At 40.7% G+C, this 285,866-nt stretch overlaps 20 protein-coding genes across 21 annotated transcripts in view; 5 read left to right on the plus strand and 15 right to left on the minus strand.

Moving 5' to 3' along the window:
• The window catches only part of LOC141011841 (uncharacterized), a 27,290-nt gene extending 25,524 nt beyond the window's left edge, over positions 1-1,766 (plus strand). For both annotated transcript variants that reach the window (XM_073485162.1, XM_073485160.1), the window contains one exon: positions 1,409-1,766. In XM_073485162.1, the coding sequence (XP_073341263.1) occupies positions 1,409-1,582 (174 nt within the window). In that variant the 3' untranslated portion in view covers positions 1,583-1,766. The remainder of the gene's footprint in view (positions 1-1,408) is intronic.
• An 8,119-nt stretch (positions 1,767-9,885) lies between these two features.
• znf804b (zinc finger protein 804B) lies at positions 9,886-46,484 on the minus strand. Its single transcript, XM_073484555.1, has 4 exons — positions 46,266-46,484; positions 22,976-23,113; positions 16,755-16,885; positions 9,886-14,670 (listed from the first exon to the last, which is right to left on the minus strand). Exons 1-4 carry the CDS (start codon positions 46,416-46,418, stop codon positions 10,641-10,643), a joined length of 4,452 nt encoding a protein of 1,483 aa, XP_073340656.1. The 5' UTR covers positions 46,419-46,484; the 3' UTR covers positions 9,886-10,640.
• Positions 46,485-71,567: 25,083 nt separating this feature from the next.
• Positions 71,568-82,741, plus strand: steap4 (STEAP family member 4). The gene is made up of 9 exons (XM_073485368.1): positions 71,568-71,774; positions 71,855-71,962; positions 74,488-74,558; positions 75,068-75,152; positions 78,431-78,709; positions 78,797-78,891; positions 78,998-79,151; positions 79,260-79,430; positions 81,057-82,741. The coding sequence occupies exons 1-9, from the start codon at positions 71,568-71,570 to the stop codon at positions 81,312-81,314; spliced, it is 1,428 nt and encodes a 475-aa protein (XP_073341469.1). The 3' UTR covers positions 81,315-82,741.
• A 4,922-nt stretch (positions 82,742-87,663) lies between these two features.
• LOC141012371 (C-reactive protein-like) lies at positions 87,664-89,687 on the minus strand. Its single transcript, XM_073485832.1, has 4 exons — positions 89,633-89,687; positions 88,418-88,520; positions 88,035-88,326; positions 87,664-87,882 (listed from the first exon to the last, which is right to left on the minus strand). The coding sequence occupies exons 1-4, from the start codon at positions 89,685-89,687 to the stop codon at positions 87,664-87,666; spliced, it is 669 nt and encodes a 222-aa protein (XP_073341933.1).
• Positions 89,688-90,982: 1,295 nt separating this feature from the next.
• LOC141012339 (serum amyloid P-component-like) lies at positions 90,983-92,967 on the minus strand. The gene is made up of 4 exons (XM_073485798.1): positions 92,913-92,967; positions 91,805-91,907; positions 91,422-91,713; positions 90,983-91,269 (listed from the first exon to the last, which is right to left on the minus strand). Exons 1-4 carry the CDS (start codon positions 92,965-92,967, stop codon positions 91,051-91,053), a joined length of 669 nt encoding a protein of 222 aa, XP_073341899.1. The 3' UTR covers positions 90,983-91,050.
• A 6,575-nt stretch (positions 92,968-99,542) lies between these two features.
• Positions 99,543-102,796, minus strand: LOC141012667 (C-reactive protein-like). Its single transcript, XM_073486195.1, has 3 exons — positions 102,088-102,796; positions 101,697-101,994; positions 99,543-100,379 (listed from the first exon to the last, which is right to left on the minus strand). Exons 1-3 carry the CDS (start codon positions 102,174-102,176, stop codon positions 100,161-100,163), a joined length of 606 nt encoding a protein of 201 aa, XP_073342296.1. The 5' UTR covers positions 102,177-102,796; the 3' UTR covers positions 99,543-100,160.
• Positions 102,797-103,617: 821 nt separating this feature from the next.
• LOC141012664 (C-reactive protein-like) lies at positions 103,618-107,787 on the minus strand. The gene is made up of 5 exons (XM_073486193.1): positions 106,302-107,787; positions 106,091-106,145; positions 105,632-105,734; positions 105,245-105,545; positions 103,618-104,338 (listed from the first exon to the last, which is right to left on the minus strand). Exons 2-5 carry the CDS (start codon positions 106,143-106,145, stop codon positions 104,114-104,116), a joined length of 684 nt encoding a protein of 227 aa, XP_073342294.1. The 5' UTR covers positions 106,302-107,787; the 3' UTR covers positions 103,618-104,113.
• Positions 107,788-107,875: 88 nt separating this feature from the next.
• Positions 107,876-110,126, minus strand: LOC141012666 (serum amyloid P-component-like). The gene is made up of 6 exons (XM_073486194.1): positions 110,109-110,126; positions 109,950-110,006; positions 109,711-109,762; positions 109,006-109,108; positions 108,625-108,922; positions 107,876-108,144 (listed from the first exon to the last, which is right to left on the minus strand). Exons 3-6 carry the CDS (start codon positions 109,760-109,762, stop codon positions 107,926-107,928), a joined length of 672 nt encoding a protein of 223 aa, XP_073342295.1. The 5' UTR covers positions 109,950-110,006; positions 110,109-110,126; the 3' UTR covers positions 107,876-107,925.
• A 449-nt stretch (positions 110,127-110,575) lies between these two features.
• On the minus strand, positions 110,576-114,951 carry LOC141011599 (C-reactive protein-like). Its single transcript, XM_073484788.1, has 5 exons — positions 113,773-114,951; positions 113,520-113,603; positions 112,478-112,580; positions 112,095-112,392; positions 110,576-111,398 (listed from the first exon to the last, which is right to left on the minus strand). Exons 2-5 carry the CDS (start codon positions 113,572-113,574, stop codon positions 111,177-111,179), a joined length of 678 nt encoding a protein of 225 aa, XP_073340889.1. The 5' UTR covers positions 113,575-113,603; positions 113,773-114,951; the 3' UTR covers positions 110,576-111,176.
• Positions 114,952-115,044: 93 nt separating this feature from the next.
• LOC141011598 (C-reactive protein-like) lies at positions 115,045-117,813 on the minus strand. The gene is made up of 5 exons (XM_073484787.1): positions 117,792-117,813; positions 117,561-117,615; positions 116,660-116,762; positions 116,280-116,577; positions 115,045-115,337 (listed from the first exon to the last, which is right to left on the minus strand). The coding sequence occupies exons 2-5, from the start codon at positions 117,613-117,615 to the stop codon at positions 115,116-115,118; spliced, it is 678 nt and encodes a 225-aa protein (XP_073340888.1). The 5' UTR covers positions 117,792-117,813; the 3' UTR covers positions 115,045-115,115.
• Positions 117,814-120,671: 2,858 nt separating this feature from the next.
• LOC141012639 (serum amyloid P-component-like) lies at positions 120,672-124,093 on the minus strand. The gene is made up of 5 exons (XM_073486165.1): positions 124,059-124,093; positions 123,770-123,824; positions 121,981-122,083; positions 121,598-121,895; positions 120,672-121,487 (listed from the first exon to the last, which is right to left on the minus strand). Exons 2-5 carry the CDS (start codon positions 123,822-123,824, stop codon positions 121,269-121,271), a joined length of 675 nt encoding a protein of 224 aa, XP_073342266.1. The 5' UTR covers positions 124,059-124,093; the 3' UTR covers positions 120,672-121,268.
• A 3,452-nt stretch (positions 124,094-127,545) lies between these two features.
• LOC141011603 (metalloreductase STEAP4-like) lies at positions 127,546-135,644 on the minus strand. Its single transcript, XM_073484794.1, has 10 exons — positions 135,014-135,644; positions 133,955-134,065; positions 133,784-133,854; positions 133,585-133,672; positions 132,394-132,672; positions 132,162-132,256; positions 131,940-132,050; positions 131,492-131,534; positions 131,178-131,342; positions 127,546-129,104 (listed from the first exon to the last, which is right to left on the minus strand). Exons 1-10 carry the CDS (start codon positions 135,236-135,238, stop codon positions 128,847-128,849), a joined length of 1,446 nt encoding a protein of 481 aa, XP_073340895.1. The 5' UTR covers positions 135,239-135,644; the 3' UTR covers positions 127,546-128,846.
• A 20,492-nt stretch (positions 135,645-156,136) lies between these two features.
• glipr2l (GLI pathogenesis-related 2, like) lies at positions 156,137-162,528 on the plus strand. The gene is made up of 5 exons (XM_073485747.1): positions 156,137-156,504; positions 157,078-157,186; positions 159,223-159,326; positions 159,794-159,871; positions 162,091-162,528. Exons 1-5 carry the CDS (start codon positions 156,492-156,494, stop codon positions 162,249-162,251), a joined length of 465 nt encoding a protein of 154 aa, XP_073341848.1. The 5' UTR covers positions 156,137-156,491; the 3' UTR covers positions 162,252-162,528.
• A 23,678-nt stretch (positions 162,529-186,206) lies between these two features.
• On the minus strand, positions 186,207-193,128 carry tbrg4 (transforming growth factor beta regulator 4). The gene is made up of 11 exons (XM_073485297.1): positions 193,003-193,128; positions 191,974-192,491; positions 191,551-191,871; positions 191,152-191,326; positions 190,311-190,468; positions 190,083-190,193; positions 189,843-189,987; positions 187,845-188,087; positions 187,547-187,658; positions 187,299-187,413; positions 186,207-186,775 (listed from the first exon to the last, which is right to left on the minus strand). Exons 2-11 carry the CDS (start codon positions 192,394-192,396, stop codon positions 186,674-186,676), a joined length of 1,905 nt encoding a protein of 634 aa, XP_073341398.1. The 5' UTR covers positions 192,397-192,491; positions 193,003-193,128; the 3' UTR covers positions 186,207-186,673.
• Positions 193,129-196,460: 3,332 nt separating this feature from the next.
• LOC141011863 (potassium-transporting ATPase alpha chain 1-like) lies at positions 196,461-205,458 on the plus strand. Its single transcript, XM_073485189.1, has 24 exons — positions 196,461-196,472; positions 197,184-197,288; positions 197,604-197,663; positions 197,907-198,110; positions 198,202-198,315; positions 198,450-198,584; positions 199,388-199,505; positions 199,634-199,902; positions 200,077-200,155; positions 200,647-200,766; positions 200,896-201,005; positions 201,104-201,238; positions 201,351-201,543; positions 201,689-201,864; positions 201,998-202,134; positions 202,357-202,507; positions 202,761-202,929; positions 203,257-203,411; positions 203,533-203,656; positions 203,935-204,080; positions 204,208-204,341; positions 204,924-205,025; positions 205,242-205,333; positions 205,430-205,458. The coding sequence occupies exons 1-24, from the start codon at positions 196,461-196,463 to the stop codon at positions 205,456-205,458; spliced, it is 3,069 nt and encodes a 1,022-aa protein (XP_073341290.1).
• Positions 205,459-206,248: 790 nt separating this feature from the next.
• Positions 206,249-223,763, minus strand: LOC141012137 (DENN domain-containing protein 3-like). The gene is made up of 28 exons (XM_073485537.1): positions 223,676-223,763; positions 219,698-219,860; positions 219,053-219,224; positions 218,815-218,922; positions 218,178-218,293; positions 217,835-217,959; positions 217,451-217,562; positions 217,079-217,198; positions 216,885-216,983; positions 216,248-216,367; positions 215,806-215,921; positions 215,461-215,616; positions 215,266-215,362; positions 215,052-215,155; positions 214,392-214,579; positions 214,065-214,224; positions 213,737-213,932; positions 213,491-213,659; positions 212,310-212,569; positions 212,033-212,203; positions 211,201-211,330; positions 210,658-210,765; positions 209,101-209,240; positions 208,252-208,412; positions 207,987-208,123; positions 207,632-207,750; positions 207,314-207,451; positions 206,249-206,968 (listed from the first exon to the last, which is right to left on the minus strand). The coding sequence occupies exons 2-28, from the start codon at positions 219,779-219,781 to the stop codon at positions 206,750-206,752; spliced, it is 3,825 nt and encodes a 1,274-aa protein (XP_073341638.1). The 5' UTR covers positions 219,782-219,860; positions 223,676-223,763; the 3' UTR covers positions 206,249-206,749.
• A 1,497-nt stretch (positions 223,764-225,260) lies between these two features.
• LOC141011997 (INO80 complex subunit C-like) lies at positions 225,261-227,350 on the plus strand. The gene is made up of 5 exons (XM_073485372.1): positions 225,261-225,526; positions 226,051-226,167; positions 226,263-226,374; positions 226,749-226,816; positions 226,918-227,350. The coding sequence occupies exons 1-5, from the start codon at positions 225,338-225,340 to the stop codon at positions 227,047-227,049; spliced, it is 618 nt and encodes a 205-aa protein (XP_073341473.1). The 5' UTR covers positions 225,261-225,337; the 3' UTR covers positions 227,050-227,350.
• A 1,610-nt stretch (positions 227,351-228,960) lies between these two features.
• Positions 228,961-238,866, minus strand: slc45a4b (solute carrier family 45 member 4b). The gene is made up of 12 exons (XM_073484736.1): positions 238,662-238,866; positions 235,894-236,082; positions 235,620-235,799; positions 234,869-235,521; positions 234,533-234,673; positions 234,189-234,440; positions 233,946-234,065; positions 233,508-233,607; positions 232,867-232,947; positions 232,615-232,745; positions 232,303-232,371; positions 228,961-232,032 (listed from the first exon to the last, which is right to left on the minus strand). The coding sequence occupies exons 1-12, from the start codon at positions 238,741-238,743 to the stop codon at positions 231,730-231,732; spliced, it is 2,301 nt and encodes a 766-aa protein (XP_073340837.1). The 5' UTR covers positions 238,744-238,866; the 3' UTR covers positions 228,961-231,729.
• A 3,829-nt stretch (positions 238,867-242,695) lies between these two features.
• On the minus strand, positions 242,696-245,438 carry LOC141011458 (G-protein coupled receptor 20-like). Its single transcript, XM_073484620.1, has 6 exons — positions 245,241-245,438; positions 244,310-244,576; positions 243,954-244,198; positions 243,702-243,786; positions 243,022-243,147; positions 242,696-242,875 (listed from the first exon to the last, which is right to left on the minus strand). The coding sequence occupies exons 1-6, from the start codon at positions 245,436-245,438 to the stop codon at positions 242,696-242,698; spliced, it is 1,101 nt and encodes a 366-aa protein (XP_073340721.1).
• Positions 245,439-255,742: 10,304 nt separating this feature from the next.
• dgat1b (diacylglycerol O-acyltransferase 1b) lies at positions 255,743-273,383 on the minus strand. Its single transcript, XM_073485965.1, has 17 exons — positions 273,018-273,383; positions 271,487-271,574; positions 270,348-270,388; positions 269,182-269,267; positions 265,157-265,209; positions 264,532-264,637; positions 261,321-261,449; positions 260,997-261,065; positions 260,772-260,875; positions 260,281-260,319; positions 260,019-260,060; positions 259,887-259,931; positions 259,266-259,378; positions 258,794-258,859; positions 258,269-258,356; positions 257,496-257,558; positions 255,743-256,891 (listed from the first exon to the last, which is right to left on the minus strand). The coding sequence occupies exons 1-17, from the start codon at positions 273,260-273,262 to the stop codon at positions 256,742-256,744; spliced, it is 1,527 nt and encodes a 508-aa protein (XP_073342066.1). The 5' UTR covers positions 273,263-273,383; the 3' UTR covers positions 255,743-256,741.
• Between the last annotated feature and the right edge of the window lie 12,483 nt (positions 273,384-285,866).

Here is a 285,866-nt window from a genome sequence, read left to right on the forward strand (position 1 = left end):
GTGTGTGTGTGTGTGTGTGTGTGTGTGTGTGTGTGTGTGTGTGTGTGTGTGTGTGTGTGTGTGTGTGTGTGGTGCTTGATGGAGGCTGAGAGGGTCAGCTCTCCCCCGGTATCAGACCCTGTGCCTGGACCTGGTGTCACGCTCCACCTCCCTGGAGCTCCAACCTGCAGAGACAGCATCCACTTAAATATATATACACACACACACACACACACACACACACACACACACACACACACACACACACACACACACACACACACACACACGCACACACACGCACACACACGCACACACTGAACATTCTTACACTCTAAATGAGTTCCCATGGGACTGCGTGTCTCCTGTCAGGACCTGCTGTTGCTTAGAGACTGGTCCTGGGGCAAAGCAGTCACACACGCTCTTCTTCACTCTCCTGGCCTCGTTACACTTTTAGTGAGAATGATGGCACTCAGCTGCTTATTGTCCACGAGCTCGATTGAGAGTGTGTGTGTTTGATAGACGAAATAGAATAATATTCCTAGATCATATAAACCCTCTCCCCGTCTTTTTCTATCTAGCTTTGTTTCTGGAAAGAAAAACATAAATATGAATCGCTGTATCAGTCCCCCTCACTCTGTACATGCACACAAAGAAACGCAGTGTTTATGCTTGCTGTCCTTAGCAGTTTTATCACCCAGCTCCACTTTGAGTTCAGTAATTACACACAAGCAGTGTATTTTACAGAGATAAATTTGCTGCCTGCTTTGAGAACAGGACTTTTTTATCTTGCTCTTTCACGGCATATTTCACCGAGATAACAGCTCTGATTGTGTGTGTGTGTGTGTATGTGCACGCACATGTACGCAGCATAACCATACGTGCTTCAGGATACGTTTCTCTACGTATATGTGTGTGTGTGTGCACGCATGTTGCAACGGCAAAGAGGAAGATAAATGGTCTTTTTTGTCTCCTGTGCGGCTGAACGGTGTATCAAATGTGCTGATTTGCCAAATGAAAGACAAAAACTGTTTACCAGCGTTTTGCGAGCCGTGACTGTCTCGCTGACAGAATGCAGCTGCTGTTGGATATTTCAGGCGGCCTAACCAGCACTTAGAGACTTAAAACCTCCGGGCTGCTCGCTTGCCTCAACTCCAAGCTGCTGCTTACTGATGCCATAGTGATGCACCGTTATCTTCAGCGACACAACGGAAGAGCCTCGGTCGAGAGCTTTTCACTCACCATATCTCATTTTCTTGTATTGCCTCCGCAGTATAATTTTGCACTTCATGTTAAGTCCCAGCGTTTCTGCTGTATAACCTACTTTCTATTTCAAATTTCCATATTTCCAGTCTGCCTGCTAGCCCATTACACAGTTGCATCATCCTTTTTTTTGTCTTTTTCTTTTTTTCTCTGCCTTCTTCCCCAGCTGTACAGTAAGCTGCGATGTGATGACCAGCCGATGTTGGAGCACGTGGAGCAGCTGCTCGGCGAGCTGGGAGGGGAGATGGAGGCAGAGGAGGGAGACCCAGTCTTGGATGACGATTATGAACCCTGTAGTGATGAGGAGGAGGACGATGCGGATGCACCCATGGAACACTGACCACAGCCCCTCGCTTGTACTCTCTGTGATTTAATTTTTCCCCATTATGCTTCCCTCTAGCTTAAATGTTCTGGTGCCCTGTCTAAAGTGCCTTTTTACTGGTTATCCTTTCACACCCGTTTATCAAAGATGAAATTTGAATTGGGAAAAAAAAGAGTGGCATTAAAAGCTGCAGTGTACTCAATCTCTCTCAGTCAGTTGTTTAATGCTTTTGGTGAAATAAGTGCATACTTGAGTAATGCTTCCCTTAATCTCCTTGACAGACGTTGATGAGAGAAATTAGTTTTAGAGCTTTACTTCTTACCAGCTGCAAAAGCAAAACACCTTTGAATGCTTTCACCTTCTTTCATACACCCACGCATCGGTTTCTACAAGCAGACATACACAACACATGCATTCACACACAAACAAAAGCTCCACGTCAATTACTTGAGCTGTTCATCAGTGCAAGCACAGCAGCAGCAGCATTTCTCACTCCGACTGCAGCAAAGTAAAATATCTCATCAGGGTCTGAGCGTTATTAGGAAACTGTCTGCCAACAAACGGTTAATGCTACCTTTACATTACCAGTTCTAATAATACAAGTTCATGTGCAATTCTTAAATTTTTGTGCTATTCTGTATATTCTCCCACTTTGGAATTCTTTGGCTTTTTTGTTAACTCATTTGATTCAACAAGACAAGACACAATAGAGAGAATTTGACATTAACTTATGCAGCATGCGTTTCTCTCTCTGCTAGACTGTTCAAAGTGTCTGGCACAAAGCCTTTCAGAAAAGAGAAACGGGCAACTCTGACTTCTTTTTTTCTTTCTTTTTTTCACTAGTTTTCACATTGCAGCCTTTTAAACCTCTCAGACAGGGTTATGTAGCATAATGGCATGGGTTAGGGTAAGGGCATGGTACAATAATGGACCAATGCTTTTTACTTTTTATTTTTTTACAGTAGAGTGCAGCAAGGTTTTTACATCTGCGTTGTGGACAGCTTAACATGCAGCTGCTCTCTGTGGACTAGCATTTGAACATATTTTTTTGTAATCAGCAGCAAAAAATTCAAAATGGTGAAAGATACGCAGCCTGACAAACTACTCGTTCAGGCCAGAGATGTCAGACTGAAAAATTAAATATCCCTTCCAGACATGTTTTAGAATAGGATAAGTTCATTTCAAAATGAAAATTCAGTCAGTATGTACTGACCCTCGTGCCGATGGAAAGCTGGGTTTTGTGGTCCATTAAACATTTCTGGAGCTTCACAGTGAAACAGTGTTGCAGCATTCTCCTAAACAACTCAAGTAGATGGGGACTTAAAATACAGAATGTTTGAAGAAAACAACATTGTGACCATATTGGATACACTTACCCAATATCTTAAAATCTTTCTCCTACAAACACGCATAATGTCTATTGATGTGTCTCTTGCATTTGCTTCTTGATTTTTGCCTCAAGCATAATTTTAAAACTCACTCAAATGTACCTACAAAATATATTGGACACGTTCAACTTTTCTCAAGCCCTGATATATATTTTTTCATAAACTGACATTTCTCTCAGATACCTTTTTTGTAGGCATGCTGTTGTATGTGATGCACAGGCCTTAACAAACATCCACCATGGAGTATCCGCAGGCATTCACAGCTCCGCGGCCCCTTTGAAGAATTTTCGTAACCGGTAAATGGGAACGTTATCTGCGATCCTGCTCCTGATAGCGATCCAGCTGCATGCTGAGAGACCTGTTCGGGAGCACGGGGGTTCAGATAGCATGATCTGATTGTGTGTGTTTGTGTTTAAAGAGCGTAAAATAAAGCTCAAGAGAAAAGTTACCGATAATATACTGCGCGCGTGTGTGTGTGTATATAAGCTGCACATATTGATAGCTTAATGTGATGTGATGTGTTGTTATTTGTGGACGGCGCACTGCTCAAAAATAGTCATGTCTGTGATGTTCAGTGTATGATAATGCACCAGGAGTGCAGGCCCTGGAGGACTGACTACCTGGAGCGATGCTGTCATCTACTATTTGGCTTTATAATTAAAATGGCGTCGAGTGTGTATATGTGTGTTTCTACATTTGTGTGTGTGTTACCACGTATGTCCGTGTGGCACGTCTGCACTGCTGTGTGATTAATGACTCCAGGGGCAAGTGAACATCGGCGGTCGGCCCTGTCTGGTTATTCTGAGCTGACCTAGTGTGAGCGGCCAGAGTGGACACAAAGCCTCAGGTGATCTCAAAATCCTTGGCTATTCTCTCACCTGTACATCAGCGTCAGCACTGCAGGATTATTTTCGCTCGCTGAGAGAGGGGAGTGCAGTTTCTACACAAGGACACACATTCAATCACCGGGAAAGGACACTGACTGTTTACTCTCATTCTTTCCCACTCTATGCTGAAAATCGCTCTCTGAAAGGCCAAAATGGCTCACTGAGAGGCCAAAGCACAGAAATAATCCGACTGGTTTTTAATATATTGCCACGCCACAGATCTCCAAGGTATGATCTTTCACATTTTCCTGTTTTTATGAATTAACAAACATATACAGAAACAAAAAACATCATTAAACTATATGCATAGTAAATGCCTGAGGTGGATTCATTTTTATTTGTTTTTACCTGCATGTCAAGCTATCTTCGGATACCCTAGCAGCATGTGTTTAGTCTCCAGGGAAACCAACCCATAATTAGTGTGTGTGTGCGTGTGTGTGTATGTGTTTTTTTTAATAATCGACGGTAATGAGATGAGCGGAGGGGAGAATAATCCTGGATTAACAGCTTAAAAATGCATGTGTCGTCATAACAACATCCTGATTGGGACTTAATCATTGAAATACAGACACACAAACAAACCATGCTCTCTCTCTCTCTCTCTCACACACACACACACACACACTTCAACACAGCCAACCACCAATTGTCCGTGCATCAGATAGCTGAATGCTACAAGCTGTGTGTGCATGGGCTGTTTATACTGGGTTGGTATATGTGTGTATCGTTGACTTAATTAGAGAGTTAAGCGGGGGGCTCCTCTGAAGGGATTATGGGGGAAATTATCAGAATCTGGAGACTTAAAGCTGAAACCAGTTAAACGGAAACAGGAGGGGGGAGATCAGGGCTCAGAGGAGAAAGGAGTGTGAGAGGCAGCTCGGCTGTTTGTACACACATTCGCATGTTTATTTGTGTAAATTGTCCTCTTGAAGTCGCGCTTAAAGCCCTCAAATTTGCTTCAAGGTGTACAAGCAATTCTTTCAACCTCTCAAAGCCACTGTTGGGATGTTTTTGAATCATGGACACTGGTTTTGGTGCACAAGAGGTTTTATTGATATTCTACTGTGGGTGACAGAAATTCACAAGACAAGCAGGACAAAGGAAGACCAAGGACAAAATCGACTCCCCTGACAGATGGGAACTGCTTGTCACTCATCTGCATCACTTTCTTTATGCTGTGGCCGCACATTCAAACTGTGAATTAATGACATAATGAGAGCGATGGTTATCTGACCCAAGGGTTTTCCTGACATCCACTGTGAGAGGCCATGAATCAACTGACCTTTATCCTCCGCAGTAAAGCCGTTTCCTGTGTAGGATGGATTTCCTAGGTAATGGATGCAGTGGTAAAGAACTGCAGCTGATGGATTGACGCAAAGGGTTAATACTCCTGCTTTGTGGGTTTTAATATGATCATTAAAAGGTACTATGGTTTGTCTTCGAGTGGTCGAATGTGTTCTTTTTCTCTAATCAATATGGCAAGAGGTCAGCGGCCACTGCGTGATTCATTTCATTGTTTTAAATGACATATTTGCAGAGGAAAAGAATCTGTGAGAGCTGTTGTTTTTCTCTTTATTGTATTGTGCAGAAACTCATTACATCTCATAATTAACTCTCAGAAAAGTCATCTCATTGATCTGAGTTTTTGGTCAATAAGGCTATTTTAGACCGTCCCACTGCTTCTATTGTCTGAGGATTGAATGCATTCATGCATCTCTGCACGCACACAGTTTATATGTGTTGTTTTTGTTTTGTGTGCACGCATAGTAATCTTTGGTGGGAACATCTGTCTCTCAGAGATAACATAACCAGGGAATTAGCCATGCTGTCTTACAACAGAGCATCACATCTCACTATTACAGCCTCCTAAATTATACCCTATTACACCTCTATGTGTGTGTGTGTGTGTGTGTGTGCGTGTGTGCGTGTGTGTGTGCGCGCGCACAGAGGAGCGTAAGCAATGTGCTGACAGTGTCATGTCCTTGGGCGACTGTGCCAAGTTTAAGAGTATCACCAAGCCCACTACCTCCTCTAAGCCTTAAATCCATCGTAGAACAGAATTCACATAGTTATTTCTACATAATACAGGTCCCACATAAACAAGTCACCTCCTCAATAAGGGAGCCAAGCATACAGTAAGTGAGTAGAATAAAACAAAAAATAGACTGGTGTTTCATAGGATTAAAAGGCTTTTTTGGTTCAGAGTTAAGCGCGGTAATATATATTTGTTTATGTGAAAGCTCCAAACAGCCTGAAGCCACTTAGTTTTCCATCTATTACACTTTCAGCAACAACAGTCAATCTTGACACAAAAATGGTGACAGGTTGCTCTTTCAACTGTACCTTTAAAGGAGTTCAAAGGCTCACAAAAGTTATCCCAAAATCAAAAATACATATTTTTCCTCTTACCTGTAGTGCTATTTATCCATCTAGATTGTTTTGTTGTGAGTTGCTGGGTTTTTAGAGATATCAGCTGTAGAGATGTCTGCCATCTCTAGAATATAATAGAGCTAGATGGCGCTCCAAAGGCCACAACATGGACATTTGAAAAACTCAACAGCAAAATCTCTGTCTAGAAAAATCAGTGTAATGATTTCATTAAGAGACACATTTTCAAATGTAATTTTTTGCCGCTTTGAGCACCACAAGTCGAGTGCCATCTAGTTCCATCATACTTGAGAGATGGCAGGCATCATGCTAAGTTGCTTTGTCTGTAATGTAGGCATCAGATAAGAAAAGCAGTCCACCAGTCTAACATTGCAACACTGTTGGACTCATTATGGACTTTTAAAAAACAAATGATCGAAACCGATACAGCAAAACCAGAGATATCATTGTTTTTATTCAACGCATTCTTCTTCCTTTTCAAATCCCGGTGACTACATTACCCAAAATGCACCTTAGCCACTGAGTGACATCACTGGGGCCGATTTATCAGCTTACACGCAGCTTTCTCTGGAGCCACAAAAGGTTTTCGACTATTTATTTATTTATTTTTTTGGAGTACCTCCCAAGACCTGTAAACACACTTAAATGTGTAAAATTGGTGGTGTTACCCTTTAACAAAGTAACCTATCAATCTCAAATCATCCAAAATACAGAATGCCATTGAATGATGTGACTAAGAGGACACCTGACAATTAAACTAATGGAAACTAGAATTTGTATTGAGTTTTTTGTGGGGTCTAATCTTGAGCAGCTCCGTCTTTGTTAACTTTATTTTGACTTGTAACTTTTGTGGTTCAAAAGTTAAATATTATCCTTACTGTTTGTATAACTACTGCTCTGAAGAGGCGCAGAGATTCAGCTGAAAGATGTAAAGTGGAGTGGAACAACTTGGTACTGTATGTCACACTCTGCCACGACTCAAGAAAACTTTTAATGAATGTCACTGCGAGAGGTATGGCAAGAACTCTCTCTGTGTTATAATTCTGCAAAGCACATTGTGCAGTGAAAAGTCTGTGCTGTACAACAGCATTCAAACATGTGAAAGCTGTAGACTCGAAATGAGGGGGGAAATCTGAGAGGACGGAGTGTAATGGTGCCTTTTCTTCTGCACAGTCGGAGAACAGCCGGGGGAGCTGAACGCAGCCCCACTGACCTGGTTGAATCAAAGGGAAGGGTAGGAGGCGAGACCACAAAAAAAAAGGAAAGAAACGGAGCGAGCGGGAGATGGGAAGTGTCTCATTTATACAGCGTTACAATTTGGGTCGATGGATCGCTTCAGTAGCCGTGAGGGGCTCCTTCTTTGTGCTCAACGCAATCTATACCCACAATCTAACAATCAAATGTGGTGCCAATAGAGGTGATCTTGCCCCAGCAGTGAGCTCTCTGTGACTGCTGCTGTATTTGACTGAGTGCCAGCTTTAGTTTTTATACCTCATTAATTCACAGGAGCGATTGACTGAGGAAACCGCTTCCTCTCCATCATAAATCAACTCACACTCCTGCGCGCGCACACAAACACACACACACACAAGAGCAAAACATAACCACACCAGGGGGAGAATCTCAGGGCGTAGGTAATGATTTAATCAGTCACTGACAGAAAGTACAGTGATATTGTGATTACTAATTTCCACATGACCCCTGTGTGGATAACTTTATGTGTGTGTGAGTGTGTGACTTATAATGTTGCATTGTAATAAAGTCCCAAACACTCCATATTCATGGGTAAATTTGCTTTTAAATTAACGTTCTTTTTTCTACCGAGATCTGTAATTGCTTTTAAGCCCTTTCGTTTGTGTGTGCCTGTTCTCACACATTCCCCCTTTAAGCTGTGCGAGTGATTTTAATGCTTATGAACCGGCACGACGTCAGAGGAAAAACTGGAGTGGGTTGATTTTGTATCGTCTGCCCGTTTATCAGTATTGGAGGACTGAGAAGTTGCAGCACATTTGAGTATCTCTAAATTAAACTCTGGGATAAGAACAGAGCAGTAGTGTGTGTGTGTGTCAGAGAAGGAGAGGTAGAGATAGAGAGGTTTGATGCTGTAACAGCTGCTAATTATTGCTGCTCTATATTTCACACAGTCTGTTTGATCTCCCGTCCTGTGGAGAGAGATAGGGATTCTCTGTCTCTGTTTCTCACAAACTCACACACTTAAACAAGCGCACACACACACACACACACACACACACACACACACACACACACAAGCTCAGGGGTCAGAAGGAGGAGAAAGAGGAATTGTGCTCTAATTACTGAATCTCTGCAGGGGTTGTTGACTTATATTTCTAGCCAACGCCTCACTCTGGTAACGTACAGTTTGTATCCTGTTTTTTTGTCTGTATTTATGTCACCCTTTGCTGTAGCCTCCCCCCTGTGTGCAGGCCTGTGTTCACTGATATCATGGAGAGCAAATCAATCCAATCTCTCAAAGCACTCTGGGAAGTGCAAGTCCAAAGACCATCTGGATGCTGCTCTGTTCTCGTCTGTGCACTGCTCCCCGAGTGCCGGCCGCTGCAGCGATCAACTGTTTGGCAAGCAGTTGAATACATCCGCGCCTTCACCAATCGTCAGTCATGGATGCATAGCAACAGTTACTAACCACTGTAACCTTTGGCAAGACTGCGAGAAAGAAGCTTGTTGATGTTTATTAATGATGCTAAAAGGTTTTTGTTTTACCACAACGTATACAGTATCAAAACTGTCTGGGGCTTATGAAGTGCCTTGAAACTAAGTGGATATTTTTTTGGCTTCCACATTAAAGTGAACCAAAGGTCAAACTGGACCTTGTAATACAGTGTGATCAAAGGAATGTGCTTCTTTGGACAAAATGATTTATCTGTTTGGCAATAAAAAGGACTAATAGCACACTATTAAAACAAAAATATGGTAGATTTAAAGGGCAGCATCTAACTCTGTGACAGACACAATAAAAACACTTTCACTCTGATCCTTCTCTTTATTGAATAAAGTGCTACACTTGGTGGATAAATGTATTAAATGTCAGCATTTTTTTCAGACCCTCGAGGATGGTGGCTCTGTACCCTTCGATCAGCATCTTCACAAGGCGAGATTCATCTCTAGATTAACCTGGGGGGCTGTGAGATGTTGGATATAAGAATATCAAAAATTTGCTCCACTAAATTATGTTTTTTCTAACTTTTCTCTGATCTTTGCTGTATATTTTTTTTATCGCCTCTGACATCAGCAAACTGATAAGGGAAAATCCCTTTGCATGCTCACAATTCATAGACATGCACCCTCTGTAGACAATGCTTCAGATAAAAGGGTCATGAGCAAGAAAGGTTTGGACCTCGGTGCTCCACCATCTTTTAAAAGGTTTTTAGGAATTCTGGGCCTCACTTTGAGAAGTGGTAAACCACACTGTAGCTTCAGCATCAATCTTTTATGGGGAATGTGTTGCAACATGTTGCACGATCAACACAAATCACACAGAATAAGAAAGAGCATTTAAGCCCATTTATTTTCACCCACGTTTTACTGTAAAAGATCCGATTCATTCATCGCCGTGACAACAACTAATTTAATTCTAAATGCTGTGCGGGAAAAAAAAAAATCTTAAGCATTGAACCACTGATCAAGGTTAAATTCACCTTTTATTTCATTGTTTCCCATGATTCTAATATTATCACAGAATATTTACACTATAGAGGCAAAACAGGTCTTAACATGTGTCAGATATGGAAATTAGTTGTTCTTCCTACTGTGTATATGTGTGTGTGTCAGTCCAGAATTATCTTACACACACAAATACAGTATACACACCAAGGTTAAAATGGCTGTGCTATGCCCCCCGGTCCCTGGAACACTATTTATGTTTGTTGAAAGTCACACTCTAACTCAGATAACCTGTATGAAATGGAGATAAGGGAGGAGTATTATCACTCTCTCTTGCCCCTCTGTCCCGGGCATGAAGGATACTTCAAAAGGCAGCTGGTCTGTCTGAGGTTCAGAAGGAAAGAGAGAGGATGACACAAGCCCGGCTTGTCTTTGAATAGCAGGTGCACCTTTCCCTTTATTCTGGGCCTGAATGAGGAATGATGGAAAAAGCAAAGGATCAAAGTCTGTTTTCTCACTGTCTGCTACAACACAGCAGAGGCTAGATGGAGAAACAAATTCTCATTTGAAAACAGTCAATAGTCGGGTTGTTTGTGTGTATGCATGCGCGCATGTGTGTGTGTGAGGGCATATGTGAGAAAGAGTACTGACACATCCCCATTTCAAATAACAGGCTTTTATCCAAACCAAAAATTCCCTCTCGCTCTCCATCTCTCTCTAACTAGTCTGTGCTGCCAAGACAGATTAATAAACATGGCAGCCACTCTGTGAAAATCACAACGCCTTCTGTTGAAACCTGACTGGCCACGCTCTGTCCATGAAAGGCTGCGGGGTCAAGGGTTGCAGGGCTACCGGGGAGAGCGGAGCGAGCTGTGTTGCATGAAAAGCTGGGGACTGGGGGACGAGAGGGATGGGGTGATGAGACAGCAGGATGGAGGGGAACAAGGAGGATATGGAGAAGGGAGAGAGGTGAAGGTGATGGGGGAGGGATGGGTGTAGATGGGTCAGGGGGTGAGGGAGCTGAGCCGGGTGTGGGTGGATGGCACGTGAGGGCGATGAGGTGGAAGAGGATGAGGACGAGGGGGGCATGGAGAGGGCTGTGTGTTGTAAAATGATATGATGGAGGCTGGAGAGAGTGGGTGATGGTGGAAGAGGGGGGAGGCTGGGGACTCCCAGAGCCATGGGCTGAGTAAAGTTCTCTTGTGGGGTCACATGTGGGAGTGGGAGGCTGACCTGGAGGGTGTGCTGTGCTTGTGTGTGCATCGTGTCTGTGTGAATCGACTGGGTTTGAGGCTGTGTGGGGTTGTGCAGGGGTGCAGGTGTGTATTGTTCGTCTGAAGTCCCACAGTTGTCTGTCTGTGCTGTGTGTGTGTAGTTTGTCTCCATGTGTGTATCTGCACTCTCTTGCATCTGTTCCAGGACTTTCTGCATGTGCTCTCTTGCCTGCTCTTGCAGGAGGCGATATTTGTCCATCTCGTCAGCAGTAAAGCTGATTGGCGGCGCTGTCTCTCCACCTGTCTGTTTGTCATCAGTCCTAATCTGTGATGGGCAGCGATTTGGCGTGCTGCTGCGGTTTGAGTCAGCCACGTCCAGAGGACATTTTTGACTGCTGACGACAGCTCCAGGAACCCCTCCACTGCCCTTAGCTTCCTCTTCGTCCTCTGCCTCTTTCTCCTGACTCTTCTCCAGCAGCCTTTTTTTCCTCCTCGCCTTTCTCTGGATCGCAGGTAATTTCCCTATCAGAGGGAGAAGCAACATCCTGCCTGATTTCTGTGGCACAGACTTACTGGGGGATAGTCCTGGAGTTGTGCCTGACCTGCTTGATGTGACACTGGCAGAGGGCCCAGGTCCAAGGTCAGACTGCGAATTTTGCTCCTTTAGCTGAGAAGGACTTGTTTCACAAAGGTGGCCTGGGACTGTTGGAGTCAAAGAGGATCTGTGGGGTGAAGAATGAGAAGAGGAGCTAGAGGTAAGGCTGGATGGAATGGACATGGGGCTGCTCTGCTTCTTCACCTCCTGTGGGCCCTCGGATGAGAGTCCTGGAGCTCCTGTGAATGTCCTGCAGGAGCTGACTGTCACATCCGCTCCTGAGCAGGTGCTGCTCCTGCTCCACTCCCAGCTCAACTCGGACATGCTGGTGCTGCTGCAAGGGCTGCAGGAGCGCGGGCTGTGGCATCTGCTGGCCCGTGTGTTGATCACACTCTGGGGGCTATATATCGGTCTACTCGTCCACCACTCAGGACTGGAGAAGTGTCTCGAGCTTGAGTGTCTGATGCCTGCACATTTCCACGTACAGCCGGGGCTGTCTCTGCTGTCTGGCCCTGTCCTAGAGCCTGATGTGGATCTGTGTGTCCCCCTGTCTTCCCAGCTGTCGCTGCTGCCCCATGTCCATCTGTCCCAGTCTACATCTTCTGTGCTAAGATGTCGGCTTCTCCTGCTCCAGTTGCTAGGACTGGGGCTAAACCTTGCCAACCGATCCCACTCTGCTGCTCTGTTTCTCGACCTCCATCCAGGCCTCCTTGTCCTGCCCTCCTCGCTGCCTCCAGGACAGCTCCCTCTCATCCACTCCCATGGTTCTGTATCTGAAATCAGGCCCCTGTCTCTGTAACCTGAACGCCCTCCCATTTTCCTGCCGCTCTCCGTCTCCTCCCAGGCTTCACGCTGCCTCAAACTCTTCCTCTTATGATGAATGAATTTCCTGTCCCTGTGGAGGGGTTTTCTCTTTCTCGCCGGGCTGCAACCACAGCTGTTGTCAGGGTAACAGCAGTCAATGAAACTCCTGGGGTTGCTATGGTGACCCCTTTCCCAAAACAGCTTTGAGTCACATCCCGGTGAGAAGGAGTGTAAGGAGAAGTGAGACCGCCAGGGAAAAGTCGCTGCATCTTCGTCTCGCTTTCCCTCCCCCTTGGTGTCTGCTGCGTGTCTGCTGAGCTTGGAGGAGGCACTGCAGTGTTCTGCCTGCTCTCTGTCTGCCTGTGACTGGGTTTCAGTGCTGTGGCTCCTGTGAGGCCTCCTCTTCCTGACAGAGACAGATACTGGCTCAGCCTCACATCTCCCCAGGAGACAGCTGCTCCCTGCTCTCTGTACCCTCCTCCTCCTCACCTCCCCCATCTCCCCATGCCTCCTTTTCTTCCCCCAGCTCCCTCCAGCCTCTCCACTCCTCTCTCTGCCAGTGGAGACTGTGGAGACAACACTCCTCACTTTGCACCTCGCTGATTGGCGCTTGTTTGAAGCTTTTTCCTTCTCGCCCTTCTTCTTCCTCTTTCCCAACTTGTGTTTCTTTGTGCTGGCTTTCCTCTTTTTGCGTGTCACTTCTGAGACGCCCACGTATGGCTGTGGAGCGCTGGCACACTTGCACATTGTCTCACTCCCACACTCACACCTGGATGGGCTGATGCACATCCCCTGTGTGCCAGGCTGGATGACAGACTCTGATTTACAGCTCAGGGCTGTGATGGCTCCCTCCCTGATCCCTCTGGCACCCCCTAATCTGCCTCCTAGAGGATTCTTAGAGTTTGTGTCAGAGCTGTCACTATAAGCGGGGTCAAATGGATGGGAGGCTGCCCTCATGCAATTCTCCCTACTTAGTGTGCATCTCCCTCTTTCTGCTCTTGTTTCTGATGATGAAAGGTTTCTGTTCTTTAGGAACAGGTGTTCTTCTGTCTCCACATCGATATGTTGCGCTGCCTTGAAATTCTCCTTGGCTTTTTCCTGTCTGTCTGCTCTCAGCTCCTGCCTCGTCTGTCTTTGTAAACAGGAATGAGCGTCTGGTGTAAGAATAGCTGGCACGCGTGGATTGGATTCATCTGAGAGAGCACACAACTGAGTTTTCTGCGGCTCCTGCAGGCCCTCTGTGAGTTGTTCTTGTTGCAGGGGGTTCGAGCAGAGGGGGTTGTGGCTGTAGCAGATGTGTGGTTGAGACTCAGTGAACTTAAGCAAACTGACAGGCCATCTCAGACAGGTGGAGCCATCTTTCCCCAGCACACACATATACTGACCTTCCTCCCTCCCCCCCTCTGTTTCTTGTTTTCTCTCTGTCTCGCTATCTGTGTGTTCGGTGTCCATGTGCGCACCCGCTAGTGCTGTGCCCCATATGGTCACCTGGGTCTGTGATGGCAAGAATAGAGAATTGTGGCCCAGATTATCAGGTGCTGCTGTGGAAATGGGACAGTGTTCTTTCACTATTTCTCTTTTTTCAATCTCCTCCTCTTCTTTGGCAGCCTCTCTGGGGATTGGCACCATGTCTCTCGGCCCAGCGCTGTCAGAGCTGGACTTAAGCTTCTCACTCTCACTGAGTTTCCTTTCCTCTACTTCCCCAATTTCCCTGTCAATATCTTCCATTATCCCCTTTATCCTCTCTTTCATCTGCTCTCTCTTCTCTCTCTCCTCCTCTTCCAAGTCCGAGAAGACGGAGGCAGAAGGCTCAAGCCTGGGCCCCCTGCGTGAGAAGCAGAAGGACACCCCGAGCCTGCCTCCTGCTCTCCCCCGTCCAGGGAGGGGAAGCTGGGGATACAAACCCAGGCAAGACTGGGGCTTTACTGCGTTGGATGCCAGATGTGTATTTGTTATTAGTGGGGACTCTGCTAGAGCAGTAGCCAGAGGTGTTTGAGAAGGAGACTGGTATGGATCCTCTAGCAGCTGGCTGAGAGGAACTGTCCTGGGTTGTGTAGGAGGGGGTCTCTGGGTGTGGGTGAAGGATTCAGGCTTTTCCTCAGGGCTGTGGTCTCTTTGGTCCATGTGTCTGTCTTGCTGTTGGCTCACAGCCCTGACTGCACTTCTCAGTCCGTAAGTCCTTCCCGGGACACTGCAACAGAAAGAAATAGAAATATATTTAATTGTAGTTGATTTAAGTTGTAGATAGATAGCTAGATAGCTAGATAGAGATATTGCTGGTTACATTGAAGGTATTATATAACCTTTTTATATATACCATACATAGAAGACAGTTACAAAGTGCTCGAAGGAACCGAATAAAACACAAAGCGAATAAAAAAAACTGAAAGCCACAAAAACTAAACAGAAAAATCTCACAGAGGGTAAAACAGAATGTCAGAAAACCAATTTTTGTTTTTCTAAGTGGGTTTTCAAGTGTTGTAAAAATCGAGATGGAGTTTGCAGCCCTGATCTCCTCAGGCAGGTCCTTCCAAAGACTCAGACTGAGCCTTGACTGCAAAGGCTCCATCATCTTTGTGTATTAATTTAGACCTTAGAATAACTAGAAATGACGCATCTGAGGAGGGCAATAAAAAACTGTGTCAAATAACTTGAGGCGAGGCCTACAGATTATGAATAATGAAAAAACTCTTAAAATCAATTCTGAGCCAACAGGTGAGCGGTGTAAGGAAGCCAGGAGCAGAGTTTTGGATGAGCTCGAGGCAAGAGAGGAATCCTAACTGATACCAGAGAGCAAGGACTCACAATAGTCAGGTCGACTAGCCATGAAGGCATGAATAACAGTTTCCAGATCTTTGTTAGAAAGAAATGGTCTTATCCTGGAAATATGTCTGAGATGGTGAAAGCCAGATTGATTGCACTATTAGTTCACGTACAACACTAGTGGGGTACTGCACATGTACTACTACAGCTGCAATTTTTGTGTTTTTGTGTCTAATTGCTTGTGCAGTATATTTTCTATTTTAATCTATTCTTATTCTACACACATTTAATTATTCTCTTTAAAGCTGCTGTAAGTGATACATTTGTATTAAATTAAGTGTTAAATATCTCTGTATTCCAACAATAATCAAAGTTTTCTGGTATCCCTGCCTGCTTGATCCAATCAGGACAGAGAACTCCATAAAGAGGCGGTACTGTCTGCTTGGGGAACACACAGAGAGCAGGATCCTCCTGTTCTAGTGCCCACACCGGCAACAGCGTAACAGGGAAAGCAACCAATTCTAGCGCTCCCGTTGATGACTTGTAGTACAAAAAAGCCAAGCGATGAAAAATGCTTGAAGAAGAGAAAGAGGCAAAGAGAGCTGCCTCGAACAAAAAAGAAAGGAGTCTTGCAAGTGAGGTGATGTAGAGAGGAGGGAGGAGATTGCAAACTGCAGAACGGACAGGTACAGGTACAAGGACAAGGAAAAGTTAGTTAAAACAACGGCAGCGCTTGCAGCAGCTTTAAGTTTCTTTATTGTACTGTATCTATACTTATTCTGTTCCTGGGCTGCCCAAAATTTTTGTATAACTTTTACATGTTATACATTTTATAAATTGAAAGGCAGCTGTAATACAGGCATTTGATTTATTGTAAAACTACATTATTATGGTCACAGGTTATTTTGGTATTTTAGTAAGTATTATTGTGCTATCAATGCTATTTAGAAAAGAAAGAAAGAAAGAAAGAAAGAAAGAAAGAAAGAAAGAAAGAAAGAAAATAGCAGAGGCATGATATTGGTTGTCATAGTAATACTGTTCACATAACATTGCCTGATTATAGGAAAACACATTTAATTGCACAGAGAATGGCTGCAATCAAGCTGATTATAATGTAATGTATTGTTTTTTTTTGTATCAGTTCTTTTGATTGCTTTAGGCGGGGGAACCTGGAGTTCATCTTTCATCTTGTTAGTCATTTTATTTCCTTTTTTATAGTAACTGCTTGTTTCTCTTCTATTCATTCTCCTCTGAAGCTCCACTTCCTCCCTCTACACATCATCTTCTTTCAAAGTGTCAGCAAGAATGTGTCTTCATGTTATATTTACTTCACCTGTGGCCTATCTAGGACAACTGAGTGCTCTCACATCTGTGGATGCATCCATCATGTCCGAGGAACGTTGACTGGATGTGACGCACTCTAACCCCTCTGGACTCTGCCCCTGGTCTCATTGCACACACACACATGCTTACCGCCACAGACACACATAATTACACACTTCTCCCACTCACCGCTGGGTATCCTGTTGCAGCTGTGCAAGCTGGTGCAGGCGTCTGAGGGCCTTGTCCTGTTTGCGCTGGTCCTTCCATGATTTTGAGGCCACGTTGCGAGCGAACTCCCTGTGCTTCAGTTCCTTCAGCCTCTGCAGGAAATGAAAATTAATGGGGATGGAGGGAGGGAGTGACGGAAAAAGTATGTGGAGGGCAGGGAGTAGCGAAGGCACAAGTGTGGGACAAAGAGGAGAAAAGAGAGAGATTAGTTCTGGGAAGCTCTCTGCAGGCAGCTGTCTTTCAAACCATACACATCAGTCGGCAGCGTTTGCAGATGTTCTCCTCCAAAGCTTATGTCCAATTAACTCCATTCAGCCTGGAAGAAAGCGTTTTTCCTCCAACACGCTGCTTGAGAGCAAACACCCAACTGGTGAATAGTAGATTACAGACACATTTGAGATGAGTGACACAAGTGATTTAATGATGGGGATGCTCTTGTCACTAAAATCTCTAAAATGTTCAACCCTTCCTCAGTCACCAGAGCTTAGTTTGGGAGAAATTGTGATCCAATGACATCTGCTTTGGAGCTGGAGTGTACCAAGGGTGTTTTACTGATGCCGAAATTACACGTTCCCAATTGCAAAAACAAGGCCACTAATCATTGGCAAAGTAACCATGAGAGACATGGTGATGGCCACAGATTCCAGCTGGTAAAAATGCTACATCATTGCACGTATGTTCATATGTATGTGTGTGTGTGGCCTGTACACAAAAGCAAAAAACATAACCTGACAAAGATCTACACCAATGTGAGGATAATTTCATTTTGAGCAAACTGGTGGGTCTTCACCTGCATCATAGTGCAGAAAAAGATAAAAAAGTACCTCTGTTTTGTTTAATGGTTGTGTGTGTGTGTGTGTGTGTGTGTGTGTGTGTGTGTGCGCATGTGTTTGTGTTCGTGTTTTTGCTACCTATTGCTGACGGTTTCTGGCTGACTGTCCAGACCAGTAGTCCTTACAGAGACCAAAGACTGGTCCTTATGTGGCAAAACGTGATTTCTGAATTGAATTTCTATGAATTGAGGTTAGGTTGGGGTTAGGGTGAGAATAAGGTTTTGGGTTAGGCTGTACAAATGAATGGAGGTCAATGTAAAGTCCTAACAAAGATAGCTGTGCAAACCTGTGTATGTGTGTGTGTGTGTGTGTGTGTGTGTATGTGTACAGACCTATACACAAACATATCTTGAAAAAGATCTACACCACAGTGAGAATAATTTGATTTTAAGCAAACTGGTGGGTCTTCACCTACAACGTAATGCAGAAAAAGATAACAATTAACCCTGTTCTGTCTGTGTGTGTGTGTTTGCGTTTTCGTTACCTATTGGGGACCGTTTCTGGCTGACCATCACAGGACCAGTAGTCCACATGGGGACCAAAGACTGGTCCAAATATGGCAAAAAATTATTTCTGGCTAAAATTGATAATGGTTATGGTTAGGGTTGGTGTTAGGCTGTACAAATGAATGGAAGTCAATGTAAAGTCCTAACAAAGATAGCTATGCAAACCTATGTGTGTGTGTGTGTGTATGTGTATGTGTGAAGACCTGTACACAAACATATCTTGACAAAGATCTACACCACAGTGAGAATAATTTGATTTTGAGCGAACCGGTGGGTCTTCACCTGCATCGTAGTGCGGAAAAAGATAACAATTACTTCTGTTGTGTGTGTGTGTGTCTTTAGCGTGAGAGTGTATGTGTGTATTTGTGTCTATAGCCATAGGTGCGCCAGTCCTCTCAGGGAAACAGTGATTCATGCTACTCTCTCCTGTTTCCTTTTCTGACACACTTTAATCCCTCCTTTATCCATGCTTGGCAGGTGTTTGTGTGTGCATGTGCATGTTGGTGTGTTTAAAGGCTAAAAGGGGGGGCTAAGGAGTTTGGGAATAGCTGCAGTATCGTGCACCATTATCCCACCATATCTCTGGTTTCACTTCCCAGAGCTACCTCAGCGTGCAATCCACCCATTCAGGATTCGTTGTTTATGTTATATATTTGTGAACCTATCCTGTAGTATAAATTGCAACCGGATTACACCACTCTCACTTTTAGATTATGTTACGCTATTATCCACCCATACAGTATGTATCACATACACATGCACATATGCACACATCAGATTAGCCCCTCAGACATCAGATTTATTTATACACTCACTCTCTTTCACACCCAGATCTTATGCTGGAGCTGACAGTCGTCAGGTTAATCTCTGCTGAGTCTTACACAATCGGGTGTCTTTCTACATTATCGCGCGATGCTTAACATCCCACTGTCAGCTCACTGAAGACAGCATTAAGTATGTGCCAGCGGAGCAGCACTCGTGGGTTTGTATCCCTTAAACATACATGTCTTTAGGTAGGGGTGTTTGTCCATGTGTGATCATGTGTGTGTGTGTGTGTGTGTGTGTGTGCGTGTGTGTGTGTGTGTGTTTGTATTGTTAGTGCGCAGTAAGGAGCTTTCAGGGGCTTTGATGCCAAACTCATTCTATGGGAAATATTAATCATGTTCAAGCAGAGATGCATACATAATGAACTACTGCGGACAGAGCCAGGGAGGAGGAGGAAGGAGGGAGGAAGAAAAGATGAGAGTCGTGGTAGCTGTCCATGGCAATGACTTGGAGAGAAAGAGAACGAGAGAGAGAGAGAGAGAGAGAGAGAGAGAGAGAGAGAGCAGTCTGTAATAGGAGGAATATATGAAGATGAATTCCTCCTTCTTCCTTTTGCATTTGCACTCTGCCAGGTTATTGTTCTCTCTTAAAAACAGGTCCCACTGCAGGCAAACCTGTAGCTATATTTAGAGCCAAACAAAATATTGCACGCAGAACCATTTTCACTGAGCACACAGGGCAGAGATATTTCCGCTTTCCCTCTTTAAAGCCAATACTTTTGTCTTCAAAGATGATGCCATGTCCCCAACAGCGGGAAGCGATATTACTCCTGCTCTCCAACATGTCAGTCTCGCTATGTGCTGTGAAGCTCAATCCGTCTGTCAAAGCCTCGATCAATATTCCTTTAGATGTGTTAAGGAGTGCTCAGGCTGAGGCAACTATGGATGAGTCAGAGTTGATTCATATCCACTAGGGCCTTAGAATGAAGGATGATGTATTCTTAGGTAGCATGTGAGGGGCCATGCTAATGGGCTGATTGCTCTTTTATTTAAAAGCAAGTGTAATTCTGTTGTAATGAGCAATTTCTGTAATCAGCAGTAAATGCTGATAAAGCGCTGCATTCAGACATGTTTATCCTTGAATCGATGACAAGAAAAGGAGACAGAGCAAACGCAATCAGCTTCCATTCTCTAAAGCCAATACTCCTGCAGGGAAGCCGTCTTCAGCTAGAATTTCATCTGTTGTCTGCTCGGTAGGCAGAGTGGGCATGCATGCCTGTATGTGTGTGTGTGTGTGTGTGTTCCTATAGTGCCAGTGGCTACTGTCAGCTCAGTGCCTCATGCAGCTCATTTCATGTGCCCGCCGCTGGCTAAAACAAAGCATTAACATTGGCCTGCAGTTGCCTCGATTCATTTTCAAAGAACAATGACAGTGGAGGAACAGTCTCATTTAATGTTTATTTCATGTTGAACGGTGTGGGCGTTGAAAAGTGGGAAGCGGCTTGGCTTGGTTCAGAGATTGCCTGCATTTGAGGACAAATGTGTACCCGGGTAAGTGCTCGTCTGTATGTCTTTGTGTGCGAGTGTATGTCTTGGCATGACAACACATAGCTGTAGGAGAATGTGCTATCAGCAGAACCTTCAGCTTGTTAGTCCAGAGTGAAGGTTGTGTATGAAAACAAACGTGAGGGCAGAACGCAGGAGAAAAACTTGCTGCCGGCCTTTTCCTAACGGTCCATTGGCCTGATCTTGTCCAAATCGGAATAATAGAATCATACTTGAGCTGTGACTAATAGCTCCATTAGAATTTTTATTTTTCGTTTGAAGGAAGTACAAATTGAAGAATAAAGTGAATTTTGTAGCAGTGTCCCTATGCACCAGATACATACAAATCAACTGCTCTAAATTTTGAAATAAAGGAAAAAGAATCTTCTGACATTAGAAACTGGGGACTTGCAGATGAACTAAATCTTAAATAAGTATGCACGATATGATCTTTTCCCCTCATTTTCATCCAGGTTGCTTTGGTTAAGAAAAAAACACTGTCTCCTCCTGAATCTATTCCTCAAGTCAATCGTATTTTTGTGTTTATTTATTATGACCTAGTTCTTCAGCTGGTCCAACTACTGGGTCAGTTTATCTTTTATGCAATATGCATATTCAAACAATGTTTTGTTTGGGCTTCTGGAGCTCCTGGGACCTCTTTAACAGCCAATAAACATACTGAACATTGCTTAATTACCTTGATATTTTCTCTTATTCTATGAGAATTACTTTGATTTTAATAGACGATTGAAGATGACCTTTTACCCCAAATTTGACGAGAAATGCTTGGTTTTCAGTTTGTTTATAATTATGTGTTCACAGCAAACATGAAGTGTTTTTTTGTGTGGGGTGCTTACATACAAAAGCCCTATTTGCACAGTATTACCTGTGGACGTCTCTTTGTTTAATCCTGTGCGACAACAGGCAACTCAGACAACTTTACAATTATGGAATTTGATCGCAGCTCATAATATGTTGAACGGCTATACTGACATTTAAAAGAAGAAAGAAAAGGTTAGGAGCAACTAAAGCATGCTAAGTTCTGCCAGCTGTAAGGTGAGTGCACAGGGACTGTCTACAAGGTGCAACACAGAAAAGTGACTCCAAATTCATTCCACTCCAAGTTATTGTTTTGTGTTTTTTTGCTTTTAGGTGTCGCACTTTGTAGACTCTTTCCGTGCACTGGCCTGACAGAGAACACTGTAATTTGTCCAGGTCGTTTGGATCAAAATTAGGGTGTAGCTTGTTGTCTATCTTGAATAAATGAGGCATTGCTCGTGTTGACGTTCTCTTACAAATTATTGATCCCATAAGTTCAAATCTGTGAATACCATTCCAACTTCATCATCTCTTGGATATGCTGTCAGCCTTAGCTGACAGCATATCCAAGAGATGATGTTAGTGAATAGGAGTAAAATACACATGAGATCCTCTGATAATTCTAGTCCCCTGCAAATAGGGCTAAAGTCAATGCAAAGACAAGAATGAACACAAATTTGCTTCTCAACCTGCTGACGTGCCGACCTCCACTGCTAGGGTATACATATGTGTATTTAAGTTATGCTGTAATGTTGACCACTGACTTGAGATGAAATGTAATTGTACAAGAGGGGGGAAAAGAAGAGAGAGAACTAGAGTCTCTGGCGAGTGCTGAGTTCAGTCAGAAGCCAGAGGTATTCTGGCTGTTTAGGGCAAATAAACACTTGCCCGCGGCAAAACTTGCTTGCTTTCTGTGTGAAAACAGCATAACGGACTAACTGACCCCAGATGCAAGTAAAATCACTTCACCTACCACATGTAATATATCTTTATATTTGTTGTAAAAGCAGTGCTTTATGGTAATATATGTACTTTTTCATGAAATGTGTATATCCAGTGGCTAATCGCTTGACTACTTTTCTACATATTTAACATCAGGTCAGAAAAAACAAAATAAAATGAGTTTGACTGTGCATTTCGTTAAACATGCAGCAACTGTCTGTAGAACAACAACAGAACAACAGAAAACAAAAGTTCTTATTATGTCTATATAGTGTATTTAGTACCTCTATTTCTATTTCATGCTCATATTGTTTATAGCTAAGCATCATTTTTATACAGTTTCTGTGCTTCTTTCCAGCTGCTGTGGCTTAAATTTTCCTGCGTGGGATCAAAAAACTTGCTCTTATCTTATCTTCCTTAAGATATCAGCCTCTTAAAATGGAAATCTAAAGTAAATGCTGTGCTATGTGTGTGTACTGTTCCGTTTATGTGTGTGTGTCCGCCTCGAGTTGAGGTATCCCACCACTGTGTGTGTGCTTGTCAGAGTTGATGTGGTTGTCACACTCCTACTACTACCTGCTGGGAAACTGTACCCGATGGGCAGATTGACATGGAAATGTAAAGTAGCGTTCCATCAACACGCGTAACGCTAACACAACCAAATGCCACGACAAGAAATCATAAAAAAAGAAGTCCGCTTGTGTGTGTACTCGTTCGTGTGCTGTTAAGTAGCAAGTGTGTGTGCGGCTGTACTGCGGGTGCATCCCATGTACCTGTTTGTGTGCATGGTCGTAGGAATTGATGTGGTTGTCAAACTCCTGGTGTCTGAGGTACTGCTTGTGACACAGCTCACAGTAGAAAAGAGCCTTCAGATCCTCCACTGAGCAGCCCAAAGCCCTCTCTGCACGCTCCTGGAGAAAGAGAGAGACAGAGAAAACGAGTGAGAGTGTTGGAGGGATTGGAGGGGGGAGAAATGAGAGAGAGTCGGGATGGAGGCATAAACAGACAGAGACATAAAAGGGTTGGAGGGGCAGAGATAGAGAGCAAGAGGAGTCGGGGGTGGGGGGTTGAAAGAATGGCAGATTGTTAGCCATTTAGAGCAAATCTGCATCCCAGACACATCAGCAGTAATAGCCTCTACATGTGCTCTGCATAAAACTGTTAAACGGCTTCCCATTAAAGTATGCTGCCTTTTGCTGCTGCTGCTGCTGCTGCTGGAGGTTGGACAAAGGCACTGAAGCCTGGTGCTCATGGCAACTTGAGCCTGGGGACACATTTAATACAGCCACTATAATAAAAACCTGCGTATGTACTGTAATGGCAAATAGTCGGAGTTTGACTGCGGAGAAAGCGGCAATTGGGGCCGACAGACGGAAAAACTGTGAATCTAAAAGGCACAACTTAGACTTTTGTATACTGGCAGAATTGTGCATGTGACGATGGGAGGGCTCAACCAAATACACACACACACACACACACACATACATATATAAAGGTGCGTAAATAGCACTGCGCAAATGGCACATGGACCTCAGGGGATAAATCGCTTGTCTGCATGCTCACATCATCCAGAGGCCTTTTTTTTTTTTTTGTCCGAGGACATGCACAGTGGTGTGTACAATAGATGTGTGCGCTTGCTTGTGTATATGTGTGCATGCGTGCGTGTTCAGGGGTGTGTGTGTGTGCATTCATGCCATACTCTGCTTCAGAATGTAATTTCCCTCAGGCTGGGGGCTGCCAATAAACACTATTGAATTCTGTTCTACACTGACATGATGGGAATTTAATTTGAGGTTGTCACTTCTTTCTCTCTTTCTCTCTTTCTCCGCTTCTTTACTTCACTCTGTCCATCTCCTTGCTCTTTCTTCCCCATTTTTTTGCGCGTTCTCGCGCCGTCCGAGCCTTTCCTTCCGACTCGCTCTTTTCCTCCTTTCCTTTATCTCCCCTTTTATCCACTTTATTTGCCTTTTCTCTCTGTCTGGCACGCTCTTTTTCTGTTTGGTGAGCCCTGGGTCATGCGGTGACAGAGTCTATTGGCCCCAATTTGCTTCAGTAATATGCCTGCACACAGGAACAGAGGTGAGAGGAAGAGAGACGGAGGATCGGTACGCACGCGAGAGGAGAAACGACCCCTGCCTGCCCTCGGAGACACTCACTCACACACACACACACACACAAACACACAAACACACACATAGAGACACGCGGAAAAAAAAATTGCATTATTATTACCGCAGAGTCTAAAAATCCCTGTTGTACATGCCACCGGTAAATGCTATATCCAGGCAACTGTTAACTGCACACACACACACACACACACACACACACACACACACACACATACACACACACACACACACACACATGTACAGGGAAAAACTGTCCTTCCTCTAGTCCGTTCAATTTGGTTTGCAGTCAGAATGGGTTGGGAAGAAAGAATGACCAGGCCGACACAACTCTCCTGGAATCAACAGAAAGGTAACTATTATACATTGATCCGTCGTTGTTCCCCATGTGTGTGTGTGTGTGTGTGTGTGTGCGGTATCGATCCTTGAAGGCTTAAGTCACGAACAGGAAATGATCCAATCACCCAGAGCGGCCTTCCTTTGAGTGCTGCAGGGGTGATGAGATTGAGATCATGTATGCTGCGAATTTGTCAACCTTTGGGCTTATGCAAGATTACATAGGAGCCGTGTAAGTGCATGTCTTCATATACTCCCCGTATATGCGTGCGCACGTGTTTATTTTTGTGTATGCATGCCTTTGTGCCATCTAACCCTTTCTTGTCACCTCTCTGCGTTCTGTCAGGGTAATTATTTTGAACATGGAAAAATATATACGGAAAGAGGGGCACGTGTACAGTAGGTGTGAATAAATGAAAGCAGAAATGTGTGCTTGTAAATGTGTGTGTAAAGTGAGGAGCCATTTGTTAATGTCAGCGGCCTCCTGACATGTTATTCCCTGTTTTCTTACGGAATACTTAAATCAAACATGAGAGCTTTCATTTGCCCTAAACATGTACACCTCATATTCCTGCACTTATGCGCCAACATAGCATGCATATATACACACAACATCTACACATTATGCATGCACAGTCACACACTGTCTGTCAACCTGATATACCACTGCTAAATTAATCTAGACCTCAATTTACCTCACTAGCATAAATCTGTTTGCAGAAAAAAGCACAATTGATATGTGCAGACCTGAATGGACAGTGATTGTTTGCATGATTATGTCTAAGAGTGTCTGTGCAGGACTGCGAATGTGTTTCCAGGTTTTTTCTCTCTCGTTTATCCTCAATTTGTAGGAGAAGTGCCATGTTATCCCTCTTTATAGCTGAAATTATGCCACAAATAAGAGTCGTTATGAACCGTAACCAGAGTTTAAGACACACACGCATGTAATACAGTGTCTTAAGCCGTCTGTGGAAATGAACAGGTCACGCTTAAAAACACACGTTTGAGAACGTGTGCACTGAAAACTAATCGTATACAATACACTCATAAAAAAAAGTCCTCTGAAAGAAAAAGTCTCTTGAAGAACCGCTGGGAGTTCTGCAGATTGAAACTGTGGCGGCACCTTCCTGATGCAATTACCCAATTAGTCATCGCCTTCGTACCTATTCAAACTACCCTCTTGGTTTCATTCAGATGAACGAACATAACCAAAGGTGTTTCAGAATTCTTTGTCTGATTATCTTGACCTGCAAGACTGCTGATCTGCACAGAAAATCAGAGACTCATTAGATAATATGCTTATCGCTTTCAAAACTTAACTTTTGCTGAGAAGTAAGAAAGTAAGCTGACTGCGGGAGGAGCCTTATCAAGGCCGGCTTTATGTTTGAGGCCCAAGTATTTAAAAAAAGAAAGTCCACTAATTCAAACAAGAAATAATTCAATACAATCTACAAAATAATTTTACCAGTATATGAACATATTAACATGTAGAATATGGCCAGAATTCAAAGGTAGCCCCCCCAAAAATAGGGGGCAGCACATCACAACAACTGTAACAACAACTGCCGCTCTTTGTTTGCGATCCTTGGCTCTACCTAGCTACCATTAGCTATTTAGCTGAAGACTAAGCTAAGTTAGCCATGGATGCCAGAGGTCAATTTGAAGACAGGGGACACAGTATGGAGGCGATTTACAGCGGCTCTGACCAAGATTATGACTTCGGGGACGATAAGACACAGCAGGCGGGGACGGGAGAGGCGTGTAAATGACATTTGGAGCTGGAGTATTTTCACATCTTTTTTGGTGAATTGAGGATTTATTACCATCAAATCAGAGGCGATTGTGGAAGGACAGACACACGCTGTTTTGGTGAGTTTTATTTTGTTTGTCAAATTTGAATGAAGTGTGTTTTAAGCTGAGTTAACAATGCAATTGAGCTCGTAGTTGGGTAGAAGAAAGAAACTTGAATTCAGAAGGTGTTCAGTTGTATTTTCCTTCAGTTGAAGTCTTGACTTTTTGTGAGTTTATTTTTCCTGCTGAAACTACAGGGGGCTATCAAGCTATAGCCTCTTGCTGGTACACTGTAAAAAGGTTTGTAGATATTACGATGAAAAATAGCAATAGTGAAAGACTGTGAAATCCAAAATAGTATGTCACAGTTGTAGATACATTGAATTACCCTAATTCAAGAAACAATACTTAACTTTGGTTTTTACTGTCATCATATGTAGAATACACACAATTTTACTGTAAATATATTTAAATTTTGGTTAAATTCATGGGAAAATACTGTAATATATAATGCATCAATACACAATCATATATATTGTTTATTTTTAAAAATAAAACAGAAGAAAACAGGCATGCAGTCTATGCAAACTTGATGTATAGTGACTTTAATTTGCTCAGTGGTTTAATTTTTACATAATTAGTTATGATTTAACAAATGGGATTAAAATCGTGTTCAGCCACCTACTGTAGTGCACTTGAGCTAAATTGTTTCACTCGTCTCAGTGGTCACTTCCTCGGTGGTTGTAATTAAATATTGAGCAGCATTTTCATGGATGGCTGGACTCAATAGAGAGCGTGAGGGAGGACGGTACAGTCGCTGTGACACAGTGTTTTGAGAGAATTCTGTTTCCTTAATTTGATTTATTTTCTGCTAAAACAGGACGTTTGGATGGGACATAATGCAGGGAGAGATCATTAAACCCACAGGCTCAAACAAATGTGATGTCACTGTGGGAGAAGAGCTGGTTTGTGATAATACAATAACCCCGACAAAGTATGAGGCTTTGAGATAAAAATGCTGCAAATGTTTTTGTGTTATTGTGAAGTAGGTGTAGAGATTTTTATAAACTCGCCATTGTGCTTTTAATGGATAAGTGAATGTGACTGAATGTGCATAGGCATGAGTGTTGAGTACTTGAATACTTTTTGTAGAAGAGTGTGAATTATTTGTGCCTCCTCAGACTTACTAACTGCTCTGGCTCGGACATACTGAGATGAAGATGATCAGATGTGATAATTGCTAACACGATTGCAACACAAGTTTTAATTGCAATCTTGGTTCAGTACGAAATTCAAAACAAATCCACGCTAGCAAAAAAATAGGCCAAAATAACACTCGGCATGCATAATAAATCAAGGAGGGGAGAGAAAGCCAGAAGCAACATAACTGCTGGTAACAGATTCTCTCTGTTCAAATATATCAACGTCTGCTGAAGAGAACTTTTACTGCAGGGGGTAGAAAAAGTCCAAAACTTCATGGATGTGGCTTACTTTGAGGAAACCATTGTTACAGTCACTGAAGAGCTGATAGCGACTTTACAAGGTTACATGCCAATATTAGTACTATGCCTCTTTATAATATATTTGTTATATTACTGTTTCTCTCAGCTTTTGTTACATTTCTTTCTGATTCTTTCAAGCTCAGCTACAGTAACTGACTCATGCTGCTATAACACCTTGTTCAGCACACAAATTGATTCTTTTATGATTGAGGAAAACTGGTGAGAGACACTCAACTGCCTCATATGATTCACTTGTCTGCAATGCATGTTATTTGATATATTATTGCCTTATTATATAGTATTGCCTGCATTTACTTCCCGGCAAAACATGGGTCTCGGCTGATCTTCGTCTTGTTGACGGCTATCAGACTATCGGCAAATAAGGTGACATTCACCGATGGCAGTGGCTGATGTGTCACATCAATTTTGAGCTGGCACATTCATGAGCTACTGGCTCGTGACATCCCAGCCATCAGTTTGTAAGGTTTTATAAGTTCTGAAATATTCCCATCATTGAGTAGATAGTTGTATAGAATATTAAGAGGGCTTTTGAAGGAGTTATTTTTCAGAAAAGAAGGTTATATTAAAGAGGTTCTATGTAGTTTTGGAGAAGAAATTCAAACTCTGAATTTTAATATTTACAATGAGGTAATAATACAAACTCAGAAGTATTTATTTTTTCCATAACTGAATAAACAAGCTGTTCTCAGTGGAAAATAAGGTCCCGAGAACACTGTTTGAAGCTAGAAAGGTGGCAGGGTCCGCCGAATATAAATAAAAAACTCAGCATGAAATCATGTTGCCCTTTAAGGTCAGTTTGTTTCAGTCATTAAAATGTGAGTTTTGTTTATTTAGTTTGTTTTGGTATAAAAAAGGAATCAATAAAAATGTTTCTCTTCTGACAAAACTACACAGTGCACCTTTAAAGGTATGTTTAATTCATTTGAATGATCGAATTTCAAAGAAAATGTAATAAAGGGCTGAATCTTTGAATCAGTTTTGTTTTTCAAATGAAGATTTCTATGTTTCCCCGGCACAAAAGGGGGAATAAATAACAACAAAAACAAAATAAGCAGCAACAAAAACCACTGATATCAGCATCAGCTACTGGCCAAATTTGCTATTTCAAACAACAATCAGTGCATCTTTAGTATTCATATCTACTGTTTCATATTTTGAACAACTGGATGGAAACGAACATGAAAAAGGAGCAAACATAATAAGTGCGTCCTCTATTGTGCAAACTACTGAATACACCTTCTGGGATTTCATAGTGTTGTCTTTCACAAAACAACATTTGGTAAGTACAAGACGAGATCTCTTAGAAATATCAAGGCTACCTGCCTTTTGAAAATTTCATTTCACTTTAAAGTGTGGTATCTGTTTATCTTCGAGAAGAGAAGAGAAGAGAAGAGAAGAGAAGAGAAGAGAAGAGAAGAGAAGAGAAGAGTGACGCAGGGACAAACTCTGAAAAGGGGATGTTTATGAATTCAGACTTCTAATTGCTACTGTGCCTTGTGAGAACAATTCAATAAACAATTCATAACTGTTTATCAAGCCCAATTAAGTCTTTAATTATCTTCAGCTATAATTATCACCCCAAACTTGGCCACTGCAATGAACAGAAACAATTCCATTTGTGGTAAAAAAAAAAAGTAATCCAGCAAATCTGTTTGCCTCCCGCGCTCAGTCAGTCTATTTACATGTATCTGCTGCTCTGTTTTCCTCTCAGCCTGTCTCTAAAGTGTTCCTGTGATTCTCTCCATCAGACACACATGCACAAGTGGAGAGAGTCTGGCGGTGTGAGAGTCTGGCAGTGTGATGTGATTTCTGGCCAGTCTTCTGTAGCTAATGACAGCTGACCTGAGGGCTAAGTTGCTTGTTACTGTAATGACCTGTAGATCTCAGCGGCAGACACGCTTGTGCACACGCGCGCACACATGCGAACACACACTGCCAAACAGGATAGCTGAGTGTTAATGAGCTGATATTTGCAGCCCTAATGCATTTCCCTTGACTGCCTTTAATATGCCTCCATGGCCAGTACCAACCCATTTATCCATTTGATGTGTGTGTATGCATCAGCATGTACGTCCCAGCCTGTGCTATTGTCTACGTGTCACAATCTGATAGTGTTTGTGTATCTTTGTTTGCTCTGGATCATTAGAAGCATGGCCAAAACAAGTAGAGGGAGCAGCCATAGCCAAAACCACAGATGTGTTGACCATAGATACAGTCATCAGGGTTTTCGAACAGCCAAAAGGACAGATGTGCTAGTACCAGCGAGCTACGTCATCTCACACACTGCCAGCAACCAGCTCTGTGAAAGAGAAACACCAGACAGGCTGAAAAAACTCAGAATGCAAGATTACCACAAACATGGAAAAGTACAGAGTGTATTCCAAAGATCCAGTGTCAGGTTTGACTCATCGCGTCTCTGTGTAATCGCTATGCTATCTTAAGCAGCAGCCTCTACACCATGAATCACCGATGTTTGTCTAATTCTCTTCCTTTTCTTTGTGTCTTGCTGATAATATTACCAAAATGTTCTGTCTCCCTCTGACCTTTTGAGTTGGGCACCAGGCAAGAAACAAACGGAATAAATAAATGATGAGGAGATTATATTTGCTAATTTGCCCTGTGCCCTTTGCTGCCTCGTTGAAATGTGGAGTGCTTCTCCCTGGATTTGATCCCTAAACCGAGCCTGCGTCCATTTTCATTCTTGCAGACGTTTCGTTTACTTTTAATCTTCAATCTGCTTCTCCACTTTAAATTTCAACACTGTGGGAGGCATATGGCATTTCAAATGGGGCAATGACAATGAGTTATAGTGCCAACTCCCAGCTTTAAATGGGTACTCCAGTGATTTAGTATTGCATAAAACTGAGGCACTAGCAAGAAACAGAAAAAGAGGAATACTCATAATTGGTAAAGCAGAGACTGAGATATCTTGAACTTTAGTCTATGCATCATACATTCCCCTTAATGCAACTCAATAGCTTTCATCCCTGATAAATGCTCACATCTTAGTGCGTAACCCCAGCTTTCTGTTGTGAACTTTAAAGCTGCTGTAAGCGTTATTTTCTTGTTAAAATATGTGTTTAACAGCTCTATATCCCAACAGTAATCACTGTTATAGAGTGTCTGGTCAGTAACTCTCTCCTCCCTCTCCTCCTCCTGCTCATGCTCATGCAGTGAAATAGAACAGACATTTTCTGGTATCCCTGCCCACTTTATCCAATCAGGACAGAGATATATAGGCGGTCCTATCTGCTCGTTAACGTGCAAAGAGCAGGATCCTCCTGTTTGCTGCTATGTCTGCATATTACCGCTGCACGTTCATGTGGTGACGTAGAGAGGAGGGAGGAGACTTCTGACTGCAAAACGACCAGGAAGTTAACTAAATGATGATAACGCTTGCAGCAGCTTTAAGTCTCCAGTGAAATCCAGGATAACCCTGGTGACATCATTATTTTTAAAAGTGCCACAGGAGACTGTATACACTTCCAGAATGAGTAGCTTCCATTGTGACGAATTAACTTCAGGTTCGAAGCAGCAGGTTTAAAATCGGTGAACTGCTCCTTTATTTTAAAGAAGATTACATCAAAATCAAATGGAATGCACAGAAATTACAATCCTTTTCAAGCAAAACTCCCCATTCTATAGGGACCAAGGGTAATAGTGCAATTACAGTAAACACAAACTTTACTAAAGTCACCTATTTATCAATTGGTCACAAATCCTGGTCACTACTAGAAGTCTTAGATCCAGACATCAGCAGAAACTTGGTCTCTTCCCTATTAAGATCACAGATATGTTTAAACCTTCTGTTTCTTTTTCTATTCTATGCTGTGACGATGCTGTGCTTATGGTCTGGTTAGGTTTAGGTGCAAAAAACACTTGGTTAGGGTCAGGAAAAGATCAAGTTTTGGCTTAAAATACCAGTTTTGGTCACCACAAACACAGCTATAAATTGTCCCGAGGAAAATATCCAGTGGTTTCACACTTATAAATGTTTTAACACAGTCTTGAACTGTGTTAACTGGCTTGGCACCCTTCTCACCTGTACAGTAACTGAACCATCTAAATCTGAATGTATCAGTGGTTTGCAAAAACGTTACCTGCCAACATTTTATGCGGGCTGATTGTCCTGAAAATTGAGCGTTTATCATACAGAATGAAAACGGAAAATATGTGACTGTTGAGATACTTACAGGCTGCACAGTGAGTTCTGCTTTCATGCTGTTTTTTAAGTAAGTACACTGCGTTACAGATGTACTCTTAAAATAAATCTGTCTGCAGGCAACTATGTTGCTGAAGACCTAAACTTCGCTATAAAAGGAGAAATCTACAAGTTAGCGTCCTCCTCAGTCTAAATATAACGTGTGACACATCACATCCTTATATAAAAGAGGGTGTAAAATAGTGACAGAAGTGTGTTCAAAAGCCTCAAAATAACCTGACTGCTTTTGTCTGGGGCAACAGCAGGAAGTCTGTGGCATGAACAAATCGCACCGCTCTCCTGTTGAAGTCATAAATCTATGATTAGTCACAAGGCCCGACCAAACGATCACTCAGCGAGCGATCAAAATTTAATTCCCTGTCCATCACAATGCAAGGCCAAATAGCCCCTCCGCTGATCTGTCCGCCCCTCCCTGGCTTCATTCTCTCCATCTCTCTCCATCTCTCCTCCCCATTCAACAGGGCTCCCTTGTTTTCACATAGTTATTCATGTGATGTATCATTGATCAATCCTACACCGTGCCACATTTAAAAATCTACCCACCTCTCAATGCCCCCCACCCCCCTCTCTTCTCTCAATCTCTCTGCGTTCGTGTCATCCTGCATACAATGTGAGCTCAGCCTCTGGCTCGTGCAGGACAAGTTAAACTGATTCACCGGGGCAGAGCATAGCTTACAGACAAAAAAAAAGCAAAGGACATCTTAAGACATTTTCTCCACTTGAACAAACATGACCCATAGTTTCTTTCCAGACGTTTTGTGGATAAAATTTGTGTTGGGGTGGGATGCTAGGCGTGAGCACGAGTGCATGAAAGCTTGCATGCAAATTCCTAAAATACCCAAGCGTACTACAGACTGTGGTCTCCTCTGTGTCTTTTAATGTATTTTTATGATCCAACCACTCGCTCGCTGTGCTCTTCAGGGACTTGCATTTGTTTCTCTAAAAGCCGAAGGTTTCCTTCCCTTTCTCTCAGTGCACATTAAGGAGAACATCATAAGCCAATTACAGGAAGACAAAGAACGGTAGGTATAAAGGATGGAGAGGCGAACTTTGCTCTTTGCCTCTGCAATTTCGACATATATATACATGCCGTCACTGTAAGAAAGCTTTTTATGTTGTCTGTTTTTCTTGCACATATTGTTTTCCTCTCTCCACAACTGCTCTCAGGAGGTGAAAATGACATAAAAAGAGCCCTTGATGGTTAGATTGGTGAGATCTGATCGTCTTTCGTCCTTTCGCCCTCTCCCATCACTCCGCCTCTCATTTTATTTCAGGTATTTCTTTTCTATTGCAGTCTTTTATATTATTTTGTGAGTTTCTCTCAGTTCCTCTCTCATATCTGTTGTCCTCTCTCACGCGTTAAAGGCACTTGTCAGTTATGTGTCCTTCCATCTGTGCACCTATCAGGCTTCTCTCCTCTCTTGCTAAATGTCATCTCCAGTATTAAATGCTTTCCTCTCCCAGCTGGCAGAATGATGGAATTATATGGACCATACACTCTTGACATTTAAATTACATACACAATTGAATACCGTGCATGGATAAATGGATAGATGGTGTAATTCAGTTGGTGCACGCATGCATGCATGCACACGCACGCACACACACACACACACACACAAACACAGAGCTTCAATGACTAGTTGATTAATTGATTGAAAGAAAATGAATAACCAACTGATCTGATAAACAATTAATCGTTTAACCAATTTTTCCAGCAAAAAATGAAAAACATTTGCTGGTTCTTCCTTAAAGGGGATCTGTTGTGTTTTTCATTTTTTTCCTTTCCTTCAGACTTTTATATCGGTTCTTGTGCATGTAAAAGGTATAAAGGTTAAAAAGGTCAAAGTCCGCACCAACAGAAGCTCCTCTATCCCACAGAAAACCCTGCTCCTGAAACAGCTTGTCAGTAGTCCCGCCTTTAATTCCCGGACTTTGTGACATCACACTGCATCACATATTTGCATAATTTATTCCAGATGGCTAGTTTGGCACATAAAAATTGCTTAAAGAGACGGGTGCTAAAACTGAGTGTTTTAGACAGAGGGAGAAAACTGATGTGTTTTTTGAGCAGTAAAGTATATAAACAACTTATTCTAGTAGTAACCCAAAATACAATTACAAAAATGAAAATGATCATAATATGGATATGGTCATTTTCTTTGTCATTTATGACAGTAAATGAAGAGTCTTTGGGTTTTGGACTGTTGGTTGGACAAAAGAAGTAACTTGAAGACGTAACTATGGCTCACTTCACTGTTTTTTAAAAATATTTTATTGACTAAACGATTGATCAATACATTTTGTCTGTCCAGACAAGGCGGCTGATTGACTGCCTCAAAGAGGATTGTGTCTTTATCTTTTAGCATGATCAAACTGGGACTGTAATCTGTCAGTGTGATGATACAGATTAGAGTGAGAGACAAGTTAAGAAGATGAAGGTAATCAGTTTGCAAAGTGACAGATTTAAAGAACAGGATTAATACAATCGCAGATTACACGCTACGCTCTAAACGCTCATCTAAGTCTCGGCATCTCAAATGCTCACAGACGAGGAATGAGGAGTGTGACAGACTGAGGGGCGAAGCGAGGGAGCGATGGGTTGCTGTTGTCGGTGAATTGAAGAATGATTGCTCTCTTTCAGGCATTTATGATTGCGGTTTCTTTTGAAGCTTTGAAGCGCGGGTGAGCGTTTGTATGTGTGTGTGTGTGTGTGTGTCCATGTTCACTCTGTGTGGTTCATTTTTGCTATCAGGGGACAGCATGAGTGTGTCCAATAAGGGTGAGTGATCTTTTCTCCTGCATGTTAGAGTGTGAGTACATGGATTCCTAATGATACTACAGATGAGAAGGCTAAAAGGAACTGTTCGCTTTGACATCATCGCACTCATCCAGGAGGCACACACAGACTCACTGCAGTTGCTCTCTGGTGCACATCAGTCCAACTTTGCTAAAGCTGGTTTTGCTGTACTCAAAGATTGTGTAGCAGTTAAGACCCGGTGCTGGCCGGGGATTGAAATCCCGCCAGGACTCACTCGGCTTTCAACATCCAGCTCTGCCTCCTTCCATCTCTTTGCTCGCCACATCTCCTTCTTTCACAGTGCGTCCACGCTATCGTTCCCAACTTCTATCCAGCCCTCTGTATGGCAGCATTAGTATGTATGGCCGTGTAGCTCAGGGTTTAGAGGTTTATGTCTCCTAATAGACAGAGATTTGTCCTGTCACACCAACACCCACATACAGCTTAAAAAGAGAGAGACAGAGAAAACGACTCCCTCAGCTCTCTCTCTCTCTCTCTGTGTGGGGGGGAGAACGAACATTTATGTCCCTGTCTTATCTCCAGAGAGAAAGGTTCCATTTCTGTACAGACAAATTATAAAGCACTCATTTGTGGCCTTCTCTTCTTTTCTCCCACGCTTTCTATCTCCGTCTTCCCCCTCTCCCGCTGCCTCTCTCTACCCCTTTCTCTCCCTCGTTCATTCGCCGTGATTGGATTAAGACCAAAGAAACAGAGTGAGGAGATGAGGAAGGGATGAGGGCTTATTAGGCATTTGAGAGGTGAGATGACATAAAGCTGTGCAGAAAGAGATTGAGAAGGGGTGTATGTGACCATGTATGGGAATGTGTGTGTGTATGTGTGTATGGTGCACTTCTGTATTTATACTCGCAGAAGGTGGGGTGAGAAGAGGGAGGAAGTGAGGCGTTTAGCTGTGGAGCACTTTAATCAAGGGGCGAGCAATCCTGCATGACCCACTCTGTCATCCATTATTGATGCCTGCCTGAGCCAGGCTGATGAATCATTAAGCCACTCATCAGGCCTGGGAATTCTGCCTCCTCCTCGGCCGATGACACTCATTTACATAAATCACACGCTGCCATTTTTCACACGCTCACACATAAACACAAACACACACCCACACGCAGCCACACACACAAAGTTCATCGATTTTGGCTCGCTTTGCGCTGTGCATGGCTCACACTTTTTTTTTTTTTTTGCGGAGCTTTTCCAAAACACACACATCTCTGTCATACCTGGAAGAGGTAGAAGTTAGCTCGAGCTGCGAACACAGAATTTAGAACAGGGCTTATCTTGCTCACGACGAGCTGCAACACCTGCATGCTCAGAGACGAGAGACAATATGCTCCACATCCTCCGGACCTCACATTATATCAGTTTCATTTTACTAGACGACAGAGACATTTTGCATATATTATTCATGCAATCGCACATGCACAAATGCATAGCTGACTTCACATGAGGAGGGGAGAGAGTGAAACAGGAGGAATGACAGAGTGAGACAAAAAGAGGCAGAGAGAAGCAGATCTTAGAGTTTGTGTTTACTTCTTGCCTCTAGGTTTTATGGCAGAGGAAAAGTGGAGAATCTTAGGGAAATTGATGAATACCCATGGTATGCAGGCACACATGCACTCGCACAATCCACCCACACATTTCTTCTCATCTTTGTGGGGGTTTCCCTTCCTCTCCTCTCCTCTGCTCTGCTCTGCTCTCCCTCTATTCTCCTCCCCTCCTGCTGTTTCCATGTCTTCCCATTCAGTGTGGTGACTAATCCAGTACCACAGGGTAAGAATATACCTCACAGCAAGGGTAGGGAGGCCCCATAGCAAAGTCCTGCACAAACGTGCAAACACAATCATGAAAAACATACATACACAAACAGACAGACAGATGAAACCAGCACCCTGCCCGTATGAAGGAGGGAGCCAAGGCCTTGTGGCTGGTAGCTGGAGGCTGCTTGCGGACCGCTGTGATCCTGCCATCCTGGCAGCGCGCAGCCAGGACATTTCTGCACAGCGCTAAGCTGAGCGCCTGGCGTCTTCAATCTGCTAAACATAGGAATGCTGCTGCTCATGATAATTGCAGTAGGTTGTTCTCTCCATCACGGCTGATGTGAAGGCAGGTTGAAGCAAACGGCATGAATTATTAGTGTCTGCATCATGGCTCGCGCTGCTGGTGGAGGTAAGTCTGATATAATTTGATGCATTGTTACTGATGCATGACCGACCCTGCACTATCAGAATGTCCTAGCAGGTCCTATCTGCTCTGATACATAAACATGAGAGCACACCAGAATGAACACACAAGAGAGCTCACACAATGTTATTATAATACGACATGCATTTTTACCCCACTTGTGCTCTTTGTGTTTTTTTTGTTTCCCTTCATGCCCAAATGCATTACTGTTTGATATGTGCACACACACAGGCAATATACTCCAAAGTACACAGAGATATAATAAGGTAAGAGTTCACTAATGCCCTTTTCATCTCCCTGAATCCTTGACCCTAACATTGACCTTTTCGTCACTCATTTTTCCCCAGGGCTGCGTCTGTCAGGGGTCAGAGTTAAAAAGTGAAAGGTCAGGGGTAAGAGGCTGTGGCTGAGACAGCAGAAACATGAAAGGCTCACCTTGAGATTCAACAAAGCTTCATTGATAAAAAAAAAAAATCTAATTATTTCTTATCTGCGTTGGATGAATGAGATTCTGAGAGTTCCTAAATCTACTCAAGTGAAAGATTTATTGTAACATAGCATGTTAACAATACCTCATGATAATAAGAAATACATCTCAGTTTTTCTAGACAGCAGACATCCAAATGAAAATTTCAACATACAAACTACCAGTCTATGCATACCTTATAAAATAAGATTTAAATAATTATTTCAGTCCTAATTCAGAGAGTGTATTGGTGTACCCAGCTGTGCAGTATGCACCAGAACAGCCTATTCTGTGCAAGGCACAGCAATGCAAAACATGAAAGCCTTGATCTTATGTCAACGATTTCAGGGAAGTGAAACTTGTTCATATGCATTAAAATTCCTCTGCCACTTTGATCTATAAATGCAACGTGCCTGCTCGACTTCTTTCAGTCGCAGTTATTTTTATAAATTGGCCTTATGCACATGAAAAGTGGAAAAAAAATATGATCTGAAGATCAAGCTGAGGATGAAATCCAAGTTGCTTTATGCAGGAGGAAGCCCCTTGGTCTCTGCGAGGCTGTGACTGATTCCTGGGCTTCGGCTCAACCAGGAGGTGCTGGTTCACAGCCTCTCTTTCAGTGAGTCATCTCTCCTCCAGAGAAGAGATAATTAATTTGTCTGAGCTGCTCTTAACCCGAGCGTGTGTATCAGTGGTGGAGACGCACACACAGGCATTCAAGCACACAGGTGCGAAAATACGTGTAACATGCACACTCACATGTGCATGCAGGCAAATACTGTATGCACGCCGAGGGTTAATGGTGCTATAATTGTATCCCCACATCTGCTCCTACGTAGAAACATGAATCCAGGTAGAGCAGCAGGATGTGAAGCAGTCAGAGACTAAAATTGAGGTTATTGAAGAACAGAAATACTGACCAACAAATAAAGCACATCCTCTCTTTTCTTTCATTCCTTCAAGGATTTTTCAGCAATATTGCTGCTGCAATATTACTCCCATCGCCTACGCATACAAACTCCCATATAGGCATACTGTAAACACATATGCCCACAAACACAAACCCTCACACACCAAGATTCAAAAGGCCTAAACAGCTGAACCCTTGACCTGCTAAAAAATGAATGGGCTGGAGAGATGAGATGAGAAGAAATAGGAGAGGGGGATGACAGAAAAGCTATTGGCTGGAGAAAAGGAGGGAGAGACAGCATGCAGTGGCAAATGATCGGTTTTCTTAAAAAGAAAGGGAAAAAGGCAGAGACTGAGGTTGCAGAGTCCAGGAGAATAAAAGAGGATAAGATCAAACCTTGAATGAGACATGACATCCTAATGATTGTGAAACAAAAACGCTTTCATCTCTTCATCTCTCACTTGTCATCTTTCTACCCACGTTTGTTCTTTTTTCAGGACTTGGGCACTGATACTCTTTTGATAACTACAATTTTGAGTTTTTTGTGTGCATGATTTTGTTTGGAAGCATGTCTTTCAGTTCCTACCTGAGCAGGCGTTCCAGATGGTTCATCAAACATCCTGTAATTATCAAACACTCTCTAATTGTATGTGAGTGTGTGTGTTTATGTGCTGGTGTGTCTCCAGGTAATTATCTGATGCTGCGATCACTAATGACCACACAGACAAACATCTGTCCCCAGGTAATATACAAAATGAGAGGTTGGCCATCTGTTGTGCTTGTGTGTGTGTGTGTGCGCGTGCGCGTGCGTGCATGAGGACTTGTGTGTCACTCAAAACATACATCTAATGCCAGAACCTGCACTTTAAAGACGTTGTGCACACTTCTTGATCGAAATGTTACATCGAAAGAAGCAACCCTCGCTTATCTTGTAATAATACACAAACCATTACCAAACACTCTCAGCCCACACGATACCCTCCGAACGTGCTCACACACACCCACACGGAGCTCACGCAGGTCAGCTCAGCCCCACAGACACCCATCGAGTTATGCCACAGGAGCAGATTTTACCTCTCAGGCATCAGACCCAAATAAATAAATGCTTCCAATTCATGAACCAGCATCTTAAGCCTGAAAGAGATTTTTAGTCCAGATGGAAGGTTGTAAATGTGCACAAGCTGAAGTCCTCTGGGTGAAACGCCCTTTATGTGATTGAAAAAGTGTTTTTGTGAAAGTTTAAATAGCCCTTCAATTCAGGCAGTCAAGGCAGGGTTGCATGTGCGGTTGAGTGATTGTGTGCATGTTTGTGTTTCCAGTAAGCAGCAGGTCAAAGAGACCCACACAGAAAATGAGTCAGTCGTCAGTAAATTGAGTAAAGATCATCTCCATCTCAGAGGTGAACGAGCATCACAAAGCCAGCCAAGCACACTGAGCGGAGGCACAAAGACACCTATACATAGGCAGAGATGAATGCGCTTGTATATCTTGCGCCTCCCTCTTTTTCTTCATCGTTCCTGAGGGCGTGCTGCGCCGTTGTCAAGAGACTGGCAGGTTATGTCACCTCAAACAACGGGTTCATTTACAAGTTACACAACGCAGCACAAACAAACAGGCGGGAAACTGGCTGGATGGAAGAAAAAGAAACAGAGGTGGAGAGAGCGAGAGAGAGAAAATATCAAAGAACGCTGAAAATGAGTTTGGAAAAGTCAGAAAATATCGAGGCAACGCAGTAAAGACATTGCATTTCCTCCGGGGAACCATCCTGGTTATCAAGTAGAGGTTATTATGCTATGAAGCACTAATGAATTCATTAGCTAAATGAAATGTCAATAAAGGCTTGAGAGAGTGTTAAAATCGATGCCAACTGTCTGGCTCTCTCCCCTCCCCCTCTTCTTTCTCTTCTTCCTATCTCACCCATCTGTCCCAATTATCCACCTTTCTCCCCAACACACACTCGCGCGCGCTCTCTCCGGAGTGTTGAGTGTAAACTGTGATGGAGGACATTAGCGGTGATCAGTGGGAGCACTTTGCAGCGGTCAGCAGGAATGGTCCAGTCATACAGGACTTTAGTATTCAGCAGCACTCACCTGCTCACTCTCAAACTGCTCCACTAGGGCCTGATGGCTGGGCTGGTGTGTGTGTGTGTGTGTTTGTGTGTGTGTGTGTGTGTGTGCATTAACGTTACACTTTATGAATGTGACTGACTGCAGCATTAGGGGCCTTGACTCTGAAAAGGCTTTTCTGACAACACAAGGCTCAACAACCCTCCAGCTCGCATTTCAATCACCTTTTCTTTTTCTTTTTTTAATCTTAATCTCACATTTAACTAATCTTTGTTTCTGACATTTGTCCAACTTCATAAATGTCAAGATGCTATTACCAGCTTGATCGCCCCCTGGGAGTTCTTTGAAACCGAGCCGCCTGCATCGCTTATTATCATGACCGTCATTAAAAGTGGTATCCTGTTTACAGCCATGAGCAAACTGGCACGCCAAATGGCGAACCAGTTGGCTCGCCTCACCTCTGTCCCCTCATGATGGCTTAATATTTGCAGCTAAGTACTCGACGCGCTCCGAACATGGCTGTGTTTTTGTGCAGCTAAATACTTGTTTCAAGATAATTGTTCGGGGCATATGTTTAAATGCCACCTCATTTACATAAACACTGTTCAGCTCCCTGAGGAATCAATGAAAACACGAGGGTGCAAGTGCTGAGTCGCACACACACACACACACACACACGTTTGCACTCACTTTGACACTGTGCTGAATAGTCAACGATTCATCTGTTTTCTGCAACGGCAGTGAAATATACATCAAAGTGGTCCTCAGCAGATGAGCAGCTAAGTATGCACACACACATATTCCACAGGAGGGTTTTATAAAGGGGAAAACAGATGGAGGGAACAGAACTGGAGGTTTTTCGGACAAGAGGCAGCAAAAGAAATGGAAGGTGTGCATCGGTTTGTGTCAGTTTCTCAATTGAGGGATGCATTACGGCTGTCCTCTTTGCACACACCTTTCCGTCGCTCCTCCTGTCCTCCCTCTTTTCTGACACCAAGAACAAAAAATCTTTGAAGTGTTAATGAGAGTTTGAAGAATGACTCACCACTGGTGATTAAGCACTAATATACATACGGGAGCCAGAATTTAGACGCGTCCGAGAGACCTATCACAATGACTAATTAGTAACGATAAAGTCGTAATGAGCAAAATCCTAATCTAGACATACCACTGCACTCCACGGGGAAGCTAACCAAACAACAAAGCAGAGAACTCTTAACAAACACGAGAGGATTTGTTGTGGGAGGAAGAGGAGGGAGGGCTTCTGTGTCGAGACGGCTGGGCTCTAACCCTCATAGGCGCCCAGTGTTTTCTTAATGCTGCAATGTCTTATCAAAGTGAGGACACAAGAAGTTACCCCTGACAAATCCCAGTTGTAATATCCTTTGTACTCCACTGATCCAAGCCAAATCAAAGAACAGCTTGCTGTTTTGCTAGCTGGCACGGCATCGCTCACAACGGAATGGACAGGAGCAAAAGATGCTGCTCAGCATGCCTTGAGGAGGTGTGTTTAACTCACACGCTCTTGGCTCAAGGACTTTGTTTCACCTAATACGAGAGGTCGCTTTTGAACTACTTGACCACAAACGCTGCCTGTTTATCATGCTGACAGGCTCATAAATTGGGCCATGTCTAAACTAATATGGATGAATCTGAAAGCACATCTTTTCTTTTTTGACCTTCCATACCTACTTCGCCAGCATTTTCCAACACTGAAGCATTTCCACGTGTAGATGTATCTACGTTAGTTAGGATGGCATGGCCGTGGAGGTAAGTGATGTCCTTTCTGCTGTGAATGACACCTATTACTGTAAGCCTGCAGCCTGCTCGAAGAGAGTAATATGTATTTGACATAACGTGAACTATTTCTACTTGTCTCACGAAGGTCGTTTATAGTTGAGCTTTAAAGACCCTGAAGCTGGTGTGGACACAATGTTTTGTTCGACACTACAGGAGGGTGAAGGCTTGAATGAAAATATTCCTGTTTGCTTGAATGGTTTCCTTTCATTGCATTTATGCTGGTGGATGATATTTGAAGGGTTATAGATTGGACTCTTAATGTTCAATGCCAGATTTGATTTGATCTCTCAATATGACCTTCAATATGTTCAGTAGTTCATTTACTGGTTAGTGCTTTTTCTCTGAAACGCCTTATTGTTATGAGCAACTACTGTGCTTCCTCTACTATGACAAATTAAAGCGGCTACAAGGAGCTTTCACCTTTGTTGATTCTGGCGACCACTGTGGTGAAAAGTGGTATGAGCACCGCCGCTTCCTAAATCGATCTCTTTAGTCTTAAACACAGCTGTTTGCAGGATTCATAGCGATGAGGTAATGTATCTATTTGTGGCTGTGTAAGATTAATAACTGTAATTAACTGTAACTGATTAAATACATAACACGAGAGTACAGAGCAGCTTCTTTCTTCAGACTGTGAGACATCCTCAGCACTCAGCCATAAAAAATAGTTTTAATTTGATGACTTATCCGGCCTGGATGAGACAGAATCTGACCCAGTGACATGCATTAAGAATAACTATAATAACCTTAGAGATATAGCTTTTCTTCCTGCTCAAGGTCTCATTTTCTTGCATGGTTCATAGAAGCATCAGGATTAAAGTGAGACTGTTTCATAACCAGTTAAAAATTCCTTGTAGTGTGTTTAAAATCTCTGCTTTGAAAAAGGTCTTTTGGGATGGTGGACTGCAAAACTAGAGCTGAGACAACATTGATTTAGATCAGGAAATGCAGTATTACAAGCTTTCACAAGCACTTGAGTGCATCTCCGAGAAAGGATTTTCAAACAGCCTCAGCTGCTAACAGCCTCGCTAGAAACCAGGAACCATCTGAAATTGGGAGTTTTGCTACTGATCCTACACAACACTTTCTTAGATGACGAAGTTTGGGGAATTTAAATGAAATATCTTAAAAGGTGCACCGAGTAGTTCTGGGGGAAGAAATTTTAATCTATTTTAAGAGAGATCTTCATTGACTGATTTTTTATGCAAAAACAAACTAAATAAACAAACTCTTTGTTTTCATGACTGAAAAAACAAACTGACCATAAAGGACAACACAATTTCATACTGTTTTACTTTGTTTAAATGTGGCGGACCCTGCCACTTTTCTAGCTTCAAACATTGCTCTGGGAACCCTATTTTCCTCTGAAAACAGCTTGTTTGTTCAGTTATAGAAAAAATAAATATGTCTGAGTTTGTATTATTACCTTGTCAGTATTGTACATTTTGAATTTCTGAGTTCTCTTTCAAAACTACAAAGTGCCTCTTTAAATTGCTCACTGTGTGTTAATGGAAAGCTGAAAGTTTCCTTATTTAAATCCACAAATATTGAATCAAATCAAAACAACTAAAAAAGCCTAAGAATCGCCAAGAATTTGATACAGGCTGCAACTAACCATCATATCAGTTAGCCTGTTTATCATGTTGTTGACTACTCAAGTGAAGGAGCTCTATGTAACAATGTGTACGGAACATGTATTTATCACTTTTTTATTGGCAATATGTGAGCGGATTGTAACGTAACATGAAAAATTAGACTTTCCCGCCTTTTTTTCGGTCGCCTACGCTGAAGTTGTTTAATGCTGCTGGACTGTGGATTTCTTTGTGAAGGACTCGGGTGGGATTTTTCCGCGACAGTCCAACGGATGCGACTTCATGCAGGTTCTCGAGTCTCGGTTCCACTCAGAGAGCAAGAGTAGCTAACGTTAGCCTAGAAGTGGAGCCCGCTAACGTAAGCTACCAACTGACTTCCAGCGCAACACAGAAGTTCCACAGAGCCCCTTTAATAGTTTTGTCTGTAAAATGACAGCGCCATCACATTTTCCCAGAATTCAAGGTGAGGTCTTCAAAATTGCTGGGTAAATATAAATCAACTCAGTCAAAAGGTATTCAATTGTTTACCACTTTAAGACATGGTACTGTAATGTATTACTCATCTCGAACAAGTGTCAAGTCTCTTCAAACTAATTTTCATAACATGCTTAAATGAACAGAAACATGCCCGTCTGAGAAATAGGCAAACGCATCCATCAGTCTGACATTGTAGATATGCTTAATACACTCAGTGAAGTACATCCAAATTAGACTCTCTGAGAAATTGGACTTTCTGAGTCGAGACTAAACTTATTACAAGGGCAATACAATAATGACTCAACAAGGAGATCAATGGGCTCAGAGACTGATGATTCAAATCAGCGAATTTACAAGGGGAGCCCTAATTTGTGGAAATTGAGATATATGCACATTATGGAGTGTATAGGTTAATTATCTCATTCAGTGGTGGTATTTCAGCCCATCTGGAAATACTGTGTGTTTGTGTGTGTGTGCAGAAGTTTGCAAGTACATTTGTTAAGATGATTCTTTGCAGCATCCCTGCTAGTTTGACTGTGCCTGCTCAACACTGCTCGCTCATTCCCATCACATAGCGAGCGCGGGCCGAACATGACAGACTGGTAATGACTTGAGTACGAACACACACGCGCCCGCACAGACACACTCATACACACATACCAGCTGCTCCTTTCCTCCTTTCTCATCAAACTTGTCATCAGCTCCGCCAGTTTGTCTCGTCTCACATTAAGAGCTCATGAATAATGTGTGATTACCAGAGACCCTCAGAGCAGCTCCTGAATCTACATCTCACACACACACACAGGGACACACGCACACACACACACACACACACACACCCTAATTCACAGTCCAAAATATCATGTTCGTATTTATATTTACTGTCATTTTCTTTGCTTTTCTGCCTTGTTTCTCTCGCTTTGACACGCTCTTTCTTTGTCTCTGCAAGTGCAAACGCACACACACACAAATGCACACACAGACACACGCAAACACACATATTAAGCAAGTACACACAGACTGAGAGCCAGCTTTCAACTAAATGCCACTTTGGTGGCTCAAAGGAACCACAGGCACCGGGGAAAGGTCATGGACTTACCCCAACCGGCTGAACAGGTCACAGACACACAGGCACACACTCTCACAGACCAACACTCACCTGACTTATACTCTCCAGGTAATTAGTGCTATTTTCGGCCGGGCAACTCATCTCTTCCTGAGAGCACTAATGTAATTTGATTCAGTTAATTCCCATAGCCGTGAGAGAGAGACAAGGAGGCATGGAGGGACAATGGCTTCATGCTTGGGTACCCAATTTCTCCTCTGTTTAAAATATTCACATCTACTGTCTTCTACCCACAAAAAATCTTTCTTTTGTGGCTCACGAAAAAAGAAAAGATCATCCCTTGTAAAAACAAATAAATAAATAAATAAAAAAAATCCGCCTCTGTCATCCACCTCCTCAGTAGATGACAGTGCCACTGGGTCTGCTAGGCTGTTGTTGTCTTATATCCTGCACCCACACTGTTTACACACTCTTTTTTAATCTCCCTATACTTGTAAGGAAACAACACTAATTTCCTGACTCTTATAATGAACTAGCCCCAAGAGAAAGTGGAGGAAAGTGGCTACAATAGCCCCCCCCCCCCCCCCCCCCCCCCCCCCCTTTTTTTTCTTACAAGCTCAATAACTCAAATTCACAAAACACACTCTCCCACACACACCTAAGGGAAATCTCTCAAGACCTGCGTGTGCTCCTACCGGTGAATCACTGGTTGCCGTTGGACACAGCGGTCCTCTGAAGACTCCCTTGACGCGCCGAAAGTGCCCATTGCTCAGGTGTGTGGAGCTGATAACCAGGTAGTAACACGCACTGCACGCCATCCCAGGGGCCTCACGAGGCTCCGGGCCCATACACTCTACGGCGGGGTTCCTCTGCGTCGGGTCCTGGGTGTCGGAGGACGCCACAGTCCCGCACGGATGCTGCTGCGCAGGTGAGAGCGCGACCGGCCCGGTGCGGCGGAGGACGTCTCACTCCTGTCCTCTGTTGGGAAGTCTGCGCCTGCATTAAAAAAGATAAATAAATAAAAGACCAGATGAGAATGTTGCTGTGTGGGATGTGCGTGTGTGTGAGAGAGGACTACAAACTGGAGACAGACTCAGAGAGGAGACGAGGATGTTATACTGACCGAGCTCTGCCGCTGGAGTCCGCGCTTGGCATGCTGTCGTCGGTCGGGCTTAAATAAATGAATGAGCGCCTGTGGAGTGCCAGAGGAAGAGAGGGATCCATCCAGTCCCTGTTTCACACTCACACTCACACACACACACTCTTTGGCTCACCCCTCCTCTCTTCTCTATCTGTTATTTTACAGTCCAGCAGCAGCAGCACCCCAATTCTTAGTGAAGAAAAGGGGAGCAGGGACTCTCGCAGGTGCGCCTCCGCTTCACGCACACGTCGAGGAGGAAAGAAGGAGAAAACATCTGACCCCTCTTTTCCTCTTTTCTCTCCCTCTCTCCCCTCCTCTGCTCTCTCTATGTTGATTGTTTTTTTTTGTTGTTGTTGTTTTTTTTTTTAAATCACCCGTCTTGTGAATGAAATTCCGCGGCACGAGGAGGTGGAGGAGACGCCAAATTCATCCTGAGCGGTCCTGCAGTTATTATCAGGCTCCAGCGGAGACAGACTGAAGTGGTTCAGAGTCTTTCTCAAGGAAGAAACACACACACACACACACACACACACACACACACACACACACACACACACACACACCACTCTCTCTCTCTCTCTCTCTCTCTCTCTCTGCCTCTCTCTCCCTCCTCTGAGGCTGCACCGGACCGGACTCCTGTCTGCTGTAGCCTGTAATATGCAGCCCGTGGCCGTGCGTGGGTCTGGGATAGGGGGATCATTTCTGTCCACGCTGTGGTTGAGTAACTCAGAATTGAAGTCCCCCCCCCCCCTCCTTCTCCTCCTTCTCCTCCTCCCTCTTTCTTTTATTTCCTTTCAGTTTCCTCTCCATCTTTTTTTTTTCTCGCGCGCTGTGAGGACAAACTTTATTTTCCAACGTGTCACCGTGCGTGATTTAACCCGCAAACGAGGCACCGACAATATGTGTGTGTCAGCCAGTTTTTTTTTTTCTTTTGAGGGCATCAAAGTAAAAGCGCCACGCTTTTTTTTCCTGCAAGGTCTCGGGCATCATCGTCTGGGGGGAGAGGAAACCTCACTCAGTCGCAGCCTCGGGGGTATAATGATTTGATTACAGATAAAAGGGTCTTTCTCCGGGCTCGGCCTGTCAAATTGCGCCGGGTGCCGTCAAAGAGCAGCTCGGAACTCGCTGCAGCTGAGCCTCTCAGTCTGTCTCAGCGGCGTATGGCGCTGTTCACCACCGCGGTGCTGAAACTATTCAGCTGAGAGCACCCACAGCACCGCGCGGCGCGTCATGCATATTCAGCCCGGGATTAGGGTGCCTTTTGTGCTCAACGTCAACACTGAGCGCCGCAGACAGCTCTGGGTTTTCAGAGGTAAACACGAGTGGAAGGACGCAGGGGGACAATGAGGGGAGGGAGTCCAACTTTTCTCTCTGATACATGCAGCCGCAGAGAGATAATATCCTTCAGGTTAGCGCGACTTTAAAGGGGCACTGCGTAGTTTAGGAGAAGAAATTCCAACTCGTGAAATCCGACCAGAGTCCTTCACAAAGAAATCCACAGTCCAGCTGCGTTTAACAACTTAAACAAATCCTTAAAAAGCCTTGAAAAGGCAGCTGAGGTCTCGTTTTTCATGTCAAGAACAAGGTGGTTCAACGGTGGTAGAGCGGTCGCCCACCAATCAGAAGGTCGGTGGTTCGATTCCGGGTGGCACCTTGCATGGTAGCCTCTGTCACCATTGTGTGAATGCTGACTTGTGTTGTAAAGTGCTTTGAGTGGTCGCTAAGTACAGTCCATTTACTGTGTAACATCACACTCTGCTGAAAGTGATTATTACATGTACATACGCATCGTTACACAACATACACATTCAGTTTATTCAGTCATGAAAACAAAGTTTGTTTATTTACTTTGTTTAGGCATTTAAAAAAAAATTCAGTCAACAAAGATCTTCCTCTTCTGATTAAACTGTACGTACTGCTCCTTTAACATTCTGCTCTCATGTTTTATTTGAGGTAGGACACCTGCCAGCGCAGATGAGATACGTTGCAGCAAAACTGTCTCTCTCTGATAGGCTACTTATCCTCCCACGTCAAGAGTGCTCAGATTTAGTGCAGCTATCAATTCGGCTTTAGGGTCTTTAAATATCTGCCTCCAGTGACTAAATCAAAATAACATGAAACCAAGGTGCTGTTGTTGTTGTTGTTGTTGTTGTTGTTTTGATGCAAGGAATAAAGGAACCCCAGCAAAACTTTCTTTTATCCCATCTTTTATTCAACAAACACCCCAAAGGACACCTTGCACAAAAGAAGATGAAAAAAAAAACAGCTTGTTGGTTGTTTCTGAGGCAATTGAACTTCCAAACACTTCTAATGCAAACATGGCCGATCCTTGTACTTCTGCAGCTTTCGCAAACATATTATTCTCGACAGCCTCCTACTCTTTGTCAAACTGTTGCTCCCCTGCAGCCTACTCACTCTCTCATTCCACAGCATTTTCCTGCTCTTTACCAGGTTTCTGACCAGTCCTCAAGGCTGGGTTCCTGCCACCCCTCGGCCCTTTCAAACCGCGGCCCTTTGTAGATGCCTGCATCGCAGCATGAACTAGTCTCAGAGCTACGCTATTCAAAGCAACGTTGCATTTCGGTTTTGATCTGTTACGACTGAAAGAGAGTGTGTGATGGCGCTGTTTTTTATTTATCTCCATGCCCTCTTACATGAGGGGTTTGCTCCTAGGGGACTCTGCAGCTCCCAGTTACAGTAAACAGAAAGAATGAAGCATGGATCTGTCTGTCTATACTCCTCATATATGGACTTATTATTGGACTTATGCCCTCATCTTCTATATGATTGTGTGTACGCATACACACTTAACATCTTTGTTTAAACTAGTATGGTGACCCTCTGTGGTTTCTCAGGAGACTGTGGACAGGCATTCCCCTGTGATGGATTTCCCCTCTGCTTTAATGGTCGGTGGGGTGTGCAGAGTTATATGCCTGTGTGTGATGTTGCAAGACAGAGATAAAACATACGTCAGAGTGTGTCCTGAGACCATGCAAGTGTGCACAACATGCACAGTTTTGCTTCTGTGTATATCTGTTCTTATACAACCATTGATTTGGATTGTTTTGAAGTGAACTCAATAAACCAGACCTGCTTTTTTAGTGGGTCTGATTCCAGTGATTCAGTTGACGTCATGAAGAACAGGAGTGCACTTCTTTCAAAAGACAGATGTAACCTTGGATTTCTTTATAGAGCCACTTGTATTCAATAATCCAGCCAGTGCAAAGAGGACAGATGCTGTGCTCATGTTTAAGTGCTACGTGTACAAAGGTTCGGGGAGATATGTAAGAATTGGCCACCTGTAGAATTCATACTCTTAACAGGTAGGAGGCAGCATATCCCCTGAGAAACCACCAACTGCTGCTAACTTTAGCTGCTGTCAGCTAGTTAGCTCAGTTAGCCGTACAGCTAATGCTTCTATTGGCTAAATCTGCCTAGACTGGGAGTCCGGGGCACCGGGGAAGTGTTGGTATTGGTTGCTATCGGATCAAAGCAGCTGGGAGCTAGCTACTTAGCATACTATCATCAGAAAATATCTCTGCAACATGATAGAAATTTTTGATAATTTTACTGAATATTTAATTGTTTTATAACTAAAATTAAATTTTAAATATGTTAAATTAAACATATTGCACCTTTTATAACCTTTTAATCTCTTTGTGATTGGTATGGGTTTAAAAGGAAAAGTCTATAAGAAATAATGGTTTTGACTTGTGTTTTCATAATAACGTTTTGAATATTTTTACCCATATCTTACAAATGGCACCTTTAAATTTTGGTTTCCTTTCCGTACCCTGTTGTTGTGATGTTTGTTTGTTCTTGCATGAGTCTGAAGGTCTGCATGCTCTTTCATGAGTACAACAGGGTTTTTTTTCCTACTTTTCTAACTCTGACTCAACTCTCTGCAGTGATTTGTTTTCTCCTAAGCTGTCCAGGATCTTTTGCCAGTTCACTGTAACCCTGAGGGTCAACAGTGTGTGTTCGTACGTGTATGTATGTGTGTGGCTGTTTACACTGTACTGATGCTGATCTGTCCCAATGACCGGCATTATCAGTTTGTTGGTTTCCCGCTGCTCTGCAGCCTAAACTCAAATATCTCCCCGTCGTGCCAATTTCCTCCTGCAGTCACTGGCCTGAACCTCAGGAGATCATATCAGCACAACTCCCTAATAACAATAAAGCTGTCTGAATGGAGAAAACATCTGCACGCTCACCTACACATACATATATGAACCCATACAAACACTTGGACGCATCCTGTGTCAGTGATGGGAACACCGTCTTTGGGCTTGTTCTCAACCACTTTACCACCTGGGAATACATTTTCCTCACACAAGAAAAAGGAAACCAATTTTACACAAGAAATTACCTTCATACTATCTTCTGGCAAAAGCTTTAGCTAATGTGTCATACACTTAAGCACTGCTAGGTAATGTATTTTCTGTGTCCCAGAGCACCATTGAGAGCGAAGCAGCAGCAGTAATGAGTGTATCCTGAACAATCAGGTAATGCAAAAAAAACAATGGCACAAACACCTAAGGCTCCCTGATAGTTATTGAAAAAAGGAGCTCCTTTGTATGTGTTGATAATGTTCCTCTAATGTCAGGCATATGGTATGCAGGCGTGTCATGCAATATGTTCAGGTTGTACTGGGTGCATGTGCAGATGGAGATGGGGGGGGACTATTTGCACTGATCAACCACGAGAGGAAAACCGTTGTGTATATTTTAAACACTCTAATTCCCTGAAGTACCTCCCCTCTCCCTTGCTATCTCCCTGCTCCTGGTGCACTCATTACTGTTGGAAATGATGCAGTAACACTGAGAGGAGGGGAGTGGGTGGGTGGGAGAGTCAGAGCGAGAGACATATGGCGAGACAGACCGAAAGAAAAAGAGAGACGGAGAGAGAGAGAGAGAGAGAGGGAAGGCAAAATCTTGGTGGTATCTGTTTTCCCCAGTTGCTGCCTCTGGCTCTTTTTCTCTCTCCTCTCTCCTTATAAACCGCTGAAATATTACAGTTAGGTTTGGGGCTCATACTGCTGTCTTTTATGCGCAGTGAGATGAGATTGCATCTGAATGTATTATGCTCCAGAAGTGTTGTGAAAATAAACGTGTGTGTGTGCCGTGTCGGCGTGTGGGACAGGAGCATGTTTCCTCTGAAGAGTCACCATGGCATCAGGGTGCAAATACAATGCAAAGGATGTGGAGGAAAGTGTGAAGGCAGATACATATTCCCACAATGACATTTCTTTCCCGCTCATACAAACAAGAGTTTCACAGAGAGGGTGGGTGAATTCTTTCATCAAATAAACATTACAGAGTTCAAGGTAGAACATTCTTTTTCAAAAACTACAATAGAGTTATGAACACAACACACCCAAGCTATCATCTGACTTGAAGCGACCACCAGCAGTGAGTGGCTCCATATGTGTGCCCACATATGCTTGCATACATAAATGTGTAGGCTGTGAAATTAAGATTTACCACCGTAATATGTGCATTTGTCCATGTGTGCTGGTGAACATTGAGATTTATTGCACAGTGTGTGTGTGTGTGTTAATCTCCTCACCTGCATGTGTGTGTGCTACGTGTATGTCTATATATCTGAGCATGTGTGCTCTCCCACCGTGCGTGTCAGCACACGCGCCGGTGAGAATATAAAAATGCCATGAACAGTTGTGTCTGCATATGGGCGAAGCCATCCACACATTGGTCTTGCACTGCAGATTGATAGGAATGAAATATTCTGTAATCTAAATGTAAATGGAAGTGAAATTTACCGGTGGGTTCTATGTAATTACCAGTGCCACAATTTATTAGAGTTGTGTTTGTGTAAGGTGGAGAGCAAGAAAGAGAGAATATGAGGGAAAGAGAGAGAGAGAGGGAGAGGGGGGATGGAGGGGAAAAATAAAGAGAACAAATGAGGGAGTGTGGAGGGGCTATCAGAATGACAGAGTAAGAGAAAGGATGATTTATATTTAGTTATGGTTTCATGGTTGAGCAGTGTAGGTGCAGGCACAGGAATAGGAAATAAGAAGCTGGTCATATCTGGTCAGAAGGGTCCGTTGAGACAGAACCCAGAACAAAACTAGTGGAGTGGCCTCAGCTCTGATTATGACTTTGTTCAGCGTAAAGCAGAGAGGAGCACGAGGCTAAAATATGGGACGTGAGCCAGACTCGGTCCTGTCAGAGCTGACAACCTGGCTTTTTGATGTGGACTTGATCTCCAGGGAGGTAGTGGTCAATTAGTCACCCTCTGGTAAAATGGTCTGATATGCCTTTGATATATGTGCAGTTGTGCTCTGTCCTGACGTGAACCCTGCCGACCCTGCAGTTAAAGAGAAATGGTGTCAGAGGCAGACGCACCGAGAAAAGATAGGGATCATTAAGGTGCAATGCTGCGCTAACACTATTAATTAATGAGACTGCAACTCTGTACTCATGCATATGCGGATAGAAGTGTGTATTTACAAGTCTGCGTACATTTCTCCGTGTGTGTTTGCATGCTGCCACAATCCTGTGGGGAAGAGATTCAGGAGGTAGTTTTTAATGCACCTCCACAGCAATTCATTCCACATTTCTCAAAAATCCCTCTCCCTTTTTTTTTTTTTTTTTGCCCTCTCTCCTCCCTGCATCAGTTGGCTTGCTCCCTGGAAGCTAATCAGCATATATTGTGCTGCAGATGAAAGTAATGGTCCCCACAGTTAGCACCTATACAGGAATCTAAAACACTCTGTCCAGAGTGAATGACATCATTCTCATCATCACTTTCCTGCCCTGTTTTTGTGCATTTCTCTCCTTCTCTTATTTGTGTGCCGTGAACTTTTACCGCTCTCATCAACCACGTGCTTGTTTGCCATTGTGAAGGTTTTTTTAAAAAGTTACTCACCGGATCAAAAGATACCGCTGTGTCTGGATGCCTGAAAGCATATGAATGTGTTTCTCTTGTTTGTGACAGCAGAAAGTTGTTTGGAATGGCAGTTTAGCTTATTTATTGGAATATCCGTGCTGCTGTGTAAATAATAGATAAGGTCTGCTGATGGGGTCTCCAGTTCATCGCTGAGTACAATAGGAAACACACTGCGCTCAGTCAATTTTAGTCAAACACGGGAGCACACTCAAGAGCCCTCTCATCTTCCTTTATTGTACTTCAAAGCAGTGACAGTTAAGATTAAATATGGTGAGCGGAAGCAGAGGCTCCACCCTGCTACATCAATAATCGTGGAGGAGGAGAGGAGAGGAGGGTTGAAAAGGAGGGAGGAGAGCTATCTTAGCGGTACAAGCTGATTTGGAGAAGCCCTTATCTGGCCTGGCTCGGTGCCCCTTTCGCTCTTGGCTGCCAGCCACGCCGAGCAGCGCCTAGCAGGGTCAGAGGAAGTGAGGTCACGTGAATCATGGAAGCAGTTAAAGATCCACTTGGCAGCAAATGGCAAATTCACCACTGAAGGTCAGACATACATCACCTAACAGAAAGAGATAGACGTGCTGCCGGGGCAGAAAGAGATAGCGAGGGAAGGGGGGGGGGAGAAGAAGGGGAGACATGGGGAAGGGGAGATCTTCCATCTTTCACTCTATTGTTCTTTTTACACAGAGACACAGGGCGAGATATAGAGCGCCCGTCTTCGCTCGCTGTAACGTATAGCCCACCGGGGGAGCTTTATAGTGCTGTTCTCGTGCTCGTGCTTGAAAGCAGAGATGCCACGCAGATAAACAGCAGCTGCTCCGCTATTCATTTCGCCCTCTCTTCCATCCACCTGCGCACATGCAAACACTGTTTAGTATCAACAAAAGAGTCGTATTTCCCAGAGAATTAAGCATGCGTGCTGGTGTGTGCCTGTCATCCGGATGGTGAGAGCTTCTGGAGCCAGAGGAGCAGCACAGTGACCCGTCTCACGCCGCTTTAATCTAATCAGTCTCTTCAACTTCCTAATAGGCTGGTTTCCCAACAGACTCCTCCGCTGGGACTGCTTTTATCTGTTGTATGGCTGTTTACTGTGCAGGGGTCAGGGAGCTGCGGTGCTTTCTGTACAAGAAACCAAAGCTACATCACAGCACATTACACCCAGGCTCTCTGTGATTAATGTTCTGGGGTATCCACTTTTGTGTTTATTCCATACACAAGTGTGTGCGTGCTTGTGTGTGTGTTTTAATGTGCTTGGCTGGGTCTATCAGCTAGACTTTAATCTAATCTGGTAGCCAGGCCTGCCATGGTGACCTGTAATGATTTAGAGCTGACCTCAGCTCTCTAACTCAATACACTCGTTCCCTCTCAGCTGCGGGGCGCATATATGTGTGTGTGGGTGTATACAAATGTGTGTGTAAGAGCATTCTTGCTCGTGTGTCAATACAGGCCTATTAACATATAGACAGTCGCTTCGGTGACACACAAGCACATACTCATGTGCTTGTGTGTCATCATGCCACCTTGACTTTGCACCCCCACCCCACACACACACACACTCACTCTTTGACCCCCGTCATCCTCACACACGCACACACTTGTTCATGCAAAAGCGACACACACACCCCCCTACTTTTCTCTCCATAGCTGTCTCTGTCTTTCCTCTTCTTTCTTTTTCTCTTTGACCTTCAGTTTGAGTTTATGGGAGTAACCTCCAATCCTATAAACAGGCCTCAGTCTTGCCCACACACACACACACACACACACACACACAATGGTTATTGGATTCATAACTGGGAGACTCCTATCCTCCTGCGCTCTGTGCAAGATGAGAGGTGTTGAAATGAAATTCTCCCGCAGAAAAGCTCTGCTCTTACCTGGGATTTAGAAAATCTCTAGCAGTGCTCTCTCCCTCTCTCTCTCTCTGTCTCTGTCTCTGTCTCTCTCTCTCTCTCTCACACACACACACACACACACCCCGAGGCTAGCAGAGGCTGTGCACTGGAATGAGAGAGAGAAAGAAGAGAGTGAAAAATAAGCAGAGTGAACGAATGAGAGTCGGAGAGACAGAGAGGGATTACAACGGGGGGCGCTGGGAATGGTTGCGGGATGACAGGATGGGGAAGAGGAGCTATGAAGGTACTCAAAAACACACGGGGAGAGCCGAGTTTCAGACAAAATTGATCTGTCTATCTCTGAGGCTGAAGAGAGGCGCGCGAGGTGACCAGGGGTGGTCAATGGGTTTAGAGGAAGAAAGAAGGAGAGCAAGACAAAAACAACACAAACGGAGAACTAAATCTGTTCTCATGGCAGAGCTGAAGTAGCTGCGCTCATTCTCTCCAACACATAAATTAATAAGAGTACAAGTTTTCCTCAAAATCAAAACATTAAGTCAGAAGAGAAACATGAGCCGCAGCTTTACAGACGCAAGTCATATGAGTGTTTTCTGATCTCCATCTGGTTACGTTCTGTTCAATTTAAGCAACTGAAACTACTCGGTTAAGTTAATAAAACATTTTCACCTCAAGGTCCATTTAGGAGCTGTTTGGAGCTTCATCAGCAGATGGAGTTTGCATAACAGTCTAGGGACTGTAGATTTTCAAATGATCTTTTCTTTTTTTCTTTTTTTTTTCTGAGCACTTTAAAGACTCCTCATCTTTGTTGACTTGAAAGAGTGCAGTTTCAAAGTTAATTCTTTACCTCGGAGACAGAAGTTGACACAGAAATTACACCTCAGTGTTCATTTAGTTCTTCTGGAGCCTTCAGTCATACCGCTTTATCCTTCATCTCAGCATATGAAGTTTGCAGACTTCTTACTTTTATTCGGGTAAAAATGGCAATCATGGTTACACACAATATGTAAACCACTGGCTCCGTTGTCTTTCTCGCCAGGCTTCAGGCTATGTGCTTGTGGCTGAACAGTGGTTGACCCAATCAGCTTCCTATGATAAAACAAAGATGGCTGCTCCTCAAGAGGTATTTATATCAGAACTGGAGAGTGGATTTCATTGAAAGATGAGCAACAGATGCTCTTCTTAATTGATACATTTTTAATTGATTGATTGGTTGGTGGAGTTAGCCTGTGATAGATGATTAAAGGCAGATGGTTTGCCAGTCACCTGACAAGTAGTTTGTGAAAGTGCCTGCCTTTTTCCAATCAGTTTCTAGTGCCTTCCCAGATGGTATTGTGTAACAAACAACAAACAATCTGATGCGTCAAGTAAAGAAAACCCCCAGGTCAGAGGTGTTTGCTTCTTGCTCGCAAATTGGTGCTCAAACACTGAGTGTGAACCGTTCGAAGACATAATCAAAGAGCTCGCCGGTGCCTCACTGATGCCTGAAAGATATCAAGCAGGCTAAAAATCTGGTCATGATGGGGATAGATCCAGGAGCCATGCAGCGAGTTACAACCAGTGAGAACAGACATGGACTTGGGGAGGAAAGGTGTTGAAGTCATGTGGTGTGGAACCGCACTGACTCCACGATTCTTGATTACGACAGAAACTTGTATGAACAGTAGAGCAAGACGACTTCTACTTAACCCAAAGATCCTCCCTTCCCCATTTGAACCTCACGTAGTTTTAAGGATCCAGAACTTCATCAAGAGTGTACACGTTTATTTCCTCACACACCAGTGACTCCTCTTATGATAAATAATTTGAAATGTATGTTTAAATGATGATTGATGTTTTCTATCTTTATTGTGGTGGTATTTCTCACTGCTTTGGCAATGCAAAGGGGTCTTATCGCGCCATTAAAGCTCTTTGAATTGCAAAGGCACAAACACAAAAGACGCAGAGACTTTTACGGAGCATCTTACGAAAAAAAAACCTCACCTGGAGCTCAATTGACAGGGAACAAGACAGCTATATTGAGAGTGAACCTTGAGTAACCCCAGCCCGTCGCTTCATACCCAAAACAGACTAGAACATTACTTACACAATTTCATGCCAGCTTATGATCCGCTATATCCCGGAAGAATCGCACTCTTCTACCATAACATGCAAACATGCACAGTATCCGCTTGAAAATAAATGATAGTATCTATAATTACAGCGGTCTAATAAATAACTAGTGTAACTGCTCCCCTGAGGAGTTTGCTTTGGTTACATTGAGACCATGATAACACAGTCAAGCTCTCTATTCTCAGCCTGAAGCAATTAAATGGCTCCCATGATTGCACCCATAAAATATCCCGTGTCTTTAACAGGTCCTATTTTCTGTGTTGTTAAGCAGAGTCATTACGTCTGAAAATGATTTTTGTTGATGGAGTGAGAGCGGGGTAAAAAAAAAAAAAAAACTGCAGTTGGACGAATCCTGTGAAGGATTTCGTAAAGTCTCCATTTTAATTATGTCACAGTGAGGGAGAACAGAGATAAGGTCATAGTCACCCTCTTGCTCTCCGGTGCTATCAGCCTATCTTTTAATTATCCACCACTCCTGTATGGAAAGCAGAGGGTTGGTATGGAATAGCCGAGATAGCGGGGACTTACATTCCCTCATCAACTGCCTGGCAGAAGTGTATGATGATTTGATGATTGAGTCTCCTCTCTTTATCTCTCTCTCTCACACACTAAACACACTATCACTCTCTCTACCTCCTGTCTAATATAAAGGATTCATCTCTCTGTGTCGTCTTAAAAGAGTCTCTTAAACTCTTGTCTCTCCTCAATCTCCCCATATACCCACACAATCACTCTTTTGCATACTATATACTTACTGTAAGACATTGAAATTCATCGTATAAAGAGAGGATAACACGACCTGAAACTTTGACAGCCCTTTTTTCACAGGGAGAAGAAGGTATTACTTTGGCGTGAGAATAAAGGAAAATACCAGAGGGAAGTGCATGCGCATGTGAAGAATGCACCTTTGGAATACAATCTGTAGACAACTGAATCACCGTTGCAAGGATACATTGAAGGGAAGCATTATGAGATGTGTCACCATATCATGAATCACTTTTTACGGCTTGGTATTTACCTTGACCCATGAGCCACTGCAGCTTATTCAACGTGCCCACTGTAAAAGACGACCTGCCTTGGTGAAGTCTGTTGAAGCAACAGGACCACACCATTTGTTTTTCATTACAAATCCTGTTTACATCAGTGCTGATCATTTTGCAAACCCTACTTTTGTGTTTTAGGTATTTTGATGCATTTTTTCTTTTCATTGTCGTATAATGCGAAAAATCAATATGTAGACATGATATTTGCTTGAGTCACCATCCATCATCCAGGTTTTCATGAATTTTTATCAAAGTCACTTTGATGCTGCTTTTAAAGGCAGTGAATGCGCAGATCAAATTTGAGATGAAAATTCTGAAAGACATTATCACACAGTGACTATGGGACTTTTCTCAAGGTCTGTGAGTCTGTAACTTTCACTCATTCTTGTTTTGTCACCTTTTTCAGATTCAGATCTCAGTGTTCGGGTATTTTTCCCAATAAGAAGGGACTGTAATGTAGACTTATAGTTATGGTCAGTGTTAAAGATTACACAACTCAAGCAATTTTCAAAGATTACACTTTTTTTTTTTACAGTTGGTGAAATCTGAAAGCAGAGATGCCATGCAACATTCAGTAAACTGATTTTGTTTGGACTTGCAAACATTTCAAATCCTTGCACTTCATCTGCTCCTGTATTTCAGAAACATCAACCTCATACATTTTCTTATATTAATGTCGACAAATTGTGTAGGTAACAAATGAACTTTTCAAACTAATTACCAGAGTCACTCATTCTCATCTTGTCATTTCATCTTCATCTTTCCAGATATCTCACTGGCAAATATCAAAGATTATTTCTCTTTTAGTTGGGTAAAATCGTCTTTAAAGTCCCACAGACCTTTAAGAGTCCTAATTTCTAAAAAAAAAAGAAAAAAATGTAAAGGGGCACTTTGTGGTTTTGGAGAGGAATTCAAATTCTGAATTTTAATATTTATATTATTAATGAGGTAATAATACCAAGTCAGAAATATTTATTTTTTCCATCACTGAATACACAAACAAAAGAAAATAAGCTCCCCAGAACACTGTTTGAAGCTAGAAAGTTTGTTGTTTAATTAGTTTGTTTAAGAATAAAAATCATGAAATTATTTCTCTTCTGAGTTAAATTTCTTCCCAAAAACTACATAGTGCACCTTTAATCTTGGATGTGTAACTTTTCTGGACAGACATTTACATGCTCTATCTTTGACACTGTGTATACTGTGTTATGTCATTTATGGTAATATACTGTATGAGCGCTCTTGGGTGTTTTGTTCCCTCTGCACATTACCTTGGTATTTCAATGTTAGTTGTTTGATTTTGCACCTGTGAATACCTGCTGCATGTTTGGCCTTCCTCTAGCGTACCGCGTCAACAAGAGACTTCTCACAGACTCCAGAAGGCATTGCGTTTGTCGCTGTGTGTGTGTCTGTGTAAATGTGTGTTTGTGTGCATGTATGTGCTTGTTTGTTTACTGTAATCTCTATAATTAATCACTGTCACTGTCCTAGAATCTGAGCTTTTTGTCTCGTAAATGTGAATACCTACTCCACCACTCTCTCTCGCTCTCCCTTCTCGTTTCTTTCCCATGGGGAGCGTCTATTTTAGGAACCTGATGTTCTCAGACAGCTTTCACACATTGCCTCCATGGCATTAACGCTGCGCGAGGCACACACACACACGCACATGATAACACATGACACGTTATAAGGGAAAGCATGCACATGCACATAAAGGAATATGGAGTAACGTTAACATCTACAGACAGTCCTCAGGACATGTTAGCTGCACTCGTGTAAATTGGCCTCGGGACAGACACAATGAAATACAAAACAATCTTTCCAAAAGGAACAGCACATTTCCACACACAATACAAAACATTACCATACAATACAATACAACTCTGCTCGATACGAAACATCACCATACATTACAATAAGATACACTGCATAATGTACATTCCTCATCCGTTTAGTATTGAGTGCAGGCAGGCTATCTCTGCTTGGGTCTGCCAGCTATGATGACATGATATCATGTCATAATGTGTCAAGTAAGATTATGGCCAGCGTCATACATGACATACAGTATTAAGGGGGGGATCACATCCCAAGGCTTACAGTGCATGTGTGTGCCTGTACATGTGTGAATACAGTACTGAATCCTGGCACAGACGCCACACACACACACTTGTGCAGCGAGGAGTGCGAATGACACTTAAATGTCAATCTGTAGCTCAGGAAGTCAGGGACTAATTACACTCCTCTGCTGACACAGAGACGTTCCATCGGCTCTTTCTTTGAATCTCCACGGCTACCTGACAGGATGCGTGACCCGGACAAAGCCAGAGGGATTAGTGTCCTGAGTCTCACACACACACACACACACACACACCCTCCCACAACTTGACAAAATGGAGATCCACATGTTCCAGGAGAAACCTTCTTATATGAAGTGATCCCTTTCACACACATGAATGCATTCACGCATAAAGTTTGTCGGCACTTTGGGCTATATTTTGTCATCTCGCTCACTGCTATAGAGACTGCCTTATAACCCTGTATGATCATTTGACATTTCCGAGTGTTTTTTTTCTTTTTTTCTTTTTTTCTTTCTCAAATGAAAGTCAGGAACATATCTAGAAAAAGCATGAATGTACCAATTAGTACGAAAACCTGCCATGTTACTTGGTTTCAAACTGGAGAAGCACTGGACTGATTCCCTGGAAACTCTGCGTGTATTTGTGCATTGTATCTATACATGTGAGCCTCGAATAATTCTGCTGAATATGAAGGTCATCAGCAAGGGTATTCCGAGTAATTATACGTTTTCTCTTGTGCAAGCCAAACAGAAAGGACCACGGCTGGCCCTTGACCTGTCGGAGTTCACTGCTCTCAGCATGGTCACGCAGCAATTAACCCACACATACTGTGAAAACTGTCTCTCCTCCTGACTCTCTCTCTCTCTCTCTCTCTCTCTCTCTCTCTCTCTCTCTCTCTCTCTCTCTCTCACACACACACACATTCATGCGCACATGCATGAACTGCAACTGATGCAAATTTAAACTGCATGTCTCCCTCGCCGCTCCTTTTCCATCTGTGCCCTTCTAAATGGGGTCAATTTTATCAAATGGAATATTTTAGCACAGTCATTTGCACATTGGAGCGGATAGATTCAGAGGAAATAGAAAGTTAATTTGTTTTAACAGCAAGTTTAACGCCAGCTTTTGTCAACAACATTCCCTGCTTTCTATCAGGTTTCTCACTGTATAATTCTCTGTATCTCATACACACACACACATACACACACACACACACAGAGGCAGGATGCATCATTCAGTGTGTGATTTTCACCTGTTCTTGCCGACACCTGCCATTTCAGGTTTGCATGCGCTGCATTTTTCAGCCGGCACCCAAGCAAGGATGCTACCTCATGACATACAAACCCTAATACACACACACACATACACAAACACATCTACACAAATCATTCATGCTTGACTTCTCTAATACGTGATTGCCGCAAGTCATTAATTATTTGTGCTTCTCTCAAAATATATTTTCCTGAAGACAAGGACACACTTAGTGGCTCTCTCTGTCTGTCTCTCGCTCTCTATTGTGCACTTGAGGACCTACACATGTTCACGCACACACGCGTGAACAAACAACCGCAACATTGAAAACCATCTCTATCTCAAACATCTGTATCTGTTGAACGCACACGTTCATTATCCATTATTTGGATGTTAAACAGTATGTTATTTCTGCCACTAGGGGTCTCTTAATCAGAACAAAACAAATAAAAAGATGAGGTAATGTTATACGGTCTTATTCACGTTATGTGTCATCAGTTTAGTTTTTCTGTGTTTGAACATTGTTGAAAACATTTACGATAATGTAAGCACACAACTCATCAAAGGTCTAGTCCAACCGCTCCCAAATCGAAAACAACGCGACCCATTTTGAAATCGGAAAAAACGGAAAAACTTTTAATCCCCACTCTGAGCCCTTCATTGATGCGATATAAGATACGTGCCTATTTTGTGTTCTGTAGTGGCTCACATATCAATGAGAAACAGATTTCAACACAACACCGGTTAAAAATTGGTCAGATATATGAATAGCAAACATAATTTAAAGCAACATTATGTAGAAATTGGATTTTTGTGCGATTTTGCACCCCCTACAGTTTCTGAGTGCAACACCACCATCATAAATACAAATCCCAGGGCTGTAACAATTTCTCAGATGTAATGTAGGCGCTAACTACAAACAAAACTCATTATGTCATGTGTTGAAAACTTGTATGTTGAAGTAAACATGTATGTAACGCTGTGATCCTCTCACAGAAGTTACATAGTACAGAAACACAATTCACCCAAATACAAGACACTGTACCATCAAATGATTTTGAAGCTGTTAGTTTAAGGTAAAAAAGTTACATATTGTTGCTTTTAGTATCTTGTTTTATCAGTTCTGATTATTTTTTTTTTTATGTAAATGTTTAATCATAAATATGTCATGGCAATTGCAAACTTAATTACAAAATAGAACATAAAAACCTTTTAATTAATTCTTTGTTAATGACTTCTGGTAATTTTAATGCAGAAATAGTACACATTATATCTTTAAAGACACACTTAGGATAGGACTTTAAATAGGATGGACTGAAATGTATGTACTGTAGGTGAAATGCTTCACGATGGAAGAATCTGTCTCTCTCTCTCACTCTCGCTCACTCCCTCTCTCTCTCTCTGTCACACACACACACACACATGCACAGAAGAAAACACATCTGTGTCTCTTATGGCAGCTTGGCAGTATATGAATATTACATCTTACACCCAATCATCATTTTTATTTATTCATTTATCTGCTAAACGTCTGTTTCTTATCGCTGCTAGCAAGCCATCTGCTTTTTGGAAACACAATGTTGAATGAAAGCGCAGGAATGTTCAGCACAATAGAACATAATAGAATCACATAGAATGGCAAATAGAAGTACGGTTTTACAGACCTAACAGATTAGTGTACTGTAGAAGACAATGAATAATTCTCTTTCTCTATTAAAAACCTACGTGAGCTAGCAGAATGCACGAGAAGCTGGTGTGTCTTATCAGCACTGACAGTATGTATGGCTGTATTTTCTCCAGGGATGCACGAGACATGGAAACGCTGGATGGTTCTGAATCAGCCCGACTGAGAATGTTTTTTTCTTTGCAATTACAGTGAAATTTAAGTAACAAAGCTCTTACATTAACATCACAATACACTTCAATTCAAAGCAAATCCCTGGAAATCATGTTTTCTCTCTGAATTACCATCCACTGGCGACACAGAGATAGACGGGCGGCCAGACAAACCAACAGACATATAAACAGGCCGGCAGAGAGAGAGAGAGAGAGCCACGGATAGACATCAAACTGTTAAACAAATACATTTTCATATTGAACATGTCTCAAGAGGTTTATTTAAATTCCATGTGGTTCACTCTCTTTATTTTGGTTTGCATTCAGACTGAGGTGGCACAATAACCACACCACAGGCAGAAAATACAGCTCCGCTATCTTTCAAACTTACTTTATTGCAGTTTGTTAGGAATCACCAGAAAACATAGTGTCATGGGTGTAAAGAGAGAAATGTCTGTGCTGATGTTGTCAACACTAAACTGATGGTTACTCATATAAAACAACCCACAGATGCTCACATGCATATTTCATATATTCATATCACTTCATGTTTTCTTAAAACCGAAGGTCATTTGCAGAAAAGGCAATTCAAGGCAAAGCCACCGTTCTTTTCACTGGAGTCAGCCTTACCAAAATTCAAGGTAACACTTTCTAATAAAAAACCTTTTAAAAGTCTATAAGAGTTAATAATTGTTTAGAAATATTTTACAGTTGTATGTCCTGGTTGATAAAGAGACAACAGTGGTTACCATGGCTACATCATGTGCGGTATAATACTACAACAAACACTCCTTGAGCAGCATCTTTGTCAGAAAAAAACAAAAGAGGAGCAACTGGTGTGTCTGCTAAAAGCACAGCCAAACACATTCTTGTTGTACTAATAAAGCATTCTGTCAGTAATAATTGCGACCACAGACTGATTTCATGCTGCACGCAGCACGAGTAGTTTTCCTCGCAATAGGTGTGTAACCTGTCACCTGCAGCTTTGCATCTGGCAGCTCACATGTGCTGCTCCTTCTTGTTTCATTACCTCAGACAATATCTAAAACTGATCCGCCATCATAAAATAATGAAAATGACTGTTGTATTGTTTTGCAGACACACAAACATTTTTACAAATACATTATATATCCTGTGGCTGCTTCACAATAAAAGCCACCCTGTGTTTCCCCATCTGAACACTTGATATAATATGGAATAAACTAATATGGTATCAAAAGAGTGAACAGTATTGTTGTAATTATGAGATTACATGCTGCACTATTTTCTGTGAATGTGTTGAATGGCGGACTCCGCCACTAACAATGACAACTACTATACAAAGAGATAATAGCTGAATGCAATTACATTGAATAGGCTGTGCTGAAGAAATGCCGACCATAGCACCAAAAAGAGATTCAATTTGATGAAATTCTTAAAGGGTAACTCCGCCAATTTCCAAATTAAAATGTGTTTACAGGTCTTTGGAGTACTACTGCACTTATGGCATTTTATGAGTCGGCTGCATGTAATCTGATAAATTGCCTCCAGTGACGTCACTCGGTGGCTAAGTTGCATTCTGGGTAATGAAAGCAACAAGAAGAATGCGTGGAATAAATAAGGTATATCTCTGATTATGTTGTATCTATTTTAATCATTTGATTTTAAACTTTCTTTGGTGAGTCTAACAGTGTTAAATAAGTGCAATTATAGACTAGTGGTGTACAAAACCTGGTACCTACATTACCCACAATGCAACTTAGCCACTGAGTGACATCACTGGAGGCAATTTATCAAATTACATGCAGCTTCCTCTGGAGCCACAAAAGGCTTTATACTACTTTTTTCACATATGCAGTAGTACTCCCCGAGACCTGTAAACACACTTTAATGTGGAAAATTGGTGGAGTTTCCCTTTAAAGATGAACATTAAGATTAAAAGAAACCTCATAGTAAACAGATGAACAGTTCATTTGTAGATTTTAAATTGAATAAACCATATACAAGTTTGATTGATATTCTGTTGAGTGCATATAAAACCCACGGATGAAATTATCTCATCAAAACAACGTAACACCAGTTTGATTGATGTTCCCTGGAGTGCACAAAAAACATGATATCCGAAAGTAAATCAAAACAGAGATGTCTGTTATTGCAAACGAACCCATAAAATATAGATGCAAGACAGAGAGACAGGCAGATAGACCACTAGACTGGCATGCCAGACAAGACCTCAATTAAATTTAGTTACCATGCTACTGATCTAACAGGCCTGCTGCAGGCTTGTAATTATTTTTCACCAATCATGGATCTAAGTGAATAGATTCATTTAGACATTGTATCCCAGAAGGCAGTTTGAAAGGGGATGAGAACAAATGGCATCCTGCCTTGTTAGGAGAATTTTCCCCCCTTGTTAACTATAGATTTGGTGTGAAAATGTACATAGAACAATAACAATTTACCTAATCACCATTAATCACCATACTGCTCGTTAAATCTGTGCAAATTGCACGCTGCCTGGCCCGCTGCCTTCTTGCTTCACCCTTCCTGCTGTAAAAATATAGAGCAGAGCAATTGCACCTCTGATGAGTATGAGGTTTTCATTCTCATGGAATTAGACTTCTGTGTCAGCTTTTTCCTACCTTGTCAGCTCTTTCACTCGACTGGAGGTAAGGCTGAGGAGATGAGGCGAAAAATTCTTTAGGCCTATTTCAGCCTCATAATGGGCTGCCGATTTCCCTGCAGCCACTAAGGAGGAGCTGTGCGGATGCATGCTATTTGCAGACCACAGCTGTTTGTCAAAGATATGATTATATAGAATGACACAGATACATCAGAGATTTCAATCTCAACTCTCACAGCATGGCAGCCAAAATTGCTCTGTTCGGTTTCATCTATCTTAGATCATATAAAGAGTGACGTGGGGTGCAAGGGGGAAGGAAGGAGTTCGATGAAGCAAAGAGATTATCAAAACTTGCTTTCCAAGGAGAGGATGAGACAATTGCATGCAAGCATTGTCTTTGTGGAGACATTTTCAAAGTGTCACAGTCCCCTCTGTTGTTGAAATGGCTGAATTCTGAAATAAGCAAGGCCACATAATTCAGCAGCCATGTGTGTCGGACGAAAGAGGAAAATCTCTAAATCTGCAGTTTCATGCAGCTCCTCCCCGCCTCTGATTTCTGCCGCTTGGCTTGCCAGATAAGATTCAGAACTTCAAACATGCAGTCAATGCTCATCCTGTTAGAGCAGAGATAGAGGATGAGGCTCTATGAGTTTGGAGATGTTCTATATGAAATGGCCTGCTGTGGGGACGGTGATAATGCTACACCAAGCATACACAATGAGACACACGGAAAGACCGACAAACATAACAAATTCCAGAACATCAAGAAAAGCATGTGTGCCGTACATACTATACAGATATATTAATGCCATCAGCCCTACAGCAGCAAGAGAAATGTGTGCAGAAATAGGTTACACTTTCATCCAAACTGTTTCTGATTCTCCTTAAACCTATTCTAAGTGTTTCATAATGAACATCCCAGGCGTGTCTGTCTGGAAAGCCAGTAATGGAATATTTATAGAATATTTCTGGGAATACTTGTGGGAAACTCTGGTTATAACAAGCGTCTTTGTTCTACAGAGGCACAATTTCTGCTTCCATAAGTTGCATCGCTGCTTCTCTCTCTCTCTCTCTCTCTCTGCTATTCTTTCTCTCTGTTTCTGTCTTTGTGTCTCATTGTATATACAGTACCTTTCTGACTGTCTGGTTTTTCAACAACCTCAAAACTCAGTCAGAACCTCAATCTGAACCTCATACCTAATGCATTAAAGTAGTAGCCACCATGTGAGAGAAATCCCTCAGAACCCATCTATCCTGCGGGCTATACTTTAGCAGCATGGATCTACATACAATATGCACGCTGTATCTCAAAACTGTCTTTAATAACCGCGCCTCGTATCATTCTCTGTGCCCTCTGACAGCTGGAAACAGCTGGAAACTCCCAAATCATTCCCCTCAGGATTTGGACTTCAGCAGCACAGTGGTTCACTCTTGTGCATGCAGTGCAGTGTTGTCAGTGAGAGTTGCAAATGAGAATTCCTCTTTTTTTTTGTCTGTTAAGGTGCCAGATTAATGTTTAATGTTCACTATTGCATGCAAAATTTTTCAGTAAAGCACTGCAGGCTGATCCAACAAAATTTGAGCCTGGTTTCTCACATGAGCAATGCTGCCCTGGCATTTAAAAAATGGCAGTTCAGCATGTGTCTGATGTAAACATGTCCCAGGGAGCGTCACTGCTAAATGTCGCAAGATGTTTTCGGGTAAGCATAAAATACTCACATGGTTTCAAATCCTCTCTGGACTTCTGCAGAAGCCTTCAACGACTCAAGTCTTGAAGAACCTATCAGAGTTGCGTGTGTTTGTTTTACCACATTTGGAGACAAATTTTGGTCTACACACTAGCTGATTAGAGAGAGCTTGGCAAATGGGGGAGAACTTGTAAATGTTTTGGATTCAGCCCTCAAGCAATGCCTCTCTCCAGTCACTGCACCACCCATCAAAGTTTATTTGGCTCACGTTAGGGCTACATTTAGGGTTTGGCATACATGGGTTACAGTTAATGTTTTAATCATTAATGCTACTTTAATAATTTTTCGTAATGTGAAAGGGGTCGATAGAGAATTATCCCAGGACTCTGCAGTGTCCTTCAGCTCTGGGAATTATTTTAGCTCCTTTAAAACTTCTTTTTTTGGTTTAATGGTCCTGTCTTGGTTCACTACTTGCATCAGTGTTGCTTACAGGCATAGAAGGGAACAGGGAAAAAAACAAAACCCTTTAAAAACCCATTGTGTGTCCCTCTCAGAACCAAATGGTACAGAAACTAAATAATTAGCTGGTGAACATGGTGGAACATTTGGCAAAGAAAGAGCCAGTTATTTCCCTTGAGTATTGGTGCAGGGCATAAACAAAATAAAAGGAGAGTGACTGTTGCACTTGAATTTGTCTGGTGAGAAACACAAACTCAAATGAATAGCTTATGTTGCTGTGTGTCCGCTCACTGTGTAATAAGTTTCCTAACACGCTCACCATAATTAATTAAACCTCACCACAAAGTGGCTAGAAAATATACCGGTTTTAAAAATGTTGTTATTTCAAACCAAATTTTGAAACTTTTTGTGGCTGTCAAATTTTTCAGCAGTAGACATTCAGCATATCTACGGAGCTTTCTGTAAAGTTTTCATTGTTACTGGGAAGTCTTCCCTTCTTGCACAGGAATAAAAATGCATACTCATACAAGGGACTTAAAAGTACCATAGTTTGCACAATGCACGAACTGGATTTGATGCAGAAGACAGGGAAACAACACGTTCTCAATCCCAGCTCGTCAAATACGGCAGCTTGGTCAGTGGTTTACCTTCCCCTTGAGAATCAGGTTTGCACCTGAATGGATCTGCCGTCAAGTTAACAATAACAGTTCAGTTTGACTTTCAATATAAAGCTTGTTAAATAGTTTGAATATTAGGACATTTTGATGGGTTGCATTTTATTATGTAAGTTTTGTTACTTTACATAATGTTACATTTTGTTGCATTTTGTTCCGTTAAGTTTTGTTAAGTTCTGTTACGTTATGTTACGTTACGTTGCGTTGCGTTACGTTACGTTACCTTATGTTACAGTTTGGTTAGGTTTAGTCACAAAAATACTTGGTTATGAAAACAACTTGGTTAGGGTTAGGCAGCAAAACTACTTTTGGAAAAGACCATTCTTAAAGTAACTTAAAATATCTACCTTCAGTCTCGTAACTCATGTAACGTAAGTGACGTACTTCTGTAGGGTCACTGCTGCTGTATTTGATGCGTTCAGAGTAAGAATTGGCTGTCAGAAGACATTGCTGACTGTTTTCTGTCGTCGTCTTTTATGAAAACAATGTGATGAAATCAATCCTGTCAGCCCTCTCAGGAGTTTAACTCACCTTAACTGCTTCACATGGAGCTAAAGGCCTGTCCGGTGCTCTCAGAGTAAGGCACTCTCAAGAAAGACTTCAGGATCAGAGTCCAAAGTATACAGGAGCACATGGATGCAGGAACAAGGAACCTTTATAAAATGTCATTAAATAAAAAAACACAACTCATTTATCGATACCAGTAACCACAGGTGTCACCAATTAAAATACGGCTGAAATCTCAAGGCTAAGTCAGTCAGAGCACGCTTCCAAGAATAAATCACTGTCCTTAAAAGAGTTGAACCAGTGCAATGTGATTATAGGTGGAGGGGTTGATAAGGTTATCAAGGTTGATAACCTTGAGAGCAAAGAGGCCGGTCTTATAAACAGACACACAGCGAACACAGCCTTTGATGACATCATTACAGCCAGCTGCACTTGGAATTTACTCATTGACTTCAATAGTTGTTAATTTAGAGAAAAGATTGGAAAAGAGAGATGGAGTAGCACGAGGGACTGAGTGAGAAAGAAAGAAAGAAAGAAAGAAAGAAAGAAAGAAAGAAAGAAAGAAAGAAAGAAAGAAAGATGCTATAGGAGGGTGTTGATGAGAAGAGAGAGAAAGAAGAAGAGAAGAAGGGAGAGATTTCCCGGGGGCAGAGCTAGTAAATGAGTCATCGGAGTGGATCTGCTATCAGGTCTATTCTAACAGTGCTACAAGTGAATGGATGCCTTAAAGGTTAGGCATAAAATGATTTCTCATTTTGCTGCGATATCCCCCCAGGTAGACATTAATGCTTTAGTTATGGACTTGACTGTAAAAGCTCCTGCGGTAACGCGCTGCTTGTCTGCCATAAATATCGCTGGCTATGTATGTGCACATTGTGATTTCGATGATGCTGCTTTTATGGCGAGGAGCGTATTTTTGTGCAAATAGTCAGTAAAGTTGATGTGATGCTATGTGTCATTTCTACAGCCAGGTAGTCACCCTGTCTGCAGAGCCAAATCCCCAGGTGCTGCACATCACAGCTGAGACTCTGCTCAGCTCTGATCATCCTGACCCATTTCAGCGCACACACACCGACGAACACTCGCAAGCAAAACCATGCATTTATACAAAGTAAAACAGCCACACACAAAACACATATGTTCCAAGCTTCATTTCTGCTCTGTTGAGTCTGTTCGTGTCACAACTTTGCAGATGTTTTCGCCACGGGGACATGAACACTAAATTTGCAAAAATTCTCTTGCCAGTCGTTTGGTTGGAACAGTGGGTTTTGAAATGATAATGAATCTGTGGGCCCGGATCTCCCACGTGGCACCATGTCTAGTGTGGAAACAGAAGAAATAGAATAAGACAGCCCTGGAAAGCAGCAGAAAAAGATTTTTTTTTCCCTGTTGAATGTGAAAGTCAAATTCAGGCTGAACTAGATAATGTCTTTAAAGCAGTCTGTGTTTCTAAGATGTCATAAAATGTTTCAAAAAATGTGAATCAGAGGTTAATGTTACAGAGCACAGATGGTTCTGCATCCAAGGGATTTACGATTCAAAGTCCTGCTGTATCAATCAATCTCTTGGAAGCAATAATAAAAAGATATAAATGTACTCTAAGGTTGTTGGGTGATGACTCACAGAAACAAATACATAATCATATGATAAGAGACATGCAGGTGCACTCCTTAACTCGTGATATTTACAGGTGTAATAAACAAATACACCTCACCACTCACACAATACACTGTTGCAGCAAGGAAGAAAAGGGTTAAAAATCTGAAGACAATCAGGGAGGGGCGGTGTACAGGTCAGATTCCACAGCAGTATAACTACACAGCAGGGAGCACTGACCAAGTCAGTCTGTGACCATGACAGGGCCGAGTGAAATGAGGCCAGAGAGCGTGTCGCTGCATCCTGTGGGCACAGCAGCTGCCCCTGTGCCAGAGCTGCTGTGTATCTTCGGGACGGGAGACTTGGGGCGCTCTCTAGGCCTGCGTCTGCTCCAGTCTGGCTACAGGGTGGTGTACGGCAGCCGCAGACCTCACAGCTGTGGCCCCCTGCCTCAGGGTGCTCAGGTACAACACATGGCATGACACAACACTCGGAGACTTTCAAGAAAAGGAATGATAATTTTGCTCATGTGTCTTTCTTAAAGGTGATGACCCACGCAGCAGCCGCAAAGTCAGCCAGTCTGATCTTTGTCTGTGTTCACAGAGAACACTATGAATTCCTGGAGACCCTCGCACCTCATCTCGAAGGAAAGGTGAATATACAATCTGTCACAATAAGATACATAAAATCTTGAGCATTTGCAGGAAGCAAATCAGGAAGGTGAGAACTAAGCTTACAAAGTTAGAGAATATTTTTTAGATCTTCCACAACTGTGAATCTATCGACGATCAAGCAAAATGTTTGCTCTCAGTGAACTCTGTTCTGTGAATTATGTGATAAGTGGCTTGTAAACAATGATTAACAAGCATTGTAGATAAATTATTATCTACATACCAGCTACTACATTTTATCCCTGTTGTGAAATAGTTACAAAACTTCAGTTAATGTAAGATAATCATGGAGTAATACTGAAGCATTCTCAATAACAGCTCACAGTGACTCATTTTGGGGGACAACAAAATTAGTAACACGCATACTAAAGAAGCAGTGATATGTTTTTTGGTTGTGTACGGAAACCCTAAAAGGTCAAATATATTATTTCCTCTGTTTTCCTGTGATAACGACCTCAATTTCATTTGTTTTTTCAAGATCACGAGTTATTTATGTCATTATTACAAGATAACAATGTTGTTTTCCCAAGATAACCACTCGTGAGAAAGCGTGGACCATTACATACACAATACAAAGTTGCTACGCTTGTTAGAATGCCGTGTATGCATGCTGGCATGGCACTGCTTATCAAATAGACGTTAATGAATAGGAGGGAAGAATCTTTTGCTTAATTGTGACAATGGATTAATTAACCTCATTATCTCAGGAAAGAACGCTTGTTATTTCATATAATGACTTAAATAACTTGTGATTTAGAGAAAACAAATCAAATGTATAATGTGATAAAATTATTGAAATAATATGATCCACCCATGACTGTTTAGGCCTTCCACCCACCCTTATACGCTATTGCCTGATACATCAGTATCAACTAAGTCAGTGATTCCTACTCTGTTTCAGATCATCAGCCTACTCATCACGGGTCAGATTACTGAAATGTAGTCAGTTACTGAATCAAAATAACATATCAATTCTTGTGATTAGTAATGTAATCCACTGGATTACGAAAAAAGTAATCTGATCGGAATACTTTTGAATTACTTCAAAATCAAACACTGAAAAAATATTGCACCTTGAAACAAATAGATGGACAGCTACAGGAAACTGAGCTCCACAAATCGTCTTTTTTCTCTTTAAACATATCGCAATGCTTTTTGTATTTTTAGCATTTACACTGGTCAAATCAAATTACCCTGACAAAAACAGTAGCGTGCTTTTCATGAGTTAATAGAACATTGGTTTTCATGAAAAGTTTTTATAGGCTTAATACCAAATGTAATCAAGTAATCTACATTATAACAATGTGACTTTAAAATGATGATTTTATGGTTGCTACTTTTTTATAATCTGATTACATAATCTTGATTACATGTGATCCGTTACTACCCAAACCTGCGCATTACATATTGCGTGCGTCGCTTACTTTTTAGAATATTCACCAAAGAATGAATCTCTCTCAGATTAAACAAAGGCTTAAACAGGTTTAAGTATCCAGTGTTCAACAAGAAGCCAAAAATAAGTCAGAAAAATTACTTATCTTGTGTATTGGAGGTACATTATGTCTTTAAATCACCCTTCAAGATTATCATGAGATCTCTGGAGGGGCCAGAGAAGTAAGTTGTCAGTATGCAGATTAGCAGGTAAGAACTAACACTGTGTCTAACAGCTTGTTCTCAAGTAATTTATTATTAACCACAATAAAATCCACGACTCAGATCAGGCTCATTAATTAATGCCCTTTCCTTCCACAGTTGTTCTACATCCTCCTGAGTAACTGTGGTGGATGTAGTGTTGTAACATGTGGTATTACACCAGAGTCTCTGAGACATTGCCATTGTTAGGGCTACTTCAAAAGTTAGGAATTACACATCAGTCCTTGTCCATCATAAAATCAATGTGCATATTTTCCTGTAGCACAAGTTGTACTACTGTGTTCACTTGTAATTGAAACACCTTAAATCTCTTAAAGGCGGAGTTATGATATTAAAGGCAAATCAATGTGGGTCAAGTAAACAACTTATAATGATCAACATGGGAAACCAAGATTTAAACATTTCAGCACTTCAAAAAAATAAAACCAGAGTCTTAAAAAGTAAAAAGTAAAACGCACACAGACTCACAAGGTGACAAAATTAGTAGCGACGTTGCCGTGGCTGGTAGTTACTCTGTTTGTAATCAAACACTGAAGTGAATGTACTCCACTTTTCTCTGTTACTCTAAAAGGTCATGTGGTTACAGTGATGGCTCAGCTTGTAAAGCAAGCTAAGGCATTACTGTAGTCACATTGTAATCCCCGGACACTGTGCATAATCAGCATTTTTGGAGTCAGGAGTGTAATGAGCTCAATTCTGTTCACAACTTTATCACAAATTCTGAATTACTCAACATTCTCCCTTCATTTTAATAGGAATACGTGTGAGATAAGATAAGAGTTAATTGAATAGATTAAACCACTTTTATCTTTTGTTTCCTCTCCTCTGTCGATGCTGATGGTTTGACTACAAGGTGCTGGTGGACCTCAGCAACAACCTGAAGAAAGACATGTACCAAGATGCCAACGGCGCCTACCTGCAGAGGTACCAGACTCTTGTAAACGCATTACAGAATGTAACTAATTACATTTAGTCAAGTACTTTACTGAAGCACAATGTTGAGGTATTTGTACTTTAGTATTTCCATTTTCTGCTTCTTTATACTTGCACTCCACATACAATTTTCCCGTACTCATAAATGTAATGTTTGTATTTTTGTCATCGTTCATCAACGTTTCTCGAGAAAAAATCCTGGTTTACATGTCAGCGATCACTTTCCACCAGTGGAGGCAATTTTGTCTGAATGCTGGATGTATTTTTAGGAAAGGGCCTAAACACCACTTACAGCATGAGACATCAAAACTCTCAACTGAATCTGAAGGAAATGAAAAGGTTTGCGAGGTTGCAGCTCCCTCGGCATAACGGCCCGCTGAGCGTCTATTCTGTTCAAGTGGAAACATTGATTCTCACCATTTTGAGACCCTTCCTGCCCCCGTCTGTGCATTTGTAGACAGAAACAATAGCTACTGAAGTCCTTGTTGTGTGTTCTTCAGACTGGTCCCTGGAGCTGCTGTGGTGAAAGGCCTTAACACGCTGTCTGCCTGGGCCCTGCAAAATGGACTTCTGGCAGGAAAACAGGTGAGAGTGGAAGTGGAAATAAGGAATCTGTTAAAAGATGTCAGTGGGATCAAGGCGAAAAACAGAGCCAGGGAGCTTCCGAGCCTTAAGGAAGGCTTTGGTTGACGAGAGCAAGGATACAAAGACAGAGCAGGAACAGGAGGAAAGATTACCAACTTGATCTTTTCACGATGAGGCATGAGTCAACAATAACTGCTTTCATCATTTCCTGGATTACAATGGCATAAGTGGCTCTCAGACTTATTAATAACATCAGATGAAGGCTTTGGCATACGTCGTGCAAAATGTAGGAATTGATTTCTTTTGTGTTTGCCGCAGATGATTGATTTTGCCGTCTTTCCATAACAATGCAAGAGGAAAAGGAGGACAGCGCATAAACATGCAAACAAACAAACGCACTTTATGATGTTACAAAGTAGAAAGACCAGTGTTTATTGCAGCTTCCGTTTCGCAGCTACAAAGAGCAACACAAACATGCTGGAACCTCTGGAGACCAAACCTGAATCTGCCTCGAATCCTCTTCAACACAAACAACCCCCCCACCCCAACCTTACTACACACACACACACACACACACACACCACTGCAGTGCTCTATTTTCTTTGAAAACAGGTAGCTGCGAGAGTTTGAATGTGTCTTTATCAGTGCACATGTAGGTACAGTATCTATCCACGCACATGCTTGTAAGTGTGTACTATTCCCCGGCCAGCAATTTGATTAGATCCACAGCGGGGCAGTGCCTCTGTCACATTTACATTCAGATGGAGATTTAGTCTGTCGGCCAGCCCCTGCTGTTCCTGGTGCAGTAATGTAGGGAGACATGGCTGGCTGCCCGGTCCACTTATACACACACCTGGGGGAAAACTGCTCAATCCTACTGACTCCACTATATGCCTGTCAAACTACTCTCTCCCTCTCTCTCTACCTCTCTTCCTTTGTATGATTCGGTTTTCTTCCCCCCCTTACAAACAACTTAATCGTCTTATCACAGAGCCGTGAGTGTGGTAATAAGCTTCAGCACGGTGAGATCTAGAAATGGGATTACATACTGAGCGGCATATGTATATAGAGTATGTCTTTACACAGTCGTACACTTCCAGAGGCTTCTTCTCAAAATCACTGAAACAGCACTGTGGAGATCAACAAACAAACAACAAGGGTAATTCTGTAGACAAACACTCATGCGCTACATGTTCCAAACAGGGCTGGTGAGTCATCTAACAATAATCTGAGGGTAATTATTAGCAACTAGAAAATAAAAGCTGATCAGAATGCAGCCAGTGGAAAATATTTCTGTTTATTATTATTATTATTGTTATTATTATTATTCTGAGGCACTTTTGTGGAAAAGATGTGCTTGTTTTTTTAAGGACTGACTGCTAGACTTCATAATTGCAGTTATAGCAATAGCAATTATAGTAAGATGCACAAGTACTTGCTGGTAGTTTAAGATTTTTAGAGACAGTGCTTCCCGCACAAAAATAGTTTTTGCCTGCATGATATATAAAAATCTAATATTAAAGATAAGCAGCGATGTAAAGTATCAAGTATAAGTAAATGTACTAAAGTACTATACTTAGGGTAACCACCAATGTTTAACTTTAAGGTTAGTATACAGGTCTTGGAGAGTTCTCCTGCAAATATTTAAAAAAAAGTAGTATAAAGCCTTTTGTGTCTCTGCAGGAAGCTGCATGTAATCTAAAAACAAATACCTCCAGTGATGTCACTAAGTGGCTAAGTTGCATTGTGGGTAATCTAGGCCCCATGTTTTGAAAAGAAGTCCACTGGTCTAGCATTGCACTCCTATAACATTGTTGGACTCATTATGGACAATTTAAAACAAACAGCAGAGCAGAACCAGAGATATCACCTTTTTTCTTATAGCATTCTTCTTCCTTTTTCAAAACCTGGTGCCTACATTACCCACAATGCAACTGAGTGACATCACTGGAGACATTTATCAGATTACTTGCAGCGTCCTCTGGAGCCACAAAGGGCTTTATACTACTTTTATCACATATGCCGTACTACTCCCCAAGACCTGTAAACACATGTTAATGTGTAAAATTAGTGGAGTTACCCTTTAAGTACAATTTTTGCAGTTTACCGGAGTATTTCCATTTCATGTTCCTTTATCCTTCCACTCTTCTCTTCTACCTTTTGAACAATAGATAATATAACAAACCTTTCAATTATAACACATTGTTAAAGACTAAACCAGTGGTTCCAACCTTTTTGGCTTCTGACCCCTTACAATAAAAATATAGCAGTGTGTAGTCAGCGTCACACTTCAGATGTCTATGAGTTAACAGCTCCACCAAATTGTGATTTTTCCCTTGAAACTTCTCACATGGTTTCATTTCGGTAAATGTTCAAACAATCCAATATCTTACCAAAATATCAAAGATTAGAGAAAAAGTTTTTTCTTATCAGAACTGTGCTTTTTCTTCTCTCCTCTCCCATTTATCATCTCATGACCCCTCAGATTTATCTGGTGTCCCCAAACGGTATATCAAGTAGTTTGAACGAGAACAATCTAATGATATCACTTATAAGAATACATATATCAGAAATACCAAACCAGTTCTTTTAGTTTAATACTTAAACTACATGTTGCTATGTACTTTTCCTTTATTAGGATTTTTCAGTCAGGACTTTTTCTTGTAACTAAGTATTTTTATATTGGCTTCTTCTTGATCTGAATACTTCTTCCACATGCAAAGATACGTTTGGCAATATTTCTCCTTGTCAACAAATCCCATGTGAAAAAACGAAACCTCACAATGAGCTTATCCCAATACGCCATAGCCTGAGATAGCTTATTCTTCTGTGCAATAGACCTCCAAACTATCAAAAACACACCAATGGGTCATGCTGTTGGACTGGGAGATATGTTCTTTCATTGCGATGAACGTGGGCACTGTAGATTATTTTTAATCAGTCCCACACACATCGTTCTGCAACTGTAATTACTCGCTAGCGCACCAAATCTGCGGCTGAAAATACTTCATAACAAATACACTGTTTTCTCTTGTTTGAACATGTTTGCTAAAACCTACCATGCCCAGGTTTTTAAGGAAATTATTCAACCTTAAAAAAATATAAGTATAAGTATATTTGTGTCTTGGGGCTGAGTGGCACAGTTTTAAGAAGATGGAAAATATTGCAAGATGGGCTAACTCTTTGTTGGTTGTCATGGTATTTGATCCTTATGATGAGAAAACCTATGACTATACTGCAGGCCAGTTTCAAAAATAACCCACTCCTCTGTGTTCCAGGTGTTCCTCTGTGGGAACAGTGCGGAAGCAAAGCGGGCAGTAGCTGAGATGGCAACCAAGCTGGGCCTCACTGTTTCAGACAAAGGGTCTCTGTCAGCAGCCAGAGAGCTGGAGGACTTCCCCCTGCGGCTTTTCCCAGAGTGGAGGCTGCCGCTGAGCGTGGCCCTCGGCCTCATCACCTTCTTCTTCTTCTATTTGCTCATTAGAGATGTCATCTATGCATACGTTGAACAGGGGAAAGACATCTCCTACAGAATCATGGTATCCCTGGCCAACAAGGTAAAGATTTGCCCCTCTTCTCGCTTAGTGTTGTGTAGATGGTATGTTGATGATGATGTGTTTTGTGTTTATGCTCCAATCTTCTAGGTGTTTCCAATAGTGTCTCTCATCATGCTGGCTCTGTGTTACCTGCCTGGCTGCATAGCTGCCTTCCTTCAGCTCTACAGAGGGACCAAGTACAGGTCAGACTTCAAACTAAGACAGAAAATACTCACTAACTGTGCTATTTGTTGCAAAAGGTGTATCATTATTGACTGTAAGTGTTGAGCTCACCTTTGCATTTTCCAGGCGTTTCCCCAATTGGCTTGACCGCTGGATGTTGTGCAGAAAGCAGATGGGTCTGGTTGCACTGGGCCTTGCTTTGCTCCATGTCATCCATACATTCATCATTCCTATTCGCTATTCCGTCAGACACAAAATCATCTCGGGTGTGGTGAATGAGGTACAGCAGGCTGGTTCAAACCCTGCAGTGTTTCTACAATCCTGTACATAGAGGCACTTGGTATTGAGAGTCACCATACTTACAGTGCTGTCTCTCTGTCTTTCTCAGATGAAGAACAATAAAACCACCCCGTTTGACTTTGATAATACAGAAGCATGGGGCACAGACTCATTCTATGTGCTGGGAGTCATGGGCTTCTTCCTTTATGTCCTGCTAGGACTAACATCCTTGCCTTCTGTGGGAGGCACTCTCAGCTGGAGAGAGTTCAGCTTCATTCAGGTCAGAGCACAGCTGGAAATGTACAGTCCTTTAAGTGCATGTGTAAGCGTGGGTGTGTACGCGCCTGTGTTCACCTTTATGCCTATAGAACGTATCAGTCAGGTGCTTACTATCAGTAAAAAACGTGCCTTTATGATAATCTATATTTGGAGTGTCCAAGTTTTCATCAGAGTTATTAAAGTGTTGTAAAAGCAATATGTCACTGGCAGTCAGGTCCCCGGTGCCTAGTTAACTAAGTTCCCAGCAGAGGCACACAAAGAGAGAGAGCCTGGCTGACTTTAGCCCAGGATTTAAATGTTAAGTTATTCATTAAATAGAATTATGATACCCGGTATAATCCCGTAGGAGGAGATTGTTTAATACAGGTCACAGGTCCATTTGTGTAAAGGTCAGGTCCATAGGTAGACCTCAGATAGGGAATGAGATTCAGAGATAGCGGTCTAGGTCAAGATAATCCTCATGATCTGGTGATAAGAGTCCTGAAAAACATACAATAAAAAGGTAACAATTTACATAATAGGGCTGTCAACAGAGGAGTGTACATTTTTCATTATACGTGTTAATGCTAACATCTGGAGTGAACTGCTGTTTTAAATTTGTTAAATATGATCCCTGATTATCATTATAGGGGCAGGGGTCATTGCTGCATAGCATTAATATGAATGTTTCCTTATTGTGTTGTTTGCACTTATTGTAAGTCACTGTGGATGAGAACATCAGCAGCCAAATGCTAATAATGTAAAATTAAACACGTTATCCAAGTAATTAACAGTAACCAGGCTTCAAAGGCCACTGGTGCTGCTAAACCAATTATTTATTCAGCTGTGAGACAATTTGCATCCTAAGCTATTTGTAACACTTGAAGATTCAACAAGAACAGAAAATAGTCTGACATTCATCTTTCAATCTATCAGAAAAATGCCACTGAGTTAACTTCAGCAAGTGTGACATCACCAAAAAAATCTTTTTTAAGTCACAGTGAATCACAGTGAATCTCTCATTCTTGAGCAAAATTTCAATTTGTGTTTGCTTAGCTTAACATAAAGACTGAATTCAGGACAAAAAAAAAAAAAATCTAACTTGACTCTGTCTGGTCACAGGTGAATGGTTACAGAATAATGATTCTTGGTTTTAAAATTGTAATCCTGTTAGTCATCCCCTTTTTTGCTGAATGTATCTGTAGTCTTATTACATCTTTTTTTTTTTCCTGTAACGTTACCAAAATACAGTTACCTCTTTTTTGTGTCCTGATTACATAATCCTGTTACATGCATTCTGTACATTTCAATTGGAACATTTTACACCAAAATTAGCACCTTTATTCAGGTGTTTCTGCTGATAAATACCCAGAGTCATTGTAGACGGCCGATTGTACCCTCTCCCACAGAAGACAAGAGCCAAATGTGAAATGTCAGCCAAGTGTGAAAGGCATATATGTAAGTTAAAGAGGTGCTGATAGGCAGACTTTTTGTTTTCTCCTGTTTCCTTTCATGCTACACTAAGCTAACCAGGTTAGCTACATATTTACTGATGAGACACGAGAGTGGTATCAATCTTCATGGCAAGAAAACCCATATGCATATTTCCTAAAATGTCTAAAATACTTTTTTTTTTTTTTTTTCTCAGTCGAAGCTGGGCCATCTGACCCTGATGATATGCACAGCACATGGCTACCTTTACGGCTGGGACAAATTTCTTCGTGCCTCTACCTACAAATGGTACACACCTCCTGGCTACATGCTGTGTCTGATTGTGCCTTCTGTGGTGCTGGTGCTCAAGGCGCTGCTCCTCTTCCCCTGCGTGGACCGAACCCTTACCCGCATTCGACAGGGCTGGGAGAGGAACCCGCCAATGGAAGAGATGAATAAGGCCAGCAACCTGTGAACTGACCTCTGATGACATGGTGGTTGCTGATTATTGAGGGCTTGATTCACTCATTATTTTGAGAGAAAAAACCCAGCTGTACATAACTATTTATTCTAAAAATGCAGACGATCCTAACCTGAAAAATATTTAAATAGGATTTGCAATATTTTATGTTTTGATTAATTAAAATGTATTTTAGTAGACAAGCTATTACTTTTCTAAAATATCTAGTGTTTGGAACAAATCTCTTTACGTTCAGGTTCATATGTAAAATGAGTAAGACATGACCAAAAAACACATATCCAAAGATAGTTTTGTCCATGCTCTGCTGGTTTGTGATTGTGTCCTTTGATTAGTTAGCTCTGCCTGCTCTCAACTGTCTAATAGCCAAAAAAAAAAAAAAAAAAGTATAGTTTATTGCAGCCAAATGGACAGGTCTCCATGGATATAAATGTTTTTAATGTCTATTTCCCCTGAGCTTTGATTTCATGTTTGTGCTGTATCTTTTCACAGAATGTGGTGAAAAATAGATTGATATCCCCTGCTGCAATCCATTGTTTTGATAAACATAGGCAACAGTTTCCGCTTTCCTCTCTCCTTTCCCTTCAAGTGGTGCGATTGCATCCCTGAGGTTGCTCTCTTTTTTCAAGATGTTATTGATCTCCCTGTTTTCTAACACAAATACCTCGCTGCCCAAACCTGCCTGCCTCTCAAGGGCATGCAAACGTGCACAGCCACCCACTTACTCCGCCCTTACATATGCACGTACGCAACGTAAAGGAGAGTGAGGTTAAGCTAATTATATTACCACATGCCGAGTCGATGCACTCAGATGTACACAAACAAGTGCCAACACCGCAGATCACAGATTTGATAGCCAAAAGCAGACTCGGGAGGCAGAGCAGGTGTGATGAAAACAGTCTTTAACTAGATCTGAAACAGGGTTATAGTTAGCAACAAATTCAGAGGGTTAAAAAGGAGGCGGAACAGAGTGTAGGCTGTATAACGAAGCCAGCATAGACAGTAGGCAAACACTGGCCATGAGCTGCCTTCAATACACACTGATGTTGTGTTCCAGTAAAAACTGGAGGTTAATATTTCCTAGTTAAAAATTCAAACTTCTGACCTCCAAGCAAACAATAAACATGGCTGACCAAGATAAACTGATGTTTCTTTGGCACAAACAATTGAACTCCAGGCAGTGCAGCCTCCTCCTTGCATATATAAACAAAACAGAAGGAAAAATGACGCATGAGGTGACATTGAGAAATCGTGGGTAAAGACACAGATCATGGGCGGCAGGATTCATCTGTGAAATTTGTACACTTGGATGTCGCATGAAAGGTGACACTGATATTTTGCAACAAAGAAATATTGACACTAAATAACTTGAAATGTATTGTACTATAAAGTTGTAAGAAAAGCAAATAAATATATACACTGTGCTTAATTGTATGAGATTTCATATTTCAGGATGTAAATGTGATTACCACAGAACATTGTATTAATGCTTATTTTTCTGTCATGAAAAGCTGCTCTTGAGGTTGTCTTGATGTTTTACTGTATTTTGTCTCTACAGTGGTTTCATTCAGAGAAATCCAAGGCTGTGCAGATATTCAACATCCACAAAAATGCACCTTGCAAACTGTTTACAAGTGAACTGTTAAAAGACCTGAATACACTGTTTTGAATCTAGGTTCTTAAATTGAAAAAGACAGCTTCCCAAAAATCTATTTAATGTAAATGGATTTCAACATGAAAAAGTTCTGCCTTATGTGAGGATTCAAAGAAAAATTAAGTCTTGTTGCCTGAAATAATTTTTTTCCTAATATGGTAAATTTTACATACTGTATTTTCATACAAATCAAGTCCAACTGTATAATGCCCCAGGATTGCACTTTAGACCACATAACTCGGCACAGTATGTGGCACATGCACCGTGGCCTGTGACAGATGCCATTACTATACGGTACTTTTATACTCGGAAACCTATCTAAATATTCCATTCGCTAGCCTATACCAATACTGTCATCTCAAAATACATTCTAACCCCCTTGCCATACATGCTGCCATTGTTGTGTGATGTCAGGGTAGATGTATTTTAGGGTTTCCACAGTGAGAATGTTTTCTCACCAAATAATAAGCTCTTGACAAAACCTTCAATACCGATAACACCAGGCTTTTTACAAGAAAAGAAACTGCAGAGCGCTGTCTTAATTTACTGCTAATGCAATCCGAACACTGCTGCAGCTTCGCAAAAAAAATCTGTGAGTTTAGCATGTACCACTGTCGTTCATTAAAAATGTGTCTTCAGTATGAAACAACAGTCTTTTCCAGGATTTGTTGAGCAGATCAGTTTGAGATATGTCAGGGAGCAGTTTTATACAGTCTATTTGAGTAACGTAAAAAGTAAAAATTGTTAGACGAGGAGCTGCAGGCGACAGGATGCACACCTCCAACTTCTCAGTGAATTAGCATTGGGTTGCAATCCAAAATATTGCCAAATAGATGCTTTTGCTTTTCACTTTGACAACAGAGGCAGAAACCAGAAGCAAGCCTAATGGATTTTTTGGTAGTAGGAGGTCAGAAATGTTTGAATTCCAAGTTGTATGGAACGCAGCATGATAGCACATCAGGAGCAGCTGGGTAGACAGGTGACTTGATCAGCAGAGGTGGGAAAGTCAATGGTGACTGCTGGTGGACAGGTGCAGAATGGCAGCTGTGGAAGAAGATGATATATTAGTTTATACAACACTAATCAGATGATCCAGAGGCAGAGGAGGGAAGAGAAGAGGGTGTAGCAGCTGTCGCCGTGACAGAGTCTGGTGCTACAAGAGGAATGCAGCGCCTTTTCTGCCCGGAGCAGAACAGTTTAGTCAGAAACATCCTGTTATCTCGCATCTAACGATATTATCTGCACACACAATCTGCAAACCCTCACAGCCTCTCGCATTGTATTATTCTCCTATTACCAAAGAACTGCTGTTGATTTTAGCCTATTTCCTGCTGTTGGGCTGTGTGCATGTGTGTGTGTGTATGTGTGTGTGTGTGTGTGTGTGTGTGTGTGTATGTGTGTGTGTGTGTGTGTGTGTGTGTGTGTGTGTGTGTGTGTGTGTATGTGCTGATGTAATGAGATAGAGTATTCCAATATTGCCCAGGGAACGAATTATGATGTAGCAATGTACAGAAAAGCCGTGAAACAAGCTAGCATACATTCATCATTTCCTCTCGTGTTTAATTTTGTACACCCGGGCTACCCTGACACACATAATAGGATTATGTGTGTCCAGCCATTAACGCTCACTTATATGAACATAAATAAACAGCAGAAATTGTGGCTAAAGACACAAATCATGGGCAGCATGATGTGAAATGTACACTTGCATGCTGAATGAAAGGTAACACTGATATTTTGTACCAAAGTGATCTTGACACTATTTAACTTGACATTTCTTGTACTGAAGAGTAAAAAGAATTCAAATACATATATACATTGTGGTTCATTGTATGAAATGTCTTCACTTATCTATTATGTGGTTTGTAGATTGTACATTTTTAACCTGTTAACCCGAGCAGAGCCATATTGGACTATTTTTTGAGCGCCTATGGTAACATATAAGTTAAATATATAGTTAGGTTAGGTAGCTGAAAAATTTTAAATGGCACAGATGGCGCCAAAATGTGCCAAAATGGCATTTGGCGATTCCGCCTGAGTACCCTTCACTCAAACCTCTCTAATTTTGTTCTGATTCACTTTATTAGCATAAAAGTGGCAGAGTCAATGTTCAGATGTTTTGCGATGGTTTGCTAGAGATTTGGAGCTGCAGCTGCAGCATGCATCAGGAATATTCATTCTAAAATTGTAAAAAAAAAATAAAAAAAAAAATCTTTCATTTATGCAGTGCGCCTAGTTAATTTACTCTGACCCAGTGACATATATACTTATACTTACACATCTGAACAAATATTTCAAGTGTTCCCTTTATTATGATACCTTGATTATTCAAATAGACCTTGTAGTTGCAGAGATACACTGCTAATTATCGAGCAGAGACCCAAAATAGAGGCTAGTTCTTCACAGGTTAAGACTGGTTACCACAGAACATTGTATTAATGCTTCTTTTTCTGTCAGGACAAGCTGCTCTTGAGGTTGTCTTGATGTTTTATCTCGTCTCTCCAGCAGTTTCATTCAGAGAAATCCAAGGGCTGTGCAGACATTCAACATTCACAACAAAGTGCCTCGCAAACTGTTTAAAAGTTGAATGTTAAAAGACCTAAATACTCTGTTTTGTTTCTAGGTTTTTTTCACTGAAAAAGAAAATCTATTTAATGGATTTCTACATGAAAATGTTCTGCTTTATGTGAGGGTTCAAAGAAGAATTGAGTCTTGTTGCCTGAAATAGATAAATACGTTTTTACTCATATGGTAAATTTTGATACAGTATTTTTAATACAGATCAAAAGTCTAACTCTAAAATGCCCCAGGATTGCACTTTAGACTGTATAACTCAGCACAGTATGGGGCATATGCACCATGGCCCAGGACATCAAGGGGGCAAATAGCATCCCAAGCAACCCAAGTGTTCCTTATTGTCTGGTGTGTTAGACTTTTACAATATGCACAAATTCTCAATCCTTCACTCTGTTGAGGTAAAAGTTACCCTCCATTACATCAGGAAGCAGCCAGCGTACCACAAGGGGCTTTTTCTGAGTTCTCACACAGCACATAATGCTTAATTGATTCAGCACGAATGTCAAAAGAGAGGTGGTTAAGGTGAGCAGTGGTACTGCTACAGCTCAGATCGTGCAGGCTAATTTATTGGGAAAATCTCTGGAGGTTTACAAGTAGCCTGAATGTTACATGACCTTCAGAGAAAAGAACTTGGCCAAAGACCAGTTGTCTCACTTGGTTATTGTTAATGAATCAAGCAGTACACCACACATATTGATGACAGAAAAGGCATTAGCCAGTTTATTTTAAAAAGAACCTGCAGACTGAAGAGCCCATGTACAATCACGAAAATCAGCACAAAACACTAGGTCATGTATACAAGGTCAGTGAGAGTGCATGTTCAAACTTCCTGAATAAGATGAAATCAATGAATTCACCTGCAGAGGTTTTTGGTCTTGTTTGTCTAAAGTAAAAGTAATGAAGAGAATTCATGAATGACACCATTTTGATATATAGAAAAAGGTTTAGCAGAAAGAACGAGATGGATAAAAAGTAATGAAAAGCCACAAAATGAGGAGGAATATACTTTTGTCACAAGCCACTGCTCCATCCAGGCATTAAACTTCCCAAGTCACATTGTTTCTAATATAAACTATTAAATCATAAAACATCATCTTGATTAATTGTTGATATAAGTGAACCCTGTCAAAACGCTGCAATGTACAATGAATGCAAAAGTGGCCTTTGTAACCCTTTTAGCAATTTACAAACAGAAAGATTTTTAGAATATGTAATTCAATTTTCAACTTTTCAATTATTTACTTTTTATATGGGGAAAAAACGACATAGATCCCATATCAGAGATTACTTTTTAACTATTGGTATTAAAAAGTGGATTTATCTTCACTCCTGTTTATCAACCTGACTGCAGCAGCGATCCACGGAGCTGACCTACGTTTGCAGGTCTTTATGTTCCATAATGTTGACTTCTGACTGGAGCTAGAGGGCAAATGAACTTCACTTCATGAACTACATTACAGAGAGGAGAGGGGAAAAGAAAAGAGAGAAGCAGAGTCTGTGGTGAGTAGGTGATTAATTTCACCTAGAATTTTCCTGAATTTAACCACATAGACTCGTTGTTTGCTAACGTTAGCTTACGGCTAGTGTACAATCTAAGTACTCTGGCTGTTTGGGGCAGATAAACAAAAAATAAAAAATATGTTTGTTGTCTATTATAAGAAGGTTTAAAGCACTGTCACATTAGTTATCTGCCATAGGTCTTCCAATTTGATTTTCACCTTGACCACCAATGGCCTTTGATTTATTTTCTTTTAGCAACCCAGATAGCAAAATTGTACCAGACACATTCATCCAGCCCACATACCGCGTGTAATGATGGCACTTGGGCCATCCACTCCTGTTTGCAAGACCAGAGCTACAAGCAGGCAAAACCATGGCCACATGTAAGCCAAGCGTGAACAGAAGAAACCAGAAATGGCCCAAATCTGGGCCACATCACCAGAATAGAAATTAACTGTGGCCAAGATTACACTGCAAAAATTACATTTTTTTTTAACTCCAAGCTGATTAAATCCACAAAGCAAAGCTATACATAACCACTGTTAAGGTCTGCAGGGTGTAAGCATCATACTCAAAAGAAAAGACCTTGCGTGGAGGTCTTACTTTAGCGTGGCTTTAGTAACAGGGTAATTGTTTATTTTCTATCAGCACTCTTCCGGTGGTCTGGAACTCCAGCGCCCTCCAGTTGAGCACGTTCCCTGGGGAGAAGTTTCGGTCATCCACGTAGCGCTGGATCTCACAGGATGAGAGGGCGTAGTCCCACATGTGGACATCAGTGATCATGCCAACGAAAGACTGCCTACGGTCAAACCCTCCACCGTAGGAGTCTTGCTCCTGTAGAGATTGCAAAGAGTTTGTAGAATGTTTGTATCTGCATCTATTCTGTACAACTTTTGATCTGAAATCATTACTTAACATACAATAATTCAAACGCAGCAATCTACTGAATTTTCTGTGATACTATAATGTTTAACAATTAAACTTACCTGTCCCAGGATAACAATGGGTCCAGTGATGTTTGATCCTCCAGTGAATTTCCTAATTGAGGGCTTCCCATCCAACCACAGCTGAACCAGACCAGACTCAGAGTCCCATGTGGAACAAATAGGATGCCACGTGTTTGGCTTGTAGTCCTGACCTCCAAATCTAGCACCATTATTCACGACATCAACACTAATTATATCATTTGCAGTTCCCTTGAATATCAGGAAGGCATTGTCACGAGAGGGTGTGGACACAGAGAAAAGGGCGTGGCTTCTGGCAAGGTCTGTAATGGACCTGTAAGCAAGGAAAGAAAAAAATGATCCAACATGATACTTAGATGATGATGCTTATGACAGTGGGTTCTTTTGTTGCACTTTAACACTACCTGAGACAGACAGTCACAGCATTGAAATCCTGCCCTGATGTTGTCAGTCTCACATTAGCTGTTTGGGTTTCTTCTGGGAAGGTGAACATTTTACCAGAGAGATCTACAAAAGAAAGAAAATAAGGGATAATAAAAATTATACATGCTTGAGAAAAGTACACATGTGGTAACTATCCTGAAACCTGCTGAATTTACAGACTTTGATGGTATACATGGAAGCACTGCTCCCCATATGGCCATTTAAGATTTCATGACAACTCTTGGTGGAAGATGACTAAACACATATTATTATTAAGAAGTTAAATAAAAAAGTTATTCTGTTTGGTTCTGTTCTTTTGCAAATAGAATAAGTAATTCATTGTTAAAAGTGGAAATACAACATAGTTTGATGTCAAGTCTGTCAATGAAACTAATGAATATCCAGTTGGAATATAATAAAACATTTAAATGTGCTACAAGTAACTTTAAACTGCCTATTAAACAGTCTCAATTTAATACTGATGCCTCTATATGAGCTATACATAAGCATAAGAGAGCATCAGCAAGACAAGGCTATTTCTGAATGATTTTTATAGTTATTTTTAAAGTCTGCAGAGTGCTGAGGATGAATTGAGGAGTCTCACAGCCTGAGGAAAGAAGCTTCTCTGTAGTCTGGTAGTACAGCATTAAAACAAAGTTTTAAAAGTGCCTTTTTTGACTATCATCATATTTTGATTGGGCTGATGAAATCGTGACCAGACGGTGCCGGTCCCACCAAATATTGCTGATTACACTGCGAACAGGAACCTTTCCCAAACAAAACTGAGGGAAAAACAACGTGTCGACAAAAAAAAATCACCACAGTCTGGCAACAAAGCAAGATTCACTGACATAATGACCCTGCCTTCTTTTTTAGGCTTCTTCGTTTGCATCTTGCTTTCATTAAAAGTGGTTCAACGGATTCTTCAGTGCATCTTTCTCTTCCTCTTTTGTGTCAGAGTTTGTAAGAAAAAAAAATCTTAGTTATCAAACTGTATAAAAGACATTTCAGTATGATGATAATGACAAGAGATGTACTCAACATTAGTAATTTCCTCAAACGTTTGGCTGATTTTTCCAGTTGTTTTATCACAATAACGTAGGAAAAAAGTTTTTTTTTCCAGAACACTGACAAACTGCACTCATACACATTTAACTTCATCGTAAATGTCCCTTTTTTTTCTTTTTTTTTTCTACCTTGAGGAGTTGCAGCACATGCTGTCAGCATCACCAGGAGAAGCAGAAAAGCCATCTGATAAAAAGACAAATAAACCAACAAAAATACTCACTTTAAATGCTTCTGTTATGTTGCTATTAAAACTAATAATAACCACCAGTGCTTCAAATTAATCTACTGATACCTGCCATCACCTTAAACAATATACAGTTCAATACAGACAAAAGTCACGTTAATGTACTCCATTTATCATTGGATATCATGTTGTATTCCTACCTTGAAGTCTGGATGTTTTGCACAACAGTGAGCAGGATTGCTGTTTTATACTCTTGTTGCTTCCTCGTTCCTGTTGGAGTGAAGACTTGTGTCCCATAATGCTTCATTGTGAATCGCACCCTTTTAACAGCCATTGTCATGGTATATGCTGTGGCAGCTTGTTTTGTTCTTGTTTCTTGGGCCAACTGGTTTATTCAGTTCATTCCACTCGGTATGTGGGCCGGATGAACGTGTCCGGTGCGGGCCTGATCTGCGCCACAACAATTTTGCTCTCTGGGAAGTCAATTTTATTTTGGTAGTAGTAAAAGTAGATCTTTCTTAATCAGGATTTAATGCTATAATGTGGCTGCATGTTGACCTTAAATTAAGTGAATTCCAGGGTATGCACAATAGTCTTATTTAAAGATGTTGCAATAGCATCCCATGCTAAATTCTAATTGTCCTGACATAAGGTATTGATTGTGCAGTGGTAATCACTGTTGCTTCACTGTCAAGGTTCAAGATCAATACTTGAGCTTTCAGTTTCAAATTTTAGCCTTCATTTATAATTTTGTCTTTAAATTGACAAGACATTTGACCCCCGTTTGGCTCTATACATACAGCCTCAACAACCTTTCATATAGGATGGGCATCCTGGGTATCACATGACAGGTGAAACATTTTTTATCAACTCAGATCTTTCAGCAGTACCACTGTCTTAATCGGATAACGTCGTAATTGCCTTCCGGCTGATGTACACAGATGTAGTATACAAAGAGTAGTTTGTGGCACTTTTGAACAGGAGCACCACAAGGGAGCCCAGAGGTGGATTGGGCCTCTGAAACACGCTGGACATAACAAATGCGTTGCATCAAGTCTTTTTCAGATGGTATCAAGGAGCCAAAAATGCCCAGGACACCACTGCCCTCCACTGATGCGCTGAATATTATTAAACGGTTTGAGTCAGAATGATGGAGTTGAAACTGGGTTACACTGTAAAAATGGCATTTTTATTGAACTGTCAAGAGGAACATCAACAAAAATGTTTTTTTCTTTCTTTTGAAATCCAAGCTGATTAAAGTCACAAAGCAAAGCTATACATAACCACTGTTAAGGTCTGCAGAGTGTAAGCATCATACTCAAAAGAAAAGACCTTGCATGGAGGTCTTATTTTAGCGTGGCTTTAGTAACAGGGTAATTGTTTATTTTCTATCAGCACTCTTCCGGTGGTCTGGAACTCCAGCGCCCTCCAGTTGAGCACGTTCCCTGGGGAGAAGTTTCGGTCATCCACGTAGCGCTGGATCTCACAGGATGAGAGGGCGTAGTCCCACATGTGGACATCAGTGATCATGCCAACGAAAGACTGCCTACGGTCAAACCCTCCACCGTAGGAATCCTGCTCCTGTAGAGATTGCAAAGAGTTTGTAGAATGTTTGTATCTGCATCTATTCTGTACAACTTTTGATCTGAAATCATTACTTAACATACAATAATTCAAACGCAGCAATCTACTGAATTTTCTGTGATACTATAATGTTTAACAATTAAACTTACCTGTCCGAGGATAACAATGGGTCCAGTGATGTTTGATCCTCTAGTGAATTTCTTAATTGAGGGCTTCCCATCCAACCACAGCTGAACCAGACCAGACTCAGAGTCCCATGTGGAACAAATAGGATGCCACATGTTTAACTTGTAGTCCTGACCTCCAAATCTAGCACCATTATTCACGACATCAACACTAATTATATCATCTGCAGCCTCCTTGAATATCAGGAAGGCATTGTCACGAGAGGGTGTGGACACAGAGAAAAGGGCGTGGCTTCTGGCAAGGTCTGTAATGGACCTGTAAGCAAGGAAAGAAAAAAATTATCTAACATGATACTTAGATGATGATGCTTATGATAGTGGGTTCTTTTGTTGCACTTTAACACTACCTGAGACAGACAGTCACAGCATTGAAATCCTGCCCTGATGTTGTCAGTCTCACATTAGCTGTTTGGGTTTCCTCTGGGAAGGTGAACATTTTACTAGAGAGATCTACAAAATAAGGGAAATAAGGGATAATGAAAATGATACATGCATACATACTGCTGAATTTACTACATTTTTGGTTAAAGTTGTTTCACACAAAATTATTAACCTGCAATAGCATTTGAACCACAGACTTTGATGGTATATGTGGAAGCACTGCTCTCCATATGGCCATTTAAGATTTCATAACAACTCTTGGTGGAAGATGACTAAACACATATTATTATTAAGAAGTTAAATAAAAAAGTTATTCTGTTTGGTTCTGTTCTTTTGCAAATAAAATAAGTAATTCATTGTTAAAAGTGGAAATACAACATAGTTTGATGTCAAGTCTGTCAATGAAACTAATGAATATCCAGTTGGAATATAATAAAACATTTAAATGTGCTACAAGTAACTTTAAATTGCTTATTGAACAGTCTCAATTTAATACTGATGCCTCTATATGAGCTATACATAAGCATAAGAGAGCATCAGCAAGACAAGGCTATTTCTGAATGATTTTTATAGTTATTTTTAAAGCCTGCAGAGTGCTGAGGATGAATTGAGGAGTCTCACAGCTTGAGGAAAGAAGCTGGGCTGATGATATCGTGCCGGTCCCACCAAATATTGCTGATAAGTCCAGGGAAGGAGTCTGTGTCTGGAGATTTTCATGTCTGCAAGGAAACAATCCGTCACTGCTCACAAGTATTGAACCAGGAACACTGACACAAGATATTTATTTATTTTAAAAAACGATTTTTTAGGCTTCAACTGGTTCTTCGGTGCATCTTTCTCTTCCTCTTTTGTGTCAGAGTTTGTAAGAAAAAAATCTTAGTTATCAAACTATATAAAAGACATTTCAGTACGATGACAATGATGAGATGTACTCAACATTAGTAATTTCCTCAAACGTTTGATTTTTCCAGTTGTTTTATCACAATAACGTAGGAAAAAAGTTTTTTTTCCAGAACACTAACAAACTGCATTCATACACATTTAACTTTATCATTAATTTCCCTTTTCTTTTACCTTGAGGAGTTGCAGCACATGCTGTCAGCATCACCAGGAGAAGCAGAAAAGCCATCTGATAAAAAGACAAATAAACCAACAAAAATACTCACTTTAAATGCTGCTGTTGTGTTGCTATTAAAACTAAAATAACCACCAGTGCTTCAAATTAATCTACTGATACCTGCCATCACCTTAAACAATATACAGTTCAATACAGATTCGGCAAAAGTCACGTTAATGTACTCCATTTATCATTGGATATCATGTTGTATTCCTACCTTGAAGTCTGGATGTTTTCCACAACAGTGGACAGGATTGCTGTTTTATACTCTTGCTGCTTCCTTGTTCCTGTTGGAGTGAAGACTTGTGTCCCATAATGCTTCATTGTAAACAGCCCCCCTTCTCAAGCCATTGTCGTGGGGTGTGCTGTGGCAGCTTTGTTTGTTCTTGTTTTTCCAGTTGTTTTCGCCCTGCCTGTTTCCCCCTCCTTTCCCCAATACTACATTCCTGCAGTAGCGGAGGCTGCACTATCAGGGCCCTAGTTTAATACTTTTTGTTATAATTTTAAAGGTCGATCCCACCCAAATAATACTTTGATTAATTATTTATAATTTAAAAGGTTGGTTCACCCGAACAATACTTTCTGACTCATTATTTACAGTTTTGAAGGTTGATTCCACCTAAATACTACCTTCTTCCAAGTACTTACGATTTCAAAGTTTTATTCCATCCAAATAATACTTTGCCTTGCAATTTACCTTAGTTGCCAATACTTGCAATTTGTATAATTAGCAGAATTAGCTAATTATACTCACCCACTCTCGACTTTGATATGATGTGATTTAAATAAAATTGACTTGACTAGATCTCAACCAGATACTTTAAAGTTTAGAAAAAGGCAAGACACAAGGATGACTCTAGGGGCAGATTAAAGATATATATTGCACACACACATCCAAAAAAACGATAAGCAAAAAACAAACAACAATAGAAACTACAATACTAAGAAACAAACATATTAAAGAAAACAATGTGAACAGAAGTTATAAGTCTGGTGAATCCAATCCTGTTTTCCAGTCCAACAAGCCTCAATGACTCTGAGAGTGAGAGAGTCCTGAAATGTCCCTATGGCGATACTGAACAGGTAGCTAAAAGAAAAACAGGCTAATGCAGTTGCAGCAAACTGTCATGAGCTTGTTATACTTAGTTAAGGTTATGCAAACTTATTGCACACGTCGTCAAGGCCGACATTAACTTTCCTGTCTAAGGGGGTATTCCATGAAGCAGGATTAAGGAAAAGCCTCGCTTATTTCGATAAGTCTGGCCTAATTAAGTGAGAGTTCCGTTCCATCACCGTGGCTTAAATGAATCTCCGCCTAGTAGCCATGATAACTTATGCTGCCGAACAAGCCTGCTCTGGGGCAGGCTAACTGTCAGGCTTAGTTTAGCTGTGTGTCTTCTTAATTTATATTGTTAATTTTTTATTATTGTTTTTTTGGTAAATATTCTGTCCTTTGGCTGCTGTGGCAAACAAATTTCCCCGTTGTGGGACAATAAAGGAATTCTGATTCTGTGTCAAAGAATGTCAGACTCCCAAACGACAGTTCTGTGAGGTGAATTGAAAGATTATAAAAATCATGTCTCACCACTTACATTGTTTGCAAATTCAAATATCAATAAAATCCCATTTATATAGCAGAAGTTAAACATCAAATGCAACTCCAAGTGCTGGATATGAAATGAGGTAAAAAGATACCACGTAGACCCTCGTCTCTGATTGGCTGGTAAAATAACCATCCAATTAAGGTCAATCCACACAAGCCTCGACTATTTAAGCAGTGCATCTAAGACAGTGTAGAAACACAGAAGGAGGACAGACAGAGACAGACAGACAGACAGAGAGTTCGACAGTGAGATAGACAGAATTAAAAATAGAGAGACAGGGTGACAACAGAAAGAAGGAGAGAGAAGACCACAATTTTTTCAGCCAACCATGTCCTGTCCCTTTATTGAAGATAAAGGTGGAGGTCCCCCTCAGGTGGAGGTCCCCCAGCAGTAGCAGTGGCCTGTTGTTTCTTTTTGGCGGCTACAATGGTACATATAGCTTAACTTTTAAGAAATAAACTGATAAATACATTTCATATTTCATTATAGGCTACATACCACTCTGGAAAATATGAATATTTTATCATGAATTTTGCACTTTAACACTACCTGAGACAGACAGTCACAGCATTGAAATCCTGCCCTGATGTTGTCAGTCTCACATTAGCTGTTTGGGTTTCCTCTGGGAAGGTGAACATTTTACTAGAGAGATCTACAAAAGAAAGAATAAAATGCAAGAAAAATGGTAAATGATTGTGTATATTATACAATCAACAAATAAATTATACAGCACACAGAGTGCTTCAATATGAAGAAGACGAAAGAACACACTTCAGGTTAATGATTGATTTTATTTTTCCAAATGGTTGACAGGGCTGATAATATTGTGACCAAACGGGCCGGGTCTGACCAAATATCACTGATGAGGTAATTAAACCGTGAACAGGAACCATTTCAGTACGATGACAATGACAAGAGATGTATATAACTAATTCAAACGTTTGACATGTTATTCCAAGTTGTTTAATTCTATTAATTTAGTTAAAGAGATTTTTCTAAATGCTAACAAACTGTGCCCATGTAACCTAACATTGATTTTTTTTTTTACCTCGAGGAGCAGGTAAAAAAAAAATCTTCTCACAGGGAGAAGCAGAAAAGCCAACTGATAAAAAACAAATAAACCTGCCATCACCTTAAAAAAAAGTGCAGTCACCTTATTTTACCCGTTCAAAACATGTCTTCATCCTACCTTTATGTCTGTATGAGGATGGTTTGCGCAACAGTCAACCAGATTATTTTCGCTGCTTCCTCATTCCTTTTGGTATCATTGTGCATTCCACAATGCTTCATTGTAAACAGCCTCCTTTAAACAGCCATTACATTAACACACATCCTGTAGGAGCTCTTTGGTAACTCAAAAAAAAAATCAAAGTTAAGGGAGATGTACCAATCAGTAGTGAGCTCCTGGCTGGGGAATGAAGGGCAGCAAAGGATCATCAGGTTAAGTTTTAAGGACATCAAACATTTTTTTTTTTTTTTTTTTTACAGTAGTTGTATTGTAAAAATAATTTTTAATTCAGTTTGATGTATTGAGCAACACTGAATCAAAAGGCATCGGTTCATTGATTGATGTTTTGATTGGTAAATACTTTGCGTTGTCTCACCAAAGCACGTGTTGTTCCATGGTCATGCTTTTGATCGGCTAAAATGTCATGCTGCAGCACATGAACAGGACAACATCCAATCTGTACTGTTACTATATCCTCTCTGCAGAGGACTTGGGTGAAAGAGGAGTCTGCACACTCCTCTCTCCACTGATGTGATGAGATTCAGTAGAGACTGGGGAGAAGCCTGACGTTCAGAGCGAATGTTTCCTGGAGAACGGCATCAGATCAGAAAGGGGAATGAACCCTGGAGAGGGATCAGACTGAGACGACTAGACAGAGCACACTCAACTCAGCGGGGAAAAACTCCCTGAGTTTGACCGAACTTTCAGACAGGATAAGATGTAGTTGATGGGCAAAAGAGAGAGAGAGAGAGAGAGAGAGAGAGAGAGAGAGAGAGAGAGAGAGAGAGAGAGAGAGAGAGAGAGAGAAAACACTCTTTAATCACACTTTAGTTTGCCAGTTCAAAAGGGGCTTTTATGGGATCAAATGTTTATTGAGATGAAAACACAAACCCGAAAACTAAAGGCAGCTTGTTTTTGTATTACATGATTAAATATAACAAAAAGTTCATACTGAGAAAAAAACCCTACAAAATGCAGAATAAATGTTTTAAATTTTTACACATTTTTCTCAATTGCTATTAGATATACGTTATCCTTGCCATTCAAATTAACACAAAAAAACATGAGTGTCGCACAGCATTTACTACAATCATTATAGAGACTGACCTCTCTGCCATTTTTCATGGGAAGTTGGACCATCTCCATCTGAGATTGTGTTAATGAAAACAGGTATTTCAAGTCAAACCATGATGTTTTCCTAACCCTAACCCTGTTTTTGTGCCTTAACCTAAACAGAGCATAAGCACAGCGTTGTGACAAGAGAGAAATAGAAAAAAAAACCTAAACAAAACATACAGTTGCGTCACAAAGAAACATCCAGTTTTAACTTATCTGTGGTTTAGTAGAAATGTTCTTAGCCGACATGTATTGTTGTGATTTGATTGCCACCTCATGTGAAGAATAAGTGGCAAGTGTGGTCTTCAGTGTGCATAACCTACCTGATGTTCTAATTAAAATGAAGCTGTTGGTGATCACCATTGGTCTCTTTTAAACCCAACAGAACACCCTCCTGGTTGAAATCAGGCTCTAGGTCAGAGCATTTACATCACCTCTGTATAGTAAGCAATTTATAAAGTGGGTGAAGGGCAAAGGTTGTTGTCATGGGACGCTATATGCTTTGAGAGCTGATCTGAGCTGGGACAAACTTGTTGTAAATAGCCAGTTTCAGCTCCTGTTATAGCATAATTAATGCCATTTACAGCTATATTCTGCTCATTGTGTGGGCAGTTGTGGTATCAGAGGGCTTGAAACAGTTATTATATATTAGCTGTCAAAACGTGTTATCAGAACGGGGCTGTACTATGGCAATCACAGACATAAAGAAGGAATGGGTTGACATTAAGTTAGATGCTAAAAAAAGGTCTTATAAAACAGGAGGTGTACCTGCATCATGACCCCGAGGCAGCTGTGAGAGCGAGACGAAACTGTAAAACTGTGGTATACGTTGCTGTGCTGAAGAAACGTCAATAATTTTTTTTTTTTGCACTTTCAGTAAATTGGCAAGACATGAATGACGATATGGTGGACAGAATATTAAATATGCATTAAGTTTCTCTTACTTCTATATTTTATCTTTGGTTGTATCTGTAGCTCAAAATTAATTCAGATTCAGAAGGCAATATCTCTACATGATTCGTATGACAGGTCAGGACCATCGATGAATTTCATTTGTACAGAAGAGGAAATTTGAGGGAATGTGTAAATGTAGTACTCTTAAATCATTTCTACACTCCACAAAACTATTGTATGAGTTTTTTGGGTGCATGAGATCTTGTCAGGTGACCTTGCTTGGACTGTAACAGAAAAAAAGACTAGTTACTGTAAGGCACATGCCATTGCACGGTACACACATAATGGAAACTTAAAAAGCAAACCTTTGACCTATTTTCAAAAGTACTACATGGAGCGCGCAAACTGTAGGGGAGCTCGACTTACCCCGCGTACGTTGAGCCAGCAGGTAAAATGAGCCACCCGCTGTATCTCGGTAACCATAAACAAAAGTAGTCATGTGACCACAAAATTACGTACGTACACATTTTCGATTCATGTTGGACTGAAGCAAATGGAGAGAGTGGTAAGCAAACCAGAGAAAAAACAAAAAAGATAATTGTAATGCCAAGTAAATTCATGATGTTTCTAAAGTGGGGCAAATTGTGCCATAGGACTACTTTTTTTGGATTGGTCATTGTTCTGAAACCATCATAATTAGATAACTTGTTTCACTTACATGGGTACACAACAACCTGAGATATATAGAGTAACTTTTTTTTTGAACAAATACACTTTTATTTTGCAATAAGATAATCAAATGTAAAAAGAGGCTCATCCTACCCCATTCTCCCCTACTTGTAGATTTTGGACACAGTAAAATAACAGTAAACATGGCACACTATGTAGCACATGAGGAGCAGCTCGGTAAACATTTTGCTCGGACACAGTCGGACAGCTTGTGGACAGGTCTGGAACAAAGGAGAAGATTGTGTGTACCAAACAGAAATGAATCAGATGCAGACGAGGGAAGAGGATGTAGCAGTTGCCGCCGTGACAGAGTCTGGTTCTACTAGAGGAAAACGCAGCGCCTTTTCTGCCCAAAGCAAAACAGTTTAGTAGGAAACATCCAGTTATCTCGCATCTAACAATATTATCTGCACACACAATCTGCAAGCACTTACAGCTTCTCGCATTGTACCTCTCTGCTATTACCAAATAACTTGTTTATTTTAGCCTGTTTCCTGCTGTTAGTGTGTGTGTGTGTGTGTGTGTGTGTGTGTGTGTGTGTGTGTGTGTGTGTGTGTGTGTGTGTGAGCGTGTGTGGGTGTGTGTGCTGATGCATAAATCAGATAGAGTATTCAAATGCTGCCCTGGCAGGGCATTAGGATGTTGCATCATACAAAGAAGCTATGAAACAAGCTTGCTCACATTCACTGTTTGCACTTTCACATGGGCTACTCCGAAACCCCATAATTAGATTAGATCAATTCTATATGTGCATAAATAAAGAGCTGAAACTGTGGGTAAGGACAAATATAATGGACCAAATGGTATGTAAACTTGGACATGTTGTGGTACACAAGAACGCACTGATATGGTTGTAATGACACCGTCCAGATCCTCTGATTTTTTTTTGTGGTAGTTAGTTAAGAAAATCAGGTATGTATAAGATGTCAACAACTAGTTAAAAAGACATTTGTGTCAAACTGAGGTAATGTGTTGTTCAAGTATGTATTCTTCCGAAAAACAGTATCAAAAAATGGTCATTTTGTCTTCTTTAATTTTAAAGGACAGGTCAGAATTTGAAATCTTGTCATATTTACATTTTGTTTTTTGTACAGACTAAACAGAAGAAATATAATCCATTAAATTGTTATTAAATTAAATACATCTTTGCTGTTTTGTAGGATTTTTTTTTTTGATTTTATCTCAAATATTACAATTAAAGGCCGTCACAAATGAGACCACTGGGAGGTGAAATTGAAATTGAATGATCTACAAATTAACTTAGCAAAGTTTTGACTGGATTAATGATTGTTTCACACTATGAATATGAGTGAACATATTAAAGGCAAAATGGGTATTTGTTAGTGTGGTTTGTATAACAGTCTAAGGCCCCTTCTCCCCAGGCTCAAGATCTCCCTCTTGGATGTGTGCTTACGATCTGGCACCTGGTTGATATGTGTGTAAATTTAAAAAGTTTAGAGAAACAGTCATTAGTATAATGAGAAAACCCCTAATCCACAAATAAAGCAAAAGATTAAAAAAAAAAGAAATTATAAAGAAAACAGAAAAAAACAATCTTCAAATTCTTCTTCTGAGTGATTTTTTAAAATCTGTTTTCTGACTTTGCAAGACATTGATAGTTTTGTTTAGAAAGTTTAATAACAGCTCTTTTGTTCATCTTCTATCAGTACTGGTCCTATGATCTGGAACTCCAGCGCCCTCCAGTTGAGCACGTTCCCTGAAGTGAAGGTTTGATCCACCATGTAGTTCTGGATCTCACAGGGTGAAATGGCGTAGTCCCACATGTGGACATCGGACAACATTCCCATGAAAGAATCCTCGATGACAAACCCCCCGCCATGGGTATCCTGGTCCTGAGAATTTGCAGACAATTGATATAACAGCTATATTATACAGTGCTTTATTTTTCTGAGACTTTATTAAAGACACCTACAGCAACAACTTGCAGAAGACTAAAAATTCTTATTATTTCTCAATATGGGAAGTTCTCACTCGAATTGTGGGTCTAAGAACAGAGGATTTCATTCACTGTACAGTTTGTAAATCCCACTGAGTAATTGTGATTGTGATTTTGGGCAATATAAATAAAACTGATTTGATTTGATTAAATTACAATAATATAAATAGTTTGAAATTTGGGGAATTAATAAAACCCACCCTCTCCTGTGAGTTGGATGGGAAGATTAGGTAATGATTTATATTTAAGTCCTTGTTTTAAGCATAAGTTAATAGGTAATATGTGTCCGAAAGCTTCCAAAGAGGGGCGCCCAGGACGCATCCTAATCAGATGCCTCAACACCTCAGCTAGCTGTGGCTCTACTCCGAGCTCCCTCTGGATGTCCAAGCTCCTAACCTTATCTCTGAGGCTGAGTCCAGTGAACCTACAGAGAAAACTCATTTCGGCCGCTTGTATACACGATCTGATTATCTCAGTCAGTACCCAAAGCTCGCTGACTAGTAAATTGAACGCTTCACCTTCTGACTCAGCTCCCTCTTCACCACAACGGCCCGGCACAACGCCCGCAATACTGCTTACAATGCACCAAACTACCTGCCCATCTCACACTCCATTTTCCCGTCACTCTTGAACAATTATGGTGTGTCTTTCTTTCACTCGCCTGCAAAACAATTGCATGTGCTAGCCAGATCAAGATCTTTACCAGAGGAGGCTTTAAGTAGAAAAATCTCAATACTTCCTAAACCACTGTCCAAAGGTACCAAAATCCTCTGACAATTTCACTAATTTCATTTATTCATATGGCAGATGTTTTTTTTTCCAAAATAGTGTGCCATATGCAACAATATAACCCAAAACCTAATAAAGAACAATTTGCATTTATATAAAGAGTTATAATCTGGACTATTTCTTGGTCGGCAGCAGTTGCCAGCAGAGACTGGAAGGTACTGCTCTTGGATTAGGAATAGTCCTGCGCATAACCTTTCATACAGTTTTTGTCTAGATTAAGCAAACAATATATAAGGTGTTAATAACTGAGTTTAGAGGTACTGGTAGGCCGAGGCTGGCTATTTCTTTGTTTTCCATAAATACTGCTGACTCTAGATATTTATAGCATGGATATGAAAATGGCATCATCTTCTCATCTAATTCTGTGTGAAAACACTAATGAGTGTCAACTATTTATTGTATGTATGGTGCTTAAAAATGGTACCTGTCCCAGAACAATTATGATGGGCCCACTGATACTGGATCCAGAGCTGATGAGTCTTAGGCTTGAGGGTTTTCCATCCAACCACAGCTGCGCCAGTCCAGATGCAGAGTCCCATATGGAACAAAGTGAGTGCCATGTGTTCAATTTGTAGTTCTGTCCTCGAAAATACTGGTTTTGATCCCTGACCCACAAGCCAATCTCATTGTTATGATCACTCTTGAAAATTAAGAAGCCATTGGAAGCAGAGGGTGTGGCCAAAGAGAACAGGGTGTAACTCCTTTGGAGGTCTGTAAAAGACCTGTAGGCATTACAAATATACTGTTATTCATGATGGTCTTTATTGTCAGAGATAAAGTGGGTTGTTTCAACCATTTTGCATATTGAGTACTACCTGAGACAGACGGTGACAGCCCGCAAATCCTGTTTCGTTGTAGTCAACCTCACATGAGCTGTGCTGGTTTCTCGTGGGAAGATGAACATTTTACCTGATAAATCTTAAAAACGTGAAGAATTAAAAACAAGAATTTGAAATTTAAAGCATATGACAAACAAATGAATTATACAATGACAAAAAAAAAAGAAGAGATGATTCACTGGAACAAAAATTCTAATCACAAGATGAATAGAAAAGTTGTGCTAACAACCCTAAAACATGTTGAATTTACTGTACACTTTTGCCACACCACTATAAACTGCAAAAAAAAAAAGAAGAAGTTATATTTATAGTGTACGCCAAGTTTTGGTTGAACCTCCAGTTCACAGCTGAACTTTGCCCTCACCACTACCTGCTCACGGCAGCTGTCAGCCTAATCATGTACTTTTTCACCTCTTGTTTGTTTGGTCCTGACTTTGCACCTTGGACTTGTTGAATGTCCAGCCTACTTGTTGCTGAACATAAGGGAGCAAATTGGCTGAGTTAGTGTCTTAATAGATTTATAAGATGTTTTCTGTATTGTATTTTTTAACAAACAAAATGAGAGGCAAAGTTAATAACATATTATGTGCGTTTTTTCCCCAATTGCTGCCATTATTATTATTATTATTATTATTTTTAAGCACATATTTTGTTTCGTTCTATTACATTAGTTTTACAAATTATTTATACATAGTTTAAAGAGTGAGCATAAATGTCACAAATACAGAGAATAGCAAACACCTGCGTGCCTGATACTCTTGCATTGCTGTTTTTTGTGATGCGCCATTTTTTTATTCACTTTGTTAAACAAAGAAGATTTAATTTATTTTTTAATTTATGGCTTCATGTTCCGGTAATTCGCAAATGTAGGTCGAAGGTCAATGTGGGCTCTAAAAAATGTCCTATATATTACATGTATCAAGATATACTTGAAGCTGCTCGGTGCATTTATATAACTGAAAAACAAGACAAAATCACTTAATAACACAGTTACTGGTGGTGTTATGATGGAGGTAAAATAAACAGGAGAAAAGAGAAATTCTGCTGCATAACTATTAAGCCAAGTGTTGTTCTAACCATCATGATGGCATGTCTTTAAGGATGGCAGTGTTAGTGATGTCTGTTGGTGATTGGTCCCGACTGAAGCATGTCTGAGGCTAATACTGAGGTTGTTATAGTGGGAAAAAAAAGTGTTTAAAATGCATTTATTTATTTGCTTTTATTAAAGTTTGAAATATAATCTCACCAAAATCAAATAAATTAAACTGTGGGACCAAATATGTATAGGTGCAAAAGCGTTTTTGATTATATTATTATATCCATCAGCGACACATAGTCCAACTTCAACTGGCTTTAGTGTTATATTTATCATCAGACATCAGAGTGGGAGTGATTTTCTTGATCTAATTCTTGGCAAGAATATGAAACATTTAAAGCTTCATTATTACCAGAGTCCTATTTCATTTTAGATAACCACTTACACAAAAGTGTCTGTGTTTAGCAGCATTATGTTAAAGTACATTTATTTATTGAATCTTTTCAGAAAACGAAGTGAAATTTTTACATGACATCCAATTTATTATTTACCATTTTGTGACTTATGACAATTCATTGTGGATCTTAGCACGTTGATAAGCTTCAGAAGGTATTAAACACAATACATCTTTGCTGTTAGAAAAGAAAAATGGTTTGATTTTGCATCAGATACAACCACTGAGGCCGTCACAAATGAGACCACTGCAGATGAAATTAAAATTGAATTATTCACAAATTAATATAATATATGATATGTTTGTAAAGTTCAAAAGTTCGGTGAAACAGTCATTAGTAAACAAAAGAAAAGCTATTGTTTTGCAAGGATCTGACAAATGAAGCAAAATATGATAATAATAATAATAATAATAATAATAATAATAATAATAAAGAAAACAGAAAAGATCATCTTCAAATGCTTCTTCTCAGTTATTTTTTTTCAAGACATTGATAGTTTTGTTTAGGAAGTTTAGTAACAGCAACTTTGTTTATCTTCTATCAGTACTGTTCCCATGATCTCGAAGTCCAGCGCCCTCCAGTTGACCACGTTCCCTTGAGTGAAGCCAAAGCTCAGATCCTCCATGTAGTTCTGGATATCGCAGGGTGAAATGGCGTAGTCCCACATGTGGACGTCAGACAACATGCCAGAAAAAGACTCATTTTCGGCAAACCCCCCACCGTGGGCATCTTGCTCCTGAGAATTTGTAGACAATCAAGATAACAGCTATATTAATTCTATATTCTTTTCTGTTATATATCCTATAAAGACATAGAATAAATCACAAAGTAGCGATCCACAGCAACAACTTGTTGAAGACTATTGACGGAGTAGTTTTACACGGCGGGAAATACACTTATTCGCTCTCGTGCCAAGAGTTAGATGAGAGGGGTTTTTTATCAATGTAATAACTCAAAGACTGGGAAACTATTTCATTTCACTTTCTATTTCTGCTCCACAACATTTCACAGGACGATATTGTACTTTTAACTGCAGTCATTAGTTACTTTACAGATCAAGTTTAACATACAATGTATATAGTGAACTTTTAAATCGTCATGCATTGTAAACAACTATGAAATGTGTATCAATACGATGATTTGTGTCATAGTTTGAGCTTGCGGTTGTTATTTCCTGTTTTATTTTAAAGTTCTGCCCTCATGTGTCATGTTTTGCTTTTCATTTCCTCTCTTAGTGTGATTTCCCGCCCTCTTTCTGTATTCACCAGTGTACTGCTAGTTAATCAGCCCTTGTGTATATAGTCTGTGTGCTCCCTGCTGTCGTTGTCAGTTCGTCTGTTATGTTCCACTTAGCCTGTTACCGTGTCTTCGTGTCCCTTCTACCATGGTTATAAGAAGTAAATTACAGAGTTTTAAAGGTACTTGTAGGCTGAATGTGTTACCTCTGGACAGACCCAGCCAGGATATTTCCTTGTTTTTCAGTCTTTGTGCTAAGCTAACATGCTGCGAACTCTGGCTTTATAAGGTAAATGACCCAAGAATGGCATTGATCTTCTCAATTAATATTCTGTAAAAATGCTCATCAACATATTTCCCATAATGCCAAACCATGCCTTGTATGTGTGATGGATGAAAACTGTACCTGTCCTAGAATAATTATAATGGGCCCGCTGATGCTGGATCCACGGCTGACGAGTTTCCTATTCGAGAGTTTTCCATCTAACCACAGCTGCGCCAGTCCAGATGCAGAGTCCCACGTGGCACAGAGCGAGTGCCATGTGTTCAGTTTGTAGTTTTGCCCGGCAAAACTTCCATAGTGATTCCTGATATGGACAGTAATCTGATCAGGTGCATCTGAATCCTTGAATATCATGAAGCCATTGACAGCAGAGGGTGTGGCCAAAGAGAAAAGGACGTGGCCTCTTCGGAGGTCTGTAAAGGACCTGTAGACATTACAAAGACACATGATAATTTTTATTGTCAGAGATACAGTGGGGATGTTTCACTCATTTTGCTTATTCAGCACTACCTGAGACAGATGGTTACAGCCTTCAATTCCTGTCTTGATGGAATCAGCCTCACATGAGCTGTGTTGGTTTCTTGTGGGAAAGTGAACATTTTACCATATAGATCTTTAAAAAAAAGATTGAAATTCAAAATGAGAATGAGGATTGTACAGTGAATTATACAATAAACAAAGTAATCATATAAATAGCAGAAAACAGCAACCCTGAAACATGTTGAATTGTTTCTCTACCATCCATTGAGCCACGCCAGAGTGTAAAATACCTGTATTCACAATACATATTTAACGTTTGTCAAGTTTTATTACTCTGATTGACAGGTGCACTTTGCCCTCTGCACTACCGGCTCATAGCTGCTGTCTGCCGGATCGTTTTCTTCATGATAGATTTCCTACTTTTGTATGGTAAGTTTCTGTTATGCTTCATTTTGTTGTTCATTTTGTTACAAAAACAATTCTTTTTACCTTGACGAGTGGCAGCGCACACTGTCAGCATTGCCAGTAAAAGCAACAACGCCATCTAATAGAAAACCATACAAAATGCAATAAATCAAACACTTTGTTGTTGCTGACACTTGATACTTTCTGTGACTCAAGTTGGTCAACTACAATATACAATACAGATAAAAATGGCTACAAATGTTTGTATAACAATGTATATATCGCTTGAACTTACCTCTAATTCTGTTTCAGGATGTTGTGTGAAATATTGTAGGGGAGATTTGAAGTTTTATACACCGTTTACTTCCTCATTGCAGTCATTGGCTAAATTTTATGGCTTCAGGTTCCAGTAATTTGCAATTACAGGTTACAAGTTAACTACGGACTCTAAAAAATATGGTATATTGCACTTATCAAGATACACGTGAAGCTGTTGAGTCACTATAAGAAACAATATAACAATCAAGACAAAAAAAAAAAAGAATTGACAAAACAATCACAGTGAGTGTTATAATGGATGTAAAATAGACACGAGAAAGAAGAAAGGTCTGCTGCATACCTATTAAGCCAAGTGTTGTTTTAACCGTTATGATGGCATGTTAATCTGTTGGACAGTGAGTTGGTCCTCTGCTTTGTTCCAGACTGAAACCTCTAACCAACTATTAGACAGAAATGACAAAGATTCATGACACCCAAACAGAGTATCATAGAACTTTGGTAACCACTTGACTTTTCATCTTGACCCATTTCACCAATTTTGCAACACAAGATATTTTCTTTCTTACTCATTTTGGTACAAATGTGTGAGGAAGATACAAAACTGCACTGATATGGTTAAAACAACACCATCCAAATCCTCAGATTTCTTTCTCAGGCTATGAGATTTAGTTAAGAAAAATCCTTGGGTATGTGTACGATCTCAACAAGCATACTAAATGTGTAACCCATATTTATGTGGAGGTTATGAGTTATTAAGTTGTAAAGACATTCATGAGAAACTGAGGCTCATGTTGAGGTCGTTATTCTGGAAAATCTAAGTGTCTAAAATGTTTTTTTTTCTGCCTATATTTAAATTTAAATTATAATCTCACCAAACGCCAACTCACCAATCATACGCCCCCCCTGCCATGCAGCTACATATCAAAATAGCCGACCGTGTGACCAGGAGCTCCCAGTGAACACAGCCAATCGAGTGATGACAGGGCTCACCGAACACGGCCTGAGCAAGACCTAACACAGCATCCAAGACCAACTGTGGACAGTTTGATGATTGTGAAAACAGAACCAAGGTGGTTTTGTTGCCAGGTTTGGCTCCTTGCTCCAGGCAGAGCAGGCAGAGGATACAAGAGGTAAAACCAGAGAATACTAACTCCATAAAATATGATCTGATGATGACTTTAAAGGTATAACAGGTAGGATTTGTTAGTTTTAGTAGATTTAAAGTTTGTAAACACAATTTTGAAAGGCCTCTCCTCCCCAGCTCAAGCTCTTGGATATGTGCTTATGATCTGACAACTGGTTGCAACATCCTGCCCTCACACCCTGCATGCTGTTAATGGCTGCAGGCTGTACAACCTCTTCCTAAAGGTCGGACACAGCGAAATAAGAAAATACAGGCAGAGGGCATGGTCTCTTCAGATACGGACACTGCTACACACTTTTTCAATAAGTTTAGAATAAGAACAAACATACTCATTCTGCCTTTAAATATAATGTTGGCAACACATAGCCAAAAGTTCAGAGAAACACTAAAGAAAAACTTTTGTTTCATGATGATCTGAAAAAGATAATAAAAAGAAAACAAAAAAGTTAATTTTTTCAAACCTGTTTTAAGACATTGATAGTTTTGTTTAGAAAGTTTAGTAACAGCTCTTTTGTTTATCTTCTATCAGTGCTGGTCCTATGATCTGGAACTCCAGCGCCCTCCAGTTAATCACGTTCCCTGGAGTGAAGCTTAGATCCTCCATGTAGGTCTGGATCTCACAGGGTGAAATGGTGTAGTCCCACATGTGGACATCGGACAACATGCCAGCAAAAGACTCTGTGATGACAAACCCTCCACCGTGGGAATCTTGCTCCTGAGAATTTGCAGACAATTGAGATAACAGCTATACAATTATATATATATATATTTTCTGGTATATATATGTCCTATAAAGACATAGAATAAATCACAAAGTAGCAATCCTCAGCAACAACTTGTTGAACACTATTGACGGAGTAGTTTGACATGTGGGGAAATACGCTTATTCAGTCTTGTGCCAAGAGATAGATGAGAAGATTATTATCAATGTAATAATTCAAAGACTGGAAACTTAGAGATAGACCAAGCTTGACTCTAATAAGGTGTTAATTACAGAGTTTTAGAGGTACCTCTTACCTTTTACCTCCAGTCTTTTCGCTAAGCTAACATGCTGCTAACTCTGGCTATACTGTATATTTAAGGTAAATGACAGGAGAATGGCATTGATCCTCTCAACTAACTGTCAAAACGCTCAACAGCATATTTCCCATAATGCCAAACCATGCCTTGTATGTATGGTGGGTGCGAACTGTACCTGTCCTAGAACAATTATAATGGGCCCGTTGATGCTGGATCCACGGCTGACGAGTTTCCAACTTGAGGGTTTTCCATCTAACCACAGCTGCGCCAGTCCAGACGCAGAGGCCCACGTGGAACAGAGCGAGTGCCATGTGTTCAGTTTGTAGTTCTGCCCCGCAAAATACACATACTGATTCCTGACATGGAGATTCATCTGATCATGTGCATCATCCTTATAAATCAGGAAGTCATTGTCAAGAGAAGGTGTGGCCAAAGAAAAAAGGGGGTAGCCTCTATGGAGGTCTGTAAAGGACCTGTAGATAATACAAAGACATAATGATCTTTATTGTCAGAGATACAGTGAGTTGTTTTATTCATTTTACATATTAGGCACTACCTGAGACAGACAGTGACATTCCTCAATTCCTGTCTTGATGTAGTCAGCCTCACATGAGCTGTGTTGGTTTCTTGTGGGAATATGAACATTTTACCATACAGATCTTAAAGAGGAGAGAAATTCAAATTCAAATTGATTATCTAATAGAAAAAAAATATATTCAGTGAAAATACTGGTTAAAAAAAGTTAGATAAAAGATGTTTTGAGAGGAGATACACTGAAGCAAAAACTCTTTCCATCCATTGAGCCACATCACAAAAAACTACATTTACTCACGATTAATTTATAATGTATGTCAAGTTTTATTGATGAACCCACATGTGCAGTTTACAGCTGAACTTTGCCCTCAGCACTACCTGCTCATAGAGGCTGTCTGTGAGAGAAAATGAATTGGAGCTGGAGGCTCTGTCCAGCTCACTTGGCACAGTTATCTGCCATTATTTGTTTACCTCTTGTCTGTTTGCCCCTTCTCTATGCACCTTGGACTTATTGACTTGTCCTGACTGCCTGCAAATTGACCAAGTAATGGTCTTCATAGATTTTCAAGATTTGTTTCTGTGTTGACTGTTTACATTTAAACAGACTAAAGGTACATACCAAAAAGAGTGAGCATAAAGGTGACAAACATCAAAGAATAGCAAATTCCTGTGAGGCTGATACTATTACGTGGGTCATTTTTGTGATGCTTGATTTAGTTATTTTTACCTTGAGGAATGGCAGCACACACTGTCAGCATCGCCAGTAGCAACAACACCATCTAATAAATAGCCCATACATAATGCAACAAATCAAATACCAGAGTGTAATACACTGCAAATATTTTTTTTGTCTCTCAAATTGGTCTACAATATACAATACAGGTAAAAATGGCTAAACATGTTTGTATCAAATGCAGTCAAGTCAAATTCCTCTATTTTAAAACATAAGTCATGCCCTGATCTTACCTTGAATCCTGTGTCAGGTTGTGTTGTGTAACAATAAACACATTCGTCATCAAGGTCCAGTAATTTGGCAAGCAGGGGTGTACCAACAGCAAATGTTTGTGGCCCCAAAAAAGATTTTGGGAAAAGGGGCCCCCGATGGCCAGTCATATTGGCACATTTCGCAATGACAACTAAAACCCTTTTAAACCTTCCTTGAGACACTTCACAGTGCACTGCCGCTGCTTCAAAACCCCCTAAGCAGGGCCCCTTCTGGGAGTGGTGGGAGGACCATGAGGAAGCTCCTCCTTATTTTCTCAGCTCAATTTTTGGTGTAGGGCCCCAACAAACTATAGAATCACAACTAGTTACCCATATATGTGAAAGTTGTGAGTTATTGAGTGATAAAGACATCCATGTGAAGCTGAGGTACTGAGGCTGATGTTTGGGTTGTTATTCTTAACAAAAAAACATTTAAAAACATTTTTTTCTCTGCCTGTTTTGATTATGACCTCACCAAAATCAAGACTGTGGGACCAAACAATAGGTGCAAAAGTTTGTTGACAACTAAACAACAAACTGTCCAACTTCAACAGAAACACTTTCACTTGGTGAAGCTTAAAGGAAAGAGGAAGGAAGACAAACATGACTAAATGTGAATAAAACTTTAATACATGACCTCTTCCAAGAACATTTCTGAGTCAAAGACAAATTTGTATGATCCGAAGCTACTTACATCTCATTTTTGTTTAGACATACTCCGCTTTTGAAGTTATTTGGTTATTTATTACATTTACATTACATTTATTGTTTCAGAAACAAACACAAACACTTTACATGATATCCAATCTATTATTTACAAATTTCGTACTTACAAAATGTCATTGTTGAGCTTAGCGAGTTGTTGAGCTGCAGAATTTATTAAACACAACACAATTTAACAGTTGGAAATAGCGAAAAAAAGAGTTTGATTTTGCCTCGACTACAACCATTAAAAGCAGTCACAAATGAGACCATCAGAAGAAAACTCAAACTTAGTAAATTCACTCAGCAAAGTTTTAACTGGATTAACGACTGTTTCACACTATGAATATGAGTGAACACATAAAACAACTCATGCTAACAACTCGTAGTCAAAACAACATAGAAACACTCATTAGTAAGGTAAAAAAAAAATCATTCTTTTGCAATCATCTTACAAAAACAGATGATAAAAGACTTTGTAAGACATGACAAGTTTTGTTTCAAAAGTTAAGTGATCGACCACTGTTCGTCTTCTATCAGCACCCTTCCTGTGGTCTGGAACTCCAGCGCCCTCCAGTTGAGCACGTTCCCTGGAGTGAAGCTTATAAACAGATTCGCGTAGTTCTGGATCTCACGGGGTGAAATGACGTAGTCCCACATGTGGACATCAGACATCATGCCAACGAAAGACTGCTTTATGTCAAATCCTCCACCGTGGGAGTCTTGCTCCTGTAGAGATTGCAAAGAGTTGAGATAACAGTTATGTTGTACTTTGCTATATATTTTTAATGTCTTATGGACAAACAACAATTCCCAAGAAAGAAATTGTTTTACACACATTCATTTGCTCTCCTGCCGAGAGTTAGATGAGAAGATTATTACTGATCTCATTTATGTAAGCTTGCCCTAAATATATGGCTGGAGACAGCAATGGTGAAACAGTTAGCCTGACTCTGTCTAAAGGAAAGAAAATCTGCCTATAATTTCAATAATTTTTTGTGGCAAGAGCCTTCGCCCAAACTACATAAAAATGAATGTTTAATCTATACCAAAATTCAACTGTAAAAACCTTAACTAAAAGTTGACAATTAGCTGTTTTATGTTGGACTATTTCTTGGCCAGCAGCAGTTGCCTAGAAGAGATTCCTGGAGGTAACTGCTCCTTGGTGAGAAATAGTCTGCTATAACCCTCTGTAAAAAAGGGGGATTGTTGTTTACAGAGATTATGAGATGCTGTTAATTCAGATTGGGTTACCGTTGGAGAGAGCCAGGGTAGCAGACTGCAGACTGTAGCTACATATTTGCAGCACAGATATGAGAATGGTATTGCTCTTTTCATGATACACTCTGTGGATAAAGATCATTAGAGTGTTTCCCTTGATGCTGAACTACCCCTTTAAGTAGCTATGGTGTGTAAGCAACGTACCTGTCCTAAAACAATTATAATGGGCCCGTTGATGTTGGATCCAGAGCTGATGAATTTCCTATTAGAGGGTTTTCCATCTATCCACACCTGCGCCAGTCCAGATACAGCATCCCATGTGGAACAAATTGAGAGCCACGTGTTGATTTTGTAGTTCAGTCCACTAAAATCACTCCAATGATTTCTGGCCCAGATATCCAACCTATCATCTGCTGCTTTCTTGAACATCAGGAACTGATTGTCACCAGAGGGTGTGGCCAAAGAGAAAAGGCTTTGGTCTCTCCGGTGATCTGTAAAGGACCTGTAGGCATCACAAATACACATAATGATTATTATAGTCAGAGATACAGTGAGTTGTTTTATTCATTTTACATATTCAGCACTACCTGAGACAGACAGTGACAGCCCTCAAATTCTGTCGTGATGTAGTCATCCTCACTTGAGCTGTGTTGGTTTGTTGTGGGAAGGTGAACATTTTACCTGATAGATCTTTTCAAAAAGAGAGAATTTTAATATCAGAATGTGAAATTTAAATTACATACTAACTAAATTTCTCATACAATGACAAAAAGATATTCAGTGGAGATCAAAAAGAAAGTTTTCTAAACGATGTTTGAGAAGACACACAGTGAGGCTGCTACCTTGTACCCAGGCAGATTGTTTCACAGCATGCACACAAAAACACACGAGCATGCCGCTAACATTAACTAGTCATTGTTTGTCCCAATGCCAGGCACCTGAGTTTAAGTGGGTCACACACTTTCACCACAATAGCCTTGAGGAAAGAGAGTATTTGAGGTAGGAAGAGGCAAACATGACAGGAAAGAGGAAAGTAAGATGGAAAACAAAAGAAGAGAAAGAAAGGTGACGATGTGAAGAAGGAACAGGTGAAGCAAAAAAATGGGATGAAGGGCAGCGAGGTAGGGATGAGCTATGGCTATGAGCTTTTATATTTTACTATTATCTCTAGATCTTTACATTTTTACTGGAGTGCAACCATTACAGTAGTTGACACAACTGGGCAATTGCAATTTTGCAATTGCAAAATCACAGCATTCTAACCATAATTTTTCACATGCTTGTATATCCAGATAATTGTATCAAGCCACCTGTTAAAAGGCACCACGGGGAAACCCCATAACCTCTTTTAGATCGTCACACCTTTATTTTAAATGCTTTCTACGCCCATATTGAATCTACTGTACATCTTCCATCCATAGAGACACATCACTAAAAACGTATTAATATCAAGCTGATATGTGTTTAATTCTATTAAATTAGATAGAAAAAAAATTTTTTTTACATACTTTAAAGACTGAGCATAAAGGTGGCACATATGAGAAAGAATAGCAAACTCCTGTAAGCCTGATATTCTTGCATGCTATATTTTTTTTATGTATTTTGTTAAACAATTAAGATTTATTTTACCTCGAGGAGTGGCAGCACACACTGTCAGCAACGCCAGTAGAAGCAACAACGCCATCTTATACAAAGGCAAACACACTGCGAATACTACCAGAGTGTGAAAGAATGCAAATTAATATTCTGTTATTCAAGTTGGTCAACTACAATATACAATACAGATAAAAATGGTTACAAATAGTTGTATATAATGCAGTCATGCCAAATTCCTCGTAATTACTATTAGTATATATATTACTATATAATGCCTTGATCTTACCTTGAATCTTGGGTCAGGATGTTGTGTGAAACAGTGTAAAGGAGTGTGGCTTTTATATTCTGTTTGCTTCCTCATTCCAGTCATTTATCAATTTATGACTTCAGCAATAGGTTACACGTGAACTAAGGGCTCGTTTTATAGGGTATATAACACTTATCAATTTACACGTGAAGCTGCTTATCACTGTCAAAAACTGAAAAACAATCAAGACAAAAAAACAGGTATCAAGTAATAATAAAAGAGGGAGAATAAACAAGAGAAAGGAGAAAGGTCTGCTGCATGTTACATGTTAAACTTTATTTTTCAACCATGATAATGGCATGCCTTTAAGGATGGCAATGTTAGGCTGTTGCTTGGTTGGTGGGTTGTTGGTTGGTTGGCTGGTTGGTTAGTGGGTGGGTGTGAAACAGTGTAAAGGAGTTAACTGAGGACTCTTTAAACTGTCTTATAAGTAAGTATATTACACTTATCACTGATACACATGAAGCTGCTTACCACTGTCAAAAACTGAAAAACAATCAAGACAAAAGCATGCATGTAATAAAGGAGAGAGAATAAACAAGAGAAAGGAGAAAGGTCTGCTGCATACCTGTTAAACTTTATTTTTCAACCATGATAATGGCATGCCTTCAAGTTTGGCAATGTTAGGCTTTTGTTTGGTTGGTTGTTTGTTCAGTTGGTTGGTGTCTGGGTTGGTTAGTTGATGGGTTGGTTAGTTGGTTGGTTGGTCGGCTGAAATATTCTGTTTGCTTCTTCATCCCAGTCATTTATCAACTTATGGCTTCAGGTTCCAGTAACAGATTTTTTTTTTTTGGCTACTAAAGCTAGTTAAGAAAAGAAAAGTAATTGGTTGTGTATACGAGCTCAACAAGCATACAAAGTGTTTACGCATATAATAAGATATAATGTGCAACATTTCTGCATTAAAACATTTAAAAATAAGTAGACCATTGTTATATATTTTGTTGACATTATATTGTATTATATTGACATTATCATGAATTGTATAATCCAGAGAAATCCATATTGCATTTGAGGCAACAGTGTGTTTTAATTGGTTGCATGTCACTGAACTTGTGCAGATGAGCCAGGAATAAGAACATGACTACACGGGACTACATGTGACTAAAACTTTAAACATTCATTCGTCCATGAAAATTTCTGCTTAGATTTTCAGTGTCAATGGTGGTTGCTTAACAATGAGGACAACAACTCCCATGATCCCACTCTACTTATGCTCCATTTAAATTAAAAAACAGAAAACGAAATCAATTAATTTTCAAATGTTTCTTTTATTATTTTTTGAAACCTCTTTTTTGACATGAAAAGTTTTGTTTCAAAAATTAAGCGATCGACCACTGTTCTTCTTCTATCAGCACCCTTCCTGTGGTCTGGAACTCCAGCTCCCTCCAGTTGATCACGTTCCCTGGAGTGAAACTTATAAACACCTGCGCATAGTTCTGGATCTCACGGGGTGAAATGACATAGTCCCACATGTGGACATCAGACATCATGCCAACGAAAGACTGCTTACTGTCAAACGCCCCACCAGGGCCGTCCTGGTCCTGTAGAGATTGTTGAGAGTTGAGATAACAGTTATGTTGTACTTTGCTATAATTTTTCAAATATATATCTCATGAGAACATTCCAGAATTATCAAAGTAGAAATCTGTAGCATTTTTGGAAGACGATTAAAGAAATATTTTTGACATTTGGGGTAAGACGTATTCATTTTCCTGCCAAGATTTAGATGACAAGTTTGTTACTTAGACTTATTTATCTAACCTTGTCCTAAGTATATGGCTAGAGCCAGCATTCTGTTAGCTTATCATTGCACAAATACTGATAACAACAGGGAGAAACTGTTACCCCTTGATTCCACTGGGCATATCTCTGTTACCTGGCTTGTGCAAAGCTGTTTTTTTCCATCGTCCACACGGTTTCAGATGCAGAGCATCATGCCTGCCCGATATTGTTGACTTGCTCATTTGTGTTTATATGTGTGAGTAGGCTATGCAGTTAAACTGTTTTGTTTTCTGTCTGTCTTACTGTATGTGTTTACTGTAAGTATTTTCGACTTTAATGTGCTGTAGATCGCAAGTCTGCACAGGGGGTTTTATTTTCTCGCTCGCGAGAATGGGACAGGAAAGACGGATGGATGGACAGGCGTATGGACATATGGACAGGCGTACGGACGGACAGACAACCCAAAAACATAATGCCTCCGGCCATGACTGTCACCGATGCGTTGGCATAAAAATTGAGGGTTGTTGTTTACAGAGCTGCTGTTAAAGCAGAGAGGGTAGCCAGGGTAGCTGTCCTCCTGCTGTTTAGTCTTGGTGCTAAGCTAAGCAAACATGCTGCTGACTGTAGCCACGTATTTGCAATACAGATATGACAATGGTATTGATCTTCTTGTGTAACACTCTGCAAAAAGGCTAATAAGTGTGTTTCCAATGACGTTAAACCACCCCTTTAAGTAGCTATGGTGTGTGTAAGCACCGTACCTGTCCTAAAACAATTGTCATGGTCCCTGTGATGTTGGATCCAGAGCTGGTGAATTTCCTACTAGACTGTTTTCCATCTATCCACAGCTGTGTCAGGCCAGATGCAGCATCCCATGTGGAACAAATTGAGAGCCACGTGTTCAGTTTGTACTTCAGTCCTCCAAAATCTGTCATTACATCTTTGGCCCAGATTTCAAACTCATCATCTGCTGCTTTCTTGAATATCAGGAAGTCATTGTCAGCAGAGGGTGTGGCCAAAGAGAAAAGGCTGTGGTCTCTACGGAGGTCCGTAAACGACCTGTAGGCGTTACAAAAACACTATGGTGATTTTTACGTTGAGAAATACAGTGGGTTGTTTGAATTTGCATTTTTGGGACTACCTGAGACAAACGCTGACAGCCTTCAAATCCTGTCTTGATGTAGTCAGCCTCACATGAGCTGTGTTGGTTTGTTGTGGGAAAGTGAACATTTTACCGTGCAGATCTTTGAAAAAAGAGAAATTCAAAATCAGAATGTGAAATGTAAATTACATAACAGCCAAATTAATAATACAATATCAAAAAAGATTCAGTGGAGAAAATAAAAGAGAGTTTTATAAAAAGTTTTGAGAAGTGATAAACTGAAGCAAAAACTCTCATCATTAGATTAAAGGATTAGTTGTGCTAACAACCTTGAAACAGGTTAAATTTACTGTACACTTTTTCCATCCATTGAGCCACACCACTATAGACTGCAAAATACATTTCTCACAATAAATCTGTAATGTATGTCAAGTTTTATTGATTAACATGCACCTCCAGTTCACAGCTGAACTTTGCCTAATTGTGTTCTCAAGGGATTCTCTGTCTCATAAAAAATGAAACGTAGTTTGTACCGTCAAGCTCACTGCACTCAGTTTCTGCCCTTTGTGTTCAAGCCATTTCCTGTTTTGATATCTGTCAATATTTGATCACCTCTTGCCAGTTTGCTCATGCCCATGCCTTTGCACCTTGAACTTGTTTACTTGTCCTGATTGCTTAGTTGTTGCTGAATGCAGGGCAGCAAATTGACCAAGTATGGTGTTGTATGTATATTTTTTTCTGTATTGATTTTTCTGAATGAAAGAATTAATGACAAGGACAATAACACATGATGCATTTTATTTCCCAATTGTTATTATTATTAATAATATCTAGCTCATAATTGTTTCTTCCTTTTTAAATCAAGCCTGACACTCTTGCATGGTTCCTTTTTGTAATCATTTTGACATTCGCTTTGTTCAATGAAGAAGATATTTGTTACCTTGAGGACTGGCAGCACACACTGTCAGCATCACCAGTAGAAGCAACAACTCCATCTAAGACAAAGACATAAACACACTGCTAATGCTTTTGCGACCAGAGTGTAAAAGACTGTGTATTCATTTTCTGTGACTTAAGTTGGCCTACAATATACAATACAGGTGAAAAAAAAAGGGTTACAAATATTTGTGTATAATAATATATTCCTCTATTTATCATGCCTTGATCTTACCTTGAATCCTGTGTCAGGATGTTGTGTGCAACAGTGTAAATAATGATGACTTTTATACTTTGTTTGCTCCCACATTGCAGTCATTTATTAACTTGAGCTTGGCTTTTGGTTCCAGGAATTTGCAAATGTAGGGTACATGGTCAAATGAGGGGCTCTGTCACTAAAAAAGACTTCGCCATCAACAAGATGCCTTTAATTATTTATTTTAACAATAATGACAATGATGTGTGAAGCTCAACTATGCTTGTAGTTTGGCTCATGCGGTTGTGTAGAAGCTTTGGTAGCCGGGCACGACAAACCCCCGAAAACACACATTTACTTAAGGCAAGACTGGGTGGGTCTGAGATTTTTTAGATCTAAATGGATGTAATGGTGATATGCTTAGGAGGACCACCAGCCCATGATTTGTTTTAAGTGCTCTGATACCATTACAGGGGGCCGAGGTAGCGACCCCGAAGGACTGTCCTGAGTAGTAAACAGGAGAGATGCTTGATAAGGAGAGAACGTGGCGAAAGGGCTGGTGGAACCAGAATGGAGTAACCACTTGCCTGGACTCACAGATGAAGAGAAGGTCTTCCTGGGTAATGTTTTGAGATTTCCAGAACTGCAGGTAGTTTGTCTGGGTCACAAAAGTGTTCACCGATGATTAGCCAGAACTCTGCCTGACACCTATTTATTTGTCGTTCTGTATTTACTTGTTTTGCATCATCTCTAACTTGTTTGAACAAAGTCTTGAAAATGATAAATGCCTTTTCTTTACACTTCCAGCATAAACAACCATCCCATTACAATTCTTACACTTTACATGATGCACTAAAAAAAACAAATGAATAAGGTAAGACTCTTGTTTATTGAATTTTTCGGAACACATGTAATTAAATAACACTACAAAAACAGTATACCTTTTATCGTTTAGACAATATACAGTACACTTCGCATAAACAACTATATACAGGAAGGACATCCAGAGGTTTCTTGACTGATTATAAACACAGATCAGTGTTGGCCAACAGGTCAGGCTGCTGATGTCGGTGCTGTCGCAATCCTCTACTGTTTTGGCAGTGATTGTCCTGTAGAAAGAATAGTACAATTACTTATCGTTTCCCACATTCTGCTGTGGTCAGCTGACAGTCAGATCATGAATTGAAATGCAGAGTCTATTTTCTTAAATAAATGTCTTACTAATATGCAATAGTCTCAAGCGGTAGGCTAACATGTGACTGTTAGGACCAGTACTTGAAGCATTTTCCTGGTGCAGCTTGGAAAATGATGCCATTCCTTTTTGTATTGTATCCCTGCTAAGGCGCACATTCATGCACATAAAGCAAACCAACTTGATACAAAAGAAGGACACATGCATCTATGAAATGAATCCACCAGAGATACATGTACATGAATAACAATGGTCTGATCCATGTTGCTATCAGCATCATCTGTCAGAGAGAGAGAGATAGTAGAGAGATCAGGAGTGCTATTGCCATTAGGAGGTGCACTTGATCTCCAACAGTGTTTTGGTGGGTTGTGCCTGTCCAGTAGCATCGACATGAATGCCAGGACCCAAGTTTTCCGAGCAGAAATGCATTGTAACAAGATAATCACTCTTATTCATTTAACCCTTTACACCTTTTAATGTTATGGGTGATCAGTGTATATACTTAGCTATACAAGCTCAACCTATAAACACAAAAAATACACACACAGCACAGAGAACTTTCACACGTCTTTCCAACTATAACCATGAGCCTACAACTACTTTTATTTCACATGTGATTTGTCTGCAGTGATATAGTTCTTTATGCATCAGTTTTAAAGCATTTATATGGCTAAATTACCAATAAGGTTTCACAGAAAGACCTTCACTTATGGCAATTAAAGACAATCAATTTTAGTGCAATAGCTGATAGCCTCTGATTATGCATATGGAATTTTAACAGTCACGCAGAAGAGGAATTAGCTAAAAGTTAATTGCAAACTCATGTTGCCCTGAATTACATCAGGAACCTGCTAGCTTAACACAAAAGGCTCCTTTGAGTTCTCATGCAGCACTTAACGCCTCACTTATTCAACAGGAATATCAAAAGAGAGGTGTTAATAGTGAGTAGTGTTGCTGATACAACAGCAGCAACACTTGTTGTGAAGCCTTGTTTATTGTGGAAATCTCTGCAGGTTCCACTTGATTTTTGCTAAGGATTGGGAGACACAAAAAGGCCCAAACTGTCCGTGGGTCAGTGTCTTCTCATGAGGCTCCTGCTTCCAAAATTAGTGAGTTTGAACTGCTGGAACTTCTTGAGTCGTAACTTCTTCCTTGACAAAAGTAATTTATGTGTTCACGAACAAATATGGCTTGGTTCATCACCAGCCTCAGAGACCTTAGAGTTGCAGTCCTTCTCCTTATGAAGTGTAGATATGTGGGAGAGATGAGTAGTTTTATGAATTGAGAGACTGTCAGTGTCTGTCAGCTCAGTTTTTGTGAACAATAAGAAGTCCATGTTATTTATTATCAGAGAACTGGGAGAAGTGATGAAACATGAAGAAACTTTAGCCCTCTGCCAATATTCTATGTATAGTCTCATACGCATATAAAGGAGTGAAAAGTATTGCTGTTGGCTCATTGGATATAGATATCATTGGATGTGTTTTTTTCATTGTTAAAAAAATGATCAGAACAGTCCTGGGATGAGTGCAATTGATAGAAATATCAAAACTCAGTTAAAGCTGCATTTATGGAAACATCAAGCAGGAATGAAACAACATCAACACCTTTATGTTTTAGTCTGAATTTTTTTCAAGCAGATATTTGCGCATTCAATTATTTCAGTTGCAGGTTCATTGGGAAGCATCACTTAAGTCTTGAGAAAAAGATGAAACCCTGCACAATACTATTGCACAGCATCACAATTTATTGACAATACTAACATTTACATTTGCATGTGAAAAATATCTGGACAGATATACGTGACTATAGGAGGAATATGCTGTCAGCAAAGTCAAGACAATGTGGGTGACTATCTGGGTAGAGATGCAGAGTGATTATTCTCTGGTGGATACACTTTGCATGTGGTCACTTGATTCAGTGTTTTTATTTTTTGTCCCCATCTGATCCGTTTAAAAAGCTTGGAAAATTAACACACATTAAGAAACAGTGTTAGCGATTGTAATCTGTCCTCTCCTTACTGGCTGTGAAACCTTCATGGAATGATTCATTTGAAAATATGGTGTCAAAACTCACTTGGTTTGGGCAACTCAAGACAACTGAAGCTTTATTGTGGCTTTGGCTGAACCTAATTTTCACACAGGAAGAGGACTATGGTTTTCTCTGACCAAACTAACTCTTTAATGTGATTATTATATCAAGACAAATCAGAGGTATCCCTTAATAGGTAATCATTTAGCTAACTTATATGATACATTGGACATAAAAGCACAAAAAATGCGATTTTTGACTTTGCAACACATTAATACTTTTCTTTGTAACGATTAGTGACAGGTCATTTGTTTATCTTCTATAAGCACTCTGTCTCTAATCTGGAACTCCAGCGCCCTCCAGTTGAGCACGTTCCCTGGAGTGAAGTTTAGATCATCCATGTAGTTCTGGATCTCACAGGGTGAGAGTATGTAGTCCCACATGTAGACATCAGACATCATGCCAACGAAGGACTGCTTAAGGTCAAACCCCCCACCATGGGAATCCTGCTCCTGTAGAGATTGTAGAGATTTGAGATGCATTTAATATATGATATGAAATAAAACATTCACAGCAATTGTTAAAAGACCATAAACTATCCTGCTTATTAATACAACTGTACCTGTCCTATGATAATTATAGTAGCCCCTCTGATGGTTGATCCAGAGCTGACATATTTTCTAATTGAAGGTCGTCCATCAAACCACAGCTGTACCAGTCCAGATGTAGAGTCCCACGTGGTACATATAGAGTGCCACATATTCGGCTTGTAGTCCTGCCCTCGATATTCAGTCTTTTTATCCTTGATATGTGGCTCCATCTCCTTATTTGCCTCATCCCAGAAAATCAGGAAGCTATTGGAATTAGCGGGTGTGGCCATGGAGAAAAGGATGTGGTCCCTTTTGAGGTCTGTAAAAGACCTGTGGGTAATATAACGACACCGTCATGCATGATACTTTTCATAGTCAAAGGTTGCAGTGGGTTCTGTAACTCATTCAATTCTACCTGTGACAGACGGTGAGAGCGGCGTAATCCTGTCCTGATGAAGTCAGCCTCACATGAGCTGTGTTGGTTTCTTGTGGGAAGGTAAACATTTTACCTGACAGATCTAGAAAGAGAGACGGAGAAAAATGCATTATATTTCTGTTTTTTCAGCATAGACGATCATTTTTGCTATAATTAACTTTTTAGATGATTATTATTATTACTATTATTATTGTTACTATCAAGTAAGTGAGTACTCAGTGAAAACAGATATACAGTACAGATAATGCACTTTTTTTTTACAAGTATCATCCAAGTAAATTGTGTCAATATCTGTTCTTGTGTTAAAGGAAAATCCTCAATGGGTTGCTTCTTGAGATTTATTAATTCAAGATTATAAGAAACTGTGAATAGATCTCTTGCACTGTGATCAATAATAAATAAATATATAAATATAGTAACTTCTTATTAATGCATATCAATTTCAGGCTTTCAGCCAGATATATTTCCTTTTTAACAACCTGTTTGCCTAGCTTGATGGCTGCCTTGTGTATCCTGCGTCTGTTGAGCACGCCCTTAAAAATAATGCACCTGCAAGATGCAATATGCACATGAGCGGTAGGGGCAGTGTGGGACCAGTATGGTAGATGTAACAGGTCAACAGTCAGTAAGCATGTGGGCAGCAGCAGGGACAACAATAGCAGGAAGTTTAGAAGACAAGCTAAGGTTCACCATCTGGTGGTATCCTCCAATTACATGTATAGTATTAGGTAAGTATGTGAACAACTACGTTCAAGGCTGGTTGACTATGCAAACGCGTATAAAAAGCAAGTACTGTATATCTCTTAATTACCAACTTCTAGTTAATCCCACCCACTTTCAATTTAAGTACTACCCACTTCTGGCTCAAACCCCGCCCATTCAGAGTAAGCATACAGACATAAATACTTGAATTGGTTGGACAGATCATATAATGGTGTGCTCCCTCATCACAAGTAACCACCTTGACACATAATTAATTTTTTTAGAATATTTAGGGTGAAAATCAACTTCTGTTAGGAAATTAGGAACATACTGTGCACAACCATAAAAACCACTGAATTTTGTTGGCACACATGTAGCAACGCTTATAAGCGTTGATCCCCATGAGGCCACTCATCATTCAAGATTAATAAGAACACTGAAAAGCTTTGAGGAAGGAATTACTTGCTAACATGTCAACTACAAATCTTATATAAAGAGGGATGCAAATTATTGTTCATAAAAGCCTTTCTGATGCTGTACTCCACTTTTTGGTTTGCTAATTGTCAAGCATTTCTTGACTTAAAGTTAAACCTGAGTTGACTTGAGTTAAACAAATTCCCAATTATTTATGAAACCATGAAGACAACCAAGTTTTCACAATTTTGTTAATTTTTCTGTTAGCATGTTAGTTTGTTTTTGTTTGTTTTTTAGCACTGGTTATTTTGTTTTTGCTCATTGCATTTTTTGGGGGATTTAGCATTAGAAACATGTTAGAAAATTCTACATAATGTATGTAAAAAATGTAAAACAATAAAAAATTTGACAGATAGACATGTGCCTACAGACAAGATTAGTAATATTTAACACATTCTGCCTTATAAAAAAATCTGTCATTAATATACTGCAAAAACTCTTTTTCTTTTTTTCATTCAAACAAACCAGGAAAAACTATTTTTTCCTCACATTCAAAGGTAAATTGCAACAGACTCTGACAAACTGCCTACACCTTCATGAAATTTTAAATTTTGCGTTTGGTTTTGTCTTTGTAATAAGGATTTATTTTTACCTTGAGGAGTTGCAGCACATGCTGTCAGCATCACCGACAGCAGCAAAAACTTCATCTAAAACAAAAACAAAAAAAGAAACTTGGTAACTTGGTAACACTCTTTGGGATTCTGATCCAATAAATCACACACTTTTTAGTTGCTGCTTTGTGTGCCAAAGACTACAAATGAATTTTCCTTATTCTGCTACAATAAACATTATAATAAAATGTTGTTGTTTTTTTAAGTTTACATACAATAGAATCACTTTAATTTCATATATTTTTGCAGTTTTGCATGTGTAGATCTTACCTTGAAATCTGTGTCTGGATTATGTGCGCACCAGTGAAAAGGGCTTTGAATTTTGTACACTCACTACTTCCCCATTTCTGTGCTTCCTTCCTTAATCTACTTCTACAATTTTTTTGGCTCCAAATTCCTGAAATGTAAAAAGTTGTTTTTCCATAATGCAACACTGTTTGCTGAATCAACATAATTTACACTGAGAGGTCACTCTTGGTTTTGTATTGCAAATGAAAACTGCTAACTGCAGTCTCTCAACATGAGGTACTCCATAAAGCTCTATTGTCTTTTTTGTTTTTATTATAACACTGATGTTTAACACTGTTCATAAACAAGTTTGTGTGTGTTGTTGTGTTTTGATTGCACACGTGACTTAGCTATAAATCTGCACACGTGGAGTAAAGGTTGATCACTCGTGCCCAACGTTATCAGTTCTGGTAGGTGTTATCCACTTCAGCTATCACATATTATGATAGGTGGTAGTCCATGTTTCCTCATTCAATTCTTGATAAGCTGAAATGACACCTATCTGTTCTTTCACTTTAAAGAGGTCATTACTGCTTTTTGGGGTTGTGCCTTTCCTTTATTGTGTCATGAAGCATTTTTGTGCATGTAAAAGGTCTGCAAAGTAAAAAAAAAAAAAAGAAAAGCCAAAGGGAGTTACTCTCTCCCACAGAAAACACTGCTCCTGCACTGCCTGAAACGCCTGGTTTGGAGTCAGACCTTTACTTCCTCAACTTATGTGCATCACTATGTAACAGGCGTTATATAAATATATATTTTATATATTTATTATAAAATATATACACTCAAGTCAGTCATTAGACATACAGTTACTACCACTGTAGCAGCGTTATTTTAGATCACACTACCTTGCTCAGCATGACCCTCCCTACTCTGCCTCTGATTGGCTACATCCTGCCCGTTAAGTAATGCACATGTGATCAAAATGACAATGTTGATATGTGTCATCTTAATTCCAGATAGTCAGATTTAGTTAACAAGTGTTAAAAAGGCTTGCCATAGCTTTCATGGGGTAGGCGAGGCCTATTACAGTTTGGCATGATACCGGGTTGCAGCATGGGAATCCTGCTCCTGTAGAGATTGCAGATAAAAAGCATTAACACTGACGATAACCCTTACTTCTTTCTAATAAATACAATAGAGACATTTGGCACATCACAAAATAATGCTTAGCAGTACCTAATTATAGTGGATAAACTGATGTTTGATCCAAAGATGATATATTTCACAAGTGAAGGTTGTCCATCAAACCACAGCTGCAACAGTTCAGACAAGGAATCCCATGTGGAACAAATCATATGTATTAAATTTCATGTTTTAAAACAAGATATTTTGAGGGAAATGATTTTGCAGCATTCTTTTTAGGCATTTGTGGTAAAGGCCCTTGTACAGAATTTAATGGACATGCAGCAAAATATAAACAACTGATTTCTGCAGTCTGGATGGCTTACATGGAAGGACTGCTCCCCATGTGGCCAAACCATCATTCATGATTCATGAAAAAAGACTTTGAAGCTCTGAGGAAGCTTTCTAAAAACCAGTCAATCACAAGTCCCATACAAAGAGAGAGAATATCATTAACAAAATCCTTTTTGATATCCTGCTTAGCGTTTTAGCTCATTTATTGTTTTGTCCACTCTCTTTTTGTTTCGCACAAGTTAATATACGTGGATCAATTTCTTTTGCAAATAATTCCCTCTTGGAAAAGGAATGAGCATTGAGGCAAGTAAATGTATGTCAGAGTTCATTTCTACAATTCAGTCCTCAAAAAAACTCATTAGTTTCACCTGTTAAATTAAAGTGGGAAATGTTTTTGCATTAATGTAACAGCAGCAAACTATCATGCTGTTTCCTTTTAATATTCCTGTTCTTAAATGAAAATATATATTTTTTACCTTGAAGACTTGCTTCATCTAATTCATAGACAAAATGCCACCATAGATACGTTTTAAGCAATACATTCATTATTTTTGTGTTGCTATACTGTTAATGCCAGTTTGTAATGGACTACAACAGGGGGAATGTATTGTTATTTACCTTAGTCTGTTACAATATACCAGAGAGAAAGGACAGACAAAAAAGAAGAAAAATGCATATAGCACAGTCAATTTCAATTTCTCTATTTTGCAATCCACCTCATGTTTTGATAATATCTTAATGCTTGTCAGGGTTTTCTGTGCAACATGACTTTTATGGGTTTCATATGCACTTGCTTGTCTGTTTGCAATACAGTTTACATGACTTTTCTAAGATTTTTAATGCTGTTTCCAGGTTGTGGAAAACATTTTTCCATCATCTGTTGATCAAACAAAATTGAGTTTGAACCAGTGATACAAAGTGACAAAATACATTTACTAAAGTCCTGTTCTTACTGTAAGTACAATTTGAAATACTTGAACTTTACTTGAGTATTTCCATTGACTGCTACTTCCACTCCGCCACATTTTGGAGGCAAATATTCCATTACATCTATTTGATTTGATTAGTTACTAGTTACTTTGCATGCTGCGCATTTAGCGCATTTCAGTAGCACATTTTTAATTAATTTGATTTACTGGCAATCAAATTAACGAAGCAAAAAACACACCAATTCCAAAAATCAGGGAAATGCTGAAAAAAATCTGATAATTATCCAGGCCAATAAGGCTCATGTTCTGTTGTCAGTACTAAAAGGCACAAGATCAGGGCTATAGACTGCAACCGAGAGAGGTTCCTGTCATCCATCATAATTCATCCTATAGTTTCATTATTTAGACCATATCTAAATATTGATGGCAATCTATGGGCCAAACGTAATTGCTGTACACATGGGAGATGACAAAACATGACATGAGTTGCAGCAAACTCAAAGTGACAAAATGTAACAAATCTTATCCTTCTTTCTTTCTATAGTACATAAGTGTGTGTGTCTGTGTGTCTGTGTGTGTGTGTGTGCGCGTGCATGCATGCGTGCATGCATGCGTGCGTGCATGCGTGCATGCCCTGTGTTTTGAATGCATTTATGCATGTGACAACACACTGCATTTGTGCATGCTTGCTCTACAATGTTTATAGATTAATGCTTGATCATGTGTCACTAACAACTATCAGTTATTTGAGTTCTGTGCTGTCTTCGCTCCCTTCACGATCAACTAAAATGACTTGCACCACAACATCAAGGGCCTATCTGTACTGTCACAACCAAAATATTATATCCTCTCTGCCGAGGACTTCAGTGACGGAGTCTGCACGCTCCTCTCTCCACTGATGTGATGAGATTCAGTAGTGACTGGGGAGAAGCCTGCAGCTCAGAGCGAATGTTTCCTGGAGAACGGCTTCAGATCAGCCAGAAGGATGAACCCTGGAGAGGGATCAGACCGAGACGACGAGACAGAGCACACTCAACTCAGCTGGGAAAAACTCTGAGTTTGACTGAACTTCCAGACAGGGTGAGATATATATGGGAGGGAGAAAGAGAGACAAGACAATGCTGTTCAGTCACACTTGAGTTTATTTTGAAGAGCATTTCACAGTGCTTACACTCGACATATAGAAATACTAATAAGGAATAACAAAAGAAAAGCAGTGAGAACCACATTCAAAAATCTGACTTTACAGAAGAAGACACAAAGTAAATCCAATAACTAACTTACAGATGCAGCTACTAGTGCTGCTCGGACCAGTTCATATCAATATATGAAGAAGCTTTATGACCTAATCAGTGTAAAAATTCAAACAGAAGAAATAGCACATTTTTATGCAAATTGTCATTTGTCATTTACAAATTGACAAGCTATCTGTGAGAGAATGATGAACACAAGAAATCAATAACAAAGGGTAAGACCACGAGCCGAAAAGAAGTTCTTCCACATTAGTCAAACTCACAGTATTTTGTAAAGGACTGGTTACCTTTGTTTCCTGACAAGTAGATAAATAGTATTAGAATACTGCCGATTCTTGGAGGTCTGCATGAAATCAAATGAATGTTAACCAGTTCATTTTCTGGGTCTGTGAAGTTGGACATTCAAAATTGTGAACTATGAATGTGAGCTCTTGTGAAGTGTGAACAGTTGATGATCAAGGTTGATGATAAACTCAAGGACACACATCTCTGACTTAGAGGCTGTAACAATACTGGATGTAGTGTACATAAGTATAGTGTCATTATTAAATTCCATCTCAGGTCAAAAATGTATATTTCTTGTTCCTACATTTGAATGTTTGAGTTAAGTGTGTAGAATAATGAATGTGCATAATTAACACCTCCACATTCTTTGCTCAAAGTGAAAATTTCCTCTGTGCTCACTTGAAAACTTGAAGACTTGAAGCGTGGTAGGAGACATCTTGTGTACAACAGTTAAACTTTGGAAATGAAAAAATAATTATACTTAATTTTAAATAACAGAGAAGACGTAGACGTCATTTTAAGATGAAAAGATGATTGAAGTTGGAAATAAACGTATGAGACAACATAATAATCAAAGAGGAGTATTTTATAAACACCTTTAAACATCTGGAGTGCATTTTTTTTTTTTAAAAAACACACATAATATGTTTGAAAATTGAAACAAATCCAACATGATTACATGCAGAGAGACTGACCAAGTTGACTTCGTTGACACTAGAGAGCAGAACAATGGGTGTAATTGTAAAGTCTTGGACCTATGACATCCAAAACAATACCTCTTGACAGAGCACTTACAGTAGGAGGCAAGTCACTCTGGTGTCTTCGTGTCTATGTTTTCTATGTCTTCTATGTCTTCCATCGTTTTTGTGTCTGCAATTGTGACAGTCCTATGTCAGCAGTGATTTCTTGGTGTCATCCTCTGGATCAGTCCTCTCCCAGCCTCGTCGAATGCGGGTGAGCGTGCGGTCCACACAGGGCAGGAGGATCAGCAGCTTGAGCACCAGCACCACAGAAGGCACCATAAGACTGAGCATGTAGCCTGGAGGAGTGTACCATTTATAGTAGGAGGGATTAAGGAATTTGTTCCAGCCATACAGGTATGTGTGAAACGTGCAGAAGAACAATGTCAGGTACCCCAGCTTGGACTGAAAGAGAGACACACAAGTTGGGACATATTTACCTTCACACTCACTGTACTCATTCACAGATTCTAGCCCAGTTGCCACGATATAATGTTAGCAGTTAACGTTTCTGCAAACCTCGGATATGTCCAAGGTTGACATGTGTACCAAACGTGGCAAATCACAGTCGCATTTTATGCTTATTAGCTGACTGTCACATCAGGAGGTGGAGGGGAAGGTGGTGGCGTTATTACAAGCCACAAGGCTGCCAGACGGGGTTACAGCAGCTTGAGTCTGTGGGGAAATTTCCAGCTTTACAGGTATTTTAAGCCATACCATGATGTTTTCCTAACACTAACCATGTGTTTTTTTGTGCCTGAACCTAACCAGAGCATAAGCACAGCTTTTTGACGAGAGAGAAATAAAAAATTCAACCGAAACAAACATAAAGTTGCAACATAAAGAAACGTTACTGAGCTAACATTTATTCTGGCCACTGGGTTGCAGATTCACAACTTGCACTGATACACAGAGCTAATCACTGTGTAATAGGCTCAGTAGTCTGGAATGTGATAGCCTGACCTTTACAGCGACAAGCTTTTGACCTACACATGTGCACACACTCCAGCACACTGGCCTACTTTGTGTGTACAGATGTACATAGAGATAATTCAACTAAGGTAGCCAGAGAACGTGCATACACACACACTTGCAAATGTACAGACGCGTACTGTAGATCCATTCCACACACGCAAACAAAAACCTAAGGACTGTGGATAATATATGCCCCACAAATTACATTTGATGAATAACTTAACATTTAAAGAGCTGCTCTAATTTGGTCTGGAGTAAAGGGGAGGGGTGCGGGATGAGAGAATGAGCTTGACATGACCCAGTTACATTTATGAATGAGTTCCATTTCCTGTGGTGAGGTGAGATTTCATTCTCAATTGGTCAATGTGGGAAAAAAGGAAAATATTTGTTTCTGTTGAGCATAAACAATCACAGTACAAGATTTAGCAAGGGAAGCACAGAAAAGAGCAGGGAAGTTAGGAAAGAGCTATCTGGCCCACGCAGCTGTTTTCCATCTGGGCTGAGGCACAATATCGTCCTCATCAGTCATAGCTCGAGTCCTGGCTAATGGACATGATGTGAAGATCGTGGTAAATAGTTTGTCTGCCAGTGTCCACATCCCTTAAAGGTCCAGTAGCTTCTGTAAATTTCCACACTGAGTGTACCTCAGCAGCCCAGAGCATAAACAGGTACTGTATGCAGAAAATTTCAAAACACACTCTAAAATATATCCAGCGGGCACATTGTGAGTGGATACCAACCGAGCCTATTTAACATTGTGAGCATGTGTCTCTGTGTTAACTGAATCATCAATCTGGGTGTCATTTGCAGCTTTTCAAGGCCACAGTGTAGAGGTGAGATAATCAGTTGTCCCAAATTAAATTTCCCAATGAGCTTGTTTGTATTCATTTTATCAGGAGCTGGCTCATGAAATATCATAGAAATGGCTCCAAAACGGCCGGCAACGTGCTTGTCTGCCACTCAGTTTCCTTTTTGTGGGGAAAGCATGCCAAATCTGTTGGCTACAGAATGTGTGAAGCCTTTGCTACCTCTCACTTTGTTAAAATGAGTGTAACGTTTAAGTGCAAATCAAAGTGGAGGGTATACACGTATTTTGATTAGGTTTCAAAATGCTACAAAATATTCAGCTTACATGCAATAAATACACAATCTGTTGTTGAATAATTCCTGTAAAAACACACGCAGGCACCAACACCAACATGCATAAGGGAAGAGCTGCTGGACAGATTGCTCGGGAGACCACAGAGCCAACACCACTGGGGACTGTTATAAAAAAAAATTCCACAGTATCCTTCATCTAGTTGCGACCGCCAGTAAACAGTTAACAGGGTGCAGGGATTCAGCCAAATTTTCATGGGCTGTGCGTCATCCTGCACAGTGGAGTTCTGTATTCTGTGTCCATAATGTGTCACTATGAATGTGTGGACATGTTGACGTTCACACGCTCTAAGACATCCAGATACACACATATCATATGACTGAGACACACATGCCAGTATCCACCTGTATGAAGCTGAACTCTCTCCAGCTGAGAGCATTGCTGACGGAGGGGAGAGAGGTTATTCCCAACAGGATATACAGGCCATATCCCAGGATCCCCATAGAGTAGTAAGAGTCAGAACGCCAGGCTGAGGTGGTGTCAAACACTGACGTTTGGTTCTCCTTCATCTTAAAGAGACAGCAATAAAAACAGTACAGGATCATCCCAAATGGTCTAAATTTACAGCTGTCAATGAATAAGCAACTACTTTTCTATGCAAACACAAAGCTTTGAATGTATCAAACACACTTATTTTCACGCTGTGTGGCTGTCTTACCTTTGAGATGGTACTCTCAGAAATCTTGTATCTCACATAATATCTGGGGACGAAAAAGGAAAAACTAAGAATCATCTGGAAAATTCAGGTAGACCTCTTACATTAGGGGGGTAGTAGTTACCACAACACATTACTGAACAACTGCCAATGTTTGAGAGTTTAAGAGTCTCTCTGAGTGCAACAATTTATCTCTACACTTACACACACGTGTCACACAGCTTTTTACTTATCCAGTTTTTTCAACTCTGAGCTTTACAACTCAAGATTTAAGTGATTCAAAAAGACTGAATAGTCTTCATCCTTTTGATAGCACTACTACTGCTGCTGTGTAATGTAGGTATTGCTGGGCTGTTTTTTTTGTAGCTATGTGTCCTTGATAAACTGGGTGTATTTAAAGTACAATTCTGATTACTTCATTTCAGATATATTAGAAGAGGAGGCTTCATACCTTATGGGGATGATGAGCGTGTAGAGCACATGTAGAGAAGCAAAGCCGAGCGCGAGCAGTCCCAGCTGTTTCCTGCACAGCATCCAGCGATCCAACCAGTCAGGGAAACGCCTGAAACAAACATACTTTGACTTGTATGATACATTATTTTACATATGTTGGAAATTGTGCATCTGTGTGCGGGCATACTACATATAAGATCATATTGTTTTGATGTCTGACTTGTATTTGGTTCCTCTGTAGAGCTGAAGGAAGGCAGCTATGACACCAGGCAGGTAACACAGAGCCAACATGATGAGAGACACAATGGGAAACACCTGAAAGATGAGGGATAAACAGAGAAGTGGTTACTGTGAGGATAACATCCACCAGAGTCAGCCCTTCCTACAGAACACACAGAGAGGTTACGTTAATAAGAGGGACAAATGCTAATTTACAAGATAACAGTCTTTACCTTGTTGGCCAGGGACACCATGATTCTGAAGGAGATATCTTTCCCGTCTACAGCATACGTGTAGATGACATCTCTAATGAGCAGATAGAAGAAGAAGAAGGCGACAAGGCCAGTGGCCAGGCGTAGCGGCAGCCTCCACTCTGGGAACAGCTGCAGAGGGAAGTCCTCCAGCTCTCTGGCTGCAGTCAGAGACCCTCTGTCCAGAACAGTGAGGCCCAGTTTGGTGGCCACCTCTGACACTGCCTCCTTTGCCTCAGCACTGTTTCCACAAAGGTACACCTGGGGCATGAAAACATCCACAGTCTTTAAAACACTCGAAATGCCCCCATGTGATCAATATATGTCTTCATTATGTTAAAATTATGCATTTATGTTTATGCATTTGCACACATAATGATGAAAGGGTGGTTTTGACTCCAGAGGATTTAACATAAAAGGACCTGCAGATACTGTGGCTTCATATGAAATTCTAAATTTAGTTGAACAGAGCAGGTAAAAACCAACAATGCAGTCAACACCTATGTGATGTTGCTGGCCGTGCTCCAAATACACCAACACACCCCTATACTTACACATACACCCAACCCACCCACCGACACACACACACACACACACACACACACGCACACACACTCCTGTGTGGTTTTTTCCGTCCTCTGGGATTGCACAACCACATCAAAATGAAACAGAAAAACCCACATATGCTGCAGCTTTGCAGTACAGAGTGAGAGAGCAAAGCATGTGATGGGAGGCTTAGATCTTAGAGAGACTGTGGAGTTAATTGATTCAAGGATACATCAGAGATGGCATTCACAGCAAAGACATAAGGCTGACTCCTTAGATTTGGCTCCTTTTACTTGGATTTGGTTTGATCAAAACTTCAAAATGAGTTAATAATATAATCTGGACTGAAATGCTTTCCTCTCTGAAAGAGACTATTATTTTTAACTTGTTGGTCAACACCCCACTGTGTGAACACATCAGAGAATTATAAAATGCTTGTAGTTCTGCAGTGGAAGAAGATTTTTGACACGCAGGACTGAATAGTTTAATTTCAAAATGTCACAATTAGCAAAAAAAGATTCATTCCTGAATAGCAGAAAGCCAAATTGCTTGTTTTTAATTTTTTTGCAAATCAAACCAACCAAAAGAAAATCAAAATAAACACAACATCACAGACACATCCGGTACCTGTCTACTGGCATCAGAGGGTCCGTTCTGCAGAGCCCAGGCAGACAAGGTGTTAAAAGCTTTCACCACATGAGCTCCGGGGATCAGCCTGGACAACAAACAACAAAAAACTGTTTTGCTTCATGTTCCGCCAGTTGTTTGTGACTCAAACCACATGGTCCATGAGATGTAATTACATTATTGCCTCGTTCCCTCTTACCTCTGCAGATACTCAGCATTGGCTTCTGGGTATAGATTCTTCTTGAGGTTGTTGCTGACGTCCACCAGCACCTTCCAATCAATGAAATCAGCGGAGTGGATAAAAAGTTAAACAAAAATTAAACAACTGCTATGTTTATACAAAGGCACCTCTGATTGTGTGACAAGATACCTTTCCCTTGAGTTGAGGTGCGAGGGTCTCCAGGAAGTCATAGTGTTCTCTGTGAATACAAACAAAGACCAGACTGGCAGACTGGGCTGCTGCTGCGGCATGGCTCATCACCTGCACAACACACACAAATACAGCACAAGTCATGGCTGGTCAATGGGCCAACACACTCACTATAACTGGCTCAGATGTTAAAGAGTAAGCCCGCCAATTTTCCACATTAAAGTGTGTTTACAGGTCTGGGGAGTACTACTGCATATGTGAACAAGTAGTATGAAGCCGTTTGAGGGCTCCAGAGGAAGCTGCACATAATCTGATAAACTGCCTCCAGTTGTCACAGTGGCTAAGTTGCATTGCGGGTATTGCCGACACCAGGCTTTGAAAAGGAAGAATAATGTGTGGAATAAAAAAAGGTGATATCTCTGGTTGTGTGATATCAATTTTGATCATTTGTTTTCAAACTGTCCACAATAAGTCCTTCACTGTTATAGAAGAGCAATGCTACCAGTGGACTACCTTTAAAAACCCACAATGCAACTCAGCAACTGAGTGACATCACTGGAGCCAATTTATCAGATTTCATGATGTTTCTTTGGAGCCGCAAAATACTTTATACTACTTTTTTCACATATTACTCCCCAAGACCTATAAACACGCTTTAATGTGGAAAAATTGGTGGACTTACCCTTTAAGTGATGGTTCACTAGTTGAGCACATATTGGATGAAAGCTGAAAACAAAACTTTCAATCAACATTCAAAGACTGATAACAACTGTTTATTAACTATGCACTCAAGCTGTGCTTAAAATCCATATTTGAGCTCGTTCAGGAGCATCATGCAACACATGTCCAATTTGTAAGAATTCCCAAGATGTCAGCTGACCCAACCTACAATACCAAAGCGTCAGTATTCGACGAGCCCAAGAGACTCAAAAAACAACTTTCTTACAATTTGGACCTTTAAGTATCAGCTGTTGATGACATCAACAACAATCATCCAAAGAAGCTTGGGCACAAAGTTGAATCCCTGAGTCTGAGAAGACATCATGCAGCTGGTTGTACCTGAGCTCCCTGAGGCAGGGGGCCACAGCTGTGAGGTCTGCGGCTGCCGTACACCACCCTGTAGCCAGACTGGAGCAGACGTTGGCCCAGAGAGCGCCCAAAGTCCCCCGTCCCAAAGATGCACAGCAGCTCCTGCTCAGGGGCAGCTGCAGCGCCCAGAGGACACAGCGACACGCTCTCTGGCTTCACCTCCTTTGACATGCTGCTCAGTCTGTCAGCCGACATGACTTCAGTCTGACACAAACAGTGAAGATATCTCCTGTGAACAAAACACTCCACCAGGCTTTGTGTCAAAGCTAGACAGCTGAACTGAAATATGACTGACTAATGTCTCCAGATCCCAGGCACATGTAACAAAATAACAGCCTTCAAAGCAACAGCTCTTCTGGAAAAAAGTGTCAGCAAATCAAATGTCTGCCCGTCAACATGTGTAGGCTCTTCTAAGTCATTTGCTCTCTAGACTGACAGATGTTTTGGTCTTGAGTCAGTTTTTGTATTGGCCCATCCCCTCCCATGGCTCAGGGTGAAGTCTGCCTAAACTGGGAAACTCCGTGGCAAAGGGTGGAAGGGATGAGCTGTTCTGTTCTCTCTGTACGAACTGTGTGTGTTTGTGCTCGGCTGGGAAATATTTGGACCAAATTTCAAGTACAGGCTTGTTCTGGAAACCCAGATTATGCAACCCTGGGCAAACAGCGCTGTATTCATTACAGCCGGCCAAAAAACCCTGAGGTATTTCTGGTTTTACCAAATCACTGCTACTACTGCACACATTAAGCAAAGCATACAGAGGAAGGAAGAAAGAAGGTGAATTTGAGGACATACAGGAAATCTAAAAACAAACACCAAATGAGCTCTTTGTGGTTGGCACAGTGTGTGACAGACTTTTTATTTTGTAGCTTATCTGATGTCAGCTGCTCAAAGACAGGATCATTATAACAGGTTTAGGCATTTACACAGAATAAAACAAAAGCAGTGAAAACAAAATAAATTTTTAAATCAGTGTCCTGGGGTAAAACTTTGACAGGCCAGACAAGAATTATCTGACAGTTTACTCATCACAACTGTGAAGCAGCAGCACCGGGCTCCCCACAAACACACACAAGTCCAGGTCACGCTATGCAAACACAATGTGCTGGAATGCTCTCAACCCCCTCTTCTCTTCCCCAGTGTAATCTCCATTATATGACCATAACATTCACACGCCCTACCAAGTGCGTAATTACTTTGACATGTGTGCAAAACAAATAACACACTTATTTATTGGGAGCAGGTCATTTTTCCATGCACTTGGAGTGAAAGAGCCCAATCCTTATAATCAGCCACTGATACGGTGGTCAGTTGAAGCACTCACTGATTCATGCAGCCAGGCAAACCCACCAATTACAGTCTAATCTGCACTCTTGTGTTGCCCCTATGAGTAATTAAGGTTCTTAGCCTCGTAACTGAAGTTGGCCTCTGAGTGCAGCCCTCCTTATTTTCTCAGAGGGCCAGAATAGCTCCAGTGTTCAGGGTTGAGGTGAACCGCAGGCCTAGTGACCTGTCCTGCACTGTAATTACTCCCTCTGCTCTGCTGCTTCACTAACTCGCCAGTTTGTGTAAGTGTGTGTGTGTCTACATGTGACACAAATATAATGGTATTTTACGAGTACACACACACAAACACAAGATAATGTAATGAAATTTGTCGCTGATCTGGTTTCTTGGGCAGTAATTAGCCTGGGCCCTTAACAGCAATTAATCTCATGTTTGGTAAACAATTACTTGCTTACTCTTCCTCCCACAAGACCCTTCAGCCTAAAGTAAAGTGATGCTCAAGAGATGGGGGGTGGGCCAGGCTTGGAAATATAGAAAAAACAAAAACATAAATGGTGGGAAAAACTGTTGGATATAAATATACGCTGAAAAAATATCACAAAAAAACTCTAACCAGATCAGCCCCAATGTATCTCCAGAACCATGAAGCCCTCTAGCTCCATAGTTCGGCAGACAGAAGTTGAAACACACGTGATCCCTCTCACTTAATTTCATGGGGACGCAGACTTAAACAAAGTGGACATGAGCATGGTACAACAACTTGTTGTAGTAACACGTTGCAGTGAGAAAAAACTAATCAAAAGCATAATTTCTGGAAATGTATGTAAAATGATCCTAAAATGCTGATCCCAGTCTAGCCAAAAGTAAATTCAAAGCTTTTGCATTTGCAGTACATGGTTTTGGGCTCTGTTGAAAGGTCATAAGCTGATTTTTTTTTTTTCCTCAACTTTCAGAAGTTGTAGGAACACATCATGTTTGTCATGCCTCTCCTCTGAGATATAAATTGAGGCCCTGTTTCTCTGCAAGAAACATTTCTTTCTAGCATAGCTGACCCTGTGACCCCTTGTGCCAGGAGTCGCCAGATAGTCTCGGACTATCTCTTTCTGGCCAGAGGAATTTTATTTTCTTCACTTCGGACACTTCACAGACCCCCCGTTGTTTGGCGGCACCATCAGATGCTTGGAGATGCCTCTCTCATTAGTTGCTGTGAAAGCCCAGCTCTGAAAATATCGATGTAATCATCCAGATATTAAAACGTAAATATTAAACATGTTTGATATTATCAGGGCAGCTCCGATGAGTCTGTAAGCAGTTCAGGAGGTTTAGGACTAGGACCAGATAATCTGTGCCAAGCAATTTTTTTGTTTTGAATGACAACTGGATAGTATACTTAAAATAGAGGTTATGGACAGTTATGGAGAAATACACTTTTTTATGTAAAATGTGGCTGTGATGGATTGTTAGTATGAACATTTTTCCGTAATGACTATGGAAAGAAATATATTGAAATGATAAAAAGCAGGGAACAAAGGAGCAATCATGGGGTTTTACAACAGATTATGAGCAAAAGCAATAAAAGCAAAGGCTGATAGAAAAATGTGTTGAAGTTTAATGTAATTCTAGCAGGTCAGTGTAATTTTTTTGTTTATGCGCTGTAGTGTGCTCTTGTTTTTTCCCATGTGGAGTGGTCAGTTTTAACTGACCCAGAGTTTCTTGCCCCCTGAAGTCAAAACTCAAAGATCAACCAGCAACAGCAAAGGCACTAAAGAACAGAGCTTGACCCCAGCGAGCACAAGAGCTGCAGTCAAGTACTTGTGAGCTCCACTCTAAACAATCAAGCCTCCAACAGCGTGGGCGTTTTTTTTTTTTCTGATTATCAAAACAAAACTGAACGGAAGCAGCAATCACATATCGAATGTCAAGTCTGGAAAAAGGCACTCTCAGGCAAGGGTGATGATTGGACCGTCCAGTATTCCCAGGCTACAGCCATTACCATGATTGGCTTTACACTGCGCAATATCTGATTGTCTAAGCAAAACGCAGGGTGCATTAGAGCCACAGCTCTATGCTAATGAATTCTGGTGCATGAAATGAGGCTCACTGATACAGTAACATCCTGCTTTCTAGCTCATTGTACTATATAATCAGGATGATTGATTTTTGAATGTCTTGTGTTGGTGGTGTTCTGCTATTTTTAAAGCAGCTCTAATAAATGTATAATTATGACCATCGTGGAATTTAGACTTTAAAAATGTGAGGAAGGAAGAAGTGATGTACTGTAGGTTTTCTACTGTGATGGGGTTACCAGAGCAGATGCTCCCCAGGTGATGGATTATCAGATACATGAATAACTGTAGCAATTATTCAGTGGAGGGCATGGTCAGGGGGATAAATTATTAATAATCTACAGTGGAAAGATTTGTTGCAGAGTGCGATTTGGTGTCAAAAAGAAAGAGAGAGATGGTATAGAGAGGAGGTGGGTGTGTTAGAAGTCCTGTAAGATAATGGTTGCACAGTACTGCAGGGTGGGTAGAGGTAGTCAGATCTGAGGTGTGACCAAGCCGAGAAGCTGCTGTGCCGCAGGGAAAGAGAGCAGAGCAAGAAACATTCTGGTCTTGAGGCCCATGTTTGCTACAGTGACTTTTGCCTCTTCTCGCTTCACCTCCTCTACACGACACATCTGATGTTTGTGTTTTCCTTCAGGCTCAGTGTGTCCTCATATGAGCCCCCTTAGCTATCTGTTTGAGGTTGTGTTTTGGGTTCACAGGCCGGGACCTGACACAACCAGAAAGGCCACATCTAAAAACGGATTTTCTTAAAGGGGGAATATGAGAGGGCCGAAAAAGTGAGAAACAACCCACATGTTCTCTCGTGATTTGCTTCGAAAATGGCGAAGTTGTCAAAGGCTTTTATTTTTGTAGAGCTTTTAAACGAGTAACAGAAGAAAATAAAGTCCAGCTGGCTTGTTGGCAGCAGATGATATACTTTAGTAAAACTTATCTTGGCTTAGGACAGAGTCAGGAACAGTGTTGCAAGCTGTGCTTTTCTCTCTCTCTCTCTCTCTCTCTCTCTCTCTCTCTCTCTCTCTCCCTGGTCTATCATTGTGATCGTTGTAGAGATTTACAGTGAAATCTCCCTACTGACCCCTACTGCACTGGTGCTCAATGAGTGGCCTGTAAAGTTAATGGGTCAGATCCAATCTTTCCTTGTAACACACTTCACTCCACACACACGCACACACACACACACACACACACACACACACACACACACTCATACCCCACCTCACTTTCTCTCCTGTCTCTCTTCCTGTCTCTTACCATTCAGAGCAGCATCAGGACATGGTCTCAGCTTTATAGGGAGTCTAATCACAGTGGTTATAAAACCTGACTGAATGAGTGAGCAGCACTTCTGTGGTAACACTGATGTATGCGATATTACAGGGAGCCTGAAGAATTGAGACTGTGGATATTGGGTCCACCTGTATGTCCATTCTGTCCCCAAAAACTAAAATGATGTGAGGGTGTTAAAAAATCGAACTGTGAGGACACCACATACCCATAGATCACCATGACTGTGTGGGTGTTTTCTGATAGCCTTGACTGATATCTGCCTCATTCATCTGTTAGTTTTGTTGCAACCGCTAGGGCAGGACAGTTTCATCTGTTATAATTCTTATTGGCACATAAAATCTGGTGTCATGCAGTAATTCCCTGCGTTTGCGAAATGAAAAGAGCTATTTTGGGACCATAGACCGCATTGCATTATGAGCAGTTAGAGCACTTTCACAGCTTGGATATGCCAAAAACTCTCCAGGTTGAATCATCAGTACAAAAGATTAACAACTATGTTCCAAAATACCTGCTTCTTGATTAAAAAAAAAAAGAAAAAAAGTTGATGGTAAAAGCCAAGCTTAAAATTCTGTGACATGCGGGTGAAAGCTAAAGATTACAGTGCTTAAAATACACTCATCACACAGCGGCCATTTTCCTCAACATCACGCTCAGTGTGGGACGCTCAACTGTGGTACTGCTGTGTTCCAGACTGCAAGCTGTATATAAAGGGGGAGTCTGACAAATTATCATTTCACTCCATCCAGATTGATTAGCAACTGACAAGACATCGGAAAATGAAAATCCAGAGAGACATTTTTCAAGGTAGAACAGCATATTGGATGAACTACTTTTGGACACATTTCGTTAAGCCTGGAAGTGAAACACACTGGATGCTATCAAACGGTAATGTTAGCTAGGAAGTGGCTGAATGCTAACGTGAGCTAATGGGTTATCAAATATGTAAGCTTACCTCAAAATATGGCCCAATTTCCCTCCAGATCTTCATTGTCCAATACCTTTTTAGATTCTACTCAACCAGTACGGGATGAAATGATAACAATTTGCCTCACTGATACCTCCACTGACACTCATGGGTCCTGTAGTTTTTAGACTTATCTACCATGCCAAAATGACCGGCAAGTAAACATTTTTCAGGAACTGAAGCTGAAATCATTCATGATTGAATTGAATACATCATTGAATGTCTGTCATTTCTACCGCTAGAGGTTCCTCAATAGACTATATTCACGCTGCGGCCATTTCTCTCATCATACTCAGGGTGGGAAGCTCAAATGTTGAACCGCAGTTGCCACTCTGATTGATCAGAAACTGAAGAAAAAATGAATAGTAAAAATCCTTTTACAGACATCAGGCCATGTTTCAAGGTAAAACAAGTTATTTGATAACCCGTTAGCTTTTATTAGACAGCACCTAATGTTTGCATTCAACCACTTCCCGATGAAAACTAAAGATGCAGTTTGATGACGTCCTGAAGTAGTGTGTCATTGTGGGAGTTTTTCTCATTGTTAAACATCATTGCTGATGAAATTCTGACGTGACTCAGAAATGTTCATGAACAAGGTAATGTATTACAAAATTTAATTCACGCTACATTTAGTCACGTTCTCCAACTTCCTTCCTCACTCTCAGAAGTATTATCTGGGGTTACAGTGTGTCTCTGGAAGTTATATTAACAGGCAACCAAACAAAACGCACCATTACCTTGAGTAACATTACAGATTTCTCTGGGATAATGCACATGCACAACTCAACAAAATATATCACAAAGATCTAGTCTTTTTTTAAAATCTTAATGCGGAAATGTTACATATTATATCTATAAAACTAGTGGTCATAACATTAACCAAATATTTAGGATAGTCCCATATTTCTTAAGTAACATTGAGGATATCTTTTAAAGACTTAAGATAGAGGCCTTCTGAGCCAGAGTAAATGAAAGCACCTGTGTGGGTGTGCAGAGCATTTCAACAAAAATGTAAAAGAAGAAAACCTCGCTATAGAAGCTATTAAGCGTACTCAAAATTGACAATGTTACTGAAATGTTTTCACTTTTGGTCTTTGAAGGGTAAAAGGAACAATTTCTTAAGATATGCACAGTGAGTATTAGGCTTTGACCCCATCTCACTCTCCGAAGAGATACGTTTTAAAGGCCCTAAAAATGCATTTGGTTTGAAGCGGGTGGAGCTCCATTGCAAAAACGTCATGCGGCAAACTTCTGTACAGGATTAAGCAACATTTGGCAACAGAATCTGGTGGCGGTTGGTCACACAAAACCCTGATGAACCAGATTAGCTGAGGTTTTGTTAGTCATTTTTGTATGTATAGCAACACAACATAAGTTATGTCATGATACTTTTCAATTAGAGCAGGTCTCAACCATACTCTTAAGTGTTTAGTGTTGTGTGTAGATACATATTGACTATAATTTACTATTTCATTGTATTTTGTGAAGAAATAAGTGTTGGCAATCATTTTGAAGGGGCTCTGTGGAACTTCTGTGCTGTGCTGGAAGCTGGTCTTTAGTTTATGGACTGTAAATCTAAACTACCGTTGCTACTGTTGTTCTCTGTTAGCGGAGAGGAGAGTGGCGCTCAGACGAGGCACTCGAGAACGTCACATCCTTTGAACTGTTGCTGAAAATCAGACCTGAGTCGTTCACAAAGAAATCCAGAGGCTTCTGTAGGCACGCGAGAGAGACGGGGAAGGTCTCATTTTTCACGTCACGTTACAACCCGCTGACATATGGCCAATAAAAAAGTGAATTATACATGTAAATTGCACCAAATTGTTACAAAACGTTGGTATCTGTTTTATTCTTCAATAACTATTTTATTCCATGTTCTTCTTACTATTTATATCTTATGTGACTACACTATGCAGCTCAGGGAGATGTTTCATTGTTCTGATCTTTTGCATAATCACAATTAAGACGTGAATCTTCAATTTTGTATCTTATTTAGTCTTAAATATTGAATGATTTGGTAAAATTCTACATTGCATGATTTTAGGTTTTCAGAGGATTTAAAGCTTACAGTTTAAATGTGTGTGAGCCACAGAACCAGACATCTGATATAGTATATTATGTGGGATCTTCTATGTGTCAGCTGCCATATGTCCATTACACTACCAGACACTTCAAAGCCCCTGAGAGGAATATCCAACCTGTGAAACCTTCTATATGTTGGTCAGTCACTAGATCTTGATGGAAGTGCAGCAATAACTGAAAAGCAGCAGCACTGGCAGACCAGGAGTGTAACCAGGGCTTTTGACAGCTCAAATATACCAAGTTATTGCAAAGGATCTGTTGGATATTGCAGCGATTAGAGTGTGTGAGATGTGCGTGTGACAACTCAACTTAAACTGTCTGCCAGAAGTAGCTTTGCAGGTTTCGCTCCATACATACCATTTGTGTGTTACTCTGTGTTACACAACACCTGCTGAAGACAGTTACAACAGACCTATTTTGACATTTCATGCAGATTGTAATTATTTTTTTTATTTTAACAGAGGAACAAATCTTGCCAAACACACTAAAACAAGAAGTGAAACTAAATAAACTGGATTCAGCATGCTCTGTTCAGCACTTTTGCACTGAGGGCTCTCATGAATCATCCTGTTCCAGTGAGTCATCTGCGAGCACCAAATGACCGAAAGAAGAAACAAACTAAAACTACTGAATGCATACTGAAAACTAAAATTTAAATGAAACATTTGTGAATAAAAATACATGACATTAAAATCCCAATCCTTTGGCTATAAGTCAGCAGAGCCTGGCATACATCTTCCATGCACCTGACTTCAGTGAGCTTTTGAAGTAAAACTTCTCTTCCTCCTCCATGTCTAATCTAATCTGCCCTCCCTTCTGGTCTTTAATCACTCAATTCACTCCTTTTTCTGTGTTTTTTCACTCATTTTACTCCAGATCGCACTCACCCTCAGCCCTTACAACATCAAATCCCACTCTGGAACAGAAGTCCTGACGGTACTGAATATATAATTCATCCTCATGACCACACATTGCTGAATATTTCAGTCTGACAGTCATGTATAATTATAGTTGACTCTGTGTCAAGCTGTCACTCCAGTGCCCCCTTTCTGGTAGTTCCTCCACACAACCCTCCAGGCCTCAAAAAACAGTTTCCGTGGCAGTGTGAGCTGCCTTTTCGTCTATCGTGGCAGTGGATTGCTCAATTACTGTCAATCGCTGACTGCTGAACCACCACTCACACCTGGTCCCGCCACCAATGAAAGGCATAACGACTCGCAATTAGTGACAAAAACTGTGTTGCACTGAGCAGACATCCAGAGAATGCATAGGGTGGTGTTTAGGAAATGAGATAAAGCAAGCGGTAACGATCGTCACGAGGGTGGTAATGAGACCTAATGGGAGTTAATGGGGTTACAGTGATCAGGAGTGCAGAGAGACCCCAGGTTAATACAGCTACTAACAGGACAGAGACTGAGTGAGGAAGGGTGTATATACACACACATACACATGCACGCACAGAGGCAATATAAAGGCCTATCGCAGTGCTGGTGCAGTAGCCTGGAATCATTAGATCGTTATAACTATCCTCAGTTTAAGAATTAAACATGAGCCTTCTGGAAGGTTCCTGTCTTTGATTCTCTTGTCCTATGCAGCTGTTAGGGTTATACAAGCAGCATGTGTCAGTGGCAGTGTGTGTGTGTGTGTGTGTGTGTGTGTGTGTGTGTGTGTGTGTGTGTGTGTGTGTGTGTGTGTGCGTGTGTGTGTGTGTGTGTGTGTGTGTGTGTACGTGCGTGTTGGAGACAGTGTGTTCTTTCAAGTCTTCCGTGCTTAGCAGCAGTTAATGAGATCACGGTGAGTGTTACCTGCGAGGAGACCTTTGATGAAATATGTTCAGAAAGAGAGAGGGGGGGGTCATAGAGAATGAGATGGGAGGAGAGAGCCGGGAGGAGGGAAGAAAGTGTCAGGGTACTGTATGTGTGTGTGTGTGTGTGTGTGTGTGTTGGGAGGTGATATATAGAGATGGCTCCAAGAAAATAGAGAGGATATAGAGGGGATAACAGTGGAAAAGAGAGGGGGGAAGCGACAGAAGCGAGGGAAAGTGACAGAGAGCAGAAGGGGGGACATTCATTTTTAATCGGGAGGAAAAAGTCGGCTTCACCGCAAAGAGAAAGGCAGATTCACTTGCATCCACCCGCGCACACAACACCGACACACCTACAAACACTGTACATGCTCACGAGCGTCTTAAGCAAACAAACACACTCTCGTTCACAGCCACAAACATTAATAGCAAGTTATGTTTGGGCTGTTTCACTTTGTGTTTTTGAGTGGATTGCACTGAAATTTTTATAAAAAAGCCCATGAGGGAGTGTTTGGATTATAGTTTTTCCTTCATCATAATCAGACTCAAATCCTCCCTTTTAACTCTAATACTTTAATTCTAATTACTCCAAACAGGCTTCAGTGGGCTGAGGGCTGGGAGGGTCTTTATCCCCTGGGAGAGAAAGAAGGAGAGACTGTCGTAGACAAAGACAGACAGACAGAGCCAGAGAGGAAGAGAAAGAAAGGACGTGACGTGAGTAACAGAAAAAGAGGAAGGGAGAACTAAACAAGTAGCAACACCGCCTTGCTCAACACCATTTCACTGATGGCTAGCTTTAAAATGGTCCATTTTCAGGGGACAGACAAGCACGCACAGCTCCGTCAACAGAGTTAAAGGCTTTTTATATCACGAGGTACATGGCAGCAAAATTACAAACGTGCCACTTAAAAACCAGGAGGTAAGGTTGGTTTGGAGGGGCCTGAACAACAATGCTGTGTGCTGCTGACACACATGCCATATTAATGCTACCTGTTGACAAAATACCCAAAGGCTGCATTTATATGTATTAAAATATGCAGAACAAAATGGTCTCTTATTCATTTTCAAAGCACTGCCTAAAGCCACTTTTTCGCAACTACTTCAGCAGGGTTTTGGGATTTTTTTATGCAGTTTTTAGCTGCTACGTTGAATCCTTTTTCTCTGCTATATTAATGGTGTTTCTGGTATGTATGTCCCGAGAGGGCATGATGGTGTGTGCCAAACTGAAATAATTTAACTTATCGGTCTTAGTCCAGAAAGGTGGGAGGCAGAAGGAAAAAAAAGTGATATATATATATATATATATATATATATATATATATATATATATATATATATATATATATATATTTGAATATAATATGTAACAATTCTGCATTAGAATATCTGAAAATGACTAGATCTTTGTTTCATTTCCATCAATGTTCAAACCCAAAGAAATGTTATCCCAGGGAACAGTGTGTTTCATTTGGCCACCTGTCACTATAACTTTCCAACACATCCTCATACCAAAACGACTGAATAGGTCGATTGCCAGCAAATCCACTTATGTCACCACTCCCAAAACAACATGACAATTGCAGCTTACCAATGATAGATGTACTGGACCTTCATCGTACAACCGCAATTTGGTTAGGTTTAGGCACTAAAACTACTCAGGACTTATGTTTAAGAAAACATTGGGTTTGGCTGACAATAACAACTTCAAGTCTACTTCATTTACAAAGGTACCTACATGTACATGTGCTTCACGTAACTTAGCTACACTGGTTAGTTAAAATAACTTTTGCACTGGAAACAAACAGCGGTCACCCCACCTTATACAGACCTTTTTTTTAGGTCACCACCCTACAAGAGACGTAAATACGGGTCATAATAAGCTGCTTTCATAGTCGACCTATATGGTTGTTTTTCCGATGAAGATGGGCTGAAGTTCCAGGTAAACACCAGGTGACATCCCAGAGAGTGAGGAGTGAAGTCAGCTAACGTGACTAAATGTAACGTGAATAAAACTTTACCTCGTCTAAGAATATTTACTCACGTCTGATAGATTTTCCATCTGTAATGGTAGTTGTTGAAAAATGAAGACAGCAACTGCCATTATCCAGCGCTACTTCACAGACCTCTTTTGTTGTCATTGTTTTGATATAGATACCCCTAGTGGCAGAAAATAAATAGTGTGCATTTAATAGTCATTTTTAAAAAGTAGCAGAAGGTAGATTTTCATTTTTGTGGGATTGCTTCTGTTGCACCCAAAGGATGTTTTGTTTGTTTTTCTTTTCCTTTTTTTTCTTCACAAAGACACCATTTGAATGACCCAAACCTGTCCCACTGGTGCACAGAAATGGGAAAAACACACACTAAATACCTAACACATTTAGAACTACTGTGTGTCTGTGTTAGCTTTAGCAGCAACAGCATTTACATGATCACCCCCAGGTATTTCCAACCTGTGCAGAACACAGACAGACACTCTGCGGGATCTAATAACACTTTACTGACCACTGTCCCAATAGGATTCCAGTTCAAACCAGATCTGAACATAAAATAAACGAAACAGGAAGGATGTTTCATTTTCCCCATGGGGCCCTCTCTCTTTCTCTCTCTCTCCCTCACACGTTCCCCTGTGTTATCTCTATCTCTCTCCACATTGGCCACTTTCATCCGACATCCCAGAGCTGAGGAGATACACAACACACAGAGGGAGAAACACCCACAGACACATAGAAGTTTAAAAAACACACAGAGAGAAAAGGAAGAAGCACATACAAAAGAGAAATGCACACACACACACACACACACACACACACACACATGCATGTGTATATATACAGACACAGTGGGCCCTATTTCAGGCTGCTGTCAGCAGGGGGACAGAGGCTAGAGGAAACACAGGATGAATTCTCCTCTGCCTCATTCCATCACACCGCCATGACACCCCTATTTACCTCCCCCATCTATCTCCACACTGACTGTCTACCACCTTGTCTTGTATCTGTTATTGTGTGTGTGCATGCATAAAGGTGCGCGTGCGTGCCGTGCAGGTTTTTTTCTGTGCATGTGCAAGCCTAAGTGTATCAGCACATTCACAGTGATGGAGTGAGGTGAGGTGGACATTGTATATTACGCTCGACGGTGTTAGAACATGCTGTGCAGCCCATCAGCGTTTGACAGAATCCCTGCGTTGTTTCTAGATGGTCGAGACACTGGCACTGAGTCCCATAGGAGAGACTCAGGAAGTTTCTTCATTAAAGTTTACAGTGGTGCCAGTCCCGAGGTTTCCCAAGCAATCTCTGCGACTGATTCCCCCTTAACTCGGTTTCAATTTTATTTTCCTTGTCATCTCTTCGGGCTCGCGAGCATTCCTCTCCCCCTGTCGTCACCCGATGGCTTTTGCTTCACACCCCATATGTCCTCCTGCGAATATGAGAGAGCCACTTTCATTGGGGGGAACGAAAGCGTTCTATCCAATTCCCCGACCTCATTTTGGCTCTGAGAGAAATGGTCCCTTTCTTTATGTCTCTCACACATGTACACACACACGCACCCACACACACAAAAATGGTCCCTACCGTGCTGTCCTTCCACTCCCCAAGGCTGTGGTCATGCATTTTCGCTTCATATTAAATTTTTTTGTTTGCTCTCCCTGGCCTTCTATGATCCATGACCACAAAAAGAGAGAGAACACACAGTGAGAGCAAATAAAATGGATATTAGCAGTACAGACATGCAGTATTGAGCTGTCCAGTGGCTTTATCCCACACTGAAATACTAGCAAGCACTTCTCAAGGCAAACAAAGAAAATATATTTCTGCTCTTTTGCGCTTGCTCTGTTTCTTTGTAACTTAATTGTCTTTATAAATACACTCTTACACTGAATGATGCATGATTTTCCTGTAGAAAAAACGCACATTTATATTTCAATCTTGTCCGTGTCCTTTATTTAGACAACACTCTTTTCATGAACAGCATGTCGACACCATGTTTATCCATCTACTGTATGACATCCTAAAGCTGAATAACTCTGAGATACTTATACTTGAGTGAGATGTAAAATACATCTCTATATAAAATGGCCTTACTTTGTGTGAAGAAATCAAGCTACAGCCCAGGGTGAATAACCCCAATCATGAGTAAGAGTCTTTAAATTTGTCAACAGGTGGAATAATGGTGCCATAGATCACCTCCAGCCATATATGATTACATTTCTTGTGTAAATGACATCAGCACGCTGTCAATGCAGCAACTTTATTCATTCACTCTCTCTACCTACTTAATTCTGGCCCGAGCCATGAGGAGGCTGTCACTTCACACTGTTCAGCAGAGTGAGGCACAGATACAGCTTCACACACACTCATAAAGACCACCACTTTCTCCCAGTTAACACACTGAGATATTTCATTAAATGTGCAGTGGGGCATGTTTGAAAATCAAGTCTGCTCAGAGGCTACTATTTTCATCGTTAAATATTCATTAACACGTGATATTCAAATACCTCAAGGACACATGTAGGAATTTTCCAAAAGTGCTTACTTGCCGTTATGTGGTTTAAGACGTGATTCCTGCTGGGTGTGCAGCAGCTGACTTGATTAAAGTCAGTGTACGAGCCCAGTTCATCATATTCACACTTTGACAAATTGGTGCTCATATGACAAATTGTACATGAAGGTGTATCCATGTGCGTAGTGTGTTTTTAAATATGTGAATGCAACAAAAGGCTGGCAAAAAATACCTTTCCAATCCCCTCTCTGTATTAGTCAGTGGTTGATGACTATATTTCATTCTTGTGTGTGTGTGTGTGTGTGTGTGTGCTTCAAAATGTGTGAGCATGCGAGTGTGGTTGACAGTTTGCTGATGGGCTGACACGTTTTCTCCAGACAGCCTATCCTCCTGTATCGTCTCGCCAGCGCAACAGAGACCTCCTCGGCATGGTAAACGATGCACACCTAGACAAAGGCACCCACACACACACACACACACACACACACACACACACAGACAGTTAACACAAACTCACACACACACTCACACACGTGCTCACAATTCATATTAACAAATAGCTTTGTTATATGTTGACCTGAAGCGGCAGCTTAGCATTCCCAAGGTATGGTTGGGAAATATTACTTTTCAATACAAACACAGCAACAGCAGAATGAGCCAAAGAGGCATCATCCAGAAATACTAAATTAGCTTGCTGCCCAGTCCGACCACTCAACCACAAATGCTGTCCCAGATGCCGAGGAAAACTGCCATCGGGGGTCCGTGCATAATGCTCAAGGGTGGTTGGTTATTTTCAGAAGCAGTAATTAGCGCCCATAGTGTCAAGACTTCTCCCCAGCTAACAATTTGTATGACAACTATTAAACGGCATTAAATCAGCTTGAAGAGCTTATTAGTTATACTACTTGGACATCGCTATTTAAATTTGAATATACATAATACAGAGTGAGAAAGGAGAGGAAGAAGAGTGGAAGAAACAGGAAGCAGCACAATGTGTGAGAAAAGGACAAAGAAGAAAATGGACATGGACACAAATGGACGCAATGTACAAATAGGTGGAAGAGTTCGAGGAAATGCACTTTCTTGGAAGTTTCCTTGAAAGAACTTGGTACAAATTAGAGAGGAAATTAGAGACAATGTTCTGAGAAAACTAGAGGGATTCTCTTAAAAGAAATTCTCCTTTTAAGCCCAAACAAAAAAAAAATGTTTAAATTGTGTAGTTGTGGGAAATGTAAGTATTCCCATCCATATTCCAACAGGTGAAACAAGAATTAGAGCAAAATTACACATTGCTTTCTGGGAGCTTTTACACCTTCATCTCAGATTGTTTCTAGGAAATGATTGGAAAATAAAAAATAAATTGTTACGGAAATTTCTCATTTAGAGAAGGAGAGACCAATGACATTTGTCTTCGAACGGATATGTGGAAACCAACAGTGTGTCAGGAGACCACAACCGCCATCACAACATAACACGTCAATCAATGTCAAGGTGAAAGAATCCTCGTGCTGTTACCGGCGCTGAGATCCCACATCAGCAAATCGTTTACTTTCACTTGAATTCTTCCTCTATCTTCTCTCTTCTTCTCTTGTCAGATCAGGATACAGTTCATCACAAACTTTATGTGAACATGTGTAAATGCATGTTTGTATGAGTGTGTGTGTGTGTCTGTGTGTGTGTGTGTCTGCATTAGAATGAGGATGTGAGGATAATTTAATTATGGACCAGATAGAGTGGGTTACCGAGGTTAATATCCTGCATGCACTCTGCTCCTCTCCGGACACAGTAATTGCTTTAAGCACATTAGGAACTTTATTGACTGCGATGGCCTTTTAAGACATTACATTTCTGCTGCTTAGTGTCAGACAGGAGTCGTCCAGCTCTGCTTACTGTCTCTGTCTTCCTCTATCTCTGTCTTTCTTCCTTTCCAACCTTCCCAGCTTGCCCTCTGCTCGCCCTGTCACTCTCCCCTCTCTGCATGTGTCTCCTCGCCTGTATCTGCTTAATTGAGGCTCCATAAGTATGATGAGATTTGTATAGCGCCTCATCCGTAGAGGCGGCTTGATGAGGTTTGATTGGCAGGTGATTAACTCCTCTTAACCCGCAGAATCATTTGTCCTCGGTGGAACAGTTACACTAATGACACCATAAAAGGCTTCTTGATGTGTCAAATTCTGGAGCAGAGCTCTGGAGAGAGAGCTTCCAACAACTCCTTCGAAAAAGTACAGCCCCCTCACTTCTCTTCTCTCAGCTGAGATCAATCCTCTCAACACCTCCTCAGCAGATCTCTCCATTTTCAGTCAACTAGACCTCTTAATGAGGATGGAGGTGAATGGAAGGAGTTATTAAAAAGTCCTCACCTTCCTCCCGGGACCGCTAAAGAGGAATTATATGCAACTAAGTGCACTTACAGCCCCAGTAAGAGTTATTTCACATTTCTGTTGCCATAAATCCATATTCACTTCATTCATGACAGGAGTGGAAAATTATTTCTGGCCCAGACAGAATTTCATGTTCCTTTCTTTTTTCATAAGGGATCTGCCGGAAGATTTTCATTAAGGGGCTTCAGGTGAGGAAAAAATGAAAATTACAGATTGCAGGGAATGAGGGAGGGGATGAGAGACAGCGGGAAAGTGATGGGGAGGAGAGGAGAAGCGAAGGAACGATGTCGCAGCTGACAGGGAGGGGAGCCAAGCAATAAGTACAGCAGATATAGCCAATGTGCAGAGATAAATGATGTAATATCTGCATGGATCGATGTCTGCTCTGTCCCTCTAAAAGGGGCTCTCTCTATAAATTACATCGCCATCCCTCCTCCTACGTGCACACGCGTGCACTCAAATACACACATCCACGCCGCAGATACACAAAAATGCACACACACCACGGCTATCTCAATTAGTATGAATTAAGATGTATGGCTGTAAAGTCTTAGTGTCTCGAGACCACTATGTAAATGTCTTCTTCCAGCTGTCCAGTCCCATCACTATGCGGATGGTAGGAGAAGGCAAGGAGGAAATCAATTTGTTAAGATAGCACTATCCAGCTAATGAGAAATCAAGTGGCTTGACTTTTCACATGAATCCCATCATGTCCACTCATATTATAAAACTAAGATGTCATTAGTTGCACTTCGTGTGACTAATAGTCCAGCCACGTCCTCGTTCAGTGTCTTTGCTAACAGTCCCACCTTGTGGCAAATTCAATAATTACACTTTAAAAAGAGCACAGGCGGGGGGGTGTTGTGAAACACCTCACAAAGCAAAAGCAGTTGTCTTGCTTTTGAAAATAATTTAAACTCATCATGTTTGATTTTCAATAGGTGGAGTTAATCTAAATCAGTGGTTGATCCCACAGGAAATATATCCAGTCTCGCCTATTTGCCTTTTAATTATTGTGAAGTGGGAATTTGTACACACATAATGTGTTATTGATCGAAAGATGGAAAAGTGTGACATAATTGTAAGTCGTATTCCCATTGTACCTAATTTAATACCTTCAAATTTGAACTTTAAATATTCATGAATTAGTCTTACTGAGGCTCATAAAAGACTTCTCCCCTTAGGTCTGACAGCTGCCAAAAAAGCAAAGATGGATGGAAGGAAAAGCTCCTTTTTTAGCTGTTAATCACTGCAGTAATGCACATAGAAATAAAATGGTACAATACAGCATGCATTAATACTTTATATTCAGGAAATGTATGCATACATGGGCTGATGATTGGCATGATGTCTCAGGGTGCCTGATTACGTTGGGCTTGCCTACCAATAATGAGATCTAATTAAAATTTGATAACTAGGGTTACCCTGGTAACTGAGTGTGCACCTCGATGCAATGACTTCATTAATGGCCAGAAATAAAAACTTGTAAAATGTTCACAAAACTTCATCACATAGAAAAGAAACAGTTCCTCTGTGCATCAGTTTTATTATTTTCTGGCTTCTTTGTGGGGTTTTAAGTTGCCTTGTGAAAGCTTCAGAAGTTATGAAAATGCTGGTTGTTCTTTCAAAGCGAATGCATTTACTGCAAACTGGCATTCAACTCGATGTGACTCATTAATGAAGCTGTCTATGACATGATGATTTATTGTATTCGCAGCAGGACATGCTGCATCAGTTGCCAAGACAGCAAAATTACAAAATGTGGCAAGAAGACAAGACTGAATGAATGTGAAAAAGAAATGTGACTTTAGGGCCTTTTAGACAATCCTGCAGAATTTTTCAATGAGATTTGCATTATTTGGATTTATTCATACATAGCCTTTTTTTTAAATACATATGCTTACAGACTCTAAAGGACATAACAGAGCCCCCTAGCTTCAGCACCGTAGTACATGCTGGTTGTTAGTCACACATAGCCGCCATAGCATATAATTAATTAAATATTGATCTTACCTCTTCCATGTGCTCCTCCAAATCAACACTGCTGGCAACTCGATGATCATGATGGACAAACAGTTGGTCGATTTATTTGTATTTGGAAACCTGAGCCTCTAATGCCTGCTTCTGCTTCTCTCTAAGCTTTTCAGCTCCTCCTTTACTTTTTGACATTTTCACCTGATCTCGCTGTTGTTAATGCAAGTCTCTAGATTGTTAACCAACAGGGGGCAAGCAAGGCCATTGGTCAAACAAATTTCCCAGCAAACCTACCTTTGTAACTTTTGGGAAGAAAACAACCAAATAAAATAAATACTGAATAACCTAAGCCTATACATTGTTTTCATTATTTGTAATAAAAACAGGTTTTTGGACATTCGGACACCAAATTCTGGCCAATAGACCACTGGTCAGATAAAATGTGACGTTACTCGCTAACTACAAGCAACACTCAGCACGTCATAACAAGGATGTGTCTTGAAAACTTATGTCTTGAAGTAAACATGTTTGCTCAGGAAGTTAAAGTTTGCACAAGCTCTGCACACAACTCAGGACAGTAACAGCACATCAAGCTAACGTAACCTGAATCAGTGACAATAACACTTGGCTATAACATGTAACTGGCTAAACCTCTGCTGAAATGGGCTGAATTACCTTATGATCACAACACTTGCAAATTGATAACTTTTCTAACACAATCAAACAACAAGCAAGTAGAACATCACAACACACAGCAAGCTAGCAAATGTTACTTGTTACCACAGTCAACAGCAACAAGTCCAGCTCGGTGTCTGTTGTGCAGCCTTTTATTTAATGGAGCTGTCGCAAAAAAATGACAAAAAAGCCACTCCTGAGTCTCCTGTCGTCTTGGTAACTGTCTCTTTTTCTCTCCTTAGTCTCCTCCATTAGCGTCCTCTTTGGTCTCTTTACCTCTGTCATGCTGTCCTTCGAGGCCGCTGAGACCGGCTAGTCCAAAGCTGCTCTAACAGAGCTAACTTGGAGCTAAGGTACTCAGCAGTTACAGGTTGCTTTCAGGAAACTCTGTAAATCACAGAGAGGTGAGGAAGAGCAGCCGGGGGACATCAGAGGGAAAACCAAAGGACATTTTCTCCATAAAATATCGTCAGTTAAACCAAAATCAGTGATGACCATTCACCCAATTACAATTCACTGTAGCATCAAATTGATTTTGTGGCTTTATTTTAGGGGAAATAGTTACATCATTTTGCTTTAATGTTTTACCTCATACTCATTGATTTTTGTAAATGTATGCTTATTCCGAATTTGATGAAGGCAACACTTTTCAAACAAGTTGGGTCAGGGGCAACAAAAGACTGTGGAGCTCAAAAAACACTCGTTTGTAACATACTACAGGTAAACTGATTAAAGGACAACTCCACCAATTTTCCATATTAAAGTGTGTTTACAGGTCTTCCAGGAGAGTACAGCTGCAATTGTGGCTCCAGAGGAAGCTGTATGTAATCTGATAAATTGCCTCCAGTGATGTCACTCAGTGACTCAGTTGCATTGTGGGTAATGTAGGCACCATGTTTTGAAAAGGAAGAGCAATATGTGTGGAATAAAAAAATGTGATATCTCTGGTTTTGCTGTATTGATTTAATAATTTGCCACTGAAGACCTGTAAACACACTTTAATGTGGAAAATTGGTGCAGTTAAACTTTAATTGGTAACATATACTAATTGGTGCTAGTATTATGATTGGGTATGGAAGGGGTATCCTTGAAAGGCTCAGTCGTTAATAAGCAAGGATGGATCCCATGATGAGTACCAACTTTTTGGGGGTCGGGTTGTATTGGATTTTATTGGAATCTGCAGATACATTGATTTGTTCAAGGGTAACAAAGTGTGGGTAAAGTCTGGGAGATCAGCAGTCAAGCCTCAGCATTCTACTGCTACACATTAAGCAGCTTCATCAGAGCACGACTGATTTAGGAGGTGTAAGAAAAGGACATTTTTCTAAAGTATTCACTCTTTATACAAGCTGTGGCCTGTACAAGAAGTGGAGAGACAGTTTCAAAAGCTGAGTTATGAGATGCACCGTAAAAAAATGAGGTAATCCATTTAAAGCTTCTGTCGCAAGCTGTTCAAGCCTTTGTTAAAGCAGGTGTCATTTATTTTTGTTGAAATGATAAATATCCCAGTTCCGAAATACCATTAAAGCACAGAGGGTAGCATACCTCATAGAGACAAAAATAAATAGAAGTAACCTGTTCTGCAGCATGATGAATGGTGATGCTGGCTCTCTTTGTGTGTCAGCTGCAGTAGGCAAATGGTTCAATCACTGCATTTTCATCCAGGATGGAGGTAAAGGAATCACTCATTTACAATTGGGGTAACTTGTTGATCCAGAGGTTGGAGAGGAAACCGAAAGATGGAGGTTGGAAATCCCCTGTGAGGTGTTTTATGACTGAAGCACATGATCAGCTTTAGTGAAAGTGAAAGGACAGGTTTGAAAAGTGAGATATGTCAGCTCAGAAATAGATCTGATTATCAGGGACAGCATGCACTCAGTCTGCTGCCGTCTTCAGTGGCAAAATGCTGCATCATGACAACCAAGTTAGAGAATACAAGAATCTCAAAGCCATATAAGGGCATGTGTCTCATAGAGATGATGTCACCAACGACTGCTGGGGCTCCCCTTTCATTTGTGGGAAAGTAAAGACACACAGAGTGGGTGTGTGCTCCTCTGAGCCATTGAGATAGACACACAGCATGTAGATAGCAAGGCAGGCAGGCAGGTTTAGTCAAATGAAGTGAGACAAAACTTAAGGACTTAAGGAAGAGACATGTTGTGTAATGATCAGTACACCCAGGTAAATAGTTAAAGGGGAACTCCGCACAACTGCTGTAAGTTAAAGGTGGAATCCGAGAAACTGGAAGGAAATAAAGGCATTAGCAGCTGTTTGAAAGCATCAGCGTTAGCTAGACGGCACTAAAGGAAGCGAGGGAGAGGGAGCAAGCAGCAGAGAGAGAGGGCAGGGACAGAGAACAGAGACAGAGGAGAGGCTGCTTTCGTTCAGTGTGTTACTGATCTTACTGAAGGCTTCCTGAGTCAGCAGCATGGGAAAGTCAGGTAAGTGGAAACTGCACCCTGAGGAGTTTAACTTTGATTGTATCAATTTGGCCTGAGTTAGAACTTTGCCCCCATGAAAAGGGTGTGTGTGCATGTGTGTGTTTGCTTGTTTACTGCGTGTGTTTGTGAGCTCTCTGTAAGAAATTGGACATAAAGAAATTGCAGAAGAAATTGCTAATTTCTTTCCCTCTACAACAGCTTTTACTGATCCTTAGTTAAGATTCATCCTGCAGCACGGCCAGTAGATGCAGGCTGTTAGGCAGCATTGGTATTTGTATTGTTTGTGTGTGGCTGTTTCAATGTGCCTATTGTGTGGGCACTCAAAAAGGCCAGTGAGTGATAGGCACCAGGCAGATGTGGGTGATGTGAATGACGTTTTCCACTCGATCATCTGTCATCGAGTTGTGCTCAGTGTCTGAGGTCAGTCAGTCTTCAGGTGCTGGGTTGTAACTCACTCCCCAGCTCGAGTTTTTCCTGTGCAGTCATGCATTAATCCTCATGTTGCATCATTACATCTCCCTTGTCAGAATTCCAACCCTCCCTGTCTCTGTCTGTCCTCTCTGTCTGTCTCAGCCTCGAAGCAGTTTGCTGAGGAGGTGCTTCAGTACCATAATGAGTTCAGGAGAAGGCACCAGGCTCCTCCACTGAAGATGAGCAGCAAGTTGAGCAGAGAGGCCAGCCGGTGGGTGAATGCACACGCGAATCAAATTAGAAACCTAATTAGCAAGGACTACCCAAACCAGTCATTGTCAGACCACTCTGGATAACAGTGACAGCTCCAGCCTCGCCTGTCAAATTAAATAATATAACAAATATAACACCATATCGAGGGTCTGGGTTTGTTTCCATTGTGATTACAAGCTATGTTGACAATTTGTTGCCACCAATTGCAGCTATATTTACTTTTCATAGAATTATTAGCCTGTTGAGGAAATGCAAATCTGATCAGTGCAGCCAGGAAGAGGCCTCGATAATAGACTTTCAGCCCATTTCCTTAAGCATGTTTGATGGCGCAATAACAACGGCAACACTGAGCAGCAAAACAACCTTTCATTCTACGATGACATTCTCACCCCTGTTCAGGAGGAAGGTTAAAGGCATCTTTCGCTCATTTACAGCTGCATTTTGTAGATAAAGTTTAGATTTAGAATATAATCCATCAAAGTAAGTAACAAAGCACAATGGACTTGTAATTGAGGAGCTGAAGATCGCCTTGTCATTCATAAGGGATCATTATCCCTTGTGATGAGGGACAATGTCTTTGGTTTGACCACACTGCATTGTGAGAGTCACTGAGGCCTCAAGCTGTCACATGATTGTTAATACAAACTTTTACTTTTAAACAGAGACATGAGATATTGCCGAGATGTTGAGCCTTGTCCCTGCAGTAAATGCTGTCACTACATCAACACTATGTAGGTTAGCGAGTGGTGGAGGAAGTGTTTAGATCCTTTACTTACAGCTGCTACAAAGAGCTTTCATTTTTTGTCTATTCTGGCAGCATTTTTAGACAAAAGATGACGATAATGACACAACATTTTAGTGCTGTGACGTACCACCAGGACTCCTCAGTTCATCCTCAGCACTTCGCCATGAAAATTTGTTTTAATTTTATGACTTACCCAACACGGACAAGTCAGAATCCAACTAGGTGACAGACATTACAAATAACTATAATATTTATACAGAAAATGGCCAGTCTTCTCGCTGATGGTCTCATTTAAAGGCATCAATTTTAAACTGAGACTGTTTCAAAACTTTAGTAAAAGTACTAAAACCTACTGAAAGTAAAATTATGTAAGCATTTCCAGCAAATTGTACTTAAAGTATGAAAAGAAAAAGTAGAAATGGTCCCTGTCAGTGTTTTACTGTGATGTTTTTGGATTAATATGACTGCTGCGTTACTGTATGTTGCGTTTTACTGCTGTAGATATGTCAGGTCCAGCTAATTTTAACTACTTTATGTACCCTTATTCTATAACATCAACCTATGTTTGTAGTGTAGCTGTTCTGTGAGAACCATGTATCTCTAAAAGTGTCTGTTGCCAGCTTTGTGATAATGCATGCATCAGCCAATCCTTTTAAATAATTTAGTAAGCTTAAGATGTACTGTAGGAAGCTTAAGATACATTTGTCGACCCAATCACCAGATTTGGAGATACATGGTTTTCACTGGACAGGAGGAGTGTTAAAAATGTGAAGTCATTTGTGAAGCAGTAGCTGTCAGACAATTGCAATGGAGTAAAATGGACAATATTTGCTGAGATACAGTGGAGTAGAAGTATAAAATGCTGCATAAAATAGGAAGTACAAGTACCTCATTTGTACTCAAGTACAGTACTTCAGTAAATACACTTGGTCACATTCCACTGCTGAGGTTAGCATATACTCCTTTGTTATTGTAGAAACTGAACTTGACTAATTAGTCCATGGAAATATCCTATTAGCTCCAGATGGTCTTTTAACTGATAATGATTACCAAAAAGGTCATTCATCTCATTATAACCCTGTTTTCAAATGATAAAAATAAATTCATCTTAAATCTTGAAAAGCAGTTATTAAATTGACGTGGTCTCCATGCCGACATGGATTAAACATTTGAGGAAAAACGTTTTCACTGTTCATTTTGGTGTTGAGGACAGCCCAGTGTAACAAGTTTTTAACAAAACGGAGACTTCAGCAGTGCTATCCACAACTTTTATTTCTCTCTGTCCACAGTTATGCTGAAAGTCTGGCCAGCACACGTATCCTGAAACACAGTGTGGAGTCCAGTAGAGGGAGCTGTGGAGAGAACCTTGCATGGGCCTCTTATGACCAATCAGGTTAAACAGTATATATGCATAAATACATATTCAATATACTTTTTATAAACCCTCTCAATGATTTTGTATATTTGCTCTTTGTGATGGGATGGGACAGATCTAATAAGACTCGTCCCTCCATGGATTAAATGGTTTAGTCTATGGGGCTTAAAGCAGGACGTCCTATCCTGAAAGTCAACAGCTGGGAACTATTTCCCCTCCACTTCGCACTGAGTTTGAGCGCTCAGACGCCATGACTCACTGCAGAAATATGTCAGTGCAGGACGGTGTGATTCATAAAACATCTCCTACAGAGCAGCACTGGGTGACAAAAAGTGCAGCACTGTATACAGCATGTGCCCAAAATGGATTTATAGCTCCGGGGCGTAGTCTTCTTACGCTGCTGACATTCTGATCAATATGTACCACACAAGACTGATTTGATTGTCCTTTATGTTGAGCTCACACTTTGTCCTGTGCACGTGCAGGAAAGGATGTGGCAGACCGCTGGTATGATGAAGTGAAGCAGTATAACTTCAACCGTCCTGGATTCTCCTCTGGCACTGGTGAGATTTACACATGAGTGTCTGGTTGTCAGTGGCAAACCTCTGACTGAAAAACTGGGCAAAATGACCAACATCAATATCAGGATAGTAATAAGTAATCAGTAGAACTTTTGTGATATCACTATTAAGTATATAGTATAGCAATATGTCTTATGCATGTAAAATAATATGTGAAATAGTTTCAATACAATTAATTGATTATTATTTGAAATTTTCAGTCTATTTTAATTTTTTTGGACTATTTAGTATTGATGTTTTAATGCAGAGCAAAATAATTCAGTGTTTTTAATGACAAAAACCTGTGATAATGCTGAAAAGTCAATAAAATGGAGTAAACTTACCTAAACAAATAACTATCAAGCCCATCATGGTAGCTAATAAGTATAAAAATGATCATGATCGACAAAAAAAACGGGGCAATTTGTAAGATATGGCCAGAACTTTAGTCTATAACACCGAAAACCTGAACTTTATCAACAGTTTTGACAATATGATAAAGATGTCTACTGAAGCTAGCATGCTAACCAGCTAGCTCCTCGTAATACTACTTTGGCGAAAGTCTGATAGTCCTCCATAGTGTCAGCTGGGAGATATATGCCAGCGGCGACTTTGCTATGTTTCACAAACTCTTTTAGCTTTTAGTGTAATAACTTAACACAACATGTCAAGAAAGTAAATACTCTTACATCTATCTTCCTCTACCAAACAGACAAACACAACCGTACACTTAAGTGCCTCGTTAGCTCAGCGTAAAACACACTTCATTCAAACTCGGCGTAAATGTACTAAAACTCACCAAAACAGTTTTGGTTTGTCTTTCCACAATCACCTGTGGTTTTCCCGTGGTGACTCCCCCTGTGATCCGAGATCCCAGTCCGGACAAACTTTCTGGCCACTGGCTCCAAGGCTAACTGAGCCATGAGCTAGGCTAACAGTAGCTAGCTACAGCCAAGGATAGCTAGCAAAGAGCAGCAGGTGTTGGGTACTCCAGTGAAATGCTGCCCTCTATGTTGTTGGAGCTACCTTCTAATTCTGCTCCTTGAAAAGCTCCTTATTACCATTATTTTTAGCACTCATATGAAAACGGAATATTCTTTCAAACATTTCAAATGTAGCTTTTTCAGTTTAACATCGATGTGCAAACATTTAACTTACTGTTGTCTGTCACCATATGTACAACTAACATTTAAAATTTTGCCCTCACATTATGTCAACAACCCAGTCGCCAGAATGAATGTGCATTTTTGCAAACCATACTTTTGATATGTTGAAACTTTCCTTTATGTTGAATTTCAATTTTACATTGTTAGAGCACTGTACTTATGGTATGGTTAGTTTTAGGCCCAAAAACACTCGTTTAGTGAGGAAATGATCATGTTTTGTGCTTCTGTTGCCACAAACATGGCTGCTAATTGTCTCAATGTCTCTTTAAAAATATCCGGTTTTGTTGTCTCTAACACGCCGTATATGTATGTAACTGGAACACGATATAACACATATTGTAGAAATGATCCACTGATCCACATGGAACGTATAAAATTTAACACATGCATGGTTTGCAGAAATGTGCAATGCCAACATTTTATTCTGGCGACTGGTCTGTGTATCAGACACTTCCTTTCTCACATGTTTTATGACTTCTTGTCTTGTCTCATCTCATTTCTCCTCGTCTTTTTTTCAATGCATTTATCTCAATATATCTATTCCTTGCTCTGTTTCTCTTTGTCATTTTCTGTTTACTCGTTGTCAGTTTCTCTGTCTCTGTGTCACATTTACCCAGGCATGGATAAGGTTTTTGCTATTCCCATGCTGATGTCATACCTCAGTCAGTGTGTGACTGTCTGACTCAGTGACCAGCCATGGGGAAACTGAGGGGAAATCACAGTCCTCTTTATCACTCCTCAGCCCACATGTCATTTCCAGTCTGCCCTAATTCCTCCAGATGGTTTCCCATTGCCTCAGACCCTGTTTCACTTAATCACACACAAAGCAGATCACTCCGAGGAGCTCATCACAGTGATTCACACTGATTCATGTAAAGTTGCCTAAAAGAAAGAAAGGAATAAAGTGTGCGAGGCGAAAGCAGAAGTTTGGGACTGACGAGTAAGACAGGAACGAAGATTCCTGCGTCTGTAAATATTTAGAGGAACTTAAGTGCGCTCAGCTTCAATCATGTCCTAACACTCTGTTTATCATTTCTCATCTCACCCACCACCTAGGCCATTTCACAGCAATGGTGTGGAAGAGTACCACGAAGCTGGGTGTCGGTAAGGCCACTGCATCGGACGGTTCTTCCTTCGTGGTGGCGAGATACTTCCCAGCCGGGAATATCACAAACCAGGGACACTTTGAGAACAACGTCCTCCCTGTTAAAACCTAGAGATATCTCGATCAGCAACACTTGACTCAAGCCCTGAGGCATTCATTTTTTATTTTCAAGGAGTTATCTGCCTGCACTGCTATAGGGGATACTCAGGAGAGCACCACTTCTTGACTAATAAAGAACCATACTACTATCGTTAATGGACTTTATAAGATGGAATTCACTCAGGCTTCAAGTCCGATGTTTGTAATTTGAAAATGGATCTGTGTATGTAAAGAATGAAAGGAGCACTACTGTTTGACATTGCTAACAAAACATTTCCAGTGACCATTTGGATTGTATAATAATTTACATTGCCTTTGACAGTATTTCATTAATTAATGCCAACGCTTTAATTTCACACACTGAAATACAGCATAGCCTCAGATCTGTATTTGCGTAAGAATGGGAAGTACATCAGTGAAAGAGACAGGCTTCACACATTAACATGTGGAGTCGCAGCTTAGTGATATAAAACGGATGAACGTGCTTGGTATGAGTTTGTGTTATTGCCGCCACTTGTCAAAGCCGAGCCCCGCAGTCCCGAGTGTGTGTTTTATACTCTAATCAGTTTTGTACAATAAAGTTAGTCAGAAATGCATTTGGCATCCGTTTGTGCATGCATGTGTCATCTGTATGGTGTGACATTTTAAGAGGATGAGAAACAGAAGTAAATGAGTTTGATTTCATAATGACACATCTACTTTTTTAATAAAATGTGTCGTGATTCTGGCACAATATGACAAAGTGTAACTCTTTGGAGTATAATTAATATAGGAATCTGTTCGACAACGTAAGCAATTGTATATGTAAACATTAATTAATTGTTTTTTTTTCTTTCAAAGTTAGTATTAAAGGTCTGAATACATTTTAGACGTGCATAAATCTTCTGGGTCCAAAAAGCGATTTAGCAGTGCAAAGGATTTCTTTAATATCTGCAGACAGCCTCTGCTCCTCTGGGGTGTAATATCACTATATCATTGCAGCAATGTTCTTCTAAAAAGCCATTACAAGAAAATATGTTTTTGCCTTAGCGTGTGATGAGATAGAAAGCCTTGCACATTAAAGCAGCTACAAGGAACATGACTTTTTTGTTGATTCTGGCGGCCCCTGTGGACAAAAGCGGCATGAGCACCACTGCTTCCTGACGTAAAGATCTGGTTGCAGGACGCATAGCGGTGAGGTAATGTATCTATTAAGGGCTATGCTTATTAGCTATAATTACTCTATTATTACCTGTAATATAAAAATGGTGAAACATAGGAAACTTAAGCCCAATTCACATATGAACTCTGGACAATATCCAGAGAATCAGATCAGGATATTCACATTTGCTTGTTCACACATGCAGCACACAACAGGAGATTGTCAGACGTGTTCACAGGTGTTGGAAATACTCCGTATGGTTTGGGGGAGGGGCGGCCCCTGGGTAAAAGGCTATAGACTTCTTCATAATGATGACTGTTTTTGCACTGATATCAATACTACATGTGTTTTGAAGGCGTGGAGAGTAATATAGAGGCAAGCAGAGAATAGTACAAACCAGCTACAGACCATGCACGAAGATCCCGCTGTAGAAAGAAAGCCACAGCATTGTGTGTCCAGCAGCAGCATAAACAGGCCATATGGAGGTGAGAGAGAGCGAGCGGGGAAATATTCTGGGCAGATGTTTTGCAGAACTGATTATGAGCAGTGAATTCACTCTGGACAATTATCTGCTCTATTCACACATGTGAATCACCCGGAGTTAGAACAAGTGAGCTGGCACGGTAAAGTCCAGGGGCAAATAATACAGACATTTATGTTCACACATACAGCTCCTCTGGGTAAACTCTGGACAAATCCAGAGTTACAGTGCATGTGTGAGGCAGCTTTAGTACTGTAAATGTTTTAATACCATACCACCAGGCTACAGAGAAGCTTCTGAGAGACTGCTTTAATTTTATGACTTATCCAGCCTGAAGCATTAAAAATAACCAAGCAATGTAGAAATAGCCAATCTTCTCGCTGATAGTTTCATTTGCTTATGTGGGTCAAACAGAGACATCAGTATTAAATTGAGACTGTTTCAAAAACAGTTAAATGTTCCTTGTGGTACTTTTGAATGCCCAATGAGCAATTTGTCAGATATTTTTACATGAAGATTTGGAGATATGGATGAAATTAAGCTTTTTATGTGTTTTTCAATTGCTCATACTTTTAAATATAGGCCTGCTAACCCCTGACAACATCATCAAAAACAATGATAGATAGATAGATAGATAGATAGATAGATAGATAGATAGATAGATAGATAGATAGATAGATAGATAGATAGATAGATAGATAGATAGATAGATAGATCTATCCACAGAATGTCGAGGACTGTGCTCCTCCTCGTGTTGAAACAAGCTACACCAAACCATCTGCACGCTTTTCAGGGAAATCAATCTCACAGTGCAGTCACAGCCCACGTTGGAACAGACTTTATTTAGCAGATATTGGGGATGCAACATACAGTAGCAGCGATACAGAAGAGTCAGTGGCGTTTAGGCTTTATAGGCTGGAGGAGGGGGTCAGGAGTCCAATCATCCTCACCACTCACATGGTCAGTTCCTATGTGGAGGAGGAGACAGAAAGAGAAAAGAGATTCAAGTAAAAAGATTACAGAGAGTTAAAATGAAACTTTAAAAGTTGGAATTGAAAACACAATGTAATAAATAAAATTCAGATGAAAGCAAAAATATAACAGCTGATTCATTAAGTGAGGATACAACACTTTCTTCCCCACTATTGTTAAGAAGACATTAGTGCAATTTCACACTGCTTGTATCAATAAAATAACCTTGGAGAGTCAATTTCAGAGGCTCTATTTCTAATAAATAACAAACTACTGCTAGTGATCTCAAGGCAGCTTCATCTTTGCTTTCCATCCTGTCAGGAAAAAATCATCTGCGTCACTTTAACAAGTCAGTGATCGCCATGTGAGATGCTGCTGCCACCTAGTGGCCATCAAACTGCACTGATGACCTCCAGAATTGTAGAGGTTGCTGAGTTACTGGGGAGAATTTCTACTTGTCATTTGTCCTCTGCTCTTTCTCCTTTACTCCACCCCCCCCACCCCGCCCCACGCACTCCCCTGCTCACTGGCTATGAGTCATTATTTTGTTCACCATCTGCCCTCCCTCTACCCTCTTTCTCTCTCGCTCCCGCCTTCCCCCTCCTTCCTCCTCACCATGATAGCATTCACAATGTCATTCTTGTTGTGTTTCAGTGCACGGACGGCCTTGGCTCGTGACACGTTGGCCTGAGCCATCACCAGCTCAATGTCCCGCTGCTCGAGACCTCCCTCGTCCACCTGGTGTTTAGAGAGAAAGAAAAGTTAACCAGAAAATGAAAGATTTTACACAACACTACAACACACTGTACTGATGCTTGAGTGTTCTGAAACAACAGTTTGGACAGTAAATACCTCTTCTTCCTCCTCTTCACTCTCCTCCTTGATGGTGAGGCTGGGTGGGACAGGTGGGGCCAAGGGAGAGGAGGTCACAGGCACCTTGAATTTCTCTGCAGCTGCTTTGTGAGCCTGCTGAGACAGGTCCTCAATCTGAGAGGAGAGGAGAGGAGAGGAGAGGAGAGGAGAGGAGAGGAGAGGAGAGGAGAGGAGAGGAGAGGAGAGGAGAGGAGCAAAACAATACATGTACTGAAATAAAGAGGACATGATATGCTCATTTTCATTTTTATTTTGGTATAAAATGTTTACATGCTTTAATGTTCAAAAAACACAATTTTTCTCATATTGTCCATTGCTGCAGCTCCTCTATTCACCCTCTTTCTGAACACCATGTTTAGTGCCCGTCTCTTTAAGGCTCCCCTCTTGAAAAGCCCAATCTGCCCTGATTGGTCACCTTCCACAGGCCTGAGCAGGCACCGCCCACCATGTTTCCATATCAGCTCTGGCTGATGGAATTGAGTGTTTTGATGCTTTCGCAGTATATATATATATAGCATATAAACCCTCTTTATAATGAAAAAAGACATAAAAATCTACCTACAATATGGGACCTTTAAGAAAGGAAGAAAGAAAGAAAGGAAGACTTACCTTTGCCTCTCCAAATACAATGTATATGTCTGACGCAGGGCTTTTGAATACATCTGGTCTGCTGATGACAAACAGGATACTCTTGGACTTCCTAATGGTGATTCTGGTCACACCATGGACCGGCTTCAGACCCAGTTTAGACATGGCCTACATACACATACAGCAGCATGTGAGAAGGACGGACAAAATAGCACAAATTAAAAGTGCTATGTGTGAGAATTTTATCAACTGAAATTATCAACAGAATGTAAAGAAATAACAGGTTTGAGATTATGTCCAAAACGTCTATGTATTGTGTTGCAGAAATATCTATTGAAGTTAGCATGCTTACCAGCTAGCCCCTAGCCAGTTCACACCTCACAAGGTGATAGTCCAATAGTAAACAACACCAACACTCCCCCCCGTTCTCAGAGCTCCCAGGCCGGGCAGAGTCAGAGTCATACCACAGCTAGCAGCACAGTTAACTGAGCTTGCTAGCTAACATCAGCTGCAGTGAGCACCAGTTAGTGGTTACTGTTGTGATATGCTGCCCCCTATAGTATGTGTTTGACCGCTGGCCAATCTTACATATTGCACCTTTAAACAATATCCTCATAATAATTTATTTCATAATTATTGTTTTGATATTATCTTTGACCTTTATTCATTTAGTTTTATACAGCCAGCATTCTCACCTTGCGGGCCTTCTTCTCGCTGCGGCTCTGTTTTGGTCTGTTTAGACCTTCATCTGCAGAGGAGATAGACTGAAAAAAAAAACACAATTGTCAATTTCTTTACTGTGACATTTTCATATGTCAATTTTGCTTATATCACCAAAAGTGACTCATCTTCTACCCAGTTATGTTTTCACTGCTATTTTGCTGTTGCCAGGCAGTTGTTTCCTCTTGCATATACAGGAAGTGATACATTTTATGTTTATAGCAACAGCAGTAACAGCAGCTTGCTTGAAGTACAAAAATATTTACATCTATCATGACATTAGCGACTACGGCTTAATAAAAAGACTGATAAACTTCATCAACTGAAAATATGTTGCAAGCAGGGACATAGGTTATCCGTGGTGAGTGCAAGAGCAACAAAAAGGCTTATATACCATGACTGTGTATATACGGAAGACCAAATTCAGTATGTGAGTAATTATTTTTCATGGTTCATGTTGACCTCAGCTTTCCTTTTAAAGCACAACATATTCTCAGTTTTACTCATGTCCTCTCTGGCATGCCATACTTGTTACAAAAAGTGTTAAAAATAATATTATTGACTCAGTACAGGACCAGTTTCTAATAAAGCAGCATGAACAAACTCACCTGGTGCTCTGATGGTCTCAGTGGTTCAGACTCCTCAAGCTCAGGCACAGACCCCTCACTCTCAGACTCATTACAGGAAGCCAATATGGAACCTGCACAAACACATATTAAACGCAAAATGCAAGTATATGTAAGTAAAGTGTATTGTAACCTTATTGCCATAGAAACTAATCACCATAGCAGAATTAATGAGGGCATTAATGGCTGTATCTCATTAGGGCTATGCTGATGAAGAGTGTTCATTAAAACAGTCCAAATGCTTATCTAATCAACATCAGGAAATTTAATTGGAACTGAAAAATGAGTTTAATTGTATATCCATAATGTGTGATTTTTACATTATATGTAATGCACTATTGGCAACAATGGGGTACTCTTCATCCATAATTCAAACAGTAAGCTATATAATGCTGAGGGTCTAGATGTCTTGTGATGTCATGTCATGTCATAAAAGCACAGCCATTTTAAGCTATTCTGTCCGATATCATTAATCTATATTCAAACACAGCAGTAATTGCGGGTATATTGTTACAGAAAGAGAAAGAGAAAGAGAAAGAGAAAGAGAAAGAGAAAGAGAAATGAGTGGATTGGATGACGCAGCCAAAGAAATTTAGGGGATTCCTAATGCTGACTCTTAGGTCAGAACAACTCACAATTGTTCTTGAAGGATAGGTCAGTGTCTTCAGAAATCTTGTGGCTGTGGTTGATTGGACAGCCTGACTGTCTATCAGAGATTTGGTGGGAAGAGAAAGGCTGTATTTCCCGTTGAGTGGATGGACCAGACTCTTTGTGTATAGATCCATTTCTGCTTCCTGCAACTCCTCTGGGTTGTGATCTGTGACCACGTTGAGGAAGTCCACCATCATCCTCACTGTCCGTCTCCTCCTCAGCCAAAATGGGACCTTAAAGAGCACACATTTATTGATCAAGGTGGTATCAAATTCACATTTGTCTTTGTTTTAATAAACTATTTGCTTCTTTTTATTGCTTAACACAAACAGACCAAGAAAATATAGAAGCCAATTTTCTTTTTAATAACAATCCCAATGTGCCAAACACCCTTTCATTGTTGCAAGAACTGACTAGAACAAAAAGGATAAGGAATTTCTATATGTGTATTACAATATGATATCAAACTAACAAGCCATCATTTCTATACTCACCTCTGCACCTGTCTTGTGTGCTCCATGGGCGACCTTGCTTGATTTGTTTGTGAGGCTGGATGTTGAGATTCGGCTGTGGAGACTGTGAATAGGACTGCGATTGGGGACAGGAAATAGAGTCTGGAACATTTGCTGAATCTGGAGTCCCAGACCCAGGTGAAGATGACTCCTGGGTAGGCTGGGACAGGCTTAATGGCAAGGCAGTGGAGAATGAGGGTGAAGAGACACTTGTGGCAGATGTGGTTGATGTAGTAAGGACAGGAGTGACCTCTTGGAGGTTGCTGTTTGGAAGAAATTGCGAATCAAGGGCTTGTTGTGTTGTCGGGGAGGTAGGGCAAAATGTAGGGGTGGTGTGGCAGATGGACAGTGAAGACTGTTGCTCGTCTAAGAGGACAGGTTGGGATTCCTGCACAGGTGTGGGAAGATCATCCTCTGGCTCTGTCGAGGCAGGTAGAGTGGATGAGGAGGAATCAGGAGATGTTGAAGTAGAAAGCGGAGTCGCAGAGTAAGATACGGTATCCTGGGTAGGTGGGTTGTGGCCAGTAACTATGTTGTTGTCATTAATGTCCACTGTGATTTCTCTCAGACTATCAGATAGTGGCCTGTTATCAAGCACTTCCTGTTTCTGATGTAATTCTTGGTTCATTGCCACCACAACATTGAGGTTGTCTGCAGTATGACTGGTAGAACTGCAGTATCCATGGCTTGGACTTTTGACATCAGGGCTGGTACTGTAATCCCCTTGCATCTGTGAAACAGATTCAGTTTTGTCTGTCCCAGATGTCGTCTGCTGACAATCCGCCGATGAAGCTTTGTTGTTTGCCTTTTGGCCTGTCTTAGTTTTAGAATTGTCTGCAACCCCCCTTGACCATCCATCTGCTTTATTATTTAATGGAACAGAAGGTTTCTTTGGATCATCAACAGATTCAGGGCTGGAGTCAGCATGACAGCCTATCTGGGATGCCCTGTGTTTGTTCTGCTTCCCTCTCCTACCTTTCTTAGCAGCAATTGGTATATCTGTGCAAAGTTCCCCTTTAGGGGTATAACACGAAAAGTGCTCTGGGATATTCTGTGCAGGAGAGGTTTTTCTTTCTTTTTTATTCTTGTTATCTTTCTTTTCACCTCTCTCTTTTGCTTTCTTTTCTGCTTTTTGTTCTTCATCTTCTTCCCCTGAGTTACAAACGACACACTGCTGTCCTCTAAAGGCATCTTTAGTCTTTGGTTCATCAACAAGTATGTCAGTCAGAGGACTGACATCCCTTTTTCTTTGGCCTTCAGTCTGAGGCTCCACCATCTCTTGTTCTGAATGAAAACCAACATTTTCCATCTTGTCTTGACAAGCTCTACTGGGTCTGGATCCATTAGATTTACATTTTGGAGTAAAGGAACCAAAGGATCCGTGTAGCAAAGACAATGCTGTATTATTCTCTGGAGTGATTATCTGACTCTCTGGACTAGTATCTTGACTAATACATCTTGACTTGATATGATCTGGTGATCTGGGATGTTGGTTTGTTACAGCGTTGTCCACGTGAGTTTCGGCTAATAAAACTGAGATGCTACAGATAGCTTCTTTTGACGATTGTGCTGTGTCTGATGTCTGGTTTGTGGAGCTGTCTGTTGGTTCTTCATCAGGAATTGTATCAGGAACCTGAGGTGGCATCTCCTCAAGTGGAATATTAGATGCAGACTCTCTAACACTGAAACTCACACTCTGGGGTCTTACTTCCTCTGATAGAGCATTCAGACTTCCACACACTTCCAATGAGTCAAAGGCAGAGTCATTGTTATTGTTAGAATTCCTCCAAGTGTCTTGCATTTGTCTGTCTGTGTTATCTCCATCATTGTCTGGATTTAGATTACTGACATCATCCTCTGGAAATCTGGAGCTTCCATCCTCTCCTCCCCCTGCTTCTGAGATCTCCTCGATGGACTTCCAACGGGCCAAGTTGGACTCGGTGGCTCCCTCTCCTACCAATTCTTCATCTGCCATCCGGTCCCTCTTTCCACACAGATTGTTGTTATCTTCCTCATCCAGAACAGAACCCAGAACATTGTCATAATTTCTGCTCACTTCACTGTTCATGTTGGGAACCACGGCTGTCTGTGTGCTTTGGCCCTCTGCATCACACATGAGCAGACTCTCTGCCTCTAACTCATACTTCTTCCCCAGAGACAGAGAGAGAGACTCCCCTGCTCCCCAGACACCAAACTCAGCACCTGATCCTAATCCTACACCAAATCCCAGCCCCATTCTGTCGTCACGCCATGCCTCAGCTCCAGGGCCCATCCCTCTGCTTGTGTCTGTTTCTGAGTTCTCCCTTTTGGGTGAGATGGCAAGGGGGGAGTGAGGGGATCCAACAGCTCCCAGCGTCCCCTCGTCAGTACTCAGGGTGTTTTCCCTCAGGTTGTCCTGGGCAGAGTCACTGGGGCAGTGTTCAGGGGTCAGGGCAAGATTGTCAGCAAGTTCTGAGATTATCTCTGGAGAGGCAGAAAGAGGGATATTACTGGGGTTGGGACTTGGGTCTTTAGGACAGGAGAGAAGAAGAACACCTTTATTCAAGTCATTGGTAGCAGTGGCCAAATTCAGAGAGGAAGCAGAATCAATGCTTCTACTTTCCACACTCACAGACTCAGCTGACGCATTGCCATTCTTCTGGTCAAGATCAATTTCAGACTCCCTGTGCACATTGGACCTACACATGGCCTCTGCCCCTCCAGGTACATCAGCTTTATTGGCAAATGACTTTGATAACGCAAGTCGACTTGCTCCGACTGTCTTGTGGCTTTCTGGCTGGTAATGACGAGGCTTGATGAGCAATTTGAAAGAGTCTCTTTCTGGTTCTTCTGTGGGTTCTTCCCCAGAACAATCATCACTCTGTTTCAACGTGGTATCTGTCATGTGGGGATTTTTCTCAGCCAGCTCTTCTGCAGTAACTGAACTGTTAAGGTCTGTTATCTCATGTGTAGGGGTGTCAGAGATGTGGAATTCGGCAGCAGGTTCAGGTGGAGCATGGATGACAACAGCAGTGGGGGAAGGGTTAAATTGGGGGCTATCTTTAGGCTGCTCAAGGGGGGTCGAAGAACCAGAGATATCCATCATCTCACTCACAATCCCACTCTCATCCAGGTTGCTGGAGGATTCTGGTTGAGGAGAAATTGTTTCTGAACGACTGCACGGTTTCTGGTGATCAACTGGTTTGTCCGTGGTCGGTTGCATGTGCAATGGTTTTGTCTGATGTATTTCACTGGTAGATTCCTGTTCAGAATCTAACTGTGGTTCAGCAGGTTTAGATCCATCCACAGGTTTGGTTTCTTTAATGTCACCTTCGGGGTGGGCAACAATTGCTTCAGAAAGACAGGTGGTTAGGGGATCCTCTACTAGTGTGTCTGTGCTCAGTTGTGTGTGCAAAGGTTCAGTTTGAACTGTTTCAATGGTAGACCCATGTTCAGGTTCTGGTTGGATTTCAGTTGGATGAGGTACATCCACTGGTTCTAGGGATTGTGCATGTCTCTCAGTGCTGTATAAACCTTCATCTTCCTCCCCATTATAGGAGGCAGAATCTAATGAGTCATCTGTATCGTCTTGGAAACAGAAGGATTCGTCCAACCCATCATTGATAGATGTCTCTGAAAGTGAATGAAGGAAGGATGCTGAGCTGTCCTCCTCTGTAGGATCCTGCACTGCTTTGATATGACACTCCTCATCATCGTCTTCCTGCTCTTTCTCTTCTTCCTCCTCCTCCTCCTCTTCTACCACTTTCACCTCCACCTTAGCTTCCTCACCTGCCTCATCATTGTCGTCACTGACATCATCATTATTTTCATCATCACCGTCAGCAGCACCATTAGCATCGCAATCATCATCATAATCGTAATCATCATCATCATCTTCATCATCATCATCGTCGTCATCATCATCGTCATCTTCAACATCTGCCTCCTCCTCTCCTGCTGCATAGGCATTAACATCCTTTCCTTCATTTCTGTCATTAACTTCTCCTATATCATTCTCTTCCTCCGTAGGGAAGAGGGTGATTTCCATTGAATCAGCCTTAAAGATAAGACTGGTGTGAAGGGGGAAGGAGATTAGGGAGGCAGGGATCATCCTTTCCTCCTCTGGTATATCATCAGCACAAGCTGCCTGGGAGAGCATGAAAGAACTGGGACCAAGCCTACCAAAGGCTCCAGGACAGAAGGCGTCCAGGGGGATGACAGGCGAGTCAGGGCTAAGACTAGATGAAGCCATGGTCATGTTCTCCATATCGGGAGTCAAGGCAGTGGAGGGTAGTTCTGAATCGTCATCCATCTCACCATAATTTTCCTGTGATATACATGCCTCCAGTTGCAGTTTCAGGCCTGTCTGCATGGGTCTAGAGTACTCTGCTCTCCCTGCAATGGCTTCTTCCAGTGGGCAGAGTGAGCTTTCAGACTCTCCACCATCCTCCTGGGAGTCACTGCTATGGCTGCTACTGCTCCTGAGAGGGGAAGTATCCTCAGTCACCCAGCAAGGACGACAACTTTCTCTGGAAATCTTGATCTCTTCCCCTTTTAGAGCCTCATCCTCCTCCAGGATCACTGTCCCTGTTATACCTATTCGTGAATTCATGACAAACTCCTCAGGACGGTACAAGCAGAAGTCCCCTGCTCTTTCCTCCTCCCGTTCTGGACCTGCTCGTCCCTTTTCCTCCCCAACTTCATCTCCAATTTCTGATAAGGAGCCCACAAAGCAAGCAGGGGCCTCCTGTGCTTCTTCGGTGAGAAGCAAGTTGGGAGAAGTGGAGGGGGAAGTGGAAGACGTGTAAGAGGAGGTCCAGCTGCCTCCCTCCGCTGTGATGTAAGAGCCAGAGGGTGAGGTGAGAGGGGAGCAGAGGTCCTCGCTGTCTGAGGGAGAGCCAGGGGAGAGTGGGCAGGCTGGAGAACCAGGATATGAATGATGTTTAAGGTGCGAAGTGCGGGAAGCCATCTTGATTGGGGTAGAAGGGGCAGTATAGTACAGATCAGGGTCAAGAGATGAGGGCACACCCACTCGTAGTGGGTCAACAGTATAGGCAGGTTCAGTGAAGGACAAAGCAACTGGACAGGCCAGCTCAGAAAAAGAGAGGGAAGGCACTTCATCTTGAGAAAGGGTTTGACCCTCTTCCTGGTTGTCTATCAAATTGTCATCTGTTGTGATTGGCTCTGGGGATAATGAGGAGGGGCATAGGGGGTTGTGAAAAGGGGAAGGGAGTTCGGTAGGGGGCTGCAAAGGGTCTTTTTGTAGGTCCTGCTGCTTTTGAGGACTATGGACTTGGCTTTCCTCTTTGTTAGTTTCCAGTCGGGTCTCTTTTGCTTGTGACTGAGGATCTGAAAAGCTCGGGATAGCTGGCAAAGGGATAGCCTGACCACTTGGCCCAACCAGGGGTTTCCCTTTCTGGATCTCCGTTGTTTTGAGCAGTGTCTCCTGACCCATCACCACCCTTGTGTCAATAGTCTGTGGCTCTTGGTAGTCACTCTCCACCTCAGAACCAGTCAGCACCTGGGAATATCACATTATACATGCATATAAAAGTTGGTATTAGTACACTGAAATATTCCAGGTAGCATATCCGTTGTAAAATATCAAACATGCTCATCAACACATAACACACACCTTGATTCTTTCCATCTTAACAGGGACATGGCGGCCACATGGTCCATGGCCACCTAACTTTCCAGACAATCTGGGTGTGTTGTTGCGATGGTCAGAGCCTTCAGGCTGAGGTCTTGGAGTACCAGAGGAGCTAGGCGTGGCATGAAATATCCGGGGTCCAAATGGAGAGGTGCATGCTGGGAGAAGCTTCTGAGGAGTACTGGGAGAAGGGCTAGAACCACTGTCGCTAGGGGAGGAGCCACTGTCACTAGGAGTGGAGTCAGTAGACGGGTGTCTGGTCATGTCTGAAAAACAGAAAAACCAAAATGAAACACAAGTTTGAAATAAGGAGAAGGAGCAGTTGCATCAAAATCTTGAATTAGAAAAACAATTAAAACAATTTAATACACTGCATACTTTGGCAGATTTGTAAAATTTGAACTGTGGCGATGAATTAAGAAAGGAATTAGATCAACTGAGCTGACTAAATTATCTCAGTACCGCAACACTAGACTTGATGTGGAAGGCTACGCCTCCTTCAGTGTACAATAATAGTCTTTTTATCTCTTTAGTTGAACTTTACTTTTCTTCTCCCACACATTAACTCAGAGAGCGCTACAAAAAATGCCACCTAAATGCCAGTCAGTAGATTTAACATCTCTGTGTGTGTGTGTGTGTGTGTGTGTGTGTGTGTGTGTGTGTGTGTGTGTGTGTGTTGAATAATCCTGCCTGTAGTGGTCTGCCATAAGGCTGGAAGTGAAAACAACGCCTCTGTACACTTTACAGTATCTTACTTAACCTCGCTGAGTTTCTCTCTCATTCTCTTTCGGTATCAACATGCACAGTTGCACAATTATCCGCAGGCAAAAGGAACTGTGATTGAATTACGATTTACTTTGTCATCTTGTCCTTCTAGACCATGTTATCATCTTCACAACTGTCATCAGGAATGAGGAAATCACTGAGATTAAATGACAGGATGGTTGAAAGAAATGGGGTCAGGGGTGAGTAGAGGGTGTTTTGCAAGATAGGGGAAGCAACTGGAGGGAGAAGATGGAATGAAAGACTGTATTCTTCATTTGTTCCACTGGTTGTCTTTAATGAGTTTCTTATGTCGGATTGATTATGGTTATAACACAAAACCATATATTCAGTTAAATATCCCTGAAGGACATGATGTAGGCCTCTTTCTATAGAACGCACAGGAAAGGAACAGAACCTTCATTTGCTCTCTTAACTGGGCCATTGCCACGGTGACCTCAATCCACATGCTGATTGGCCATTATAACACACAAGTGGCTCAGCTCGGTGCCAGCCACAAACACACACACCCTTACACACGCATACACACACTTGCTCTGCCAGGAACCCAGATATCACTTACTAACTCGATCTCTGTTCTGTATCCCCTGCTTTGTCTCTCTCCCTCGAAATTTCTCTCCAAACCTTTTCCTGTCTAATCCTGTCCTCAGTCCTGCTCCATACATAAATATATAAATAGTGGACGCTCCTTGTTTCACTTTTTAGTTTTCTCTTCCCTTCTCTCGCCTCCATGTTGCTTCTCCTCCCTTGCTGCTCCCCTGCCCTGCCTGTGGTGGTGGTGGCGGATGCTATCATCAGCACTTAGCTGCCCTGCGTGATCACTGTCCCAATAATAAGCTCAAGGTGTGTTTTGTGTGCTTGCTGAGTCATGCCCCATAGACTAAAATCTGCCACTAATCAGAGCGATGCAAAGTTAAGCTTGCACAAAAGCCAACTCCAGCTCTAAACTTACATGTGCAGCACAGTCTAATGGATATAAAACATGTGATTGTCTCCTCTTGCATAAAAAGGCACCTAGCTTCAGTGACCATGTGCAGAGGCGCACAAAAATCTTAATTAGGTTATATATGCTTTATGGAAAAGCAAGCAACAACTACACTGAACACATTTAGAAATACATCCTCTTCCCTTTGGCATTTGAATCACATGCAAAAGCTGCATGCTGTTGTTAGTACTACTGTTTTGCTCGGCTGCCAGTGTCTGCTAGCGTAACTGTCAGCCTCCATCTCTTCAATGCAGATTCTGTGAATGTTTGCCTCTTCCCCTCCCTGGCCCAGCCTGGGAGTCTCCTCTGGGGGAGCGCAGTGAAATCGAGCACCCGGCTTGCCGTACGAGCAGCAGGCCGCAGCAAGCTGAAGCAGACTAGAGCTGCGTCACAGGGGCTGCAGCGCTGGCCTGTCAGCCCCAAGGGAAGCCTCTATTTCAGCTACAGCTCAGATTGAGCCACAAAGAAGAGACACCCCAATAGTCTCATATGCTTCTTTGTCTTTCTCCATCTGCAACCCCACTCTTCAGTAACAATCAATCTTCTAACTACTCATTTTTCAGCAAGTATGTGCCAGAATACAAGTTGTAACCGGAGCATCCAGCCATTCTCTCTCCTCCCTCCTCTGTCAAGATTTAGGCCAAGAAAGCTTAAAATAATCTCAGGCGTAAGAACAGATAAGGGCCGTGAGGAAGTTCAAGCAGGAGAAGCTCCGAAATAGCAAAGCTTAAAGAAGAGGAGGCTTAATAACTGTCCGGTGTTTACAACAATGTACACTGTAAGCTGTACACTATATTGTGTGCTATAACTCTGATACAGTAGTCACCACACTTTGCTAAAATGATGACATTACTGACTGAGATCAAGGGGCCATTAATCAAATCTTGACCCTCCCAACAGCTCATCAGAACCGACCCTGCCTTTACTACTCCTATTTCTCTCTCCCTATTATCACTTTTTTATCACCTATTTCATGATTTCACAGCTTCAAACACACAGCAGCAGCGTGAGCAATAACAGGAACGTTTTTTAAACGGCTGGCAACAATAACAAAAAGCTCTTGTGGTTGTGTATGTGTGTTTCTACATTACGGAGGGCTGCCATGCTGCTGTGTCATGTTCCTGCTGAGGCTGGGGGAAGGGAGGAGCCACTCTCCCTTTCAGCTTGCGAAATTGCTGGGAGGATGTGGATGCTGATGGGGTGGGCACCAGGGCTAAAGATGGGGTAGCAGGAGGAAGGATAGGGGGTGAGGAGGCCCTAGGAAGATGGGGCAGGGGGTTCCAATGAGGTGCTGGAGGGAGGGTGACTACGCAAAGGTTTTGGAAGTCACATACTGCATTTAAAGGAGAGATTGTAGGTGGGCTGGGAGTTGGCAGTTCTGGAGGGAGGCTAGTAGCTGGGGCAACATGCACATGTGAACAGACGGATAAAAATTAGCTCTAAATCGACCCCACAGAGAGTCTCTTACACTTGCTCACTAGTCTCTGTGTCTGCCATGCTTTCAATCCAGCTCCCTCTTCCTCCCCTCCTGCTTTAATCTATTTAACACTAGCTGCTTGCTCTACACTATCTCGATTATGCCCTATTTGCTTAATCACCTCATCCTCCCTTCTCCATCCCCAACCCCAGAGGTCCTACCTGGTCCAGGGAGCCCCGTCTCCTCTGCTCCCTGCTCTGGATGTTTGTCGGCGGGGACAGATCTGTGAGTGCTCTCCCCCGGCATGCTTCTCGCTGGCTCTCTTTGGCTCTGACGCAACAATAAACCATACAGCCGGAACAGACAAGGTGAACCGGGAGAGAGGAGGGAGCGAGAGAGTGAGAGAGAGAAAGAAGAGACGAAGATGGGGAGGGGTGGGGGGGGGACCTGAATGCTCAGCGACCCAACAGTCAGATCTTCCCTGCAGCACGTGTCTGTGTGTGTGTGTGTGTGTGTGTGTGTTTGTGTATCAGACAGACAGAAAGAGACGGAGTGATAGATGGGAGTAGATGCTGCTCTCTCTCTCTCTCTCTCTGTGGTGCAGCACAGTGATGCTGCCGTTGTGGGCATGTGTTTTAGAGCCTCATGATCCAGTTCATCTGAATATGTGTGTGTGTGTGTTTGTGTGTGTGTGCGTGTGTGTGTGTATTCCTACGTGTGAGGGTGTGTGCAGAATCTGAGAGGGAGCTGCAGTATTCTCTCCCAGTTGCCCGAGTCCTGCTTCCCTCCCTCATCCTCCCTCCCCCTTCTCTGCCCACCCCCCTTCTCTCTCAGCCAAGCTATGACTGGATCTTGAGAGATGATGTCAGCAGATTTCCACTGCTCTCTCAGTGCTGCCCTCAACCTTGAAGGAAAGGACCAGTACTGCAAAAACATGAGGAAGATGGAGAAAGCAAGCCAAGCAGGGGGATTCAAGGAACACAAAACAATCAGGAGGAAAGGGAAACTGAAAACGCAGACGATCGAAAGGGTAGAAATGAAACCTAGGAGCATAATGCTAGTTACACCCTCTGCCTCCTGCTCTGATTGGATCCCCAAAGAATCAACAGGGAGTCATCTCCCCCGAGGGCAGCAATAGCATCTGTCCCTGCCCTCCATCTTATCACCAGCACTCCTGCTTGTTCTCCTGTGTTTCTTTACTTTCAAAGATAACAAGCAAGGGAGAAATAGATGAAAATAGAAAGACAGAGAGGGGGCGGCAGCACTGAGCCAACTGATCAGCAAGGGTAGTTTCTATGGCAACCCAAAACTTCCCATGATAGAGTGCCAGCTCAGCAGAAGTGAGTGCCACTAAACTGGATAATCTATAGCAGCCTCTGTGTAATCCAAGTGATCTTAACAAATATAGCTGCAGCTAATCTAACCCAATTTAACCTAACCTAACCCATCCTAACCTATGCTATGCTAATCCATCCAATACTAACCCATCCTATCCTGACCTGACCTAACCTAACCTAACCGAACCCATCCTATCCGGACCTATCCAAACATAACCTAACCTAACCCATCCTAACCTACCCTATGCTAACCCATCGGATCCTAACCTTAAACCTGCCTCGAACCTGCCTCCTTTTCGGAAAATTCATACAATCTTATCTATGCCATACAGTGCAGTACTTGCAAAAAAATATACATAGGGGAAACAGGCAATACTCTAATATGCAGAATGTATCAACACAAACACCATATAACTAAACAAAACAAATCGACAGTGCTCTACGATCATTTCAAGACTCACGACCCACAAAAATACATATACTGTACATGGGCCTTGAAAATAATAACACCTGGTCCAAACCCGAAAGGCAAAAACATGAAAGAAAATGGATCCACAAACTGAAAACAATTGATCCATTAGTATTAAATGAGAAATTTTATTGAATTTTAAGGTCTTTAAAGGCACTGCAACAGCCTGATTACATTTTTCCCTTTTAAACACTTTTTATTTTTATATAAAGTGTGTTTTTATTCTATTCCTGTTTGTGTTTTTTTTACGAATTAGCATGTTTTATACTTTATTCTTTTATGAGAATATATATTTATTATTTATAATTCTACTAACGTGATTGAATTTTAATCCAGTTTTTTTTAACTCCAGGGAATAGAATATCTTCAGGTTTTTTCATAGGGCCTACCTTTTATTCATTTTAATTTGTCATTTTATCCTCATAACAGATCTGCCTTTCGATTACGAACCACCAGCGCACGCCCACGCAGGCCAACAGGTCGCCACTATGGTCAATGCCATCCCTCACGGGGGTCCACACACCACCTAGAGGGAAAAACAATCCAAATTCTTCACATATAGTTTCCTTTTTTTCTTCTTCTTTTTACAATTTTAACTTTCTCTTCTTAAGCCTTACCTTACCCTTTTCCTAACCCTAACCTCTCCCCCCCTCTAGCCCAAACCCTAACCCCTTCCCCTCCCCCCCACGCCTAATCCTAACCTTTTCTCCCCTGCCTGACCCTAACCAATAAAAGGTTGCTTGTACTGTTTCTCCCTCTCCCCCCAACCCACCCCCCACTCAATCGTATAGTGTTCTTTTGATTTTTTAATTGTTTTTATTATTTTATTATTTGGTCATTTTTAAGGGATACACATTATATTTTAATAGTAGTTGTACGCCGAAATAAAGAGGAAGATTAAAAAAATGTAAAGTAAACAAACAAAACAGAGCCAGTGTAGATACCCCCATTTAATGGGGAGTATCATGTTCAGTCCCCTACCTAACCCTAGATCCAACTATGTGATCCAAAAAAGTATCAATACAAATACATACCAACTGACTCCAAATGGCCTGAAACGTCGTAAACATTTTCTGAAGGGACAATTTTGACCGTGACACTTGGTCAAATTTCACCTCTGATCCATCCCATTCACTTTGCATAGGGACACGGTATGGCAAATATTTTCATTAGCTTCCAGGTCATTTGACCCATTGACTCAAAATCAGTGCCAAAATGTCTTCTGACACTGGTTGAATGAGACACACCTGTTTTGTTTGTTTTTTTATTTTCCTGGAATTTCTATCCTAAACAATTGCTCTGGAATTGCTCCTAAACACTCCCTGGAGGAACAATGTTGGCCCTGACACTTGGTCAAATTTCACCTCTGATCCATCCAATTCACTTTGCAGGCCTGCCTCTATGCCCTGAGCCTATGTCCAAGTAGTCCAACTACGAGTTTAAAAAAAACAACCATACAAAGGGGTGTCAGCTGTGTTACTGTGTTTCTACTTTGTCTTACAAATGTGTGCTGTGTGTTTCTACTGTGTATTTCTACTGTATGTTGTGTATTTTTACTGTATGTTGTGTGTTTCTACTGTGTGTTTGTACTGTGTATTTGTACTGTGTGCTGTGTATTTTCTACTGTATATTTCTACTGTTTGCTGCGTATTTCTAATGTGTATTTCTACTGTGTGCTGTGTATTTCTACTGTGTATTTCTACTGCGTGATGTGTATTTCTACTGTGTATTTTGACTGTGTGCAGTGTATTTTTACTGTGTATTTCTACTGTGTTGTGTATTTCTACTGTGTATTTCTGCTGTGTAATTCTATTCTGTATTTCTACTGTGTATTGCTACTGTGTGCTGTGTATTTCTACTGTGTTTTGTGTATTTCTACTGTGTATTTCTACTGTGTATTTCTACTGTGTGCTGTGTATTTCTACTGTGTTTTGTGTATTTCTACTCTGTATTTCTGCTGTGTATTTCTACTCTGTATTTTGTGTATTTCTACTGTGTATTTCTGCTGTGTATTTCTACTCTGTATTTCTACCCTGTATTTCTACTGTGTATTTCTACTGTGTGGTGTGTATTTCTACTGTGTTTTGTGTATTTCTACTGTGTATTTCTGCTGTGTAATTCTACTCTGTATTTCTACTGTGTATTTCTACTGTGTACTGTGTTTCTACTGTGTATTTCTACTGTGTGCTGTGTACTTTTACTATGTATTTGTACTGTGTGCTGTGTATTTCTACTGTTTATTTCTAATGTGTACTTCTACTGTATGCTGTGTATTTCTACTGTGCTGTGTATTTTTACTGTGTATTTGTACTGTGTGCTGTGTATTTTTACTGTGTATTTGTACTGTTTGCTGTGTATTTCTAATGTGTATTTCTACTGTGTGCTGTGTATTTCCACTGTGTATTTCCACTGTGTGCTGTGTATTTTTACTGTGTATTTCTACTGTGCTGTGTATTTTTACTGTGTATTTCTACTGTGTTGTGTATTTCTACTGTGTATTTCTGCTGTGTATTTCTGCTGTGTAATTCTACTCTGTATTTCTAATGTGTATTTCTACTGTGTGCTGTGTATTTCTACTGTGTTTTGTGTATTTCTACTGTGTATTTCTGCTGTATATTTCTACTGTGTTTTGTGTATTTCTACTGTGTATTTCTGCTGTGTAATTCTACTCTGTATTTCTACTGTGTATTTCTACTGTGTACTGTGTTTCTACTGTGTATTTCTACTGTTTATTTCGACTGTGTGCTGTGTACTTTTACTATGTATTTGTACTGTGTGCTGTGTATTTCTACTGTTTATTTCTAACGTGTACTTCTACTGTATGCTGTGTATTTGTACTGTGTGCTGTGTATTTTTACTGTGTACGTGTACTGTGTGCTGTGTATTTCTACTGTGTATTTGTACTGTTTGCTGTGTATTTCTAATGTGTATTTCTACTGTGTGCTGTGTATTTTTACTGTGTATTTGTACTGTGTGCTGTATTTCTACTGTGTATTTCTGCTGTGTATTTCTGCTGTGTAATTCTACTCTGTATTTCTAATGTGTATTTCTACTGTGTGCTGTGTATTTCTACTGTGTTTTGTGTATTTCTACTGTGTATTTCTGCTGTATATTTCTACTGTGTTTTGTGTATTTCTACTGTGTATTTCTGCTGTGTAATTCTACTCTGTATTTCTACTGTGTATTTCTACTGTGTACTGTGTTTCTACTGTGTATTTCTACTGTTTATTTCGACTGTGTGCTGTGTACTTTTACTATGTATTTGTACTGTGTGCTGTGTATTTCTACTGTTTATTTCTAACGTGTACTTCTACTGTATGCTGTGTATTTGTACTGTGTGCTGTGTATTTTTACTGTGTACGTGTACTGTGTGCTGTGTATTTCTACTGTGTATTTGTACTGTTTGCTGTGTATTTCTAATGTGTATTTCTACTGTGTGCTGTGTATTTTTACTGTGTATTTGTACTGTGTGCTGTGTATTTCTACGGTATATTTCTACTGTTTGCTGTGTATTTCTAATGTGTATTTCTACTGTGTGCTGTGTATTTCTACTGTGTATTTCTACTGTGTTGTGTGTTTCTACTGTGTATTTCTGCTGTGTAATTCTACTCTGTATTTCTACTGTGTGCTGTGTATTTCTCCTGTGTTTTGTGTATTTCTACTGTGTATTTCTGCTGTGTATTTCTACTGTGTATTTCTACTGTGTGGTGTGTATTTCTACTGTGTTTTGTGTATTTCTACTGTGTATTTCTGCTGTGTAATTCTACTGTGTTTTGTGTATTTCTACTGTGTATTTCTGCTGTGTAATTCTACTCTGTATTTCTACTGTGTATTTCTACTGTGTACTGTGTTTCTACTGTGTATTTCTACTGTTTATTTCGACTGTGTGCTGTGTACTTTTACTATGTATTTGTACTGTGTGCTGTGTATTTCTACTGTTTATTTCTAATGTGTACTTCTACTGTATGCTGTGTATTTCTACTGTGTGCTGTGTATTTCCACTGTGTATTTCGACTGTGTGCTGTGTATTTTTACTGTGTATTTGTACTGTTTGCTGTGTATTTCTACTGTGTATTTGTACTGTTCGCTGTGTATTTCTAATGTGTATTTGTACTGTGTGCTGTGTATTTTTACTGTGTATTTGTACTGTGTGCTGTGTATTTTTACTGTGTATTTGTACTGTGTGCTGTGTATTTCTAATGTGTATTTGTACTGTGTGCTGTGTATTTTCTACTGTATATTTCTACTGTTTGCTGTGTATTTCTAATGTGTATTTCTACTGTGTCCTGTGTATTTCTATTGTGTATTTCTACTGCGTGATGTGTATTTCCACTGTGTATTTTGACTGTGTGCTGTGTATTTTTACTGTGTATTTGTACTGTGTGCTGTGTATTTCTACTGTGTGCTGTGTATTTCTTCTGTGTATTTCTACTATGTGCTGTGTATTTCTACTGTGTCTTTCTACTGTGTGATGTGTATTTCCACTGTGTATTTCTACTATGTGCTGTGTATTTCTACTGTCTTTCTACTGTGTGTTGTGTATTTCTACTGTGTATTTCTGCTGTGTATTTCTGCTGTGTAATTCTACCCTGTATTCCTACTGTGTATTTCTAATGTGTGCTATGTACTTCTACTGTGTATCTCTACTGTGTGATGTGTATTTCTACTGTGTATTTCTACTATGTGCTGTGTATTTCTAGTGTGTATTTCTACTATGTGCTGTGTATTTATACTGTGTGCTGTGTATTTCTTCTGTGTATTTCTACTATGTGCTGTTTATTTCTACTGTGTATTTCTACTGTTTGCTGTGTATTTCTACTGTGTATTTTTACTGTGTGATGTGTATTTCCACTGTGTATTTTGACTGTGTGCTGTGTATTTTTACTGTGTATTTGTACTGTTTGCTGTGTATTTCTACTGTGTATTTCTACTGTTTGCTGTGTATTTCTCCTGTGTATTTCTACTGTGTGCTGTGTATTTCTACTGTGTATTTCTACTGTGTGCTGTGTATTTCTTATGTGTATTTCTACTATGTGCTGTGTATTTCTACTCTGTATTTCTACTGTGTGTTGTGTATTTCTACTGTGTGCTGTGTTTCTACTGTGTATTTCTACTGTGTGATGTGTATTTCTACTGTGTATTCCTGCTGTGTGCTGTGTATTTCTATTGTGTATTTCTACTGTGTATTTCTACCGTGTGCTTTGTATTTCCACTGTGTATTTCTACTGTGTATTTCTACCGTGTGCTTTGTATTTCCACTGTGTATTTCGACTGTGTGCTGTGTATTTTTACTGTGTATTTGTACTGCATGCTGTGTATTTCTCCTGTGTATTTCTACTGTGTGCTTTGTATTTCTCCTGTGTATTTCTACTGTGTGTTGTGTATTTCTCCTGTGTATTTCGACTGTGCGCTGTGTATTTTTACTGTTTATTTCTACTGTGTATTTCTACTGTTTGCTTCAACTGTGTGTTATATGTTTCTATTGTGTACTTCCTCTGCATGCTGTGTATTTCTACTGTGTATTTCTACTGTGTGTTGTGTATTTCTCCTGTGTATTTCTACTTTGTGTTGTGTATTTCTACTGTGTGTTGTGTATTTCCACTGTGTATTTCGACTGTATGCTGTGTATTTCTACTGTGTATTTCTACTGTGTGTTGTGTATTTCTACTGTGTATTTCTGCTGTGTAATTCTACTGTGTATTTCTACTGTGTATTTCTACTGTGTGCTGTGTATTTCTACTGTGTGTTGTGTATTTCTACTGTGTATTTCTGCTGTGTAATTCTTCGTTAACCGGCAGGCGAACAAAATGAAATGGGTTTTCTCATCACTACAGCACTTCTAAGGAATCAGTCAGAGGAACTATAACATGTTCTACCAATACTCTGTTTCATATTAAAATACTGCTGTTTGATTTTTTTGTTTATTTGTTACATTCAAGCTTTACACAGTGTCAGTGAAGTATTTGCACATCTTTTCTTCATGAACACATCAGCTGCACTTGCACGCTGCTAACCCATCAGATTCTATGACCAAGGAATTCAATACTGAAAGTGCTAGCTGGGCTCTTAGTCAACAGTCCATCAATCGATCCATTAGTCCCTGAATATTGGGAAGAATGACTAATGCGCCATGGTTCTGGATCATGTGGTTGTTTATCAGATAAACAACAAAATTTCATGTTTGTCATTTCCTGTCACTCTGGCTTGTTATCCTTTGGCTCCATCTCAGTTGAACTCATTTTCTCTCCTCTGCTCTGGCTTGCAGTTGTCAGGTTTCTTTCCTCTGCCACTCAACAGTCTCTGATGTCAGAGTGCTGCTGTTGTTGTGTAGGCAGTTTCAGGTCAGCAGTGTTTATCTGAGAATCTTAGCCTTGCCATTTCTTCACAATAAGGCTGTTAACAAATAAACATGGACTTAGTATGAAATTTAAAAAATATCTGTTCAAGTTTGAACAGAATTCTTGAAGAAATCAATTAGCAAATTACCCAAACTTGCTATATCTTGAGATTTTAAAGCATCTCATTTAACAAACGAAAAAAGAGCTGATAAAAAGGAAAAAAAGAACAAAACTCAGGTATTGCTGTATGCTGATAGTTGTCTGCTAATAATACTGATGCACTCACACCAGTACGCCAGAGAGGTGTGTCATTAGCAGTGTCATGTGAAATGAAACTGTTCGAATACCACACTCGATCTAATGCAACTGGAAAATGTGCACACATGCCCACACATCCTGAGCCTGAATCATTTAGACGATTTCATAAGAATCAAAGGACAGAAAAAGGCAACAAAACAGTTTATTTCATCACAAGATGACACACATTCACAGAGATAATTTAGATATACCAATCTATTAACAAGCACGTTCTGGCCAGACATCTACAAATGGCCTGCGTGGTTTTGTGTTGACATGTCACTCACAGATCTGAAGACTTCATCGTTGATCACATCATTTCTACAGAAGGACTCGCTGTTGTTTATTTCTGTCACTCTCTGGCTCCAAAACTCTTGCTCTTCATCACCATGGAAACAGGGAAAGCCCCACACGTTGCCAAGGGAACCAGAGAGAAAATATGATTTTTTTTGTTGTTGTTGTTTTTTTCTGACAAAGTATGAGAGAGCTATTCTGCAGCGCTGCTCTGCTCTGAGTGTGAACGTGGGTGTGCATGTGTTTTCCCTGTGGTCCCATTTGGTTGAGTTTAGCTCTGATTCAGCTGAGTCTGCAAATTTGCTCGCGACTGATGGATTCACTTGGCCATGTCCTCGGCCACGACCTTTCCGATTTTATCCTTCAGGTACGCCAATTTCTGCCAGTCTGTCTTCAGCTCCAGCCACTCGTAATATGGCACCTGAAAGAGGACAAAAAAGATGGATTTGAAAACATTTCTTCTGTACTTGCCATTGTAAAATGTTTCATTTTCAAACATTTAAAAAAGGACATGATGGTTTTCAATCTCATGTAGATGCAGTTAACACACACTGCAGCACTGCAAACCTAAGAGGCAGCTGATGATACCATTGGCTATAGACATTGTCCTAGATGAGAGAGCAAGAGAGAGAGAGCTTGGATCAGCCTAGATGAGGCAGAGCTGCGGCTGGAGCTCTATTTATACCACACACTGCAGCGAGACCCACCTGACTCTCATCTCTACCAAAGTATTAGCTCCATTGTTTGCAGCAGCAGTGCTGCTGCTCCTCTGCCTCTGAATATGACTGAAGTATGACTCACAATCATAGCATATACGGCAAAAACTATTTTGCAATTGGCTTTAGTGAGTGTGTAATAAAAAATATATATAGCTCACTGAAGTAACTAGACCACGGTCACAATCACAACAAAGAGGGGTTATTCCATCTTCTGCCTCTTCCTACCTCCACTGTGAGGAAACCAGCAAACTGGAGATGTCGCTTCATCATGGCAAACCGTCCCAGGAGGTCTTTACTCTTTGAGCCAAAGTTTGGGAATTCCAAAGCCAAGAAAGCAAGACTGGAGATGAGACAGGGTGCAAAATAGCATTATACAGCTAGATCAAAAGAAAAACAGATGCAAAATTCAAAGGAAAAAGCAAAAATAAATCTTTAAACAACCCCAGCCTACATGTTTCTCCTCTATGACTCACCGATGTGCCCCTGCAGGTAAATCCTGGAGTCCTCCTCCACTGGGTAGATGAGGGGCTTTCATCTTTGTGATGCCAATCGATTTGTTGTCACAATCCACTGCCAGCTCACCATCTGATTAGGAAAGGGGATGTCAGGTGTAAAATAGCTCTCAGATACTCAACTTTAAGTTTACTCAGAAATGTAGTGAATGTTAATTTGAGTATAAAAGTCTTGTAAAACTCTAGACATAAAAGAAAAAGAGTGTGACATGTATGTGATCTCAAATGATATATATGTGGGCTAACTTTGCCTCCTTACCAATAGTCCATCCATACACAGTGTCAACCCCAGTGCGAAGGGCATCTGTACTCCCGCCCACCAGACTCTGTAAAGCCTCTCTCAGACTGCTCTGAAGGGGGGTGAGGGGGGAGCTGCTAGTCGGGACAGACAGGGCGCTCAGGGAGGATGAAGTATCTGAGGAACCAGGGTGCTCTAACTGGAGAGTAGCAGCGATGTGGAGGAGCTTCAGTTGGTAGCTCCCTACTCGAACTGGATTGCCCCCTACAGTCAAGATAAGAGGAAGAATGAGTGCTGACAACCCACTGGCATCAAGACCTCTTTAGAATGTTTTGTTGTTGTTGTTAAAGCTAAGCAATGCTTCACATCTGTGAGAAAATGGGTTAATGTGGCTGTCTAAGCAGGAATCTTTTGGTGCTGCACTGCCATCTGCTGAGCCAGAGTGGTATTTAAGCAGGACAAAAGTATCTACTTATTCAGTCAAGCTGATTTAAACTGTTCTCCTGTGGGCCAATAATGGAGAAAAGTGGTATTATGTTATGGCGTCGCAAATGTCAAGTTAAAAACACCTTCAAATATATTACTTGTACAACTTATTATATTACCTATGTCTTTTATTTGATTCTAATTTGTTTGATATATATATATGTTGTTGAGCTGCATCTAAAGACTATTTTCATCATGGACAAACCTGTGAGCAACATACCAGTATTCATTATTTTTAATCAATTATCAAACAGAGAAAAACAGCATCTCATTTTATTTGTGAAGCTGGAACATTCAAAAGACGTCAGGGGCCGCTGGAAGCAATACTTTTGTGGTCCTCTAGGGGGCGTTTGCAAGTTTAGACCAGAAATTCATGACAAGGCGAGTTGAAACTTGCATCTACTATGCAAGAATGTGGTCTGCAACTTCATGCTGCCTTCACAGGAACTGGACAACAGAGTATCATCTATAAGAATTCACCAACATGGCTTTTACCGCATCAACTCTTATTTTGGTAATCACCGTGGAGGAAATTTAGTGTATCTTCCTGTTGAAAGCATGAATTTTTCCCAGTGATACACTGAAAGCCGTATTATCGCAGAGGTTATAAATAAACAAGTGGAATATTCCGCTGTCGGACTTCCCATGAATGCAACTTAGCTTCTAGCATCCAGAAACGCACCGTTTCGTTTTCCGTTGGAACAATGAATAAGAATGCTTCTTGTTTAGAATTGCTGATTGGCTGCTGTTTGCGATGCCTATTACAAATTTGAATGTAACATTTCTAACGGTTGCATTTGGTTTACACTATAATTTATATTCACGTGGCTTTTATGCTCCCTGGGAAACTATTGATAATGATATTCCAACTGTCCAGTTCAATCAAATCTGTTATTTGGCATTCAATGACATGCTTTTTAATGCTTTCTAATGATATGACACAAAATAATGCCAACATAATAAGATAAAAATAAAATAAGAAAAAAATGATATAAGAAAAAACATTATTTAATATAATAAATAAAATGATTAACAGCAAGAGTGATAATCATAATAACAATCATTATTATAAACAAATTAATCATCAACATTAAGTGAAGACAACTAGCCCTTCATTTTATTTGATGGGGGACCTGGATAATGGATAGGGGAGCGCTCACCCAAAAAAGTTTCAAAACTACTACTTTAGAGAAGCTTCCAGACAAAAATTAGAGTTATTCAGAGTCACAGTTTATCAACGTTATACTTTGATTAAGTGTGCGGCTGTTGTGCTCTTTTGTTTCTGTCCCAGGAAAAGTTACAGTGGGCTCCTTGAGGAGGAATGTAACCAGGTGCCTGAAGCACTTTTAACCAGCCTCTCCTAGTTTAGAGGAGCAGGTGCTTCGCTGCTGACGGTGATGCATGCAGCAATATGTGTGAGCTTAACTTTACTAATACAAAGTGCGTATCTGTATATTTATAAATTCCTCATTTATCAAAAACAGGACAATACAGAGAATACAGAGAATGAACACCCACAGCTGTGTGTCTTACCTGACAGCTTGGTAATGTGACTCTGTTGTGTGACGGGGATGAGGTAGTGCGGCCTCGCCTGCTGCAGCACACACAGAGACCAAACCACGTCCGTATGCAAGTAGGGCTCCAGGCCGGAGAGAGAGTCCTCCAGCACAGGGTGAACCTTCACACAAAGCGGCACACATGGAGGATATATTTAAGACGGGAAGTAGAGGTAACCAGGCAAAATCAACAGATAGCTTGTAACATCTCTAGTACCTTGCCAAAGAAATTGTCTCCCTTGCTGGGCTGGAAGTTCACTCTGGCAAAAGTCATGAGCAGATTACAGAGCTGAGGAACGCTGTAGTTTTGGCTGTTAGCTGTGTAGTGCTGGTGAAAAAATGTACACAAAGAGAGTACCACAAAGAGTCAGGAAAATAATTGGAAAATAGAGATTAAGTACTTTAAATTAACTGAATTAGAGTTAGTCTTAGGCGTGTGACTGACCTCAGCAAAGGCCTCAAACAGAGGGATGTGGAGCCATTTGAGGAAGCCCAGAGATTTAGCAAAACGTGTGACATCGGCGGGATGGAGCTCAGGAACTCTGGGTAACAACTCTGAGGCCATTCGCTGGAATACCTGAGAGTGGGAAAAATTCAGCTTCCCTAAAGAGGGGCAGAGACAAAGTTGTTCCTGTTAGCATTATACAGAATGTTGCGGAGCAGACTGTGCTTCAATCTGTTCTGACTTTCAGTAGATTAAGTTGTTTACCCATGAGAATTTTTGCCACTAATCTAGAACAGATAATGAAATATTGAAGTTCAACAAAACAAGTGATGTTTTAAAAAATGTATCAATAAATTAAAAAGGGAAAGGAAAAGTTAAAAGGAAAAAAAGAGAGGGGGTCGAAAACAAAAAAGAAGGGGAAAGCCCTGTGTTAACCTGTACTCTTTGTTAACACACATATTTTTTATTAATTTGTTCATTTGACCTTCTTTAACATTATTATTGAGTTTTTATCCATAAACGCAACAGTCGCTACATTTTGTCATTCTGAATTTGGGCTGTCACTATATTTAGAAAAAAAAAATGTTTAAATGCCAGGATCAAATCTAACTTTAACTTGTTTTACTGTGTGTTTTGTCTCTTTTTTGGCAAATAAAATACCTTCAAATTATTTATGTAATAATTTATCTGCTAAGTAACATTTTAAGCTAACACTTAAGACATCTATACATCAGATCAAGAAGGCAAAAACAAAATGACACATGGGGCAATAAGAACGCGGTTATACACTATTGCTATTACTTTTAATGTTGTTGGAAACAATCATCAGTGTTATTTTTACCGTATGCAAAAGCCATGTCCATTATCAGAGGTGTCGTGAGCTCCGACGACGGCCTCTGGAGAAGGTAGTAGGACAAAGCTCTGAGCAGCGGGACAGACCTGCGGCTCTGAGCTGCCAAAGATGAACACACTTTGCGGATGTCCTCCGCTGTAAACCCCTCTGCGAGCTCCAGAGCCTGAGATAAAGACAGATGGAGGGATTACATTATGGTTTGGGATTTATGATGTTTTTCTTAAATGATTGCATTTCATACTATTAAGTCTTTCGTATTATTACGAAAGGGAATTCTCCTTTAAATGATTGCATGGCATTGCGTTCAAAAAGACCTGCTCTAGCACCGTGTACAGTGACAGTAAGGCAACATGTTCATCTTGTGATGGATGATTTTAACTCCGATACCTTGTCTTCAAGTTTGCCCCTCAAGGTAGGCGACATGGACTGTCCTTTGGATATCAGTGTACTGACAGTTTTAGCATCAGAGATTTCAGTCCAGCGCAGCTCCAGCTGTTTTAATGCAGCGTTCACTATCGCCACATCCTGCTGTCTCTTCCTGCCTGCGCCCCAGTCTACCAGGTGGCCCAGCTGCTTGCATGTCAGCCTGCGGACTCGCCACAGGACCTCATTCTGGACAGAATCGAGTAATGAATCTGTGGAGGGTACGCCTATAAACGAGAGAGCTCGCAAGACAGACACTAGACTGCTGTTCCACACCAAAGTCACCTGGAAGAAAAAAAAAACACACAGAAGAAAAAATGAGTGATTATTCTTGAGCACGAGTGTTCGATGTCAGTGCCAGTCCATGTCTGTATCTGGCTCCCTTACCTCTCGATATATAGTAGTCATCATATCCAGCAGCCTTAAATCCTTCATCACTTCAGATTGTTGTTCCTTAAACTCGCCCTTCGTCTTCAGTATCAAAATCATCTTAACCAACCCGTCAGCTGCTTGATTACCATTTCCTCTGTGCTTTGCCCAGGCCTGCAGGATGTCCTCTGGCACCTCTGCCGATTCAAACAAATCATCCAGTTGGGTGCGTGCAGGCGTGCGTGAATAAATGTCCTCAATGACAACTGTCTTTCCCTCACACATTAACCTCTCTGTGGCCCAAGGCCATCCCTGAGGCCTCTGCACCTCTGCAGGCCCAACCACGGGTGGAGGCAGGCGGGCAGCAGCAGCAGCAGCTGGAGCCTGAGAGGAGGCCCTGCAGAGCAGACGGGCGTATCTGCCCAAGAGACGGCTGGCCATTTTGAGTTAGTGAAACAAGACAGAGGCTGCAGGTAGGACAGGAGAGAAGACGTTTCTCACAATTCAGCAGCTGGTGTCACCATCCCAAATCCAACCTGAGGAAAAGTTGACAGGATGAAGAAACATCAACAAATGAGCTGAACCTTCATTCAATTTAGCAACATTTACATTCTGTCAAATATTCAACGTCGACTACATGTTTAATCTCACATCTATCAGCCATGTGTGACAGGTTTAGAGCTCTAGGTGGTGTTGTTACTTAACGTTACTGGGGAACACTTGTGTAACCCTTGACGGAGGCAGTAATACACAATGATAATAATGTAGCTAGGCTGACATCAGATATATCTGTTGTTGTAACTTTGAAAGGACATCTCTCGTAATATAAAGCTAATAGTGACGCAACCAACAGCCAGACAGTCGGATTTTCTCCTGTCATATAACGTTAAATCAAATCCTGACCTTGTCGCACAGAGGAAGAGGAGCTCTAAACGCCGCTGACCGGCAGCGTCTCACTGCACCTGCTGTCACAGGTTTTATCTCCAAAGGGACCATGCTGACAGAAGTCACAGCAACATCAGATATCATATTCAAACACAGACTTACCTGTAATTGACGATAAATTTGATGAAAGCTGTTCACATGGAGCGATCCGGCAGGGAGAGTCGCAGGACAATGACGACACGGGCTGGTGTCACGTGACCCGCGGACGTCGCTGTAATTGGTTGGAAATGCACACCGGCTAAAGTGACAAATAAAACGTCATTCTCCAACTTTTTTTCCTTCCGCTTTCCTTATCAAATCAAGCCATAACATTACTTAAAAAAACAACAAAATGTTTAAAACTTCTGCTGTTTTCCATTCTTCATCTATAAAAAAGTGTCAAATTATTATTTTAAATTGTGGTATGTGTAATTTATTTTATTTTTAAATTGTTTTACTTGTGAATGGAGTACTTTCCATATAAAAAGAAATTCAAAATAAACAATCTTTTATCAATATCAAAAGTTACGCAGCCTAATGGTAATGCTGTTCCTCATGTTCTGTCTACCTGAAGTGAAATAAATATGGTGGAACAAATATGAGAAATATAATTGAACAGCACCACAAACTGCAACTTACAAAGTTAGTGAAATAGTTTTTGAGTAAGTTTTGAGTCAACGGCTGGTTTCAACACTGGGATGTAGTTTAGCTTCATGTTCACGGTTCATGTTTTACTCACAAGACAAAAACAGGAGGATTCCTGCCCAGACCAGATAGTTTTGGTTGCCCAGGTTTTGCAGTCAGATATAGTTTATGATCTGATTACATTTTTAGTGACTTTTGGGGCAAAAATTTAATGTCGGGACCCAATTTTGCTTTAATTTGATAAAATACTGAGATAACCTGACTTTTATGGGTCCAGCTCCTCAAATGCTAGATCCTACATTTCCCATGATGCAGCTCAACAATGGCTTTCCGTAAGACCTTTCATAAGATTTATTTTGTGATTTTTATTCTGTGTGAACTGACTGTGCCACTGTTAACCCAGATAAAACACACATTTCGTTTTTTTGTCATTTGGGTAAACCAGCACTTAAACTTACAGAGGGCAGGAAGTGTGTGTTCAGAAATGTTGGCCCCTCAATCTGTCCCTGTCTCTCACCCTGTTGTTACCCCATCACCCCCTCTATTCTCTTCTTCTTCACCTGTCCCCCTGTAACGTGTAATTAGAGCTGATAAAATCAGGCTGATAACAATACTTTGGTTACAAAGCCACTGTCACTCGACGGTAAACATTAGGCTGCAGTACAATATTGACTCTCTTAAAGAACACTTTAGGGACAGGGTGACCTCAGCTCCATTTGTACTTACTTCCCTTCACAGGATAACACAATATTATGGCTTCCAAAATAATTACTTAAATTTACTTTGAGTTGAAGTTATGTTCTCATGTTAACTATAATTTCCCTTACCGTAGTATTAAAATTAGTCGGCTGTATTTGTGTGTTTTGGTGGGATATTTCAGAGGCAATATTACTGATTAATCATATTTTATAATAGAGTCACTACCTGCAATTGTATCCACAAATGTATTTAACCTTTCCAAGTGTAATTGTGTTTTGTCAGAGGTTCTTGATACGTAGAGAGCATGGTAGAGACGGCTGCTGACGCATATCTGATAAAATGACCCTCAGCAGCCTAACACAGCGAAGTGCTAGGCTTTAATGTCACTGAACACCGGTGTTCTTGATATTCTTGATTAAAAATCTTGGTTATTATTCTAATATAAATGACTCATGGATTTTTGTTCAATTCAAAGCATTTTCTGTAATACAAAAATTCAAAATGTAGTAGTACAGTCTTTTAATACACAAACAAACAATAAACTTAACCAAATAGAATTTAATTGTGTTTTCTATGTTAAATTGAAAACAATCTCATTTTCAGCATTGCTCACTATCAGAGGAAAGTAGAAGGTGCTGAGACAAATTATTTGAGCGTTACTGAGGCTACTGTGAGGAATTGCAGAGGGTATAAAAGATTTTGAATAGTGGTTAGTTTCACAAGCAGGTAAAACATAACGACATTCTGATGGCAACAGAGAAAATTCAACATGTCTAGAAGAAGCTAAAATACTTTTTGTGATACTGTTGATCGCAAAAAATAGCTTAAACCCCTTTGTTTCACTTGTGATCTTAGAACAGATTTGAACAATTCTGTTCAGACTGTTTCCGTCTTTCAGTGTGAGGCTGTGGACCCAGCAGATAAAGCAGCAGATAAGAGACCAATGTCATACTGTTTTGCAACTTTCAAAGTTCCTTCTACTTTTCTGTTTCTCTCCACTGCCTTTTCCTCAGCCACCCTCCGATAATCCAATGCTTCTTTGCAGAAATTCGTGTTTTTATTACAACAGTGATTCTCAGTTACGTCCTACAGGTTTTCTGTCCCGTGATGTACAGGTGTTACCTTGCAATTAGAACCACAGCACACAAATCCTTCACAAGTTCAAACTATATGTGCTATAATCACAGACAATAAGACGTATCGAGTTATGGGAGGTGGTTCAAGTTCTCGTGTTTGTAGGATGATGCCTTGTTTGTGTTTCTCAGCTCTCTAGAATAAGAGTAGTAATGCATGAATTCTATTTTTCGAGAGTTGGGTTGGTGGAACGCAAGCAAATAACAAATGAGGTTCACATACCTGCAGAGAGGAGTGTATAAATAAAGTATGATGGTGGTGTGGGGTGGACAGAGGAGGAGATGGGTGAAGGCAGGGGGGATGTAAGGTCATCAGAGTAAACACATGACCAGTGACTGCTTGTAAAAGGAGGAAAAACAACCACAGTGGACAAGCTGACAGCATTAACTCTCCTCTGTGGTTGATGCTACCTGTTACAACTCTGCTAATGAGATGGGATTGGCATGAGTTGTGACTGCTGTTTAACCCCAGCTGCAGGCCATTTTCTCCCTCATGTCTTCTCCCTTTTTGTTCAGCTCGGTGTTCTGCTGCAGGGCAGTGCTGACTGTCAACTGGCCAACAGTACACTGTAGCTGCATCGTAGCATTTGTTGTAAATTGATGCAGTGCAATGTCAGGCAGACTTGAAGGAATGACATTGGTTTGTTTTAACCTTCACTGTTCCTCTGCTCTTAACTCCAATCAGTTTATCTGGATAAGGAACGTGCTGAAGGGAGATAAGAGATACCAGAGAAACACTAACCTACGCAGAGCTTATGATATGAGTCTATTAGTGTATTTGTAAGTATGTGTGCGTCCTGGCTAGGGGTGACATTGTTGCTACCTGAGGTACCTTTTTGCGTAGTTAGTCGTGTTAAAGTGCGTGTTTAAACGTGCATGTGTGTTTGTGCGCATGTGCATACAAAAGGGGAGTTGTCATGTATAAAAGGCTTTTACAGACAACTTGTCCTGTTCCTGACCATTTTGTGTGCATGTGAGGGAGAGACAGGGTGTGTGTTTGGGACTGGACCCTTACTGACAGCCAAGATTTCGGGGGCGAAAAAGGATCGAGTGGTCTGGACCTCCATTGATTTAGGAGAGCAGTCCCCCATCACACCTGCAACCATGAATAAACAGGTAAGAGAGCCAGCAGATTAGCTGATGACCACTCAAGAATAAGTATTTTGTGAATGTAAAAAAAAAAAAGAAAAAAATTACTTCAAGCTCCACTGGGGGTGTCTCAGGAAATATCCCTAAACCTTTAAACCCCCAATAATATGAGCGCCTCAAAAAATTATTATTATTATTATTTGGGTTTTTGGCATTTCTTCCACAACCCAGTGGTGGACTCAGCAACAAACAAAACCTTTTTTCAAACGGGAATCACTGAAGGTCATTCGTTTATCAGCCACTCAATAAATCCATTCATTCTATTAAATGAGTTCCTTTTGATGGACATTTCACCAGTGTCTTTATATATTTCAACCACTTATTGTCGAGTTGGTACAGCTGAAAAAGTATGAATACATCAGTTAAAACTTGCACCATATTTCAAGTTATTTCAGAAAGCATTTGTTTTCTCTGACTGTCATGGACATGAAGTACTCCAAGTAATGAAGTGTCAAGATTTGTTTATTTTAATACAAACCAAATGTGTATGCACATATTTGAATTCAAGAACTGTTTGGGTGCTCAAAATGCACAGTCCATTTGAAGAGCACACAGCATATACAGAAGTCAAAATACATATGGTATCTATTTTATCAAGAATGTCAAGCCATCGGACAGGTAGATTTCCTGCATTAATGTCAGCATACCAATATTTAACCCACTGCTGCCTGTGTTTAGGACACGTACGACATGTTCGAGATGGATGGAGACATGGACAAGAAGAAGAAGAAGAAGCAGAAGAAGAAGGAGAAACTGGAGGGCATGAAGAGAGAAATGGATATAGTAAGTAAAGAAAGAGTTATTTGGCAAAGAATAGTAGCATATATAGAGACAGCTGTAGTGAGTGGATAAGACATGTAATGCAGTCCTTTTTAATAGTTTTGTACTGTAAATATGTACCTGACTGATACTACAGTTTCTCACACGTTGATGGTTTGTGAGAAGTAATGAACTCAGACTTTTATTCCAGCTGTCGTACACTTTCAGTATTACCACCAGTTACAACCAACCAGCCATGAATAAATGACCTTGATTCACTGATCTGCCCTTTAAAACTTCCGCTTGTTTTCAATCAATGTAATCTGTCTCCTCCTGCAGGACGACCATGAGATTACAATTGAAGAGCTAGAATTGAGATACACCACCAGCGTTACCAAGGTAAGACATGTCTTCTGTAATGACCTTCTTTCTTTCTTGTATTTCTTATGTTTTCTTTACGTCGTTCTTCTTATAGGTTCATTTTATAAACCTTTTTGTTTTTACTTTTCTTTTGAACCATCATCAACTTCTCTCGTTTTCCCTCTGTGTGTCCTTCAGGTTCTAAGACAATGATGTTTCCAAGCTTTTTTTTCTCCAAACTTACTCATGTATATCATCTATTTTTCTGTTCTCCATCCGCAGGGTTTGACCACCACCTTTGCCCGTCAGGTCTTGGAGAGAGACGGTCCCAATGAGCTGAAGCCCCCTAAAGGAACTCCAGAGTACGTGAAGTTTGCCAGGCAGCTTGCTGGAGGGCTGCAGTGTCTGATGTGGGTCGCAGCTTGCATCTGCTTCATCGCCTTTGGAATTGAACTCGCTCGAGGGAACCTCACCAGCTTTGACAATGTGAATTATATTTCCACACAGAGTCTTTACTCCATTATTTCACTGTCAAAAACAGAGATATGAATGTTTTTATGGCTCTTTCTCACTCCAGCTGTACTTGGCCATCACCCTAATTGCTGTCGTCGTGGTAACTGGTTGCTTTGGTTACTACCAAGAGTTTAAGAGTACCAACATCATTGCCAGCTTCAAGAATCTGGTGCCACAGGTGAGCTGCACATAACCAAATAAATAATAATTGCGTCTTTATCATTATATCTCTTTTCTGTCACTCTTTGTCTTTCTTTGTGTGCTCATCTCCTTTCACCTTTGCTAACCTTACTCCTAATGTCAATAAAATAGCAAGCCATTGTGATCCGGGATGGCCAGAAAAACCAGATCAACGCCTACGAATTGGTGGTGGGAGATTTGGTGGAAATCAAAGGAGGAGACAGAGTCCCTGCTGACATCCGCATCATCACTGGTCAGGGCTGCAAGGTAGGTCACACCCACACTATGTGTCCAGACATACATATGGGCAAAGACAGATACACTGGTTGATAAAACCATAAAGAAACTTGTTACGAAATTTCTTTAATTTGTCATCATTGAGTCCACAAAATCAGTGTATTTCTCTAACACCAGAATGTGATGCCAAAATGTCCACATTTGTCAACTGTAATGTCATTTTCAACACCTTGTAATTTTAGGCCAGCATCTTCATTAGGCTAGCAGATATTCTTTACATAGAGAAGAAGACAATGAAAGACTTACAGGAGCAATGTGTAAGATATGGCCAGTATTTAAGTTTAAAACGTTCAAAAAATGAAGAGAACAGTGGTGACGTTATGTCAAAGGGGCATCCTCAGGGGCTGTGTTCGGTCCTGATCTGGTCGTGTTCATTGGGAGGCTGCCAAACCCATTTACGTGTAAACACCAACACTCCTCCACTTGCTCCGAGCTCCCAGTCCACGGAGATTAAAGCCAGCTCAGCTAACTGCATGGCTAACTGAGCTAACTAGCTATCAGCAGCTAGTAGCTAAAGCCATTGATAACTACAGCAAAGAGTATATTGAGCCATAGTTAGCGGTTCCTCTGGTGATATGCTGCCCCCCATTTGTTTGCAGCAACCTCCAACAGGTGGCCAATTCTTACACACTACACCTCCTTTAAAATTTTTAAGCACTCTTATTTGGGCAGGTGTGGGCCAACCCATTAATAGACATCCTCCCTTCCTCCCCCCTTTTATTACATGCTTATCGACATGTAATGAACCTTTGTGAATATACTTTGGCTTCCAGGTGGACAACTCGTCCTTGACAGGGGAGTCTGAACCGCAAACCAGGAGCCCAGAATGTACTCATGAGAATCCGCTGGAGACCAGAAACATTGCTTTCTTCTCTACAACCTGTCTGGAAGGTACAGTGAACAGTACACACATGCATATGATAACCTATCATCTTTTTAGTCGTTTATTTAAGTGTTTATATGTATACATTCTTCTACTAGAGCTCTAGCCATGACTGTAACTCTCCTCTCCTCTCCAGGTGTTGCTACCGGTATGATCATTAACACAGGTGATCGTACCATCATCGGTCGGATTGCCAGCTTGGCGAGCGGCGTCGGCAACGAGAAGACGCCCATTGCCATTGAAATCGAGCATTTTGTTGACATCATCGCCGGTCTTGCAATCTTTTTTGGGTTCACCTTCTTTGTGGTTGCCATGTTCATCGGATATGCCTTCCTGGAAGCCATGATCTTCTTCATGGCTATCGTGGTGGCTTATGTGCCAGAGGGGCTACTGGCTACAGTTACTGTGAGTGACTGCAACGGCAATATAATTGTTTATGGTGTCTAGTTTCCATTGTGTCTTTTACTATACAATCAGAACTGGTGTGAAGGCATGTTTGGCACAACAGTATCAATGTGAATGATTTAGTTCATCATATGTTCTGTAGGCTGGACAAATCTAACCAGTCTCTGTTTACAGGTATGTCTGTCTCTGACTGCTAAACGACTTGCCAGGAAGAACTGTGTTGTGAAGAACCTGGAGGCCGTGGAGACATTAGGTTTGTATGGCTGAACACCAGACACATCCTGCTCCTGACAGATTTGTTGAGTTCAAGGACAGTCCGTCATGTGACCAGGGACATTTATAAGTGATCATTTTAAAATTTTAAATTTTAGAAATAACCCTTTTATCAGATTTACCATCCAAAGAAAGCTTTTCGATCACATGTTTACATCCTCAACTACAGCTCCACACCTCATGCAACATTTTGACACAAATTTAAGACATACAGTATATTCTGCTCATTTTCAGGTTTCATAATTTTAATTTGGGTCACTACTAGAATAGGTTTACATGCTTTAGTGCTCAGAAAACACATCAGTTTTCTTATAATGTCCAGTGTTAAGTAACAGTGATTCTTGCGGGAGAGAGGAGCTTTTGTTGGTGCGGACTTTGACCTTTTTAACTTTCAAGATCTTTTACACGCACAAGAATAGGTCTCCTTTAATATAAAAGTCTAGATGTTTGGTTTCTACTGTGTGTGTTTAGGCTCCACTTCCGTGATCTGCTCTGATAAGACTGGTACCCTGACCCAAAACAGGATGACTGTTGCTCACCTTTGGTTCGACAACCAGATCCACTCCGCTGATACCACTGAGGATCAGTCAGGTAAACACACAGATAAAAGCCTGTTTAAATGGTTTGGTTTGCTATTTTAACCGCTAAGTTTGTTTTAAAAGGTGGATTATTTCACATTTGAGTAATCTTTCATTAATCATGTGATTGTGTGGTTTCCAGGCCAGAGTTTTGACCAGTCGTCAGAAACATGGCGTTCAGTGGCGAGGGTGGCCTCCCTGTGTAACAGAGCTACATTCAGACCTAATCAGGAAGGTGTACCTATTCCTAAGGTACAGTGCGTTAAAGTTTATCCTTGTAATCTGTTTTTCTAAATTATTACAGGGAAAGATTTGTTTCATTTGTATCTCACTTTTACCCTCTCACACAGAGGACGGTGGTGGGAGATGCGTCAGAGACCGCTCTGCTGAAGTTCACTGAGCTCACTGTAGGGAACGTCATGGACTACCGTAATCGCTTCAAGAAAGTGGTGGAGGTGCCCTTCAACTCCACCAACAAGTTCCAGGTGAGAGTTGTTGCTTACTGTCATCCTTGTTAAATTACAACACTGGAAAGAAGAACAGCAGTGGACAAAATATATTTTTTCTCCTGTGAACCATCTCTCTCTCTCACTCCAGCTGTCCATCCATGAACTGGAGGATCCTCTCGACCTTCGCTACCTGTTGGTGATGAAGGGGGCTCCAGAACGTATCTTAGAGCGCTGCTCCACCATTTTGATAAAAGGCCAGGAGTTGCCTCTGGATGAGCAGTGGAGCGAAGCCTTTCAGACAGCTTACATGGACCTGGGAGGACTGGGAGAGAGAGTACTGGGTTAGTTAGTCAGTTAGTTAGTGCTTCTTATGGCTTAATGTGACAAAATCATGCGGCATGGTTTCCCCAAAACTGTCAGTTCCCTTTACCGTACAGTGTATTGCATAAAATATTGTTCTATCTGCTGTTTCTTTTCTCCTTCCAGGTTTCTGTCACATCTATCTGAATGAGAAAGAGTTTCCCCGAGGCTTTCAATTCGACACTGATGAGATGAATTTCACCACGTCAGGATTGTGCTTTGCTGGTCTCATCTCAATGATTGACCCCCCGAGAGCCACTGTACCTGATGCAGTGATGAAATGTCGTACTGCTGGTATCAGGGTGTGTCAGCGTTACTCCACATACACATGAACAGTCCAATATTGGAAAAATATGCGTGCCAAATCTTTTGTAATACAGAATTTCACAGGTTTTTCCCTGTCTGATAACATTCGTTTGGATCTTGGGATTTCAGGTTGTCATGGTGACTGGTGACCATCCAATCACAGCGAGGGCCATCGCAGCTAATGTTGGCATCATCTCGGAGGGCAGTGAAACAGTGGAAGATATTGCCCAGAGGAAGCGCATACCTGTTGAACAAGTCAACAAGAGGTACCGTATTTCCTGCAGTAGAGGCTTGTATTAGAGGCAGGCCTTTATGATGTGGCGATGGGGCATTGCTGGGGGTGATTACTGTGTAGTTCTGACATCACAACCTGACTGTGAGCAGTTCTGTCGACTGAGCATTTCAATACTTTCTCAGTATGTAAATAGCACTTAGTCTCTGTCTGTTTTTGTCGTATCTAACCCCGTTCATCAATTTTCCGTGTGTAGGGACGCCCGTGCCTGTGTGATCAGTGGTGGTCAGCTGAAAGATATGAGCAGTGAAGAGTTAGATGACGCACTGCGGAACCATCCTGAGATGGTGTTCGCGAGAACGTCCCCTCAGCAGAAACTGATTATCGTGGAGAGTTGTCAGCGTCTGGTAAATAAACATATTCAATTCAGCAATTCAAAAACAATGTGTCCAAAGAAAGTTTCCCTTACACATAATTAAAAAAATATTGAGGAAAGATGCTGAAAAGAGAATAGCTTTTTTCAATACAGCCCCCTGGGAGGATTGTGAAAGAAAAAGCAGCAGGGGAAGATACCGGTTTGCATTTATTCATATCTTGTGTGTATGATTGGACTACATTTTCAGGCTTGTGACACATCTTTTCATTTTCAACCCCCCACAGGGCTCTATCGTCGCTGTAACAGGTGATGGTGTGAACGACTCTCCGGCTCTTAAAAAGGCTGATATTGGTGTCGCCATGGGTATCGCTGGGTCAGATGCTGCCAAAAACGCTGCAGACATGATCCTGTTGGACGACAACTTTGCTTCTATTGTCACTGGAGTGGAGCAGGGTGAGAAGAAACTCTGTGTTTTGACAAAACAATCTTAACTCAGGGTCAACTCCCTGGGAGATGGCTCACTTGTCATCACTTGATGAGGTGGTCATAATTTTCATGTTCGAAAAAAACTTTAGTAGAACTGCCCTCTTGGATAAATATATCACGACTTTCTGCGCACTGGTGCCCTCCCCCACATACATGTGGTGCCCCGTTTCTTTTGCCCCTGCCCCTCAAATATCCTGTCAGCCACTGATCAATGAAGAGTTTATATTTGCACTGAGTATAGTGAGCTATTCTGTTGAGTTGAGGTGTGTGAATGTGTGTTTGGTGTGTTCGTAGGCCGTCTTATCTTTGACAACCTCAAGAAGTCTATTGCCTACACACTGACCAAGAACATCCCTGAGCTGACTCCATATCTGATCTACATCACCGTCAGCGTGCCTCTTCCTCTGGGCTGCATCACTATCCTCTTCATCGAACTGGCCACTGACATCGTGAGTAATTACTTTATTAGTACCAGTTCAGCAAGAAAAGAAAATTACTTATTTGTATATATATCTGTATACATATGTATATGTATATATATTGTTGTAATATTGTTTGTCTCCCCTGTAGTTCCCCTCTGTCTCTCTGGCTTATGAGAAAGCAGAGAGCGACATCATGCACCTAAAGCCCAGGAACCCTCGCCGTCATCGCCTGGTAAACGAAGCCCTGGCTGTGTACTCATACTTCCAGATAGGTGAGACAAAACTTACTATTAACTCAGATACATTAATCTGAATACTTCACATAAACAAAAAAATAGACAAAGATAAATGTTACCTGAATGAATTTCAAGCTCAAAGAATACATGACTAGCCCGTTAAGAGACCAGACCTACTCTTTTATCCTTGCACAATAAAGCAGATAAGATGATAGCAGAGCACTCTGTCCCATATGCTCTCTGAAATGTATCACATTGAGCTACATTTATAAACTGTTAAACTAGTATTTTTATTTCTTCTGTCTCTGTTTTAGGAGCCATCCAGTCTTTTGCAGGTTTTACAGATTATTTCACAGCCATGGCCCAGGAGGGCTGGTTTCCTCTCTTGTGTGTCGGCCTGCGTTCTCAGTGGGAGGATGTTCATCTTCAAGACTTACAGGACAGCTACGGACAAGAATGGGTTAGAATAGACTTCAGATCCTACCTTTGAGTCCTTTTCAAACTGTGGACACAGATTTTTTGTTTCCTGGGTGAATGTAATCATCTTTTTTATCAGCCCCTCATCATGTCCTCTCGTCTCTTTACAGACCTTCAGTCAGAGGTTGTACCAGGAGTATACGTGCTACACTGTGTTTTTCGTCAGTATAGAGATCTGTCAGATCTCAGATGTGCTGATCAGGAAAACTCGACGTCTCTCTGTGTTCCAGCAAGGCTTCTTCAGGTCAGTAAAGACCCATCAAAAACACAAATCACTCTGCACAATGTTTTGGGTTTTTTTGACAGCTAAAATTATAATCCTAACAGGGTTAATTCTCTGTTTATTATTAATACCCCTTTTTGTTTGTCATTAATGATTGTAAATAAAGAGCCCAGGGGGGTTGGAATGTTGGTTGGACAAAAGAAACAATTTAAAGATGTCACTTTTGGCTTTTTGAAATAGAGATGAGCATTTTTTACAATTTTTGACATTTTATAGACTAAATGATTAATCATGAAAATAATAGATTAATTGACAATGACATTAGTTGCAGCCCTAAAGTGGAACCAGCCAAAAACAAAGAGGTTGTCCTCGGTAACTAAACTAAGTATTTGAACACCTTATCCTGCGATTGGTGGTATAATTGAAATTGTTACATTTGTATAAAACTCTAAATTTAATTTCATACATTCATTTGAAAACAGAGACATATGGCCTTTTAATTTAGTGTCAATCAATTGCACATGGAAACAATTACACCTGAATTATTATGCTCTCTAGATTCCAGCAGGATGTTTGGTTATTTGTGTGTTTATTTGTGCGCAGGAACCGTGTCTTGGTGTCTGCCATAGTCTTCCAGCTCTGCCTGGGTAATCTGCTTTGTTACTGCCCTGGAATGCCCAACATCTTCAATTTCATGCCCATCAGGTAAAGACACAGTCTGTTCAACATGGTCACCATCTGACAGCAGAGGTCAGACTGGTGGTCTGTATGTTGTGAATTCTAAGATTATATACTTTAATTAAAACATCATAAATATGGAACCAACAGGAAGAACGTTATTTTTCCACGTTTTTTTTCCCCATGAGATTAAAAAGGAAGCTACAGCCGGTGGTCTAATATTACATGTTGTTTTCTCTCCAGAGTCCAGTGGTGGTTTGTTCCTGTTCCATACGGTATTTTAATCTTCGTCTACGACGAGATCAGGAAGTTAGGAGTCAGAAGATATCCAGGAAGTAAGATACTTTACCATTTAATATCCATTCATCAACCATAACTCACATCTCTACGTCTATTCAGTACTCATTAATCTGTGGCTTGTAATCTCTCAGGTTGGTGGGATCAGGAGTTGTACTACTGAGACCAGAGAAGCTGTTTCATTCGTCCATCTGTCGATATGCACAAAAGCATCACTCGTGAACAGAATGCTGCAAACCCAGAGGACCTTACTCAATTCACCACTCATCTATATTACTTTGTGATCTATGTATTTATAGCTTAAACTGTCTTTTAATGTCAAGGGTCTGCCTAAATCCTTGTAACAAAATAAAAAGGGAATAATTACTGAGAGTGGTGACTGTGGCTGCATTGTATTTGTACAAATAAAGAATTGTATCACTGATGACACCAAATGGAGAACAAAAGTGGAAACTTTTTTGCTTCATGTGTGTTTAGTTGAATATTGCATCTTTACTCAGAGGTGATGTTTGCATTTGACCAGAATGGTATCAAATTCACAATTGTGGACTTTTTTGTTAAGTTTCTGAAATGACCTGGCACACCTCATGTCTTAGAACATTCAGTGGAGCAGTTTGATTTCATTTTGATTTTCTTGGAAGAAATGATGCTTGGTGGATTGATAACAGCTGGAAGTACATTTATAAAAAATAATTACACCAGGATAATACTTCCAAGCAATTATGTTTAAGGCAAATTGCACCAAATGCAACTGCTACTAAACACCTACATTTTATGTTTTTACCGAAACTTAACTTTTCAAATCTAATCATGAAGGTCTTTGAGCAATAACTGCACTCATCTATTTTTAAAACAGACTGTGAAAAAAAGGAGGCTGCAACCATCTGTAGGTGACAAAAGTAAGCAGCCTTGAGCAGGACCGCACATGGGCTCACACAAACATTAGATAATAATACCTGAAAATGTACTTTATTATAAATGTTTGATAACAAAACATGACAATTTTATTGTGGCATTTCAATATCCTACTGCTGTTGGCATCTAGACTAAATCAAGATTTTAAAACAACATACAGACGGCACCAACCTGACATTTTTTCACATCTTGTGTGCATAGAAAGTGCTGCTCTTCATACTCCAGGACCAGTGTGAGAAACCAAATCTTTGTAACATACAGTATATACTTTAAATAAAGGCTCTTTCTTCCACATAAGTCTGAAATGCCATCTTTTAAGGACTGCTTTTACCATTTTGTGCTTTTAAAAAAACTCCAATACCATTATGAAAAGGCTACAAAAGACGCTCCACAAAGTGAAAATGAACTTTCTCTGCCCTTGCTCTACTCAACCTACCACATGATGATCGTTTTGTCACAGTCAAAAACCCAAAAGACACCAAGTTCCTTTCTTCTTCTTCTCTCTCTTACTTCACTTGTGCTTTCTCCGTCTGTGTTCTCTACTCGACTTTCCAGATGGCTATCTTGCCGTCACGGCGTGCAGAGCCACTCAGGATATAGCGATCTTCCACAGAGCAGAGCGTCTGGATACTGTCCGAATGGGCCTGCAGCTCCTTTGACACAGTGTGGGTCTCTGGATCCATCACCAACACCTGACCTCTCAGCTGACCGTCACACTGACCTCCGACACTGCTCTGGCCACAACAACCCACCCAGATCTTAGGGGAGCAGAGGATAATTGATGATTAAAGGTGGTTAGTTACACAATTTACTTAAAAAATCATGAGCACGTAGAAAATTACAGGTAACACAGCACAGCTACAGTTTTAAGTATACATAAGTTGCTGAATAGAAGCAAAATTTCCAATATGGATGCTTGTAATCCTAAAAAAAAATCCATATTTCACATAAATTGCACCAAACAAATGAATTATTGCAAACACGACTCCATTTTTCTTCCTCACTAAGCTTTGTGTTCCCATGAACAACCAAGAAATTGGAGGTGTTCAGCTCACATCACTGTACATATACAAACAAGTTAGACCTCATCTATCATAGCTCACCTGGTCCTTGACTCGAATCATACAGGTGACTCCTGAACTTCCAGGCAGGGAGATTCTCTTGGTTGGACGTCTGTGGTTGTTAGTGTCCCAAAGACACAACTCCCCTGAGTCTGCACAGCCCGTCCACAACTGACCTCGCTGCAGCAAACACACAAAAACTGGGCTCAGCCAAGGAAGTTATAATATTGCTGTATATGCACATCAAAGTGTTTGTAAACGTTGTAAGTACATACAACTTTTTTCCAGTGTTTAATGTCTTTCTGGCCATTTACTTGCTGAATTAATAGACGTAATTTAGGCCAGGGATTTCAGGATCACCTCTGGGATGACGATAAAGCTGCTGAAGCTGCTGGGCATTCTCCGTAGGTCATCAGGAAGTGACATCCGTCTTTGTGGCGTCCCACTCTTTTTCAGTTCTACAATGCTGTCACCACAACCTGCACACACACACACACACACACACACACACAATGAAATTAGTCTTCAAGTTGCCATGCAGGTTACACTATAAAATGAAGATAAGATGATAGGTAGATGATAGAGTACAGTGAGCAGCAATAAGATTTCAGTGGAGAGCAATAAATGCTACTGTAGTTTATGATTTGAGTGTTAGTGAGTGAAATAAATTAGCAGAACAACTGTTTAAGAGTATAAAGTGAAAGGGTGCACTCACAGCACCACAGCGTGCCATCATGGATTTGAACGGAGGAGAGACGGTCACAGCTGACGTAGAACTGCCGCTTCACTTTCAGACTGGCCGAGTCCCACTGCAGAATCGTCCCATCACAGCTGCAGGAGTATGTCTGCTGACTGGGAGAGACAGTTTAAAAATACTGGTTAAACACACATGCTTATACACTGCTGCAGCCCATCCATTTAGACTCATCATTATAAGACTGCTGTTAATGTTTAACCCAATAAAGCGATCATGTCTCTACCTGCTGTGTTGATCTCTGCTGTCGACTGTGAGTCCAGTCACTTCACTTCTGTGTTCAGTCAGCTGTTTGTTGCAGGACATGCTGTGAGTGTCAATGATGTAGATTACGGAGTCCTGAGAGCCAATCCACACCTGCTCCTGGATCAATCCCAGCATGCAGTTCTGCATAGATGAAGATACATTTTATTGATCCCATGATTGGATTTCACTTGTTACAGCAGTTCAAGGGTCACTAAGCGGGAAAAAGTTAAGTGGCAAATAGAAATGATACAAGATAAAAACAAAATGGGATGATCAAGTTGAAAGAATTGTCTCTTCTACAATTTTCTTCTACAAACAAAAACCTGTACTTTCAGAATAATGTTAAAGGTTAAAATTGTACACATACTGGCTTTGTGTTGGCTTTACTATATTAGGTTTAAATATGTAAAGTTTAAAAGAATCCCTCACTGATTTAGCGTTACACTCCTGTAGTGTGAACTCATGATGGGCAGTTATAGACAAAAACTATTAAAATCGATGCAGCAGAACCAGAAGTATCATCTTTTTCATCAAAAGCATTCTTCTTTCTAAAGTTGCCACGAGCTGCTGGCCTCAAGCAGTGATGAGAGGTGGGCTACAGAGGTCTGGTAAGCTCACTTCTTCATGCTCCAGATTTTTTTTTCATTGATTAACACTTGACTTCAGCTTCAAATGATGTCACTTGCGGCAGACTTTGCACAACTCCCTCTAGAGCCACAGAGATACTCTACATGACCTTTAAACACACTCTGATGTGTAAAATTGGTAGAGTTCCTCTTTATATAAATGCTAGTCCTAGAAATAGACACAACAGCATGTCTGCTCTCACCAGCTGTGACTCTCCAACCTGGATGCAGTCCTGCAGCATGGACCAGCTCGCTGCATCAAACACGACCACCCTGCCCCCAGTGAGAGCCACCCACAGCTTTGCGTTCATCTCACCCTCTGAATTATTGCAAGTCAACTGACCTGGAGAAAGCGAGAAAGAGACAAAGGCTGAGAGAGCAGGGAACCAGGAAATTGTGAGCGCTGACTGTAAGCAGTAAAAAACATAGTGCTCAGCAGGGTGGTTCAGTGTGGGGACACCACCACCATGAAAATGAGAAGGCCCACACGGTTCACAGACAGGGCCACAGTATTCATAGATCTTCAGTGGAAATGGCATAAATACAAAGAAATCATTAAACTCCGATCTCTTCAAACCACATCAGTAGCCTGCAGATGCTTTTGTTCTCGGTCACGGTGTGAACACAGGAGAGACTAACAGAACAGCTTTTATCCTGCCTGCTAATACGCAGCACAACAAGACTTATCAGGTTATGTGGACAGGTTTTTACTGGAGCATCTGCTGCCATACAAACATTAACTAATATACATATACACGTGCACACATGCTCACAGATGCATTCAAATATTAGGTCTTCAGGCTGACACATGTAAACTGGAAAAATTTAACCAACTGAAAGAGCTGAGAAAGAGCAGTCTAAATGCAAATTCATGCACAGAAACAAAGATTTTCATGACTGCAGAAACAATGCTGAAGTTTCCTTTCTGACCTGAGTGCTCATTACGACAATTCAAAATTTTGACCATCAAAGTTACGTCAAATAAAAGTGCTTGTTTTTGCCACTGACAGGCAGAGATTGTTATTCTAAGTGTCTGACAACATTATGGAAAGGATCCCTAAAGAGACAGATCTTTTTGTTAAAGAGGAACCTACATGTTGCTTTACCTGAAACAGTTGATATGACTCTCGTCAAATCATGCAGACTCCATTTACAGAAGCAGTCATTTTATCATCATAAAAACACAAACAAAATATAACTCAGCAAAACCGTCTTTGTTCATCCTTCCACTGTGTTGTGTTTTAAGATGGTAAAATTACTGTTTCAGTGAGGAAAGGATTTTACTTTAACAAAATAGTGTATCTCTGTACCAATCTTTTCCATAACGTTTTCAGTCACTTGTTATAACAATATGAGCCTGTCGGTGGTAAAAACAAGCACCTTAAGTGAGCTTACTTTGACAGTCGAAGTTGCCAACTGAGCTGATCAACTGGACCAAATCCAAAACATGTACCCATTACACCCACAAATGTGTAAACATGAATACAGGAATTCCCCTTTGACACCATTTGACAGTAGGTGCCTTGTGCCTTCAACAACCAATGTGTAGAACACAAGCAGCTGTGCAGTAAATTAAACAGAGAAAATAAAGCTCACAGAAAATGTGAGGCACATGATAATCTCTCCACTCTGACAGGGCTTCAGTGTGTGAAACTGATTATCACTGCACAGAACTTCTTTAATGCCCTGAGCTGTAAAGGACAGTAAATATCAGGGAGATATACTCTGTTAAACTAGGGCATTATTGCTCCACACAGTACCTGGTGTGTATAGCAGCACATGTACAGTCTGAGGTTCAGCCAGGTCCAGTGATGGGTTGATCTTGTGTTTTAAAGTCTCTGAGGTAGTTTTAGGCACCATCATGGGCACTGGTGAGGGACAAACACAGCGAATGAATGGATATGAAAGAGAAGGTGAATGGAGAGGGGAGGGGATTAAAAGTTCAAAAGGTTACTTGATAAGTTGATTAATCAAAAATTATCTGGCTTGTCTGTTTTGTTTGTTTAAGTCATTTCTTAACCAGATATTTGGACTGTTGTTCAGACAACAGCTACCTTGAACTTATAGACACTGTTATTTTCTGCACCTTTTTAAAAACCTAATAATATTAATAATAATCAAGAAAAGAATCGTCAAATTAATATCCATGATAAAAAGACAACTGTTAGTTATATCAATCGTATGTCTGTAAAAGATCATGGTGATTTAGAATCAGAATGTCTACAAGCAAAATTGTATTTGTGTGAAAAGAAAGAGACAAAGCACAAGAAGAAGAAAAAAGCAGCACAAGCATGACCCCAGACCTTCATGTCTGATCTTGTCAAAGTAGGCCAGCTTTGAGGCAGCAATGATGGACTTCTGGGTCTGCAGGCAGCCCATGACAGCATCCATCAATAGGACGTTGGTCAGAGCCTGAGTCATGTACTGAGGATCCTAGAGAGTCAATAAATAAACCATAAGTTAAAGAAATGTTAGTATAGTGCATCGTTGAATCAAGCTGGGAGAGCAAAATAACAAACACGTTGGAAATTTACTTACATAGTCAAAAAAGTAACCAAATCACTGCTGTAATTGTCATATGCAAATCTGCACCATTTGTCAACCCTATATATACTGTTACCAGCAGCCAACCCCACTACAAGAGTAATGGTGAAGTCATACTTTCACCAGTCTTTACAAAAACTTGCTGTCATCATTCACTGTAATTGAAGCCAATGCAATTAACTAATTCCAGATGCTGTTTCCTGTTTTGGTGGCACAAAGGAGAAATTTGCTAGTCCATCTATTACTAACACAATAATAGAAAATATGACTATTTTAGTCATGTGTTTCATGCACTTCCTGTAAAAAACAAACATCTAAAAGCAAAAATCTTATCTGATGGAGATCCTTGGCATGAAAAAAGTTTGCAAACCACTGTCCCAAAGGCTAACAAAGGCTCAGTTTTCACCATTGTGAAAATTTTAACTGCAAATCCTCACAGAAGGCCAATGGAAACAGTTGTGTGATATTTCATGAATACACTACAAACTGCAGCATCAATCTCCCACACAGTTTATGACATCTGAAGGCAAACATGGCCAAGCCTGGTCAACCAAAATATTTCAGAATATCTCCCAGCAGGCTTTGTTGTACCTTGTGTTGGTCGGCCATCTTGCGTCCGGCCCACATCTCTTTCACCACAAGGTTCCAGAGTTCAGTCTCCGTCTTCAGGTTGGCTTCAAACACCTCAGGCCTGCCGGAGGTGCGGATGCGAAGGGAAGGGATACGAACAAGAAGAAAGGGAGCTGAGGCAATCTTCACTTCCTGCACAGAGATGGAAGAATTATTTATTGAAATAAGAGTGTAGGGTTATAAATGAAGACGCAAAAGCAAAACCTAATTTATAGAAAAGGGATTAAAGACTCGTGACCTGTATCTCTCTGAACTTTGTGATCTCCAGGAAGCCTGGTCGTCCTTCGGTAAGCAGGAACAGACGTTTCTGCGTCATGGCAATTTTACCGACGCCGCGGGAGGTCTTGACACACGACGACAGCTTGTAGACGCACTCGTTATTGTCAAGACAGTCTATGACCTCGGAGGGCAAGTTGACGTCTTGTGCCTCGGCCTCCGTCTCCTTCCAGAAGGTATAGAAGACTCTGAAGAGTTCGGGGTCCACCTGGTTTGTATCGTCTGCGACACAGAGAGAGAGGGATGCAACCAGGTGTAGGCAGACGGAAAAACATATACAAGACAAAAACACACTGATACATTAAGGGAGAAGAAAAACACGTGCTGAAAACATGTACATAAATACACTGACACAAACAGATTAAATTAGTTCCACATTCAGCCTCAGATAACTCAGAATAGTACATATTGTTCTTCACGTGTTACTAAATGACCATCTGACACAATAATTACAAAGCTTTCTATTTGTTGATCAGTCCTGCTGTCTGATTTTTTTTTCAAGATGGCCATACATGATTGCCTTTTCACGTGTGAAAAACATCAAAACAAAGACGGGGAACACCACATTGAAAAAAAAAATACTGACTAGAGTGGCTTCAAAGACTTTGTGTGAAGTGTCTCAGTGAACATGTACTTACTTTAGGTCTGAATCCATTTCATGACCCTTGTGACGTAACATCAACCCTCTGTTTCCCTTATGTTCTCTATCTTTACAGCAAGTTCTGTACTGTTCAGTACTGTATTTTTAATATGAATCTGTTCCCTTTACTTCAGCTGGACACTGGTTTTGCATTGAGTTGTGGCATTTGACATCTGTGGGTGTGTGAGCATAACTAGACATTCAGTACAGACTGTACTTCATGCTTACAGAACATTAAAGCAGTGTAACGGATCATCTGACAGCTGCTTGATTCCACTATGTCAGCAACAAGTCATGAAATCGATTCGCATTCTTTCATGTAATGTCGGTTGAGAAACTAATTACTGTATCATCACTTCTGAGTCCACTGTGTCAGCTCACAGCACATCAAATCAACACTCCAGCATTTGTTAGTCTGATGTTTGATACTGCAAGCTTCTATACAAGATATCAAACATCAAAAGTGATCTCCAGACTACATACATCAGACTATCCTCACTTACCGACAATAAGAGCATCAAATAAACGATGTATGGTGGCTACATCCCTAACAATCCCGCTCTCCTGGACACAACGCACAAACTCTTCCTGATGCAGATGCTTTCGGGGAAGCTTAAACTTCTTGACGTGGTCATCAGGCTGCACCAACGGCTTTTCGTTCTCCGTCTTCACCTAACAGATGGGAAAAAGTCACGTCCATCACCACCAGTTCGACGGGACAGGAATAAAGGTCGAGTAAACTAACTGACCTTGAGGATGAGTCTCTTAAGTTCAGGTCGTCTCTCAGCTTGATGCCTCTCGTCTCGGTGCAGTGAGTCCACGAGCCATTTGACCATCTGTGTGGGGAAGATGGCGGTGTCTGTCTTGTAGAGGTTCTGGAAATCACCCAGAGCATCCAGTCGCCGTGAACACAATGTGTTGATGAAACCACGCAAGAAGTAGAATCTACAGAGGGAAAACTATTGTTAAACTTTAAGTATCTGAAGTCAAAACCAGCATTAACCAGTACAAATCTAAATGAAGATGCAGTAATAAGCATGACAGGGTTGTTCCAGAAAGGATGAGAAAAGAAAATACCTGGCCAGCAGAGTTGGGTCTTCATTTTGGGCAGAGAAGATGGCCTTGCCGAGCTGGTGGATCAGCTCACTGTAATAACTTTGGACAGAGTGGATTGACAGAGCTGCTGGGAAATCCGGGAGCATAAACACCTTTACCGGCTTAGGACTACATCTCAGCGCTAGTAGACACAAAGAGAAACAGGGAAAGAGAAAATGAGGGGAGGAGGATGAGGTGACAGTAAGAAGGGGAGAGAAACAGACAAAGGTTTAATCTTTTCCAAGCTATTTTGTCTATATCTTGACAGTTTGTGCCTCTGCTTTGCCTAAACTTCCTCTGCAGTCTCACCAGGATCAGGCAGGAAGATCCTGGTCAGCAGCGTGTTTCTTTGGAAGCTTAAAGTTTGGTCGCCTCCGAGGTTTGGGAGGCTCATGCCCAGCCTCTTACTCAGCCTGTTTTCTGTAGTAGAGCTGTTTCTCCTTGCTTGAATCTCCTGCATGGTGGGTCTGCGTGGGACTTCAAGCATAGCCTTCATCCTAGATGACACATAACAGAATCTATGCATTGTGGGGGTACTTTTACAGCACAAAAAAAGCCATAATGCTAGAGGAGATTGCAGTGGTTATTTGGCCTCAGCTGTGGACTTCAAAATGAAAACAAAACTCATTGTGATCAACTAAATGTGGCCTCAGCGACTGGATCTATGGATGTATTTTCAGTGTACACTTAGTTTCAAATTCAAGTTCTTCCAGAACTAAAACAGTCTAATACAACAGACATGCAACAAATCCTACCTTTATGAAGCTTATAATGTTCAGTTTTTGTTGAAACTATTTTAGAAAAGTGTTGATTCAACATTATGGTCTTTTTTGAGGTTATGTGTGGTGCTATGCTGTGTTTGTAGGATTTTGTCAAGCCCCATTTACATCAATGAGAGGGCACACAGACCAACTTTAGGCATATTATCATTTGGTTTGAGGCTTTTTAGAGGTAGATTTAACGACTCACCTCTGCATCTCAGAACGAGTGCCGAGTTCCATTCGAGCATAGTTGTCCATTTTCCTGTTGAGACGATCCCTGAGGAATGAATGGAAGATGTGTGTCTCCAACACCTGGAACACAGCCATGTTAATTTGAAAATGAGCATCTGTCTCAGCATTCCATGTCTGCTAAGAGAAGCCAATTCAAGTTAAAATAATAGAAAAAAAATCAGTTGATTTACCTTCTTGTAAAAAAGCTGTTCAGATGGCTCTCTGGTTTTCAGGAACTCTTCACTGTTAAACACTCGATGTTCATAGTTCAGGTGACTTCCAACATCCCTGTTATATATACACACATACATGTATACATTAACAATATATATATTTTAGGAGAACCATCCCATTAGATCTCAGTAAACAATGAACATCCACACAACCTAAATATGTTGACAATCAGTTCCAGTGTGGTCCTCTGGATGTCATGGTTGAGGTTCTGTTGCCACGCTCTTCTCTGTGCCCGCTGCTCACTGATCTCAGTGCAGCTTGCACGCTGGCACTGATACAGATCAAAGTGTATCTTCAAGGACTGACATCTGCAAAAAACAGACTCATGATGTCTTAACAAATAGAAACGCATTCATATCTTTTGCTAAGACTGAGAAGAAGTTACTGGGTCATTAAAGCTGTACATCTTCAGTCTTCTTTTAGTTTGTTTGTTTTGATTTCTGTGTACTATTTCTAGACAGCTGTACTCATATTATTCTTGACATTGTAGTGAGTACCTCTGGGTGAAGCACTCTGCAGCAGCCGGGGGAATCAATGGTAGGTCAAGAGTCTCAGAACAAGAAGTGGAAACACTTCCGTTGTCAATGTCGACTAGGATCAGATCATCTGTCTCCTGCATAGAGGATTATCAAGAATAAAATAAATATTTCCCCTCTTTAATGTACATTAATGTAATGTAATGTAATCAAATGTATATGTTTTGTAGTCAAAGATAGAAACAATAGCAGTGCCATGCCTCTAATAATCCTGAATAAGTCTGAAGCAGAAGGCTTGACTCTTTCTTGCAATTCACACTCACTCATTTCATCATATTTTCTGAATCTGAGATCAATATAATGAATGAAAAAATTGCCCAATGTACATCATTCCCTTAATTTTCCACTTCCAAAACTATCCTTTACTGGAAAATGTAACTCATTTGGAAGGCCATGTACTCACAGCAGCAACCTCTTCTAAATGTCTTAGATGGCAGCCCATGAGGAAGGCAGTAGGAACCATGAGAAAGTCCAGCATGCCTGTGGCCAGGACAGGAACATAAGGCTGCTGCCATGACAGAGGCTGGAAGAAAGATCAGGGAGGTATGAATGGACAAATAAATGGATCAAAAGATTTAAAGGAGGGGTAGCTTGATGAGCGATTGTGGAGGATTCAAAACCTTTCAATGCTGCAATCATTCTTAAATTGTTGTTTCTAATAGTGGGGCATCATTTCAAACTGAACGTAATGGCTTGACTTGCCATTAGATCAGTATCATAATATTAACTGGATTGTGCTACAACTTTTTTTTTCCCAATTTGCATTCAGTTTCAGCACCCAAAGATACACATTTATACAAAGGGGACTTTAATTTTCCTGAATATCAACAGGAAGTTCCTATTAAAAGGCTTCCAAATACAGCTCTGCCCTACTTTTCCCTTCACTTGCTTTCAAAGCAAATGTTTGAGTCTTAATGAAATAAAACAGCAGGAAAAACTTAATTTCATTTGATGAAAGTAATTTTGAAATCACAGTTACGCATTCAATTCAATAAAAATCAAGTTTTAACAATACTGTGCCCTTTCAGATGTTTTCTGACCTGCAGAAAATGCAACAAGCTCTCTGCCACCAGCGTGAGCCTGGCCCAATCAGCAGAAAATAACACCACCCGCTGCTCCTGCAGGAGACAGGATAGCACCTACAGAGACAAGGACAGAAAGTAGGACAACCAGAGAAGTGATAGTTAATGTGAGCCTCCTCCTGTTTCACTAACACGACAGGTGTGTGTGATACCTGCAGTAGCTGCTGTGGCCGGAAGCAGAAGAAAGGCAGATGGAGGTCTAAATCTACAGCTGGGAGTTCTTTGTCTTCTCTGGATGGTAATACAATGGTCAGAGGACGCAAGGTGAACATCTGCACAACATACACAGGGTTATAGTTTGTCCTTTCGTGAGTATGAATACATGTAAACACATATACAAGTATGCTACCATTACCTATAGTAGTTTGTATATCAGTAATATGAACATGATAAGTGTTGGTTCATGATATTTTGAATGTAAACATTTTTAGGACCTATAACCACAGAGAATGCATCTTTATAACTGCAGTTTGCCTTCACAATTATAGTGAAATAATCTAAACAAAGCAGACAAACAAACACACCAAATGTAGCTGTCCAGGAGGGGGGATAGGCACCAGTGCCAGTTTGGCTGCAAACTCCTTCACTCTCTCCTCCATGTCTGACAAACGACAGGTTCTCAGCTCGATTAACAGACTAACAAAGCAACAGAAACAGACAGAGAGACTGAGGGATTCACAGAGCTGTAACACCAACAAAACTTGTGATAAGTTTCGATCCAGTTATTTACAGAAAATCTTGAAATAAAGATTAATAAACACATAAGTATTACATCTACGCTATTAGTCTGTTTACAAGTCCATTTAAGTGCTCATGAACAGAAAAATATTTCTAAACTGAATGTGGACAAACAAAAACCCCTTCGAGATTTTATTTAGGCAAGCAGTTTGGTTTCCTGCATTTCTCACCATGACAGACAGTCTCTGATTGCATTGAAGTAAGGATACTTGGATATGACACAGAAACTGTAGGCAGAGAAAAGTTGAGATGACTTGAAGGACCCAGCTCCATTCTGAAAGACAGACATCTCTTCCTGTAAAAACACAGGAAAGACAGTGGTGAAACTCATTAAGTCTTATGTACCTTTTTTATATAATGACATATGCCAAGTTATCAAGGATTATGGCCAATGTAGTGTATCTAAAATGACTTTGTCTCTGCGTTAGGTTAGAGATCTGCTTGGTGCAGCAAAACACAGTTGGGATTTAGGTAAACTGATATGTGTGAAGTATGATGTGTAGTCTTGTGTACCAGTATCGGACGGTAACACTGCATCACTACTCCATGGGTCTTGTTGCCAAAAACATCAGTGAAAACCAGGAAGTGGAACTGTTCATCCTTCTGTTCTTTGGTTACTTGGAGCCCACCTAATAAAGAGGAAAGAAATATCAGAACATGTTAACATGTAGGCAAATCGCAAGATGTCAAGTCTGTGCTACTAAATGGCTGAAGGATATGCATGCAAACAATTAAATATCTTAATTTTTTAACCCAATTTCTCAGTAATTAAATTATGAAGAAAATATTTATGCAAAAAAGGAACTTTTTGATAAATCATCTTAATGTGGATTTGAGAGTTGTTCAGTGTTAATGTCAGTGTCCTGGATCTGTCAGTTGAACAAAAAAAGTAATGCTACACTACAACAATCCATTTAAGACCAGGAAAAGACAACATATATGAAATATGATGATAACACATACAAACACACACAAAAATTCCCAGGTGATATCAAGTCTCATATCAAAATATCAAAATTATATTTATCGTCAAGACTGAATTATCTATAGGTTTTTTCCTCATGAAACTTAACTTATCCTTGTCTAAATGGAGACTTGTCTGTGTCCGTTTGTGTGTGTGTGTGTCTCTGTGTGCCAGTATATCCAATACCTGGAAAGCAGAGTTGAGGTAAAGCCATGAGGTCGATGTCTTTAGGAACAATTACATCTTCACTTCCCCCTCTTCCATCTGCTCCTCCACCTGCAAATATTTGAGGGGCTAAAATTACATAAAACAAAGTTACATATATCATCAATGATAACACGGTACAAATCAGAAACTTTGAGGAAACCAAGATGTTTGTTGCTCCATGGATAAAAGTATCGCACCAGACGAGCAGGTGACAGACCTTGACTGGGAGGTAGTTCCCTCTTCTTCCTGAGAAAGGAGCGCCGCCTTTTCCCATGGGACCTCGCTGCTTTGCTCTCAGCTTGCGACCTGCTAACGAAGGGAGGCGCCAGGACATGCAGTACCTCAGGCTCCAGCAGGAGGTGCTCTTGAGTTCCATTATTGTTAATTTTCTGAGTGGGAGATACGAAGGGAAGGATTGGCTGGATCTCTATTCTTATTATAATTAACTCTGATACATGTTATATTAATCTACATTACACATATTCTACATACATGCCTGTGGCTCATTTAATGGGAGAGAGAAGGAAGATGTTGATTAACTGATCCTGAAACTCAGATGTCATCAACACTTGTGGCACATTATTTTAGTTGTCTGGAACAATGGTCTCTGTGATTAATTGCACACTTATTTAAAGCCAAAGATGGTCTTTCTTAGTGAGTCTAAAATAATAAAGTACATGGTACATGACCTGGTACATGGGAATCTGCATACAATTCTGCCTTTACCAGATACTGACAGCTGTGATACAGTCAGGAAACATGGAAGAGAGAGGCTTAACATGCAAGGCTGGAATCGAACTGGGAATGTTGCAGCCATATGCTTTGCCTCAAGGTGTGTCAGGTTGCATTTGAAGGCAAATACCTGGTAGACCTCCCTCAGTTTGTCATCAGATGCTCCCACCACCACACAGGCTTCCAGCAAAACAGGAGGCAGACAGTCCACCATCACTGACACCTGCTCAGGGACCCAGTTGGACCAGCAGAACTGGGCAGAGGGCCAACTCCGACCTGCTGGATCACAACCACTGAAAGTAACAGAGAGGAAACAGAGAGACAAAAGTAAACATAAACAGATAACAGATGATACATTTCCCTCAATTCATCTTTCTGCATGACAGCAGCATCTGTCAGCTAAATAAAGTCACAACATGACAGAGTGGTTGTCGCAGCTCATTATCAATGCCGCTGTTTTCATCTACAACAACATCTAAAGACCCTGTCAGACATTTAACCACCACAGGTTTATTCAGAGTTGTAGGGTACAGAAATAGCTTCTCGTCAATTATCACGGCTACGAAACTCACACAGAACCAGAAAGAGTTTAATTTGATTTTATTACATCAGAGATTACGTTGTGCCATTATCATATTTTCTACAAAGTGTCTTACAGGAGTTGCACAAGACTGTGTAATTCATGACATATTGCATCATTTTGCAATGCACTACTTTTGACACTTTTCTCCAGTGCTGCAGTTGTCTAGTGTTCAATTACTCCATGTCCTAAATCTATGGATGTACTATGTGTATCTGCAAATGAATCGTACGTTTCACGTCTCAAAAGCTGAACAAATTTAAAAAATCAAAACATCTATCACTAAGGCTAGCATTATTTTTCTTATTTTAATGCATTCATTTTTCAGTACTGTCGCCCAGATGTTTGGTCATGAGATGCTAAGTTTTTCCCTTGCTTATAATATATCCCTAAAATAACATCTGGTGTAGTTCTTACATGTGAACCAAGGCAGACACATTTATCTAAAGCTCTTAACAGCATCTGGTGTGCATGGCCCTGATGAGAAATGAAATCCCTTACACTGGCCCTATTAGTCCTGTGCTCTCTTAGTCAGGCATCTCTGTAATCAGGCTACAAAAGGCTAATGGTAGCACATGACATCACAACTAATTACTGATGCAGATAAAGCTGCTGGCTGGATGCTCAGGAAGTCCTATAAGGATAAAGGCACAGGCTGCTTTTACGGTCTAAAACATGGCTGGAATTGACTATTTCATAGAGGCCTACACCTTGGGTGCAACCCCAATACACCCAACCTCCCCTGTCTGGAGAGAGGACATTTGAAATAGTCTGAAGCAGTATACATCTTTTGGACTGTGCAAATGTTTCAATATATTTGAAAGAAACCTTGAAGATATGCTACTTCCAATTTGGAACTCTAGTTTTTTTAAGTTTATTAATGAGCAGATAATGACAACACTTTGTGAGAGAAGAACTGTCCCTTTATGTCAAGTTAAGTTTAGTGTATAATGGTTGATAAGATAGGCAATATTAAATACTAATTTAAATGCTGTCCAAACTGCAGTATCCTGGCTAAGATCTGAGGGCACAAACAATAACAAAGTTGGAAAGCAAATCTTAAATCAGTCCATGTTTGAAAAGATCAGTGTGGACAGTCTGGACGGTGCATTTGAATGGACTTCATGACTTTTACTGTGATACAATGTCTACATTTATCCATCCAACACACTGTGGTATTGATTACTGCTGTGTGGATATGTGTGTGGAACAAAATATAATTGCCAGCAGATTGTCAGCTTGTCATCTGAACTCTGTGGCGCCAGTGGCAACCATGAAGTCAAATCCATATGAGTAAAGGGGAAAATAATGAGATTAGTTGAGCTCATTTAAGCTATGTGGGGCAGGAAACATGATGTCACTCATCATTTAATTAGTGTTTCTCAAAGCACATCCAAATACTGAGATAAAGCACAGAAACATTTCCTCTGCTGCTCTTTTTTTGTACAGCCGAGTCATCGCACGGAGGAGCAAATTGTTTTAAATCACATTTTCCCTCTTTCTCGGTATGGAAAAGTAGGCTCATGTGTGCAGAGGAGGATGGATACAAACACACAAAGATCCAGACTGTAAGGACTTGTAACTGGGCCACAATGAATGGTAACATCAAGTTGACCTTAAAACAGCTGCAGATGAAGACTTGTCGCGAGGTGCAAGTAACATTGTGAAACTTTCCTTACAACGAAGGCACTTTTCTGGCTGAGTTGCACAAAATAACTTAAAGCGCTCTGCCTGGGAAGTACTGTACTTATGCTTAAATATTTATCCCCATCTTACTGTAGAAGATTGCTTGAAATTGTCTGACCACTGCAATAACCTTTGCCACAGTCTAGCAGTCCTCAGCAGCAAGAATGCACTGCATAACTGAACTGATAGCCCATAAAAACAGTGTCACATGACCTGCAGCTGTCCATTTATTATCAGACGGAGGATGTGATACGATCATCATAATATACGGTAAAATCAGATGATCCTTGATAATCAGGGAAAATTCCTCATCAAAGCCTAACAATAGACCCATTTAGTGTTACAACTTCTAGTAATATCAAAGCACCCTTAGAGACACAAAATGAGGAGGTCGAGCTCGCCAAGGAATTTAAATTCTGAATCAAATGAGCCTTGAAAACCAGTGATGGAATGTAACTATGTAACTTGTTCTTTGCTTGAGTATTTCCATTTTCTGCTACTTTATACGCATATGACAATATCATCTGACTAATCCAGAAAAGATGTTTGGCTTTATCTTTTGTTTCAGTCCATCAGCTTGCCTTTTCACGAGTAGCTGAGTAGATGATAGTTTGTTTGTTCTTTCTGTACACTTTCTTTTTCTACAGTTATGGTTACAGACTCTCTCTCCACGACCCACACTTGTATCTTGAGAGTTATTTATTTGCCAAAAAAGGGATATAACACACAGTAAATAAAGTTAAAGATAGATTTGATTGCTATCATATATTTTTTTTCTATAGATACTGCAACAATACCATTTCCCTGAATAAGTTGGGCCTTGATAATATTTTTTTACCTTAGTGGCAACTGATAAAAAAAAACATTGATTCTGATAATCAGAAAAATGAAGAATATCAGATCCAATCAGTCATTGACATTGCCAATCAGTTTATACTTCAAGTATGTACACTTATGTATAATTTACTTTACTTGTACTTTTGATACATAAGCACATTTATTGCCAGGAACATTACTTTTGATACTTAAATACATTTGATATCAGATACTTTAAGACTAACTCAAGTGCTATATGGGTGACTAGTGTAAAGAGCTGAGGAGCAGGAAAAACAACTACAGACGAGCATTTACACAAACAGAAGCAAATGAGGAAGACATCTGACCTACGGGACCACTTAGATGGAAATAAACAGCAGGTTATAAGCACAGCATTGAAGTGAAGAGCAGCTGACAGTCCCATGTCTCCAACTTTTTTATCTCTGATCTGCCCCCATGCAAATCTAGATAATTGTATCAAACAGAGGCTTATCCAGTTCTCGTGAAGAATGGCATGTTTAGTCTTCAGCCATTTATATCTTGAGCATAGTAACACGACTTTCTTTCACTTTTCCATCCTTTTTTTTCAGCATTTACAAGAAGAATCAAAACCATAGAGGAACTGACTGGTGTTGAGGTTTACTTAAAAATAGGTCAGTGGCACTTAACAACAAGACAATCATTGTTTATGCTATTCTTTGATTTAATTTATCCATTTAGGCACTAATGTGTCATGGTTGAATCACTGTCATGCTCTTATGATGCCAAATAACACATTTTGGCATTTAATACAGTTGTGTTGTCATATTTCCGTGCATGCCGACACACCACAGGTCTGACCAGGTGAAAAATTGAGGAAATAATTTAGCATTTAGCTGAAGTTCACTGTTACACTGCAGCTGCGACATGTGACCCTGCGTCACAGTAGTTCTGCACAGGTGAGAGGATGCTTGTCGAAGGTACACTCTGAAGAGACGGTAATTAACTTGTCATTAAAAGTTGAGACTTCTTTCTCAGCTCACTCACCTCCTCACAGACGACCGTGCGGCTCCTCATTCACCCCCGGTCCCGTTCATGACAGCAGCCCGACGATAAAGCCAGCCCGGCCGGTGTTGTGACGAGCTTCGTTTCCCCATCACTGTGTTTCCCCCTCTTAGCCACGCCCCCCCCCCCCCTCCAAACTGCGAAGGGAGCGCGCGTTCACACAGAGCTCGCCCCCGACACGCTGTAAGGCTGAACAAACTAACCTTTACCAGCAAGTTTTATCTTTAAAAAGGGAAATTTCATGACTGTGTAGGTATATTTGGATTGGTTTGATGTTGTTTGCATTTTTATGTCTTCATTAACACTCCCATTATTCTGAAAACAGGTGTTGTATCGAGCTCTGTTTCCTCGTCGAGATGTGTTTCCCCTGGTCCCGCCCCCGTCCGACATGGCCCGAAGGGCGAAGGAAGCGCGCGTTCACAAAAAGCTCGCCCCCGAGCTGTTGTGCTGTACCACAGAGGCACTGTGGGGAGAGCTGAGGTTCAAAACTGGCTTTTTTAAGCGAGTTTTATCTGAAGATGCTGTATTGTAGAAGTGAAATCCAAATTTCTTGACTGTCTAGTTATATTTTTAAACTGGGACAACAGCACATATGTTTGTGTTTTTATGTCTTTATTAACACAACCAACTACTGTTATTTCTATCAATAAAAAATATATTTGTGAGAGACTTTTCATTTTGAATATTATGGACTTTTGGAAGAAAGTATGCTCATTCATTTATAGGCTAAATATAAATTGCTATTTTATCATATTTGTCTTAAATCCAGCTCCATTATAGCAGGAAAAGCACATCCTGACAGCTTGGAGTATTACTGTCAGATACTGTTCCCCCTCTGTTCAATATGAAAGGACGCTCACACATCTTTCAAATTCATACTGCTGACAGGACTTATCTGTTGTGGGGAAAGAAGTCAGCAGTATGAATTTGAAAGATGTGTGAGCGTCCTTCCATATTGAACAGAGGGGGAACAGTATCTGACAGTAATACTCCAAGCTGTCAGGATGTGCTTTTCCTGCTATAATGGAGCTGGATTTAAGACAAATATGATAAAATAGCAATTTATATTTAGCCTATAAATGAATGAGCATACTTTCTTCCAAAAGTCCATAATATTCAAAATGAAAAGTCTCTCACAAATATATTTTTTATTGATAGAAATAACAGTAGTTGGTTGTGTTAATAAAGACATAAAAACACAAACATATGTGCTGTTGTCCCAGTTTAAAAATATAACTAGACAGTCAAGAAATTTGGATTTCACTTCTACAATACAACATCTCTACTCCCTATTTGACAGTTTCTACACTGTGATATTAACGTTAGTATTTTTTTTTACTACTAAAGTCTTAGTATATTCATCACTGGTAGCATTTGAGCAAAACAAAATTAAAAGAAAATAATTATATATATATATATATTTCTTAGGGTTTACACAATTCACTAAAATGCAGTTACACATGTTTTTAAACTAAGATAAATAATAAATATTAGCTATTTTAACGATTTCGTTCCTACCGGATACCACCGGAAGTGAAACACTTCCATATCCGGGTCGAGTGATGTTTACTATCTCGGACGGCTAATGTTAATGCTACGTACGGAAGGAGGAAGGTGCATTTTAATCGTGTATTACAACCACAAATGGCATCTCAGATCCCCATAACCGTCAGAGCCCCGCCGACAGCCGCCAGCTCTGCCGCTGTCCGGGGGAAGAAACGTCCCGGCAGTCCGGCTGTCTGTGCCGCTCCGCAGGCTGCCGGGAGCAGCAGCAGCAGCAAGAAGAAGAAAGGACAGCTGACAGCTGCAGCAACAACACAGACACAGACACAGGTCATCGATTCATCCGTCCATTAGTGTCCAGATCGATCATTTACACTATTCTTATTTAATGAGCAGTAATGTTATTTGTTACACTGTGTCTGTCCGCACCTCACTGAACAGCAGCTCAGAGCAGAGTTCACTTATCTTAATGTTGTGGTGGTCTCAAAAATAACTAACGTTAGAGGGGAGATGAATGAGTTAATAAATATCAGGCTAACAGAGGTGCTTTCTGTGAGAGAGAGAGAAAAGGAAGAGACTTCACATTGTGGCAGACCCTGCCACATTCATGGCAGTACATTTCTGCCACTTAAAGAAAGAAAAAGATGAAAATTAGGCTTGATGAATTGTTTTTTCCCCATGGTAAGTCATAATCATGAGATACTAATTCAAAATTATGAGATAGAAAATCAAAATTATGAGATAAAAAGCCAAAATTATGAGATATACAGTCAACAAACATGTGAAACAAGTAGCTCAGACTCAGATGTGATAACTGTTTGTCTGAAGAGGTGTTGTCTTTCACGTTTCATCAGGTAGCAGCAGTGGAGTCGGTGGCTGAGGTGAAGGCGGTGGCAACAGCTGACGGCGGCCCGACCGCCACCACAGAGTCCACAGCAAAGCCTCCACCGTTCAGAGACCCCACGTTCATGGTGAGTGACTGTGTCCATCTGGGTCATTAAGTTTATCTGCTGCTGTTGCGTGTCCCTCAATTTCTGCCCCGTGTTTCCTCTCTTAATCTTGGCAGCATTCTGGGATCGGCGGGGCAGCAGCAGGTAAAAAGAACAGGACCTGGAAGAATCTCAAGCAGATCCTGGCTTTGGAGCGGACTTTACCCTGGAAGCTCAGTGATCCCAACTGTAAGCTTTTGTATTCAAAATTCTACCACATCTGTGTTTATATTTTAGTTTATATGAATAAAAGAGGCTTTATTTTATAGATGTTGTATTTGAAACTGAATCTCATGAACAGCAAATTGTGTCAAGAAACTATAACATTTAGTTTTGCTTAGTTAAATGCATATTAAAATTCATTTTTAGGTTTTAGGTCATGTTTTAGTCAAAGGAAGGCTTTGAAAGGCTCACCCTACATCTTGCTCTTTGCTGTTCCTTGCTGTATGTCAAAGCTGTATAATATTATTACATTATATATGAGACTGCAGTGATGTGTCTGCATTACTTTAACAAGAAAGTTAATAATAGTAAAGTTTAATCAGCTGTTTCTGTGTTCACAGACTACAGCATTGACGCCCCTCCCTCCTTGAAGCCAACCAAGAAATACTCTGACATCTCTGGGCTTCCTGTGAGTGATCACTTTGCTAAAAGTCCTCATTGCACAATAAACAAAATGACTTTAAAGTCACACACGAAGCATACGCTGAATCCCCTCTTGTCTTTCCTCAGGCCAACTACACGGACCCTCAGACAAAACTACGCTTCACATCCTCTGAGGAGTTCTCCTACATCCGCCTCCTCCCCACTGATGTTGTTACGGGCTACCTAGCTCTTCGAAAGGCGACTTGCATCGTACCCTGACAGCTGATTTCCACCCAGAACTGAACTCATGTCAGTGTAGGAAGCTTTTGGGTCAGCAGAGAGACTGAGAGAGAGAGAGCACAGGCTGCTGAAAGGACTGCTGGAGCTCACAGGCTGGGCACTGCTAAATATTTGCACGACTGTCTTCAAGAAGATGAGAAGATGTTACTGTGCAACAAAATGAATGCATGAAATGTGAAATGTATGTTTTTTTTACTACTTAAAACATGGAACATAGAAGTGTTTGAGTTCATTCAAAAGCAATCAATAAAATGTTATTTTTCTTATTTGTTAAAAGACATTTCCTAGTGTCATTTATGATATTTACCTATTAAGTGTTCCTTCCCTCTGGGGAAGATTTGGCAGCTTGAGCTTTGGAAGACATTCAGTTGTTTCTCAAGTGTGAATACAAACACTGCTGCTCGGATGCCCCCTTGTGGTCGAACATCTGTTTCCTGTTGTGTAAAAAAATAAAAAGTCAGGTGAGGGTAGAGAAAAGTGCCTCCCAAACTCATTCTCAGTGATGTATCACACCCTCTCTATCTACATTACATATTTAACATTTGAAACAACTTTCTTCTTTTATAAGACTTGTCACCAAGGTGTACAGTGAGATGGACTCATCGTCTTACTGTAGGTTTCTAAACCCTGTTCTAACACAGATGCTGGTTGATAAAAGGATTATTGCACCACAGCCTTTGACCAGGACACCATAGCAGTAAATTAAACCTTAATTCACATATTTCATCTTTAGATCTTTTTTCTATTTGACATGTTTTTAATCGTTGTTTCGCTGAGAATTACTTGTAACTTCTTTTATATTCTCAGAATATATATAGTCTCATAATATTTGTACAACTGATGCACCCAGTGATGAAATGTAACTAAGTAAGTGGAAAGAAAGGGAAAAAATGCTTGTGTCTCTTTTTTTTAATCAGATGGTGTATTTTTAACTAAGCCCCGAGATGTAACTAACTATCTGAATAACTTTCATCAATAAGGTGAGCATTCTGAGGCAAAGCCTAGTGGGTACCTGTATGAGTAAATGCTAACTTTAAACTTAATAACTTGTTTACCATGGTTCACTATACAGGTAGTTTGATCCTGCTGTAGTTACTCAGACTGATCTGTAGGTGGTGCCTGTTGACTAATTGAGAGTTACATACAGTAAGACATGCTCCATGTGTAAAGTATGTACTGTAACTACACCTCAATTGAGAGGTGTTGTTTTTGCAAAATGTTCAGTTTCTATTCAGTAAATAAAAATAACATTTGACAGGAATAACAAAGAAAAAAAAAAAAAAATCATCCCCAGACAGGACTCGACACTTGAATTCTTGTGGACAGGTTAACACAATCTCATGGTATCACTATCTCAGCACCACCAAATTCATAAAAATTAATTACGACATTTCATGCTGACGTTTTATATTTTAATAGGTAAAATAATATTACTTCATCTTTATTATATTATAGCCTAGTTTATAGTTTTTTTAATCTTAAGTATGAGTTTTCAGAGAAGGATTATCTCCACGGCTTTAAGGAACGGTTTCATTAGATTAACTGCATCTGCTGAAACAAGTTTGGTGAATTATAACATGAATTATAACAACTATCTTTTTCTTGCATATATTTGGTGCTATTAAGGACTCATTGGTAACACTGTACAGAAGAAACTTGGAGGATTTGCAGATGGCAGATACTGTGAATGTCCTGGTTTTTCAATCCTTGACTGTTCTTAAATCAAAAATAATTTGGCGTATTGCTTCAATTTCAAGGATCTTCTATTACTATTTCTACTTTTAAAATAATCAAAATATCACAAATATTTATGTAAGAATGGAAAGAAAAGAGTTTATAAAGGCGACATGACATGCATACACAAGGGACTGTCAATAAAAAACAAAGACACACATGATGGTGCATTTATTTGCCCACACCGGTGATTGACTTTCAAACCAAAACATAGAATATCATCTTAGAAGTCTTAACATTTGTATAAAATCAAAATAATTTCAACAAGCCTGGAGAACTGTTCCAACAAATTCTTGTTCAGTAAAGTAGACTGGCACTAAAATTCGAGCGTTTCTACCAGAAAAGCTTCTTGGTGAGGTGAAAACATCTGTGAAATATTTAGACCAGCAAAGTTAAATCACTCATTGAACCCAACTAGAGCAACTGAATTAATTTAAGAGGCATGGAAGCTGTCGAGAAAACAATTGGCTTTGGTTCACCTGCCTGTTTCTTAATAGTCCTCTGAAAAAATGTGAAAAAATAAGTTAAATATGAATATTTCTAAACTTTACTGGACTTGTCATAATGCAAAAGTGCCCCATATTGCTTGGAAAACTTAATATTGGGAAACTTAAACTAACAAAATGTAACCCCTTGTCAAAAAGTCCTTAAAAAAAAAAAACAGACTGAGAACAATTCCCAAAGAACACAATGACGCAGTCACACACATTATTTACAGGAAATATGTGATAAATTAATTATTTTTTATATATATTTTGATAATAGATGCAAAAATCCACAGAATGATGTTTCCTTTTTAGTACTCGAACATGAGGCAGTGTAAATCTTGAGGCTTTACTCCTCAGTGACAGCGATCAAACCATAGATGACACATTTCTGTCATGACAGGCAAAGCAATCGCATAGCTAGCAGGATACAAGGTCCAAACAAATGCTGTAGGCACTGCTCTTATACCTATAAACAGAGTCTCTAAAAGGTGCAGTAACAATAGACTTCTTGCCCTCAGCCAAGTCATAAAGTACCAGTGGACCCTTTTGTGCTGTGAAACAAAGAATCTGTGCAATGTTTTCACTTGTGGCAGTGTTTCCTCTGAGTTGAACAATCCTTCAAGGAGGAAAGCAACTGCTTCTCTTTAAGGTTCATTTGGCCCCAGTCAGGGGAAATATTAAGTTTGCATAGATCAGACCTTGGCCTTGCATAGAAGTGGTCCTCTCTACCATTCAATATGCAGCATTACAGGTTTCAGGAACACTTTCAGACCACGTGACACTAAACCCAACTCAAGAAATAATGAAAATTGAAGAAATAAAGATTGTACACAAGTCCGTAGCCTATTACACTGTATGCACTGCACTAGGTTTGTGACACCGCCAATACATGAAAGCATGGTAGACTATGGTAAACATTATCTTGCATGCTACTCCCTGGTCAAAATAATCCTCTACAAACTCTCTGCCGGTGCCCATGTTTGTTATTCTGAGGTAAAGTGGAAGCTGGCAGTACAGGAGCTATTCATCTTCTCAGTTGTCCTTACAGTACAGCAGGACCGATTTTTACGACTGTCAAATGACAGAATGGCACACTGAACTAATGTGAGTGACGGTAACTTTGCTTTCAATGCACAGTACAAACAGAAACTGAGAGCATAGAATTTTTGAATTTGTGCGTTTCTGTACAGGCAAGACAAAAACAGTCATTGTATGAAGGGCACTTCTGACTGCACACCAGATTGCTATGGAACAGGTTTCAACATCAAATGTGAATTAAAAAAATGAAATTAAAAAAATGTTTTGTAACCTCTACAACACATGCAGAAGGCTTTAGCTGTCACTTCTAAAATAACAATATCAAGGCATTCCCTTAACAGACTGGAACAAATATTTACATCTGTATTCAGTCAAAAAGTAACACTTTAACAACATTATGATTGTCCTTTAATCAGTTATAGAGCAGCTACTATGAAGTAAAATGTCACGTTTCATCATTTGGCAGCACTTGTGTGACAGTACTGTTCAGCAGTGAGACACAAAGTGCTCTGTGTGCTTCCAATTTTTGTAATAAAGGCTTACGTTTGTTTCAGTAGTCTGTATTTAAGTTTCAGTAGTTAAGTCAGGTTTCCACCAAAAGTACCAGGAACTTTTAGTCCCAGGAACTACTTTAAAGGAACTAAAGGGTTCCTTTAGGCTGTTGTTCTCAGTGTTCCACCACATTTTGAAGACCTGTGAAGATTAGGCAAATGACTCTTCTGATTTATGATGACATATGTTACACGTCATTTTGCACGCAACTTTACAACAACGATGCCATAAAATCTGTTATCGGTACTTTCTTCTGAAACTCCATGTTGTTGTGTTGAAGCACAATGAGCCTGCAGATTAAAAAAAATGGTGGGTGAAATAAAATGCTGCGAGCACTCCACCAAAGTTGCTGTAGTTTTGGAACGTACTAAGCAGGCACTAGGGGGTAAAATAATGTCCCTGAAATTGAATTTAGACCTTGTTCCTTGTGTTGAAGCACTGAGTTCCTTGTGAGGTTCCTATTTCCTGGGGAAAGTTCCTGCGGTGGAAATGCGGCCTTAGTTTCAATAGTCCGACCAAGTCAGTGTCATGTGGCTCTTTTTGTTTCAATGGCTTACTTCTCTCCATCTAACCATTCAAACATGTATTTGTTTTAGGCTTGAGGTAGCAACAAGATAAGGAGAACAGTCCAAAACTGAGATTGTTTCTTCTTTTCAGTCGTCCATCTAAGAAGATGATCCATTCAAATCCATCCCACTCAAGATTTCTGTAGATCCACTTTCTGCCATGTTTTCCCTCTTTCATCATCTTCCCTAGTTCCGAAAGGCACAAACCCTCAAGTTGTCACCCACATGCTGTGGCTTGAGCTTTGTGAGGATAAACTTTTACAATCCTTACATGTTAATGTTCAGGCAACACAGTGATTCTTTGTCTCCTTCAAACTATCTCCATCGTCTGTGAGGTTCAGCAGAGCCAACTTCTGGTCACTGGTCCTTTCTCCATTTGGGTCTGAAACTCCAGGTAAACCCACCAAGCCCTTGTCCTGCTCTGAGCTGCTGGGCTCCACATCAGGATAAATGACGAGGAAACAGGCGGTAAGGAAGCCGAGGAAGGAGCCCCCAGAGGCCAATGCAGGAATGACACGCACACTGCCAACGGCGTCTACCACAGTTCCGAGGGCCGATGCAACCAAAATCTGGCTGATGTAGACCTGGAAAAAAAAACAAAATAGAATGATTCAACACAATGGTATACACTGTGTCGATGCTTTCCACACACTCTTATCACGACACCTTGAGCATAAAGCACCTGAATATGACACAAACATCAGTTCAAAAAGACCAAGAATCACTGTCCTGTTTGAGTGTTGCTCATTTCAATGGCATAATTTTACTTGGATGCTGCTGGATCAATTTAGGTTCAGAGCTAGTATGGAATTTTAGTTTTATTCTAAGAAAGGGAAAAAAGTAAGAGTGCTCACCTGGCAGGTTAAGATAGCGCAGTCGATACCAAAACCTCTTCTAGTATTTGCTGGACTGTGGTGGATGTACTGAGGAGAGAAACAGTGGAGGAGAGACTGTCACTCGAATCGTATATCCCTCAGATTATCAGTGTGTAGGTTTTTCGTGAGTGACAAGATATAGAGCAAATACTATTATTTTAAAGTTTGGTTAATTGCAAGACCTCTACTGAAGTACCATGGCAAAATGATACACAAAAAATATAAAACATGGACACTTTCTGCTTCTTTCTTTCTGTGAAATTTGAGTGTACTGTCCGTTTGTGTACTTACCTCTTTGATTTCATGGTACTGCCCGAGTAATGCGTAGGGACAATAGGAGATACTCATGGAGATGATGCCCATGGTACTGATCATCACCATGGCAACATAAACATTCGGGAAGATGGCCATGATAGCAGTTCCTAAGGTTAAAGGGTAAAGAACGTTATTCTGCATACCCATTAAGACAATATGCAACTGCTTCCAATTCCACCGTACTTCACTCTGTTATTGTCATCTGTTTATTCTTTTGTGGTAACTTACCTATTGTAAATCCCAGTGTTCCAACAATGTAGATAACCTTAATGCTCAGATCAAAATTATCCAGGTACTTCTGGAGGATTGCTGAGTGGAGAGATGGAAAGAGAGAGAGATATAGATATCAATTATTTCAGAATGTGGGGAAGCAGGTTAGAAACAGGATGGAAACTAGAACTACCGCAGCGCAGTTGTATGCCTCCACGCATTAGTCAAGTTGCTGTTCGAGGGCTGTGGCGTTGAATTATGGCCAGAACATTTTTTGTAGAATATTATGATGTTACAGTGCATTTAACCTCTGACCTTGTTGTTATTAAATGTCATAACGTCATAATTTTATCCTATCAGACCATTATTGTACTTCTTGTATGAATTCTTGAGTAATCGCAAAAAAAAAAGTTTTTTGAGGTCACAGTGACCGCAACCTCTGACCTCTGGCCACCAAATTCTAATCAGTTGAGCTCTTTGAGTCATAGTGGACATTTGTACCAAATTTGAAATAATTCCCTTAAGGCCTTTCTGAGATATTGTGCTCACAAGAATGGGACAGACAGACAACCTGAAAACATAAATCCTGCGACCACTGCTGTTGCCAGTGCGGAAAATACAAATAAAATAATAAAAAGTTGAATTCATTAATTGTTTACCAGAGCAGAGAGCAGCAGTGGCAGCGTACACAACCAGTCCCCAGCAGCCCATCTGTACTCCTCTGTTGTAGTTTTGTAGCTCTGTGGAATTAGCTGGAGCCTGAAAAAAGGGAATAATTTCAATGTTATTCAACACTATGCTGGATAACTGGCACTGCTGGCATAAATAACTTGATGTGATATGCTGGGTTTATTCATCTGTGTTCCTCCACTGTATACAAACTGCCAAATGATCTCAGTTGGTAAAACTGTCTTTAAACAATGAGCCACTGGAGGCAATGACGAGGGCATTTATTTCATTTTGTGTGCAGCCTGAAGGGGCCACAACTGACATTTCATTGTGTTTTGTAAATTGACAGTAAAAGAGCCCCGATACCTTAAAGTGTGTGTGTGTGTGTGTGTGTGTGTGCGTGCGTGTGTGTGTGTGCGCGCGCATACCTTAGGGTCTCCGTGGTAGATGACTTGCCCCATGAAATCAGTATAAAACACAGCTTCAGCTATAATTGAGAACCATGTGAGAAGGTGACACAGACACAGTCTCCACAGCTGCCTCGGCATCTATCGATGGCAGAAAAAGAAAGAATGAGTCAACTACAACAAACAGCAAACTTAAAATAACTTTAATGTGATGCAGTGCAATATTAAAGTAATAATATTAAAGACATTTCCAATTTGCTTCACCCTTAACATGGATAACCAGAGCAGTCGAACAGTTGTACCCCTGTCTGGTCCTTCCTCACTGCTGGAGCCCTCAGATGACAGACTGCTGACTGACAGCTGCAACTCGCGCCTGTCTGCACGCCCCTGGAGGTCACTCAGATCGTTCAGACTGCGGGAGGTGGTGATGGGTCCAGGGCTCGAAGGTGCTGTTGTGCGTCGTAGTCGATAACGCTGTGATCCCACTCGTCCATAGTAAGAGAAAGTAAAGGAGGGCTGAAGAGGGAAAAAAAGATCAGCCTTTTCACATTTCTTAAATATCTGTGACTCTTTAAGAAACCTTCAAAAAACGGCAAGTGTAATCGTACTTGTCTGTAGAAGGTGGGTCGGCGTGATGACACTGAGGTGCTGGAGGGGCGGTTTACTAGCCTGGTGGAGGCATGGCCTTTCATTGCATTAGAGTGGTCAGAAGAGGACAAGTCCGTGCTGACACCATTGGCAGCCTTGACCTGCAGGGACAGGAAAGGAGCACACATGTACTGGAATGTATATTAAAGGCAGAAAAGGGAATGTAAAACACACCACAAAGGTTTTCTGTTCCATAAACTGCCTATCAATTTAAAAACAAATAACTTTGACACTGATGCTGCTCTGGCAATGTACAAAACAAAAATAAAATCTGCCGCTGTAGCAGCTGATTTCACCTGTGTTTTTAGATGTGATCCTTTAGAGCCAGAACTGATAAGTGAAGGACCGTTTGTTGGCCCCTTAAGCTCAGGCTTAACTGGATTTTTAGGTTCCAAGGCAACCTTCCCATCAGTAACAGCAGAAGGAGACTCAATGCTGCTGTCTGATGGCTTGAAAACATCTTCGAGTTCTCCCTGCGTCTCTGGTAGAATGTGATGCACCTCTGGTACGAAATGTTGTACATCTGGGTAGAGGTCAGGATCCAACTCAATGGTGGCATCTGGCATGGCTAACACTGAATCGCTTTTACTCCGCACTCGCTCCACAGCAAGGAAGTCCATTTCTCCTTCCTCAGGATCTGATTCGTTATCCTCTCGGGACAGGGGGGCAGAAGTGTCCTCCTCTGCAATCACATCCAATAAAGGCAGCGTGTGGCCAACAGGCTTGAAAGACAAGTGGCTGGTGGACTCCCCACTTCCTTTGACTTTGAGCAGGTTGGATGGAGAGAAAGGTTGCTCGGGGATACTGAGCATGTGCAGTGTGACAGAGACAATGAAGATGACACTTGCAAACAGGAAGAGGACCTGCTCCTGGGATTTAAATGCTCGACCTAGAGCTGTGCCAGTCCAGTCTAGACCACCCAGCATGTAGCCCACTGCTCCGCCGAGCCCTGAGGAGACAGATACAGACACAAACAGATGTCTATAATCGTCTAAGAATAGCTGAGGTCTCTGTGTATGTGTGTTTGTTCATACATGCATGTCTTACCAGCAGAAAAGGCGTGAATATTCAGGGCCATATCTTGCTCCTCTGTGTCAGCAACATCAAGAAGGTAAGCTCTGATTGGTCCCTCAGAGGCGTCAGCGCAGAAGTCCAGCACCACCACACCCACCACAGTGAGGACGATGCCAATCGTCTGGCTGCCAGGACTATCGCCAACGGAAAGACCTGATAGAATACCACAAAATATATACAGATGTGGTCAAACTCATTACTTAAGTTATTATGTAAGTGGTGACTTTCTCTGAAACCGTTCACTCACCTATTAACGATCCATTTAAAAACAGCGCCACTCCCAGCATCACACCTACACACAGGGCCAGAATGAACGGCCTTCTCCGCCCCCAACGCAGAGTACATCGGTCACTTGCCGAGCCAATCACAGGCGTGAAGAGGAGACCCAGGATAGGACTGAGGAACCAGGTCAAGCTGTAATATTGCTCAGGAAGACCTAGAAAACACAAATAAGCAAAACAATAGAATTATTTAAGTAAGTTAAACAGGATTACTACTGTTGGACTAAATTCTATTCATAGGAAAGATTTGCTATGATTAAATAATAAGCTACATCATTATTGCACACGTTATAATGCTAAATTGTCTGCTGTTTTAACAATATCATAGTCTGGGAGTCTTGGCAGTATTTCTAAAACAATGACAGTTTAATGAAGTCTTAGACATTGGGGATATTGTGTTTTTATTCAGGCAGCATTAACCACAAAACATGCTTTATTGTATTAATTTGCATCTGTGGTATATTTTTCTGATGAGGCCAGAACTCTGATCTTTGTCCATATGCTACTGTATGATGTTGAATCTGTCCAACGTTTTCATTATTTGTTATATTTTATGTTTTTATTACAAACCCTGTCTTTAACTACGGCTACTGAACAACTGACTGAATGACTAATATGTTGAGATTCAATTGTCTTAATACTGAACTATTCATGGACCAGCCTTTATCTTTATCAGACATCTTGGTACAAAACTTAAGCCAACCAATTCAAACACTACCTTTGTCATACAGGAACTTGCCATAAAAACTAAAACGGTCTGAGTAGAGAAGCTTTTAAGGTTTTCCCATGTTCCATTGTTTATAAAAGCATCACACATGACGGCTCTTGCATACCAAAGAGCCCTTTCTGCTCTTAAACAACTTCCTTTACCAACAGCGTTTAGAAAGGCCTGAACATTTCAGAGAATGAGGTGGCATGTTACAACAACACAGACAGAAATATGCAGCAACCAACCAGGAAAGTGGTGAAATCACCACTGAGACTTCAGCTTCAGCCTGCAGTGAAATCAGGCAAAACTGTTGCAATCTGGACAAATTATACGTAAAATATGTGGGAGGTGATCAGCTGTCAATTATGATTAAAAAAAACAACAAATCTCTGTCTCTGTTAGATGACAGTCTCCTGATTTTCCACTCCTTATAAAGAAGTGGACTCTTACATTCAATGTAAAAATCTGATGCATTTGAATACAGTCAGCTGGTCGGGTGAGCTGCCTGGTTCTCACGGGAACAACATGTTACCCATGCTGCCTTGCTCTGCTCCAGGCTTCCCTCTCGCTTAAGTCAACAACAGCAGATGACTTTTTGACAGTAGGAAAAATATCTTGCTTTCCGTCATCTTTACCTCTCACTCAGAGTGAATAAAAATTTCTACTGAAGGTACTCTGCACGGTATGAAGAAGAGTATCACTGCATCATTAGTGAAACACTGAAATCTATCTTACCAAACAAGGTTTGGTACCAAACAAGGTTTGGTAAGATTGATTTCAGCATAAAGTATGAGGGCCTTACGGGACCTTAAAAATGTTCGTCCACTGTGTCAAACTTGACAAGCTCTGGAGAACTCAACTACAAAGAAAAATCCAAGACTGCAATCACCCACTCCTGACATACTAATAAATTGTATTGTAAATTCTGAATGTGTTTTTAAAGAGTCGACTATAGCAAAGTAAATCCTATTAAAATACAGAGCTAATGTTTCAACTCTTCAAACTAGGAGGGCTTCATCCAGGCGTAACACGTTAATGTTTCTGATGGTGGTGTTGTCCAACTGTTGCAACACTGAATGTAAAGAGCAAAGAAGCAATGAAACAGCGTATGTATTCTACTTTTTTCTTTGCTTTCCAGAACCTGTTAAAATGCTTTTTTGATGTGTGCAGTAATCTGTTAAACTACTTCCGACCAGTAATCCCATGCCACAACAGTCAATGGATGACTATCACCCACAAATGAAGCAGCTAATTTCCAACAACCGTTTCACTCTGAAGGTCAAGCCTTGGACTCTGGGCTATGCAAAGACAACAATCAATTTTACAAACAGATACGATGTAAAATGTTTTCACAAACATCCTGAATGTTTTTTTAAACATAATCTTTCTTACAATATTGTGAATAGGGTGAAAAACAAGGAGACTAAAATGTGCTGTGTTTGGCATTCTTGTCATACCTAGCCGGGAAAAAATGCTTTTGTTTCATTTCTGCTATGGGGGCAAACCTGACATCTAACTGTGCTAGCCATGGGTTGGCTAGTGCTGGGCAAATAGGTTACATGACATAGTGGTGCAGCCTGGGAAATCAATAGATCCAGTCAAATTCCACAATGTTTCTGCTGTGACCGGACTACTACTGCAGCTGGAATCCACACTGATGGGCAACTCTTTTTAGGTCGCCTCAACACAAACCAAACTATTCTTATACATAGAAAATTAATGAATAACAAGTTTCTCACAACTGAATTTGGGCCGTGTGGGTCTTCAGATTTCATCACACTTACCATGGGAATACTAACACAAATACATCACTAAGATGTCTGACAGGGTAAAAAAAGGCTTTACGCATTACAGTGCAAACACTAGCTTTGAAACATCATATCATCAAGTGTTAATTCCAGTGTTCCCAATGTTGATAAATGTTCATGTTTTGATATCAGCAACAGAATGACATCACTTGAACTTTTGTCTGAGTGTACAGTAGGAGTGTCTGTTTCTCTAAATGACTGTGTTGCGTCTCCTTACCTATCTGCAGCAGCACCGGCAACACTAGGGCTGTCTCCATGGCGTAGCAGAACTCCCGTCCAAACATCACCGCTCCGTGCATTACCCAGCGATGCAGAGGGATGTGCACACCTCTGCCCACCTCCTCTATCTCCTTCTCAATCTCTTCTGCTTCTTCCTTGGGTTTCTTCTTCTCCGGGAAGCCAGAAGCCCCCCTCTCCTCTGCTCCATCATCCATTACATTCTGGTTTGACTTCAGAGGAGCCATTTATTTGGCAGGATGGTCGGTATATATCAGTATATACCACTTAGTGCTACTATTTTATATTATTTTATACCTATTTATTTTATTTGTTAGCAGAACTGTACTTGTTACTGTATAATAAAAAACACTTAATGTCCATGGTTTTCATCTTGATCACTCACTGTGTAAGACAAGCTGAAGATATCCAGAAAGATAAATCAGTGAGCATCTCTGCTGGTCAGCACCTTCTGGGGTTGAGGAGGAGGAGGCAGGAATCATCATTATCATGAGACTAATGTGTACAAAAAGGGATGCAGAAAACGGCACGGCTCAGTAGCACAGTGGGAGAGCGGTGGAGCTCGTCACTGTGACTTGCACAATATCAAAATTCAGGAAAGGCAAAAAAGTTGTGCGCAGTTCCAGAGGTATGTGGGAGGAGCAGAAGAAGTGGGAGTGGGGGTGTGTCAATGTGTTTTAGTGGTGAGTTAGTTGCTCCAGTAGCTGTGTTTGTGGTACACCGTGAGAAAGGTTGGAATAGGTCTGTGAATGTGTTTGCTGTGGCTGGTCAGAGTGTGTTGGACATTGTGTGCATGCAGCATTTGGATTGTATTTTGGATTGTGTGAGCGTGGGTCGGCAGAAGACAGCGCGTGTGTGTGCATGTAAGTGCACTTCCTTGCAAGTCAGGGTCAAAGCATGTGGAAAATCCTTGGCAAAGACCCACTGTGTCACCCAGCAACCTGAAGAAAAACAGACACCAGTTAGACAGTAAACTAAATCCACAAAAAGTACAGGGGGCAGCATTGCTTGACGGTAACATTGCCTGTCATCACTTATTGTCTGATTTGTTCAGACCCTACAGATACAGAAAGATAAGACCAAAAAGCAAACTTTTCTTAACACTCCTTTTTTGTAAGTATGGGGTCAAGGACCAAATACTAGAAGGCTCCCACGTGCAAAAATGTTTCAGCACAGTTGGATCCCATGATAGGAAACAAAAACTCCTGGCTTAAAAAAAAAAATGTTGCCCTGCCCTCAAATTTATAGATGGAATAGACATGATAAAACAGATTACAAGAACAAAGGACCAACCAACTTTGCCACACCTTGACTATCTGAGGTTACTACAAAGCTTTTCATTCATGTATCTTCTCCAGTCTTTCAAACTCACCTGTAACCATAACCTTTAGACCACAAAGCTGGCTGGTTATAAAGACGTCAGAGGCATGAACAAAAGCCACATTAAGAAATCACCTCTTATTACAACAGCATGGCTGTTGCATAATAGAGTGAGGACATAGTCACGGCACATTGTCTATAATCAGTCACTTTATGCTTGTCTTTTCTGGGGTAAACAAAGTGCAGGTATAACAAAGAAAAGTTGGGTCAGGCATGAGTTAATGATTAAACAAAATAAACTGAGCTTCAAAACACTTCCCATAGATGGGAAACAGTCCTGTGATAAGTAACCTGATCCTGTGTTTCTGAAGCTTGTAACCTCCCCTGTGCTGAAAATGCGTGTTTCTCACAGGAATGTACGATGGTGTGAGTCTGAGAGGCTTATTAGACCAGTCAGGACACGTTTTTCACTCAGGGGGCTGCTCTGCTCACCTGATACCTACCGACCTGTTATACAGCCATACTAAATAACGGTGACTTTTAGAGTACACTCATCTGACGCTGGACACATTTAAGTTGACTTTACGTTGACTGGGGTTTGACTTGTGGCTAGCTTCGGTAGCTAAAATATCTGACAGTTAGAATGTGTAGGTATGAAACTCAGGTAAGTCAGCTCTGCTAACGATATCGCTGACTTGCCTAAATACCAGCTCTACGTTATTAATGCTGGCCATGTTCATCGTGTGAGGATGCTGGACACCAGACTCTGAGCACATTCATGACAGATGTATGGACTTGAGGCTAACGTTACCTCAGCGAGCCAAGCTAATGAATTAGACAGCCAACGGTAGCAAATGAAGACAGACGGACCCATTTAAAGTAGAGACGTAAAGTTGTAACATACCTGCGGGTTCACTCCGCTGAGGTCAAGTGAAAGCAGCTCCGCATTATGTGTATTTTCGATAACGTGACAGCAAAAACTCTCGGTTTGGGTTAGCAAACGTGGCTAACCGAGCATCTGTTTGACCGCACTCATCAATCTCATTGGTTTCCACAGTAACAAAGAGGGGCGTGGTCAGGAGAGGGCGAAAATGACGTAATCAAGCCGCTCACGTGCTGAGCATTACAGTAATGATGGTGTACTAACAGTGTTACATGTATTTCTCGTCAATTGAGATTACCAATAGGTATAAAATAAATGAATAATAATGTATCAGTAATTTGAGCAAAGCGTTGTGTTTCACAGTTTAGTAATGGACTATTTGTTTTTTCCCCTAAACCACCTTTCCCAAATATAAAACTTTAACAACATTTGAAAAACCAGACAGAGAAGGTCTAACCACAATGTGCTATTTTTGATCTTGATCCCATCGACATGAGACAATAAACGTATCTCCAGACCAGGAAAGCACCAGATCAACAGATAAAGCAAATCACTTCACTTGCTTGGGTGCCATTTTATTTTCCCCCTAATTTCTCCAATATACATTAAATGTGACATTTGATGAAACAAAAATAACAAGTTTTCCTAACAGCACATGATACCCAACTTTGTTATAATAAAACAATATTATCACAGCCCACAACTCTGCTCCCTTCAGTCATCCAAGAAGTTTCCATTTGGGTCTCTTGCTATTCTGGCCCTTGAATGGCGGTGCAATGTTGCTCTCTGCTGGACAAACGGTATTATTAATCCCAAACATGTTCTTGAAGTGGATCCTCTGAAGTGATCATCATTTAATCCAGGAAATAACACATCACCATCCTGCTATGTGGGAAACAGATACAGGCGTGGTCTGTTTGACATTATGGCAATCCTCAACTTCCTCTTTTGTTAATGTCAGCAGCACTCCTGTCCTGGTCATTTCTGCATAAAAGAAGTCAGTTAGCAGCTGTGCCCAGCTCAACTGGAGGAGTGGTCTTCTACACATGCGATTTAAGGCAATGTAATGCATAATGACACATGGGAATTCATTTAATCTCATTTGTTGGTGAACATTTCTTGTAGCAAGCCATTTTTAGACCATTTTTAACAAATTATGCTTTTTAAAAGTGATGCAGATAAAGTCGGCCACTTTAACAAAGTGGTGGGTACATGTCCCCAAGCATCACTAGTGAAATTGACATCTGTGAAGGAAATATTTAGATAGCAGCAGCTGTTTATCAGCTTCACTGCTTTGTGTCAGTTTAAAACATGACATACGAAAGAGTATTTGGACAAAATATTCCTGGCTTAAGTTCACTTTAAAGTTAAATATATATGATGTGAATGATGCAGATATGGTCACATTGAATATAAATGTTAAAGGCATTTTGTCACTTGTAGGATTCAAGTATTAATGCACGAGTCAGCTGTGTCATCTGTTGTTTACTTTGGCAGCAAACTTGGACTTGCACTTGTCTCACAGTTGTAAAGTCACAAGGCTCACAGTCATGGAAAGGTTTCTTGGCACAATGATAATCTCTGGTGCAGACTAAATTTGTCTCTTGTCTTGTAATTGATTAAAGTAGTTAATCCAAGTTTTTCGCTGCTAGTAGGCCGTGGCTGTTGATCCTGAGCTCTTAGTTCTGTGACATTATAAACCGGTGCTGTTATCACTCGTCAGCAGAGTCCAGAAGTATCTGCCACCTTTCCCCAGACAACTGTGACATCTCAGTAACTCTCAGTTCTCTTCAGCCCATGTGTAAAAGGATTTACACTGTGTGGTTCTTGTCCAGATCCTCCAGAGCAGTGGAAATCGTGGTCATCTTGATCACATTATTGGTGATGGCAGTGGCTGTCCCTCCTGAACCCTTGGAGCTGTGCTGCATGCTGATGATGTCACCGCTAGTCTGCTCTGGCTCTTGGCGTCGGAAAATATTTCTCATAGTGGCCTGCGGGACGAAAAGGCAGTAGAGTCGTTCAGCGAATCGATGAGTAAGTAAGTGAATTAATGAGGATGATTGATGAACAGAGAGGAAGGATGATGGGATGGATGGGACGAAAAAAGGTGAGAAAGACAGTAAGGCACAGGTATTACCTGGAAATTATTTGTAACAAAGCAGTAGACGACAGGATCCATACAGCTATTCAAGCTGCTGAGAGTGACAGTCAGGTGGTAGACGATCACATGATGAGGCATGTCAGGGTAGAAATACACCACCACCTGCGACACAAGGGGACCGCACAGCCATGAGATTGCACATTATGTTGTATTAAAACAGCAACATGCAGTGTGTTATCATCTGATCATCTTGGTAACACAGTAGTTCCCAACTTTTTTGGCTTGTCACCAAGAGTAAAGCCACCTTTACATCACCTATTGGTTTGTGATTTACCGTTTTGGAGCCTCAAGTTGATTCGACTGACTGAAAACCCAAGGACAAGGGCGCTGAAGCAACTCATGAATCACTAAAGCATACCCTTCTTTATCATCAACAATTTTAGCTGAAATGGGACCATCATTTACAAAATGAACATCATGCTCTGTTAAAGAAGACTTGAAACTAGTGATTGAGACCAGAAACTCAATAGAAAACTGTTTACTGAGGTAATAAATCAAGTGAAAGTAGTGTCATTGTCTCATAAGCTTACATATAGTTGGACTTCTTTTTGAAACCAGGGCAGCTGCCCACTGTTGGCTTTTAGAAAGAATGCAGGATTAACATGATAATGATGATGATATCTTAAAACAATGTGTCACAGCTATCTCTCACTCACCTGTCTGATGTGGAAGGGTGTGAAGCAGACGGTGAAGATTATCAGCACTGTGCTCAGCAGCTGGACGGCCCTCCTCCTCCTCTCCCTGAGGACATACAGTCAAAACCACCACTGTAACATCCCATCAGCTGTGAGTACTTTCTGTTGCAAATGTAAGTCTATTTGATCCCAGTCCCTTTCTTGTATCAAAAGCTTGAATTCATAAAACTGTACTTTTTTTATTGATGTATATCTTTAAAACATTGGTTATACCTGCTCTGCTGCATCAGACGGCGGTCAGCTAGTGCCCACATAATCCGCAACGTGAACACCACAATGATGATGAGAGGGAGGAAGAACTCAGTGATGGTGAGAAAGAGGAGTTTTGAGAGGCAGCAGCCCGGGTGCTGGAAAGCAGTGGAAAGGAAGGAGTAGGTGACCACGATGGCAAACAGCCAGACGGAGACACACACACATTTGGCCACACTGGAGTTCCTCCACCGACGGGACGCCTCAACCTGCAAGGACAAAAGACAACATTCAGTTTGAAGTTCTTTCTGGTTTTGAAGTCAGGATGAGCCGATAACCGGCATGTTGTGAAGGGACAGTTTAGGCTTCAGAGAACCCACCTGCACGATGGCGAGGTAACGGTCCACACAAATGCAGGTCAGAAACAAGATGCTGCAGTACATGTTGACGAAGTAGCTGAAGATGTGCATGTAGGAGCAGGTGAGACAGGCTCCTCCACTGTAGTAGAGCAGGATGCGGGTCGGCAGAGAGAGATTCACCAAGAGGTCCGTCACCGCCAAGTTGATGGTGTAGATGACTGAGGTGGTCTTCTGTTTGGTGCGGAAACAGAAAACATAAAGTGCGACTATGTTGAGCACCATGCCCACCTGAGGGATAGAAGGGGAGATGAGAATAGTTTAAGGAGTTTATACAGACTGACATAGTCGATATGAACTTTGAAACTCCTATAAAGAATGTAAGAATATCTTATTAAACAAAAAAAACAAAAAAAATTATAGCTTTAATTTTACAGTAAAATACTGGCTAATACATTATGATACTGTAATAAGATCTGTAGTAATTATAACTATACCAATTTACAGTAAATTGACAGTAATATTACAGCAGTGTACTGTGTTTTCACATTAACCCAACCATATTTTGCTTGTTAGCATGTTCGCCTGTCAGCTTGTTAGCCTGTGAGCATGCGTACCTTGTTGGACCACTTGTAAGCCTGTTAGCCTGTTAGCATATTGTTAGCCTTTTAGCATGTTAGGGTGTGTATCTTGTTGTGAAACTACAGAATCTTATTGCTGAATTACTGTACAGTGCTGTGCACTAATTACAGTATTTCCTTGTAGTGTACCATTATTACTTTTTTAAACTGCACTTTGAGAATGAAACAATTAAAATTCACAGCAGTTTACTGTAATATTCCAAATAACTACCCGTAATGTATTTCAAAAGTGAAATTACGGGTAGTTAATTGTGAGAATTTACTATGAAAGCCTGCTGTCAAGAGTGCGTGAGTGTTCCTGAAAAAGTGCCTACCAGGAATATGAGAGAGTTAATGACCATCAGTGCAATCCACAGGCCGTAAAAGTCGTTATAGAGCCCTTCGTCCAAATGAGCCAGTCTTTGAAGATATCCCTCCATGCCACTCCTGTTACTGGGACTGGCTACTACAGGAAGCAGGGGAAATGAAGTGTTGATAAAAAGCCAGGACTCGGTGCTGTTGAAGTTCATCATTAACGACGATGGTGAGGAGGATGATGATGACAATCCGGCGTTGGCTCAGAAACTGTGAAACAAAATCACACAATGTTGTGATAAAGTAACCTCTCAGTACGTTAATGCATGTGTATAGGTCCTGTTTGTGCATGTTTTGTATATTTCGCACCTGTGTGTAAAAAAAAAAAGTGAAAAAAAAAAGATTAATAAAATAAAGTATGTCTCTTATTCAGTTAATAAAACTGATTCACATGCACAGACATTCCCAAACAATCCTTGTCCACTCCCCTGCCCTGACGTCCACTCTCTCCCCTGTCTCTGGCCTCATCGTGGATGTTGCTGTTGGCATGGCCACACTGACAGAGCCACTTTAAACCAATATCAGATTTATTTAGACTATTTATTTATAACCTAACTGTATTTATTTATGCCTACGGCGATGTTCTGTGAGAGGCAATGAGTATATTTATTTCAAGTAGATTGTATTGAGAACAAAAAAATGTAGATTTTAACTCTTAGCGGCACAGAGCCTACCCTTTTCTTTTCATGAAACACAGAAATAACACATCTATTCCATTTCTGGCCGAGATGTGACCTTTTCATGGCAGTCATAACAGAAAAAACATTCAGTGTGGTTCACCTCATTTAGAAAGCTGAGAGCAGGTCAGATCTGAGCCACAAAGAGTCAAATCCTGATCTGCATGTCCTGTTTGTGTTTATTTACCTCCAAGAAAGATGTTTAATTCCTTTAATAACTGTGACAAACAGAGGGGATTGGGGTAAACTGGATGCGTTCTGTTTGTGTATGTGTGTGTACAGGATAACGGTTATTTCCTGGATATTTATAGTTTCAAGTTTTGGGATTAACAGCACAACCCCACCAACACATTTATTGGCTAAATAACACATCAGATTGCCTTGAAACCAGGAAGAAACATCCACTGATGATTCCTACTACATTTAAGTGTAGATAAGAGAAGAGAAGTATAGACTACTTCAAAGGTGAACAAGAAACTTATGTCACATATGTCATTTATCATTAGGGTATTTTCCACATTTCCACATTTCTAAAACTTCTGCTGTAATGAGACTTTTCTGAAATCAGACACTTGAGTTCAGTAAGTGAGCCTTTTCAGTATGCTGTTTTCAGCTGTGAGGAGAATATGCAAATATATGATAAACATATATGAACTAGAATCGATCAGGTGTGATTATTATAGACAGCAGAGGGCAGTCACTGACTGTACCACATATTGTATATCTCAGTGGAATATAGATAGATAGATAGACAGACAGACAGACAGACAGATATGAATAACTTTTTGTCCTTACATGTGTTTCCTCGTTAATTAACACAGCCCATCAAGCGGTCAATGGCCATATAAGGACAGAGCCTTTAGAGTCCATGAAGGACACTCGTAATTACACAAGCATTAAAGTGCGGTGTGTGAAGGAAAGGCAAAGAAAAGGGCAGCACGGCGGCTGATTTTTGGATACTGACTTTTATACATTATAGATATCACCATGAAACTTCCCAAGTTGATTACTAACATTGAGACAATGATTTTTGTATGACAAGGGAATGTTGGACCATTGGGACTGTTGCTAGCTGGTTAGCATGCTAACTTCAGTAGACATCTCTGCAACACAAAACATTGACGTCATAACATCACAACAGATATTTCTTCATTTTGTTGATGATTTTTGTGAATTTTAAAAAAGTTTCCAACTAAACTAATTCCTACATATCGCGTCTTTAAAGATATGTAGCGTAAAAAAACATCATTTTTAGCCTAAATCATAAGACACGACAGGTGAAAAGGGTGAATATAGATATTACCTTGAAACTTACCCAGTAGATTACTTTCATGAAGACATTTTTTTGTGTGTTTATTGTATACAAATGAAATACCTCGTTCAATATGCTCTAATATTGTATTGTATTTCTGGATGTTTTCTTTCCACCTTTCTGAAAGGAGCCATTTTACATAAGGAAAATCTTAAAATTGATCAGCGCATGAAAAAAACAAATCCTTTCACCTGTTGTGTCTCCCCTTAAAACTGTGATACCCACAACTGGGTTTGTTATTTTGTGTTAATTTGTTCACTGAGTCCAACTCATCATGAACCCACTGGCATTTAAAACATAAAAAAACAACAACTGTCAAGTCACATGGAGCTATATTTTCCACAGAGCGTCCAAATGAGTGTGAAGCCAGAACTGGCCGGAGGCTGGCACACCGCTGTATCCCTCCATGACAAATGTTGTTTAATTGCTCATGTGAGTCCCGGACTGGAAAGGTTTAAGAAGCCCAACGTTTTATGTTGTATGTGCTCATGCCTCACAACTAATCTCTCACAGCAAAATAATCATCCAGCTGATGAAAAAGGCTAATGAGAATAACATGCTCAGCTGAGGGTGAGGCATGAATAATGTGATTCATCTGCATTAACAAGACCAGTACAGCCATAGAACGTTAAGACCACTGAAGGAAATAAATGGATGTTTTCACAGTAACATCCCCTGATATTGTTCAGCTTACTGGAGCTAGTTCATCATCATTAACAGCGCTAACGAGTGTTATGAGCATTGCTCTGGGGAAATTGTGTGTTAAACCACTTGAGTCGTCTATTCAGAAACAAATGACAATGACAGTAATATATTCCAGTGTTTTAATGATGTATTGTTGAAGCTGGTTTTTGGGACGATGAATGTTGAGACCGAACATGCCCTGACCAAACTATTTAAAGCTACAGACTGTTCTTTTTTAAGCCAGACAACAAGACATTAGGATGTATCTGAATATCCACCATGAGGTTGGGTTCTGTGGTTTTCAGTGAAATGTCTGGACATTTTATTGGATGGATTACAATGAAGTTTCATGAAACATTCATGTCCGCTTCAGAATGAGCTGTGTTTACTTCGGTGAAACCTTAAAGAGTAAAGTCAGGCTGAGAAGCAGGGTTTTGCGATCGACAGTTGAAAGTTTCGAGCCTGTTTCACCTGTGACCACACAAGCATCACTGACAGGTGTGGTTGGGTGTGCTCAGAAGTGTCCTCTGTTGCACAGTGACCCAACCCTGTATCACGCCAATCCATGTAAAAGACCCACCTGTCAACCCTGTTGCTGTATATATAATAAACATGCAATGACTTTCATGTCAGGTGGTGGAGGTGAAGGTGGTTGTGTGGTGTTATCACAAGCGACAGGGCTGCCAAATGGGCAACCGCAGTTCGAGTCTGTGGGGATATCTCCAGCCATTTTCATGGGGTGATTGTTAATTAGATCTGGGGACATTTCCAGCTGTTTGTGTCGCGACCAAACCAGCTACTTTTCACAGAAAGTTGGACCATCTCCAGCCATGTTTGTGGCAACAAAATCGTATGTTTTAAAGGAGACCTTGAGACATTTCCAACCGTTTTTGTGGCAACCAAAACTGATATTTTAGGCCAAAAAAATGTTTCCTAACCCTAACCAAGTGTTTTTTGTGCATAAACCTAACCAGAGCATAAGCACAGTGTTGTCACAAGAAAGCAATAGAAAACAAATATAAAGTTGCAACATAGAGAAACATTAAGTTTTAACTGAACTGTGGTTTTGCAGAAATGTAATAATGTCTAACATTTATTCTCGCAGTTGGGTTTTAAGTTACTCTTTACATTTCCTCTTGTCACATAATCAGTTCAAACATTACTTTTATATATATGGCCTGAAAAATTAATTAGATACCATTCAGCCGCGGCTAAAGTTCACGTTTAGTGCTTATTAGCAAATATGAGCATGCTAATATGCTAAACTAAAATGAGTTTAGTGGAAAGCACCATGCTAAAACTGTTAGCACGGCTGTGGACTCTTGGTGATCGAGAGCTCAGTTCCTGCAGTAGAACAAAGACAGGTGAAAGAAACATTTATGCTTATATTCGGTATCCATTCTTTCTTATTTACTCGCAATTATATGTGTGTTATGTTGATAGTTTGGCCTGAACAATGGCCAGCAAAATCAGTTTTGTGTAACATGAGTACACCCAAATAAACTACTAATAACAACTGTTGGGGCTTGGTATGCTTAAAAAAAAAAATAAGTTGAACTTTTGATGTAATTTTTTCTTTTCATACGGACATTAATGTGTTTTTTTTTCATTCTCACTTCTTAAAAGCAGCACCGATGTAATACTGGAATACAGGTTTGTGCGGCTTCTGATTCGACTCTACACAGACGCTGCGATATCAATCTAATGCGTCACTGTTGCTCTCCTATTGTTGCTCTTCCTCCTCGAACATCAAAGACTGTGGTGATGCAATGACTGTAAAGTGATACTGCGAGGGGAGCAGAGGGCCCAGAGGCTGATCACAAATAACGCTGTCCAAATAAATTCCTGCAGCGTGGGAGTCCCGTTTGGGTGGTGGAATGAGTGTGTGTGAAACAGAAAAATATATAGAAAGGGAGAGAGACAGGATGGGGTAGATGGATACAGATCTCACGCTGTCCTGCATCAAATTATAGCTTCACAGAAAGCCCCTCAAGGCGTCCAGAACATTTTGTTGCTGCTGTGGCTCTAATTTTAGTGAACTTCAAATAAAAGTCCACAGGGGCCTTTACATGTACTCTACTTGCGTAACATGTTACATACATGGTCTTATATTTGTACATGCATGTTATGATTAGTTTCCTGGATGAAACGTGAGTGCAAGACCTGATTTTTATTTCCCTCTCTTTTAAAGACAATAAACTCCACTGCTGATGACAACTTACCTCTAGAGGAAAATTAGAGACTAGTCAAACCAGTAGACTAACTCCAGTTTGTGTGTCCTCATGTCCGTCCTCATCCGAAGACTCTTGATCAGTGTCCAACCAGGTGATGCTGGCTCTTCTCCAAGTCAGGATGCTACAACTTTTTTCAGTGACCTGCGCGCCCTCGTATCATCTCTGAACATCCACTGACGTCAGCTGCTCTTCTCTTCAGCATTTCAGTGAGAATTTCATTTCTCTTGTGTCAGATTCGTCTCTCCTCTCAGATTCTCCAGTCATGCCAGCCGTCAGTAGCAATCAACACACCTCTTCAGATCTGTGCATCAAGAGGCGTCTCTGTCAGTTCTGTCACTTTGTCAGCCCGTCTGCTGTTACTCAGCGTATTGTTTTCTCGCCCAGATCGCTCAAACATCCTCAGATCTCCCTGCTTCTTTCCATTGTTGTACATCTCACTCCTTTCAGTGTGTCTTTCTTCTTCTTCTCTCCCTCTGTTAGCATCATTGTGAGTCTCTCTCTCTATCTCTCTTCAGTGACTCTGTCTTTCTGCTTCCCTCCCTCTCACTCTAAATCTTCCCGCAGTTCAGTCTTCAGACAGGAAGTCTTAGTATGTGTTTACATTCTGCTGGGACACGGACATGCATGCCCATGTTCAGTATGCACACACACAAATGTTAGCGTGCACAGATGTATGCACACACCAGATATCTTCAGAAGCACATAGTAAATATGTGACAAACTGTTTGGGTCCATTAAGTCCTTTTTCAAACCATTAAGTATTGTCTAAGACTTAGACTAAAAGCATTACTGTAAAACACACTTGATGGAGCTCCTGCATGTTCTCTTTTTTACAGTGAAGCAATTTTTCATTCATATTCTTTCAACCTAGACAGATTCTTTTCAAGAAAGTTGAGGAAACTTAAGTCACTTTTATTTATATACCCCCAATTCTGCCCGCAAAAAAAGTTTAGCAGGAAAGACAAAGGTTAAAGTCCAGGAAACATACACTTAAATTCTGCCCTCTTACGAGGGTCTTTTGTGGAGCAGCGCAAGAACGTATATTCAAATGTGCGCTCTGTGACAGGAGAGTGTATAAATCTCTTAGAGTCTGTTAACGGGCTCAGCTCCTGACGGTGGAACTGGAGTCACAGTTATAGTAACGACTGTGAAACAATACTGAATGTGCAGTAGATTACAAGAGACATGACTGGGAAAAATATCGGTAACACTTTCGACGAAGCCAATGTCTGTAATGCATTATGATAATACATTTAATCAATCGATCAACCAATCAATCTTCATTTGCATAGTGTCAAATCACAACAAAAGTCATCTCATGGCACTCACGGGTCTTGATTAATTCATTTACAATGCTCCTATAACATTGTATTATCATAGTTATAGGCACTCATGAATACTCAGGATTCTTTATAACAATAATCATAAGTCATTATCACACCGTGTCTATAAAGTAAAGCTTAAATATTAGTATAATGTGTGTTAGTGACTGTTAAAAAAGTGATTTTACAGCATTTTGTGCTGTTCTTGCATTGACTCAATTTTTTTTTACTTCGCTTCAATAAGATGCAAAATGCTTAAGATTTCAAGTTCTTTCAATGGACTGAATTCCTGCATGAAGCATCCCTCCGCCCTCCTCCAAATCAAACCTTTGGCCTGCAGGCCCCACGTTGAGCAGCCCTGGTCTAGACAAACAAAAAGGACAATAAAACCTTGTTAACCTTGTTTTATTGGTGAGGTAAAAAGAGAAACAGAAATTGAGTTACACCCAATTTTAAAAACCCCACCATAACCACTATATTGTGTAGGAGTGATATATGGGATTGAACTGGAGGATGAGGATAGAAACCCCTCTGATTTGTGCCAGATTAAAAAAAAACAAAACACAAAAAACATGACACACCTCAATCACAAATCTGCAAAAAAAAAAAAAAAGATTTGTGATCAAATATGATTGTGATGCAACACCAGCGCCCTGTCATGTGTACTTCCACAGTGATGTATAAAAAATAAACTCAAAACACAAAATCTTGGATCCGAACAGATCTTTTCATCTCACTCTGCTGAACACAAACTACAAAACAAATCAGGCTTAACAAGTGATTTGATGTTCTTTTCATCCTGACACTTGTTTTTACCACAAGTGAAAAAAAGAAAGAAACCGAAAATACAATTTTAATGGGGGTAATCACTTCTATCAGGATGATTAAACTTGTATCATCCAGTTGAATTAAACATCCACTGTGTGTGCTGCACTGTATGAGGGGAAATAAGGGGAATGTAAGTTTAGAATATTGAAAATGTAGAGAAATAGTATGCCACGCTTGAGGTAATTTAGGTTGTGGATGTTATTGTGAGTGAAGACAAATGAGGGGAGAAGAAACACAGAAATATAAGATTAGGAAATGTGTTGACAAGCAAAGCATCAGGGTGAAAATGAGACATACTGTATTATTGTTTTGTGTTTCACCTAAATATATGAATACATACGTATATACACACACGCACGCCTTACTAAAAGTTATATTTGAATCAGTCTCTTTATGACGTGTCCCTGGACCTACGCTCCATCCATCTTGCAGAATGAGACAGGTTTGTGTCTCCCGGTTTCCTGTCGAGAGGATCATCATCACTCACAGCTTGTCAGCGTTCCTCGGAAAGATCCGGAATAACGGATGTCAGGAGAAGAGCCATGGATCAACCTGTTACTGGAGACGAGCACAAAGAGAAGGTGCAGGATGGGGACAGAAAGGAAAGAAGAGACAGAGAGAGAGGAGGGGGAGGGTGTGAAAGAAAGAAAGTTAGACGAAGCAAAAGCAAAGATGGGACGACGGAGACAGAGCGAGTACAGTATGTGTATGTCTGGATCATCATGTGTGTCTATAAATATAATAAGGTGCATCAATGTGTTACTCAGTCCAAGCAGGGGAACTGGAAGTCTTTGTTTATGTCAGGAACCGTCTGAATATTGATGATAGACGAGAGATGACCAGGTTTCCGCACTTTTCACTCCCCACCCTCGTCCTCTCATGGTTTATTTGTCAGGCATTAGACGGGGGATGGATGGAGGATTATGGCTGTCCTGCAGCAAAAGCTCACTGTTTGCCGCTGCTGGTGGTTGTTTTCTTCAGCATGAATGGAGTTATGAGAAATCCATTACTTGTAAAAAAAAAAGTAATTGCACATATCCAACTGAGACTTTAAAGGGTAACTCTGCCAAATTACATACTAAAGTGTGTTTACAGGTTGTTGGGAAAGATTACTGCATATGAAAAAGTGGCATAAAAGCCTTTTGTGGCTCCAGAGGAAGCTACATGTAATCTGATGAATTGCCTCCAGTGATGTCACTCAGTGGCTAAATTGCATTGTGGGTAAGGCAGGCACCAGCAGTAGCAGTGCTTCGAAGGTCTAAAGGATGCACAGGTAGTGTATTCTGTAGATTCATCCATCTTTTCACTGTGTGGCAACTTATTTCACAAGTGTTATACTGCTGAACTATCTTTTTTAAGGAGAGTCATCAACAGGGCAGTCCCTCACCCACATACTGTACAGGACAGAGCGGTTTGTGAATGAACTATGATGTGTGTTTTAATATATACACTGTAATTTATTACATTTTTCCCCAGAATTCCATGTTCTGAAGTCTGAAGTTAGGGATTCTAGATTAGATTATATGAATTCCGGGCAAGAACAGCTGCCACTGTATCAAACGGAGCTGTTGAAGGAAAAGCAACTCCCTGGATGTTGTAATATCGCAATCAGACTGTGAATAACTTTAATGTGAAATGTACTGTCAAAATATGTCTGTTGCTGTTTCAGTCTTTCTTATTTCAGGTCTTTACCTAATTTAAGAGTAATTTGCCAGTAAGCTGCAATTAATGCAAATTCCTTCCTAACTGGTTCCCTTCTGTCAACCCTCAACACTGATCCAGTGTCCTGCTGTATGTACACTACACTACTGTACACATCATTACTGTTACTATACATATACACATACACTATCTGCTGTTCAAATACAGGAACCTCTTGCTGTACGCTCAGAAGGAGTCCATACCTCAGTGCCTCCAAGCAATGACGCAGATCTACAAATCTGCTCTGATGTTGTTTTTCTGCTGTGTTTGCCCCTGAACCAGGTCAACACTCAGTTCTCGACTCTTCTCTTTGCTCCTTTACCAATGATGAAACGGCCCTTGAGCTCCAGTCAAAGCAACAAAGTCCCTCCCATCCCGAAATGCCGGTTGCACTCATTTGTTTTCCTCCAAAAATACCTCAGAGCCTAACTCCAAATCACGACTCATTTTTAATCTCCAGCATTTCTCTTCTTGTATGTCTTGTTCTGAGAACACATAACTTCTGTCAGTTTTGACACGGAAGATTACATTAACCATGTCCCTGTGGTGTTTCCAGACAGTTTTAATTATTGCACTAGTTTCAGTCACAGACATTTAACACACCGCAAGTTAAATTACTCAATAAGATCATTAGCCAGCGATATTCGTCATGATTAGGCGACCTACCAGGATTAATATCAAACAGTGATAAACATCATTTCACCACTTTGCTACTGGGCATCTTAGCCTGGGGCACAAAACTGTCTTTGTGTGTGTGTGTGTGTGTGTGTGTGTAGATTTGTCACCCAGAAATGTGAGGACAGGACCGTGAACCTGCATTTTGTCAGGCTGACAGAGAATTAAACAGCAAGTCTGAGGCGAATCACAAAGTTTCTGTAGGCATGTGTGTACGTGCTCCGCGAGTGTGACATTTGGTTAAACAATCATCAGTGGGGATTAGAGCAGAGATGTGACAAGACACACACACAGCTTTACAGGGTACACGATGAATTATAGAGAATCAGCTCACAGTCAAAATGCACCAACTTATTTTCTCCATCAGTCTCATTCTTCTTCATTGTTATTCCAAGAATTCAGATTAATTCATTACAAAAAAGGACTTGATCTGGGAGCCATCTTGTAACATGTTAGCGCTCATGTAGGGACTTAAAACAAGCAGTAACTGGTTATCATCGAGGTTTGAGAAAACGCTGACCCACTGTATAATGAGGTGATTCACTTTGAAAGACACGGCAGTCTCAGCAATCACAATGTAAAAATCATACTAAGTCATTTTTTTCAGGGTTCATTAAAAGGTAACTCCACCAATTTTTCATATTAAAGTTTGTTTGCAGGTCTTGGGGAGTATTACTGCATATGTGGCTCCAGAAGAAGATACATGTAATCTGGTAAATTGCCTCCAGTGACTACTGCTGTTTTAAAAAGATAGCTGGTTTGACATTGAAAGCAACACATTACAAATTTTAGAAGAGTTTTTGTCACGTGTAAACACTTGCCTAATGTATAACAAATGAATGGGAGCTGTGGAAATCTTTCTTCCTCTTCTGGCTCTCTGTGGCTTGTCTGAGTTCAATTTCAAGAAGAGAACCTCAGGCAGGTGTCTTCATTTGACTTGGTCTAATTAGAAATGTCATACTTACTCACATGAAAATACAATCAAAGGTTTGATGAACTTCCTCACGAAATAACACACAATAACAAGACTTAAATTTAACTCTCTGAATATTTATTTTCAGGCACACACATTGTATTTATAGACACATCATTAGACATCATTACTTGGCAGCAGTCCAATGAGACAATTGCATGACAAAAAACACAAATTCAGTGATTTTGCCTTCTATATATCAACAAAGAAGTGTGTGATTGGACATGTGCTGTACTACTGTAACAAACTTCAGGTAAAAAGAAAAAAAACATACAAGAACGCCCCTTTAACTGCCAAATTAAAACGATGAAAAAATAAAAATCGTACTTTCATAAATTCTTATAATCATACATTCATTTTTGCTGATGATGTTTCATCTAACAGTAAAACTGGACATATTTAAGCCCCTTTGGCACAGCAGATCATATCATCTCTGTCATAACTTCTATAAAGGCACTTGTGTTGTGTTATAAAGGAAATGTGTTGTGAACTTGACAATTGATAAAAATCAGCCACAGTCATTATACTGTCCATGAACACAGTTGAAGAGCAGCAAAGCCTCTATGGTAAAACAAAGAAAGGGCTTTTGAAGTACCAAATACAGGTTTATCCATTCAGCAAACATGTCAGCCTAAAGTGGCCACCAGAGGTTTTAAAAAGAAACCGCAAGAAAAATCACCTGAGTGAGATGCTGCTTTACTATATCACTTGATACAGAAGTGACAAACTTCTCCTTAAGTTAAAGTGGTACTTCAAGAATAAACATTTTTCTACACCTTCCACTTTCAACATCAACAATATTTTTCCCCAGCTTGAGGAAAACGTTTTTTCCTGGCAAGAAGATACAAGTTGTCTAATGTAAACATGCTATGATCAGGATGGGAACAGTTCATCCTGACATGTAGAGAATGACATCTGTCACCTCCACTGGACGCTAGTGGTACTTTACGTTTTTTGTAACCGTTTGTTTGTGTGTACGAGTGAGACAAAGTGAGAGAAAGATGGCAGATATGTACGTGTATATATATATGTGTGTGTGTGTGTGTGTGTGTATATCAGTCAGCCTCCTGTCTGTAGTGCAGGACGTAGTAGTCGTGGACGTACATCAGGACGGCGAACGGCTGACCGATGATGATTGAGATCCACACTGCAGCGTTGCCGTAGTTACCGCGCAAGAAGTGGCCAACAAACCAGGCTAATGGAAGCTGATGAATAAAAAACAAAAAAACAAAAAAGGAAATTAAATAAACACACTGGGTGATTGGGTTTTTAATGAGTCATTACGGTCTCACATTCTCTCTGTGTCTGTATTGTTTTCTGATTTCTGTTGTCTGCGTTTCATGACTCAGCACACTGTAATGAGTAACAAACTAACAAAGTCAGCAAAGTCTAAAAGACACTCATACTGCCTATTGTTCTGCCATATTCCCTGTGATACATCAAACATACCCTCTCCTGCTAATGAGGTTATTAATTAAGTTAATGACACTGGAGCCAAACACTGAGAGCACCTTTAAAAATGTCCCACAGGAGTCAAAAGGAACATCACCTACTTGTCTTTATTTTTTTTATACTTTTAGTATAACTGGGTTTCATAAATAAACTATGTACTAAATGTCACACTAACTTTACCTGTACTGTACCTGTGTTCTGTACCTTTTCAAAAAAAAAAAAGGAATATCTTACGAAACTGCATACTTTACACTTTTAAATGAAAATATAAATTGTTTAATCATCAGTACAGTAAAGTAAAGCTAGTTGCCGATCGCAGCTGTAAGTTTACCATCAATGATATGGTCTGGGTCTTACCTGTGCCATCATGCCCATGAAGGCCCAAAGTCTGAACATCCTGAGAGGAACACTCACCAAGTACTGAAACAAAAATCACATCAAATAAATGTTCTCTATGAAATATAATCTGACTAGCTACAAAAACAAACAAACATTTACCTGAAAAAAGTTCGGACACAAGTCTATACAGGAAACTAGTGGAACCAGATATACAGTGATTGTGGTTGGACAACTAAGTGACCTACGGCACTCAGATGAAGTTGTCTATCAAGACACTGTGGTTTGACCTCAGCATATACATTAGTGATATGCTGAGTTTCCAGATCTAACTAGTGAGTAAGTTCCCAGAAGAAGTCTGCAAATACTAGCAGTCCAGTACTAAAAATCAATCATCCAAAACATCATGTAATAACTACAATGTGCCAAACCTCGTACTTCTGTCTCTCTGAATTAATGCATTTAAACTGCCCGCTTATAATTTCCTGGATCTATCTGAAGTGTCTGTGAATCACGTGACGCATTTTGAACTTCTGTTGTTGCGACACTCTCTAGTGAAGGGCTCTGACATTAAGCAATAACTATCAGCCAATCACAGCACAGCTGGGCGGGAAAAGGCAGACTTAGGAAAAAAAAAGATAACGCTCCTGACACCCACAGCAGCGACTAATGATGGGTCAAACATCATTTATCATGAATTCTGGGCTTCCATTGGAATGCTCACCCAACATTTGGCACATTTAACTGGGTACTGAGTACTATCTGCAGAGAAAGTAGTCGATCTCAGCTCTTACCTCATGAAAGAAAGCCGACAAGAAGAAGACAGCTGATTGGCTGACTTTTTTACTAAATCCCCTCCTGAGCAGCGGCTTGTAGAAGTGGCTGCAAGGCAGACAAAAGAACAGATGTTGAAATGGGTGGGTGGACATGCACTGTGAATCAGAAAGTCAGGACAACAATTTTATTTATTTGTTTTAAAAGTCATTTAGTATCTGTTTCCCGAATAAATACTGCATGTTGAAATATCTCCACCCTCTTGTCCTGTAGTCCTTCCTCCCTGACAGGAATTAAATAGACTTTAAACAGCATTTAATTTACTTTGTCTGGTTTAATGTAACCGCACGGCATTCGCTCCTGCTGCTTTGTTAGTGTATGCGGGACTGGCTGCAGGCACTGTATTTATTACAACCACTTACTCTCTCACAGCCAGATGAATCACTTTTCCAAATACAACACTGGGCCTTGTTAAGCCTTGTGCCCTGTTCAGTTCTATAAATTTCATTGCTCCTTCTCAGCGAGTTAGTGTGCAAATAACTCACCGGAGACACCACTTGTGTACGGGGATGTTCCAGTTCTGCCAGAAATATGTCACTGACTCAGAGTTCCTGAAAGAAGAGTTAGAAAAAAAACAGTATTGAAGCATTCCAGGGGCTAAATAATGGATCTAAGGTTGTTTGATCAATATTGATGAACATGGAAAAGTGTAAAATCTTAATTTCCAGCAGGAAAAGAGGAAACAACCAACGTGTAGGATTATCGTACAGTTAATGATATCAGCCAAGGTAAAAAAAACATAGTGTTTATATTTGCAAAACGTACTCCTCTGACTCTACAAAAATCCCAAATGCTTTTAACCACTACATTACAGGAGTTTGTACTGAAAATATCTACCATGCATGCTGACATACACTTTTAGTGAGTACAGCAACTCTGAACTGTACAGACTCAGTCAATCCTTCATCGCAGCGCACCACACCTCAGTCAATTCATAAGCTACACACAGAAACTTACCACCAGTCCTTGTAGAACTGTCTGTCTCCAAAGCACAGCAGCTCGGCAGTGAAGTTCATAGACGAGTGGAAGAACCAGTAGAAAAACATCAGCCACAGCAAGTGATTAGGAACCTTGAGAAAGGTTGGAGAAACGGAAACAAACCAGAATAAACTATATGACTGTGAAATATTTAAGAGGAGATCTCCAAACTAACTTCTCATGCGCAATGAGTTCATCACTATATTATGAATGATACAATGTGAAATGCAGTATAAACCCTGGAAAACATATTTTGAGTAATAGCAACATTTGGAAAGATGTCAGTGAAACATAAATAATGCATTGTAATAATGCATTTATTGCAAAAAATGTCAAATCTTACCAAGTATATTTGTCTAATTTCTAGCCATAACATTGAATACAATAAACAATCAGCTAGACAGTAACATTTCAGTGTCATATGGGGACTTGTTTTTGGACCAATTCACTGATTGGTAGATTTTTTTACTTATTAAAAGCAAGAACCCCCTTGTTTCCATTGTTCCATCTTTCCGAGCACAGCTGTACCAGATGGAGCAGCCATGAAGACGGAAGTAAAAGGTTCTGCATGAAGTATTTAAATATGTTGTATTTACTCACAGCTAATCTTAAAAGTCTCTCAGTCATCCTGGACAGATCCATGTCCTACAGAGCAGACAGCCACAGATTAACAAACATGACACCATGTTGTTTTGTGCAGTATAAGATTCACTGTCACTCTTTTTTCCTCACCTCTAGTGGCTTCATGGAACTTTGAATGATGGGAATCATCCACTGATAGAAAGAAAGTAAAAAGCAGTGTTAAGACAATTTCAGATGTGTGCTGTAAATTGAGAATTTTATATATTGGCTTAATTTGTAAAACATTTTGCTAGGAAATCTGAAAAAAAGACAACACAAGCATAAGATTTACAATGAATAAAGAAGTAATGACATTACAAACAGACAAATATAGCAATACACATCAGTTATTGATTACATTGTGAGACCTTACCTGTTGAGTGAGAGCAACTAACAGCTGGGTGAAGAACAGCTGGAGACAAAAAACACACATCAACAGAGTGAATGACTTCTGATTGATGAATTTGAGTGATTTCTTAGATTGACAGAGAATCAGAAGACAGTAAAGCTTTCTGAACTTTTTAAATAATGTTTTAAGTTATATATCATTACTGGAAATGTTCCTGTATACTATGTAGTTCAGAGATGGTTTACATTTCTAAATGTTCCTCGCCCTGTTAGACTGTCATCATGCCCCCAGATCTCAGCATTAAACTTGATTTGTAAATTAGACCTAATGTTTCCCTTAAAAACTCACTTTAAAATGAATGTACCATCCTCTTCACTATCATGCAGGGTAAACATTAAGCTTTTACCAGCTGTGCAGGTGTACTTGCTCTCAAGCGCTTTGTTTAGGAGATGCTTGTGAAAATGTGAGAGCACTCAAAAAAAAACAAAACACACAGCTATGACATTTTCCCTCACCATCTCACACAGTCTCCTCAGCAGGAAACCCATGCGGATGTTAGGCGAGCGTGGGAAGTTGAGTTCGTAGCACAGAGTTGGAGCAAAGACAAAGTAGTACATGTCTACGGAGATAGAGAGGAGGTCAGTGTGACGGTAAGTGAAAATATGTGACACAATGAAACACATGAAAAAGAGGGCATGGTACATTATTAATTTGGTTTCTAATAAGATGTGTTCGAGTACCTCTGATGGTAAGGTTGCCAGGGTAACACACATTACGGTCGCCTCCACTGAGGTGCTGTGCTGACGGACCTGTGGGAAAAATAAATGCACAAACACACATGAGATTGCAAACCATATGTGAGGAAGCATTTTTATATTCTATCCAAGAGCTGCAATATCAAGTTTCTGCCATTAGATGTCACTGTAACAGCATCAGCAATGGACTACAAAAGCATTTAAAACATCCACAAACTGACCTTAAAATTAGCAAAGGTCTTGAAATTAGTATACAAACCCTCATTTGCCAAAAAATGTCTGCATGTGCATGTCTGTTTTCTGACTTACAAGACAGCGACCTGGCCAGTTTTTTGGCCTTGACAGTGCTCAGCTCTCTGCACCACATGTTGACGTCCTTATAGGAGTACAGCTTCAGGGAGAGGATGGTGTAGGTGCCAAGAACAAACGCTCCACCAACTGACAGAGAAAGAGAAAGAGAGATAAGAAAAGATGATAGTTATAGCACTGAAGCTGTAGTGTGAGAACATGTGATCACGTGATATACTGTAGTGCCTCCAAGTATGGGAAGGTGGGAAGCAGAGAAGAAGGCCAGGGTATAAAACAGTGAAGAGGAAAGGAGGAGGGGATAAAAAGAGAGAGAGGGGGAGAATGTGAGCAAAAAGTGTGAGACAGAGGATGGAGGGGGACACAGGGACAGGATGGAAGGAGATAAACACACACAGAGAAAAGGGAGGATTGAGAGAGTGAAGAAAGGAAGGGAAAGAGAGAGAGAGCGAGGTCATCATCTGATCTTGAACAAACAGCAAAACAAGCGTAGTAAAATAAATCATCTCAACTCAAAGTATGAGAGCAGCCTAACTGTGCCAAGGACGTTAGTATACAATAGAGTCACCATGTTTACCAGAGTGTGTGTGTGTGTGTGTGTGTGTGTGTGTGTGTGTGTGTGTGTGTGTGTGTGTGTGTGTGTGTGCAGTCATAAAACTGTCAGTCATAAAAAGACAGGCTACCTAAGCGGTTTTCCCACCAGGACTTTATCAATAGATACCATGTGCTCGATAGGAAAGGATCATGCTCAACACAACAACCACACACCTCATATGTGTGCACAAACACACAGAGACACACAAATAAAAGCTGCCTGTTTTGCCAACCGGGTGAGGGTGAGGTCAGCACACCTGGCATCAAACCACAGCAGATCTTATCCATTAACCATCTGGCTCTCTGTGGCTTCTAGTCAACTACATTGGCTCCTAGACAGCTACAGTAGATTGTCATCATAGGAAAACAAAGAGGCGGGGCTGGAGTGGATAAACAATCCAGAGGAGCCAATCATCACCCACTCACTGTGAACTCACAAACATCCGCCTCAAATATTCTAATATCTCAGCTACATTGAGAATTACATTTTTGTAGTTTTCTTCTCAGTAGACCTTAGGATGGCAAAGACTGACCCTGTGTTCCGATACTCATACTACCATACTAGAAAAAGATTTAGTATGTCCCAATACGAAGAATGTGAAATGCAGTATGCCAAAAAATACCAGGATGTCATACAAAGGCATTTTGCATTTCCTGCTATTCTGACCCACAATCCTCTGCGCAGCGGAAGATAAGTCACATGTCAACAAAAGCCGAGATAGCACAAACATTTGACAGCTCACTGACGCTAAAACGTTCAAACTCGTTTCACCGCTAAGAATGCCAGCTCTATCTGGTAACATAATATATGTCCTCAGATGCCACACACCTGACACACCTTACCTTAAAGTGTGGGTAATTATCTCAGTTTGGATCTGAGTTTAGAGATTATGTTCCATCACATTCTTGCTTGTTGCTCTCTATCAATTGTTTCTGGAGCACCAGCAAGCTTCGAGTTTATTATACAGACAGGAAACTTCAATGAATAAAGTTCAACAAAACTGTTCAACAGTTTAATACCCTTTCATTGTACATTAAACACACCAGTTAATGGCAATGGCTGAATTCTGGTTGCATAAGCAAAGTGTTACAGTGTGTTTTACTCCTTCTTATAAAATAAAGCATTTTGGCCTTCACTGTAAGTACACCAGATTTCCGTTTTTTGGTTTCAGCAAATCAGATCATGATCCTTGGTGATATGCTACCACCTGTTTGTTATGAGTATGAATTCGACAGGTGGCCAGTTCTTACATATTGCACCTTTAAACTCCCAGGAATATTTTACTCCCTAACATCGCTGTTGGCATCGGCAAGTTTTTATTCTGAACCTAGATATACCTCGTACCTTGAATTCATTAACGGAGTGGAAATACTGAAAAAATGACCGCACACAGAAGAGAACAGTTTCCTTGATTTCAGATCCTTGTGCTCTGCTTCATGCACAATACCTACATACTGGTTGGGTAAGCAGTGTCCAGTAAATGCAATAGCTCTCTTTACACACACATATCTGCACACACACACATACACAGACACCTGCCCTCTGTCATTGCCCTTCCTGTGTGAACAGCAGCGCAGAGAGGAGAACAGACACACAGATGGACTGACTCCTTTACTCCTTCACCTCCCAGTGAGAGAACAGATGAGAGGAGACGAGAAGAGTAAAAACCAAAATGGGAGAGCAGCAAAAAATTGAAACAATGATCTTCTGGAACCAAATGAAGAAAGAAATGTGTAAAATTACACTAGAAACTCATTATCTGTCTGTTTCAGGCTCAAGGTACTAAGACTAAGCCAAAAAATCTGAGCTAAATATAATACGTGTAAAACTACTGGGGAAGGTTTGTGGGTTAAGTGATAGATTTGACCTTAGCAGTGAAATATTTTACATGTTCAAGTTCAAAATGTGTCCCTGTTAGACGTCCTACTCTCCAAACATCTGTACTTTTGTAAATATAACCAATTCATATCAGGCAACTTTTTTCAAAACTGGATCTACAATGTTTTAATGAATCACGAGAAGGAATACAGTGTTCTGGTGTATCATCTCCTGGAAAGTATTGCTAATTTATCACGGGTGAACTGTATGGTTTGTGGCGGGCGGCCACGGTTTCTGTCAGGCAGCTTGATAAAGACAGAAGAAGGTGACCCTTGGATGACCCTGTACTGCAAGCCACGCCTACTTTGGCATATCTCCTTCTCTCCTGTCTTTTCCTCTCCTCTCCTCCACTCTTCTCCTTTCCTCCCTCTCTCCTCTCCTCACCTCCTCCTCTCTTCTCTCAGAGCCAGCTGGAAATAATCCAGTCATGACCAACTGGTCCATTACCACTAACCGACTCCAATTATGACTCTGTATAAGAGGTGTCTTTTACTGCACTACCACACTGGTCGACTGTTTCTCTGAAGGGTAAGGATATGAATGTCCTCTTCATCTTCATTATAATTTCATTATTTTCTGTTTTATACACATGGCTACATTGTAAACTACCAATGAATGGATAATGGAGTGGCTGTGTAATAGCTGCTACTGTTTCAGTCAACTATTTGTCTCTGTTATGTACAGTTCATAGTAGCATGGCCGCAGAGATGGTATTATAATTACAGTAAAAAAACATTTTACCTGGGGTCATGGAGGGGACCAGTAGGACCACTGCAGCAGGGAATGTTAACATTATTGTCAGGTTAATGCAATGGACCAGAAAACCCACAAGTTCACTGAACGAACCCTGGGCGAAAAGAGAAAGGCAGAGAGGGACAGCTGGAGTTACATTTAATATTAAAAACAGAACAAGTTTTTAAACCACTGTCAGCCAACTTACTTAACTTGATTTTGTATGTAGATTTTTAATAATTTGTTTTGAGCTTATTCTAAAAACAGTGAGGAGAATACAGAAGACAAACATGAAATTTTTAGGCGTTTGTTTGCTCTTCTTTTGAACAGAAGCACATTTTAAGTAACAGTGGCCTATTAAAGTTTTTAACAGCTCATGATGTTCCATATTCATGCCAAACAGACAGAGCATAACTGAATATGCCCTAAATGCAGATGGTGAAACTAATTTCCCATTTTACCATTCAACATTCGCAGAAGCGATCCGGGAGGGTCAGCCAGTCAGTCGGTTTTAGAGAACAGTTTTAGAAAAATAATCCCTCCTGGGAGTGCTGAAAGTGCTCCGAATTCAACAGTTCAGTTTAAAATCCACGGCTCTCTGATGTTCAAGTGCAAGCAGGGTTTCTCCACTCACCTTCGACAGCTGCCTTTCTGTGAAGAGAGCCACCAGGATGAAGATGTTGGAAACTGTCAAAACACAATGTAAGATTCATGTTAGTTCTTCTGAAACAAGCTGTATTGCATATCTGAAAGGATGAAAGTATGACTATGACTCTGAGAAAAATAAATATCTTTATAAGCCTTCTTAAGTCTTTATTTGTGGCTAACAATATTGCCCTAAGTTAAAAGATATTAATTTCTAATTATATGTGAGAGTTGACAGAGGGGAAGTGTAGAGACAAGTTAATTAAAGAGCTAACTATGCAACTATATTTACAATCATATGTTGTACATTGTTGCTGCTAAGTGAAGACCTTCTTAAAACTATTATCGCGCAGCATTCTGTTTCGCAATGATGCTCCCATTTTGTCTTGTGTTAAGTCTTTAGCTCAGCCTCAGCAAGGCTGTGGCATTTTTAGTTCAGCTCACTGTGATCAAGTGAGCCATTGCTTGCAAAAAACGGCCAAGTCAGCAGCCACTTGGACTTTCAATGGCCGTCTATTTGTGCTGTTACGGTACTGGTACTTGCAGCAGCCAAAAAGGACAAGAGAGAAGCATCTTAGCAATCCTTCTCATAGTTTATATTCCAAATAAAGACAATATTACAATACACATCATATATTATATCTATAAGTCTTTATATTTATTTATGATTCAAAATAATATTATATTAATGTTGTATCATATTATAGAGGTGCAATATGTAGGAATATTAGTTTAAAACATTCAAAAATGTATTGAAATGATCAACATATTGTGAAGCTTGATGTTCTGCAAAGAAGTCTATAAAGTTAGCATGCTAATTAGCTAGACTAGCATACACACACACACACACACACACACACACACACACACACACACACACACACACACACACACACACACACACACACACAGTCACAGGCTCTCACATGACACAGCAACACCTGATGAAAGAAATGAGCCAGCACTAACAGAGCATATGCGTGGCACAGCAGACACTGATTGCAAGAATGCTGAGTGAAAAGGCAGGTGGGTGCACGTGCGCACACACATACACACTCAATATCTTTTTCTATTGTTGATATTTTCGGTGACCTGCACAAATATTATTTTATCTTTAGAAGAGGAAATAAAACAGAACTCGTTTCATATTAAACAGCTACAATGTTCACAGGTTTTGAAAAGTAGTGCTGGTACTGAAATGAAGATGTCCTCAAAAGATTTGAGCACCTAGTTTAATTTCTTGCACACTCTATTAAGCATCAATTGTTGCCATTAAGCCTGATTCTGTGTGGAGCAAATTAGGCTTCAATGTATGTAGAGTTTTAATCTTGTGATAGTGTCAGTTTAAACTACTGGGTAACTCACTGCTGAATGAACTTAAGGAAGCCACTGGTACTGTATGTAGATTGCTCATTACCCTGACTAGACTAGGCAGAGACACACTGATGGCACATAATTGCAGCAATTGTTCCATTTTAAGACCCTAATCAGCGTACTAGCATGTCAATCCATCTAATCTAGAGCTAACAGATGTGTTAACTGTCAGAAATTTTGATTACTGGGTCTCATCATCTTGGCGTCAATGCAACTATATATCAGCATTCAAAATCAATTTCTTAAGTGGTTCGGTCACATGCTTGTTTATGACTTCATGGTCAACTTTGTACTATAGAAAGACAAGAAGGCTCCCAGAAGGAACGAATGCTTACAGGCAGAACTCTTTTTCATGTAACCAAGCAAACTAAAACCATTTTTTTAACGTGCTATTATTTGCAGGTTTAAGATAAAGTAGGCATCACTTCGCCAGGACTCTGCAAAGATGCTCATTATAGTTGTATGAGATTCTGTATTTAGGTAAATATCACATTTTATCTTTGCCCTAAAAGCACCTCTACAAAGTAATCTACCTGTAATTTACTGTCTTTTAACTAGTGGCCTTTTAACACAGAGACCACAAACATTTTCATAAAACATTTATGAAACTTTTATTTCAGCATAGTTTTGCTCCACTCGAGCTCAACAGGGCTGTGTATGACAGCTTACCAAAATAAGACTCTGACGATGTGCTTTTTGTTTTATTTTCTGTTCTTCGTCACACCTCAAGAGCCGAGACCTCAGGTAATGCATAACATGCAAGTGCTAATGTTCTTTTTATCTCTTTTGGAGGCAGGCCTGTTGAGCATCTTTGACAAACAGCAGCTATTGAGCCCATATGTGCATCAAACTGGAACAAACAGCCCCATTAAGCACCTGGTACACACACGTAATAAACCTTTCATCAAGTATCTACAGAGCAGATTTTCGGAGATATTTCAGAAGCAACAGATTTGTATCGTAGTTAAAGACTGTATACTTCAAAATTCATTTAATTTTCATTCATTTTGGTCACTCAAGGCTGGTTTTCAAAACTTTGCGCATTTTGCTGGTAGGCTACCATAAACTGTAGACTTCTCATTTACTCTGTGCTGAGGTATTTGAGTGTGTGTGTGTGGAAGTTGCTGCAGTGACTCTAGAAGCACTGAATGCCCTCTGGGAATGAGCTGCTTTACTGTCCATGCTACTGTAAACAGACTCCCATTCTCACCTGTCCCTTAACCATCGTCAGTGCAGTATTTACCTCAACTCATCCATCTCCTCCCCCCTCCCTTCTCTCACCCAGTGTTGATGCAGCACTTTACATCATCTTCCTTCCTCACTACTTTCTTCTCGTTCTTTTCCAACTTCCTCCGTTAACTTCTATTTTTTTATTCCTGCCTTCTTTCCCTCTTCCAAACCCTCTCTGTAGACCCTCCATCACTTTATTCTCTCTTCCATTTAATGCTTCACCCCCTTCTCATCTCTCTCTCCTCTCTTGCCCCCCTGCTTCCCTCGCTCTCCTCCTCGTTCTGCAGCACAGCACCACTGTGCAGTATATAGGGCAGGTGATTGTCTCTCTAGAGACACTGTGAGCTGCACCACTGCAGACTTTCACTGCGATATACCATAAAAATAAATATTGAAAAAACTTTGAATAAAGCATGTGCCTGTGTGTGTGTTAACACAGGGCATGCCTTGAAATAAAGCAGATTTCACCACCTATTTTGGGAGAAAAACTGACCTTTTCCACTGCTGCACATCCAGTTATTTAACCAAATTATCATTTATTTTTTTCACATTTTTAAAGTGTTGCAATACATCACTTTGAACTGCTCAGTGGTGTAATTTAGGGATATAACCAGGTTTACGTTTATCAGAAGATACACTATCTGTACTCATATACACAAAGCTAAACTTGAAGGTGATTCTGTTTTGGTTCAACAACTATTCAAGCTTTATTTTCAATCTTATTTTAACAAAAATGAAACAGGGATTTTTTTTTTCTACATATAAAAAACCTTAAAATTAAAAGCAAATGTATGTCGCAAAGTAAACATTGTTTGGCCTCACGTTCCTGTGCCAACAGAGTATTTAGGTCACTAAAACAAAGATTTTTTCTCTAAGATGCAGACTTTTCAGAACTCCGCACCTGTATGCAGAAGTAAAACAGAGTGTTTGGGAAGTGATGACTTCATCACCTCAGTTCACACATGCCCATTGTTTTCTTTTTGTCATGAGCACGTGGCTCAAACAACAACAGGCAGACTATAGATATGTTTATGTTTGGTTAGCGCCACAGAAAGTTTTTGTTGCTTTGTTTGTTGTTGTTGTCTTTCTTGCACTGCTTGTTTACACTGTCTTCCACTGCTAGACTCAATTATTGAGACCTTAAGTTAGCAGTCTTTTTACGGTTTTGGATCATTTTATTCAAATAGAATGATCTCACTACACATATTCGGAATGTCCCTCTTTGGTGTTTGACGTATCGTTGACGTACAATGCCGGCCACGCTTGTTTGATCGTTTGGATCGTTCTCGTATGTACACAGATATTTTGTACAAACCAGTACAACTCAGTTTTGCAAAATTAAGTGGCTGCCTGATTGTGTTTTTGCTTTCCTAGCAGGTGAGCTGTTGCGCACATGAAAGGTTTACCTACCAATCACCAGGCATCCTGCTGGCCAGCTGTAGGGATCTTTCAGAAACAAGGAAATCACCTGAATTGGGTCCACTAGAATACCGTACCTGACAAAAAAAATACAAAAAAAGGAGATTAAAGATTAAAGATCAATTTAATGGAGCTGATTTTCTTCAAAATAAAAATATTAAATATCTACACGCAACAAAAAAACAAAAGAAATGGATGATTTAAGTTTTTTTTTTGTTTTTTGAGAACCTGGTATTTCAGTTTTTAATATCTTTCATCGTCAGTACAGTTTTCCCTTTTTATTGCTTTTATAAATGGAATCATGGTCAATATAATTTGACTATGTTTGGTGGACACAAAACACTGCACATCACCACAAACACGCCATCCCCACCGTGAAGCATGGTGGTGGCAGCATCATGTTGTGGGGATGCTTATCGGCAGCAGGCCCTGGATGGCTTGTAAAGGTAGAGGGTAAAATGAATGCAGCAAAATATAGGCAAATCCGCGAGGACAACCTGATTTTGTCTGCGAGAGAACTACGACTTCGGAGAAGATTTATTTCCCAGCAAGACAATGACTAGAAGCGTACAGCGAAAGCTACACAGAAATGGTTTAAAGACAACAAGGTGAATGTTCTGGAGTGGCTGAGTCAAAGCCCAGACTTCAATTCAATAGAGAATTTGTGGTTGGACTTGAAAAGGGCAGTTCACGCCCGATCCACGTGTAACCTGGCAGAGTTTAAGCAGTTTTGCAAAGAAGAATGGAGTAATTGCAGTGTCCAGATGGGCAAGCCTGATTGAGATCCATCCACACAGACTCAGTGCTGTGACTACAGCCAAATATGCATCTACCAAATACTGACTTTAATGGGGTGAATACTTACGCAATCACTTATTTTACATTATATATTTTTGATTAATTGACATTACTTTGAAGAACTCTCTTTTCACTTTGACAATGAAGAGTTCTTTTTTGCTTTTTTTGTTTAGAAAGCCAAATTATATTGACCATGATTCCATTTATAAGAGCAATAAAAGGAGAAAACATCCAAGGGGGTGAATAATTTTTATAGGCACTGTAAAGGAAGCATTTAAGAAGCCTCTTGAAATAACATGCCATAAATTTAAAATGTGAAATGTGAAAAAGACAGGAATAACAAAAGACTGCTTACTCACCGTAACAGGTTTTCTAAGAAGAGGCGAGCATTACTCAGAACCTGTAACACAAAGCAACAGTTAAAGATCCAACTGTATTTCCATTTGTTTCTTCATTTCTCTACACTTTTCTTTCATTTGCTCCTATTGTCATGTCTCCTCCCGTTCTCCCCTTTCTCCTGCCTCTCCCTATATCTCATCTCTTTCCTCTCTTCAAACCGTTTCTCCTCTTCCTCATCCTCTTTGTCCCCACATTCTTTTTTGTTATCTCTCCTCCTCGCTCTTCCTCTTTCTAAATGGATTGTAATATCTCATTACCCAGCACAAAGGCTCTATTCCTGGGGATGGGATAGAAGTTGAGTGGGAATGAAGGAAAACCTCCAGCGATGAACACAACGATCTGTGTTCAAAGCCTGGATTAACAGAAGGCTTCGCTGGCCTCGTCTTCTCTTCCATTCTCTCCTATTTTGTCGCTTCTCTCCAGCACAGAGGAGGACGAGCTGCGAAAGGTGTTGAACTCGACATTAACTTGTTAGTCATACTGGATTATTTTACTGAAAATTCACATTTAATTTTTCCAGAAAGCATATTTGATTAACGTTTCAACCCCCCCTCCCTCCCCTTGTAGGGTCTACAAGTCAATTCAACCTCTTGCTCAGACTCTTTTGCAGTGTGGTTAAGCTGGCTGGAAACCAGATTTGTCACTGAATCAAATACACTGAGTCTGTTTGAAAACAAGTTGATATTATGGAACAATTTGTGTATAAGTATATATCAATCTTAATAAAGCAACAAACAAAACATGGAGGTTTAACAATGACATCATATGAAAGTTATCTAAACTCAATAGCTGTGTTCGTAATGCTATTCTAAACAATTACAACATTTAGTGTATAAACTGTTAACAAGTTTCTTAAGTGCTAATAAATGTATTATAATCTACCAATAAACATGTTTCTGATGCTATTAATGCTAATTTAGTCTTAATAACAGTAATAAGAATCTTATAAGGACTTAGAAGGGCCTTATTACCTATTTAATAACACTTATTGCAAGGACCTTAATATAAAGCATTACCAAAAAGATGTGTTCTTAAATGTATCCTGGTGTTTGGACATGGCCTGTATGTTTCTTTGTGTCTGTGCAAACTTAAGTCTTACCAGCATGACCACACACCAGTTGAGGACTCCTCTGTAGTTGTTGAAACCACTGGCTGAACTTAGCAGGGACTGCTGTGTCTTATGACAGCTACAGGAACAAATGAGGTGGATAAATGGGTGGAAGAAACAGGCACATAATGAGATTAAAGGGATAGTTCACCCCCGAATCGAGAATACATGTTTCTCTTCTTACCTGTAGCAATTTGCTCTACTGAACACTGTATCATCGTGAAGATGAGGCATGCAACCACTCAATCATGAGAAGCCAGTGCTTGTGACAGCATGGGATTTAAACATTAAGCTGTAATGTTAGCTAGCTTAGTGAGCTAGCCTCTCATCCATGAGTAGATGCACGCTTCCTTCTGCATGATGATACAGAAAAAATAGTTCCTACATAAAACTGCTCACAGAAAGGTCTGTGGATTATCTCGAACAACCAGATCATGATTTCTGGACAGAAACATGGGTGCCGAGTTTTTAAAATGTAAAAGTGTAAGTGCCATTCAGTTGCATTATCTATAAGTGAAGGCAGACATCGCCAGAATTTAGTAACTCACATCAAAACAATCTAGATAGATTAACAGCACTACAGGTAAGAGGAAATGTATTTTTGATTTTGGGTTGAACTGTCCCTTTCGACTGCATATCAAACCCCTAATCCAAATCAATAAATAAAGTTATAAAGGTGGGTCTTTGTACAAGTTATAAAATTATGCTTTTGTACAGTAATCCATGAGGTCCGGTCCAGAGCAACACAACAGCTCTGGCGGTGTTCCTCTTTTTATACATCCATGGCAGCGTCATAAAATAAAGTGTTTATCGGACAACAACATTTTCCAGTTAGTCACAAACTCTAAAAAAAAAACCTACTTAACATCTTTTTTTGCCACTACTAGTGTATGGGTGAGATATGGAGCAAGACCTGAAAAAAACCACACAGAAATCTCATGGGAACTTTATAATGACAATACTGTGGCAGTAACAAAAAAAACCTAATTTTTCATTTACAATAAAGCAAAGCCGACTGATGTCTTGTACACTAAATACCAAGTAGTGCTTAATCAGTTTATAGTGTATTCTTTGGTATTACATAAATGGCCTAAAGGGATTAAACTAGCCCACAATCCACCCTTGATCATGGGGCCCCTGTTAGATACGGCCCTGATCAATGAATCAGCCCACAACAAGTCGTATTTTAGCTGTCAGATAAGGTTACACACAAACTACATGCAGTGTTGCAATCAAGTGCTGAAGTTTTACTGCCAGGCAGCACTAAGAAAGTGTGACTCAAAGTATGAATGAATGGACGACAGGAATAAATAACGCCAACAGGGATAGTCCCGGACGACCTAAAATGACCCCACCTGGGCTGAGCAGGTCACCCCTCTCAGACTAGCTAGCTTAAATGACTTCCGGCGCTAACAAAGTAATATTAGCTTAAAGTAAATGTGACGTTAGCCGTTGGCATTCCCAAACTAAACCCCTCTAAACTAAAAAAGTGAAGTTAGCATACGTGTTGTAGCTCACTCACCTCAGTCTGTCACTTATGTCATCCCTGCGGTTCTTTTTCTCACTCTTTGGTTTGGACCGGACCGTCTCCAGCGAGCGGTCACGCTTCCCCTGCCCGTCGCCTCTGCTGCTGTTAGCGGCCACTGGGCTCTCACACCCCGCTGCAGACCTCCCGTTCATCGGCATCAGACTGGCGCCTCTCCCCGCCGCAAAAGTCGCCCTTCTCCTGCGAGTAAAGGCCCCGGTCCTCGCGTCCGAGTCCCCCATGATGACAGAGAGGAAAAAAAACAAAAACTACAAACCTACTTTAAGTTCACTTGTACTGTTTACTACTTCGGTCAGTAGCATGCCTGTTGCTACCAGCGTAGTAGCCCCGGAGAGGGGAAGTGGATAACAAGCTGTTGAACAATCCGCCCAAAGCTCAGACTTCCGTACAGTTCACAGGGAGGTAGGAGCGTGTTCATGACGCCACATGAAGTGACAGCAGCCTGGGACAGTGGCTGCTTGTAGTGCAAGTTAACCGACAGGTGAGTCAGACCACGAGGCTTTATCCCAAGAAGAGATAACAAGGAACAAGTTCCAGTCTGCACGCTCCTCCCAGCGCAGAGTGAAGTACAACAGAAGTGTTGTTTTGCACCAGGCACCAGCACCTGATGCAAAACAACTGGCAGCTGCAGGGATATCACAGAAGACAAGAACATAGTTGACAAAATATCACCTCAAGGTCCATTTGGTAGCTGTTCTGGAGCTGTGCCGTGTTAAAAACTGAAGAAAAATCCACAAATTAAACATAACCTCAAGGGACGCATAAGATGTTTAGTAATGATGTTAAACATGGTCAGCAGTCCACCATCTGGAGATACCTCCTGGACTGTGTGAGCACAGGGAAGTGGGAAAGTGCCCAGCCACACAGGAAGTTAGATATGGCAAGAGGATTTAGACACTGTGCACGTGTTAAAAAAGTGCTTCACTAACCTTTAAAGACTCCTTTCAATTTGTAGGTAATGACATGCGTCTTTATTCTTGCCAGGGCTTGTTAAGTAGTATAACAACAACAACAACAATCCCAACATAATCCCAACAACTTTACTTAACTTTGCTAAACTTTACAGATGACAATCAACAGCACAGTTCATACAATAATAAAACAAGTGAGGTAAGACTGAAACGCATTGAGCCAATTAAAAACACTGACTAATTCAGCTCTTCTGAAAAAATGTGTTTTAAAGACAGATTTCAGGGAGATCCATTCTGCTTTTTCATTTTTTCCTCTCCTTCAGTGATTTATATTTGAACCTGTGCATATAGAAGATCTTGAAAGTAAAGGTCAAAGTCCACGCCAACAGAAGTTCCTATCTCCCACAGAAAACGCTGCTCCTGAAACGCCTCGTCAGTTGTTTCTGTGACTTTGTGACATCACGCTACGTCACAGAGTCGCACACAATTTATGCCCAGTGGCTAGTTTGGCGCGTAAGAGTTAATTTAGCATAGCTGATGTGTGTTTTTTCAGTACTTAAGCATGTAAAAACAGAGCTCGCCTGTCTGATCTCGTCTGACAGCTTGCTGCAGAGTTGTGGGGTCCTGACTCCAAAGGCTCGGTCTCACCATGTTTTTAGCCTTGGCCTAGGAATTACTAACAGTCCTAACAGTTGGAGGATCTTTGCATTCTGGTGGAAAGTGGATATGACAACTTTAGGTCCTACAAATAGACTCTTATGATAAACTTACCTCTCAAAAGCACCATAAGGCTGATTAAGTGCAGCTGAAGTGGATGAATAATGAGTTCATTACATCTTAAACAGATACAGTTAGAAGTATAACAAGTTTGACAATGAAGACCTGAGCCTGACAAACAGTATGATGTCAAACAGTGGCCACAGTAATATGTTATTCCCGTCTGCTTTACGAAACAATATGTCCTTTCTAACTTTACATGTTTTATTCCACTAGCAGATCTAAGAAAAGCAAAGTTTCTGTTTTTCATCCACTGGTATTTCTGTGCTGTGTAATGAGCATCACAGCCTCACTGGTCTACCAGTGCAGCTAATAAAATGGACTGTTAGTCTTGTTAAAGATGCAGATCTCCTTTGACTGTATGGGTAAAGTACCCCAACAGTTCAATTTTAGGGATTATTAATTCGAGATAATGAATTGGGATTTCAGCTATCTTCCCTGAGCCTGTGGCAAACGGGATCGTTGCATCGCACCATGTAAGTTACTCCTCATGTGTAGAATCCAAAAGACTGTTTGAAAGATTTCATTTAATGAGAATGCCCTTTCTGTCTATTCTAGTTCTGTGTGCTTATCAATACTGAGGTGCGAACTGATCAGTGGCATTGATCCAGCTTTATCAGTCCTTACTGTCTATACGGTTGTCTTTTAGAGTAATGAGCCTGTCTGCAGTTGTTGGGATAAGAGACCTTGGGGAGGGATCAATAGGAAACTTATCACTAATTGTTTTAACTCTTAAACTCCTTGCTGAACTACATTTCCTTGTGTTTTCCCCAAACCATTAAAATACTGTATAATGAGCTCAATCTCAAGTCACCCTTTTGGTTGTCATCTTGCTTTTTATCTTTTTTGTCTGTGGTGACTTTAAAATGATTAAAAGCTGCTCTGCTGTTTGACTATAAGGGACAAAATCAGCACAGTTCCTCCAGATTTAAACTGTCAGCATTTGGCTGTGGTCTTTTCTAACAGCTTGTAATAATCTTCCTCAGTGAGGCTGAGCAGCATGATTCCACTGAAGCGACGTCTCAGCCACGGCGGTGCAACAATTTCCATAGCCCTTTTCTATCAGCCTGCTCCACAAACCAGTAGAGGGAGTCCAAGACTTGAATCCTGTTTATACCTTTTGGTGAGTCATGCCATTGTGTTGTGTTTTATTTGAGGGAAAAACATGGTGAAAACACTGTCTGTTTCATGCCATGGTAACAAGTCAAAACATTTATTCTTATTAGAAGTGCTTTCATAAATAAATGATAATATCACAACTCTCCATGTCCATGGTTCTGCTGGAGCGGCAAATTTATAAAGTTGGAAATATGAAACTAAGTTGAACTTGGGCCCACTGCCTTCTCTCTCCAATAGAAGAAGCCACTCTGTTGCGTGCCAGTCTGCTAATGCTCCACAGATCAAGTTATTTTTGATAACAGCTAGCCATTTAAAATTTAGAGAATAAGAGGTTTTACCCATGCATTATTCATGCTTTCTGTAGGGCCTCAAGAAATGAAGCTTTCTACGCACTCGCTGAGCTGAGAGAGGCAGGTAGGAACACGACAAATTTCTCTTTCCATATGTTTGTCTTTCCTCCCGTCTCCCGCTATAGAAACACGACCTTTAAATTACCTGTTACCTCTTCAGTACCTTTTGTTTTCTACCTTGTTTGTCTGTCTGTTTATGTACATAAATATGAGCCACCCGAACATTACACTTATGATATTTTGAACATCTTATTCTCAAAACACATGCATTAATGTGTGGCTTTAACAACCTCCACTCTTCTGGGGTGCTGTGGCAGAGCTCTGCCTTTTAAAGACACAATTTTGCACCGTTTTACTTTGTTTATATTTGGCGGACCCTGCCACCTTTCTAGCTACAAACAATGTTCTGTGGATATTATTTTACTCTGCGGACAACTTGTTTATTCAGTTATGTAAAAAAAAAAATTTCTGAGTTTGTATTAAAACCTTATTGTAAACATTAAATATTTACATATATATACATACATTAATATATAATATTTACAGTTTGAATGTCTTTTCCAAAACGACATAGTGCCCCTTTAAAGAAGACATATCATGCTCATTTTCAAGTTCATACTTTTGTTTTGGGTTACTACTAGAACAGGTTTACATGCTTTAATGCTCAAATAATGTATCAGTTTTCTCGTACTGTCCAGTTCTGCAGCTCTGTATTCCCCCTCTGTTTTAGCTCCTGTCTCTTTAAGGCCCCTCTCCGAATACCCAGTCTCCTCTGATTGGTCAGCTCAAACACGCCTGAGCCAGCACCGCTCATTGTGTCTCAGGTCGGCTCTGATGTGTTTTCAGTTTCATACTGTTTTAGTTCTGTTTATATTTGGCGGACCCTGCCACCTTTTTTTCATTTTAGCTTCAAACAGTGTTCTGGACCTTATTTTCCTCTGAGAACAGCTTGTTTATTCAGTTATGGAAAAAAATATATTTCTGAGTTTGTGCCTCATTGATATTGTAAATATTAACATTCTTACGTAGTAATAATGACTTCGTAGTGCCCCTTTAAAATGTAATTGGAACTAACAGCAGAAATTAACAGGACTGGCTAGTCCGCGTACTTTTGGCCACATATGTCTGTGTGTCTCGCCTACTCTGTTGCATTCACGGTGTTGCATCTGCCAGTGGGTTCAAATGTTTAAATCAAGCTGCTTAACCATGCTGGCACTTGCTCAAGGCTAGGTGGGAGAGGAAGAGAGAAAGCCTGTGTGATTGAAAACATAGATGTAAGGCAATAGATATAGAGACAGAAGATAAATATAGAGACGAGGGAACAAGAGAGAAAGAGCAAGATGGGGGGATACAAAGAGAAAGAGAGAGAGGGAGGGAGGTAGAGAGGGAGATCTCACTTTCTATCTACTGTATATCTCCATCTCTCTCTCCCTCCATCTGGAGAGGCAGTGGGAGCGAGAGATAGTGTTTGCCCTTGCAGGTTGTAATGAAGCCGTGGAAGGATAGATGACTCACTTTAACACAGGCAGCAGAGAAATACACACTCCAACATCACTCAGCTGACCTGAGTGTGTTTGTGTGTGTGTGGGTGCATCTGTGTGACAGCTTGTGTGTGTGTGTTTTGGTAGGAGTGTGCTGTGACAATAGAGACTGATGCTGATTATATAGGAGACTGGATGGAGTGATAAAGGTGCCACTAGATAGAAAGACAGTGATTGAGGGGTGTGTGTGTTCTGCTGTTAACACAAGCAACCACATGTGTGTTTATGCACTTTTCTGCGTATATGTTCAGCCTCACATTAGTAAGTGAGCATACATATTTTTTTTATTTTTTTTTTGCTATCTTTGCATGCACCTGTGCCTGTGTATATGGGTTTAAGAGAGAGAGAGTGCATCATGGAGAGACAGATAGAGGCGTCATTACGCCGTTAGAGGGCTTGGCGCCACGTCAGCACTTCTACAGTTCAGCCAAGGACTCCTGCACGCACTGTCCATCCATCTCCACGAGTGTGAGGTAGGGATAGAGGGAGAGGGAGAGAGGGTGAAAGAGATGAACTTCCTGCTAGATGACTGGAGTCAGGAGGAGAGTCAGAAAATGGTAGATGGAGGATTAAGGGATACAAGGGCTGGGTGATATGGACAAAATCAAATTTTACAATATTTTTGACCAAACACCTTGAAATAGAGGGATGAATATTAGTGCTTTTTTGATAAATTATCACCAGTAATATGGTAGAACAGTCTGGCAAATTCAGAATATTACATCACTTTACTGTAATGCACAAGACATATCATAATGTAAGGATACCCAAAGTCTAAGACAATATACAGTCTCATATAGCGATATAGATATAATATTGATATAATGCACAGCTCTAAGTGATACCAAACCTGCTCATGTCCAGGACCCTGGAATATATCTGCTGCATGTGGCTGCTTGTATCAAACTGAAAACTCGACCAAGCTGCTATCAGAGCTGTACTCTCATACATCCAGATGCAGCGTGCCATATGACTGGACTCTTAGCTCATTCTCCCCTGTGGCAAATTTAGCCCCGCTCATCCACAGGCCCTTTACTTCTTTTAGTTTTCTAATCGTGGAATAACCTTCCAAGGAAAGTCAGCACCACAGGCTAATGTCCTGTTTTCAGATATATCTGAAAGTTTATTCTTTAAAGAGCCCTGCAGGTTCCCCCTCCTTGCTGATTCACAGCACTTTGGAAATTCCTCTGTTGTGTCTTTTTCTCCTTTACTTGTGTTTCTGTGCTTATTTTTTTTGTTAGTCATGATTACTGTAGGAACATGAGAATCTACGAGGAGAGCGCTGTGGCTCTGACTCAGACTCGGGGGACTTTTAGTTAGAGGATTAGTAATTGGGTGGATTTTACTCTTGCTTAATAGTGTCTGCATAAAGTGTTTGTAGTTTTAGGGAGGAAATCTTAATCAGAAGAGAAAGATCTTCATTGACTGATTTTTTAATGCCTAAACAATCTAAATAAACCCTCTTTGTTTTCATGACTGAATAAACTGAATAAACAAACTGACCTTAAAGGACAACACAATTTCATACTGTTTTATTTTGTTTATATTTGGCGGACCCTGCCACCTTTCTAGCTTCAAACAGTGTTCTGGTGACCTTATCTTCCTCTGAGACATCTTTATTAATCAGTTATGGAAAAAGTAAATATTTCTGAGTTTGTATTATTACCTCATTAATATTTCTGAGTTCTGAATTTCTCCTTTAAGGGTAATTGTTATTTCTCTGAGACATCATATATCTCATATGTTTTACTTGCCATTGAAAATATATGGATATAAATACATTTTTTAAGGTCTTCTGTCAAAAGAAGTGTTTTTAACCAGTTTATAAATTGTTGAAAGCATTTTGAGAAGTATGATGTTAAAAATGAGATTTTTCACAGCTGAGGACAGTATTTGTGTTTTATCTATCCAGATTATTCAGAACAACTCCCTAATTTGCATCAGACCCTCGCAGCCAGTCAATAGACGCTCTGCTTTCTATTTAGCTTCAGCAGTTTGGGCGTTTATTGAAATTGGACAAGCTTACTGCAAAAATAGACTTAAAAAAACAAGGTCTTAGATACATTATTTGCCGCATTGTGCGATTTTAGAAAAAGTTCAACCTGACCTCTGAAAACGCATCCCATCTTGGAGTTCTCACTGTCATTCTTATTGCCCTGTGGTGTTAAATACATGTCTCATTTGCTGTAAACACATGCTTCATATTGACAAAGTTGTCAGTTTGAGTGTGGATCACAGCCTGTCAGATGTCAAACCCCTCACTGTCCTCTGTCATTCAGTGTATTATATGAAAAAAAAAAAGATAAATATTGAACTCAAGCTCAAAGACCATTATGTCATGTAGAAGGTTACATTCAGGGCAGTTTACCACTGTTGTGATATGCAGCGGACACACGCGAGCAGCAGGCAGAGTTTAATGCCACCTAAAATAGTTTGACTTGCTTCAGAATATTAAAGGGCACAAGTGGGAGTTAGACAGAGAGAAAAGAGCTGAGAGGGACCAGACAGTTGCATGCATTGTATCTGTGCATGTGTGTGCGCATGTGAAGCAGACCATGTTTAACAGCTGGCCCGGGGAAATGTCATTCACCACTCGCTATATGAGCGTGATGTAAAATGGAAATGATTTTGTATGGGACGGAATCGAGAAGCATTTTATCTGTTTCATTTGGAGCCTCAGTGTTTCCCCTACCGTGAAATCGGTGAGTTCGGACTCCCCGGCTAAAAGAATTTCATTAGATCGGGTTTCAGTGAAAGAGACCTTCAAACCTGCTTGCAGAAAAAAATGAAGGTTGGGTCAGGATGCGTTTTTCTTTTGTGTGCTGGGAGCTAATGAGGGTAGATTCATGGCTGCTTTGTGTGCTTGCTTTTAGCCATGTTGTAGCAAAGTGACTGTGACTGATTCAGATCAGCCTTCACAAATACATGCACAGCTTCATATTAGGCAACGTGAACACTGAATCTTCACTGATTTTTTTGGACGCTTAGCGGCAGCAGAAACAAGCTGTTAATGCAACTCTGACATATTATCACCCACATAAAGATGTTATGAAAAACCTTTTAGCAAGCGGCTTCCTATTTACACGTCCAGCTGATGTGGAGCAACATTAGCTTTCATTTGGACAAGCGTTTGTGTCAACCCAATGAATATATTATAATACTCTCTCCTTTCAGCACCATTTTTAGTCTCCACCAGCTCTCTTTAGCTGCTCAATGCTCCATTATGCCCAGTAGCTCATTGCTACCTTTGGCTGATTGTTCTGTTTGGTGCTGAGTAGGACATTTTCTGGGGTTCGTCACTGCAAGCAACCACTTTTACAGTACATATAAGTCTTCATGTTATATAAAATAGTTAGTATAAAAATAGTGATTATATCAATTTTAACGCTGAAATCAATATATTTTAAAGGGGAAAAAAATGCAGCCTAAATCATAAAATCATAAAAAAAATGGAAACATATTAGTATCTTACACACTTATCACCTTGAGCATTATCAATCCATCTTATTTTTAAGAGAGTTTCCACCTGAGCAGCAGGGGTGGGGGTTGTGAGCTGGTTCACCTTAAAGGTCAATCCAACTTAACTCGAAATAGACAACTTTCTTTTGCCTTAGCTTACCATTCTGAAGTAAATACTGATTGCACCCTGTAATGGCTGTCAAAAAATAACACCACCCACGCTTAGATTGGTTCCCTATAAGCCTCGCTTTCACTACGCTTCTCAGTCTGCCACCGGGCTGGATATTGCCTGGAAAAATGTCGAAATTACAGCACAAAGGACGTGCGTCTGCCATTGCACAACCAAAACAGGAAGAGGCATTGTTTTCCCCCAGTAGCTATCCCCAGGTAACGCTGGAATAACTGTGGAAACTCCACACTGCATCTGAAAGATAACCACACTGACAGAGGAGGCAATGAAGCAGCGAAGAGGGAGAGCGATAGAAGTGGAGGTAAAACAAGAGTGAGCAGGCGGTCATTCACTCAATGGATAGCGCGCCTGAGTTATGTCAAAGTCTGTTCCTCTGTTGAAATGTGTTTCCTCTTACCACCGGGACTTGAGACAGTTCAAAAACGGCATTCTTTCTGCTAGATCAGTAAGTCACAAAACTTCCCTTACTCTGCTTCTCTCTGCTTATCTACTGAAAAGGACATTTTAGTTTAAAAAACATCTTAACGATACATTTCAAAAGAATTCCACGATGCTTTGTTCCAGCAGGGAGTCAACTTAGGCCCGGCAGGCCGCCGGTCTTGCAATACAGTGGCGGAAATCAAATATACATTTACTGCTGTGTACCAACTAGTATTTTATAATTAACTGTTTTTGATGTGAGCATTGATGTTATTTGAATTTTATAGATCCAATATACAGCACAGCTTGGTGCTGTGCCGCAGCATTAATCATTCTACTACTGTGAGTGAGTGAGTAATATTCCTCACACACACACACGCACACACGCACACGCACACACACACAACCCAGATATATGGCAGTATGCTGATCTGTTGGAGTTGACACTTCTTGCACTCGTTAATTCACACTCATGAATTTTCAATGGGGTGTCACATTATGATGTCATAACGTCTTCCAAAGCAGACACGAAACTCCAAATACAAAGCAACAGTTTTAATTATGTTAATTGTGTCACATGTGTGCATCAGAAAATGTTTTTTTTTTTCATGTTTTTGCCCACAGCTGTGATTCACTCCCATTCGCGCTCATATTATCAGTGTTTCTGAAGAACTAGACAATACGTATGTACATAAATATACAGTAAGTGAATTGATGAATTAATTTTTTATCTATTATTGGCTAATTCTGATTTGGCTATCTGGAATGAACTTGTTAGGGATCTTTATGAATAACAGTAAATAAGGCTGCAGGATAGCTGCAGGTAAATGAACCTCTTCTCCTGCCGTCAGACAGCTGTGACAAGCGTACGGTGATGAAAAACAGACTCACACTCAAAATGTTAATATATCTGTTTGAGGTCATGTCTCAGAGTGCTTGGGGAGAAATCCAACTCCAAGTTCACGTGCATGTATTTTAGCTCACATCCGATATTCAGCTCGTCATTTGAACTTCAGCATAATTAAAGTAAACTTATTTCAAGAAAACACGTGAAAATAAAGAGTGATAATCAAAAATATAGGGTTAATATAACTTTACAGACCCTTTTAGATTTAGTTTAAGTCTTTGATGGAGTTGATATGTGGCTCTGGGACAAATGTTTCAAAACTACATGAGGGAACAAACAACACTCCAATCAACTTGTCAACCTCATATAATTGTCGCTGAAAAATCAGCACCCATTAACACTGCAAAGCTCTCACAAGAGGCTCATTTGTTAATTTGTGACAGCAGTATTGAAACTTATCTGAAGCCTCTATTTTCCTGAATTCTTGCAGTTTCATCCTCCCTTTAAAACTGATAACCCAAAATTTGAGGCTACATTGCGCTCACTTCAACCTTTGTACAAGCCTAGATAATGTCTCCCCCTTTATCTCCAGCACACCCTGGTCCAGTCTTCTGTGACTTCAAAATATGAGACGATACCAACTGTTTTCTTACCTTAAAGGGTGCTCAAGGGTAAACTCTTGGAAATGGGAAAGGTGGGGAGAGATGGAGATTTGAAGGGTTACGAGAAGAGAGGCGAGGTGTCCTTTAGTCACGGGGTTATGAAGCATTTTATCACAGCTTTTCTCTGACTCTGCAGCTCCTCTGACATTATCAACCTCACACTTTGTGAAAGCAAAACTCTGTGAAGAAACTGCAACACTGCAGACTTCAAACAAACGCCTCAAACATTTGCACATCCCGAACATTTTGTAGCCCAAATGTCTTTGTATGCAAATCTGGGATCAATTCCGTTTTTGATGAAAAAGAACGTACAAGTTCAGTCTGGCGGTCTGCTGTTGTTTACATTGTGTTCTAGTTTTTAACAGCTTCATAATCAAAGGCTTTTCTCTCGCTGCACCGTGTTGAACTCTGAGCTGTAATGGAGGAATAAATTGAAGTACTGAGGTTTCAGCATACAATTATGTTTTATCTCCAGCTCATTATTTCACACACATACAAACACACACACACACACACTGCTGTGCAGACAGAGTATGAATGCAGAAGGGCATGTACAGTATATACACGCACTGATAAATGTATGTATCCAGGCACACAGCTTTGAAAGCTCATCTTGTCCTTAAAGGACCTCGAGACATTTTGCTCCAACAATTCTTATGTAATTCAGCTCAATTCAATGATTTCTCCACTGTCAGCTCTTTCGTAATTACACACTTTTCACTGCCGACTCAAATTAATTAAACTAGCTCTTCAGTTGTTGTCTGCCCTCTTGCCGGCTGCTGATAAATCACATCAGCATCCAGTCTTCTCCACTGATGCATTCGAGGAGGTGGATATATTGTGACTCTCCCATTATCCATACAGTGAGTTAGTGGACATGAAGGTAATAAATGTGTATAGGACAGCTTTATCTTCCAACATGAGTCAGTAATGCTGGCACAGTTTAAATACTTGTGCTGTAAGTGCTTATACAGTACAACTGTGGACATGTGGCGGGTTGAGAGTGTTACTACTGATCTGTCTCCATTTGTTCATCCATTTATTCATTGTAGAAACATACCTTTTAAAAGATTTAAAAAAAAATGTTAGGGCTGCAACTAACTACAGTATTATTTGAATAATTTTCCAATTTTTTGGTTAAACTATCAGAAAGTAATGGAAAATACCCATTGCAATTTCCAGTCCAAGTTTACATTTTTAAGTTGTTTTGTTAACCAACAATGCCATAAAACAGAAAAAGCCTGAAATCGCTGCAGAAACCAGAATGTATATAATTTTTCCGCCATTCTAGCAGTCACTCTATCCATCACTTTGATCCAGACTAATATATCTTAACAGCAACCATTGGACAGATTGTCTTGAAGCTTTGTACAAACATTCAGGTTTCCTAGAGGATGAATCCTATTGATTTTAGTATAGTTTCTAATGAGATGTGTCCATATCTATTGGATGGCTTGCCATGAAATCTGGTTCAAGCATTCCTGTCCCCCAATGAATGACAGTGACTCTGGTGATCACCTGACTTTTCATCCAGAGCCATTGTTTGTCCTGGTTTGTGACCACGTACCTGCAAAACAAAACATTCAATCTGATAAACATCAGCTGTTCAGCATTGTCAGTGTGAGCATGTTAGCATGCTGACATTAGGATTTAGCTCATAGCGCCACTGTGCCAAAGTACAGACTGTAGACTGTTGGTGAAAAAAGCAACTAATTAACTTGAGAAATTGCTGCAAACTAATTCTCTGTTAATCAACTAATCAATTGACTGGCTCTTACTTCTAACTCTAAACCTGGGTTCAAGTTGCTATTAATATGCATTATCAATAGCCATGTTATTGACACCAAGTAATATGACTTTATGATTTACAGGGGTACTATTGGATTGGATCTTTAAAATATTTTCAAATACACTTAGCCCAGGCAACTTTCAAACGAATCCCGCTTCACATCCCCAACGTGCTTTTCCTGTAGCAATGAGCCTCAGTGTGACCAGAGCCTGTGTCCATCACTGTTACATGTTTCATTAGGGTGCGATTTGACGCCCCCTCACAGTTTCAGACTGCAACACTGTCGCAAATACAAATCCCAGGTCTGTAACAATTTGACGTAATGTAGGTGCTAACTACAAACAAAACTCATTACGTCATAACAATATTATGTGTTGAAAACTTGTATCTTGAAGTGAACATGTGTGTAACGTGTAACTGAAGTTACATAAAGCAGAAACAAGCGATGGGGGGAGGAGTGGCTGAGACAGAGACACCATTCACCCTATTGCAAGACACTGTGCCATCAAAATGAGTTTGAAGCTGTTACTGTAAGGTAGAAAAGTTACACAATGTTGCTTTAAGAATAGTAAAGAAAAATGCATATTTCTAATCAACAAATGAAAGTCTTTCATCTTTATTAGCCTATGGCCACAGATTACCAGGAGGTAAGACAATGTGAGAATGTGATGATAAACATAAACAGTTGGGAATATAAACCCCCAGAGGAAAAGTAAATACGTCAGATTATATAGTGTTAATTTTCTACACTAACAGTGCA

Source organism: Pagrus major, chromosome 17 (genome assembly GCF_040436345.1).
Source record: "Pagrus major chromosome 17, Pma_NU_1.0".
In the NCBI taxonomy this organism is placed as follows: Eukaryota; Metazoa; Chordata; class Actinopteri; order Spariformes; family Sparidae; genus Pagrus; species Pagrus major.

What these genes read in the sequence shown, in the direction of transcription:
- LOC141011863 (XM_073485189.1), top strand. An exon ending in ACACCACCAGCGTTACCAAG is followed by an intron (nt 197,664 to 197,906) that starts GTAAGACATGTC and finishes CTCCATCCGCAG; the next exon opens with GGTTTGACCACCACCTTTGC. An exon ending in GGAGGCCGTGGAGACATTAG is followed by an intron (nt 200,156 to 200,646) that starts GTTTGTATGGCT and finishes GTGTGTGTTTAG; the next exon opens with GCTCCACTTCCGTGATCTGC.
- LOC141012137 (XM_073485537.1), bottom strand. Translation starts at nt 219,781, where the DNA reads ATGGTGGACTGTCTGCCTCCTGTTTTGCTGGAAGCCTGTGTGGTGGTG. An exon ending in GGCCACAGCAGCTACTGCAG is followed by an intron (nt 216,984 to 217,078) that starts GTATCACACACA and finishes TTGTCTCTGTAG; the next exon opens with GTGCTATCCTGTCTCCTGCA. An exon ending in AGCAGAGATCAACACAGCAG is followed by an intron (nt 208,124 to 208,251) that starts GTAGAGACATGA and finishes TGTCTCTCCCAG; the next exon opens with TCAGCAGACATACTCCTGCA.
- LOC141012666 (XM_073486194.1), bottom strand. Translation starts at nt 109,762, where the DNA reads ATGGTGTTGTTGCTACTGGCGATGCTGACAGTGTGTGCTGCCATTCCT. An exon ending in GTGTGCTGCCATTCCTCAAG is followed by an intron (nt 109,109 to 109,710) that starts GTAAAAATAACT and finishes CTCCTCTTTAAG; the next exon opens with ATCTGTATGGTAAAATGTTC. An exon ending in AATGTCACTGTCTGTCTCAG is followed by an intron (nt 108,923 to 109,005) that starts GTAGTGCCTAAT and finishes TATTATCTACAG; the next exon opens with GTCCTTTACAGACCTCCATA.
- dgat1b (XM_073485965.1), bottom strand. Translation starts at nt 273,262, where the DNA reads ATGGGGGACTCGGACGCGAGGACCGGGGCCTTTACTCGCAGGAGAAGG. An exon ending in TAGTTGCTCTCACTCAACAG is followed by an intron (nt 260,061 to 260,280) that starts GTAAGGTCTCAC and finishes TCTTTCTATCAG; the next exon opens with TGGATGATTCCCATCATTCA. An exon ending in AGAGACTTTTAAGATTAGCT is followed by an intron (nt 259,379 to 259,886) that starts GTGAGTAAATAC and finishes ACCTTTCTCAAG; the next exon opens with GTTCCTAATCACTTGCTGTG.
- LOC141011598 (XM_073484787.1), bottom strand. Translation starts at nt 117,615, where the DNA reads ATGGAGTTGTTGCTTCTACTGGTGATGCTGACAGTGTGTGCTGCCAGT. An exon ending in GTGTGCTGCCAGTCCTCAAG is followed by an intron (nt 116,763 to 117,560) that starts GTAACAAATATC and finishes CTTTTTTCAAAG; the next exon opens with ATCTGCACGGTAAAATGTTC. An exon ending in TGACAATTGTTTTAGGACAG is followed by an intron (nt 115,338 to 116,279) that starts GTACGGTGCTTA and finishes CAATCTCTACAG; the next exon opens with GACCAGGACGGCCCTGGTGG.
- LOC141011997 (XM_073485372.1), top strand. Translation starts at nt 225,338, where the DNA reads ATGGCATCTCAGATCCCCATAACCGTCAGAGCCCCGCCGACAGCCGCC. An exon ending in TCAGAGACCCCACGTTCATG is followed by an intron (nt 226,168 to 226,262) that starts GTGAGTGACTGT and finishes TAATCTTGGCAG; the next exon opens with CATTCTGGGATCGGCGGGGC. An exon ending in GAAGCTCAGTGATCCCAACT is followed by an intron (nt 226,375 to 226,748) that starts GTAAGCTTTTGT and finishes CTGTGTTCACAG; the next exon opens with ACTACAGCATTGACGCCCCT.
- LOC141012639 (XM_073486165.1), bottom strand. Translation starts at nt 123,824, where the DNA reads ATGAAGTTTTTGCTGCTGTCGGTGATGCTGACAGCATGTGCTGCAACT. An exon ending in ATGTGCTGCAACTCCTCAAG is followed by an intron (nt 122,084 to 123,769) that starts GTAAAAATAAAT and finishes CTCTCTTTCTAG; the next exon opens with ATCTGTCAGGTAAAATGTTT. An exon ending in GCTCTCACCGTCTGTCACAG is followed by an intron (nt 121,896 to 121,980) that starts GTAGAATTGAAT and finishes TATTACCCACAG; the next exon opens with GTCTTTTACAGACCTCAAAA.
- LOC141011458 (XM_073484620.1), bottom strand. Translation starts at nt 245,438, where the DNA reads ATGATGAACTTCAACAGCACCGAGTCCTGGCTTTTTATCAACACTTCA. An exon ending in GTTACCTCGCCATCGTGCAG is followed by an intron (nt 244,199 to 244,309) that starts GTGGGTTCTCTG and finishes TTGTCCTTGCAG; the next exon opens with GTTGAGGCGTCCCGTCGGTG. An exon ending in CACCCTTCCACATCAGACAG is followed by an intron (nt 243,148 to 243,701) that starts GTGAGTGAGAGA and finishes CTTGTGTCGCAG; the next exon opens with GTGGTGGTGTATTTCTACCC.
- LOC141011603 (XM_073484794.1), bottom strand. Translation starts at nt 135,238, where the DNA reads ATGTCGGCTGACAGACTGAGCAGCATGTCAAAGGAGGTGAAGCCAGAG. An exon ending in TACAGAGGAACCAAATACAA is followed by an intron (nt 132,051 to 132,161) that starts GTCAGACATCAA and finishes TGTTTGTTTCAG; the next exon opens with GCGTTTCCCTGACTGGTTGG. An exon ending in ACGCTCATCATCCCCATAAG is followed by an intron (nt 131,535 to 131,939) that starts GTATGAAGCCTC and finishes TTTCGTCCCCAG; the next exon opens with ATATTATGTGAGATACAAGA.
- LOC141012667 (XM_073486195.1), bottom strand. Translation starts at nt 102,176, where the DNA reads ATGTTCATCTTCCCACGAGAAACCAGCACAGCTCATGTGAGGTTGACT. An exon ending in GCTGTCACCGTCTGTCTCAG is followed by an intron (nt 101,995 to 102,087) that starts GTAGTACTCAAT and finishes TAATGCCTACAG; the next exon opens with GTCTTTTACAGACCTCCAAA. An exon ending in TCATAATTGTTCTGGGACAG is followed by an intron (nt 100,380 to 101,696) that starts GTACCATTTTTA and finishes GCAAATTCTCAG; the next exon opens with GACCAGGATACCCATGGCGG.
- slc45a4b (XM_073484736.1), bottom strand. Translation starts at nt 238,743, where the DNA reads ATGCACGGAGCGGTGATGTTTGGACGGGAGTTCTGCTACGCCATGGAG. An exon ending in TATTCACGCCTTTTCTGCTG is followed by an intron (nt 235,522 to 235,619) that starts GTAAGACATGCA and finishes CTGTCTCCTCAG; the next exon opens with GGCTCGGCGGAGCAGTGGGC. An exon ending in GCGCTATCTTAACCTGCCAG is followed by an intron (nt 232,033 to 232,302) that starts GTGAGCACTCTT and finishes TTTTTTTTCCAG; the next exon opens with GTCTACATCAGCCAGATTTT.
- tbrg4 (XM_073485297.1), bottom strand. Translation starts at nt 192,396, where the DNA reads ATGGCCAGCCGTCTCTTGGGCAGATACGCCCGTCTGCTCTGCAGGGCC. An exon ending in TGTTTGAGGCCTTTGCTGAG is followed by an intron (nt 190,194 to 190,310) that starts GTCAGTCACACG and finishes TTTTTTCACCAG; the next exon opens with CACTACACAGCTAACAGCCA. An exon ending in TTACCTGCAGGGGCACATCG is followed by an intron (nt 187,414 to 187,546) that starts GTGAGTCATAGA and finishes TCTCATCTCCAG; the next exon opens with TCTTGCTTTCTTGGCTTTGG.
- LOC141012339 (XM_073485798.1), bottom strand. Translation starts at nt 92,967, where the DNA reads ATGGCTTTTCTGCTTCTCCTGGTGATGCTGACAGCATGTGCTGCAACT. An exon ending in GCTGTGACTGTCTGTCTCAG is followed by an intron (nt 91,714 to 91,804) that starts GTAGTGTTAAAG and finishes CCTTGCTTACAG; the next exon opens with GTCCATTACAGACCTTGCCA. An exon ending in CCATTGTTATCCTCGGACAG is followed by an intron (nt 91,270 to 91,421) that starts GTAAGTTTAATT and finishes CAATCTCTACAG; the next exon opens with GAGCAGGATTCCTACGGTGG.
- glipr2l (XM_073485747.1), top strand. An exon ending in GGCCTCTTATGACCAATCAG is followed by an intron (nt 159,327 to 159,793) that starts GTTAAACAGTAT and finishes GTGCACGTGCAG; the next exon opens with GAAAGGATGTGGCAGACCGC. An exon ending in TGGATTCTCCTCTGGCACTG is followed by an intron (nt 159,872 to 162,090) that starts GTGAGATTTACA and finishes CCCACCACCTAG; the next exon opens with GCCATTTCACAGCAATGGTG.
- steap4 (XM_073485368.1), top strand. Translation starts at nt 71,568, where the DNA reads ATGACAGGGCCGAGTGAAATGAGGCCAGAGAGCGTGTCGCTGCATCCT. An exon ending in AACGGCGCCTACCTGCAGAG is followed by an intron (nt 74,559 to 75,067) that starts GTACCAGACTCT and finishes TGTGTTCTTCAG; the next exon opens with ACTGGTCCCTGGAGCTGCTG. An exon ending in GAGAGTTCAGCTTCATTCAG is followed by an intron (nt 79,431 to 81,056) that starts GTCAGAGCACAG and finishes TTTTTTTCTCAG; the next exon opens with TCGAAGCTGGGCCATCTGAC.
- LOC141012371 (XM_073485832.1), bottom strand. Translation starts at nt 89,687, where the DNA reads ATGGCTTTTCTGCTTCTCCTGGTGATGCTGACAGCATGTGCTGCAACT. An exon ending in ATGTGCTGCAACTCCTCAAG is followed by an intron (nt 88,521 to 89,632) that starts GTAGAAAAAAAA and finishes TTTCTTTTGTAG; the next exon opens with ATCTCTCTGGTAAAATGTTC. An exon ending in CCATTGTTATCCTGGGACAG is followed by an intron (nt 87,883 to 88,034) that starts GTAAGTTTAATT and finishes CAATCTCTACAG; the next exon opens with GAGCAAGACTCCTACGGTGG.
- LOC141011599 (XM_073484788.1), bottom strand. Translation starts at nt 113,574, where the DNA reads ATGGCGTTGTTGCTTCTACTGGCGTTGCTGACAGTGTGTGCTGCCACT. An exon ending in GTGTGCTGCCACTCCTCGAG is followed by an intron (nt 112,581 to 113,519) that starts GTAAAATAAATC and finishes CTTTTTGAAAAG; the next exon opens with ATCTATCAGGTAAAATGTTC. An exon ending in TTATAATTGTTTTAGGACAG is followed by an intron (nt 111,399 to 112,094) that starts GTACGTTGCTTA and finishes CAATCTCTACAG; the next exon opens with GAGCAAGACTCCCACGGTGG.
- znf804b (XM_073484555.1), bottom strand. Translation starts at nt 46,418, where the DNA reads ATGGGCCCGGAGCCTCGTGAGGCCCCTGGGATGGCGTGCAGTGCGTGT. An exon ending in CGGCAACCAGTGATTCACCG is followed by an intron (nt 23,114 to 46,265) that starts GTAGGAGCACAC and finishes CTCTTTCTCCAG; the next exon opens with GAGCGTGCAGAGAGGGCTTT. An exon ending in ACGACCATGCACACAAACAG is followed by an intron (nt 16,886 to 22,975) that starts GTACATGGGATG and finishes CATTTCCTGCAG; the next exon opens with AGGCTGAAGGAACTGAAGCA.
- LOC141012664 (XM_073486193.1), bottom strand. Translation starts at nt 106,145, where the DNA reads ATGGCGTTGTTGCTTTTACTGGCAATGCTGACAGTGTGCGCTGCCACT. An exon ending in GCTGTAACCATCTGTCTCAG is followed by an intron (nt 105,546 to 105,631) that starts GTAGTGCTGAAT and finishes TAATGTCTACAG; the next exon opens with GTCCTTTACAGACCTCCGAA. An exon ending in TTATAATTATTCTAGGACAG is followed by an intron (nt 104,339 to 105,244) that starts GTACAGTTTTCA and finishes ACAAATTCTCAG; the next exon opens with GAGCAAGATGCCCACGGTGG.